Genomic DNA, 283,884 nt, shown 5'->3' with positions numbered 1-283,884 from the left:
TAGACCCCATCATTTTTGTATCTATAGTTAGGATTGTATTCTTCTATGTGCATTACTTGGCATGTAGCAACACTGAATTCCATCTACCCTTGTGTTGCCCAGTCACCCAGCTTTGTGAGAATCCTTTAACTCTTTGCAGTCAGCTCTGGATTAGTCACCCCTTTTCAAGAACATGTATAAGTTTAGCAGCAGTGATCCAAATGCAAATCCCTGCAGCACAACACTCATTCCAACTCTTCCCCCCCATCTTTTAAATAGAGTATCCAGTAATGTTTTTATGATGATCTAACGATCCTTCAATGACTTGAATGCCCAGACTTTTGTTATTCTTAATCACCCTGACTCCCTCTTTTTATAACAAACTCCCTGCCCCAACGGCAAAGCTGCAAGCAGCTCAAACTCTGTTGCATTTAAGAATTGCCTCTGGAGCCAGGGCATGGGATTTAAGCAGACCTCAAGTATGAAATCTGTTGGGATATGTAAAAAATTAATAGGGGCCTGGGATGACTATACATCAGTGGATAAGGGGTCTAGCCAGAATAGGCATTGCCACTGCCCTTTAGACTCCAAGAAGCAGTCATTTAAGGTATCAAGAAACTTTACCTCTGCATCCCATCCTGAGATGACATGTACCCAGTCAATATAGGGATAGATTAAATCCCCCATTAGGGATGTAAGCGAGTAGTTGAGTACTCAACTACTCACTCCCCCCACCCTTGCTGCCTTGGTATCAAAGGCAGCAAAAGGCAGAGTGGAACAGGAGCCGGTGCTGGGGAGAGCTGGCTTAAAAGCCCCCAGCACCATGTTCGAGGTAAGGATGTTAAAACACGGTTAATTGACTAGTTGATGGAAATGTAATTTTGACTAGTCAACTAGTTGATAGGCACTTCCGCATTCCTCCTCTGAAATGTACAAGAGCCCCTACTGGGGCAGAACTTGTACAGCTGGGGCCAGTGGGAAGTCCATTTCAAAGCCATGGAGCCCGGGGTCAGCAGGGGACTCAGTCCCCAGCTGACCCCAGGCTCCACGAAGCACTTCCAAAAGATCTTGTAGGTGTTTGATCTTCACCAACCATTCTTGAAACCACAATACCCAACTGAGGAGGTGCGGAAACAGATTAACAGAGCCAGACATGTACCCTGAAGCCTCCTACTACAAGACAAGTCCAACAAAGAAACCAACAGAACACCACTGGCTATCACCTAAAGTCCTCAGCTCAAACCTCTCCCATGCATCATCAGTGATCAACAACCCATCCTGGACAATGGTCCTTCACTTTCACAGGCCTTGGGAGGCAGGCCAGTCCTTGCCCACAGACAAGCCACCAACCTGAAGCAAATTTTCACCAGCGACTATATGCCACACCACAGTAACTCTAATTCAGGAACCAATCCCTGCCACAAAGCTCGGTGCCAACTCTGCCCACATATCTACACCAGCAATGCCATCACAGGACCTAACCAGATCAGCCACACCATCACGGTCTCATTCATGTGCACATCACCAATATATGCCATCATGTGCCAGCAATGCCCCACTGCTATATACATCGGCCAAACTGGACAGTCCCTACCGAAATGAATAAACCGACACAAATCAGATATGAGGAATGGTAATATACAAAAACCTGTAAGAGAACACTTCAATGTCCCTGGACACACAGTAGATGTCCCATTATAAAACCAACCTCCCGCCCCCCCCCCCTCCCTCGCGCTCTGAATATTCATGGTGCCTGTAGATCTCAGGCCCATATAACTCTCTGCCTATGGCAGGAAGGGCAGGGGTTGGAGCAAAGATGGCACTGCACAGAGAATGAGGTGAGGCGGGCACAGTACAGGGTTTCGGGGCATAGTGTAGGAGTTAGGGCACAGGAAGGGAGCAGGGGTTATTCGCAAGGGGTGCAGGATGAGGGTGAAGGGATTGGGAGCCTTTAGGCTGCAGGGGGCACTGGGGCATCATGCCCAAAGGGGTGCCACAATGCAAGTTTACCCCGGGCACCATTTTCCCTAAGGCCCACCCTGATCCCTGTGTTATTTTCCTGATCTCCTCCTTTCTGTACTTGGCTCCACTCACAAACACACCCCTTTCCTCTGGGACCCCCCCCCCCCCCGTTGCTCTGGTGCTCTCCCTCTCCCTTCACCCCCTTGCTCAGGGGCTACCCCTCCCCCTCATCGCTTTGGGAGATACCTTCTTGCCCCATTTTTTGGGGGGGGCTTTACCCCTCCCCCTTCTTGTCCTCTCCTCCACGGGAGCTGCCCCTCCCCCCTTCCTTGTCCCCTTGTTGCGGGGCGGGGCGCCCCCAGAAGGCTCCCAGGCAGAGCAAGGAGCGGACTAGGGCGCGCGCCGACCTGCAGCCCGGGAGCGGAGGCCACGCGCCGACCCCGGGGCCAGCGCCGCAGGGAGCTCGTGCGGGGCGCTGGGCAGAGCCGCTGTTACTGCCGAGCCCCGTCACACCCCAGCCCGCCCTGCAGCAAAGGGGGGGCCGCGCCGGGGCATCCATTGCAGAACCCCCCAGCAGGGCGAACACGCCTGAACTCAGCCCACCCCGCCATCCCCTTCCCGGGAGCGGCCTCTGCAGCCAGCCCGCCCAGTCGGGCTCCCGAGCTGGATTTGCACATGGGGATTAGCACCCTCTTCGTAAAACCCACCGGGTGCGCGGTTTGCAATTCCCCCACCGCGCAAGCGGCCTTCACATTCTCTGCCCCGGGCTGTGTCGTTCCGCTTTCGGGTAAAACACTAAACTTTAGGAGTCACTAAACTTCCACCCGTTTTGATTTTGGCCTTCGGGGTATGTTTAAACTGCCCCTGGGTGGGAAGGGCAGTCCCATGCATTTCAGAAAGTCTGCCTGCATTAGCGATAGAGATGCAGCCATATTAGTTTGGTGCAGCTGAACCAAAAAAGCAGGACTATGTAGCACTTGGAAGACTAACAAGATGGTTTACCATCTTGTTAGTCTTCCAAGTGCTACATAGTCCTGTTTTTTGCCTGCATTAGGTAACTTACTGCTGGAAACGGCGGGCTAGTTTGGCTTTGAGCACGGGTTGGACGCCATGACCTCGTGAGGTCTCCTCCACTGTGATCCCACACAGCTGTACTAATTTAATTAAAGGGTACAGTTTTAATTAAAACGCCCCAATGTGGATGCATATAGACCCGCGTGGAAGCGTCTGTATTTTAAAGTCTAAGTAGTTAGCTATACCTAGGTGATCACTTTACACTAGTAAAATTATGTTCAGGCGAGGGACTTGCACCAATGTAATTTATATTGCTTTGTACTCTCATGGTCTACACTGCAGAGGAAGATCAAAGCTGCCCGGTAAGGTACTTGGACTTCAGCTATGCAATTTGTGTATCTTAATTCCACTTTGTCCCATAGTGTAGACAGTGAAAATAATCCCCAGTGTGCAGACTCTATTGTTGTTTATTTATATATTCCGGGTTTGAGTCTCCACTGCCTTGCATTTTACTTAGCCATTGACACAATGCTAATTTGGCAGTGCGATTGTATTTACCTTGCACACGAAATGATTGTGCAAGCTAGAAAGCAGTGTCGAAAGAAGCTTGCCTGAAACAATACTATATTTTTTTTCCATGTCGCCTTTTGAAGTAGCTGTGGTAGGAAAGGGAGACTTGTCTCTTTAGTTACAGTCCGTCAAACAATTGTGTTAATCAGCCATTTCTTTACAGGGATGTTCTCCCCAAAGAGAGTTTTACAGCAAATATTTCAGGGCAGTGCCTAGCAAGGATGCTCCTGCGTTACTAGCTATTAGAAAGACGGGTGGTGTTCCCCGTTATCATCCAGGGAATAACTGAAGACTGAAACAGTTTCCCCCTTTTCTAAACGTATCCTGTGAAGTCAACTGCCGCCTTTTTTATTTTAGGGGCCAGGGATCAGCTAATGTGAGGAACGCTTTAAAAACAGCTGGGTCTAAGCTTTGAGCTGAACGGTGCGTGCCTTAGATAAACTGGTTTTTATGGTGGCAATACTTGCCCAGTTACATGTTCTAGTCTTTATCCAGTAATAATGAAAGGCTGACCCTATGAAACAGACCCATGTATGTGAATGATACAAACAGCTGTGCCCCCAAACCTTGCACCAAAGAAGCACATGGCCGAATCCGAAGGCTTTTTGGTTTGCTCTGTAGAGTCTGACAGCGCCTGGAGATTTCAGTTCCACTTCATCAAGCTTGGAAATTAGACTGTAAATCATGGTCACCTTTCAGTCACTGACAGATACTCCTGGCCCCCTCTCAGCTACTCGGTCTGGCAACTGCGGACTCACACGGGGCTGCTCTCCCTCCGCCTACACTCCAAAAAATTATTTTGGAAATAGAAGCTGAAGTGCTAATTAAATACCGAAGGCAGCAGTAGAAGAGCTCCGAAAGCCACACATCAAAAAGTCGCCGAGGAAATACAGTTTCACATAGTCCGGTCACTTTCGATGTGAGGTTGGTTTCTCATTTCTTCCTCAAATCATTTCCAAATATTATTTTATCAGCAGGTACAGTTCGTAGCATCTCTAACTCTGTTCCTGCTCCATCCAGTAACAGCCCTCATGCGCAGTGTCTGTGTAGCCTAAAATGGGGAGAGTAAAAATGCTAGACTACTTTCATTAAGGAGAATTATACACGAGAATGACAGCAATTTTAAAACAACGACGACAGACAATTCCGCTTGTTGTTTCACTATCCGATTTTTATATTTTGCAAGCTACTCCTTGTAGAGGGAATATCTAGTAATGGATAAGGGAATAGAAACTCCACATTATGAAGAAAAAGGACCCAGACCTGAAGCAAAGCTCTGTGTAACTGGAAAGCTTGTCTCTGGCATCGACAGAAGTCGGTCCAACAAAAGATATTACCTCACCCACCTTGCCTCAGCAAGGGGAAAAAACCAGGTATTAGGTAGGTATGAGTGTGTGGATCCAAAACGGTCCTTTATAGGTTTCTGTACTAACCCCCGAAACGCCTTCTAACAAAATTTCATCCTAAACATCTTCTGTTAAAGATAATTCACAGACATGGCAATGGGAGAATTGTATTATGACATTGAAAAATAATTACACAGTGGAATGCATTTAACTGTGAGTGCCAAAAGAAGACAATGATAAATGCAAAGCAGCGGATGCGGGTGAACTCTTACCAATTTGCTTTGTAATATTTTATATAACTACATGTTAGGTATGTTTTTGCAAAATGCTCGGTTTGGCTACTCAGGTGCTAGTGTTGTTTGTTTGTGTTTGCTTAGACAAACCTTGATTTATGTTTATATTTTGACCCTGGTTTGAAAAAGACTCTGTAGCCAGAAGCATTAGATCTCCGAAGAGAAGCAGATATATTAAATGTTGATCACCACCGGCCAAGCCAACCAGCCGAACACCCCGGCTCCATAAAAACCACACAAAACAGGGGCACAGAAAATGTGTATTACTAACATTGAAAACCAGGAAACATTTAGGGTATGTCTACACAGCACATGGGAGCCAGCGTTCAAAATTCTGCATCTTGTTCAAATACTGCAGTGGCGATGTTTGCTGTCTGCATACCCCTCTGTAAGGAATCATTAACACATACCAGTTCAAAAATATTGGCCTGTGTATCCTTCATTATCTACAGCTATTCCAGACCTCCCCACGGGCATGTGGAAATTCCCGAGGACTGGTTTGGGCGTATGCGCACAGTGCCTGTAATAGCTTGCCTGGATATTCGCTTTCTGAATTTGGGTTTGACTCCAGGCACAGGTTTACCGGACTAACCAGGCTCTGTTTTGTTGTTCTTTAACTAAGAGGTTTCCTTGCTGCGATTATCTCCATCTTCGGCCAGTTTCTGGCTATTTCCATGTGTTGGGAGTGATCCCTTTCTGGGGCACTTCCAAAACTCACCGGGAGAAATTCTGGCCCTGTGGCAATCCCTGGGGACTTTTCCCATTGACTTCAATGGGGCTACAAATGCGCTCTCGTAAAAAAGCGAGGGCTGGAAAGAGGCGCTCCAGGGGCCATCCAATTGAACAAACAGAGCCCAAGTAGCTTCAAATGAGAAACCCGGGAGTCGGAATTGACCGCGGCAGCCTTCTGAGCTGGCTATAGAGATCCCTGCCCAGTGTGCACCCGCACCAGGACCAAGGAAAGGGGAGGTCACCGCCCTGCATTGAATCCGCTCGCATCTCCTGGTGTTCTGATGCAGAGGCCTTTTCCTGAGGGTAATCTCCTGCAGCCCCTCTCCAGCCGCAAACGAGACTCTTCTGCCTGTCCAAGGATCAGGCCTCTCTAGATGCTGCAGACTCCTCGCTTGCCAAACCCGCAGTCAGCTCCATCGTGCGCAGATAGCCCGTGTAAACAGCAGCAATCGCGTTCGCTTGGAGGGCTCCGGATTCGACACGGGGTTGCGCTGTGGCATCCCTTAGCCCCGCACACGCGGCGGCCGGTGAAATAATTTCTTCGGGCGGGGTTGGACATTTCTAGATCCACCGACTGTTTGGTACCTGTGACCTTGCCTCTGCCTCTCTCTCTCTTACACACACACCAGCTGTCTTCTCTTCCTGCCTGGGAAAGGCCCCTCCATTCTCCGCTGTTTTATAGCTTGGGGATGCTGCGCGTTATTCCCGCTGCAGGCTCCTCACGTCTTGTGCAGTGTCCTTGACCTAGAGAGACTGAAGTTGGGGGAGATTCATTCTGGGAGGGGCCCACACGCTGCTGATGGGACAGTCCAGCCTTCAGTCTGCACCGGGCTTTGCTACAGTCAATACACAGAAGCGGGGCCAGTGAACCATCTGCCCTCACCCACCTGGTGTCCGAAACAGCCTGGGACCTCCCGGGTCACTGCCAAGACAATTGTCCATACAACCCCTTCCTCCCAGCGCAGAGCACCGGGCGCTCCTGGCTTTTTCAGCGGCCAGGGCCGACCTACACAATCCTGCTCCCCCAGGGCAATTTGCGATGCTCTGGTCGCATGGATTCGACGTGTGGCTGTAAAACGGGGACCGCCCCAGCTGCGGCTAAGCACGCTGGAGGGTTTCCAATGACTCCCTGTCAGGTGAACCTACAATTAATTTCCCTTGTCGATTGACCGGCCCCCGGCCTGTGAGGGACACACTCGGTGAGGGGCGGGGTGCGTTGGAGCGTTTTGTGGAAACAATCAAAGCGCAGGGTGAACTCCTGCAGCTCGGAGCGCACGTCCGGCGCGGTCCATCTCGGTGGGACCAAGAGGCACCAAGAGGCAGGTGGTAATTCGAGCCTCGGGAGGTGGTAACGAGCAAGCAGGTCCGGTTCTGTGTCATTCAAGGATGCCTAGGAGCTGCAAGAGGGACTCAACGCACTACGCGCCGCCTCGTCTCACTCCTCCTGCTCCCCTCCTCGCCGATCGCTGCGTGTAGTTCGGGGAGGGAAAGGACCCAGCTTGCAACACGCAGCTGGGAGGCCCAAGAAGATCTCGTGTCCCGCTTTGCAGCACGTGCGAAAGATCCGCACCCGGAGGAGCTGCTGGGCCGTTTTCAGTCTCCCTCGCGCTCTCTGTAGGTGAAGGCGACTTCTCTGAACTCAGACACCCGGACAGGAGGAAGGGTCCCACGAAACCCTGCGAGCCCATCCTGGGAAAATCCCAACAGAACACCATGGCACTTATTACATGGATGTCACCGGGATGGATGTAGCATGTATGTAGTGTGCATACACATGGGGGGGGGGCTGCCCTTAAATCCTTTGCTAGTCCCCATGCGGAAATGCCATTAAAATCTTCATGCCACACACCATTATGGGGGGGGGTTATTTTGCTTTGCCTCTCCACTCTGTATCATAGATACATGCCACAAACATCTCCTAGAGCTTGCACGTTTAAGCGCTATCAGAATGCGTGCGAGGAAAGCGAAAAACAGCTCTACCACACTATCCACTTGGGCGTGAATAAAGGTATTAACTGGTTAACCACTACAAAGGCAATTTCCTCCACCTTTAATATTCGTATTTAAACATCAACAAACTATGAAGGGGACATATTCAGCCTGACTCAATTAGCTTCATTAATATTGGTCATTCAATGACAGGTAATGGCTTTTGCTGTTACATATACTCTGGCTTCTGTAATTTCCACTCCAACTCCTCTGATGAAGTGGTTTTACCCAGGAAAGCTCATGATACAATATATTTGTTAGTCTCTGGAGGTGCATCTACACAGCACCCTAAACTCGAAATAAGATACACAATTTGCACTACTCAGATTGCGTATCTTACTTCAAATCTATTTTGCAATAATTTGGCACATCTACACAGTGTCAAATTCCAAAATAACACACTACTTCAAGTCATCCCTTATACCTCATGCAAAGAGGTTTACCAGGATGGTGAAATAGCAAGCCTGTTATCTTGAAAAGTATTTTGAAATAACAGGCAGCTTGTGTAGATACTTCTGGTATCCCAAAACAGCCGGGCAGTGTAGGCTAAGGTGCCATAGGACTGCTTGTTGTTTTTAAAGTTACTAACACTGCTATCCCTCTGAGACTTTTTCCCAACTCTTAATGCTACCCCTTGACAATATGCCTGCTTCACACTGTAATTGTGAGGCATCACACAATTTCCCAACAACTTCAGTGTAATACAATATAGCATCCATTCCCTTAAATGCACATGTACAATACTGTAACCACTAATTAACAAACTGATCTTAACATATGTAGAGGGGTAGATTTGAGTTTACACAGACATATGTATATCAGATGGGGAAACACTCTATGAAAACGAGGTAGCGGCTGGTTGTGTTGCTACCTTCTAGTAGCAGACATGGGCACTCAGTAAGGCTTCACTCAGCTTTGCCCGGATTTTTAGAAGTGCTGGTGGGCCTTTAACCTCAACTGAAGTTAATGGTGCATAACACCTCTGAACATCCAGCCTTACCTGGAATGTGTGTTCAGAAAGTAAGCACATGCATAGTTAGCTTTTACACTTTCCCAAAAATGTTATGGGATTTTTCACATGGACAGCCACCAGACTCGGGCAAAAAGCCCTTCAGTTTACTGCCTCTTCTGAGATCCACTGATTTACTAATGACTTGGTTAATTATTTCCCCCTCCCCCCCCCCCCCCGCAACACTGTAGTACAGTCTCTCTTTGCCTCTTTGGTACTGAGTTCAAGAGTCAGAATTAGCAAGACCTTTATCCCTATCCATCTGTATGTAGATCTCCAGCTTTGCACACACATCATAGAGTTCACTTCTGACCTTATCCTCACATAAACACATTTGCCCATTTGCTTGTAAATCAACACGTTAAACAGCTGCTCGCCTTAAATGAAATCACTACTGATCCGTGAGCAACTCTCACAGGAACATATAACCCACCATCAAACACAACTATAACATGCCTGGCAAAATTAGTTTGTTTCTTCCTTCAACAACATTAACATCACATCTGGGAACAACCATTATTTTATTCAAGCAGCTGCCTGATAGAACGATTTTAAAAAGGAAGATTAGATAGAAAAACACCTAGAACATACAGCTTAGATTAAAAAAAAACCAACCCAAACCAAACAATAAACATGTGCCCAATGAACAAAATAATGGTGAAAAAATACCATTGTGTTTATTCTGAATGTCCATTCATGAGAGTAGGAGAATCATAACTCACCATGGGCTTTATTCACATGTAACAGGTTCACCTACCTTTGTGATCAAGGGTCCTTTGGATGCAGAGGACTATTGCTGTCTGTGTTGTGTGTGATCAGCACACAACTCACTCCCTGTGTCCTGGCTTTATGTGGGTGTCAGCTTAGTAACCAGTGTGTGTGGGTGGGGAGGGGGGGAACTGCTGGGATGAAAACCAGCAGAATCTGAAAACCCCATGCATGGGCAAAGTGAACAAAAGTCTCACAGGCCACACATACAACCTTCTGGGTAACCCTTGCCCATCACTGGTCCAGGAGTTCTACATGAGGTAAAAGGTGCATACACCCTGCCTGGCCCATTGGCATCCTCCCACCCACATCTCTACACAGGAACTAGCACTGATTGTGCTGGAAGGGGAGCTGCTGTATCGGTGGAGGCTGGGGACAAGATTTACCCACTGTGGTTTCATTGTCTGATTTTCAGCAGTGTTTCCACTATGGCCAGTGGCCCCAGAGGTGCTCAGTGTCTCTGAATGGAGCCTATTGATATTTTTTTTTCTTCTGACCATGCTCTGTACACAGTGTTCAAGCAAGCCTTTATTTGGAAGCAAGCAAAGGCACTAGTTATTCCTCAGGGCTATGGCCTACGTCAGGGCTGGCGAACCTCAGGCCTGGGGGGCCGTATGCAGCCTCCAGCTTGCCTGGATCTGTCCCCCGAGGCTCCTGGCTCCCCCTCTGCTGCCACACACACACACACACACACACACACACGTTTGCTTCTTACTTGTGTGCTGCCCCCGACTGATTTTTCTGTGGGTCAGTGCCCCAGACCCAGAAAAGGTTCCCCACCTCTGGCCTAGATCCACAAAGTTATTTAGGCTCTTAGCATCTATTGAAATCCACAGGCCTCAGGAACTTAAATAACGTTGTGTATCTAGGTCTATGCACCTGATCCCGTGTTCACTGACAGTCCCAGGGAAAGTTGCCCATTTCCTTCAGTGTGTGCTTGATTTGGTCCTCAATCTTACACATCTTTCAAATTCCAATCTTCAGCTTTGTGGGTGTGTGGGTGGGTGGAAGGGTTTTGCTGGGGCTTTGTAGAAAACTTTTGGGGTAAGACCATGCATATGACACATCTGGCAAAATGATGAGTGGGTGACAAACACAGTAAGAACCTCTGAAAACATGGGATTATAATGAACATGGTGAAGCATTCCTTAGCAGGCAGGCACTGTCCCAGTGTGAATGTTCTGTCATATGTACCCCTCTACCTTTTAAGCAGATGTCCCTAAATTTCTGTCACCTTTCAAAAGAGACATTCTATGGGCCTGAGACTGCTGGAATTCAGCATAGTTTCATTCACTTCAGCGAACCAAAGTTACACTGGCGGATATGGCCCAATTTATAAGACAAAGACTCCTTAATTACTAGTTAATCGCTCTCTGTTGATATAATGCCAGTGGTAATTAATCCCAACGCCATATCATTGTAGCGGGGCTAGCAGTGGGAGCCGGGAAAATGCAAGCAATTGGGGGTGAGTTGCTTTTGTATTATTGCAGAGTGCACCTACAGACCACAGCTCCAGTAAATTCCTGTCTACCTGCTGTCTGCAGCAGCGTAACAGGAGGGGCAGACGTCCCCCATCCATACCTTTTGCGTGTATATGAATAGTGCTGATTGTTTTACACCCTCTGAAAAAGTTTATTGATCCCCTTCCCCTGCACCTCCGATATGTCAAGTGATGGGATAATTCTCATCCTCTTTGACTGAGGAGTTTTCTCGTTCTTAAATGCCAGGGCATAGTCAAAATACAGGACTATGTAGCACTTTAAAGACTAACAAGATGGTTTATTAGGTGATGAGCTTTCGTGGGCCAGACCCACTTCCTCAGAACAAATTGTGGAAGAAAATTGGCATGACCATATATACCAAAGGGATACAATAAAAAAAAAGTGAACACATATAAAATTGACAAATCAGATTTTAGAACAGAGGGAGAGTGAGGGGGGAGGTTAGTGTCTATGAGATAATGATATTGGGGAAGCTATCTTTGTAATGGGTAAGGTAGTTAGCATCTTTGTTAAGGCCCATTCCTAAAGCGTCACATTTAAGCATGAAGGACAGTTCTGATGTTACCCTTTGTAGTCTGGTGTTAAAGTATCTTTGAAGTCAGATACATGTAGTTAGGTCCTAATAAACCATCTTGTTAGTCTTTAAAGTGCTGCATAGTCCTGCCTTTTGTTACAGCAAGACCAGACTAACACGGCTGCATCTCTGTTAAATAGGACATAGTCAGACACTCCTGGAAGAGGCGAAAGTCTTAAAACTTCCGTGGGCGTTTTGGAGGACATAGAGATTATGATGGGCGCTGGTTAGCAGACACAGGGCACCACATTCTGCTCCCCCCTAGTAACTCCCCCGAAGTACTTGGGCTTTTTTCTGGCTACACACAGGGACCTTTCAGAGCCGTGACGACCTCTGCTCGGGCTGGGAAGGCAAGCGAACAATGTGTTTTCTTTTAGCCGAGCACAAACAGACTAATTCCTCCCGCAGCCGGTTTTGAGTCGGCCCGTTTTCCAAGCAGCGCTCTCAGAAAATATTGTGCGCCCCTTGGCTATGGGGAGGGCGATCGTGAAAACCCCCCCAAATACCAACAGAAGCCTTGACTTGCTGTTAGCGCATGACATCGAGCCAGAGTGACAAGGGCGCGGGATTGATGGCACTGCAGTGCCTCGACACCCCGTTTTATAGCGCTGGGAGCAACACAGCCCGTCTCCACCACTTGCCAGAGCCGCGTCTGATCTAGAGCAGAAGCAGGAGCCTTCGAAGGCGTCAGTGGCTAAGCCGAGGCAAAGGGGGTGGCCGAGGATTTCTGTTAACCCCAGAGCTGCCGAGCGCCCCCCAGTGCTTCTGCGTGCGCCACTCAACCACCCCCAAGCAGGCGACGCCTTTGGATCCATTCGCAGGGCGCACACGCGGCAGGCGGCTGGGACCTGCAGGTGCTGAAACAAGCCCAGAAGTAGCCTCGAGCTTGTGCTGCAGCTGAGCCGGGGGGACCTTGGACAGCTCTTCCCCCCCCCCCCCCCTCCAGGCGTTTCTCCAGCCCCCACTTCTCCTGCCGCCGCCGCCTCCTCTCCGTGCCACGCCGCGCTCTTGGCGCATTCGCAGCCCGCCCGCGCATCGCCGAGTGGAGTTCCCGGCTCCAGCCGCCTCTGCTTTGGCGCACCCGGGAGAGAAGCATGGAGGGGAGGCTGCTCCGAGCCGCTCTGCGCGTCCCGGGACTGCTGCTGTGCCTGGTCTGTGAGTATCGCGCTCACCCCAGCGCGGAGAGGCTGGGTCACCTGCCCGGCGGCTCCCGGCTTGCAAGGAGCCTGCTGCGGGGAGCTCCGAGCAGGATGCGCTGGAGCTCAGGCGCCGGGCTGGCTCCCCAGAGAAGCGCTTGCCCTAAAGCCCGTTCATGTCTCGCCAAGGGCTTTAGCGCCCGGCTGGGCGCGGGGGCTGCCGAGGAGCGGGGCCAAGCTGCCACTTGTGCCCCCCTCCGCGGAGCCTGACAAGGGGGATCTGTTGCTTTTGTGGTTTGGCCCGCAGGTGCCGTGGCTCGGGTCGGGGCGGAGCAAGAAGTGGAGAACCTCTCCGGGCTCGCCAGCAGCCCCGAGAAGGACATTTTCGTGGTGCGGGAGAACGGTACCACCTGCCTCATGGCAGAATTCGCAGCCAAAGTCATCGTCCCTTACCAGGTGTCGGCCAGCAATTTCGTGGATGTAAGAAGAGCTCGCGGCGCGCTTAGCTTAGCTTAGCAAGGGCGTTAGGTTCGGGTGGGGACCTACCTGCACCTCCCCGCCCGGGTGCGCTCCAACGGAGCCTGGGCGCTCGCTTCGCCTCGCACCCCAAAGGCACCCGGCGTCCTTATGCAGCTCGCAGCCCCTTTCCCTCGCTTCCCTGCACTGCCAAAGAGGGGAGAAAGATATTGGTGATCGTTGAACCCTCCCCACCCATTTTCAATTCGCTTCCCAGCAGAATCCGTAGCGGAACGGGTAGGAACAGGGGATGCATCTGCATTTGGTGCTTTGGGAGAGGGGCAGTTGTCAAAGGTCTGAACTAGAGCATGGGAAAACCCAGTTCCCTAAAGCCAGACGGATCCGCATTGCTGTGTCTACACTCCTTGTGCCTACCCACAAAGGACGTAATTTTTCCCCTTTGGGTGGGAGGGAGGAGGGAGGAAGGACGCATTTCTCTGCTATTTTATACTGGAGCCCATGTACACGATCCCCTTCTCCTGCCATGAACAGCCAGGGCTGGTGCCAGTAACATTCTTTTGTGTGTGTGTGGTTTGTGTGTGTGTGTGTGTGTGTGTGTGTGTGTGTGTGTGTGTGTGTGTGGTTTGTGCACTTAGCTGATAACAGAAGAAGCTGGGATTCCACTTTCCCGAGGAGCAGAAATGAAAGGAAAATGTGGCCCTACAGAATCGGAACTCCAGATCTCTTGGCTAGACAAAACTTACACCCTCAAACTCTATTTTCTCAAGGTAAGTGACTCTACAATCACTGTGTGCGCTGCTTTTTGTTTTCCTTTTGTCAACCAAAAGCCAATGACCTTTCACTCCCGCCAAACCAGCCCGAGGTCTTAAATTCGGATTCGTGTTAACGTCTGGTGAGGAAACACCCTGCATTCGTGCCACCCTGCATTCGGGGTGGGTGACACTAGATGTGAGACGGAGCCACAAATGTCCTAAAATGACCCGAGCGGTGCATTTTAAATCCCAGGAAGCTCTTTTACTGAAATGACCATCGGGATTTAATTGGCAGGAAGGCCACAACACCAGCAAAGGGCAGGAAGCCTTCTGGAAAATGAACAAGATCCTGTTTGTCTATGACACTTCTGAGCCCACCTACTTCAAAGACGCCGTCAACCGTAAGTGCAGGCTTGTAAAGGCCTCTCCGAGCCGATTTGCTTTTCCCTTAAGTCCTCACCCCAGGGCTGTAGAAGAGGTTATAAGATGAAATCGAGAAGATTATGTATTGAAATCAATAGATTTAAAAATAAAATGTGTGTCTACTGCAAACAGCTAATCACCCCATTCTCACCAGCCTATCCCTCATGCCTGGGAAATGCCACTTTTCACCCAGGCCTACAGCACGAACAGATAAAGAAGGAAAACAGGAAGAGACCCTATCATCTGAGGAAGTGGGTTTTGCCGAGGAAAGCTCACGATACTATATATTGTTTGTTAGTCTCTAAGGTGCCACAGGACTACTCACTTGTTTAAAAGTTACAGACTAACACAGCTACCCCTCTGAGACTTTCTAGTCCACTGCCATCCTCCCATTTCGATGTTCTTTTCCTTTACAATTTCCTGGCAGTCCCCAGATATTCTCCTTGCTGGGAGGAGAAAACCCTTCCCCCACCTCCAATCTGTTTGCCAGGCAAAGCCCTCCTCCCTCTTTTCCTTAAGCACAATATTTCTGCCTTTGGGAGGTGCGGTCAGTGGTTTTCTAACCAGGGCAGGATAGAGCTACGGAAAAACGTGCCCATTTTCATCCGCTCTTTGCCTCTGCTATGGCAGGCTGGCAGGTCTACACTCCCATAGCTATACTCAGGAGAATAAGGAAGTGAAGTGAATTTCCAGTCCTTCTAGTACCCCTTCCACATGCTGTGAGAGCCCCCGTTTCATCCTCAACCTCTGATCATTGCCCCTGGCTGTTAGGCACCAGATCCTGTTCCCAGACAGATCACTGGGTGTTTTGCAATTGACTTAAATGGGAACTAGATTTCAGGCCCTACCTCAGGCTAATTGGAAGGAAATAACTTTTTGATTGAATCACTCAAACGCTAAGAGGGATGGACATTTACCTGTTGTTTTCTGATTCGGGGATTGCACTGTTGCTACTGTTTTCTCTCTCTCTTTTTTACCACATTCCATTTCATTTCATAATTTTTCCTGCTTCCCTCACCTAATTTTGTTTCTTTTCATACTTCTCCTCCCACCACTCCTTTCCTCTACTGTGTATGAATAACATCTCACCTGGATGCTATTGGGGGAACTTTCAGCACCATCTTCTCGACACGTTGAAACGCAGAGGTCACCTTTTCCGTCCTATTAATTGCGGCCACCTCTGAATATTTCAGCACGATTTTGATCCCATTGTATGCCATAGTTGTCATTCTTAGCTCCCAGCAGTTCAGTTCTCTTCCAAGCACAAAACCTAGGGAAAGACATTCTGCGATTTCAGTTACATTTACAAATAATTCAGTAAAGCGGGACAGCTACAGCTTCATTCCCACTGCTCATAAAGTTTTTTTCAAAGCGCTACTTGCAATACATTTCTCCTCTATGCTCAGGGAGCGCATAGGGAATTTGTATATTTATAAATGTGTGTAAGTTATAGAAAAAATATCTTGCTGTGTAAGTCTGCGATCCTGAAGACAGGCACCTCAGATACTGTCATACTGGACTGGGGTCTTATTTTGTTCCATTGGTTGTAAGAGCCTTATTTTTTCGTTTTGATGGCTGGTATAACATCACACTTCCCATTTTGTCACTAAGGGCATGTGTAAACTACGGGGTTTTTTTCGAAAGAGGATATGCAAATTCTGCAGAATTTGCATGTTTTCTTCCAATCTCACTTTCACAAGAGGATCCGTGAAAGTAGTCTGGATGCAGTTTTTTCTGGAAAAAACCCTTTAAAAAGAAACAAAACACGTAAACCTCCTTTTCTAAGGAACAGCAGTTTTTTTGAAAAAGGTTTTTTTTTTTTCCGAAAAAACCTGTGTCCAGACTACTTTCACTTTCGAAAGAGCCTCTTTTGAAAGTGAGATTGGAAGAAGATATGCAAATGCCACATGAATTTGCATATTCTCTTTAAAAAAATGCTGCATAGTCTAGACATAGCCTAAGAATGCCAGCTTCACTTAGGGGGGAAGGGCACATTCCTTCTTTTCTATGAAGAACATAGTCTTTTGGGTAACAAAATGGGTGCGTTTTTACTGAAAGATAAAGCGTGTGCCAAAAGGGTTTGCATACCTTAGTGCACCACCAATGCTTGAGTCTATAACGTAATGTGCAACCTTGACTTTGGAATAGCTTTTTACCTTGCAGTGGTTATCTTGCATGCCGCCTGTACATAACCTTCATACACAGAGCAAATATGAAGCCCTGCTTCTCTTCTATGTGAAACCTAATGATGAACACAAGAGCTGCAGATGAGCAGAAAGTTACTCATCATTCCATACAGCTGATCATGTGCCGGTTTGTATTTAGAAATAGGTTTGCCATAATGAGAAAATTTTGCCGTAGGATTTCTACTTGGCCAATGCTCATTTTATTTTATTTCCAAAAAACACAGTAAGATCTAGGTAACTAACCAACCACACTTATCTATGTTCTTCCTGAACATGGGTAAATGTGCCTTTTCTCAAGTGAAGCTGGCCTTCCCATTGACAATTCTCCCTGCACTTAGAGGTGAAATGTGTTGCAAGTAGCCCTCCGAAGAACTCTATGAGCAATGGACATGAAGCTGAGGACATCCCTATATCATTGAATCATTTCTAAAGGCAACTCCACATGAAGAAGGTATTTTTCCAGGTTTTGGGATGAGTGTGTCCAGTTTTTTTGCACCCCAATACAGAGGCTAAGTGTAATCGTGTGCTTGCTGTTGCCTGCATATTGGGAGTATGGGGCCGGATCCAAAGCATGCTGAAATTTATAGAAAAACCTCTCATTTACCTGAATGTATTTTAAATCAAGCCCTCTCTGAGGCCAGCACTCCTACCATCAATGCTGTTTGAGAAAGGAAGAACAATGCCTTCATTGTACACTTGGAATCGAAGGATAGGTTCCGACCGCCGAATGCTTGGTCCAGTCACTGTACTCTGTCCCAGAGCGATAGCCCTGTTAGTCTGTAACTTTAAAAAGTCCTGTGGCACTTTTGAGATTAACATATATATATATATATATATATAGTATCATGAGCTTTCGTGCGTGAAGCCAAGTTCTTCAGATGAGCTGGAGTGGAAATAACAGACCCAAGATATTCGTAACAGGGGAGAAAAAAAAGTACCTGTCAATTATAGGGCCAGCGCTAATGAAGCTAATTAAGAGGGCTGAAAGTGTCCCACTCTTAGCTTTTGATGTAACAATGTAGTTGTTAGAGGCAGGGGAGATTGGCTTTATAATGCGACATCCTAAAATGCCTACTGTCAATGTACTGAATGTGGAGTGTTGCTGCTCCCGAGAGCCCACCCTCCTCTTGGTTGGGTCTGGGGAGGCTGAGGTTGCTCATCTGCCCACCTGCCTTCCCTGTGGTGTGTGTGGGGGTGGGAGCAAGGAGGTGGTTTGGCTCCTATGGGGGTGGGGCCTTGGCAGAAGGGGTGGGGCTGAGGGCTTACCTCCCCCGGTCCTACCTTCACTCACCACCCATGCTGGCAAGTGCCAGATTGGGGGATCTAACTGTTCCACTCCTGTTCTTGTGGCCTTGACAGCTGGGAAGCACACGGCCAGCTCACACCACCTTTCCGCCTTAGTCACCCCGGCTGGGAAATCCTACGAATGCCAAGCTCAGCAGACCATCTCCCTCACCACCAGCGACCACCAGAGAACGGTCATTCTCTTGCTGTCAGAAGTCCGCATTCAGCCCTTCGACATCAGCGCTGACTTTGTCTTCAGCGAAGGTAGGCGCCTGGGGCAAAATCACTTGGGGCATCCTCTCTGGCCTCGCCCTACATGGCTTGCACATCCCAGACTCCTAGGGGCCTCCATGGGAGTGGTGAGTGTACTAGCTATACAGAATCAAGCTTCTTATTGGGCCATGCAGCATGCTCCTTGCCTTCAAACTCCCCCGGGGAATTAGGCGCTGAGGCACTTTTGAAAATCCCAGTGTAGTGCAGACAGGCGGAATAGAACCTGGGACCTCTGGAGCTTTGTGCATGAGTGTCTACCACTTGAGCTAAAAGCCAATTGGCTCTTAGCTAAGGCTGTAGAAGAAACGCATTCTTGCTCTCCAGTGTAAGTGGTCTAGGTGCCAGTCGATGGAACAATGAACCACACCCAGTAGGTGCATGGGTTACACCAGCAGGTGGCTATCTGAATCACTAGCAGCCCAAATCCCCTTTCCAGTCTGGCCCTAGGCTGTCTGCTTTTTGTGGGGCAAATGACAACCAGTTGTGATTTGGCAAAGTTATCAAGGTGCTTTTTGCGTGTCCATAAGTTCTGTGATGCAGCTTCCAAATGGCCAGCCAGCATTCTATTGATTGGTCTGCATAAGGGAAGTCTGGGCCTTTCTAATGATTAGCAAAGCTGCATAGGTGACTCGTGGTTGTGCTCGGGGGGTGGGGAGATGCACCACTCCCCTCTGTGCTCACACCAAATTTCCTTTTGCTAAATGGGGTGCCCCTCATGCCCCCTCCCTGTTCCTCAGGATGGCTCTCCCTGCACCCCCCGTCCCTCACAGTGAAGGTGTGTGCAGGAGGTAGAGGTTCAAAATGTCTTTTCAGCACTTCTTCTCCAGGTCTGAAACTGGCTGTAGGCAGGATTGGTGGAGGAGGAGCAGCTGCATTGAGACTGGGTTATGAGGGGAGGTGAGGGGCAGAGGCTGTGGCAGCAGCAGGAGGAATGAAGGGCAGGGAGACCCAGGCTGCTACTTTTACCTGTCCAAGCTATTGCTGGCTCTTCATGCTCCATAGAGTTTGTTGCTTTCTCAGAAGCTGGGATGTAACCTATTGAGCATGAGTGGAGTTGCACACCACTGACTGGGGACTATTGATACATTGGTCGATGGTCCAGAGAGCTGCATTTGTTATATGGTGTATTGTGAATAGAGCAAGAATCTGGACATGCAAAATGGTTTTGTGGTCAAGGCACTGGGTCAGGTCTCTGGAGATGCGGGGGGGGGGGGGCAATTCTCAGTTCTGCTACCGATGTCCCGTGTAACCTTGATCAAGTCCCTCCTGCCGTTTTTGATTCAGCCCCCTGGAGATGCTAATACTTCCCGATGCAGTCATGTTGCTCAGGAGCTATAGTGATAAATGTCGTAAAGCCATTAAAGAAAGAACAAACAGTCCTTATTCAGTGCAGTGTTTGGAGGGGGGTGGAGCAAATGAGGCATGAAGCCCCACACTGAACAATGAAGAAAAAAGAAATGTTGAACGGTTGCTTTTGCCATTGCGTGCCATCCATCTTGTGCACTGAATGAGGCGGGATCCTGCAGGAAAAGTAGTATAAGATCATGTAATTAGTCAGTTTCCTGTAATTCGCAGGCAGCTATAGGGGAAGAATTAAAGATGGGCGTCATCTTTAACTTTGTCATTTCCTCACTGTTTGGTACTTCATTCTTTTAATGTTATATTTTAAAAAATATAGAATAGGCAGAAGTTGCTTCTGTGTTTTGTAAGTTTTTTTTTCAAATTTGCCAACTTTATGATAAAAAACGCCTCCAGTTTAACAGTAAATATTGCCAAAATAGTATTTTTTTCAACTTTTTTTTGTTCAGAATCTGCTTTTAGCACATTGTGCTGTGGCCTTTATTTATTAATTTATTTATGGCTGCAAGTATGTTTGTACCTGAAATGCTTAGTTCAACACTCTTATGTGTATTAATACTTAAAGGGTAAAATCCTAGCCCCATTGAAGTCAATGGGGATTTTCCCATTGATGTCCATGCAACCAAGATTTCATCCAAGGTTTTTTTCGGTAGGATTTGATTCTGTTTTCTTATAACTCAGGCAAAACTCCCAGAGAACTGAATTCTGCTGTGTTATTTGGTGATCATCTGGCATCATGCCACTGACTGATTTAGAGTGATTCTGATTTTATACTAGGTTTTAATTTGGACCAAAGGTCATTTTGCCTGAGTTAGTTTTTTATTATCAGCCCTACAAATTCCAGCTTCACTGAGTTAATTAAATCTATTATTATTGCCTAAGCAAGATGAAATAAATAAAATGTGGAGTAGCCAGATCTGTTACTAACTAACCGATGATTAGAAAAGGGTGGTGCTACTTGTCAAACATAACATTTAAAATACTGATTTGTGTAATTCTGTCTGGGGAAAATAACTCACGGTAGTTCTACAAATACTGCAAACCACAGTGCTTATTACTACACGTACTATTCCCCCAAATTATGTAGCAAACATTTGATGTTCTAGGCACTGACTCAGCGGGAGCGCGATGGCTGCATACTCACAGTGAAGCTGGGAGTAAATTATGTAATTCTTCTATATAGGTTCAAATAACTCCTGTATACCATGCCAAAGGAGCATGTACTCTGTATAGGTCACATATTTTACAGGAAAAATATTGTAGACATTTCAGGAGATTTTCTGACACTTTTCAGATGCTATTTTTTTTATCCCTCCACCTGCAAATCTAGGCTTCCTAGTACAATGGATACAACTCTACAGACCTTCAGGGTGAGGGTAAAGTTATAACTAAAATATGCACATTCTTATTAAAATTACCCAGTCTAGCTTTTCTGTCTGTGTATAATACCCGAGTTGTAAAGTCTGCCATCTCACAGCAGAACAGGCAAGCAAGTAGCACTTTACATCATTGACAAAGGGCCTTTCCTGATTTTCTCATGGCACAAAGCCTCTCTTTTAACCATAATGGGCTTTTGGAGATCATCATGTATATGTGTCACTTGTCCAAGACTTGACACCATTCAGGATAGATCTAGGGACACTGTAACTACATGTGGGAATTTGAGGAAAAAGGGGATTATTTCTTTGGCAAGCTTGTGCGCGCGCACGCGCGCGCGTGTGTGTGTGTGTTTTGAATGGTGGCTGTTGAATTAGTCCCAAAGGAAACTAAATAGCAGGCAGCATACAGATGAGGTGAGCTGAGGTAGTCAGAGATGCCTGATAGATGTAAGTTACCACATTGCTCCACCATTTACCAAATGGTCTGCCATTCATCATGTGCATATCATTCCTACATATGAGGGATGTCTGTGTGTTCGGGGCACGTATGTAAATAAAAATTTTGCATTATTATTTGTTCAGCTTGGGATCTCCCGCTAGTCTTAAATTACAGTAATTAGCCTGCTCCTTTGCAGCTCATTAATTTCACATTTAGTAACATTTTTATTAATTAGGAACAAGCCACATAATGCTTTAAAATATATTAGACTTGAGAAAGAGATCTGCTAAATCTGAAAATACTTTTATCTGCAGGAGGACTGGTGCCTTTTTAAAACTGAGGTATTAGTATGAATTAAATATTGAGCACGCTTCTCCTTATGGTATACAAATTGGCTTAAAAAAACCATCCCATAGAAGCTTACAGAGAATTGTAGCTTTTGTTAATTGTTAAACTAATCCAATAAAATGTCTCTTGCACTTTTGGTGCATATTTGTCCTTAAGCCCTTTCCCCCAACACTTTCAAACACTTTCATTACTTTATTTCTTTATTATACCCAACACTAGCACTGGTTGAACACTTTTTGTTTGAAACCTTTTTGTGACAAAAAGAACCTGTTTTGAAAATGGATTTTTCTGTTAAATATTCAGCTGAAAAAAAGAAGGGTGAGGACACCCAGAATTAACCCCCCCACAAGCAGCCAAAAATATTCAGTTTTTGTTTTTTACTGAAATAAAAATTGCCCAATTTTTGTGTGATTGTATGTATTGTTTCCAGGTAGATCTATTCAGCTTGTATTTGCCATATGGCCTTCTACTTCCCTATTCCTGTTCTAACTAACTCTTAGTACTTTCCTACACACACAAAATAATGATTTAATAATACTGGTAGGCTGTGTCTAGACTGACAAGTTTTTCCGCAAAAGCAGCTGCTTTTGTAGAAAAACTTGCCAGCTGTCTACACTGGCCACTTGAATTTCCGCAAGAACACTGACTTCCTACTGTCTGAAATCAGTGCTTCTTGCGAAAATACTATGCTGCTTTCGTTCGGGCAAAAGTCCCTTTTGCGCAAAGCTTTTGCGCAAAAGAGCCAATGTAGACAGCTCAGTTTTGTTTTGCGCAAAAAAGCCCCGATTGCGAAAATGGCGATCGGGGCTTTTTTGTGCAAAAGCGCGTCTAGATCGGCACGGACGCTTTTCCGCAAAAAGTGCTTTTGCGGAAAAGCGTCCATGCCAATCTAGACGCTCTTTTCTGCAAATGCTTTTAACGGAAAACTTTTCAACATTTGCGGAAAATCATGCCAGTCTAGACGTAGCCATATAGTTGAAGTAGTACAGCCTCTTAGCATGGACACTATTATAGAGGCCTAAATGTGCTTACACTGTACAACTTATTCCTTATAAAGGAAGGGGAAACAAACAAACAAAAAAACCAGTAATCCTGTAAAGAAGACACGTACTTATGCAGCAAAAAGGAGGTTGGAACTGGGGTGGAATAGGAATTAGGGGAGGGACTAGGAATAGGGACGCTGCGAATTAGTGGAACCACAGAGATATGTACCTCTGCAAGAGTCAGATTTTCAAGCCTGCTCAGTTCTTTTCAAAATCTAGCCACATGTGAACACTGAATATTTCTGCACATCTGGCCCACCACGGCAAATCCCAAGTCAATGGGAATCTTTTCATCAGCGTTGACTATGATCCCATATTTTGCTGGTTCTGGCCAAAATTTCTGGTAGGGAAATTGTTTTTTAATCTAATTAATGTCTGTTCTAATGTGGAAGGTTGAAGGAGAAAACGAAAGCTTTAGCCAACAGCATAGGTACTCATGTGGGGCGGGGGACGGGGGAGAGGAGGAGGAATCATGTTATCAACTTATAAAGGGCACAGTTTTAGGGAGGCCTGAGTCTCATCTCTTTTTACATGGGTGTGTATCAGGAATTACTCAATAGAGTTATACCAGTGCGTGTAAACAGCATAAATGAGAAGAAAGACAGCCTGTGTGCTTTTCGCCTTCTATTGAGTATGGAGTATGGATTAAGCCTTTACCACAGAAACATATGTTGTGCTTCCTCTGACAATATGAGGCTCCTAAGGAATAAATGACCATGCATAAATAATGTGTGTGGAGTATATATTTTAGAATACAGATCTATAGATGACACCACATTTGCATATCTTGCCTCATTGAGTTCTGGGGGAGGGAGGTTAATCCAAGACAGCCTTTTGTTTGCTGAGCAACTGTCTGAAAGAAAAAAAGTGACAAGAAGGATAAGTTGTTCCTTCTTGCTCACAAAACACCTAGGCCTGATCCAGCAATGCGCTCAAACACACGCTTAATTTTAAGTGTGACAAATCCCACTGATTTCAATGGGCTTGCTCTGTGCTTAGAAGTTAAGTATGTGCTTTTGTGCTTTATTGGACTGGGGCCAAAACAATTTCTCTGCTACTATGGGAAAGCAGATGAGGGTATGGGGTGGAGGTTTCTCCCCTCAGCGAGCACGTGTGCTGTCATTAAGGGGAATTACGTGACCCACGATGACGTGTAATGGTACAATCACAAGGAGATACCACCGTGCATACTAGGGAGCCAGGCCGATATGGGCATGAGGGACCCAGAACTACAGCTCCCATGAGACACCACTGTGGCTTCGGCAACTCAGAAGTTAATCTTGATATGAATTGCAAAGCCCAATTTTGATTTTCCTGATGGAAAATTCCTCCGAGATTGATCTTTTCCTGCAGAAAAATGTGGATTTCAATGAAATCCTCATTTCTGATGGGACAACGTGTGTTTCAGCCGAAATATTTTAACTGACCCACCATTAAGAATGTAGTCTGGAGCATAGAGTAGGAGCTGGGGAGTGAGGAGTGATGGGTTTTACAGCTGGGTCCTCAACTCACTCTGTGGAAGGCCCTTCATTTTTGCATCACGCCTTCTTCTATCTCTCTGGGGCCATGTCGACACTAGGAAACTATTTAGAAATTAGTAAATTCAACTTAGTAACTCCCCATTTAACAAATTAAAAGCCTCGAAATTAGCCTGAGGCAGGCTCTTTTAATGTGGATGTTACAGAAAGCACTGGGGTGTAATTAGTTCAAATTACTCCAGGGAGAAGTTATTTCGAAATAGTGGCACTGGCCCATCCACACTACCATTCTTTCAAAATAACTATTTTGGAATTAGTGTTACTCCTGATGAAAAGCAGGAGTTCAGATTTCAAATTGAGTGGCCTGTTATTTCGAAATAATGGGCTTGGTAATGGATGCTCCGCTTATAAATTTGACTGAAGAAGGGATATTTTGAAATAAAGTCCTACTGTAGACCAGAACACATACCTACCACCAAGAGGTGTGGTGAGTCTCAGTGTTTGTAAAGTGCTTTGCTCTCCTGGTACAAAAGGGGCTAGATAAATGCAAAATATTATGATTATTTATCCTGTGAACAATCAGAGTCCATAGCATTTTAATTCCCTCGGGAAACACATGCTTGCTTAAAACTCAACCCGCCTTCCATTGCACACAGTTCCATGGCCACAGCCTAACTCCTGCTTAGGCTTTTAAGAACAAGTTAGACAAACCTCTGCCAAGGGTGGTCAATGTTTACTTGGCCCTGCCTCAGAGCAAGGAGCTTGACTAGATAACCTCGCGTGGTCTTGTCCAGCTCTCCAATTTTACGATTCCGTGACTCTTGCTGTGTCCACTGGTCAGGCAAGACTTGGGAACCCAGAGTGAAATGGTGATTAGAATGGTCAGTCAAACAGCAGACCATGTTCATCTGGCTGAAGAGCTCTCATAGACAGGATAGGGAGACATCCTTGCTATTGACCCTACAGACCCAACCCGGTAGAACTCCACTCCACTCCACTCCACTCCACTCCACTCAGTCTTCATTGACCCAGTGGTTGGGAGTCACAGAAGGGCAAGATCCCTGTTGAGTCACACAAAGATTTGGGAAGTGATTTGCATCAATTTCGCTGTCCCCCTCACCTTGTTTCTATCTACACACCAAAGAACTCCACAACACCCCTCCCCCAAAAGACTTGGACCTTTTCCACCCTTCTTCTCACTTGGACCCTCAGGTCATTTCGAGTTGGTTGCCCTCACGAGTCTATATGGCCCTCTGGCTTCAACAGCAAAGCTTGTCATTTCCTCGCATTACAGCTGTTCAGCTTACTAGACTGCCTGATATCACTGCCAAAATTTTAATTCTTTTGTCCCAATACTTAGCATATCAGTGGCTGCTGGATATCTACACCTCGCTCATCGTTAACATCCCACCTTAAAATGTAACCAGATCATCCACCATTTCAAACATCTTAACTCCCTTCCTTTAACTGCATTTTTTCCTAAGCAAAGTATGTCCTGTGCAATGAGGCCTATCTACAAGCCAAGTTGCACATCTCAGAAGCCAACTATTATTTTATTCAGGAAATAAAGCCACAAGCCCATCTTAACAGAAAATACGTATGTCTTGCAATGTTTGCATCCACTCATGGATGAATGGAATTGGATCACTTAAAAAAAATCTTTTCATTTACAGCCTTTGGGCTAAATTATGAGGTTTTAGTCTATCATTTTTTCATATTTGATAAGGAGAAATCTTAATGATAAGGGACTGCTAAGAACTGTATGATACCCATCTCTTTAAACCCAGCCAATCAGCTGATTCGAAGTCTGAAATGTTCTTACTAGTCCCCGATCACAGGGAGATCTCTGGGAAAAGAAGGTGAGAAACTAATAGGCTGTATGGTCCATGGGGTTGCTTTGTAAATTCCTATGGGCTTGATGGATGAAAAGTGCTTTATAAGAGCAAATAAATTTGTTACTATTTATTAATTCATTTTACTTCTCTCCAACTCAACTCAAAGCAATTCTGTGTAGGGGCCCTGGCCAAAACCCACTGAAGTAGACCATTTCTTTTGCGTTAATTTGATCTGCTGTAGGGTTGTTTTACAAATCATATTTTAATTAGCCCACTTCAGTCTCTGGTTTTTGATTATGAAATACCCTGTAGACTACGGTGGGGAGGCATCGCCTTCAACCTCTAAGAAGGGGCAGTGGTGGAAGAGTGTCTGGGTAACTCGGTCAAAAAGAATTGAGGAGTCATCTCCCCTTGGTGTGGTCTACCCACCATCGAATGAGAACTAAGTTCAAGAGAGTTACATGGCAAGTATTAGTGGTGATCAGGGCCAACCCGAGCCATTTTGGCACACTGGGCCCAGGCGCGTGGCACCGCCCTGGGCGCATGGCGCATGAACGGGCCTGCCCACCAGCGTGCATGGTGCATGTACTGCCCCGCCCAGCCTGGCCACCGCTGCTGGCGTGCAACCCAGGGTGGGCCGCGCCTGGCCGTGCAGAGCCCTGTGGCTGTGGGGGGAAGGGCGCAGCTGGCCGGCGCCATGGGAATGGGGGGAGCCAGCGCTGCAGGAGCATCCCTTACAGTTGCCATCAGGCGCCCCCCATCGGTTGGCGCCCTGGGCAGCTGCCCAGCTCACCCACCCCAGCCCTGGTGGTGATGGCCATATAGACTGGTGAGGCCAGTTTACTTTGTAAACTAGTGGTTAGCAATGCACACTAGCTAATTCCCAAGGGCTTTAGGCACCTCACAAGCTTTGAGGATCTGGGCCTAAATTCCTAGAATGAGAGACAAGGAGATAGTGCGGTTCCTGTGGACGCCTTTTAGTTAGAAGAGAGGATGCAGCCAATGTTACCACTAATTTTTCCACTCAAGGGCAGAATAAAGTTTATGTGCACCGATACATATGCAAATGTGCACCACAAATAGAAACACATGCTTGTGAGCTGTGGGTGCTCTGCTAATCAGATAGGTGTCAGCTAAATCTCTCCTGAGTGGCCACCTAAGAGCTTTGTTTACAGGGAACACCAGTTACATCTTCTCTGAGTTTAATAGGACCACTAGGTCTATGTAATTCTGGCTTCTGTGGTCCTTACTCTAACTCCGCTCCTTTCAGCTCTGCCCTCTAAAGTAGCCTTTGCAGGAGGAACACCGTGGAATGCCTGTAGGCCTGAATGCCTGTGAGTTGTAAACAACTTTCCAATGGGATTCTTACGGTCTGTAGATGAGAGGGGGGTGTTTTTCATCAAACCCTGGCATCAATTTTTTGAATTCTGAATAATAATCAGTAGCCGTTTTCTCCCTCGTTTTTTTTTAACTGCACTGCAGCAATTGTGGACTTGTCTATAACAGAATACAAGTGATTAATCACTGTTCTGGCAAAAACAGGGCAGGAACTGCATTGAAAAGGAGATGGCTTAAATATTTTTCTCATTGATTTTTTTCTTACCTTCTTTGTTTTAGTTTTCTAAAGCTTAATTATAGAACTCTTTCCCCATTTAGATTAGCCCCTTTCTCCATGGCCAGCTGCATGATGTACACAGAAACTTGAATGGAAGTGTTGTGAGCCCCAGTAGCTCCAGGGAGTGGTAATACAACCCAAAGGCCAGGGCTACGATACCGGAGAAAGTCAACCTAAGATATGAGAACAGTGTAGCTGGAATTGATGTACCTTAAGGAAAATTTCTACGATGTTCCCCGCTGCGGGAGGTCAATGGAAGAAACACTTCTGTTGACTTCCCTTACTTCTCATGACCCGGTCAGCTAGAGTCGATGGGGGCACCAAAAGAGGTCGATTTAGCGGGTCCTTACTAAGGATGTAAGGATTAGTCAACTAGTCCCTTGACTAGTTGCTTTCCCCCTCCCTTGATGCCTTTATCAGAGGCAGCAAGGGCGGGAGCAGGAGCTGGTGATGGAGTGAGCTGGCTTAAAAGCTGGTTTCCCGCAGCACTATCTCTGCGGGGGACAGGGGAGGTGGGGGGGGGGGGAGGTAGCGGGGACCAAGCGTGCGCTGGGAATCAGTTGATTCCTGGCTCACACCCAGTCTCAGATGCTGCACCTCTGCTTTTTAAATGTAGTAAGAGCCTACCACAATCAGCTGTCCCGGCTCGTGCTGGGTCCCTCATGCTGCACTTCAGCCTTTTAAACGTATAAAGAGCCCACCAGCGCTTAATACATTTAAAAGGCAGAGCCGCAGCGGGGTTAGCTCCTGGGGCCGGGAGCTAACCCGCTGCAGCTCCCCCGCTTATTGACAAGCCATTGACTAGTGGATTAGTTGATTAAACTAAATTTAACATCCCTAGTTCTTACTAGGCCCGCCAAATTGCACTCTGTGAAAACAATCTCTGGAGCATCAATCTTGGGATAAGTGAAGAAAAGCCCAGAGTCTATGAGATCTAGGATGGGCAGCTCCTCAGCAGGGATAAGTTGTCAGAATGCCACTTGAACAACGTCCCTGCTGTAACTTCCTGGCTTTGTCTATGGATGGATGGTTATGCCCTTTTGTGTCTGGCACAGACAGAGGCTAAGGGACTCATATCACTAAAGGGGAAGGTAGAAGTAAAATACCAGTTCCCCTATTATTACATATGGCCGGACCTGGAACCCGGGTTACTTGACCCCAAAACACAGTCCTCTGCCGCTACCACTAAAGTTCATGTAAAAAAACAGTTAATCAGCTCTCTCTCTCTTTCTCTCTCTCTTCTTTCCCTCGTTGCAGAACATAAGTGTCCAGTGGATGAGAGGGAGCAGTTAGAAGAAACCCTACCTCTGATTTTGGGTCTGATATTGGGGTTGATGATTGTGATAACCCTCTGCGTGTACCATATCCACCACAAACTGACAGCCAACCAGGTACAAATTCCTCGGGACAGATCTCAATACAAACACATGGGCTAGGTGGCAAGATGCATCCACACAGAGTCCTTTCAGGTAGACAAAGCAAAAGCACTTTTTTTCTGTAGGTGAGGACACACACACACACACACACACACACACACACACACACACACACACACACACATCTTCTGTATAATGGCCAAATAGAGATGGAAACACTCTTCACGGTCAAAGCATCAGGCTAAGGGCAAAATTCTCTTCTCATATGCAAACCCTAATGTTTTACACTCCACACGCATGCAACGTTCCTTTTCCATACACGTATGGAGAGTTGGGTGTTGGAGGGAAGATTCACCACTCAGAATTTTGCTCTAAGCATTAATTTAGGGTATTCTTTCTTGAGAGCCATATCCTGCATTCTTGGCACACTAGAAATTCTCCGAGAAGCCAATGAAAGGAATCTGAAAGTGGCCACAAAGTAGACATTCTAGTTGGAAAAATCCAGGCCAGATCCTCAGGTGGTATAAATCAGTGTTGCTCCAGTGAAGTCAGCTGATTTTAAGCAACTGAGGAACTGACCTCACACTTAAGGTGGACAGAGGAAAGTTTGTTTTTGCTTCTTGGGACACTTCTGAGTTACACTTACAAAACTGATGATGCACAAAGTCTAGAGTACCACGCTACTGCAAGTCAACTGAGAAATGCTTCTGGCTGGGCACCCTGCACGTCTCGTGATTGTCTTTTGAAACGTTACATTGCTGCCTGCAACTGACAATTTCACAACGAAACAAAAATGTTACTGTGACTATGCAGATCATGTCAGGCGTTCTCCGATGTAACAAGAAAACATGAAATCTGAAGTCTATCCGCTAATGTCCGACATTTTTAAAATGAATTAAAATATACACGTGTCTAACATTGGGTTTGCCTTTTTATTGTGAAACAACCTATGGGCAGGGGAGCTGTCAGTCGCTGCAGACTCCTGGGCAAGGTCGGGGTGTAGGGACGGGCTCCTTGCTCCTGGGAGAGGCAGAGCATTGGGCAGAAGGGGCCGGAACAGGCAACCAGTCCTCTGTGCTGCCCAGAGTGTGGTGCACATCCCCCAGCCCTCAGAACGGCATGGAGCATAGGGTGTGGAGCTCTGGCAGCAATTTAAAGGGACCAGGGCTCTGGTCACCACCTCTGCTACTGCGGCAGTGGGGGCAGCCAGAGGTCCCCCTTTGAATCAACAGGCCCTGAGGAAGACCTGCCTAAGGGTGTCTTTAAGCACTGATCACTTAGAATGTAGAGGCACATGCAGAATGATACAAAGGTGGATTTAGTTTGCTTTGGGGGGATGTTTAGTGCAAACAGCACTGAGATGGTATGATGATGACTAGATGTACTGTCATTCGTATAGTACAATGCGACCTAAAAAAATTCACACACTCTCTTAGCCATTTGTTTATTTGCACATTTTCCTGAGGTGTTTCACTAATATGCTAATCCCTTCCCATTGAAGTCACTGGAAAGATGCACGTTTTTAGTGTGATTTCAGCCTGTGTCAAATCGACACACACTTTGCTTTTATTACCTGATTTGAAGACAGACACCTACACAGCATCTCCCTGAACTGCCTTTTGTCTGTCTTATGTTCTGAGCCAAGAATATATTAATTCAAATCCTGAAACTACTGGAGCACTTGAGGTTTTTTTATAATACAATAATATATTTAGAATTATATATTATATATATTAAATATATTATATTTTTATAATAAAAGACTATATCTAGTTCTTCTTTACACTACGGCCAGGATGGGCAGAGATGGGGTGTGTCTAAACTACAGGGCTTTGTTGACAAAAGTGGACTTTTGTCGACAAAACAATACCTGCATCTACACTACCACCGAGTTCTGTTGACAGTAAGTCGACAGAACGCGGCCGTTTTGTCGCTGGTGGTAAACCTCATTCTATGAGGAATAACACCTTTTGTCGACAGAGTTCTGTCGACAAACGGCACTATAGCATCCACACTGTGCTTTTTCAAAAGAGAGCATCTAGACTCTCTGTCGAAAAAGCGACTTGCTTTGTCGACAGAACTGGCTGTAGTCTAGATGCTCTGTTGACAAAGCCGCTGTCGACAAAAACCTCTGTCCACAAAAGCCTGTAGTCTAGGCGTACCCATGTGTCTCTTGCCTCTGTTTGCCAGAAGCTGGGAATGGGTGACAGGGGATGGATCACCTGGTGATTCCCCATTCTGTTCATTTTTCTGAAGCACCTGCCTTTAGCCACTGTTGGAAGACAGGCTCCTGGCCTTGATGGACCACAGTTTTGACCCAGTATGACCTAGTATACCTCTCTGGAAGTATAAAGGGGCTTTGGAAGAGTGTTAATTATATTTATAAAATACATCCACATTCAGGAGTTGCCGGTCCTTTTTTTTTTTAATGTCAGTTTAGTTATTTATATTCAGGTCTAGCTTCTGCCTCTCGCACATTGACTAGCGCCTTACTCCATTCCCGCTTCACTGAGAGGGATGAGGCTAGTCATGAAGAGGCTGCTCCGTGGAAGGACTGCCGATTCTGTCCCTTTCGTAAGTGATCCCACTTCCCTGTCCTGGGATTCCTATATGGCAGTGGGCACCCACCGGTCGATCGGGATCTACAGATAGATCTTGGAGCCTCTGACAGGTGATCCTGACTGATTTGGCAGGGAGGCTATCAAGTGTCGGCACTTCAGCTGCCCCTCCCCACTGCCCTGCTGCTGTTGCCCAGAGCCTCAGAGCTGCCCCCTGAGAGCCTCCTGTTTGTTGTGCAGGGTGGGGGAGACAGAGGCAGGGGGTCACTGAAGTCACTCTGTGAAGATGGGGGACAGGACGGGGGACTGAATGAGGAGGGCGGGGCCTCAGTGAAGGGGTGGGGCAGGGCCTTGAAGAAGGGGCGGGGGTAGGGGTATTTATGTTTGAAGTAGATCCTGGACTGACACATTCAAAAAGTGATTTGCTGCTTAAAAAGGTTGGATGTAACTGCAGGAAGAGACATTACAGTTCTTATTGTGCTGGCAACTTTGGTCTTTGGCTTTCCAAATTCAAGAGCAGAAGCTCTGTATTGTGCCACCATTATTTACTTTGTAGAGGCAGGCTCTGACTTAGCATCTGTGGTGTGTTCTCTAAGTCATCAGAATTTTCCTTGGGCCATTCTTGTAGCACACACTATGCACTGAGTCCAAGTCTGCACTAGAACCGGTAGCTTGGCTTAAGGTACGCAACTCCGGCTGAACTTGGCAGTGTCCCCACAGTGGGAGTCAGATGGGAGTAAATGCTCCCGTCAGCTTCCCTTAGTCCTTGCAAAGCCAGGAATACCAGACACTGGCAGACACACCCTCTGAGTTTGATTTAGCGAGTCTCAGCTAGACTCGCTAAATAGAACTCCGGAAGATCAATTGCAGCAGCGGCAATCTTCTTTTTAGTATATACAAGGCGTATGACATCAAAATTTTCCATAGGACATTCTTGTAGCACAGCCATATACACCACTGTCTGAGAGTCGAAAGATGAAGAGCCTAGACTGCCGCTGTGTATAAGCAGAATGGGAAAGACCTTTTTTCTAATCAGCATCCGGCATGACCTGGAAGCCCTCGAGCATTTGCCTCTGCTCTGCCCTTCTTTTACATGAACAGAGCCTTTTCCTGATGCTGAGCTGCACTCCTGCTCGTGGTGCTTTTCATCACATGTTGCCTCTTTCTTTTCCTTGGCGCTCTCTCAGCCAGGAATGGGTGTCAAGCTGAAAACATCTGCTCAGTAATTTTGCATCTAAGTTTGAAAAGAAAACACATCGACAAAGTGCAGATGCCAAACGAGCCCTAGAGCTGTCGTTTGTCTTCTGTACAGGCCATTTCAGCAGAGATGGCTTCAGGCACCCAGCGGCTGTGAGGGCAGCTGAGGCCCTAGAACCCCCTGCCAGAGCTATGACAGCGGCAAACTGTTCTTTCTGTGCCTTTGCTTTCTAGTCCTAGCCTAACGCTAGACAGCACTTCCCCCCAGATGCAGCAGCTGCAGTGTAAACCTGATTCCAGTCATGCGTCCACACTGCAGCCAGGGCTGAGATACAAATGTACAGGCATAGCACTGCAAGCAAGCGCCTTCCTCCCGGGGGTATCACTTCAGATTTTGGTGTGTGTGTATGTGTGTGTGTGTGTGTATGTGTGTGTGGGGGGGTGTTATTCTGTGCATGGTATGATGTGTGTGGGGGGGGGGAGAGTGAGAGCAGGGGGGAAAGATTGAAGGAGGCATGGGGAGGCAGACGGGCATGGGGGAGGGCAGACATATCGCCTCTTTCCAGGGGCTACCAAGACACTGGAAAACGAGTCTTTGTGGCAGATAACTTAGAAATGAGCTGACAGGAGCACTGTACCTAATTCCTATATAAAAGAAAGAAAATTAAATACATATTAGACCCACTCAACTCTAGCACTAACATATTCTGACATCTTGTGGCAAGTGACTTATGGGACAAGGGTCAGCCTTAACATTTTAATGTATAGTCTTACTTTGTTACTAACTCTGTGGAGAGCGGGAGAGCGAGAGACTTTTTGGGCTCTATCTCAGCTCTGGAAGGGGAGTCGGGGCTAGTGGATTAGAGCAGGGAGCAGATACCTTTCGACTCTATATAACAACATCAGAATGGCCATACTGGTCCAATGGTCCATCTAGCCCAGTATCCTGTCTTCCAACCGTGCTGCCAGGTGCTTCAAAAGGAATAAACAGAAAAGGAATTTATCAAATAATCCATCCTGTCACTCAGTCTCAGCTTCTGATAAACAGAAACTAGGGACATCATCGCTGCCCATTCTGGTTAGTAGCCATTGATGGACCTATCTTCCTTGAGCTTTGGTGTTGTACTTAAAAAACTACATGGGATCTTTTTCAGGGGGATAAGGCAAAACAGCACATCTATCTATCTATCTATCTGTCTGTCTGTCTGTCTGTCTATCTAAATCAATATTGTATCATATGCATACGATATACTACACTCATATACACACACACAAACACACTCCGTCTTGTTGGTGTTTAGTTGCCAACTTGTTGCTCCACTTAACGTCACTGGCCAGCTGAGTTAGATGGGGGAGGAGAAGAAGGAGCCAGGCTTCTGTCGATCTGGCTCGATGCTCCGATGTCGACAAAACCCAAGGTCCCATGCAAGACACCCCAGATTTATAGGAGCTTCCCTCTCATGCAAATCTCTGCACTTTGTTATTTTGAAATAAGCGTGCAGTGTGCAGTGTAGACAGAGCCTAACTGACATAGCCAGAGTGCAAGTCTACACAGCAAGCCTGTTATTTTGAAATAATTTTGAAATAACGGGCTCCTTACTCTGACTTCTGTAACCCTCATTTCATGAGGCGTAAGGGAAGGCAGAAGAAGAGTGTTCCTCCTCCGACTTCCTGCTGTGTGGACAGCCCCAAAAGCTGAGCTAAGCTACTTGGACTTCAGCTACGCAATTAACATAACTGATGGTGTGTAGCTTATTTCGTCTTTAGACCTGCCATATAGACGTGCCCCCCAGTTCTTAATTAGCTCTGTGGCGCCTTCTTCTGGGTGTTATCCCCAATGCTGCCACATTCAGATTTAACAAGGGGGGGGGGGGGTTACAGGGCGTCCAACTGTTGCAGTTATTAATCCTCAGAGGTGCTTGCCTGCCATGCCTAATCCTTTCACACCTCATTCATCAAGGACAGAACCACTTTCACGTTCAAAGGGAAGAGAGCTCTATTCTACTTCTAGTTCAAAGACATTTGCTTTACCTTAATTATTCCTAAGGATGATGACATTATAAAAAGTCTTAATACCAAGTTTCTATATTATGAAACGACATAATACAAAGACTTCATACAATGACTAATAGAAAGATTTATGTACATTGGAACTCTGTTATAGTTTGGGCCTTTCCAACATCTCCTGGCAAAGCGTTCCACAGGTTGACTGTGAAAAAGAATCATTTATTTTGTTTGTTTTAAAGCTGCTGCCTATAAATGTAATTGGGTGAGTTTCTTGTGTTTTTTGAGTTCCCGTATTCTATTTTTCCACACCAGTCGTAATTTTCTAGATCTCAAACATATCCTCCCCGCCCCGACTTTAGTCATTTCGTTTCCAAGCTGAAAAGTCCCAGTCTGTTTCATCTCTCCTTCTATGGCAGCTGTTCCTTACCCCTAATAATTTCTGTTGCCCTTTCTGTGCCTTTTCCAAATACAATTTAGCTTTTTTTTTATGGGAATGACCAGATCTGCATACAGTATTCAAGATGGTGGAATATCATGACTTTATATGAGGCAATATGATATTTTCTATCTTATTTTCTATGCCTTTCCAAATGAGTCCAATACTCTGTTACAGGTTGAAACACTCTTAACTGGGATTCTCTGGTCCAGCATGGCTGTTGCAGGACCAGAGGTTCCTGGTGGAGGACCAGAGGTAAGGATCCCTGTGGGTCCAGCAGGGCAATGAGCTGCCTGCAGTGAGCTGACAGCAGGGGCTGCTCAGCATGTGGCAGTGGGGCTGCCTACCGGGGTTGGGAGACCCAGCGTGTGGCTGTCCAGTGGGGCTAGGCACCGTGGTAGCTCGGTAGGGCAGAGAGCCATGGCGCACGGCTGCTTGGCGGGTCCCGGAGCCCCAGTGCAGTGCGTGCAGCTGCCCAGTGGATCCCAACACCCCAGCTTGGGACTGCCTGAGGGGTGGAGAGCCACAAAAGTGATGACTTACCAGTGGGGTCGGCAGGGCAGCAAGGCCAGCAGGAAGTGGGGAGACAGCTGGAAGGCCAGAAGCCGGGTCAGGCAGCAGGTGTCCAAAAATGACTGCCATTGGTCTGGCGAAATCTATCATCCGGGACTGGTCAGGTCCCCAGGGTGCCAGACAAGGGTGGTCCAACCCAGGGTGTTTTAGCTTGCCACTGCACAGTGAGCACATGTTTGCAGGGAACTAGCCCCAATGATTCCAAGAAGGTTTTCTTGCATGGTAACAGCTATTTTAGACCCCCATCATTTTGCATGCATAGTTAGGATTATGTTTTTCCATGTGCATTGCTTGGCCCTTGTGTTACCCAATCACCCAGTTTTGTGAAATCCCTTTGCAACTCTTAGCAATCAGCTTTGGACTTAACTAGTCTGAGTAATTTTGTAGCAGCTGCAAATGTTGCCACCTCACTGTTTACCCCTTTTCCAAGAACACTATAGGACATTTAACAGCAGGGGGTCCAAATGCAAATCCCTTGAGTACCCAGTTCATTCCTACTCTTTTTCCTCCAGCTCTTTTAAGTGTAGGACCCAGCAATGATTTCATGATAGCTTAACACTCCTTTCATTACTTGAATGACAAGTCTTTTGTTATTCTTAATTACCCTGCCTCCCTCTGTTTATAAACAAAATGCCTGTGCAAGCAGCTCAAAAGCTGTTGCAGTTAAGAACTGCCACTAGCCAGGGCATGGGCTGTTCCTTAAACGTAAAAGCCAAGGCTATGTCTACACTTGCAGCTTCTTGCGCTAGTATGGCTGTTCTTGCGCAAGAATCCGCAGAGCGTCTACACTGCCCGCCCGCTCTTGCGCAAGGAAATTGACAGTACGGCGTGGTAAGAGCGGGGCGTCTTGCGCAAGAGCTATGCTCTTTTTTAACAGGTGTAAGCCTCTTGCACAGGAGCTCTTGCGCAAGAGGGCACTGTGGACATGCGGCAGGGATTTCTTGCGCAAGAAAGCCCTATGGTTAAAATGGCCATCGGAGCTTTCTTGCACAAGCGAGCGTCCACACTGTCATGGGAAGCTCTTGGGCAAAAGCACAGCGCGCACATGGCAGTGTGGACGTTTTCTTGCGCAAGACTTCGTGCACAAGAACCTGTGAGCAAGATGTTCTTGCACAAGAAGCTGCGAGTGTAGACACAGCCCAAGGGTTTAAACTTTGCGGGGGGGGGGGGGGGGGGGGAGGGACTACTGCCTCCCCTGCCCCATAATGGTCCCTATGCCTTGTACCACAGTGCTCTGGTCGCCTCTCATCTGAGCCTAATGCTGAGAATGGAGGCAAGGAAAGCAAAGGGGGAAAGTGTCAGATTGTGTGTGTGTGTGAGAGCGAGAGAAACAGAGAGAAAACAGGGGTGACAGCTAAAGCCGAAGAAGAAGAGGAGCTGCACTAACCCTTTGGGTCCCAAACTGGGGGGGTGGCGTCCCCTCCTGGGGGCGGGGGGGGGGCATGAAGAAATTCAAGGGGGGCATGCAGTGACCCAGCCTCCCCTCCCTCATCAAGTTTTGTTGCCCTGGTCAGTTCCTTTTTTTCTCAGCAAGTTTTGCTGCTATTTTCTGGGGGGGGGCATGAAGGTTTTTCAAAAATCAAAAAGGGGGCGTAATGCCGAAAAGTGTGGGACCCACTGCACTAACCAATGAAAACTGTGACTCTGTAGCCCTCTTTTCCGCCGGGGTTATGACTTGCTGAGGTAAAAGGAGTATGTGTCATATGTCTGTGTCGGGGGGCTGACAGACTTACTGGGGGCCTGGGCAAGAGGGGAGGAGGGGGGCTCTGTGCTCCTGGAATGGAATGGCCGTGGGATCCCCCGCCAGCCAGGCCTCAGCACTGCCTACAGCGCGGGTTGGCCACCTATGAGTGGCACGTGAGCCAATTTTCACTGGCACATGAGCCAGGAGCCCTTAATAGGTGCGCCTGTGCGGCGGCGCACAAAAAATTCTTTCCCCACCCACCTCCTCTGGAGAGTCGCAGCAGTGACTCGTGTGGCAGGTGGCAGCTCCGACGGGCGCGTGGTGAGGGGACCGCTGGGGTGGGGGGGCTGGGTCTTGTTGTGGCCATGTGGAGGATGGGAGGAGGCCTGCTTTAGTGGCCAGGGATGCCATGTGCTGGGGGGGAGGGGAGGCCTGTTCTGGTGGCTGGGGCTGGGAATAGGACCTGCTGCATTGCGGGGGGGGGGGGGGGGGTGTAGGCACGCTCCATGGCTGGGAACGGGACATGCCGCATGGCCGGCAGGGGGTGGGGATGGGGGTCTGCTCCAGCAGCTGAGAAAAGGACCTGCCACATGGCAGTGGGGGAGGAGTTTTCTCTGGCAGCCGGGCACGTGTGTGTGTGTGTTAATAAACTGGTGGCACACATCCAAACCAGCACAGGTCACAATATTCGTGCACAAGCCAAAACTCACCCCGCTCCTGGTAGGAAAATCTGAGCAGGAACACGGCTCCTCAGCAGCCCTCACGTTTCACCTGCTCCTGGAAGGTGCGTGTCATGGCTGCTCCCACTGGTGGGGCTGGGGACGGAGACAGCCTGGGGCTGCATTGGCAGGTGGCTGCTCAGGCTCAACTGCCGCTGGGGCTGAGGCCGCATTGTGGGGCGGCTGCTGCCGGCATTTCGGGCCTAGAACATGTAGCCGGCAGGTTGCTGCCACCGCGTGTTGAAGCCACAGACGGCTGGGTGCTGCCAGGGAGATGTTGAAGCCACGGCTGGGTGGGTTGGGGACTGTGACAGGACCGGGCGTGGCTGCTCAGGTGGGAGGGTTGCTGCCGCCGAATTTTGACGCTGTGGCTGGGTGGATTGGGGGCCGGAGGGCATTGACACCGAGGGCAGGCAGGTTAGGAAATGCGGGATGGTGATGCCACGGGTGGGTGGGTTGAGGTTGGGCTGAGCCTAGGGCCGCATTGGGGGATGGCTGCTCAGGTGGCCACTCTGGCTGCCTCTGGGGCTGAGGCCGCACTGTGGGGCAGCGGCTGCTGGCATTTCAGGCCTGGCCCATGTGGTGGGGTGGGAGGGGTGCTGCCATGGCAGGTTGAAGCTGTGGTTGGGTGGGCTGCTGCCGGAGGGCGGGGGTTGCTGCCCAGGGTGTCGAAGCCGTGGGCCGGCGGGTTGCTTCTCTGGACACTGGCGCTGTCTCTGCCTGTCAGGCCCCCGGATTCTCCAGAGACAGGGGCTGCTCTGGACAAGAGCAACCACGCTTACAGTGAGCCCTCTGCAAGGCTGGGGCAGCTCCCTACCCGCAGCAGGTGGAGAGCTCCTCCAGCCCCCTCTGATTACCAGGGAAGTGGAACCAGTAAGCATCACCCAGTAAGAGGACTAAGGAAGCTGCCCCATGAAATTGTGGGATAGTTCTGGATGATTCCCAGGCCCTGAGTCAAATGGGGCTGCATCTACATCTTGATTTGAGGTTGGACCCCCTAGCACAGCAGTGTCATGGGACCCTAGGCAAGTGCAGTATAGCTGCATGGGGCGGGGGGGGGAGCTCCAATAGTGCCCCAACCCATCCCTATTGGCAGAGGACAGTGGTAGGAGTTCTTTCAGGGGTCACATGACACCCTTTCCTTCCGTTCATGTGTCCATCTTGACCCCAGAATTACTGCCCCAGGGGTGGGATTACCTGTGGTAGGCGGGTGGGGCCTAAGAGGGCAGGGGCATGGCTACCAGTGTCCAGGGGCGTGGCTAATGCGTCCCTATTTTTGTTTTAGAAAATACAATCACTGTAGGCATAGGCAGTCTGGCCTAGCAGGCACAGCTGGCCAGGGCTCTGCACAGCAGGAATGGCAATGGCTGACTGGGAGGGAGAGGCATCACAAGAGCCAGAGCCGGTGAAGCAAGTGAGCAGAGATAGCACCATGCTGGAGTCACGAGGCAAGAGGCAGGGGGAGGCTGAGCTCACAGGCCAGCAGACGACATGACGTCTGCAGTCACAACAGGCCACGGTGCAACATCCTGGGGCAACCCCTGGGGTTAAATAGGGTGCTTGGCCAGTCAGTGGGCTACTGGGTATGCCGGACTCCTGGGATGGTACTTTCTGTGGCACTTACTCTCCTTAGGTGTGGCCCTGCATCGCTTCCCACTGGCAGTCGGGGAACATTGGCCAGTTGGGGGCGAGGCCACCAGCCTTACACGGAGACCCCCAACCAACAGTCCAGAGGGGGTTAAAAGTGTGAACATGAAGTAAGAAAAGGGGAGGAGTAACAGACTGGAAATGGTGGGGAGGAAACTTTTGACTACCCACCGCCTAGGAACACAAGCTAGCTGCAAAGTCCTATCCTGGCACCTATCTGCTAGAGGTCCAGCCCTATCAGTAACACCCTGCTCATGGACCTTCTCCACATGGGCTGTGGGTGAATCCAGGGCTGGGGGAGGCAAGCCTCCGGCCCCGCCCCTTCTGCCCCAGGCCCCACCCCTTTCACTCGGAACCCTATGGGAACCCAGCCCCCGCCACTGCAGGAGCAGGCTACCCTCCCCCCCACCCAAGCAGGAGGCACATGGCCCCAGCTTCCCCCCCACATACCTAGTATTGTGGTGGCACACAGGTGCCCCCCCCCAGCCTTGGAGGGTAGGTGGCACATGGTGGGCAGCCCCACCCCATCCCTGGTACCAGGTGGTACCAGGCCCCAACCTACTCAGCCCCAGGAGGGTAGACAACATGGCCCCAAGCCTCGGTGGGTCTGAAGCACTGAATAGGGGAGGGGAGGAGCTGGGGCCAGCTAGGCAGTCTGGGAAGGTGAAGGCATTGCCTTCCTGGCCTCTGATACCCACTGCCCATGCTTCTCCCCTCCTTCTGTTCTCTGACTCCTCAGCCTTGGCCCTTTTCTTAGAGCACATAGGAATGGCCTTTTCTACAGCAGAGTAACTCTCAGAGAGGCAGAGACAGGAATGCCACACTTTTCTAGGCATTACAAAGGTGTCCTATGGCTCCTACCTGGACGAATTTGCTGTCCAGTGTCTGTTACTCCTGTTGCATGGACCCTTGGACAGCTCTACGTTGCCTCTGTTTATTTTTTAGGCTCCCCAGTCCTATAAATACATGTCCTGGAAGTAATAATGGTGTACCTGAAATGAGTGTCTCGGCAGACGTGTCTCAGGCGTGTTAGGGAGATTTGTAAAATTATTTTTAAATACTGTCCATGGAAAATCTGAACAAACTCACCTCTGTACTGTGGGCACAGAATTAAAGACTCTTGCCATTTATGAGATCTATGTCTACACTACAGTCAAACACCCAATGCAGCCCCATTTGACTCAGGGCCTGGGAATCATCCGGAACTATCCCACAATTTCATAGTGGTTCATAGTGGCTGATTCAGCTTGTGGGGCTATAAAATTCCAGTGTAGATTACGGAAGTAATAGTCCAGTGTCTCTTAAACTTTTTAAGACCGAGGACCACAAAACAATATATTTTTTTTATGAGGCACACCAAGGATTTTTTTGTTGAGCCAAAAAAAAAAAAATGTCGGGGGAAAAAGGGTTGGGGGGAAAGTATCTTAAAAACATCTTTAAGGGCGGCCATTTTGAATTCTGTTGTTCTCCGCGGCACGCTAGACCGGTGGCAGAGCAAAGCCAACATCTAGGAGCTTTGACGTCCCCTTGTCCAGCATACGCCGTGTTTTTGTCCCAAGTGCGCCAGACCAGGGAGGTCCCACCTATACATGCTGAGGAATTAAAGGTTATTTTTATTTATTTCCAAAAGTGTAGGGCTGCTCAAGACAATTACACAAGGCCTACATTCATAGTCAGGGCCTAAACGGCAGGGCATGTTGTGTTGAAAGATTTATTCCACAAGACTGTGTCATTGTGAGGGAGAGGCAAGTCCTTGGACTGGATAATCAAACCTCTGAGTCTCTTCTGTGGCAAGCTCATTTGATGCTGGGATATGAAAGGAGAGGACATGCGGTCCATACATCCATTTGGGAACACTTGCCTGTGATCAGCTTGCTCACCAGAATCCTCCCTAGCTGCACAGCCAAGGAAGGGCTAGTCGCAATTCTAGGCTGAGGTGCCTGGGTGTGTTGTGGCCCCATGTGTATGGGTGGGAGCTCTGAGGAAGAGGCAGGGCCATGATAAAGCATATTACAGACTGAGGATCAGTCCCTCGACGAAGTCTCCCTGTGCCACCTCCAATGTTAGACTGTACCTGGAGGAAACAAATCTATCCCTCTGCTAATCAGGGATGTCACTGATTAGCATCCCTATTACCAGGTGATGCTTACCTGTAACTGGTTAACTGGCAGCCCAACCTGGCCGAAACAGTCCTCGGCTTGTGCAGCGGGCCTGGACGGAGCAGCTCCTGAGTGCGGGGCAGCTACTTGCCCAGTGAGGCCCACCATGCTGCAGGGGCCACTCCAGCCCAGCTGCACCCCCCCTGCCCACAGGATGCCTTTTAAGTGGTTAACCAGTCAACTGATTAAATGGGATTTTACATCTCGCCTGCTAATCCACTCACGTTTGTTTCCTCCTTTGTGACTCAATAGTATCAATTCTATGGACACACCTAGGGGAATAGAATGTGCTCGCTATGCCATATCCTCTCTGCCAGGCCTACATCCACAGCACCACGCTGGCTTCCGTCATCTCTCTGGAGTAAAGTGACCCCAAAAGTACCATACAGTTCCCAAGGCTGTCTCCGTTTCCATCTGCTGGCAAGGATACGGCCCTGGTGAGATGGAGGAAGGCTTCCTTCACACTGCCGTGACATACTTCACTCATTTCTGCTTAACTGCAATCAGGGACGGCCCGACGCCTTTTGGCGCCGTGGGCCTGGGCGTGCGGTGCCGCCCCCGGGTGGAGGGCACATGCGCAGGCCCACCCGTGGGGCATGGGCCCGCCCCCTCAGGGAGCGCAGGCCCGCCCCCAGGGCACACGTTGCATGCGTGTGCCAGCCAAGGCCGCTGGCGCACAGCCCAAGGCCTGTCCCTGGGGTGCACGGCCCATGCGCTGCCCAGCCCGGCCTGGCCAGCACTGCTAGAGCACATGCCGGGCTGTGCAGGGCCCCGCAGCAGTAGGGGCAAGGGCGCTTCTGTCCGGCGCCGGAGGGCCGGCACTGCGGGAGCCGGGCGTGCGGCTCCTGATGGCAGCTGTAAGGGATGCCATGAGTCCCTTACAGCTGCCATCAGGCGCCCCCCATGGGTTGGCGCCCTGGGCAGCTGCCCAGCTCGCCCAGGCCTCCGTCCGGCCCTGACTGCAATCATAAACATATCCCTTCACCTTGGCTACGTCTACACTGCAGGCTTCTTGCACAAGAACTGTTTTGCGCAAGAGTTCTTGTGCAAAAGATCTTGCGCAAGAGCATGTCCAGACTGCCATGTACTTTTGCATAAGAGATGTGCTTTTAGGCAAGAGCATCCATGGCAGTGTGACGCTCGCTTGCGCAAGAAAGCTCTGATGGCCATTTTAGACTGTTGCCCGTCCACACTGCCTTCTTGCGCAAGAGCTCTTGCTCAAGAGAGCTTATTCCTCATGGGGAGAGGAATAATTCTTGTGCAAGAAGCCCTCTCTTCTGATGCTTTACTGTAAATTTACTTCTGCAAGAACACGCCTGCAGTGTAGACGTTTCTCAAGTTTTTGCACAAGAACAACCGTTCTTGTGCAAAAAGCCTGCAGTGTAGATGTAGCCCTCAGGTTTTAGTCTCATCCCTTCATTTTCGTCCATGGACCACTGAGGAAGTATTCTTTCATAATTTGCAGTCCACTTTATACTGTCTGCTCTTTGGTGTATGTAATAGTTAGCAGCATAAAGTTCTGAACTTTTATTGGTTAAGCAGATTCAGTTTGATTTTTTTTTAGTCTTCCAAAAGTGCTTGATCTAATATTTATTCTTTCCTCGCTTGGCAGGTAAGATTTGCATGTATCAGCTGAGTCATGTAGCATAACTATTAATTCTACCTCAGGAAAAAGTTTTATTATTTTTCTTCCCAATTTGCACTGAACATTATTGTGATGTCCCTTATATTCAGACTTCATTCATTTCCTTTCTTGTTTGTTTCCCTTAATTCATTCAAGATCTGTAGGTGCTCAGGCAAAGACTACAGTGACATCAGCCAATGAAGTAACTCCCCAACAATCAGAGGCACAGAGGTCTTTCACACTATCTTTCTTGTAATTTTGGTATGTTACTACTGGAATGTTGCAGCACCTGCTCATTCTTGAACTATCATGTGCACAGCCTAGTAAAGCGAAGCACAAGGAACTGTATTTATCTAGGCAGACAGAGTAGCACTGTAGGTTGATCTTCTGGTGACAGAGCAGTGGTGAATGGGGTAATCTGTAATCCAACAGCCTATCAGACCAGTGGTGAAATTCTGACCCCATTGAAATCAGTGGCAAAACTCCCATGAATTTCAGTCACAGGTAGAATTTCACTTAAGGTTATTAAAGAGGAGTCCAATATGGGAGCTGCTTGGGTTCACAGCACTATGGGAAAAATGTTATTTCAAAATTGCTCCCACACCAGCTGTGCAGGGTCAAAACTCATCCTCTTTCTGGGGTTTGGTTTTATTAACAAGCTAATATGACAGACAACAGATTGCAATGTGAGCCTTCTCCCCAGACTCATGCTTCCTCCCCAGGGACGATTCAGACTCTGAGTTAGATTCCTTTGTCGAAAAGGCTTCTCCAATCACTCTTCTGTCCAGGGTGGAGTTCACAAACTACATCTGCCACAGTGAGTCAGCAGGGATCTATGAAATTTTCCTTGCAGGCTTTCAGATGACCAGATACATAGGAGGCCCACAGGAGAATTCTAGTACAGCCTTTAAAAAAAAGTCAGACTAATAAGTACAGATACTAGGGATCATGAGCTTTTGAGGGCAAAACCCACTTCTTCAGATGAGTTGGAAGCTGAAGAACTGGGTTTTGCCCATGAAAGCTCATGATTCTACGTATATATATTTGTTAATCTCTAAGGGCATGTCTACACTGGGGAGTTATTTCAAAATAACTTATTTTAAAATAAGAAGGCGAGCGTCCATATTGTCGATCCTCTTATTTTGAAATAATGGGCTTGTTCTTCCAAAACAACAGCTCCTGCTTGTGAAGAGGAATAAGCTTATTTTGAAATAGATATTTCGGGAGCTATTATTTCGCAATAACCTGGTAGAGCAGACATCATGGTTTTTAAAGTTACAGACTAACACGGATAGCCTGCTGAGATACTCGGGATGTTAGAGTTTAACTGATTAACTGAGAAGCTGATGCTTATCGGTTAATGTTATCGGTTAAACTCTGCCTCGCTCCTGGGGAGAGCGCTTCACTGTGGCAACGAAGACTCCTCCCTGGGAGCAGGGCCGGCAGACTTTGCCCACCTGCCTCTCCAAGAGTGGGACAGGCAGCCCCATTCCCCGGAAAGGCTTCACTGCAGGCTCTGCAGTATGAAGCTTATTTTTAGCGGTCAAACAGTTACCATATTAAACGCCCTAACCCCTCTAACACACACATATTGCAACTGAGTGGAAATTTCCAAGAAAAACTAATGCTCACATTTAGGCTGTGTCTAGACTACTTGGCTCCATCGACGGAGCCAAGTAGATTAGGGTTGTAGGCAAAGGGAAATGAAGCGGCGATTTAAATAATCAACGCTTCATTTAAATTTAAATGGCTGCCGCGCTGAGCCGACAAACAGCTTATCAGCTGTTTGTCGGCTCAGCATGCTAGTCTGGACGCTCCGCGGTCGACATCAAAGCCCTTTGTCGACTGCCCCGTTATTCCTCGTGGGATGAGGTTTACCGGGGCGGTCAACAAAGGGCTTTGATGTCAACCGTGGAGCTTCCAGACTAGTGCACTGAGCCAACAAACAACTGATCAGCTGTTTGTCGGCTCAGCGTGGCAGCCATTTAAATTTAAATGAAGCGGCGATTATTTAAATCGCTGCTTCATTTCCCTTTGTCCAATAAACAAATCTACATGGCTCCGTCGATGAAGCCATGTAGTCTAGACATACCCTTATTTACCGTGGTATTAAGATCTTTTCTTTCTATTCTGTTTTTTCATCGGAACTCCATAGAGACTGTGCACATTCTCCATTCTAATCCTTCAGCATCCTACTTTCACTAGCTTCCCAGGTTGAAAGAAACTGGACACGTCCATTGATATATACTTTTTTTTATTCGTGTCCCTCCCCTTATACCAATAGCTCTTGGAAATTACTAGAGGATGAAGTCAACAGAACTTTAAAATAGACTCACTCTCTCACACAAAGGAAACACTGCTCAGATTTTTGAACTCAGGAGAACACAGAAGAGGCACACAAAAACACAAGGAAAATGCAAACATTTAGTTTTTATTTGCACGTGTATTTTTTCTCACCAATAGCTGGTGTTCACAAAACCTTTTCAGCTGACAGTATCTTTTAGTAAACTCCATGAATACTGTTTAAAAATAGCTTGAGATTAGAAAATTACACAAAATTCTCCACTTGTCCTGTTAAAGCGTGCTGAATCTCAGATCCACTATTTTATTCAAAAGTTATTAAAAGTTTGATTTTTGTGGCTAATAGAATGCTTTTAATTGTACGTTATTGTCTTTACTGATGTGGTATTTTTCCTGAGTTGTCAAGACCACAGAATATGTGCATTTTCTCTTTTTGTAGACTTATTTTCATAGGCTCTTAGACACAAAGATTCTGTGGGTGAGATTCAGGGAAAACTGCCATTGCAAATGGCAGGGGAATGCGGTAAACGGTAATCTTTACCCTCATAGTATTTAAGAAATGTTGGGAATAAAACTAGAGCTCCCCAGTCAAGGAAGGCTGTTATTGGCTAACAGTTGCTTGGCAACACCAGGGTTGTGGCATGTTCTCTTTAGATACAGTCCAGCAATCTGAGCCCGCCTCATAGGAGATCCTCTTCACTGTAATAAAGAGTGCACATCTAGGTCCCAGGAGTTTCTTTGAGGTGTCAGCTGTCCTCAGTTCCCACCAACTTCAAAGAGAACTATAGAACGCAGGACTGCACAGGACCGGGTATATTTTGCAAAGTTACAGTATGCGAACTTAATGGTAAGGTAAGAAAGTAACAGGTCATAGGATATGCAAATTTAAGTGAATTCACTAAACATTTGACATTCTTGTTTGATTTAGTTTTTGTTTGTTTGTTTGCTCTAACTTCTTTATGGTAGAAAATGAAGGCTCTTTTTTGCCATTGGCAAAATCTCTTTCCGAGAAGAAAACTCAGAAAGTTCAGAACAGCAAGTTCAGAACAGCATCATGCCAGTGCTGTATGTTTTGTTTATATTTTACTGCAATAAATAATGAACAACTTATTCACAACAAAAATCACATACAAAATAAACTAATTGGCAGGTTTTCACAAAACTGGATTATTTGTGTTCATCGTATTGCAAAGTGAGGTCAGCAAGAAAAAATGATTTGGAAAAGACATCGCTTTTGCATTAGGCATAATTATAATGAACTAATAATTAATCAATAAAATGTATTTGTGATGGAAATAATCATGACACACCTAAAATTTTTGAAGGCAAATCTACTTAGGCCTACAATTAACATGCAAGTTCATCCAACAAGCAACACAAAATTTATTGTAGTAGTCAACTGTTCTATCAACATTCAAAAAGGTCTAGACAGCAGCACAACTTTTTCTATATAGAAAACACACCATAACATTAATACAACAGTCTGTTTGAAATCTGGAAAATACCCGCTTGGTAACTAGACCTCTATCGTCAATTTTGACTTCTGACACATGATATAAATACTGGGGATTATTTTGTGACAATGAGGTCAATACAGGCTAAATGAAAAATTTGCCGTATTGCTAGTAAATGATTCTCTCTCGTTAATCATTTCTTAAAGAAATGCATGTGAGCTTAGTGTGCTAAAATGCATGGCTTTGAAAACAATAATATGAAGAAAAACCTCAATTTATAACATTCAGCATAAGCACTTATTTCTATTGTGCGACTGCAATTGTCGCATCAGATCTAGGAAGAGTGCAGAAAAGGTCAAATTTTAAAACTACAACCTCAGTGGTACGATGGGAAAAGTATCAGTATTGTCTGCACCCATCTCTGTGTCTGCTATTTAAACTCCTGGAAAATCTGCCAACATTCTAAGTTCCTAAATATTTTTTTCCTTTCTTCAAAAGGGTTAAAAAAGTAGGAAAGATTTTGTTCAAACTCTTGCTAAGTTACTCTTATTACTTCAGCTAGCACGATGGGTACATGACATCCAAGTACTGTAAATTATCAAAAAGTACTGTACAGAAAATTACAAATTCATTTCAAAATACATTACACTGCTAAGATTGAGATAAAAAGTGCTTTTTGCCAGAAAAGGAGTCTTCTCAAATAGAAGTGTCACATAGTTTACTTTTTTCAATAAAATTCTGGTGTTTCAGCCTCATTGTGCTATAATCTATTATTTTTTCCCTCACCACAAGCAAATCTGTAATTAAGTCCTTCTGCTTTCGTGGCTGAAATGTTAAGTGATGACTACCAGTGGAAAATGTGCTCCATGTGACAGTGCTAGTAGCCATCTGACTGTTCGATTTAGTGGCAAAGAACAGGCGCAAATCCTTCACAACCCAGGAGAGTGCCTCACTATTTTGTACACTGTATTATTTCCAGAGAGCTGTTCTGAGACTCTGATGAATTTATGTAGTGTTGTACTTTCCCATGGGTTCCACACAATCTCTGGATGCCTTGGCAAGTCTTTATCCAACGTTTGTTCAAGCCTTCCCCTGAAAAGTCACTGAATTCAGCGGTGCCTGTATTGCCTCATGAGTGGGACAATACAAGATGGCGGGCCTGCCAGTTTCAGAAATGGATGCCTTAATAGTTCTTGTGCTGTTGCTCTCTCAGAGGGCTCCCTCACCAACATCAGATCTAAGAACCCACGGAGCACTGAGGAAACCTGCAACATCACACTGAGGTTATGGAACGCAGATAAAGCAAGATAAACGCTAGCATGGCTTTTCAAACCAGCTTTGCTGGAAAGTCAATTAAAATATATGTTAAGAGCATGCAAAATTGTGATAGGAATTACAGCTAGCATATATAAGAAGACTGAAAGGACACTCATCTTCCGTATATGAGAAAATTAAGAAATATGGTGGCACGAGCGGGCAAAGAGCTGAGGTGGCATTTAAAATGGCTTGGTATAAAATGTTTTAGCACAGCAGGATACGTTTTTCTTATTACCGAGGGCAACATTCTGTCTATCAAGCCCAGCGAAGGAGTAGGACTCCCCTTCATAGGTCACTTGGAACCTGGATACTAGCCCATCCTCCTCCAGGTTCGGTGGCCAATGTCATTAAGCCAGCCCAGGATGGAGCGGGTAGTACTTACAGCTGGCATGGCCCCACAGCTTACTATTACACCCAGCTTATGGACCATCCAGTGCTCTGGGATGTGCCTCAATCCACAATCTAGTCTTTAGAGTTTACACCATCATCAGGTCATGCATTTGGCTCACGTTAAGATCTGAGTGGGTCCATATAAGTGTAAGCATTCTCACCTTATGCATGTCCTTCACTCGTGGAGGTAAGTTATCTCGGATTCTGCGCATTGCTTGGAGTGGTGGCTCATTGAAATAAGGCGGTTCTCCATCTATCATTTCTATTACCATGATGCCCAGTGACCAGATATCCACCTGCAATAGATAGGTCATTACTAAGCTGTGCAACTAGAATATGAACACGTACAGGATGAGCATTTTGAGATGGTCAGTCCTCACGGCCCTATCCCATTGCTTTGCACGCAGCATGTTCTGTTTGTGCCAATGGGGATTTCCGCTTAAAAACTGATGGTCCATTGAGATGATGACTCTCTTTCTACAAATTGTTAATACATTTTGCTATGAGAAAAACAGCGTACGCTGAAAGGGATTTACAATACATTATGGTCCAGATTCTCAGTTGGTGTAAATCAGCAAAGTTTATCGAGGCCAATAAACCAGGATGGGCCCAATTTAAACTAGTATGGATCAGATCCAAGTGAAGGTGTGGTATGTATGGGGGACCCGACTCCTACTGCCCCCTACACCAGACCCCCTAGTAATCCCAGATGCTGCAACCCTCAGGGGAGAGGGACTTTGGGAGAGATGCAGTGGGGGAGAGGGGTGGAGAAGGCAGGGGAGGGAAGAAGTGGGATTTGGGGGAAGGGTACAGAAACACACATACACCATGGGCTGCAGAGACTCTGGGGGCCAGATTGTGAAATTGCTCAGGCTGTAGATTGCCCATGGGCCGTGAGTTTGAGATCCCTGCCTTATGCTCATTTTAAAGTGCTTTGACACTGGTGAAAGGTGTAAGGGGTCTAAGAATATGTCTACACATGGTTGTAAGGGGCCTAAGAATATGTCTATACGTGGTCCTGGAGTGTGATTGCACAGACGTCTTTGCACTAGCTCTCATTGAGCTAATGTGCTAAAAACAGTAGTGTAGCCACCGTAGCACGGGCAGAGGTGAGTGGTGACCTAGACTAGTCATGCTGAGTACACCCCCTCACACACCGAAGCCTGCGGGTATGGACTTGGGGTAGCTAACCTGTGCTGCTGTTCACCACTGCCGGTGGCTACATGACTCTTTAACATGCTAGCTGAATGAGAACTAGCACGGGTATGTCTAGGCGCACTGTGGAATCAGACCCACAGCTCCAAGTACAGCCATACTCTTGCTGTCAATGACCATGGGCCCCAAGGTTATGTGTGTATTGAGCACCACACACACTGGGCCAGAATTGGCTCTTACTTACAGGCTGTCCATGCAGAGTAACAGAAAGGGCAGGGGAATTCTGGTTTTACACTGCTCTGACTTGGAACAGGATTTGTCCCACTCTGCATGATGCGTAGATACAGCCTCTTCCTTACAACTTTAAAACATGACTCATCTCCCTGGGTGTGTGCACATCAGGCATTTGCTCATCTCAGCTGTTATCATAGGTAATATAAAATCAAATACAAATATGCCAAGTCCTACTACCATGTGGAGTAAAAAAGGGAGAGTTAAAAGTCACTTCTTTGGATAGGAAACTGTGAGTCACTGCCATGACTAAGAGAAAGGAGGAATTTTTTATAAACCCGCAGCAATCTTCAGTTGTAAAATACGGTGACTCAGTACTGGGTGACAAATGGGTTATAACATAACATAATATCTGTGAGTCCATAAAGGCAGCTCCTTGCTGTTCTCATCTGAAGGTCCTCAGTAAAAGCTCTGACTAGTCTATTCTCCTTACAGTTTGGCAGTTCTCAAAATAGTTCCCTGAGTCGTAGAAATTGGTACAGCTACTTACCCTAATGAGTGAGTAATTTATCATACTTTGAAATGCATTGCAGCCTCTTTAAAAGTAAAATAACCCATGCTGCTGTGCTTAACTTGACAGAGCAATGCAACACAGAGGGTATGTCTACACTGCCGCCCTTGTTCGAACTAGGGTGGCTAATGTAGGCATTCGAACTTGCAAATGAAGCTCGGGATTTAAATATCCCAGGCTTCATTTGCATGTTCCCAGGCGCCGCCATTTTTAAATACCCCGTAGTTCGAACTACCTGCCCGTGGCTACATGCGGCACAGACTAGGTAGTTCGAATTAAAGCTCCTAATTCGAACTACCATTACTCCTCATTGATATTTAAATCCCGGGCTTCATTTACAAGTTCGAATGCCTACATTAGCCATCTAGTTCAAACTAGGGTGGCAGTGTAGGCATACCCAAACACTTAGGGTGAAGCAGAAATCTTCTAAAATTCTTGAATATTTCTCCATCAGCATCCAAATGGGAAACCACCACACAGGTTATTTTCTTTCATACATTGGAACAGAAATGATAATACGAGTGTATAATGATTTGAGAGGTCTGCATGAGATTCTAACACTCTCCCTCATGCCCAATCTGAAGCCCTCGCAACACAATGAGGTGTTTTTTCATCAGGTGTTTAGAAATACTGATCGGCTGTAACAACAACAGCTGTTTCGAAAGTGAAAGTGCAGCTGTTGATCGGAGTAACGTGCTGGCGAGATCATGCTAATGAAGCGCGGGATATTTAAATCCCCGCTTCATTGACTATTTCAAGTGCCTGCATTTGGATCCCTAGTTCGAACTAGGGTGCAAGTGTAGACATACCCTAGGAATTTATCACTATCTAAGGGTGTGTCTAAACTACACCCCTCTGCCGACAAAGGGATGTAGATTAGGCACTTTGAAAGTGCAAATGAGGCTAGGATTTAAATATTCTGGGCTTCATTTGCATACTCACATTTGGGTGCTGTGCTGATCACGCGTCCTTTCGAAAGTGAAAGTAAAGTCTAGCCATGGCTCTGCTGATAGCGAGGAGCTTTTTCGGCAGATCAAAAAATGAGGAGTACAGGATCTGCCGAAAAAGCTCCCCACGGTCGGCAGAGCCGCGGCTGGACTTTACTTTCACTTTCGAAAGGGCGCGAGATCGGCACAGCTCCCGAATGTGAGTATGCAAATGAAGCCTGGGATATTTAAATCCCGGGCTCATTTGCACTTTCGAAGTGCTTGATTTGCATCCCTCTACTGACAGAGGGATGCAGTCTGGAGGTAGCCTAAGTGTTAACGCGGCATTTTCTTCAGACATGAGTCTGCAGAAACAGCACTGTGTCAAGTTTCTGCACACTTCAGTTTGCAGTTTTCTGACTTTTGACAGACAGCTTGACAGTTAAGGATCATGACCAGCCAGAAAGCATCTATGAACTCACCTAGATTGTCTACAGGAGGGCTGGGCATTAAATGGACTGTGGGCCAGACGCGTTCACCAGGGTTAACTCCTGGCAGGCTTCTGGACACTTGATTTACCTGCATGTTCGCAAGTACAACCCTGTTCGGGCCACAGGTTGCTTATTGCCCACCTCTGGTCTACAGCTTGGTATAATGGGCCCTTATGAAGAATCATCCAGGTTCAACACAAGAGCGTGGAAAGATCAGCCCTTGGCACCTGATGTTTACAGGAGGAAATCGCCATTTGTTCAGAAATGACCAGCAGATTGGAGAGAGGAGTACAACAGGGTCTGGTTTCTGTTTTAAATGGGAAGTAAGGTGTGAGTGGATGCAAGTGCTTGCACGGGGAATGCATGGGGAATGGGAGTGGGATTTTTCCAAACCTCTCAGCCAGTGATTAATCAGCCCCGCCCAGTCAGAGGCTCTGGGCTCCCTGTGAAGCTGTACTGCCGCCCAGCTTAGTGGGAACACTGCTCTCAGCCCTGGCTTAGCTCATTACGGCTGAGCAGAGTCAGACCAACGCTGCTCACAGACAGTCTGCCTGCACTCATTGTTCAACTTGGAGTCAGGGACCGTCTTTTCTGTGTGAGTTTGTAACATGCCGAGCACAGTGGGGTTCTGGACCATGCCTGGGGCTCACATTGTATCACAATACAGATAACAAGAAAACCAAAACAATGACACAAATGTTACATGTGCACCTGGCTGTTCATATATGCAAATGTTTGATTCCCATGTGCAACAGTCGTAACTTGGTAACGACACACACCTCCTGCAGGCACAGTTAGGCTGGCATTTTTATACACAAAATTGCACATACCTAAGTGTGAAAATCAGCCCCTGGTGTTGTTATAAAGAGTATTATCATACATTCAGTAATGAGAAAATTATGACAATTCCTTTTAATTATATAACACCTAAGTTAAAAATTCACATAGAAGCTCCATTATATGAATGTTCAATAAGAAAGTTCTATTTAATACTGTCTGATCACATCCCCATGTTTTATGTATAATGCTACTGTATACTGTTACTCTGTATTGTCACTGTATAAAGTTATCACGTTGAGGTATAATCTATTGCTATGTTATTGCACATGCAGTGATTACAGTTTAGTGCATTTTTTTTTAGAGACAAATGTATTTGGGCATAAGCTTTCATGGGCTGTAACCCACGTTGTCAGATGCATCTCTCATGAAAGCTTATAAGTGCCACAGGACTCCTTGTTGTTTTTCCTGAAACAGACTAACATGGCTACCTCTCGGATACCTTCTTCCTGTATTAAACATATTCTAAATTATGCATCGCTACAGAGCGAGCCACAACCTCGCTTTACAATTGTACTTGTTTGTGAGGAAGTGGTTGCGTCAACAAATACTGAAGCAGGGAACAATGCCCTGGCAATGCTCACCTCGGTTCCATACGGCAATCTGGAGATCACTTCTGGTGCCATCCAGTATGGCGTTCCAACGAGAGATTTCCTTTTTGGAACTTCCTTGGAAACTTGGGCACAGAACCCGAAATCTGATAATTTTATCTAACAATAAATAATGAAATCAAAGAACATGATAGGTGATGGGCACTGATATGGTATTACTGCAAGCCTTCTGTTAATACCAACAGTAGATATAAACTGATTAAAATAAAGAAGGTAGCACCGCCATTAAGGTTGTCTGACATGTATATTATATTGTATATACAGAACTGCCTAGGTGCAAAGGTGATAATTGCTTTGAAGGGTTGATCAAATATCACTCTAAGGGAAACATACAGTAACATTGGATTGTATTTCCTTAGTGTTGGTCAAATCATCCTTATATATATAGCAGCTACCATCCTGACTTGAAACACAGACATGATGGGACTATCAGAAATGTGTAGAATAGCTCTTGGAATATCTTATTACCAAACTGCTCAAGATAGTTAAGACCAAAGCATTTGGGGCATCTGATATTGACCACTGTCGGCAGATAGGATACTGGGCTGGATGGACCATTGGTCTGTCCTAGTATGGCTGAACTTACGTTCTTATGTGTTTTCTCATATTTACTTGCTGAGTTACATACAACTCTGCTTCTCAATGTTGCCAATGTATGAAACTCTGTTGTATTTATATTGATGAAGCAACTAGTGAAGAACATAGAACCTTCCTTACCAACATCACGACAAGGATGTAGCCTTGTTTTACCGTGCTAAAGAAGGGTGGTATGTTGCAGTCGAAATATACCTCTCAGTGAGCATTCAAAATCCAAAGCTGAGGTCACTATAAACCAGCAGTTCTCAAACTATGGGCTGGGCCTCCTCAGGGAGGCATGGGAATGTGCCAAGTGAGATGCCAACTGTGTGCTTGTTTGTTTTTTGAAGAGCTATGGCTGTCAGCCCTGGGTGGGTGGGGCTTGTGCAGAAGGGGTGGGAAGCAGGGAAAAAGGGGACAGCCAGAGCCCTGCCACCCTGGGACTGACAGCAGGAGCCAGGCCACTTAGGAATGATGCCTCCTCCTCTCCCAGTTGCTCACCTGGAGGCAGTGGTGGGGCTCTGGCTGTCTCTGCCAGGTGGAAGCAGCAACACAGAAGTATGGGAGGCCATGGGGTGCTAAGTTTGCTGTGAAAAGTGATATTCATCAATGTCACATTTCACATTGGCATCCTTACTTCTGCGCTGCTGTAGATATAGTGCTGCCCTCCAAGAAGGGTGCCTGGCCAGCAGCTGCTGCTCTCCGCTCTGCCTTCCGAGCCGGGCGCCTGGCCAGCAGCCGCTGCTCTCCGCTCCGCCTTCCGAGCCGGGCGCCTGGCCAGCACAGCATGGGCAAGGCAAGATTACCATTACTGTATGCAGCACAATAATATTAGCTGATGTTACCCAAGCTGCTAGTAATTCGAAGCAGGAATTTAAGTCTTCCAAATGTTTTGAGTATATTCATCTGGAGTGTGAGCCTGATGAACAGCTTAATGTTTTTTCAACCCTTTGAACTGAGAACATTCAGAGGCTTTCATTTTGGCGATCTAAAGTCACGTGATGGCAGTTTACAGAGGTCAGCTACTTTGGTGCCTCTCTGGGTATAATAGTTTGCCCTTTGATTGACAGACAAGGAGGCCTATAATTCAGCTAGCAATGAGTATCATTCTTCAGAAGACGTTCAGAGATAGTGCCTCTCAAATGCAGAATTCCAAAATTATCACATCACTGCATGTAAATCTTCTTCTTAGTTACACCATAAGTTTGAGTCTCACAAGTTAATTGGCATACACTACATCTTTATGGAGTCTGCCTCGGCATGGGGGGTGGGTATTAGACAGGGGAAGGCAATGCCTTCCCAAACTGCCCAGCTGGTCCTGCCCACACTCTGCCCCCTGCCCTCCCCTATTCAGCATGGCTCCCCCAGTGTCCTGGGGCTGTCTGGGCTTCAGACTCATTGAAGCCGGAGCCATGCTGCCTGCCCTCTGGGGCTGGGTAGGTTGGGGCCTGATACCAGCGGGGCTCCAGGATCAGTGGGGCTGCCCACCTACGGGGTGGGGCTGCCTGTCCTCCCTGTGTTCCTGGAGCTGGGGAAGGCTGGGGCCACCCGTGCACCACCTGCTCTCTCTGTGCTCAGTATGTGTGTGGAAAGATTGGGGCTATGTGCCTCCTGGTAGGGGTGTTGGTGGTGACCTGCCTCTGTAGTGGTGGGAGGTTGGCTCCCACGAGGCTCTGAATGGAAGGGGTGGGGTCTTGGGCATTAGTTAGCAGCAGCTGAGGTAACTCAAGGCTAGTGCTGCAAAAACGGCAGTAGAAAGACTCCAGGGAGCTGCGCACATTCCCAAAGGCTGTAGAACTTCATGCTGGTGGGAAGCTCATCCAAAAGGAGACAATATAGACGTCAGTGCCGAGGCCACTGATGGAAAGAATTCCTTTCATTTGCTGGCTACAGTGGTATTTGAAGAACAGTCTGCAGATGCTCCAGCATCACAAGAAATATCACCGAAGCACAGGAAAGAAAAGTCACTTATATGTGCTCTATGCGCCAATATGGCTTTTTGGATCTCTTGGTGTCAAAGAACGAGCATAATTAGGTCACCTGATACAGATGTTTTGATCGTGGCTGTTCACGACTTTCCATAAATGAAACATATAGATAGCAGGTGGGTTGATCTGCCTCGCTTCATACCTGTGCACACAGTTTGTGAAGCCTGTTACATACCTACAGCTGTACACACACTAATGGGATGTGACTCTATCAACTCTATTTGATATTGGGAAAAACTCTGGGTTTAAAGTTTCAAAACAATGGGAGCTTACACTTAAGAGATCTTGCCAAACTGGGACAGAGTGACAGAAAGCTGCAATTTCCCCCGCAGGGAAGTTAGTAGCAACGTTGCATAACAACAACGAGAAAGAAGAGGAGACAAAATAAACCTGAATTGCTTACACCTCAGTCTAGCTGTCAAAGTGGATAAGCCGCTAGCCAAACTCTCACCATGTCAGGGCAGTAAGGAAGAGCAACGTGGCAAAGAAAATGTTGGATCTCTTTGCACATCGGTAAACCAGATCTTGGATCACCATTGCAACATGGATGGAAAAATGTGGATAAACTATTTCCAGTATTCTTCATGGGCCCAATGGCATCTGCACTTCCAGAAAACCTTATTTGTGCCTGCCTCTATAGGTATTACTGCACAATCAAACGCATCTGTAGTCAGAGCAATTTCCCTACACGTAATTGTGTACATATCATGGCACTAAAGACCGTGGTAATCCATGTACTCTTGACAGAGACCACAATGAACAAGATGATGCTAATGATGTTGACTAGAAACATCACCGGCGCTATTACTTTTCAATGATACCTGTGTGTGTTTAATATTAGTTTTTGTTTTAGATTGTTGCTGGTGTCATAAAACAGAAATGAATGAACATATTTCAGTGTGGTCATTTTAACGTGTTGATGGAATCGTTTATTCCCATTTCTAGGATAACAGTGCTACTTGACAACTCTACATCACACCTTCTTTTAAAGTAGACATAATACACTTTCAAATGACGCATGATGTGTGTATGTGTGTTGAGAGGAAACATTAAATCAGGGTGTATGGGATTCACCTACCATGTCACTCTGCAGTTTGTGGATAAGGAATGAACCTGACAGCTATATGAGGCATTAAAGAGGAAGCACAATAAATTGATGCATGGTGTAGACTAACATTTTATTATCAGTGTTGATTTGGTTTTTTTTGGTCTCAACACAGATGCTATTTTTTTCTTGAGGGCAGTTGGTTTTTTTAAAAACCAGACTGTAGAAATAATTGTAGGTATTTTTAAAAGAAAGCCAATAATATCCACATTGCCCGAGCCAAACATATTTTTCGGTTTACAGCGAGGAGAAGAGATGAAATAATGCATGGCTTCGAGGCTCATTTGTAGGAGTGCAACAGTTTTTGCATATCTATTGCTCACCCGAGTACATAAAAAGACAATTTTCTAAAAAAAGATAATTGCACAACAAAGCCTTGAAGAAATCTGCATTGCAGAGAATAAGTACTAGAGTAATGAGCTTAACGAGGCATTGTATGCAGATCCCAAAAGCAGATCAGATGCTATTTCAGCAACTCTACTGTAGACCAGCCTGACTGACTTTCATATGTATGGAATTTTCTTCCCCCGATGTCGGTATGTTTAGTTCCAATGGGAGGAACCTGTACTAGAAAGGGAAGAGCATACCTCTTGGTAGGTGAAGACAATAAAAGGAAGCAAATCAGGAGGAATGGTCTTGTGATTAAAGTGCCATGCTAGGGGTGAAATCCTGGCTCCACTGAAGTCAATGGGAGTTCTGCTTCGCTTCCAATGAGGCCAGGAGTTTACCTTTGGACTCCAAGGACTCAAGTTCAAATCCTTGCTCTGCCCCAGGCTTCCTCTATGAACATGGGCATCTGTAAAATGGGGATGCAATATTACAGTTCCCACATCCCTTGTTTGTCTTGTCTATTTAGACTGGAAGGTCTGTGGGGCAGAGGCTGTCTCTTATAAGAACATAAGAATGGCCATACTGGATCAAAGGTTTATCTAGCCCAGTATCCTGTCTGCCGATAGTGGTCAATACCAGGTGCCCCAGAGGGAGTGAACAGAAACAGGAAATCATCACTTGATCCCTCTCTTGTCACCCATTTCCTGCTTCTGAAACTTCAGAGACTGCTTCAGAAACTAGGGACACCATTCCTACCCATCCTGGCTAATAGCCATTGATGGATCTAATCTCCATGAATCTATCTAGCTCTTTTTTGAAACTTGTTTAAGTTCTGGCCTTCACCACATCCTCTGGCAAGGAGTTCCACACTGTGGAACAGACTGTGCACTAAGTGAAGAAAAATTTCCTTTTGTTTGTTTTAAACCTGCTGCCTCTTAATTTCATTTGGTGACCCCTAGTTCTTGTATTGTGGGGATAAGTAAATAACTTTTCCTTATTCACTTTTCTCACACTGGTCATGATTTTATAGACCTCTATCACCCCCACCCCTTTAGTCTCCTCTTTTCTAAGCTAAAAAGTCCAAGTCTTTTTCATCTCTCCTCATATGTGACCCATTCCAAACCCCTAATCATTTTTGTTGCCCTTTTCGGAACCTTTAAATTATGTGCATGTCCAGCACCCAGCACAATGCGGATGAGACCCCTAAGCTCTCTGCTGGAATACAAAGTCACATATATTGTTCTGCCTAGAATTTGTAGCTCTGTGCCAGTAGTATGGTAGAATACCAATATTTTTCATTTTATCATGAAGAATCCTTCATATTTTATATGGACTGAATAAGTCCATCTCTGAGGCAAATTTTTAAAAAAAGAAACCCTCTGATATTAGGTAACAGTGACATGGAGGAACCATCTGAAGGGGTTGTGAGGAAGGTTTCCAATCCTAGAGCTACTCCTTCCACCAAATAGAGTATCAGTCAGTCTGCATGGAAAAGAATAGGAAAGGGGTAGCCAGTTAGGAAGGGAAAGGGGCAGGCAGAAACCATTCTGTGAGACCCACTGCCCCCTCCAAATAGACACCAGTACAGCGGAGAAACAGAGCAGCATTAAATCCTTCTCTTGGCTCAGTGATGCCTGCCACTGGCCTTGTCTAGACCAGTGTTTCTCAACCTTTTTTTTCTAAAGTACCCCTTTAAAAAATTATAAGTACCCCCAAGTGCCTACAATTTTCAGACACACACATTTTTTTTTCTACCATTGCAATACATTCGTTTAAACAACTTAATCGTAGCCGGGCGAGCGATGAAATTTTTATTTTTTGATGTAAAAAGGACAAAAACAATAAAGTGCTGTAAAACGTAAAATAAAAATTCAGTTTTCCTCCCAATTCCAAGTTGTGTTGATGGACCTTTCTAGACTTCTCTCGAGTACAGCTGCTCCCCGAGTTGCGAACGGTCGAGTTACGACCGTTCGCACTTACGACCAAAGCTCCCATGGAGCGGTTGTAAAGGCGGTCCCTGAATTACGAATGTGACCGCGCTTACGAACAGCACGGTCGCATGTAACTCAATGGGGTCCGAGTTACCAACGGATCGAGTTGTGGCCAAGTGTTTGGTCCGTAACTCATTCATAACTCGGAGAGAGGCTGTACCCCTAAGGGTACTTGTACCACTGGTTGAGAAACACTGGTCTAGACTAGCAAAGTTGCCTGTTATTGACAGCGGAGGTTAGTTACAGGCACAGCTACAAGTGCAGCCACAAACATACAGGTTGGACCTCCCAAAACTGGGACTCCCTCATCCAGCAATATCTGTGGTCTGGCAGGAGTGTTCCTGGACCAGGGAGTCCTGGCTGGGAACCCTTGTGGCAAAAGGGCTGGTGGCTTAGAGCCCGGAGGAGTTGGGGCTGGGACTGGCACCATAACCCCAGTAGCACAGCAGGGGCTGCAGCAGCCCCAGAAACATGGCCGGGGACATGGCAGTTGCAGCAGGGGGCTTGGGGCTAGAGATGTGGCAGCTGTGGCAGCCCCGATAGTGGGCCGGGGCGGGAGATGCAGCAGCCCCAATAACGGGGCTGGGGCCAGGGCAGTCTGGGTTGCCAGTGCTGCAGCAGCACAGCAGCTAGGCAGGAGGGTGGCTGGGGCTGGGGAAGGTGGTCTGGGGAGCTGGTAGCAGGGGACCTCCTCTGCGCCAGAAACTTCCCTCTCGTTCAGGAACAGTCAGGTCTCATGGGTGCTGGAACAGAGAGGTCCAATCTGTATTGTTTTGAGCTCCACCGATTTCTGAAATGGTGCTGTACACAGTTTGTGCTTGGCTATACTTTTGTTATAACTGTGTATCAGATTGTCTTATTTGCAAGGTCTTTATTAAATAAAAGAACTACTAACATCTATGATCTGGCTTCCACAGAGTTTGAGTTCCAGCTTTGTCACCCATGTTTACGATGTTTACTCTTCCTGGAACGCACTACACTGCACAGACACTGAGCAGCTTAATCATATATTGCAAGTAAATAAATACATTCACTTACAGGTATTACTAGGACCTACTTTTTGAAGTGGAAGGACATCGATAATTCTGTAGACAACTGCTTTTTAAGAAGGTTTTATAAAAATAAAAGTGACTGTAAAATGAATGATCCACATACTGACACCAACATGCTACTCCAGCCTGTGCATCGGTGTACTCTAGTGGGGGGTTTCACCCGCCAGGGAAGTGAATCAGATTCTATCTGCAGTTCCTTTTTATGGCCTTTTCCTCAGGGATGTTTTTATTGTTCGTAAATAATGGTCACAAATAAACAAGTAAACTGAAAATGCCGGTAAGAATCTTTTACAGCAGGGGTGGGCAAAATGCACTTAGCGGGCTGGATCCGGCCCACCTAGGGCTTTGATTAGGCCCATCCGGCTGCTCCACGCCCCGCCCCCTAGCGCGTTGCCTGGGAGCTGGAGCCACGTGAGCCCTTTCAGCTGCTTCTATGTAAAGCGCTTGCGCCTTCCCCGCCTCTGTCAGGCAACGCAGTTGAAAGGGCTCGCAGGTCCCTGGCTCCCAGGCAACCGGCAAGCATGGGGCCGGAGCTGCGAGCCTTTTCAATAGCAGGAATTGAAAGGGCTCACAGCTCTCGCCTCCAGCTAATGTGATGCCTGGGAGCTGCAGGGGAGGCGCGAGCCCTTTCAACTTGTGCTATTTAAAGGCCCTGCCCCTTCCGTCCAAGCCCCGCCCCTTCTAAGGTGGACCACGACCCCTTCAAACATTTTTTAAGTGGCCCCCGCTCAAAAATTGTTGCCCACCCCTGTCCTCTTCCCTGCCTCAGCCAGCTAGGAGAAAGAGGACTTCCCCGTAGGACTTCCCCTTCTCAAGTTAGGTCTTTCACTGTTTCCTCTTCCCTATGCATTCCACCCCTGAGTAGCCACATGATGGAAAATAATTCTATTAACTCTTTCTAGATGCAGTGCCTTACATCGTCTCAGTCTGGTATTGGCTACCGTTGGAGACAGGATCCTAGGCTAGAAGAACTCTTGTTCTGATATGGTCTCGATTCCAGCTGATGTCTGCAACACTCCATAGGGTTTTTGTTAAATTGGCGACAGGACAGTTTTATCGATCATGCGCATTGTCACAGTTAAAGAGATAGTAGGAGGGAAAATGTTAAATGCTCACCCTTCCGTCGCTGGTCAGAAGTATAGAGTCACTTTTTATATCGCGGTGAATAACCCCTTGAGTGTGCAGGTAGGACAATGCTCTCAGGACAGACAGACAAACTGTAGCTATCTGCTCTTCATTCATTCTAAAAGGCAAGAAGGCAAGGCATGAGCACACATGTAGAAAGAGAGGAAGAATAAACTATGGAAGAAATGGGTCAGGACAATGGGTCAGATGGGAGTAGGTTGGCACAGTCCTTGGCTAGTCAATATGCAGTAGTGATAGACAGCAGCCAAGTCTCTCAAAGGAACTGATCAAGCCCATATTTGCCTGACCATCGCCTTCTCTTTCTAAGAGGTCCTTCCTTCCTCAGGGCTGTTAATCACTTGCCAAGGCTGAAGTCACATACTCTGTCCAGCTAGACAGCCATGTATAGAAGCTAGGCTCACTGGAATTACAGAAGGGAAATCACACTCAACACATTCCAGTGAGCCCCAGCCAATGTGACACAGTGGCATGGATTGGACATTTTTTCCTCTGGATCAGCTTCCCCACCTCTAATATCTTTAACTCACAGACATTTACCTTCCTCCATCCCCCTGCATTCCCATTCTGTTCTGAAATGTGATTTGTCCTTTTCATGTGTTCACTTTTTTTTAATTGTATCCTTTGGTATATATGGTTGTGACTATTTTCTTCCACTATTTGATCTGAGGAAGTGGGTCTGGCCCACGAAAGCTCATCACCTATTAAACCATCTTGTTAGTCTTTAAAGTGCTACACGGTCCTGTTTTTTGTTTCAGCTACACCAGACTAACACAGCTACATTTCTATCACTCTTCTAAATGAGGACGTTAGTTTTGGACAAAAGGAGGGGTTATTATGAGGCCTGACAAACAATCTCACACTCTGTCCCTCAAGAGCCATTGGTCACTTTGTGTTGGTCCTCACCTGCACAGGACTTTATGCAGTTAACGATCACTGGATCAAAATCTTTGTTTTCATGTTGTTACATTAACAACGTACCTGACACAAAAAAATCACACCAGCACAGAGATGAAAAGCTAAGGCACCTAACAGTACGTACCCACTGTTCCTTCAGCCACAGGCCTGCATCTTACCAACACTCCTGTATGCTGCAGACCACATACAACAACCTTAACTCTGCCCTCGATGTCCTAGAGCCACTAGGACCTCTGAAAGCTGGAGGAGTTTCAGCATGTCCAGGTGACCGCAAAGGCAGTAGGTGGCACTGCAGCCATAGCTGTCTAAAGAAGCTCCAGTACCTCTCCTGACAGTAGGTGGTATTTCACTCTATAAACATCTCATATACAGTCTGACAGAGTGGGTTATTATAGGTGGGGTTATCCACCACTAGTCCCTACTGACCAGGAACCCCTGCCTGGCAACAATTAAAACACTGAAACAGCGACATAATCCTGAGAAGAGCCTTCATTGTGCCTCTACAGCGTGCTTCTATTCTGAAATATGGTGGCGCAAAAATGACAGCACCTTCCGTAACAGAGCTGCTCCCTGTCCAAATCCTCTCTCTTGACTTGCATAACAAAAGTAAAATTTGATCTTTTGTTTGTTTGTTTGTTTGCAGCTTTTAGCTCTGCAGGATCAACACAGAGAAGAAAGTCAACCGGGTTGCCTTCTTTCCTGGGAGCTCTCAACTTCTCCTACGTCTGCTACATCTGTGCAAATCCATTTACACCAAGGAGGCTGCACGAGGTGTCACTGCAAGCATGCTGGAGGGCATGAACGGCACAAGTGTAAATGAGGCCACATCTTTACTTATCGCACTGGAGATTGATTTTCTGGTGTTCGATTTAGCGGGTCTAATGAAGATGGGGTGGGCAATAATTTTTGAATGGGGGCCACTTGAAAATTTTTTGAAGTGATCATGGGCCGCCCTGGAAGAGGCGGGGCCTCAGGCGGAAGGGGCGGAGCCTTTAAATAGCAGGAGTTGAAAGGGCTCGCACCTCCCTTGCAGCTCCCAGGCATCATGTTAGCTGGAGGCGGGAGCTGCGAGCCCTTTCAATTCCTGCTATTTAAAGGGTTTGCAGCTCCCGGCCTCGCTGCTAGTGTGTTGCCTGGGAGCTGGGGACATGCAACCCTTTTCAATTGCTTCTATTTAAAGGGCTTGCACCTGCCAGGTGGCTGCCAGGCAACAGCCCCAGTGAAGGCGCAAGCCTTTTACATAGAAGCAATTGGAAGGGTTTGCTGCTCCGGCCCCATGCTAGCCTGTTGCCTGGGAGCCTGGGATATGCCAGCCCTTTCAACTGCTTCTATTTAAAGGGTTCCCACCTTCCCAGGCAATGCATTGAATGGCTTTTGCCTACCCCTGAGTTAAGACCCACTAAATCGAACGCTGAGGGTGACTCCAGTTGGCACTGGTACTGCTAACAGTTGCGAGGAGTGAGAGAAGCCCATGGGAGAGTTTGCTCCCATCAATCTCTCTCTGTGAAGCTCAGCTTAAGGTAAGCTGATTCCAGCTATGTGTTTTATGTAGCTGGAGTTGCATACCTTAACCCGATCTTCCAAGTACAGTGTAGACCTGGCCTGAAGTCCTAATTTGATCAACAGGCTTTTTGTTAGTGGTGATTATGTGTGAGAAGGACGTAGTTTTACTCTTAGATCACGCACTGAGTTAGCAGGGCTGGGAGTCGCCTTAATTTTAAATAGAGTAAATGTTACCTGCCAATCACTGACAGATAACAAATGGAGAACACTAAGGTGTCACTTTGGTAGTCACTTACCAGAGCAGAACTGCAGGCCTTTAAAAAATGGAGCAAGTATATTTTTTGGAAGCTTGAGTATGAGGAAAAGTTTTGAAAATGAAGTAGGTATGTGGCGTTGAACACACACAATGTACAGTCAATGTAATGTTTTTAGTGAGTCAGTTTCCTGCTCTGACAAAACTGAAGTTCTTCCATTTACAGACAGCCCACGACTTGTCAGGAAGGAGCAATCACTACTGAGATGGAATCATGAAAGAGAATGAGGAAGGGAAACAACACTTAGGGCTCGTCTAGACTATATCCCTATTTCGAAAGCGGGATGTAAATGAGCCCGAGCGAAAGTGCAAATGAAGCGCATATTTAAATATCCCACGCTTCATTTGCATATTTGCATCCGATCGCAGTTTCGAAAAAGGTTATTTTGAAAGTGAAACTGCAGTCTAGATGTGGTTCTTTCGAAAAAAGCCCACCCGTTCTCATAAGATCCTGTACTCCTCATTTTTTCAGGAGTGCGGGATCTTTCAGAAAAGGGGTTTTTTTTCCAAAGAACCGCGTCTAAACTGCAGTTTCACTTTCGAAATACCCTTTTTCGAAACTGTGATCAGATGCAAATATGCAAATGAAGCACAGGATATTTAAATCCACGCTTCATTTGCACTTTTGATTGGGCTCATTTAGTCTAGTCGAGCCCTTAGATTTCAGAGCAAATATGTGGATTCACATTCTGTGGGCAATCATTTAGGATTACTTCGTTTGCTCTTCTGTCCATTACAAACAAACATTTAAAAATGATATTTCAGGAAGCATCTCATAAATTATATGAGAGGACATAGTTATCCAGTCATCATTTACAAAAAAATATTCATGGAAAATGAAGCCCGTCACATTGCTGTACCATGGTTATCACAAGGAAATTGAAGAGAGTTAATGAGCTGTAAGCCTTTCTATCGTGTGCTCTATCACCTTAGCCTTCATCCATAGAACTTCCTGTAGCGGTCATTGAGTGAGAGATACAGAAACATTCCATATTTCAGTTGTGACTTACCACTTGACTTGCATTCTAGATGAGCCAGTAAAGGACATTATTCCTGTCTTGCTGGCCAGTTTCCTGTATTACATTAATATAAAAAATGCCCACCAAAGAGACTTTTGCTTCCACTCTACTATGTAAAAGTTACAAAATTTCAGTAACATTGTTGAGGGGAGGTCATAAAAAGTTAGAAAAGTTTCAGGAATGACGTCAGAACTTAAGAATGGCCATACTGGATCAGACCAAAGGTCCATCTAGCCTAGTATCCTGTCTTCTGACAATGGCCAATGCCAGTGAACAGAAAAAAAGGTAATCAAGTGATCCCTCTCCTGTCACCCATTCCCAGCCTCTGACAAACAGAGGCTAGGGACACCATTCCTACCAATTCTGGCTAATAAGTATTGATGGACCTAACCTCCATGAATTTATCTAGTTTTTTTCTGAACCCTACTAAAGTCCTGGTCTTCACTACATACTCTGGCAAGGAGTTCCACAAGTTGACTGTGTGCTGCATGAAGAAAAACTTCCATTTGTTTGTTTAAAACCTGCTACCTATTCATTTCATTTGGTGACCCCTAGTTCTTATGTTATGGGAACAAGTAAATCACTTTTCCCTATTCACTTTCTCCACACTTGTTTAAAGATGTTATTTTTAAACACTTCTGGTTGCAAAAAACTATGAGATCTCTTAAGTAGCAGTTTTCTATAAACATCTGTTTGCTGTTAAATTCCTGTCAAAGATATTTGGCAGAGTGATTCAGGCGTGCGGGTAGAGGGGGGGAAAGGGCGGCAGTGTAATTAACAAATGCTTTACAATGATTTTTTTTGCGTGTCAGTTTATGCAGCACTTAAAAGATAAGTATGAATTTTACTTTAGTAGTGATCCGAGCATGATGCTATGTTGTTAGATAACGTTTGTGACTGAATTACTATTTGTTACTAAACCAGGAGTCTTCTTATTCATGCCTGGTTAAATTTCCTCCATGCAGACGTGCTAGTTGTGTGCTTTTGATTCAAGGAGAAAGGCATTTTACTCATTACATGTAAAACCCTTTTTTCTTGCCTACCTCCTTCCTGAATGTTGGGAAAAAGATGGGTGGTAAACGAAGGGCATGTGTTACACAAAATCTAATCTCTCCAGATGGCAAGATGGAAGACAGACAAAGTCAGGAACTCCCTGTAACCTTTGGTACCCAATGAATTGCATTGATTAGGGATATATTTTCTTTTTTACTGAAATAAGCATACCTGTACAATCCCTAATGCTGGTGCAGTTACACTGGTCTGAAGGTTCTTACAGCAATATATCTTATTTCCATTTGTGTGTGGGAAAAGCTATACCAGCATATATATACACAGGAGCATCCCGAGGCCGGCTGCAGCAGCTGGCGCCCTAGGCAGGGTGGCACAATCGGCGCCCCTACCTGCACGGTCATCAATGGCTGTGACATCATCACGGGGCGCCCCGGCACCCTGTGACATCATCATCGGGCACCTGGGCCAGTGGCACCCTTTGCAGCTGCCTAGCTCGCCTAGGCTCACGGGCTACCCCTGTTTATACAGTGGGGAATATTGTGGCACCTTAGCTATACTAGCATGATTAACATGGTACAGGTTGGACTTCCCTGGTCTGGCACCCTCAGGACCGGAAGGGTCCCAAACCAAGGAGTTTACCGAACCAGGGAGGTCAAGGCTTCCCTCCCCAGCCAGCTGCCCTGCTCCCAGGTGCCAATCCCAGCCATTGGGCTCTGCTCCTAGCCCCAACTGGGGCTACACTCCCACCTTGCTGCTGCTGGCCTGACCAGGGCTGCGCTCCTGACCCTGGATGGCCGGGGTGCTTTGGTTCAGCAATGTCTGTCACCCTGCTGTACCAGAAAGTCCCAGATTCCAGAGGTTCAACCCATACAACTTTTGTGTTTAGGCAAGGCCCTAAGTTGCTGCAGTGGGCGGTGAAAGAATTCCCAACACGAAGGGACCTATGTTGCCATTGGTTTAGTTTTCTCTTAACAGGCAACTGCCTGCAACCAAGTTTCCTGTATCTTCCTCAGATACGGCGAGTAATAAATACTAGAGAGAGGATTCCGGGCCGGATGGAACACTGCTCTGATCCCATCACTCTTTCTCCACCATAGCTGAATTAACAGAGTTATAGTCTATAGCTGATGGGCCAAAATGTGGCTGCACCAACTGAGGTGCATTGTGGGTCAGAGGGCTCAGGAAACCCCTTTCCTCCCAGGGCTCTCATGAAGAATGGGAGCCCTAAAGCAGCAGCCTGCCATGCAGAGCGAAGGGGAACAGGACATCTGTGTTGATGGAAACGTAGAGCAAGTGTGAGGGAACATGGCTGTGAGGATAGGCGAGGAAGGCCGGGCCAGGAAGGCGCTCATTGTCACCTTTGGCAATAATGGAACAGTGACTGCCAATCGTGTGCACTTGTCCAGCATCTCTGGAGGCATTTTGCTTACTGTGACACCACACAGACATCATGGCTCCTGTCAACACCATTCAGATGTAAGTCTGACACTATCTCCCCTTCCTGACATAGCACTGGCTCTGGGGTGACCGTCTGGCCCCATGTAAGTCCGGGGAAGTGTTATCATGAGCTCCAAGGCAGCTAGAAGTGGCAATTTAGCCCTAAAGTTTTGAATTGGATGGGGGCAAGAAAAAACAGGAGGAAGGGGGACCAGGCTGGATTTCACTCTACCAGAATGTGTACATGGACATTTTCTCCATCACCTTTGTGTTGAGACCTGAGTTAGGATTTCCATATTTCCCTAGTGAGCAACCCCTCAGTCTTACCACCGCACTGTAAGGTATGGGGTTCCCTGCACTGGGTTGAGTGTTTAAGCTACACAGTTTTTGTATGAGACACCCAGGACCCCAAACTCAGATTTTAGCAATAAAAAAGGACTCTCTCTTCATTCTTAAAGAGAAATGATCAGTATAAAGGGTAGAACAATGGACCTGTTGCAAATTGAATAAAGCTGGGTATTTTCAGGCGTTTTAACTGGCTTCTCGAATCATCTGACAGAGATTTTTTTTTGGTTAAGATTAAATGCACAGTAAAGTTCTCAGAATTTTTGCCTTTTGTTATGAGTATTTATTCCATTACAGACTTGCCTGCTTTTAGACAGATGCTGATAATACCAAACCATGTTTAAATCACTCAACAATTTGCATCGAGGCACCAAGAGCTGACGGTGGGACAAAGCAGGCATGGACTGCACTTAGTCCCACTTTTGCTAACATTTCCCCCCTTCTGTAAACTGGCAGTGGCAGTAAACATGGGCAGGACCACAGCCAGATATTTCTTCTTGCCCTAGTAGAAGACAAGGTTTTATCACACCTCTGAAAGAATGGGTGCATTCAACACTAAAACAGTGTACAGATGATGCAAACCAAACATACCTCGTATGAGTCACGATGTCTGTCAAAGCACCACCTTCCAGAAACTCCATAACAACCCACAGTTCATCGCCCACGAGATAACTATTGTACATGTCAACCACGTTTTCATGGTGGTAATCCCTCATTATTACAACCTAAGCAAAAGAGGAAACACTCCTGTAACTCATGCAAACATTCGACACTTAACCATTTTTCTTTTACCTTGGCATTGAAGAAATGTTTTGCGGTAACACCCTGGCTAAACCCACATCCCTAATGACACCCGCCAAATATAGTTACACGTCAAAAACAGTCATTTCTGAAAGACAAAGTGCTATTTTTAAATTACATTGGGTGGGTAACAACTTTCTTTTGGATATAAAATCAGGAATGGTTATTACATTTGTTTTTGTCTGTTGCTTCTCTTTTTAGCACAGCAGAGATTGCATCAAGTTTGTCAAGCAAAGCCCTCTCTCTGGTGCCACTAAATTCAATATGCAGAAAATTAAAAACCCAAGCACTCTAATAATATACAGCTCAATTGTGACCCGGCAAAAGCAGCAGTAGGGGCCATAAGGCATTCATTCCCTACTACCCACATCTCAGGCAAGAGGGCCAACAGGCTCACTGATGGGGGTGGGAAGAGGGCAAAGAGGACAGTTGCCCCGGATCCCGGTGATTCAAAGGAGTTTGGGGCTCCCAGCTGCTGCTACTGTGGCAATAGGGGCCCCTGGTCCTTGAAATTGACTCCAGAAGACCACTCCAAGTGTTCCATGCGGCCGTGAGGGGTGACTAGCCACAGCCCTGCCCTTTCTGCTTGAGGTCCTGACCCTTCCAGGCTCACAGAGCCAGGCCCCTCCCCATTTTGCCCAGGGACCTGCAGAGGCTGCCGGATCCCCTGAGGGCCGATCCATTATATCGTTACTTGTGCCGCTGAGCAGACATGGCACAATAAGGCAGAGAATGGGCAAAACTGGGAGTGCCAAGGAACACGTGCTGAGAAAGGAACGGATCTGACCTCCTTTCCCAGAGCAGTAGGGAACTGGGAGACTGTATCTCATAGCATGTCCAAGTTCAGGGCAACATTGCTGGGCTCCCAGCAAAGCTATGACTGAGCCGGAAGGAGAGGCAGAATATCAAAGACAATGACATTTTACATTTGATTACAAAAGTGACAACTATTTTACTTGGCGCTCAGTTTGTGACCTGCTCACAGGAAGGGAACCTCCTCAACATGGAAACTGCAACTCAGGGAGTTACAACAGAACGCACCCTCCCTACTTGAGGTGGACGAAGACTTATCTACTGGGCACCTGGGCGGGAGGGTGGTTTCTGTTTTGCTCCTCTGATCAGTCATCTGCCAAATGGTTCCCTCATCCAACATGGCTTACCTCATTGAAGAGCAGCTCTCTTCTCTGTTGTTTCCTGAGATCCATTTTCTTCACTGCGACTTGCTTTCCGGTGTGCTTCTCAGAGGCAATGCAAACGATCCCGGTGGAGCCTTCTCCTATTTTGATAAAGTTGTCCAAGTATTCCCGAGGGTCGCCGGGGCTGACGACGAGTTGGAGAGCAGCTCTGAACTGTTCATGTGACACCCTGGAAGGCTGCTGATCTGAGGACGAACCCCAGCTAGGTGGGGGATAAGCACTTGATGTGACACTTGGGGAACTTGGGTAAGAAGCCGTGGAAATGTAATGGGAGCTTGGCTGGAGGGCAGGCTGGTGATAATGAGAAGCTTTGTGATAGATGGAAGGATACTGGAAGCTACTACCTGAACAGCTAACTTTGCTTTGACTTTGAGGTAGCTTTGTCGGGCCTCTGGGATAGGTATCAGATCCAGACAGTGGTGGGCTAACTACCATCTGTGCTCGATCATAATCCACCTGCAAAAAATGAAAACAAGGCAAAGTTAAAGTGTTGTATTCAGCCTTGATCAATGGCTGAAAATAACTTCAGGTATTATGACCATTCTAAACCTTATGTTATCAATGAGTCATAGAATACTAGAACTGGAAGACGAAGAATACTAGAACTGGTCTGAGGTAAACAGGATGAAGTTTAATAAGGATAAACGCAAAGTACTCCACGTAGGTACGAACAATCTGTGTCACACATACAGAATGGGAAGCAACTGTCAGGAAGGAGTCCTGCAGAAAGGAATCTAGGGGTCATAGTGGACCACACGCTAAATATGAGTTGACACTGTTGCAGAAAAAGCAAACATGATTCTGGGATACATTAACAAGAATGTTGTAAGCGAGACAGGAGAAGTCATTTTTCTGCTCTACTCTGCACTGAATAGGCCTCACTTGGAGTATTGTGTCCAGTTCTGGGCACCACATTTCAAGAAAGATGTGGAGAAATTGGAGACAGTCCAGAGAAGAGCAACAAAAATGATTAAAGACCTAGAAAACATGAGCTATGAGGGAAAGCTTAAGGAATTGGGCTTGTTTAGTTTGGAAAGGAGAAGACTGAGAGGGGACGTGATAGCGGTTTTCAGGTATCTAAAAGGGTGTCACAGGAAGGAGGGGGGAAATTGTTCTCCTTGGTCTCTGAAGTTAGGACAAGAAGCAATGGGCTTAAATTGCAGCAAGGGAGGTTTAGGCTGGACATTAGGAAAAACTTTGTAACTGTCAGGGTGATTAAACATTGGAATAAATTGCCCAAGGAGGTTGTGGAATCTCCATCACTGGAGATATTTAAGAGCAGGTTAGACAGACATCTGTCAGGGATGATCTAGATGGTGCTTGGTCCTGCCATGCGGGCAGGGGACTGGACTTGATATCTCTCTATGATTCTATGGAAGGGACCTTGAGGGATCATCAAGTCCAATCTTCTGCACTCACAGCAGGACCAAGCACCGTCTAGATCATTCTTGACAGGTGTTTGACTAACCTGCTCTTAAATAATATTTCCAATGATGGAGATTCCACAACCTTCCTGGGCAATTTTTTCCAGTGCTTAACCACCATGACCGTTAGAAAGTTTTTCCTAATGTTCAACCTAAACATCCACCACTGCAATTTAAGCCCATGATTCCTCTGATATCAGAGCCACACTGCCATTCATACTGCCATGCCAACAACAACATGTCTGTGTAACAAGCGATTAAGAGTTGAAGTAAGGAGACGCACAGGGGAAGCCATTTGCAGTGCACAACTTGTTTTTTAAGTCCTGCAAAACCCAGGAGCCATGCTACACACTCTTGACCACTATCTCCTGGTACTTAGACTATTAACTCTTCATGCATATAGAGACACAGGCTGCATCCTAGAATGAAACTAGGACTGGCTGGGAATTGGAATTTTTTTCCCATTCCAACGGTCTGGGTGGAAGATTCTCTTAGCATTGGTTATGTTCTAAAGCCATGTGACATGGTGACGGCCATTCCTGAAGAGAGTTGGGGCTGGCAGCATAGACAGACGTATTCTGATTGGGTAGATCCCCATCACATGCAGATTGGACAATCCCATTTCTTCCACTGACAGCCCATCTTTCACCCCCTCTAGTTAACCTGCTCTTTCCTACTGATGGTGAAGCAGGCACTGCTCTGTATAAATACAGCATTGCTCAGGAAGTCCTAGCAGTGCTGAATAAGACATTTAAGCTCAAATGACAGTAGTGTGTTCATTACTAATGCTTAACTTACAGGAGTCGCAAACCATTATGCTTCCGGGGCTTCCTTACTATTCTCCACACTGGGGTTGTGCCTATTGTTCTTCCCAACAACGTGAGCATATACTGGGCAAATGCTATATTAGATTAAAAAACCATAAGCAGAAACCATGTAAGTTCAAACTAAGATTTTGCCCCGGGGTGAAGGAGAGGATTGATTATGTGAGCCTGTAACATGGGTGTTCGGTCTTCATAGTTTTCAAAGTGGGCTTCCTTCAAGCAAGACATAATGAGCAGCAAGGATTCTCATTTAATGTATCATTTCTTAAATGATTTTCCAGGATGACAAACTACTTAGCTGCAGTTTCACACAGCCCCTAGCTTTCCTTTGAAATCAGGGACAATCTGGGAAGAAATTATCTCAATGGGAGACTTAAAAAAACCCAAAACACCCCAACTGCAAGCATTATTCCTTTGATGGAAAAACAACTAACAACACATGTCCTGTTTCTACTTAAATGTTCCTTTGCTTTAAAGTTTTCCCAAGCTTCTGCTATGTAAATGAACTTTTTACATTCTCAGACAAGATGGTTGCTTATCCATGTCTCTATTCAAGCCCAAAAGGCACAGGCAAAAATGCATCTAAGCAATTTTTGGAACTGAATCTTAGCTTGCAACAGAACAAAAATAGCCCATGACAATGTGTGTAACATCTCTCAGAAGGGTAGGGGGTGCTTAGACACAGGCTCATAGTGTAGCACAATTACAAATAATTATACCTATGAATTCATTTAATCAATCAATTCCTCTGGCAGTGCACAGAGGTGGACAGGGCATAAAACTCTACACAGCTCTCAGTTGCTACTATTACTGCTGGCTGTCAGCCAGGAGTCCCCTGATCCATGTTAGTTAAGTGCACATTAATCTGAATTTGGCAGCGTAATCAAGGACCCAACTGAACTGTGAAATTGAATTCTGCAGTGGAACATCATTTGACCATTTTATGCTAAGACTGAAAAAAAAATCTGCCGCAGCATCAATTTATCACTGTAGTCTGCTGCACAGAGAGAAGGCGTTTGCAGCTGAAATCTACTCAGTGGGGGAGGGGGGAAACCCCTCAAATTAAAAAATTATATCAGTGTTTTGCAACATTATGTGTAGAACACTTGCCCATCTTTTCATTTCACACACAACTTTGTATGGGAGGGCTTGCATGCTCTCAAAGGGCTGCTTAAAACTGTCCTTTTTGAATTGTGAAACTGGATCCTTCTTTAAATATGGCTCTTTTGACTCACTGCAGCACATAATAAGTCGCATGCACAAAAACACCAGACAGCATCTTACTTAAAGTAACAATTTCCCAATAGAAAATTTTTATACAAAGTAAGGATACAAATAATTATAGGAACGGATTCATTTGATCGACTGTGTTTTCTATACACTGCAAAAGGGCCATTAGGAACTCTGCTATTACCAATCTAGTTAATGCGTAAAATGCCTAGGTACTCCAGTGTTTGGGGCACTTTACACATTTAGATCAATGGTTACACATAAGTGAATTTTATTAAATTTAAACTTAGGGATGGTATTTATGTTCAGAATTTTAAAATGAAAATGATCAAGTTCAGAAAGACTTCTGCAAAGCATGGTGTACTTGCTAATATATTTTAAGCTCTTGAAAGCTAGAATTCGATAACACAGCTTACAATGAAACTCAATACTATTCATTTCTTGAATACAATGAAATGTAACAAAAATACATAGGAAAAAAGCCATTAAATCACCTGACTTTTCATTATTAGCTATGTTGTAATTCTTGACATCACTGCAAAATCAAATAGATACTATTTAATTAATGCTTTTATTTATATTACTGTATTCAATTAGCCTCCCAAAGGAAACCCCGTAAAAGACTATTTAAAAAAAAAAACCAACGCAGGCCTCATTCAAGATCAGGTCAATAGGGCGGATTAGGTTTTGACATGAAATCCATCAAAGCACTGCAGTGTAATGGAATACACTTCTGCTGCCGTGTGGGTTGGTTCACTGACTCATAAAATTACTCAAGTGTGTACCTGCTCATTTTAGCACGGAGGCCCTCAGTTGTTAAGAAGGGGGTATCACAAGATATTTAACGTCATTTTACCTTTCGGGCGGATGGCAGTAATGCATATTTTGTAACACCAGAAATTATAGCTATTTAATATGCTATTAGGAGGAAACACCTGCTTATTCAGATGAAAACTAAGACCTTGATTCTGTAGCATGCTCTGTGTGGGCAGACCTTTCACCCATGTGGGATGCCACTAAATTAGTCATAGAACTAGCCAGCAGGAGAACTATAGAAATGACCCATGCCAGAAATGGCTGTCCTAGTCCCACCGCTGAAGTATTTGGTATCCTATGGGAGGGAACCACAGTGGAAAAACAAACATCTTAAAAGGGAACACTCCCCACTCCTCTCCACCTTTCCATACACACATTTGCCATGAATCCAGTCTAGCCAGGAGATGGAGAAGCCACCGAAGTGCGCAAAGAGGCTGTGGTGCAGAGGCATAGCGAGGGTGAAATGCGCCCAGGGGCAAAGGCAAAATTTGCTCCACCCCACGCTACTGCCATGCGGCGGGGCCCCAAATCTGGCACACGGCTGAGCCCAACCCTGGGAGTTGGGGGAGGGGGGGGAAGCTTGTATCATGTCTTCCCTCACCCCCTCCAATTTGGGCCTGGGTCCCCGCATGTACTAACCCGCTGGCAGAGGTGGAGGAGGGTCAGGCTGGAGGCGGGAAGGAGGCTCAAGCCAACAGCAGAGGGTGGAAGAGGAGCGGGCGAGCCGAGGGAGGACAGGGGGAGCGGAGGGGGACTAAATTGGCGCCTCCCTAATGTGTCACCCAGGGGCAACTGGCCCTCCCACCCTCCCTTGCTACGCCACTATGGTGAGAGGGGATTTCATAACTATAGGTAGTTATGTGGTGACCAAGAATTGCTGGGTGACTTGCCTGACAGAGGCAAAGTGGTGGGTCGCATGCCTACTATGGGGCTCAGAGCCCTCCCACATCCCAACCCTCTGCCCCAGTCTGGAGCCCCCTCCCACATGCTGAACCCCTTGGCTCCACTTCCCAATGTGGAGCCCCAGTCTGCACCCTGATCTGCTCATCCTCAGCCCCACCCCAAAGCCCATACCCCCAGCCAGAGCCCTCAAACCCTCCCGCACCCCAACCCTCTGCCCCAGCCAAGTGAAAATGAGCAAGCGAGTGAGGGTGAGGAAGAGTGAGCGCCAGAGGGATGGGGGATGGAGTGAGCAAAGGCGGGGCCAGGAGAAGGGGTGGGGCCTCAAGGAAGGGCAGGAGGCGGGGCAAAGTTGTTCAGTTCTCTGCAATTTGAAAATTGCACACACGTATTTCTAAGGAGTACTGGGATGGAGTTTGTGATCACACTGCGTATCAGTACCAGGGACATAAGGCTGTACAGGAGAAAGGGCCTCTACAATACGTTGAAATTACTAGAACAAGACTAACATCTAGGACGTCTCCAGTGGAGATAATTGAAATGCTTCCTTTGCCACCGGACAGACTTCCAATATGTGAATGAGAAGATGCCACAGAAAAAGCCAGGGTTCCATTCATAAGCCATTTTGAAAAGGAAGGGAGAGCATACACTTAAGGAAGGGCTCCACTTTAACTAAATGGCAATTAACCTGCAGGCATAGACTGACCTACAAGAAATGGGGGGAATAATTTAAACCAGTATCTGGGAAAAGGAGCCAGGTGGTATGGGGCGCTCCAATTAGACAAAGACTTCTGACAGAGATGGCAATAATACAAAAGAAACCCTATGCTGGGTAGTGATGGATAGGGCAGGAATTATAACCACCCAGGAGAAGGGCAGGGATGAAATCACACAGCTGGATTCCAGAAAAAATAGCCAAGTGTCTCCATAAAGGAATTAAAAGCCAGGAACAAGAAACCTATAAAGGACTGTGTATCAACAGGAGGTACTTAGACAAGGTGAAGTAGAGTATCTGACAAGTGAAGAAGGCTTTGCCCAATAAGCATTTCTGGAACAAAGTGGAATGACAAATATTGACCGGTCACTGTGATACCGGAATATCAGCCATGCAGGAAGGATCTATTAGGTCATGGAGGTATGGGAGTACCTAAAAGATTCTGCTGTACCTAATGAGATACAATTTCCAAAGCGAGAGGGCATTTGTGTCCATACAGATCCTACTGTAAGGCCAAGTCATAGGAATACCACACTTGTTACAAGGGTCATACTGCTGATCACCAGATCAGGAAAATGAGAACAAGTGCATAATGTTGAAGGAGATCAAAGTAGCAACTAAATCTAACAATGGCCAACTTCCGCTACTTGCAATATAAAATGACCATATGCCAAGATATGGTTTAAGGAGCAATTTTTTGACACCATATATAATTGCATCTTGAAACAGCTACTTTTAGAGCACACAGAAGCTACTCTCAGTAGAGTTCCTAAATCTGACCCAGGAATCAATTCAAGAAGTAATTATAGCTGATCCATTGTAATTGAGGCCTGGCCTGACAAGTGATTATCACATAGGGGGAGGCCTTATTTTTTAGATGACAGGATTAGGGAGGTGAATGAATTATTAGGCTGAAAACAGGATGTTTGGCCTGAATAAGATAAGTACATAGGCCAGTAGGCCAAAAAGACCCAATGTCTGAACCAGCTAAGATAAGAGAAAGGACAACCAGAGAATTGTTTACTATGAACTAGATAGCAAAGGACAAAATAAGTTAGGAATGAAGAGATAAAATAAAGAGGAAGTTGAAATAGGGAGAACGCATGGACATAGCATGTGGTACAGGGCTCCTGCACCAAGAAACCAAGCCAATCCTAAAATATATAAGGCAATATGTAGTAAATATAATGAGAGAGAGTTTTTGTGTTACTTTGGGGCTACAACGTACCCTGCATCCATCCCCCTGCATTTGAGTCTGATCAACTCAGCAGAGTGCTGCTGCCTGCCAAAAAAAGGCACCTAAGTGACAAATTCTGGAATCTAAAGAGGTCTCAAAGGGACTCCCAAAATCCATTAAATACTTGTGGCTACAGTATAATTAAGTTCAACAGCCTCATGAGAGGAGTGATATCATACACTAGCACTATGACTTTAAAAGGGGACTTTTTTAAAAAAGGGAAGAAGCTAGTCCAGAAAAAGACCTTACAAGTGAGTAAATTAAAATCCTCACATTCTGCATGGAGGCTGCTATATCATAGTCTCTAGAAGTATGTTTACTCCCTAAATTGAAAGGAAGCTAGAAGTTATTACAAAACAGCAGAGATTAAATCATCACTTGATGATTATCTGTTCTGCTAATTCCCTCTGAAGCATCTGGGATTGGCTGCTGTTGGAAGACAGGCTATTGGGCTAGATGGACCTTTGGCACGGCCATTCTTATGTTTCAATGGAAAGATTCAAGAGATTTGATCCTTCAAAAATGGAAATCCAGCCCAAGTGAAGTTAAAGGAATAAACTCTGGTAACAATAATGTAAAATGGAATCTAGAAGGGGATTTGAAGAGCAAACAGGCAAAGGCAAAACAAGCAAAAAGAAATAAATATACCAGAAGCAGGGAACCCTTGAGAGAACGGGTAAGTCTTTGAGGCAGCCAGGGAACAAAGGAAAATATTTAAGGTGGACAGCAATATTGCAAAGAAATATATTTTTGGGAGATCAGCCTTCAACACAGAAGGAGATACCAAACCCACACCCACACTTTTCAGCTAGTAAAGCTGCAGCACTGAGAGAGATTGGTGTCCTATTTACGCTCTTGTGACTCAAGAATAAGGGAACAGGTAGAGAAATTGTAAGGTGATGTATTTAAACCTGGTAAAAGTACAGCACACGTTTAATCGTTGGAACTCATTGCCACAAGATATCATAAAGGCCAAGAAATTAGTGTGCTTAAAAATAAGTATTACATGTTTACATAAACATTCAAAGCTATATCAGCTGGGAAACAAAATGTATACAGGACATAAACCCTCCTGGTTCAGGGCAAGTTTGACTCAGTGGGGCAAGTTTGACTCAAATCCAAAGGGCAGAAACCAACCTCTCAGTGAAGGAGGTGAGGAAGAAACTTGTCCTACCTTCCTAGGAAGCTGATGGTATGGTCCACTGTTGGAGACATGACACTTTTTAATTGGACCACCTAACTTATTTGGTGAATTAAAGAGGCAGCATGTATGTGTGAACATTCATGGATCCCATTGTAAAGTTGGAGTTAAACACATATGGCAAAATACATCCCTGGGATAACACTACTGAATTCACTTCATTTACATGAAGTACATGGTATATCAGATGACACAGCTGCAAATTAATACTAAACTAAATCTACCTTTCAAACTGATTAGCAATAATGATGATCTTTCCTGAACATATTTTTAAGGCCATGCATTTTTTCAAAACTTATTTTTCCCCTTTTCCTTTAAAGTCAGTTTCAGTGGTAAGATAGCTGATTGAAGATGTGAGCGTCATTTAGAAAACTCATTCAAATACACCATTGTCTTGCTAATGCCTCTCTGAAGAGGAAACTCTCTAGCAATCGTCTGTAAACAAAAACCTGGAGTTGCTGATGGGGTTGGAAATTGTAACTGCTGCATAGAATCGTGAATCATCAAGTATCAGTGCACCAAGGTTGTAAGTGTGCTTTCAGTGTTCTAAGGAATGCAGAGCTAGCAATGAATCTTGCAGGGAGACACTGTCCCAAAGAGCCTATAGTATACTCATCCTTTTAAAATAGATGTCTTCCTATAGTCCCATTTAAGGGAACAATCCTGAGGCATCTGAATAGGGACTTAGATGACTCAATTTTAGACCCCCCCAAGTTTGTATATTTTAGCCATTTTCTCTGTGTAACACAGAGAAAAGAGCTACATGTAATGCCGGCAAGCCAAATGACTCTGGCTATGTCTACACTGGCAAGGTTTGGCAAGAAAAGTGCTGTCGACATGCAAAAGTGAAAACCAGTCAAAGTGGTTTTTCTGCCTCCCATTGTCAACAGTTCATGGCCATGTGGCTAGCGCGCCTGTCAACAGATAAAGCAGAGCAATGTGGGCAAGTATCCCTCAGTGGAGTGTTGTGGGAAGGCAGAGCTGACCCCTGCACTTTTTGGGATTCCCTCTGAGCTCTGTGAATTCTCCGTGCTGAGGAATGTCAAAGCAGCACAGCTGTCTATCCAGCCTCCCCCTGTGTTCCCAGCAGGGCAGAACAGGCACATTACGATGATTTGCTCTGTGTTCCCCAAATGGAGCAGCTCATTCAGCTGTCAGATACTTCCTGGGCATTTGAAAGGGATGGGGCACATGCCTGCAGGTCAGCAGAGATCACAAAACACTGAGCATAGCCATCAGGGCAGGCATTCTGGGACACTGGACGAAGCCAGTTCTCTCAACAAAAACAACAGAGTCCACAGTGGCTTTTTGTCAACTACCAAGCGAGGGGAAAAGACAAAAGTCTCTCACTGGGCTGGAAGGTTTGTGTCACCAAAATTGTGCTTTTTTGCGACAAAAATGGCATTGTAGTGCAAACGCTCTCACTGTTTAGTTGCCAAAAGGCAGTTTTTGGCAACAAAACATGCCAGTGTAGACAAATGAAGGGACTTCAAGGGTTAACAAAAGGCGGAGAATTCAACCCTTTTGAAAATCCATTACTGTACAGTTCTTTCCTCAATGCTGTAGAGAAAAAATTAAAAAAAGAAAATTGCCAAAATATACAAACTGAGGCACCTAAGTCCCGATTCAGACACCTAATGAAAAGCAGCTTTGTTTTCAAAGTCAAATGGGAAGGTAAAAGTGTTAAAAGTCTCAGAGGAGTAGCCTTGTTAGTCTGTAACTAAAGAACAAGTAGTCCTGTAGCATCTTAGAGACTAACAAAAAATATAGAGAGTATCATGAGCTTTCATAGGCAAAACCAACTTCCTCTGATGACTGGAGAAAAAAGGAGGAATGTTCAAATTTAGAAAACAGAAGAAGAAGGGAGAGGGGGAGACCCCCCCCATCAATAGTAGTGCCCATGCTAATTAAGCTAATTGAGTAGGCTATAGGTGTCCCATATTTAGCTTTTGATGTCATTTGGGTGAGCCAAGTGTGGGACACTTACAGCCTATTAGTTTCATTAGCAATGGCACTACTATTGACAGGATCCCTCCTCCCCATTCTTCTGTTATAAATTCGGAGGTTCCCCCTTTTTTCTCCAATCATCTGAGGAAGTGGGTGCACAGCTTTTTACAACCAAATTTAGAATAGGGATTTGCATATGCTTACTGGGTAGTTGAGTAGTGGCTCAACTAGTCACTTACCCTTCCACCCTTTGGTACCTCTATCGGAGAGAGGCAGCAGGGGAGGGCAGCAGGAGCTAGTGGTGGGGGGAAGCCAGCTTACAAGCTGATTCCCCTTAGCACCATCTTCGCGGAGGGGGAGAGGACAGGGGAGACAGAGGCATAGTGGGAGGACTGGCACAAGCCAGGAATCAGCTGATTCCTGGTCCTAGACACTGTGCCTCTACTTTTTAAATGTATTAAGAGCCTGGTGGCTCTTAATACATTTAAAAGACAGAGCCGCAGCATGGTTAGCTCCTAGGCTGGGAGCTTACCCCTCCGTGGCTCTGCAGTTTCCCCCCTTATCGACTAATCGAGTAGTCGATGGAAATTCCATTGACTACTCGATTAGCTCATTAAATGCAATTTAACATCCCTACTTTGGAAACTTGTTGGCCACGACTGTGAAAGTGTTGGCCTGAACCGATAACACCGACAGGTGTCAAATTTACCTTTGGAATGCCTGCTGCAGTTTCTGACAAGCGAGGGTAGGTGTAGGAACTATACGAATGTCCTTGCTGATTTGCTTTAAAAACACTTGCTCCGTATGGCACGACTGGTTCCTGAAGACCCGAGCCTGATCTGGATCTCTGTCTCATGGTTGGCTGAGGACTTGTCTGGTTTACGTATGACGACTTCGGTCTTTTGTCATAGTCATCTTTGTCTGGTCCATTTCCCCAGTCGCTGTCACTGTATTCCAGTCTCTCTTTTGAGCATTCACTGGGCACTGAAGTTCTAGACAGAGAGTAGTGAAAGGGCTCTCTGTAGTCTAGAAAGGATCCACTAGGAATCCTCTGATATTCCAACACGAGTCCACTGTATTCAATTGGTTTGCTTTGTGTGTCCATATGTGTATGATAATCTGGAAGGAACCTTGAAATGTCTGACTTCAGGGGCTTAAAATCTGAATAATAGGCATCTCTAGGTTTTGTTTTCATTGTGTGTCCATTTTGTTTTGGAGTGAAGCTACCTTGGCAGTATCTGTCCAACTCGTCCTCGTAAAGGCTCTTGTCTCTGTATTTCTCAGTGACGTAGTCCGTCGTGGTGTCCGACTCACTGGAATACTGAGAATATGTGATATAACCATTTTCTTCCTGGTGGCTTTGTACATGGTTTGAGTTTCCTTGGTGTGGTGTGGGAGGACTTTCCTTCCGTAGGGAATTGGAGCGTGTCACTGAGATATTGTCAAATTCTTCTAGCAGGCCATTGATTGAAGTATCCTTTTGAGGTTTATTTCCTCTAACGATAGTCTGGGAACAGAAAATTGCTTTGATTAAATATAGTCTTCAATTTAATATTTGACTGATAAAACCTCTGAACAAAAGGATCTCAGTGATCTAGGAGGCAATATATTCTGAGGTTTTGTTCTATTCTTCTATGAGGTATCTCATTTGAAGGGAAAATGTATTTTTTCCAATAGCTACTTTACTGCAGAATCATGTGGCGACAGAGGCCCACGTATGGCCTAAGATCACCCAAAGAAATAAATGATTCTGGATGTCTCAATTTTGGGTGCCTAATTTACCACACTTTAAAAAAAAAAAGGGTTAAAGTTTCAGAGGCAAGATACTCAGCTCTCAATAAATGGAGACAACCCAAATGAGTAGTCACTTTTGAAAATGTTGGGATTATCATCTTCACTGTTATTTGCTGCTAGTCTGTATCCAGCAAGGCTAATAGTCTGAAGCTAGTGAAGAGTATGTGGAGAAGCTAAAAGAAAACCATTCCACCATTGGCATTCACTTGCACACTTGACAGTGGGAAAACGTCAGAATGGAAAGCAGTGAGCAATTGATTGGGCACTTTATTCTCTTCCAAAATAACATCTGAGAGCGTAACAGAACCACCCCCGGGTGATTACACTGGAGCTCATAAAACATTAGAGACACCGAGGGAAATACAAATGAAGAGTAAACCCTAAATATTTCTCTCTCATGGGATGGGGACATTCACAGCTTTCAGCAGCACACCTGGGTACAATAATATCTTTAATTAACCAAGTATCTTTTGATGGGATAATGATGGCCCTGGGACAGACACAGTGTGGGAGCTGGGTGGCTGAACAAGCCTTTCCTATATCCTATATGTGGCATAGTCCTCCCTCCTCTCTCCCTTTTGTCCCCAGCAACGTTTCTGCCACCCTGGGGCTAGCGTGACCTCCACAGCCCTTTCTAGAATGCATGAGCCTCCTCTCCCCCTAACTGCATCACCTGCTCCCTACTGACTCCAACCCAAGGCCTCAAGACTGGGACTTCAGGGCACCCATGAAGTCAGCAACACTTGGTTTCTGCGCTCAGCGACGGGACTGTTTTCTGACTCATTACAGCTGTCACAGTCGCGTACAATTATAGCCAGGATATCAATATAGATTAGGCATCAACTCCTATGGCGAGGGCCCGAAAGAACCACCGTGATGTGCGTAAGCTTCCTGTGAGAATGGGATGGATTCACGACGGGCCAGCTGGTGTGAGTCACTGGTTCTCTATGCCACGTCAAATTTGCTTTGTGGATTCATACTAATTGAGGAGATAGGCCTGGATTTTTTAACTCTGTTGAGTCTGTAAACAGAACTTAAGCCAGCCCAGGGAGACATCCTGGAGCCGCAGTTCTGTGTTATCATTCGGCATCTTTACAATCCCCATCTAGTTTGTGCCACGACCGTGGCTTCAAGGTGCCTTTCAGTGCTTCCCACAGGGGAGGAGCTACTGGATCCCTGACTACATGGATCATCCCCACAGAGAGGTGGCCCATAGAAGGGCCACGTCGCTGCAACTCTGAGATTGCAACAGCTGCTCTGGAGCCTTAGGGTACGTGTAGACCACATGCCTCTGTCACCAGAGGCATGGAGATTAGGCTACCAGACATAGGAAAATGAAGCAGCGATTTAAATAATCGCCGCTTCATTTAAATTTACATGGCTGCCGCGCTGAGCCGATCAGCTGTTTGTCGGCACAGCACGATAGTCTGGACGCGCGGGGGTCGACATCAAAGGCATTTGTCGACCTCCCAGGTAAACCTCATCCCAGAAGGCATACCTGGGAGGTTGACAAATGCCTTTGATGTCGACCCCCGCACGTCCAGACTACCGTGCTGTGCTGACAAACAGCTGATCGGCACAGCGCGGCAGCCATGTAAATTTAAATGAAGCGGCGACTATTTAAATCGCCGCTTCATTTTCCTATGTCTGGTAGCCTCATCTCCATGCCTCTGGCGACACAGGCATGTAGTCTAGACGTACCCTTAGTGGGAGTGTTTCCTTCCCATGGTCTGATCCCCACTGACTTCTCTGTGCACTGCCTGGCTCCTGAGGGGGGAGAAGGGCAGAGCGGAGAAGGCTTTGGACGCTTCCCCCGCCCCAGGCTATAATTGGCTTCGGGGCGGGGGGGGGGGGGAGTGGCAGGGTCTCCACGGGCTGGATCCACCTGCTTGGCGGGCCGAATCCGGCCCACGGAGGCCCTTTTGCCCACCCCTGCTGTAGCCAGTCGTTACCTCCAAAGAGCTTATAATCTAAATAGACAGCCAACAAAAGGGTTCTTAGAAACATCTCCCCTATCACCTTGCATCCCAGCTCTTCTCACACACACAATGTCAACCCATCTCTTCTTCCCCAACCCCAGAACCTTTTCTGTTCCCTTGCCTGCTGTGCTACTTGCTGCACCCTTCTTTTCTCTAACCTCTCTCTCAACCTCTTGGGTTTTCACTGAATCCTGAAATCAGCTGCAGTGAATCAGCTTAAGATGAGATGACCACAATCCTGCAGTGTCTAAGGACAAAAGAGCCAATCAGATGATATCCCGGACTGGAAGGTGAACCAGGGTCCAAGCAATAGGTGTGGTGGTTCACCTCCCAGCCACATCATCCTTTCACAACTAACCAGCTGTCCCTTGTTCTCAGAACAGCAACCAACGCCTTAGGTCCTCATCTCTTCTCCACCTTGTATGTGCCTGTGTGTTAAAAACAGAAGGGAATACTGCTCAGACATCGGGACTGGCAGTAACATTAACCTGCACCTTTTCATTAAAGAAAAGTTGATAAGGAAAATAAGAGACCCTGATATTTGCTTCCAAAAGCTTTAATAGGTTTCGATTAAGTTTGTTTGGCGCACTCAGTTCCATTTTCATTATAAATGCTTTGTTTTAGTTCCTTGTTCTTTCTTGTGCTTGATCAATACACTTTCAGCTTTAGAATGAATGTTCTTGGGTGTTTGCCAAGAAACAGAGTACACTGTAAAAACAGAATCCCAAAGCAAAGTATCACTTTTTTATTGTTGGAAAGTTTATAAACACCTTCCATTTCTTTGGCTCTGGAGATCACTGCAACAGGCACCACACCACAGAGCAGGCCAGTGATAGTGTTTCTCCCAGGGAGACTGTGCTTTGAATACATTCTGCTGCACCCGACCCAGAGCTACATTTTGCCTGATCCATGCACAGGTGTGCATAGGCGCTGTTCCAACCCCTGCTTGAATTAGTAAGAAAACCCCAAGTACAGAACACGCTTTGTTATCCGGCACAGGTTGCTGGTTAATTGAATCTTCTGGATACTTGAGCTTATTGCTCTGCCCCTGTCCCTGTTTGGAGGAAACCACAGCAACCAATACCTGCCCCTGGTGATCCTTCCCTCCAAGCCACAGAGCCATCCTATGGCAAGCAGATGTACAGGGCAACTGCCCAGGAGTCCACCAGAAGATCTGGCTCCTGGCAGCTCAAGGCAGGTTGAGGGGGAAAGGGGGCACCTGATGATGATGGTAGCTGGAAGCCAGCCAACTGTACAGACAGGAGTCAGGCACGCACGCCTGAAGACGTGGGTGTATAGTGGCTGGGGGCAATGCCAGTTAATCACGTTTTCCAGACATTCAAGTGCGGGCTGACAAAGCTTTTACTGCACCTGTTTCCATCTTCAGTGCCCCCCTACAAAAACTCATCCAGGGGTTGCCGTCTGTGTGAGGGGCTCTTGCTGCTCCTTGCAGAGTTGGCGTGGTGACCAGGCAGAGTTGCAGTACATGTGCTTAGGGGATTCACAGAGACTGCTCTGTCCCTACTTCCCCAGGAGTGCATGCTGTCTCACAGGGAGCAGGTGGGGGCATGGCCCCATCTCCCACCCTGCACTGTCCCCCCGCCCCCGAGTGCAATCAGCATAAAGGGCCCCATGCTCCCTGTGTGCAGGGAGTTCAGAGAGGACTCCCTCTGCCTGGGCCTCACAAGCTTGACCAAGCCCTCACTACAGGTTGAAACTCTCTTAACTGGGATTCTCCGGTCCAGCAACATCCATGGTCTGGCACAGATGTTGCAGGACCGGAGAGTCCTGGTGGCGGGCCAGCGGCAAGGATCCCTGTGAGCTGGCAGGGCAGTGGGCGGCCCACAGTGAGCTGACAGTGGGGGCAGGGTTGGGAGACACAGTGCGTGGAACTGGGAGCCAAAGTAGCTTGGAGGGGCAGAGAGCCACGGCATGCCCGGCGGGTCCCAGAGCTCCAGCGCAGCAAGTGCAGCTGCACACCAGCATCAGCAGGGCAGAGGGGCCAGCAGAAGGTGGGGAGCCATCTGGAAGTCCAACAGCTAGGCCTGGGGGGCTGGTGGCAGGGGTCCAAAATGACCTCCCTTGGTCTGGCAAAATCCCTCATTCGGGACCACTCAGATCCCGAGGGTGCCGGGCGAGGGAGGTTCAACCTGTAGTTTCTCAGGGTGGGGCCAACTGTGCCATCTTTAACCATGATGAGCAATACCTGATTCCATGGGGGCAACATCCAGCCCACTGTACATAGCAATCGGTCAGAGGTAAGGGAGGGAGAAGATAACTTCTAGGCCCTTTCATCTCTAAGGGCCTGATTTTGTTACCCTTGCTCACATCTCAGGGTGTGTCTAGACTACATGGTTTTGTCGACAAAAGTGGACTTTTGTCAACAAAACTATACCTGCGTCCACACTACCGCTGAGTTCTGTCGACATAATGTCGACAGAACTCAGCAGTTTTGTCAACGCTGGTAAACCTCATTTTACGAGGCATAACGCCTTCTGTCGACAGAGTTTCTGTCGACAGAAGGTGTTATTGCATGTAAACTGCCCTTTGCATCTACACTACCATGTCAACAAAGCAGCTTGCTTTGTCGACAGAACTCAATGTAGTCTAGACGCTCTTTGTCGACAGAAGTTTTGTCGACAGTATCTGTCGACAAAAGTTCTGTCGACAGAAGCCTGTAGTCTAGATGTACCCTTACACTGTTAGCAGCCCCACTGACTTGAGGGGCACAGAAGCAGATACTGCAATTTTCTGTCTCCCCAGATTAGTCTCCTAGCTGCAAAGTTGGGTGATTCTCAGTAGGAGTGTGGATGGCAAAATTTGGCCCTAAGGTGTATTGCACACAATGGAAAGCACCTTACTAATTAAGCAGTGCCACTAAGATCAATAGGGCGGCAAGAGAATGCTCAATGATGTTCAACCCACAGTCAACCTGTGGAACTCACTGCCAGGGGACACTGTGAAGTATAAAAGTGTAACTGGGTTCAAAAAATAATTAGGTAAGTTCATGGTGGACAGATCTCCAAAGAGCTATTAGCCAAGATTGTCATGGAGGCAACCCCATGCTCTGGGTGTCCCCAAGTCTCTAACTGCGAGATGTTGGGTTTGGACGACAGGGTATGTATTACTTTGTAATTCCTTTTGAAGCACCTGGCATTGGTTGCTGCTGAAAGACAGGATCTAGGGCTAGATGGAGGATTGGTCTGGCCCACCATGGTCATTCTTATCTTTTTAAGTAAGGACACTGACAGGTGGCATATTCAAAGAGACAAAAAGGAATATTTTTTTACACAATATATAATGTAACAGTGGAACTCACTGCCACAGGATGTTGAGGCTAAGAAGTCGAAGGGAAATTGAACACATATAGGGATAACAAGAATAGCTAGAATTCTAAGACTAGTGCTAACAAAAATGTTTGGAAGGGATATAAAACCTCATGCTTTAAGCCAGTCTAACTACAAAGGGTTAGGATGAGACATTTATAGGGAGTAGATTATTGCACCTTAATCTACTGTGTGTGTGTGTGTGAGATAAATTGTTTTTGAAGAGCTAGTCACTGAGTGAGGATACTAGATTAGATGAACCTTAGGTCTGATCCAATTTCTATGTTCCTATGATTAGATGAGGAATATGGTACTTTTCAATAGGAGGGAGGTGTAAGGGTGGCAAGAGCTGGTCTTATTTATTATGCTGTCAAATCTATGCTCAAAATCCATTCTGTAAAGCTGACTGATGCAATACTGGAATAGCAAGGTAAGCAGCTATGACTGTGCCTATGCTGGGAATATGGAACAATAGCCATTTCTACTGCATTGGGCAACACTGAGAACAGTGGAGACCTTCAGAAAAATGTTTTGGGATGAGAAAAAAGGCTGCAAGAGAAACATGATAGCAATGTGTTGATTAAAAACGGGCTAGAGTGTCAGCAAATTATCTGGGACAACTGTGAATTGTAATATCTGTTGGTGTCTAGTTAAACTCTGTACTGATTACTCTGCTTCAAGTTTTCCAATATATATAGTTTGGATCAGACATTATTTAGAGAAGGAGCTAATTATCAGAATAAGAGCTTAAAGGGCAAATTAAATTGAGTCTTATGTGTTTAGTGCTATGTATCAGTTGGTAGTTTGATCAGCTTTAACATGAAATAAGGTATAACCTGGACACTAATTTTTCTGGCAAAACAAATCAGAACTAGTCACAATATAACTCCTAATATATCATTTACCTCATTGGCAGATGACTCTTAATTCTGAATTTTCTATTGATCATTCAAAGTAAAGATCTATGTGTGCCCTTGTTTATAATGCTGATAACTTGCAGATGTTACAGCTTAAATGAGGTTCAGAAATCTAGCCATTTTTATATATGTGTATATTTTTAAGTAGAGAGCATATCTAGGGATCTTGTCATGTCTTAAAAGTGTGTACATGTAGTTATGACGTGGTTATAATACATAGACATGTTAAAAAGCGGGTAATTATGTAACCGCTGAAAATGTCATTGGTTATACTGTAACATGCACCTGCAGTGCAGGGCGACAGCCAGCTTTCCAGGAGCCAGTGTGCACCGGGAGCCGGCTTTTCAGTTGGCTCCTGGCACACACCGGCTTCCGCCCCACACTGCTCCATCTGTATCAGAGGCAGCAGCGCATAGTGGCAGCTGGCTCCTGCCTGCTGGCCCCGCTCCCAGAGAGCTGGCTGCCACTCCGTGCTGTGGGCTCTGATATAGAGACAACAGCATGGAGTCCCTGGGAATGGGCTGGGCGCCTGCATGTAACCATTCACTATAACCGATAAGCCCAGGTTTATTGGTTAACAATGCAAACAGTTATCCTATTACAAACCTAATTAAAGATGACAGTACCATATAAAAATTATATTAAAAGAATATTAAGGTTGCGAGGTTAAGTGCTTAAAAGTTTGGAAATGTCAGAATTAAGGTTGCTTATGAATGTGTGAGTCTGTGCAATACCCATGTGCACTCTTCTATTATTATACAAGTCCTGAAGTCTTTGCTCATGTTTTCCTCAAGCAAAACTCCTGGGGTAGTAAGGGGCAGTTGTGACCATGTAAGAAGCTTCTTACCTTTACGTAGTGTCTGCCTTTCTTCCTCTCTTTGCTTCAGCTGCCTTTTTGTTGAATCTCTACAAAATCATCAGCAATATGCTTCTATGTTAGTCAGAAAAGGCCAGCTCAGGAAAGCTGGGCTAAATGCAAAGGTATCCTGACCTTGCATTGACCCCTGCTCTGATTTATGCCCACAATTATGTGTTGAGATTGCTATTTTGAAGCAAGTGACATTGAAACAAAAACAAAAGTAGTAAATAGCTGCCTCTTTTGAATTTGTTGCAATTCAATGACATGAAAGGAATCACTTCATTCAACTAGATCCTCTCTTTGGCAGGGGGACTTTACGATCGCTCATATTTATTTATCACATCGTCAGACAGCACATTCTACAATGAAAGGCTTATAACCAAATACAAGATTGAAATCCCTAAGTGCCATGCAACTTCTGTGTCAGGATAGAAGTGCTGACTTAATAATCTCCCTGGGGCTACTCTTCAAAAAGGGGAGGTATCCTCAAAGTAGGCTGGACCGTCCATTCACCCTGCCTTCTCTGAGCCTGCAATGAGCAGGAAACTTCTGTGAGTAAAACTGTCATGATCATGAGAGATAGCCAGCAGCCTGGGGACTAAGGGGTTAACTATACCTACCCCAGGTAGAGTTAGCCAATAGGAATATAGGTAGGAATTTCAAACTGGGACAAAGGAATGTTTGGTTTTACCCTCCTTTGTCTCTGGGCAGTTTCTCTCCAGCTACTGAGGGAGACAGACAGAATGTCTCTCTCCAAGATAAGAATTCACTATTTGAAAGTGGGGTAAAGTTTAGATAAATCCATTAGGTTTTATTGTTTTATGGTTTGGGAAATGGGATCTGATGTGTGTGCATTTAAAAAATGGGTTTTGCTCTCCTTTGTAACTAAGCTCCTGGCCCATGATGGGTTTCTCCTCCATGAGTGTATTACTTTGTTACTTTCCCATCTAGTCATTATGCTTGCAACAGGAATCTTGTGGTGATAATAAAGTTCTTTCTCTTTTCTTTTTATTAACCTGGTATTGGTTAATTTTTGTGTCCTGGTTTGTACTTTAGGAGTGAGATTTCCAAGTGATCGCTCCCCTGATTTTCTTATCATTACTTGGCTGGTGGCAGCGGAGTTTTTACCCCCAAAATCTAGGTTGTTAAGATTTTGGGGGGAAGTTTTCTACCGAAGCCTGGAAAGAGAAGGGTTTGGGGTACTTTTTCAGGCCCCCACTTCTGCATTTATTGTGCCAGAGTAGGGAAGGAGCCTTGACAAAAACTCTCCCCACCGGGTGGAAGGTTTAGGATTTCTTCCCTTTCTTTGCAATCCAAAGGTAACTCAATGCTGTGGCTCCCAAGAAATAATCCCACGGGGCTTTGGCAGTGGAGGGCACACCTGTAGCTATTGGAAGGTAAATAATTCTGTTTGAAGCAGAATTAAAATGCTTTCCTTTGAACAGCTATACTGGGACCCAGACAATGCCAGCATGGATTGTTCACGGGGGGTTTAGATGTTGCCCATTTGATCAGCTCCTACTAGAGCTGTCTGGAAAATGGAAATTCCTTCCCATGAAAAACGTTTGATGGAAAAAAAATTAATCCTGAATCGGGACAAAAAGTGAATGTTTTCCTGGGAAGAGAGCTCAAGAAAAAAAATCAATTTTAGTAGAACCAATATGGAGTTTTGCAGCTTGCTGCCTGTCCCCCAGAAGGCTCTTCCCCCACTGGGATTGGGCAATGGGGTGGATCACTTGATGATCTCTTGTTTGGATCATTCCCTCTGGGCCACTGGTCACTGTGGGAAGACAGGACTCTGAGCTAGATGGACCATTAGTCTGGCCAAGTGCAGTCATTCCTATGTCAGTTTCATTTCCTGCTGACAAGCGCCTTCCAGCTGGACTGCCAGATGTTGAGCAACCCTGCTCTTTGCCTCTCCCCAGTCCAGCTGTCTCTCCAATAGCTGGGCTGAGTGGGAGGTGGGGAGGCTGAGTACCCTGCCTCCAGCCTTTCCTCTCTGGCAGCTGGGTTTGGGTGGAAAGAGGGGGAGTTTGGAGCAGTGAAGTTCAGCCTCCCGCAGCCTGAACTAACTTTTGTCAATTTCATTTTCAGTCTGGTGGCAAAAAATGAAATTGATGAGAGACATCCATCCGGGAGGCCAGATGTCCAGTTGTCAATTTGAGTTTCTCAATGGAAAAATGTAAACATTTCCACCTATGTTGAATTTTTTCCTTGGGGAAATTTTGATTTTGCAAAAAGAGCATTTTCCATTGGAAAAATCATTTGGACAGAGAATTCCCAACCAGTGTTAGCTCCTAATTCTGTGGATTAAACAGATTTGGTGGCATCAAGTCCAGCAAACTCTTCCACTCATCTTCCTACCCATCCAACACCTCCTATTTAGTTAGCATCTCTTGGAAAGGGATCACGTATTTACCTATCACTGAGCAAAAAGTAGAACCTCATAGCTACAAGCCACTTGGGAATGGAGGCTATTCATAACTCTGAAATGTTCTGAACTCTGAACAAAACATTATGATTGTTCTTTTAAAAGTTTGTAACCAAACACTCACTTAATACAAATTTGAAACTTTACTATGCAGAAGAAAAATGCTGATTTTAAGCATCTTAATTTAAAGAAAACAAGAACAGAAACAGTTCCCTTGTCAATTTTTTAAAAACTTTTGCTTTTTTTTTAGTAATTTATGATTAACATAGTACCGTATTTGCTCTCCCCCCCCCCGTCTCTGCTTCTGCCTGATTGTATACTTCTGGTTCCAAACGAGGTGTTTGCTTGATTGTTCAGTTCGTAATTCTGAGGTTCATAATTCTGAGTCTCTGCAGCATTGTATACAATGAGGAAGGGCAGTCTTCCAGCTACAGCACAGACATACACATCAGGAAATTTAGGTTCTATTCCTCACTCTGCCACATACTTGTATGTGTACTGTGTCAAGTTACTCACAGTGGTCACCATTAAAATGACAAAATTTGTCAACAGATAGTTATGGCTGAGATACTGCAGGCATTTCCTCTTCTAAATATAGGTGAAAAGCTGTTGCCTCTAGAGAGGACCATTAGCAAACACTGCTTTTTGATGAGCATGCACTTTAATTTCTAGTTACATCAGCTTCATTATGCATCAAATGGGGATAACTCTTACCTACCAAGTAGGAATGTTCCGAACTTAGATTTATTTAAGTGCTTTGAGAAACTTGCCTGGAAGCTGCCATGGAAGTGCAAAGTGTTGTTGTTGATATGCTCAAAAACATGCCACTAAATTAGTACAGGTTGAACCTCTCTAGTCTGGCACCCCTGGGACCTCACCGGTGCTGAACCAGAGAATTTGCCAAACCACAGGAAGTCAATATTGTCTAGCAGCATTACCAACACTTCCACTGCTTCTTGGGCTCTTAAAAGAAATTTAGAGGTTAATCAGAGCTAAATAACAGCACAGAGAATCAGGACCAGTGGCTATAAACAAATTTTATGGGACCACAGGAAACTTGACCACACCCTGATAAGTGGACATCCAGCTAACTAACATCATACTGGACAACAGATGTTGCTGGATGATAGAGTGTGGGACTAGAGTGATTCAACCTGTGTATAAATATAGTTTCCTAAAAAAGAAAAAGATGTGATCTTCGGACAGTTCAGGAGCAAGTATTATGCCAAGAAAAATTCTCATTATTATGCCTATTGAATTAAAGTTGACAACAGTAAGGAAAATAATATATAAGAATATTTCTGGGAGGTCCAATAGCAGATAATTCCAAAATGAAGCATTAAACCTTCATCTAATATTTGCTCTGTGAAGAGTAACCAACAATAACTAAAATACTGTAGTGAGTCCCACAGGAAGATTAAAAAACATCATTCATAATTATGTATTAGGTCTAAAAATAAACAAGGATCCACCATTTAGGAATTCTACCATAATGAATAAAGAAGAAACAGAATCTTTGCTTCAAAAGTTAAATAAGAAGTTTGTACAGAATGGAACTAATGTCAGAGCACAAGGGGTTGTATGCCTGCATGATGCCCTGTAGGTTTGTTATGAAGCAGGAATTTTTGCACTAAATGGAAATGAGCCACTAATAGGATAAAAACCATGGCCCAAATTTTCAAACTTAAGAGCCTAAAATGAGGTGTCAAAGGCCTGACCCAGAGCCTGTTAAAATTGATAGAAAAAGTCTCATTGGACTTCAAGGGATATTAGATGAAGCACCTAAAACCCTATGAACCTTAATAAGAGCACAATGAGCATTCACAAAATCAACTGATGGAGCTGTAGGAGCTCAGCACTTGTGAAAATCAAGCTGCTTTCATTTCCATGCCTAAATAGGAATTCTGGTGCTAAACCTTAAAGATTCCCAAATTTGATAATGTTGGCTCCGGTTATTGCCACACGAATATTCCCTATTCGCAATACTGTCGTGTTGATATTCGTTAAGCAGAGAATCTCACTAAATGTACATATGATGGCAGAAATTACAAAACATTGAAAATGTAGCTTTTTTAGAGGGGAAAAAATGACTATGCCAAAAGTGGTGATACTACAAATATGTTTTTTGATATAATGCTAAGAGTTTTGCAATTTCTAATTGTGTCACATTGGAAATAAAAAAAACAACAACCCCAAACAAAACTAGGTTTATCTCATTCCTTAAAAAATTACCCACAATATTTCCAGATAAAGAGTACATATTATTCCCGATCTGCATAACTATTTTACACGTACAAAAAAATCTTTTAAGTCCGATTAATCTTGTAAGCTATTTTTAGACCAATGTAGCAAGTAATGAAATGCTGATACTTCTATAGTTAAAAATGCACTGTTTAAGGTGGATTCAACCAAGGTTTAGGTTACATTTGTTCTTCTCTTTTGCTGAGTTCATGTAACAGAATCTTGAACAATAACTAGTCAAACATGAATAATGAAAACCAAAAGATACAGTGTTGTACTATGTGGCTTAAGTCAATTTCACAAAAGATGGTTGCAGTTTGCGACTGTCCATTTCCAATGTATTAAAGAACATTTATCAATGCAAAACATTGTGCCATTTTAGATAGGTCAATATTACAATAGATTAAGGAGCACTAGTGAAATTTATGCCACTGTAGCTGTCATACAATAAAATCGATGCTACCCAATTGAATAGAATTAAAGTACGCTACATTGAAACAGTAGCTTTCATTTAATTTTCACTGGTTCCTGAATAGTTTTGGTGTTTGTTCCGGCTGCCAGTGACAGTAGCCATATTTCATGGTGTTCCTTTAGGGGTCTGTCCTCTAGCGATAAGGTATAATGGATCTGTCCGTAAGAACAGCTGTCTCACCTTGTTTCAAAGAGCAGATGAAAAACAGCTCCTGCTCTCAAATACTGTATTAACCTTGACAATAAAGAAGTGGGTAATTAACAGTTTTGGCCTAATATGACCTTGCATTTTTTGTTTTTAAACTACTATACTTTATATACTCACTAAGTATATATAATCTTTTCTTCTTCTAGATCATTAAAAAAAGTCTGAGGATTTAAATTTTCTGACACACATATAGCAAATAAATGTCCTTATACACTGCCAAACAAAATTCATATTTTGTTCCCAGCTACTAACTTCCCTTGTTTTAACATATCACATTTGAAATAAAAGCATGATCTGTGTATACCTGAAAAATCAATTTTTCCTAGGAAAGGGAAACGATGGCAAATCTAGAATCACATGCGATTCAAAGTCAGTCAAGTGGAAACAACTAAATAGTTGACAATTTCTTTCCTCATACGGCAACGTATCGAGTCTTTGAAGCTCTGTTCATGATACTAAATTGCATTCATAGGTGTAAGAATTTGATAGGATAGGCACCTTGAGAATAGGAAATAGTTGCTTGTCACATCACAAAAACAATATTGGTGTCTCATTGTTATTAACTGTGTAATTTATATTATCGGTTGGAGTGTGTGTGTGTGTGGGGGGGGGGATTTCATAGCGCACAGTTAATTCAATATCTTCTGAGTAGGATGTGTGGGGTCATCACATAAGATAGTAAAGAGCAGGCATATGAATCATAGCAAACCTGGCATGTGAGGACGGTACACTGAAGCCTCCTAGAAGACAGTGATAGAAATGTAACCGTGTTAGTCTGCTGTAGCTGGAACAAAAAACAGGACTATGTAGCACTTTAAAGACTAACAATAAACCATCTTGTTAGTCTTTAAAGTGCTACATAGTCCTGTTTTTTGTTCCTAGAGGACAGACTGTTTTGAGTCAATGCTCTCATTAGACAACTCTGGGCCACCCATTTTTCAACAATATTGTAATTGATCTCAGGGTCCAGTGTTAACCAGTGTAATGTAATCAGCAGCACCACTCGTCCGTGACATATGGACTATCTCACATTCCTTACTCAAGCCTAATGCTGTTTGCACCAAATTCTGCCACCCATCACTCCCGTAAATGTGGAAACTCTCTCCTGCACCTCTGCCTCAGGTCACATTCTCTTCCCACACTGCACTCCCTCTTCTAGGTCAGAATCCTCTCCTGTATTCATATCCCCTCCCAGACTCTGCACACCCCCCCCCCCCCCCCCCCCCCCCCTCACATCTCAATCTCCTGCCCCAGGTCACAACCCCCTCCTGACCTAGGTCACAACCCAAACCCTCCTGCACCTCTGCCACTGGTGACAACCACCTTCTGTACTCTGCATCCCCTCCTGCACCCCAATCTTTGGTGCCAAGTCACCACCTCTTCCTTCACCCAAACTCCCTCCCAGACCCCTTGGCTCCTCCTGCAACCCAGTCCTCTACCCCGAATTCCCTTCTGCACCCAACCTCCATTAAGATCATAGAAAAGTGTGGCCCTCGAGCACTTACCACATTCTTGGAGTGGCCCCCTATTCAAAATTATTGCCCTCCCTGATGTAGCCTCTGAACCAGCAGCCTGAGGGGGTTCAACACACTTCCCCTCCCCTGATCTGTCCAGTAAGACCCAATGTTGCCTCTCAGGAAGCAAAGCAGTGAGACGGGAGAATCCAACAGGACTGTCCGATGTGGCTCCTTGCAGTGGTAAGGGGCAGTGAACTAGTTTCCCCTCTTTTTTCTGATGTACTGATATGGCCTTACTGTACTACCTGAACACTGCAGTGACTTGCCCACAGTTGCGCAGGAAAAGATGGAAAGCCAGGTCTCCTAGCCCTAACCTCTCTTCCATGCACCTCCCAGCTCCCTTCCTCCTTTGCTGGCACACTGCGAGCCCTTCCTCCTCTTTCAATCTACTTGAATCACGGGTCCAGCGCAGGTTTTAACCTCAGAATTCCTCCTACAGAGCCTGAACCATCCCACCTATTAATCAATGGAGACCCCGTCCTCCATGCACTAACTGCACCACAAGGGTCTCTCCCTCTTTGGCAGTGATCTGATGGATGGATTCCTACTCCACAGCTAGTCCTCTGCTTGGTAACCAGGTTATACCTGCTTTAAATTGGCCTCCATGTAATCAAATGTGTGCAAGAAGTGCAATTGTTGGGTGCAGTTTGAAAACCCTGCTAGTCTGGGTATGGGACCCAGGTGAAGGCCAGAAAATAATAGACCTTGGGACCTGTCTAGACCAGTGTTTCTCAACCAGTGGTACAAGTACCCTTAGGGGTACTCAAGAGAAGTCTGGGGGGTACGTCAATACAACTGAAATTTGGAGAAAACTGAGTTTTTGTTTTAAGTTTTACAGTGCTTTAATATTTTTGTACTTTTTACACCCAAAAATTTCATCGCCCACCCAGCTTCCATTAAGTTGTTTAAACAAAGGTGTTGCAATAGTAGAAAAAACATTGTGTGTCTGAAAACGGTAGGTACTGGGGGTACTTATAATTTTTTTTAAAAGAGGTACTTTATTAAAAAAGGTAGAGAAACATTGGTCTACACTATCATACTGGGGTTAGTCCACGCTAGGTCCCCCAAATGCTACAATACTGCCACTAAATAATAATGTTCACAGTACTAGATTCTCAGAACCGACACATTCTCCAGAAAGGAAACAAGTGATACCACTGGAAAAGCTGGTTCCCTAGCCAGCTAGATTACCCACCAATGACCTAGTACATCTGTTCAGTTAATCTAGCAGATTGCAAGCTGCAAGATATTTTGCTGGCGTTGACGGTCAGCAGGCACTGCCCCCTGCTGGTCCTAGTGCTCGCCATTCTTTGTTCCCGGCCAAAGTTGAACCAACACAACCCAGCTGTTTTATTTATATAAAAATACCAGTGAAAACCAGTAGGATGGCTTTATAACAGCGATGGGCAACCTGGGCTAGTGAGCGGGCCACATCAGTGGCCCTTCATCTCAGTGGGCCACAAGCCTGTTGTACCCAAGTCGGCCTTCCAAGATAGGGGAGGTTTCCTAACTGTGCTTGCTACTTAGAATTTGCAGGGTGTGCCAATTCAACCAAGGCAGCGCTCTGATTGGACGCAGAGGGAGCGCACAGCCCTCATAGTCCACATTGTGTGCAATCAGCATGCACCTCATTTCATGTGCTCTTGCTTTACACATGTGTCACTTCAGTAATAACGGTAAGACAAAAAGATACAACTGTGCAGATTGAAACCAGAGGAATCTGGCCACCTTGCATGTAAGCCATGGTAGACAAAATGTCTTGTGGGCCATGCATAGATCAGGGAGCCCACCACTGCTTTATAAGCATCTTCTGTGTCTCACTCCCAAAGGAAATAAGATGCATTGTGTGAAGAAGAGAAACTACATCTTTCTTCACAAAAAACTTTTTTTCTTTTCCTCCTTCATCTCCTCACCCCAATGCACTGCAATTTTACTTGCCCCTCTCATCAGATTTAGCTAATTCCATTCCAGGACAGCAGCTGTTGAGGAATTTCCATGCCAAATGGACACACAGTAATACTAGATAATCAGCTCCTTGGCTGGCAGGTGAGAAGCAACCAAACACAGACAATCATTCCCCGTCCTCCACCCCCCAGACTATGTAGTACTTGTCATCTCAGGAATGGGTACATTACCAGCCCTGACTCACTGTCACTGGTACAAGAAACATCTTTTACTCTGTCCACCCACTATCGTTTGCCACATTATTTAAATGATGACAGATGCTAATAACAATGTAGCACACTGTTTCCTTATTGTATTGTGACAGAAGAGGAAATGGATACCTACATCAATAACTCTTTGTGGAAAACACAATACACTTTTAGCTTCTACTGTATGATAGACCAGAATACATAATGTTTCCAGTGGTGTTGCAGCAGTATTGGCTCCAGGATATTAGAGAGATGATGGTGGGAGAAGTCATAACTTTTTTTTGGACCAACTTCAGCTGCTGAAAGAGACAAGCTTTTTAAACTGCACAGAATTCTTCCCAGACCTAAAGAGCACCTTGAAAACTTGCCTCCCTCACCCAGCTTGTTCCCAGAACAAATACTATCAGTTAAGAAAATCCCTAGCAGGCTGGAATGCTTTGTAATGCTTGGCTATGGGTCAACATAGTTTCATTACCATCATGCTCCAGGTTCTGAACTTGGATCGTCTTTACTAGGGGTTTCACTTGTGCTAGCCATTTGTGTTGGAGATGACAAGATGGGATATGATAGAAGTTTATAAAACCATGGCTGATGTGGCAAAAGTAAAATAATAAGGAAGTGTTGTTTACTCCTTTTTGTAACACAAGAACTAGGGGTCATCAAATGAAAGCAATAGGCATCAGGTTTAAAACAAACAGAAGGAACTGTTCACACAATGCACTGTCAAACTATAGAACTTTTTTGCCAAGGGATGTTGTGAAGACCAAAACTATAACGAGGTTCACAAAATAACTAGGTAAGTAATAGCAACTAGATAAGTCAACGCAAATCCTCATCTTGCATCTGTAATCTGGCATACTGACAAGGAGTCCTGTGGCACCTTATAGACTAACAGAGGGTCTTTGCCCATGAAAGCTTATGTTCCAATACATCTGTTAGTCTATAAGGTGCCACAGGACTCCTTGTCGCTTTTGCAGATTCAGACTAACACGGCTACCCCTCTGATACCTGGCACACTGAGATCCCTACTGCCACTAAATTAAGTGACTCCAATGGATGAAGAGTTAGGACCTCGCTGTGTATTTTTTAAAACATCCTCCTACAAGTGTGTAACCTGGATACAGCCACACTGGATTAAACTGGCATTGGCTACAATGTAAGATAGTTGAGCAACTAAGAAAATGATGGAACAGCCTCCCTTTAATTATGGAAAGTGAATAATGTAGAACTGAAGTTATATAGTCTGAAAAGGTAACTGATATTTGATGCACAGAAATAAATGAACATATAAACATCTAAGACAATATACGTTCTCCATGGCTTACCTTCAGTGCAAACTGTTTAACATTCTTTAAAAATAAAAGTGATGGGAGACTATAAAAAAGATGAACCAAAACTGCACTGTATAATTTGTCAACCTTTTTACAGCAGTTTTCTAAGGCAGTTGCCATAACAACAAGAGCAACATTTCATTATAATCACCTTCACTGATGATTCTTTTGACATTTTAAAACATAGTAACTTTGACAAAATGTTTGGTTTTAAACTTCCAGTCAAGTATCTACAGTTTAATCACTTTTCTTTTCCTCTTTTCTTTCTTTAAAAATACACAAATACAGTCATTAAATGCCACTTGAAATATTCCCAAGTAAATATTAAATGTTAATATTTTTGGTTGAATCCAGGCTATAAACTAACATCTTACCGATCTACCTATCTCATCTATCCAGCCATTCACATACACACTTCTCTCTCAAACACAGAATACATGAGGGTGTGGTGTGATGGTGATCTATTGTTATGAGCAAGTTATGAAAGTATTTCCAAATGAGCAGAGCTGGTCAAATTTCTGAGTTTCTTTTTCATGGGAAATTCAGACATTTTGAAATTTCTGTTCATCCTGAATCAGAATAAAGAGTCGAAATGGGAAAAAAAATCTGCAAAATTTTAAAATCTCTGGGAAAAAATATGTTAAAAGAATATTAAAAAGCTGAAGGAGCAGACACAGCGGTAATAATTACTCAGTGGGCCTGAATCTGAAAGTATTGGTTTGGATATGGTTCTTATCAAAGCATGTAATTTCAAAGAAGGCCAAAGTTCTAAGTTTAAACTTTATCATTTCTATTATTATATCACATAACATAATAGTTGAAACAATAAAGTCAAAATGAAATGTTTTGGCTACATTGGCACAAAAAATTTATGTTAAAGTATTTGACACAATCACTACATTACTGCATAAGTAGTGATTTAATTGAATTAACATGTTTCAGTGGAAAATTGTTCCACTGGAAAGCTTTTTATCAGCTCTACATGAGTAACACCACACCTGTACTGTACCACCCCACATGGCTATGTGCTCTGTAAATGGCACATATCTGTATGCCACTGAAAAAAAAGTTGTTTTTAAGAATAATGTAGACAGTTCCAAAAAGATTGATTGAGGCGTTTCCTCCCTTGTCTGCCCAACCCCCATGCATCTAGGCCCCCATCCTGATCTTCCTCTCAGCCTTACCCCCCCCAGAAGGCCAAGAACCTAAACCCCTATCCCTCCCAATCCTGCCCCCTGCACCTGGCCCTCCCTGTTGAGACCCACACCCCACATCTGGACCCCTGCCAAGCTCCCCTCCCCTGCACCAACCTCAGATCCCCCCCATACCTGAACCCCTCAGGGTATGTCTACACTACCACTCTAGTTCGAACTAGGGTGGTAATGTAGGCAACCGGAGTTGCAAATGAAGCCTGGGATTTGAATTTCCCGGGCTTCATTTGCATCTCGCCGGGCGCCGCCATTTTTAAATGTCCGCTAGTGCGGACTCCGTGCCGCGCAGCTACACGTGGCACGGACTAGGTAGTTCGGACTAGGCTTCCTATTCCGAACTACCGTTACTTCTCGTTTCACGGGAAGCCTAGTCCGAGCTACCTAGTCTGTGCCGCGCAGTCCGCACTAGCGGACATTTAAAAATGGCGGCGCCCGGCGAGATGCAAATGAAGCCCGGGAAATTCAAATCCCGGGCTTCATTTGCAACTCCGGTTGCCTACATTACCACCCTAGTTCGAACTAGGGTGGTAGTGTAGACATACCCTCCCATAGTGAACCCTACCCCCTATGCTTCTGAACTACCCTGATGAGTCCCAACAAGCTTCACCTGGACCCCCACCTGGCCAAACCCCCCGGGATTCCCCTGCTGAGGCCACCCCATCCAGAACTTGTCTGCGGAGCTCCAACCACCTTCACTTGGACCCCCCTCCCTCCCCAAGTCCTATTGCTCCTGCACCCGGAACCCCTTGAAAAAGGGCTGATCTGGGTTTGTAAATGGTGCGTAAGCCTTGTGCAGGGCTTTTACAGAGGGGTGCACTTCACCCCCAGTGCACGTTGCTTGCAAGCTGCATACTGTATTTATTTTCCTTCCCATTTCCCCTCTCTGCACCACCTCATTCTGTAGCTGTGATGGTGTGGAACACACTGCCATTAGCAATGTGCTTCTGGGAAACAGATGCTCCACACCAGTGAGCTCATCAGGAGAAATGTTTTACGACTTGGAAATAGAAATGAAAAATGGAGAAGCCTTCCATAAGGAAAGGAAATCATTGTTTTTAACTTTACCCTTTTCTTTGGTGTGTTTCATTGAAGTCCTTGTAGGGCACCAGATCACAGCCCTTACTCATCCAAATCTCGCTTTAACAGGGATGGGATTTTGTCTGAGGAAGGAATTGGGACTAGAGAATCAGCCACCAGAACTGGAGCTGGTATAAATCGGTTTAGCTCTATTGTCTTTAGGAATTTACTCCAGTTCACACCAAGGCTACGTCTAGACTACAAGCCTCTTTCGAAAGAGCGTCTAGACTGCAACCAGTACTTTCGAAAAAGCAAGCCACTTTTTTGAAAGAGAGCACCCAGGCATTTCATAGCGCCTTTTTTCGAAAGCACACTTTTGAAAAAAGGCATTCTTCCTCATAAAATGAGGTTTTCCGCCATTGAAAAAACTGCCGTGTTCTTTCGATTTACTTTCAAAAGACCACGGCAGCAGTCTAGATGCAGAGGAAGTTTTTTTGAAAAAAGGCTACTTTTTTCAAAAACACCCTGTAGTCTAGACACACCACAATTAAGAACCTTGGTCCAGGAATTTATTCTTGCTTCATATTGTTAATGTGCTAACAATGGGATTTGCAAGTACTAACATACTTCATTATAGTTATTTTGTAACTAAACTACCACTGCAGGTCGAGGAGAAGGAAATTAATCAAATAATTACAATTTTGGTATTAGTTGTAATCCTTGATTAGTGTCCTAACCCAAGTCACCGGTGCATTGTCATTTATAATCTCTCTCCTATTGCATGTGTTCAGATTCAGAAGTTGCGTACACCTATGCAAGAGAGAAACCATTAAAAGGAGGTGGATCAGAGAGCAAATAAACATGGAGCCTGCTTCTGAATTGCCCATTCTTTTCAGCCAATGACCAATTTCTGGCATGATCCTGCAGCCCTTTGGCACACACATTCCTCCTGGATTTCTGTGGGCTTGATTCAATGAAGATGCACTGACATCAAACTGGAGTAGAATCCTAGAATCCCAGGGCTGGAGGAGACCTCAGGGGGTTATCGAGTCCAGCCCCCTGCCCAAAGCAGGACCAATCCCGACTAAATCAACCCAGCCCGGGCTTTGTCCAGCCAGGACTTAAACACCTCTAGGGATGGAGATTCCACCACCTCCCTAGGGAACCCATCTCAGTGCTTCACCACCCTCCTAGTGAAATAGTTTTTCCTAATATCCAACCTAGACCTCCCCCGCTGTAACTAGAGACCATTGCTCCTTGTTCTGCCATCCGTCACCACTGGGAACAGCCTCTCTCCATCCTCTTTGGAACCTCCCTTCAGGAAGTTGAAGGCTGCTATCAAATCCCCCCTCACTCTTCTGCAGACTAAATAAGCCCGAATCCCTCCGCTTCTCCTCATAGGTCATGTGCTCCAGTCCCCTAATCATTTTGGTCGCCCTCCTCTGGACCCTCTCCAATGTGTCCACATCCTTTCTATAGTGGGGGGCCCAGAACTGGACGCAATACTCCAGAGGTGGCCTCACCAGAGCCTAATAAAGGGGAATAATCACTTCTCTAGATCTGCTGGCAATGCTCCTCCTGATGCAACCTAATATGCCATTCGCCTTCTTGGCTACAAGGGCACCCTGTTGACTCATATCCAGCTTCTCATCCACTGTAATCCCCAGGTCCTTTTCTGCTGAACTGCTACTTAGTCATTTGGTCCCTAGCCTGTAACAATGCTTGGGATTCTTCCATCCTAAGTGCAGGACTCCATACTTGTCCTCGTTGAACCTCATCAGATTTCCTTTGGCCCAGCCCTCTCATGTGTCTAGGTCACTCTGGACCCTATCCCTGCCCTCTAATGTATCTACTTCTCCCTCTAGCTTAAGTGTCATCCGCAAACTTGTGGAGGGTGCACTCCATCCCCTCATCCAGGTCATTAATAAAGATGTTGACCAAAACCAGCCCTAGAACTGATCCTTGGGGCACTCCGCTAGAAACCGATTGCCAACCTGACATTGAACTATTGATCACTACCCGTTGGGCCTGACAGTCTAGCCAGCTTTCTATCCATCTTACTGTCCATTTATCCAATCCATATTCCCTCAACTTGCTGGCAAGAATATTGTGGGAGACCACATCAAAAGCTTTGCTAAAATCAAGGTATATCACGTGCACCGATTTTCCCATATCCACAGAGCCAGTTATTTCATCATAGAAGCTAATCAGATTGGTCAGGAATGACTTGTCCTTGGTGAATGCATGTTGACTATTCCTGATCACTTTCCCCTCTTCCAAGTGCTTCAAAATGGATTTCTTGAGGAACCCCTCCATGATTTTTCCAGGGACTGAGGTAAGGCTGACTGGTCTGTAGTTTCCTGGATTGTCCTTCTTCCCTTTTTTAAAGATAAGCACTACATTTGCTTTTTTTGAATCATCCGGGATCTCTTCCGATCTCCACAAGTTTTCAAAGATAATGGCCAAAGGCTCTGCAATGACATTTGCCAACTCCCTCAGTACCCTTGGATGCATTAAATCTGGACCCATGGATTTGTGTATGTTTTGCTTTTCTAAATAGTTCTTAACCTGTTCATTCTCCACTAAGGGCTGCCTACCTCCTTCCCATACTGCATTGTCTAGTGCAGTAGTCTGGGAGCTGACCTTGTCTGTGAAGACTGAGGCAAAGAAAGCACTGAGTACTTCAGCTTTTCCCACATCATCTGTCACTAGGTTACCTCCCTCACCCAGTAAGAGCCCCACACCCTTTCTGATCACCTTCTTATTGCTAACACGCCTGTAGAAACCTTTCTTGTTACCCTTCACATCCCTTGCTAGCTGCAATTCAAATTGCGCTTTCGCCTTCCTGATAACTCCCCTGTATTCTTGAACAATATATTTATACTCCTCCCTAGTCATCTGAACAAGTTTCCACTTCTTGTAAGCTTCCATTTTGTGTTTAAGCTCACCAAGGATTTCCCCGGTAAGCCAATCTGGTCGTCTACTATATTTGCTTTTCTTACTGTGCATTAGGATGGTTTCTTCCTGTGCCTTTAATAAGGCTTCTTTAAAATACTGCCAGCTGTCCTGGACGCTTTCCCCCTTCATATTAGCATCCCAGGGAATCCTGCCCATCAGTTCTCTGAGGGAGTAGTGCAGTGGTCAATCAGAACATCTATTGCCTTATCTGCCCTGGAAAATTACACCTTAGAACAGAGACATCCTTACCCATAGGCAGAATATGTAGTTGCATAGGGTATCTGAAAACTTGGGGCACCCCTGGGTCTTAATGTCTACCACTTGCTGCTCCCTATCCCTGGTCTGTGGCTCTGCTTCCTCCAAAGGAGATCTAGTTCACTTAAAACTGAAAGAGCCTGCCAGAGCTATTAGGAGAAGGCTGAACCTGTGAAAGTACAATTCAAATAGCAATGACGCCATTGCATGGGCATTTGCTAACCCCAGGTATCTAATGTCGGTTTCTGAATTTACTGCATTAGTCTACAGGACCTTAGTTTAAAATTTGCTTTAAAAACATTTCATTCGTGTGTTGCTGAAGATGATAAAATCTCATCTCTAAAAAATCATCTTCCTCTCCCACCGCTGCTGTTAGGCAGAGGAGCACCAGTTTAATAGTACTGCGCAAGGCCCCATAAAATCCTAAGGACACCCCTGCCTTAAAACATGTGTTAGCTGATATAATGCTAAACAACGAGGACTCCCCATATGCGGTAGGGATGTAAGCGACTAGTCAACTATCCAATAAGCAAAAGTCAGCTATCCAATAAGCAAAAGTCAGCTATCCAATAAGCTTTCCCCACCCCCAGCAGGGACTGCACCAGACTGGCCAGAGCAGCCTGTTACGGTTGTGGCTTACCGGTTAAACATTCACATCCCTACTTTGCACTGCTGGAAGTGACTACACAAATTGCAGGGCTACAGAAAACCTGGCCCTTTGAGTAGAGAGGGACAATCCTGTTTAACAATGTGTCAGAAGCTCCTTGTCAATGAGATCTGGTTTAAAATAAGCAAAAATGGTTTTTCAGTTGAAAGTTGGTTTTCTGACTGAAATTAAATTGTTCAGGAAAAGTGTCAGCTTTCCACAGAAAGTTTAGATTTTGGTCACACATTGAACGCCCCAAACCAGCAATAGTTTAGTTAAAAAATATCACAGAACATCAAGAGAGTTGTAGTTCAGATAAGTCACATTCACATTCTCCTCTACTGACAGGAGTCCCTCAGCCAGACTTCATTTCCCTCAGAACACACCGCCTCCCCGCCTTAAGAGAGGAGATTGCGGGAGATTGTGGGGAGATGTAGACTGGCCAGGAAATCCAACTGTAAGAGGAGAACAAGAGCAATCTGTAAATCCAATGAAGTGCTACAGTAGCATTTAGGAATACAAATATTTTGCCAAAAAATCAATTTTTTCTATGGGGAGAAATACCCAATTCCTAACCAGCTCTATGATTAACTGTGACCTACTGATAACAAATGTTAATTTTAAGTCGTGTTTAACAACCTGTTAGTTAGCATGTGCTTTAACATGATGCATTTCAGCAGTGTACACAAGCACAGAGTTCAGATAGGGAAATTACAGGGTGAATTGCTACAGTCTGAGACGTCAGAGTAGACCAGTGGTGGGCAACCCATGGCCGGCGGGCTGCATGCAACCCAACAGGGGAAACGGATGGCAGGCCGGGAGACATTTTGCTGATGTTAACTGTCCGCAGGCATGGCCCTCTTCAGCTCCCAGTGGCTGTGGTTCACTGTTCTCCGCCAATAGAAGCTGTGGGAAGTGGCGACTAGCGTGTCCGTTTGCCTGCAGGCACTGCCCCCATTGTTTCCATTGGCTAGCAACAGCGAACCTCACAGCCAATGGGAGCTGTGGGGGCGGTGCCTGTGGATGGTCAACATTAGCAAAATGCCTTGTGGTGCTCAATCAGAGTATCCTGCTGGGCTTCAGACATGGGTCACAAGTCTGAACTAGATGACGACAGCAGGACCTTCTGTTTTAATAATCTGTGACTCAAGAGAATAAGAGGATGTTAGATCGCCACCTAGCAGTTGTGAAGTCCTAAAGCAAAGAAATCATTTAAATAGTACAAAGTAAATATTTTACATTTGCTCATGATGGGTTTTGGGCATATGACAATGTGCTATATAGTATTAGCTTTTCTGGAGAGCACATATTAAACAGGCAGCAGGAGTGCAATCTTTAAAAAGTAAGTTTAATTAGCACCTACACTGTAAGCCGCCTTACTGTTTCATATGACATTTTTCAAAATGAAGTTTAAACCATGCCAAAAACGTGCATATTAATATCTTTAAGCCTGTTAACCTGACTAAGGAATCCTGTTCTCTTCTTAAACTAATAAAAGATTTTAGACGACTGTTTGATTGAATTTTCTGAAACAACTTAAATCACAGCTCTAGCATTTTCCATTTATGCTGCAAAAATAATTACTTTTCGGGGATAGCTGTGGTGATGGGGAATTTCTTCAGGAAGACTCATGCATGTCCTACTGTTTATGTTGTCCTCACCAGGGTCATTTCTGTTTTTAATTAAAATAAAAATTTACACTATGATAACATTCAAGTGTTTAAACTGTTTCTTTTCTTTATAAAACGTACTGTCGGGCTTTTATATCTGCACCAGCTGACATGTAACTTCATAGCCCCAAACCAACATTTTTGGTTTACTCCCCTGCTCCCACACACAGTTCTCATGCATCTGATTAAGTGCTTTTTACCCACAAAAGCTTATGCCCAAATAAATAAAGTGCCAAAGGACTCCTCATTGCTTTTGCAGATGTAGACTAACATGGCTCCCCTTCGGAGACCAGACACAGTTCCCAAAGATTCTTTTGCTCTTAAAACTATAAAACAGCTCTGAGTGTCACAGTGACATTTTAACTTGCCCAGGCGCTCACTAATGGATCTAAAAGTGACTATGCTATTACAAAGCAATTTCAAAAACCAGCTAGAGAGAGAAGCTGCAGAACTTGATTTCATTTACAAGTATGACACCTGTAAGCAAGGTTTGAACAAAGACCTGACCTGGATGAGCTAGGGATATAAGCGACTAGGCGACTAAGCATAAATCCCATGACTAGTTGCTTCTCCCCCAACTTGCTACCTCTATCAGAGGCAGCAAGGTGGGTAGCGCAGGAGCTGGTGGTGGGAGGAGCCGGCTTAAAAGCCAGTTCCCCCCAGCACTGTCTCTGCAGGGGGCAGGGAAGGCAGAGGAGTAGTGGGGACCGAGTGTGAGCTGGGAATTAGCTGGCAAGCTCTTAATACATTTTAAAGACAGAACCGCAGCAGGATTAGCTCCTGGGGCCGGGACCTAATCCTGCTGTGGCTCCCTCACTTATCGACTAGTTGATGGAAATTCCATCTACTAATTGATTAAATTAAATGTAACATGCTTAGGTTGGCCCACTGCATTCCACACCCTAATGACATAAAAAGCTAAGCACCGGGTACTGAGAGCCTACTCTATTAGCCTCATTTAGTATGGACACTAACTGACAATATTTTTTTCCCTATTTTTTTCCTTCTCTTTCCCTCTCTCTTTCTCTGCTATCCTGGACCCCTTACTCCATTCATCTGAAGAAGTGGGTTGTGCCCAAGAAAGCTCATGATACCGGCTACATTTTTTGTTAGTCTCTAAGGTGCTGCAGGGCCATTTGTTGTTTAAGATTTTGCAGAGCATTAGTCAAATTCAGCAGATGGAATCCTGGCCCTTCTGATGTCCAGGGAAGTTTTGCTCCTCAAATAAATTCCCCCAAACCACAGAACAGGACAGGACAACCCTATTACTGGGTTGTAATAGCAAGTATTAAATTCAGATGTGTGGTCTCTTTATACAACAGGAAAAAATGTGAAAAAAACCACAGGGGCACAATTGGGTCCATGTTAATTATGTAATATCTAGGGATGTTAAAATGCATTTAAGTAATTGTGTAACTGCTGACATTTCAACGGTTACATGTGGGGGCAGGCAGCAGTGCAGGGGGCAGGCAGCTTAAATGCTTACACATGGGGGCAGTTACATGGTTACATGTGGGAGCAGGCAGTCCCTTGTGCTGCTGTCTCTGATACTGGGGGCTGCATGTACCCATGCATGTTAACCAATAGTTAACCAATAGCCTAGGCTCATTGGTTAACTGTGTACATGGTTACACTTTCACATCCCTAGTAATAACCGTGTTTACTAATTATACATGAACGTGCTATTCCTAGCTACACACCTACTGCTACTCTGGCTGGTTTCTGTCCAATTCTAGAACATAAAACAAAGAGAGCACAGTGAGTCGTCCCCCTCCCCCCACCCCCCCAGGATCCAACCAGAGGAAAAAGTTCCTCAATTCTAATTCTGGATCTGACTCACAGCCAAACCTACAGGGTCAGATTCAGATCTGGATGGATTTACCTCTAGATTCCAGGATCTGGTTTTGGCCTCTCTTTCATGATGTTCCTATTATGTTAAAAGACAGAACTTTAGAGGGCGGTTCAGTGGCCACACACTTTGAACTGTCCAATCTCACATTGCAAAGCAGACCCATTTTTCTATATCAGTGACAGCCAGACACTTTTATTCTTTTTACATCTGTAAATCCGTAAGATGCCAGACACAGCAAGAAGTTAAACTCAGCAACTTTCTACTTAGACATCACCCTACTAATTTACTACTTCCCCTGACATATGCCCCATGAAGGTGCATGCACGTCGGTCAGAGAGCAAGTAGGATATGCATTAGACACCCAAAAGAGAAGTGTGCAAGAAATGGCAGAAAATATATGAAAGGAGAAAGCAGATAGGAGGATACAGGTTATTCAGTATAATGGGATTCACACTGATGGATACAAAAGATGTATTACTGAGCTGTTGAAAATGCCTCTCACAATTTTAATTTGACTACCAGTGTCTTTTGTTGTTGCCTTCGCTGTCAAAGAGTGGTTGATTTTTATTCATATTACTTGCCTTCTTCCAGGTCTTTCACATGGAGCACTTGAAAACACCTTTCCTGTCAGCCCAGACAGAGAGAGAGGTGAACTGACACTGAAGTCACCTGTGTCAAGTTGGCACATCATTTCTCTTCAATGCTCTCTCTGCATCACTTTGATCTTAGCTGAATCGCAGTCGGGCTGTTTTCTTTTCCAGTTATAGTTTCACTGGCTGCACAAGTTTAAGAAGTGCACTTGTCTATACTAGAGTATGTCTACACTACCCTCCTAGTTCGAACTAGGAGGGGTAATGTAGGCATACCGCACTTGCAAATGAAGCCCAGGGATTTGAATTTCCTGGGCTTCATTTGCATAAACTGGGTGCCGCCATTTTTAAATCCCTACTCGTTCGAACCCTGTGCCGCGCGGCTACACGCGGCACGAACTAGGTAGTTCGGACTAGGCTTCCTAGTCCGAACTACCGTTACTCCTCGTGGAATGAGGAGTAACGGTAGTTCGGAGTAGGAAGCCTAGTCCGAACTACCTAGTTCGTGCCGCGTGTAGCCGCGCGGCACGGGGTTCGAACGAGCAGGGATTTAAAAATGGCAGCGTCCACTTTATGCAAATGAAGCCCGGGAAATTCAAATCCCGGGCTTCATTTGCAAGTGCGGTATGCCTACATTACCCCGCTAGTTCGAACTAGCGGGGTAGTGTAGACATACCCCTAGAAAGTTGTGTCAATAACTATACTGTTATATTAAACGGTCACAACCCCATGAGTTAATTCCGTAACAGAGTGCGGATACCAGTATAGTGTCTTGCAGTTTGGGAAGCAAAATAAAGGCTTGTCTCCACCTACCAGGAGATTGATGCTGTGGAGATCAATCTCTCGGGGTTCGATTTCGCAGGTCTAGTAAGGACCTGCTAAAATACCACTGATTATGCTCCCATTGACCCCAGTACTCTTACTCCTCACAACCTGGGGGAGAAGTCAGTGGGAGAGTTAGCAGTGGGGGCTGCTGTGGAAATTTGACTAAGATATGTCCAGTCCAGCTATGCTATTCACGTAGCTGGAGTTGCGAATCTTAGGTCGATTTTCTCCCATTGAGTAGACCTGGCTTAAGTAAAAGGCACATTTATACTGGCGTTACTGTGTTCACACTATGGCTTGGTGTACCAGTAAAGCACTTACTGTACCAGAGAAACATCACACTTTAAAACAACATAGTTACAGATAAATTTACTGCATAACGCTTTAGCGTAGACCAGCGCAAAACAACTTAGAATAGGCACAGAGATTGAATGCATGCATAAACAGATTAAAAAACCTAATGGGCCAGGTTCCATATTCAGATCTTCTCCTTCCTCAGCCTCCCCTCCCACAAGTGCCAAACAAGATCTTCTGTTCAGGTTATAAAAGGGGTGCAAATCTTGGATGGGAGACAGGTGTCTGTTAATGAAGTGAATAAAAATACTATGGTCAGAGTCACTGGTGGACAGTAATAGGCAGCTGGTTAAAAACACACAAAAAGCACAATAATCTTGTGGAACTTTTTGCCAGGGCTGCCAGCTGGCTTGCCAGGCATTGGGGCAAAGTGAGGGATGGAGGGAGTTGGCTCCAGGCTTCCAGAAGGAAGGAGCAGGGCTGAGGGGCTTGCCTCTCCCAGGCATCCCTTCAGTGCTTCCCAGTCCGTACCTCCGGATCTCTGGCTGCTGCTGAGATGACAGCTAGGAGCTCTTGGCCTTTTTAAATCACCAGACCCTGAGGTAGCTGCTCTTCTCCCCCTTCCCCATGGGTGGCCCGGCTTATTGCCCTGGATGTTGAAAGCCAAAAGCATAACTGGGTTCAAAAAGCAATTGGAAAAGTTGACGGAGGACAGGTTCAGCTTTGGCTATGAGCCAACATGATCAGGGACGCAACCTCGTCCCTAAATCTTCAGCTGCCAGAAGCTGGGACTGGATGGCAGAGAATGGATCCCTGAACAACAATCCTGCTCTGTTCATTCCCTCAGAAGCATCTGTCTTGAGCCACCACCAGAGACAGGAAACTGGTGTAGCTGGACCCCTGGTCTGACCCTGGTCCTTGGACCCTGTCCTTATAGAATGGGAGTGTTTAAAACCCAAAATTCTAATGTTGGAAAAAAAAATCGGGGAAAATAGAGTAAATGACCCTTCCAAATACTTCACGAAAATTATGTGCGTGTGCACATACCCACGCCACAAGCTATTTATAGGTTGAACCTCTCTAGTCCAGCACCTTCAGGACCTGACTGGTACCAAACCCGAGAATTTGCCAGATCACAGGATCAGGCATTGCCAACACTTTCACTGCTTACTGGGCTGTGAGAGGACATTTAGGGATAAATTAGAGCTGAATAACAGCACAGAACACTGAGCCAGAACTGGTGGCTGTAAACAAAACTTTATGGGACCCGGGGAAGCTTATCATAGGGTGTGGCTAAGTGGACATCTGGCTAACTAAAATCAGTCACGGATGTTGCCAGACCAGAGTTCTGGACTAGAAAGGTTCAACCTGAAGTGTTTTTTTAGTGGAACGTGATACTATTTATCATTTGTTAGTCTCTAAGATGCCACAGGACTATTCATTGCTTTTAAATTTACACACAACATGGCTACCCCTTTGAGACTTTTGAAAATATTATGGTAGTCTTACATTTCTCCTGTAACAGTTTTTTTTTTTACTTCATAGAATTTAGAGATTTTTACTAGCAAAATAGATGCCTGACGTAAATTCATCAGACCAGTAAATCTAGTAGTGGGGGTTTGTTTTCTTATTCCTGGGAGACACATTGCTCTTTCTTTTCTGAAGATGGTCATCATAAAAGACAGAAAACATCATCAGTGGCAATGCCACTGCCACAGCTAAATAGTTCTGAACTTCTAAAACGGATTTCCCATTTCAATTTTGGAAAAGGTGGTAAGAAATATAAGGCAGAAATCTAAATAGGTAAGTTAAATTTACAAATCAGGTGATACTATAGACCTGAAGATTCACCTGCATTTGTTTACTTCTTTTATATAAAACCAAAACAGAGCCTTTGTTTTGGCGAGCATTGTATAAGGAAACAAAAAGGCAGAGTTTCAGAGAAATGTTGTCCATGTAACTTGTAGAAAGAGGACACTGAGGACAATAATATAATCTAATTTACCTGAAACTGTTGAAACACTTCTGGCATAATTTAGAGTTGATTTGATTTGCTGGCCTGAACCATTTTTCAGTGGCATTCCATTATCAGCAGTAGATTGGCCCTGACACGCTTAATAAATTAATCTGTCGGTCTGACAAGGTATCACCCAAAGTGCTGCTCCTTCTCCTTCCTGCGCCACTTAGGACTGCAAAGGGAGTAGCAAGACAGACAGTGGCGTTAACAGGTATTGCTGCACAAAACACACAACAGAAGTGTGCATCATTGCATATGCTATGATGTTATTATCTATGATTTCCACAGTAGCTTCCAGACAAAATCTAATCCTATTGTGCTAGGTGAGCACTTCTTTAAAACCATTATACTGAAGCTTTTTGGACCATGAACATTTCACTACAGCTTTTACTAGAAAATTTAGACTTTACACCCAGGGAATTAAACATAAATTAGCAAAGAGATAGCAATTATTGTGTGGTCTGTACTAAAAAGCTATTTATTTCAGTAAAATCCATAAGCTTCTGCAATTCTTTTAGCTGTGCAATCCAGATAGTGAATTAAAGTCCATAAGATGTGATCTTTGTGATTAAAAACTCAAAAAAACCCCTCAAACTGAACACTTTTCCTTTGCTTATTTCTCCCTCTTCCAGGACCTTTACCCAGAGATGACTTAAGTCAGACTTATAGTGTTCATCCTATGGAAAGCTTGATTCTACTAGGGTATGTCAACACTTGCACCCCAGTTCGAACTAGGGATGCAAATGCAGGTATTTGAAATAGTCAATGAAGCGGGGATTTAAATATCTCATGCTTCATTAGCATGCTCTCGCCAGCATGCTAGTTTGAATCACAGCCGATTCGAACCAGGAAGTACGTGCCGGAACGCATTAGTTCAAACCAAACCCCTTGGTTCGAACTAAAGTTACTCCTCATTTCTTGAGGAATAACGTTAGTTTGAACCAAGGGGTTTGGTTCGACCTAACGCATCCCGGTGTGCGCTTCCTGGTTTGAATCAGCTGTGATTCGAACTAGCACGCTGGCGAGATCATGCTAATGAAGCATGAGATATTTAAATCCCCGCTTCATTGACTATTTCGAATACCTGCATTTGCATCCCTAGTTCGAACTGGGGTGCAAGTATAGACATACCTATAGAGAATTTATTCAATGGCCTCCACGATACACAGGTCCTGCCACAGCTCTTATGGCTAGAACTTGTGTTAGCAGGAGGACAATAAGAAAAATGAACAAACAAGGATGTATCAAATTTCTAGAGCGCACCAAAGCTCAAGCCTAATCAAGAGCAGCAAGGAGTCCTGTGGCACCTTATAGACTAACTGAAGTGTAGGAGCATAAGCTTTCGTGGGCAAAGACCCACTTCGTCAGATGCATGTAGTGCATCTGACAAAGTGGGTCTTTGCCCACAAAAGCTTATGCTCCTACACTTCAGTTAGTCTATAAGGTGCCACAGGACTCCTCGCCGCTTTTGCAGATTCAGACTAACACGGCTACCCCTCTGATACTTGAAGCCTAATCAAGTTAGCCTAAAAAGCTAGAATAAATACACACACTTTAAATGGTAGGCTGTTGCTCCCGGATGTCAAAAAGCTTTACAATAACTTTATTCTGTACCTGATCCTGCTAGTCTTTGTATGCAGAGCTCTCATGGACTACAGCAAGTTGGGACTGTGCGGCAATAGGATTAGAAGTGAAATTGTTTGCTACCCTTAACTATAGCAGGCACTATCAAGTCTCGCCTGTAATTAGCAATAGTAGGAACAAATAAGGAGCCTCACAAAGAAATGTGTACGAATGTTGATACAGAATCAAGTGCTTTTTGTTATAGTTTCAATGCAAAATGGATGCACTAAAAGTGGCAGTCTACTATAAAATCACCCATTACAGAGCCTAAATGCAATACAAGTAGTTTGATATGGAATTTTTTTCATAGCTCTCTGTAAAAAGAGACTTTTTATCCTCACTCATAATCCATACCATAAATAATCACTGACAAATTCCCTCTGCAATGTTCAAGCAGATTTCTCACTAGCAGTGTATGTACGGGTTTTAAGGCACTCCCCCCCCACCCCAGCCCCGTACATGCATTTCTAAAGATTTCTTGCTGCCACCTAGTGTTTGGCACTGATAAACCTGCAATAAAGAGAAGACTGAGAACTAAATTGTGCAACCTTTACTCAATACATGACTATTTCTCACCCAAATAAGCTCAGTTTAGCCCTTCAGTAATGTTACTTAAAAATCCTAATGAAGAAAAAGCCATATATTTTGGGCTATGCTAGTGACATTTATTGTATTACAGTCAATATTTGCAACCAAAGGCTGTAATCGGTATTATCTTGTTTATGTTATTATATCACAGTAGGGGTCTAATCCATCAACTCCTTACCTATATGAATAGTCCCATTCAAATCAGTGGTACTGTGTGTGTGAGCTGCGTTTATTCACATGAATCTGCATGATCGAATCCTTATTCCTTAAGCCAGAACCCATTTAAGTGTATCTATAGTCTCATGAATAGTCCCATTGGCTTCAGTGGTGCTACTCATGCATAAAGTCTGTGCACTAGTATTTTCAGGATTGCAGCTTTAAAGTCCAAGATCCTCAAGGGACCTCATTTCTCTTCACATGAGAAGAGCCCAGTACAGGCAGTCGTTACACAATTAGAATATCTGACTGAGGGGTTAAAAGGCAAAATGCACGGTTTAAAACAGTGTTTCTTAAACTGTGTTCCGCGGCACACTGGTGCGCTGTGAGGCAGTTGGAGGTGTGCCACAGAGAACAACAGAATTCAAAATGGCTGCCCTTAAAGGGGCAGGCGACTTTTTTTTTTTGCTCAATAACTTTTCCCCGACCCTTTTTCCCCTCCCGACCTTTTTTTTTTTTTTTTTTGGCCTAACAAAAAATCCTTGGTGTTTCTCAGTAAAAAAAAATTATTGTTTGGTGTTCCTTGGTCTTAAAAAGTTTAAGAAACACTGGTTTAAAACATTTGCAGCAAGGATGTTGTGAGATATTTAAGATACTATAAAATATCGCCATTTAAAACAAAATCAATCACACTGGACATTCACACACCTATATGTCAATTCACAGGAATAAATTTATGGCCCTGTATATTCACATAATTGGGTCCTAGAGGCATAGTATGAGAAATTATGGTATTAGAGAAGTGCAAAGGAATTGTGATCCGGTCCCTTATTCTTTAGGGTTTGTAACCCTTCTGTATTTGTCTTCCACTCTTTAATAACTAATATAATTCGTCAACATCAGCAACACAGATCTGACTGTTATTACCGGGCCCCTGCCAAATAGGGACGCTCATAAGTCTTGGATGAAATACCAGCCCCGTTGAAGCCAACAGGAGTTTTATCATAGACTTCTATAGGGCCAGGTGTTCACTCCTTGCATGGAATTTTACTACAGTCTGCATAGGTTGAATGGGCCAGAAAAGGAAACATTCCTAGGAATTCAACAGCCCTGGGACCACTCTTCCTATTTTGGTATGTTCTTTTTGAGTTACAAATACAGGAGGAACTTAAAAGCCACTTTTCTGATTCAACATTTTGTACCCAAAGTTGTGACAATCCCCACCTAAAACAATGTGGTCAGGTCTACACCACAGCAGAAAGTCGAATTAAGATATATCGACTCCAGCTACATAATTAACACAGCTGAAGTTGCGTATCTTAAATTGCGTTTCTACGTCATCCACAAGTGGGAGAGCGATGGGGGGAAATGCTCCCGTCTACTTTCCTTACTCCTTGTGAGGAGCAGGAGTACCAGCACCGACGGAGGCGCGCTCTGAGTTCAGTTTAGCGAGTCTATACTAGACCCACTAAATCAAACCCTGGAAGATCGACCCTGGTAACGTTGATCTCCCACAGAGTAGATGGGTCAGGGGGAGGGGGGCATTTTTCTTTTCCTAGGGCCCTCATCGATTTATTGTCTTGGTACGTTCGAGAGCATTTTTTAAAATAGGGTGAGTTTCACTCTTTCTTCTGTATGGTCAATTCAGCCCTGATGATACTGTCAGGGACTCTAACCCAGACGGCTCGGTTCGTTGTCTGACCGCAAAGAGACAGGCAACACCAGCAAAGTCCAATCACAAGCTCTTTATTGAAGAGTGCACACAACAATAGAGAGCGGCCCGTCTCCAAAGAGAACCAGCCCCGATTTTAGTAACAGGTAGGCTTATAAAGACAGTTCCGTCGCGTCATAAGCTCTTCGCCCAAGCCACTTACCCCCCTTTCTAGAAACTTTTAATATGTATGCATATCTTAGCCAACTGTACATTGTGGCCAAAAGCGCTTCATAATGCATCAGTAACTTTCTTATCAATCACAAAAGGCAGGTACCAGGAACAAGGAGACAAAAGAGTCGGGTACAAACAAAGGGCAAAAATAGGGAGGTAAGATTAGCGAAGAGGAACAAAAACAGGGAGTTACTGACCAGTTCCCAGAGCAAACCATTCTACTTACAGTAGGTACAAATATATAATTTATCTTACTTTATAACCTAAGCCAGCATGGAGGGTGCGCCTCTGATTGAACCACATTCCTGGTTCTGGTCAAGAATACCCAGAGGCCTACGTAATTAGCCTTTGTTAACTTTCCTTAGCATAACGTTGACCAGGCCTTGTTTTCCTGGTCCCAACAATACTCAGAGAACCACTCATTTCGATTCTGGTCTCTGTGTGTTATTCCACTGACTTCAGCTGGAATCTCCACACATATGCCACTGAAACCTAGTGGATCATAATGCAGGGCAGGTATCTTAGGCAGTTTCTCCCCCTGCTGTATATAAACTAACATCAGAATTATTTAAAAGGAACTAAAGAGCACCGATATAGATTTAAAGGGCACTTAATATTAAAATGGAATTTGCCAAAGAGTCAATTAAAAACGACAATGTCCTATTAACATTTCCCCCACTACATTCACACTAATTCCATTCTAATTCAAACCAACCTTCTGGATCAACACCCTTGTTTATAAGTGCACTCATATGGATTACAGTAGATGTAAAAAAAAAAAAGAGAAGCCAATCCAATAATGCAAAAATATACTGGTCTTTGAAATGTGAACTTCTCACTCAATTAGTTTTGTTCATGCTCCGGCAGGTTTCCTGTAAGACTGTTAAATTGGAGAATAAGCTCCATTCACTCTTGTGTCAAGTTAATGCCAATGTAAAACATAGCCGTGCACACTAGATGGCGGATTTGTATTATTTTTGCAGAGGCGGAAGATGGAATGAAAGTAGCAATACCAGGCCTTAAATCTGTAGCGAAGCAAGCCTGCTCTTCCCCACTTTCCCCAGCCTCCATAAGTAAAACATTGTCCCTGCAATAGAAGGTTCTATGTGAAAGCTTTATAGCAATGGAAGCTAACACCATGCATCAATAAACATTTCTATTTTATACTAAGTTCAAATTTACAAGGGGACCCACATTGCAGAGGGGACACAGATCCTGACCATGGTTAATTGGAGATATAAGTAACAGGAAGGTTGATGCTCAGTAGAACAGGCTCATGACAGAATTGGTGACAGATAAAATGCTTTTTGGGGTGGGAGGTGGGCTAGGTCAAAATGCAAATGAGATTCCTATCTCCCTGTGTGTGTGTCTTGCTCCTTTCCCTTCCTAATAATGGCCCCACATTGCAGACCTGGGGCTGTAGCCCACAGGGTTAGGCAAAGGTAAATTAGGGTTGTAGGCAAAGGTAAATGAAGCCGCGATTTAAATGATCGCGGCTTCATTTACATTTACATGGCTGCCGCGCTGATCCGACAAACAGCTGATCAGCTGTTTGTCGGCTCGCCGCTAGTCTGGACGTTCCCCCTGTCGACATCAAAGCCCTTTGTCGGCAGCCCCGTTATTCCTCGTGGAATGAGGTTTACCGGGGCTGCCGACAAAGGGCTTTGATGTCAACAGGGGGAACGTCCAGACTAGCGGCGAGCCGACAAACAGCTGATCAGCTGTTTGTCGGATCAGCGCAGCAGCCATGTAAATGTAATGAAGCCGCGATCATTTAAATCGCGGCTTCATTTACCTTTGCTGAATAAACAAATCTACATGCCTCTGCCGACAGAGGCATGTAGTGTAGACGTACCCAGAGATACCATGAAGGAGAGAGGAGCATCTGGGCCTTTTGGGAGGACGGCAGGTGGGGAGGAAGACAGCACTAGGAGTCATGGATGGGAACGTTTAACCCAGACATCTCTCCCAGCTGGAAGTTCCATTTCAAAACTGCCAGCCAGGAGCTCCATCTGCCTAGCCACCATCTCTAAGTGTCTGGGTAGGTAGAATGCAGAGGGACTTATCAGCTGCAGTGCTCTGCAGACACAGCTACTTTTGTGGAGCTACAAAATCTCAGGGGGAGGGAGGAGAGTGGGTGTAAATGTGGCTAACGACCTAGTAACTTCAGAGCAAGTCCATTATGCACAGAACTCCCAAAGAATTCAACGGGAGTTTATGCTCTGTTCCACTGTCAGATTGGAATACTTAGTCACTATAAGGAAGGACCAAAAAGAGAGACTTATTAAAATAATTCAGATGATTTTCAGCACCCCAATGGCAGAGCTGACAAATCAAATGCATTTTGAAACATTTTAAGCTTAAAGAGGCATCTCCCCCCAAAATCCATAAAAAGGATGAGATTGTAGCAAGACTCATCCAATTTTTCTTCTTTATAGCCTCTTAGTTAATTTGTGTCCCAACCCCCCGCTGTATCATATATATGGTGGTAAGGAGGCGGCTCGTGGAATGCAATTATCCTTATTCTTATCTGCATCTAGCAGGCAAATGCCTTTCTGCTTTTTCCACTGCTCCTGGGCTTCCTTTATACAACACGATACCAGAAACTCTCCTTTGCTCTGCTACAATCCTGATCATGAAGGTAGAGAGCATTACACAGCGGTTGGCAGCCAACCTGATTTTGGCCAGGAGGATTAACCAATACAAATGAAGAGTTTGTGCTCTTGTAATTGATTTTTTCCCCCCATTGATGGAAAGAAACTGACAAAAATGTTAAGTCACAAGAACTTTTCTTTGAGGATAGTAATAGAGTAAGAGTGAGACAGAGTCAGCAGCATGTGGGAATACGAGAGAGAGAAAACACACACAGGCAGGCACTATGTGTAAAATATGCTTCAGAGTCATCTGACCAGGCATTTGTCAGGCCCTTTGAGTGTCTCTGACCATTAACCCACTTTCCCTGAGTTTAGAATGTCTAAGTTCTAAAGAAGTTTCAAACAGCTGCCCTCATTATTTAAAAAATAAATCTATTTTCCTTTCCCAGGTGTGCTGCTTATACCCCCACACTCCCCTTGCCTAAGGCCCAAAATGGACAGTCACTCCGGTGCTAGATTTAAGATTTGACATTCAGTAGGGCTAGAAATGGGAGCGCTATACAACTGGAAAAAAGGAGACTTGCAATTGTTCCCTCTGACATGCAACACTTGCACCTAACCCTGGATATTCCTGTATGAAACACTGGAAGTATGACGACGTTTTTATGGAAAGTCTATTTTAGGTCATTTTTATATTCATTTTTAAAAATACATTTGCTAGAGCATTCTTTCTCCATCTAAGTCTTGAATAATTGATTCGGGGCTACAGCCCTCTTCAAACACTTTGTAGGTTGCAGGTCTCAGACTAAGCTTTTTGGTACGTGAACAATATCTTTCTTTTGGTTAGACATGGATCCTGATTGCACTCTACCTCATGCTACAAGTACTTGTAATAATGATCATACAAATACAGTATACATATCAATCCTGGTTACACTGGAATCAATGGGAGAGCTTCTGTTGGCTTAAAACATCCAGAACTTAGTCTCATCGGTATAGGGGGGATAAAATGAAAGGAAACTGGCTGACTTATAGTGGAACAAATGTTGATTCAGAATCTGAATCGAGTGGACAGCTGCAACTGCACCGATCCACAGCAAAATCTGTGGGACTCCAGGTAGATACAGCAATCCATCAGTACCTTATCAACAGCAGGTACTGGGTCAACAAATATGCCCCTGGTGCACGAAGAAGTACAACCCTCACTCCTTCTGGAGAACATGCTCCAACATTAGTCCCATAAACAGTGGGACATGAATAAGAAACTGAAAGACAATAGGAAACCCAGACCCGGTACACTACCTTCATGGGAGCAAGCTGGATGGGCGTGATACATGAAGGGTCCACCATAGGCTTCGGCCTGTTTGCCGTGTCTGCTAGCAAGCTGTGCCACTGTTGCGGTAGTCCTGTAAATTTTTGTTCTCTGTGATCAAATCCAGTGTGAACCCGGTGCTCAAAATTTGATGGTCCAGAAATTTCAAGCCTTTTCTTTTTTTTCCCAAACATGGTGGAAAAACCTGAGGGGTAGAGGAGGTGTGAGAGAACAGAAACCAGAAAAAGTTTATCTCAACATTGTCTCACCTTTTTCATCTCGCATCATTTAAACGGCAGCATATAAAACTGATATTTTTTACTGATTTCAAGCTTCCAGTCTGCCTCACTTACTCCCATTGAGTAATACTTTACATGGCACATAATCCAAGCAGGATCTATCGAGGTCTGATGTGGCTGCTCTTATTGTACTAGCTGAGTGCCTCACAATCTTTTTGGTATTTATCCTCAAAGTGATTAGCTATGTCCCAAAATTGACTATACCTAATGTGAAACAGAAGCAAATAGACAAACTTACATCTCAAAATTATAGGCCAGATGTTCAGCAGGCTTGAATCTTGGCAGGATGACTGTTTTCTCCGGCGAGCATCTGGCCCTAATACGTTCTCACTTAGGGTACATGCACACAGCGATGTTATTTTGGAATAACTGATGTTATTCTGAAGTAACATAGTGCGTGTCTACACTACAAACCTTTATTTCAAAATAACGTCGAGCCGGGGGACTTCTGACTCATGGTAACCTTCATTTCATGAGGAGAAAGGGAAGTCGAAGGAAGAGTGCTCTTCCTTCGACATCCTGCTGGGTAGACCGCGTCAAAAGCTGAGTTAAGCTATTTCAGCTTCAGCTACACAACTGACGTAGCTGAAGTTGGGTAGCTTAATTCGTCTTTAGCCCTGCGGTGGAGACATATTCTTAGATTACATTCTGCTGAAGATAGGACCTGGAACATGCACGTTCTGCTTGCCCACCATTTCGGTAAAGGAAGACAAGCAGAGAGTCGGCTTCTAATTCCAACACCTTCACCCATGCTAGCAAAATTGCCATTTGTGCAGCGTAACTTGCCTTTTGGAGAGAGATTATTTTCTGTGAGAAGAGACTCACAGAATACTAGACCTGGAAGGGACCTTGAGAAGTCATCATGTCCAGTCCTCTGCCCTCACAGTAGGACCAAGCACCTGCAATCAAGGGCTTGACTGTTCCAGTTAGCCAAAGCCCAGTGCAAAGTGTAGAGTGGACCTGCACAACTCTGGGGGACCCCAGGAAGCATTAGGCTCACTGAGGCCGAGAACCAGCTAACATATCCCTTTGCAGGAGCAGCTAGCAAAAGGGAAGATTCAGAGCAATAGCTCTGTCTCCTCCCTGCCCCATTGGGGCTGCCATGCACTCCCAGAGGAGAAAGGGGGGCTGGTTTCCATGCTCCACAAAGCACAAGAAATGAATTTCTACCTGGGCCTTACATAAGTCATGCAATGGAAGACCCCTTTGTTGAATCTGGCCCCACGTGACCAGCCAGAGAGGTGTAAAGCATTCCCATAGAGATCCAGCAGCATGGGGAAGTTGGCTGTTTTGGTGATCATTGGAGCATTTGCTTTGAAGAACACTTCATTAGGTCATCTTGCCCACTCACTGCAGAGTGACAGGGCTAGCACTGCCAACCCCCAATACCCTTGACAGGGGTTTAACTGGGCCTTCCATATTTCCATGGTTTGTTCTGAAAATGCCTTTTGGGATATTTAATTTTTCTGCTGTTATGATTCAATTAATCCTCAAGAGACTTGACTAATCATTCCCAGAGGACAGATTACCTCAGCCCTTTGTGACTTGGGCCACAGTGAGCAAGGATTGCAGGTGAACAGAGGGGGTGCCAGAAAAGGTTGAAGAGCAGAAGGCCAGATACACAGGGGGAAAATGGATAAACTGTACCCGGTAGAGGGCTGAAGTAATTTACTCCAGACCACAAAGCAAAGGAGGTGCAGAGGTTGAATAGCACACTCTCCAAATCACAATTCCCACCTAAGCCTTAATAGGCAACAGGTTTGAAACAAACAAAAAAAAAAAGGAATCATCACACAACACACACACAGTCAACCTATGGAACTCCTTGCCAGAGGATGTTGTGAAGATCAGGACTTTAACAGGGTTAAAAAAAACACCCCACCTAGATACATTCATGGAAGATAGGTCCATCAATGACTATTAGCTGGGATGGGTAAGAATGGTGTCCCTAGCCTCTGTTTGGAAACAGATGACAGGAGAGGGATCATGTGATAATTACCTGCTCTGTTCATTCCCTCTGGGGCACCTGTCCTTGGCCACTGTAGGAGGACAGGACACTGGGCTAGACAGACCTTTGGTCTGGCACAGTAGGGCTGTTCTTACGTTAGGCATCTGTCAGGACTGGGCAGTTCCACACCAACACTGTGTAGAATCTAATGGCTCATTGTTGCCTAAGCACATTCCATGCCCCTGGAGAAAGGCCATTTTTGTAGGCCATTAGCCAGAGTGCCATGGGGGCACTACACCAGGGAAAAGGAGAGGGTCCCAGCAACCAGGGAGCAGAATTGCTTAGGATTCTTGTTTCTGAAAGGGAACCATTCCTACGGGCTCATGTTGGAAAAACTCTCTCCCCTCCACCCCAGTCTGTGGTCTCTGCTGGACTGGGAATCAGCAAGATGTGAAGCATTCGGAGCAAGCCCAATGGCAGCAGTTCGAGCTAACGGGGACGTGGGGCCAGCAGTGCTGAAGACTGGTGGAGGTCAGGAGACATTTGGCTCATGAGAAGCTAGTGTAGCTCTGGGCTGTGGGGGCTGCAGGAGGGGAGGGGCAGGAGAAAGAAGCAATGGTTCTCCTGCTTGGATGTTTGTCTCCAGGTCCTCCTTAAAGAGCACACGAATGAAACTGATCCTTGTTTTCTTTATGCTTTCCCTTTACGTATTTGCAGACAATTGTCCCCCTTAAGCTTATCTTCCCCAGATACAACAGTCCTAGCTCTTTTAACCTTTCCTCATAGGTCTTCCAAACCTTTCATTGGTTGTGTTCTCTCTCTTTCGAGCTGTCCAATTAGTTGGTCTTTTTAGAAATCATGTGCCCTTCCGTCTCTCTCGGCTGCTGCTGCCCTCTTACTCGGTCATTTTTCACATCCTTTTTTGAAGTCTTATCACGGTGCTCTTCCATTCATAGCATTCTGATCTCTCATTTTGTTTCCATCATTACCTAAGCATACACCTGGGGCTGTGTCTAGATTGCACCCCTTTTCCGTAAAAGGGATGCAAATTAGATACAGCGCAATTGCAAGTGAAGTGGGGATTTAAATCTTCCCCGCTTCATTTGCATAAACATGGCTGCCGCTTTTTTCTGGCTCGGGGCTTTGCTCGGGATCAGGAATAAGGGATCTTTTGGAAAAGGCTTTATTTTCCGAAAGATCCCCGTCTAGACTGGCGCTTTTTGCCAGCAAAGCCCCGAGCCGGAAAAAAGCGGCAGCCATATTTATGCAAATGAAGTGGGGAAGATTTAAATCCCTGCTTCATTTTCAATTGCGCTGTGTCTAATTGGCATCCCTTTTACGGAAAAGGGGTGCAGTCTAGACACAGCCCTGCAGTCTCCAAGTTTTCAGCCATTGCTTCATTATTGGTCAGTATCAAATGAAAAACCAAAAAACTAACAACAATAACGAGTCCATGTCAGTGGAATCCTACTGACAGCAGGTACAGGCTACCTGGATCTAGCTATCAGTTCTCTTGTTTTATCTTCATTCTGTAAGCTCTTTGGGACAGGAGCCATCCTCTCATTCTGTATATTTACACTGACCGTCTTAAGACTGGTCACGAACTGCAGCTTCTAGGTTCCACAGTAACACAGACATTTTCATCATGGCCCACAGTTTTGGGCTGAAGTTTCCCATTTTTGGTTTATACCCTGAGATGCTTTTATAAAAGTTTAAACAATCCCTCCCAATTTTGCCATCCTCAAGCAGTCAAAGGAACAAAACACAAACCCGAAATTGTTCCCTCCCCACAAAAACTAATAGCTTACAAATCTCAAAATTAAAAAAATGAACATAAAAATGAGGGTGCATTTTATTTGGCTTCTGAAGCTTTCAAATGCACTTGAATAATGTTTTTCAGCTCTCTCTGAAACCCTCTGGGCTAGAAACTTCTTTTTAAAAATCAAAGGTGTTGACATGATTCCAGGATCTGGAGCTTTAAACAAGACGCCACTTACTACAAGGTTAAAATCATAGGAGTTGGCAATACTCCATTTTGAGTACAAGATAACTTCATAAAAAGATACTGCCATCTAGAACTGTGTGGAAATTGGATTTTCCCTGTATTCATTAAATGTCAAAACTTTTCCATTCTGAAATGGAAGAAAATAAAAATAAAAAAGTTAAACTTTCTGTGAAACAAGAATCTGAAACAAAACCAAAGTGTCCAAATGATCAAAACATTTTGCTGGGATAAAATAGTTCACTCCAACTTTGACTTAATTTTATTTATACATACATTTAAGCAAAACATTGGAATGAAATGTTTTGAAACCCAAGTCTGAATGTTTCATTCTAAAAAGGTCAAAAGGGACCCTTTTCCAATCAGAGCACACAGTTCCCTTTTTTTAAAAATTAAGTCAAAATGGATTGATTTCCATGAAAACATGATTTCAGGGGGACAACATTCTCCCATCAGACAGATGTTTAATTGGAACATTTTGGACAAGATTTAAAAACATGCTTTTTGAGTCACATGATGGCTGAAGTAACCGGGGGTAGAAAGTTGAAATTTGGCATGGAAATAGACCTCAGCCAGGCGCAAAGCCTTTACTTTTTCAAGAGAACATTTTCTTTTGTCAGGGTTATGCCTCTGTGAAAATCACCTACTGAGCATGCACAGATCTTGTCACTAAGTACATGTAAAGAGTAACAGAGATGTAGCCGTGTTAGTCTGGTCTTGCTGAAACAAAAGACAGGACTATGCAGCACTTTAAGGCTACATCTAGACTACATCCCTTTTTCGAAAAAGGGATGTAAATTAGACGTATCACAATTGCTAATGAAGCAGGGATTTAAATCTCCCCCGCTTCATTAGCATAAAAATGGCTGCCGCTTTTTTTCCGCACGGAGCTTTGTCGGAAAAAAGCGCCAGTCTAGACGCTGATCTTGCGGAAAATAAAGCCTTTTCCAAAACATCCCTTATCCCTCGAAAAGGCTTTATTTTCCGCAAGATCAGCGTCTAGACTGGCGCTTTTTTCAGACAAAGTTCCGTGCGGGGAAAAAAAGCGGCAGCCATTTTATGCTAATGAAGCGGAGATTTAAATCCCCGCTTCATTAGCAATTGCGATACGTCTAATTTACATCCCTTTTACGAAAAAGGGATGTAGTCTAGATGTAGCCTAAAAGTAAAGCACATGTAAAGAAGCATTGAACCTTCTGTGTGGTGTGTTAATTCAGCTACAAGGGCAAAATCTGTAAGTACACAGGCAGGAATTCTACCTCTCCTGTGAGGGTTTTTTCCCTAGCTACTGAGGAACATGGCCACATTGCACCTTCATTTCTTCAGCCACAAAATGTTTCTACCAGACTACTGACGTTCACATGGTCAGAGCATTCCAAGCCAAACAATTCCAGATGATGGCATTAATCAGAGCCTTGAGTAGTTCTTGAACTAAAAGAATTAAAAGAAAAGCAATAGATGTTCTGTTATTGGCCAGTAGAGCATCATCATCCTGGCAAGCAGAGCTCCTTTTGTTCTAAAAAAAATCCACCCCTCCCGCACACTTTTTAAACAAACGAAAACAAACCCATCAGTTATCTTTTTCCTGGCTTCTCACAAAGAGCATGCAAAACAGAAAAAATAATACTTGATACAATTCCACACATATACGGGCTTGATTAAGGAAAGCATAATTTTCAGTGGATTTGGGGGTCAGAGGTTCAAAGCTAGCTCCAAGGGTCCATACATCAGGTATGACAACATGTACTTCCATGTGACTGTATTTTCTAGCAGGATTCTCAGGCTATGTCTAGACTGCAGGCTTCTTTTAGAAGAAGCTTTTCTGGAAGAGATCTTCCGGAAAAACTTCTTCCCAAAGAGAGCATCCACACTGCCAAAGTGCATCAGAAAAGAGCTCTGCTTTTTCGAAAGATAGCATCCACACTGATTGTACAGTATCTCACATTTTAGTTCTGATTGCAGTGGACGGCCACCAGGGCACCTTTGCTTTTTCCTGGAGGCCTCTTCTTTTGAAAAAACAAACAAACCCCTCCTCCCCATCCACACATGCCTTTTTCCGAAAGAGCTCTTTAGGAAAAGGTATTCTTCCTTGTAGAAAGAGCAAAAATCTTTCTGCTCTTTTGATTTTTTTCCGAAAGAACGCAATTGCAGTGTGGATGTAACTAGTTTTTTCGGAAAAACGGGGCCGTTTTTCTGGAAAAAAAACTGCAGTGTAGACGCACCCTCAGCATCCACGGATGTGAATTTATCAGGTAATGTGAGAGGAGCCATGTGCTCTTTTTTGAAATACCCTCGCCTTCCTTGGCAGTGAATCACATATGATCTTGCAGCCACTCGTGTAGGAACCAATGATTGGAGTATGGTGGATCTTTTAGTGAGCATTATGTTCCTATGTTATATCCTTTTCTCTGGCCTTGACAGAGGCTGTCTTGCCCTATTCAGGTCTGTGGAAAATGCTGCTACACAGGTTATCTTCCTAACCTGTAGCTCTGATCACAGCCTCTCTCTCTTTATATCCTCTCATTGGCGCCCTCTTCTCTTACCAAGCATCATCTACTTGTCTTCACTTTCAAGGCCCTCCATAACCTATCCCCACCCTACTTATTATTTTTCATTCAGTATTGAAAGGCCAGTTGCTACCTCTGAATAGCCAGCCTCACAGCCTCTTTCATGCTGACCCTGACAACGGGGAGAAGCGCCCCGTAAACATCTGCAAAACTCATAAGAGTGGCCATACTGGGTCAGACCAAAGGTCCATCTAGCCCAGTATTCTGTCTTCCGACAGTGGACAATACCAGGTGCCCTAGAGGAAATGAACAGAACAGGGACGCATCAAGTGGTCCATTCCCTGTCACCTATTCCCAGCCTCTGAAAAACAGAGGCTAGGGACACCATTCCTATCCATCCTGGCTAATATCGATGAACCTAACCTCCATGATTTTATCTAGTTCTTTTTGGAACCCTGTCAAAATCCTGATCTTCATGACATCCTCCAGCAAGGAGTTCCACAGATTGACTGTGTGCTTCATGAAGGAAAACTTCCATTTGTTTGTTTTAAACTCATTGTCCTCTGTCATATCTTGCCTTGAAACACTCCCTTGCCATGAAATCTACAAAAACTTGATAACAGATGTCAGTGTGCTGAGACCACTGCTGATCATGCTGACCAATAATAGTTATTGTTCACTTTACTCCTTCCATCACTGTTTATACCCAGCTGTTATCTCCTCTTACATTGAGGGCTTGTTTCCACTACATCGCGGAATCGATGCTGCAGTGATCGATCCACTGGCTGTCAACTTATTGGGTCTGCTTAGATGTGATAAATCAGTCTTCGAGTGCTATCCCATTGATGCCGTACTCCACCAGGAGAAGAAGGGTAGCCAGCATCTTACCACACAGAAGACACCATGGTGAGTACATCAACTTCAGCAATAGCTGAGGAGATCGATGGTGGGGGCCTAGTTTAGACAAGGCCCAAGACTAACTTAGCGGCAAGGATTGTCTTTGTGGTGTTTGCGCGGAACATACCACAATGGGACTCTGCTCTCTGACTGGGGTTACAGTAATAAAAAATAATTTCATAGGCCCTCAACTTGCTCCACTAAAGTCAAAGGCAGCTTTGCCTTGCCATAAGAGAACAATGGCCCAATCTTTTCTGGCAACATATGCATTCATATCCTTCCAGGGCCCTGTGCGGATGGTTCACTGGAGCCTGCTGCTGTATGGAATTGGGAACTCTGAGATGTGTGTTACTTCCTCCCACCCTATTCATGTAGACCTTCTGTCCACCTGTTGTCGTTTTCTGTAATGTGTAACAAATACTTTCTAATCAGCAACACTGTATCTTCTGTCAAACCAGAAGATTCCATCTCTATATAAGCTACTGGTGAGTATGTGTAACTGGACCCCAATCCACATAGTATGGGAGTGTCAGTCCCAACTCAGAAGCTTTAGCAGCTAATACTCCTAGTCCTGGTTTTCACTTCCTGGTGCACTGGCAAAGATGGCAGCCACCATGTACTTCAGAAAGAAAAGGCAAAATTGAAGGCAGGTTTCTGCTAATCTTACTGCTCCATGGGTTAACAGCGGTATTTAGTACAGGTTGAACTTCTGTGGTCCAGGACTCTCCAGTCCGGCAACATCCAGGCTACGTCTACACTGGCCCCTTTTCCGGAAGGGGCATGTAAATTTCACTAGTCGTCGTAGGGAAATCCGCGGGGGATTTAAATATCCCCCGCGGCATTTAAATAAAAATGTCCGCCGCTTTTTTCTGGCTTTTAAAAAAGCCGGAAAAGAGCGTCTAGACTGGCCCCGATCCTCCGGAAAAAGTGCCCTTTTCCGGAGGCTCTTATTCTTACTTTGAAGTAGGAATAAGAGCCTCCGGAAAAGGGCACTTTTTCCGGAGGATCGGGGCCAGTCTAGACGCTCTTTTCCGGCTTTTTTAAAAGCCAGAAAAAAGCGGCGGACATTTTTATTTAAATGCCGCGGGGGATATTTAAATCCCCCGCGGATTTCCCTACGACGACTAGTGAAATTTACATGCCCCTTCCGGAAAAGGGGCCAGTGTAGACGTAGCCCCATAGTTCAGCAGACCACAGGTGTTGTGGGACTAGAGAGCCCCAGTGGTAGAGGTTGCTAGTGGGGCCTGAGGCACCAGAAAGCCCCCTGCAACTGAAGCTGGCAGGGGGGCTGGAGCTAGCGGGGCAGTGGAGCCTGCAGCCAGTGGGGCTGCTGCGAGCTCCAGTGGGGTGAGAGGGCCATTACGAGGACTGCCATGGTCTGGCAGACTCCCTCGTCTGGTCAGGTCCCAAGGGTGCTGGACCAGGGAGGTCCAACCTGTAACAAGTTGAGGGAACAGAAAAATCAGTCACACTGGGATATTTTCATCATAGCTATAACTTCATTTGCACTTTAAACATGTCAGCACACAGTGCATTTATTCATTTTACGTTCCTCTGCGAACACTTTCCAGGAGAAATCCCTGAATTCTCCACCCAGAGAAAGCTTTGTTTTCTGCACAGAGGTTGGATTCTGCTGAGCCCTTGTGTACGAGCAGAGGGGTGTGAGAAGCTGGGGGGCTGAGCAGCATTACACTCCCTTTGCTCAGGGCACACAAGCCTCTGCAAAAAGTAGAATTTACACAAAAAGAAAATTTCTTGTAACTTACTGGATGAGGTTTTCCAATCGACTCAGGTGTCAGGTGATGGCAAGTTATTAGATTAGGCCAGTCTGAGCCACACTAACTATATTGCCATGGTCTTGGCAGAATGTTTCTCCCCATTTTGCAAAACCAGAGGAGTCTCTGCGACGCTGATGAACTGAAGCCCAGACGTGTGTAAATGGCCCAAGAGGATGCATTTTAATCTGAAGTAGTTGGCATACTAAGGAAGGAGAGATCTCAAATGCTATGATTACTGGCATTATTACTTCCATCGTCATAAATAAAAAAGATCAACAATAAAGCCAAAGGGGGTCAGAGCTGCCCATTAAGAAACACTGATCAGAATTAAAATGGGTTCCACCAACGACTAAAGGGCTCACATGTGCTCTCAGTTACACTTTTATGTAATTGTAAATATCAAGTCCTAAAAAATTACAATTTAAAAGACACAAGAGATAAACAACATGAGGAAGAGACTATCCCCTTGTGTATTTTGCAAACTTCTGAGAATATGATTCATGCCCAAACCATGGTAATTAACTCAGCTGAAGCCAATGGAGTTACTCTGGCTTTACACGGAAGGGCCAGAACAGAATTTTGTCTTTGATCGTAAACGTGCATTAACCCTACCGGGTATATATGGAGGGAATAATTGTAGACATAAAATAATGTTTGCATGACAAGTATGCATGACTGAAATCCAAGTCTGGTCTGACTACAATAATTTACAAAAAAGATGCTTTATCCTAGTGAACCAGTAGAATCATCCATGTTAATACAGCTAACCTACCAGAGAGGGGAGCTCAGTATTTATGTAAATGTATTTTGTTCAAATACACATGACTGGACTCTGAAGATTCACTGTAGGGTGGCATTTTCATACTGTCTCTCAGCCCAGGAACACATTTTCCTATTAGCCATTACAAATTAGCTCCTTGTGAATTATGAAGAGTTCAACACATTAAGTTCACCAGTTCTTAGTTTTTTCAATGACTCCCTGCGGGTTATTACCACAATCTGCATTAGTTCCTGTTAGTATTAAAATGGGCTAGTTACTAATGTCTGAACTGAATCTAAGCTTCCATACAAACCTTGGGCTCAACAAGAGCCACACAATTAGGAGACCCCCCAGGTCGAAACAGTTTAATTTCTACCCAGCATGGATCCCAAGCCCTGATACACTGGAAAGCTGAGGTGAGCTCTCTTATTTTCATTGTTCAAACGGAGGGTGCAATTTCCCAGTTCTCCATGGGAAGGTTAGTGGAAGAAAAATGATTGCAGAGAGGTCTCTCCCATTATTCTGGGAAGGCAGGGGTTGTCTCATCACAGAACAGCTCCTGGGAGACCAAAGGGAGTAGGTCTCCCCACCAGCTGTAACCTTGACAACAGGGCTTGCAGTACATATCCATTGGAGCCAGGCTGTCAGCACTTTGCCAGGCAGTGGCTGCACTTTGACGCTCCACCACCTCCGGTCCCATGAAAGGGAGATCCCTCACCACAGCCGGAAGCAATCCAGCCTTGGGCTGTTTTTGTTTTGCCCAAAACTTGTCTGGGTGAGAGGGGAAGGGCTGGGAGAGAGAAACCCGTTTTCATTCTGTCCACGCTGCCTACCAGTCTTCACCCACCCTACATCCCTAGGCAGTGCTGCCTGTAAGCTGAGCCCGGGGGTGGCCACCCAGGAGAGAGTCAAATCCCACCCAGCTGATTCACAGAGCGCTCCCAGCTGGCAGCATGTATTTCGACCGGTGGTGCACATCCACATGTAGTTCAGTGCACATAGCATTTATTCCACACATGGATAGAAAAAATTCAGGGAACATTGTCCCCAAACAGCTCTCAGTAGGGGATTCTGCTTTGGAGTTTGCTGAACTCTCTTTCTAATCTGGAGCGGGGAGGATCCACAAGTCATCTTGGGAAGCCAACCCGAGGGGAATTGATTCCTGGTAACAAGAGTGAAACAGAAGAATCCAGTGCATTGTTAGTAGTGAAGGTGAAGAAACGTGGTTACAAGATGCAATTAATATGCTAGTAGTTTCCCTTTAATAAGCTTTTCATTTTTAATGGCTTTCTGTAACAGAGACCTCAATCCTTCTATTGTACAGCAAACAGTGCCACCGTGTGCCATTAGCCTGCCAATTTCTACTCGTGTTCTGATAAATAGTGCCCTTTTCCCATGCTGGATCATAAAACTACAGCATATGACTTGAGAAATAAATTAGATGAACGTGAGGGTAGACTGTGCAGCTAGTGCTTCAGAGCAGTATGCAGGGCAAGCAGTCAATCCACAGGGGAAGCTAATGTCCACTGATGGATTCATGGCAGCATAAATCACTAGGAAGTACACTGGAAGTGAGGCCAAAGCAACGTCAATACAAGCGGTGATTCTCCTCTCACTCTGGTGCAACCACGTTGACTTAAATGGAGCTGCCACCGATTATGCGGACACAAGCAAAAAGAGCCTGATGTACAGTAAAGCCGTGCAGATTAGTAAATCCTGAATTTAAAGAGAAGAGGAATTTTCAAAGCTCTCGGCATTGGTTTAACTCTGCACCCCGGGGCATTTCCTGTTGACACCACTGGGAGCAGAGTTAGGCCACTGATGAATGTTGCTCAAAAGCAAATCTGAGCTGTGCCTTTGAAGGGACAGCCCTTTGCGGGGGGGGGGAGGGAGGGAGAAGCAGGCAGGATTCAGTTTAAGGGAAGCCTCTGGGAGCTCCAGAGGGTGCAGTGGCAACACACCAGCTGCTAGTCCCTTGACTGACTACAGTGTATTGCCCTTAGTCCTGTTTTTTGTCCCCACTCTGTGAGCTCGAGTGGAGGCAAACATACGAAGCATGGCCCATCTCCTCTCTGTGCCATTAAGATTAGAGGATAGTACTTGGTCCTGCTGTGAGGGTAAGGGACTGGACTCGATGACTTCTCAAGGTCCCTTCCAGTTCTATGAGATGGTATATCTCCATATATTATATTATTATAGGATACAGATCTTGTGCTCTCCCCTTGCCCCACCCTTATGCGAGGGAAACACCTAGGCTGCATCTAGATTGGCATGATTTTGCGCAAATACTTTTAACGGAAAAGTTTTTCCGTTAAAAGTATTTGCGCAAGAGAGCTTCTAGACTGGCACGTGCCTTTGCGCAAAAGATTTGCTTTTGTGCAAAAGCATCCATGCCAGTGTAGACGCTCTCTTGCGCAAGAAAGCTCCGATGGCCATTTTAGCCATCGGGCTTTCTTGCGCAAGAAATTAACGTTCCTGTCTACACTGGCCCTCTTGCGCAAGTATTCTTGTGCAGGAGGGCTTATGCCTGAGCGGGAGCGTCAAAGTATTTGCGCAAGAACCACTGATTTTGTACATTACAACGTCAGTGCTCTTGTGCAAATTCTTGTGGCCAGTGTAGACAGGCGGGAAGTTTTGGCGTAAAAGCGGCCGCTTTTGCACAAAATCTTGCCAGTCTAGACGCACCCTTTGTGTGTCCCTATAACGGGTTGGACTCACTTTCCGCACGGCTCTTCTCTCAGGGTGGCTTTGGGGAAGTAACTGGCAGCTCCGATGCCGACACGCCCCCTTGGGTGACATGTTCTCTTCAGTGACCACTCCTGGTCTTGGTCCACACCCCCTTCTGGGCGGGGGGGGGGGGGGGTCACTGTTCTTCCTCCACTCTTCCTCCAGGGCCCTCCCTACTCCCTAGGACCCTCAGTTCTTCTCCCATTCTGCCTGCGTGGTTGCCCCCTGCAAACCTGCCTTGCGGACTTATGGCCTGGGGCTTCCCTGGCTCACTCTCTTCCAGGCTACCGCGCTGCCTCCTTGTGAACCACGGCTGCCTCCTTGCAGCCCGGCCTTTTAGGGCTGCCTCCATGCGAGCCCCACCTTCCATGACTGCCTCCTTGCAGCCCTGGGCCTCAGGCCGGGTAGCCTGGGTTTGTTAGGCTAAAGCCTCTCTCATTACAGGCAGACAGCCAGGTCCCTCTCCTCCTCCCAGGGGCTGCTCTTACAGTTGCTAGCTGGGTTCTCCTTATTTGCCTCAGCTGGGCTTCCCCCTGACTCCAGAGCTCAGCCCCTTAAAGGGCCAGTGCAGGGCAACGCTCTGCCACAGCCCCCCATGCTCCATGTACCGTCACAATCTGGCCCTGGACTCTTAGAGCTCTGTTCATTCGAGTCCATTGATCCCAGCCCCAAATCTGATCACGTCAGCTTTGTCAGGGCAGGAGTGAATTTCACTGTTAAAGCCATTCATTACTGCAGGCTAAATTGAATTACAGGCCACCTACCCAAGGTGCAAATCACCCTTAAAGTTACAGGAACATTGACCCAGACCAATAAGACCCACGACGTCAGGAAGAAACCACTATTCTGTGCCAGCATGAGAACAGCAAGACAGACAAAGAATCAGACAGGAACTGAGCAAGGGCACACAGCTGTAGCAGATCTACGCCCCAGCGCTCGGGGCACAGCGGGGGATGGCCGCTCTGTGCTCCTTACATAAGAACATAAGAACGGCCGTACTGGGTCAGACCAAAGGTCCATTTAGCCCAGTATCCTATCTGCTGACAGTGGTCAGCACCAGGTGCCCCAGAGAGGGTGGACCGAAGACAATGATCAAGCGATTTGTCTCCTGCCGTCCCCCTCCAGCCTCTGACAAACAGAGGCCAAGGACACCATTTTATCCCCTGGCTAATAGCCTTTTATGGACCTACCCTCCATGAATTTATCCAGCTTCTCTTTAAACTCTATTATAGTCCTAGCCTTCACCGCCTCCTCTGGCAAGGAGTTCCACAGCTTGCTCTCCAGAGAGCATTTAAAGGCCCCAGGGCTTTGGCTGCTATTACTCCCATATTAGTAGCAGCTAATCACCGGGCTCTGGGGCAGCTACTCCCTTTGCCCCCCGCCAGGCCCTCCAATGGGGGAGGGGAGAAGGGGCAATTGCCTTGGGTACCAGCAATTCTAAAAGGCCAGGATTCTGGCTGCTGCTGCTACCGGAGACCTGGGCCCTTTCATCGCTGCGCTCTAAGTACTGGGGTGGGGAGGAAAGGGGGTGCATGGCATGCCACTGCTCCCGCCCCACCTCTTCTGTCTTTTGGGAGCAGGCAGCCACCCTCACCCACCTTGCAAGGGGCCAGGCATGGCTGCCTGCTCTTCTCCTAGCCCTGCCCCCCCCCCGCACTGATGCTCTGATACTTCCTGTTTGATGTAAATGCCAGATGTTACTTTTATTTGGATTGTGGTTGGCTACAGTAACTTGGTGCTACACATACCCAGCTGGTTTTGCTATTGTTAAATCTGGCAAGCCTGCCTATCTAGGCAGCGTTGCAGCAGCACAGCTGGAAAGCTACAGCTGCAGCATGTGTGGTGAAGATGTTCCGTGCCAACGGGGGAGAGCACTGGCAGCATAGCTTCCAAGCCCCCAAAAATACCACCGCGAGAAGCAGGAGCTCTGTGCGTGGGAGCAGCTCTCCCGCTGGCAACACTGTGCACGTTTTTTGCCAGCATAATCGAGGGGTGCTTTCTTGCCACCCGAGCAACATAAATTATGCTGGCATAAGACGACGTAGCTTCAAGTTTCCTAACTTCGTTTCAAAGAAATCCACCGTGTGTCAGCTCTGCAGGGGAGATCAGGGCAGGGAGGAAGACGAGCAGCAGAAGGGTTCTGCATCCCTACAGGATTTGGTGCACACACTTATTTTTTTTTTTATAAACAAAACACTTCACCAGTGCGCATGTGCCACTGGCAGGATTAGCAGCTCTCCAGCTCATGCCTACACACAGCCAGCTCTTCAAAAAGCCATAATCAATCTGCCGTTGCTCCATCTCCCGTGTCTCTCGTAGCGTTCTCAGAGGAGGGAGGGGGGAATTCATGGACTTCAAGCCCAAAAGGGACCATTGTGATCGTCTGATCTGACCTCTTGCAGTGCATGGACCAGAGAATCTCCCCAACATAATTCTTAGCGCAGACCTTTTCAGGGAAAAAACCTCCTATCTCGATATAAAAATTTGTCAGCGAGACCGTACTGTGACCCTGGGTAAATTGTTCCACTGGTTAACTAACCTCGTTCTCAAAAACATATGCCTGCTTTTGTCTAGCGTTAGTGGATCGCGTTACACCTTTGTCTGCTCCACGAGAAGAGCGGCACTTGTAGGGGAAGCTGCAAGAGGACATGACCAGCGAGAAAGGAGCAGCTGCAGAACGGCGGCCTGAGATGAAAGCCAGACTCAACAGGCTGATCGCCAGGGTCCTAACTGTGAATAGAGGAGGAAGAAGTTTGCAAGATGAGAGGGCCGAGTGGAGGACTAAAGAAGTGACAGCCACTGACTGATCTTGTCACAGATCTGACTACAAGAGTGACCAGAAACTGAAAATAACTTTGACCCTAGGGATAAATTTAGAAGAAAATGGAAAGGAATTCCTCAGGCTGTAAGAGACTATGTAGATGGACTTAGCTGGTAGGACAGAAAAGCTGAAGAATGATTTTTTCTTTCTGTAGCACCCATGCCTATGCTTAGACTGCATCCCTCTGTTGACAGACAGAGGGATGCAAATCAAGCACTTCGAAAGTGCAAATTAAGCTGGGATTTAAATATCCCATGCTTAATTTGCATAAACACGGCTGCCGCTTTTTTTCGAAACGGAGCTTTTTCGAAAAAAATGGCAGTCTAGACGCGGATCTTTCAAAAATACAACCCTTTTTTGAAAGATTCCTTATCCCTCATAAAATGAGATTTACAAGGTCTTTCAAAACAGGGTTGTATTTTCGAAAGATCCGTGTTTAGACTGCCGTTTTTATTTGAAAAAGCTCCATTTAAAAAAAAAAGCAGCAGCCATTTTTATGCAAATGAAGCACAGGATATTTAAATCCCGGCTTCATTTGCACTTTCGATGTGCCTAATCTACATCTCTCTGTTGACAGAGAGGTGTAGTCTAGACACACCCCATGTTATCCTTGAGTCAGAAGCTTCGTAAACAATATGCTGCATCTCAGTCGCTAGATCAGGGCTGAGCGTGATCCGGCCTGCCAAGCCACTTGATCCTGCCCGGAGCCCACCTTGGCGGGGGTGTGTGAGAGACTTTGCATGCTCCTCTGCCCTTGGTCCCTGATTGGCTTGGGGCCGAGGTAGATAAGAGGTCTCTTTTCCATCCCACCCCATTAAGGGTGAGGCGTACAAATTAACCATTCACATCCCTACTCATCACCTCAGGGGGAGAGGAGGTGAGACTCTGCCAAAAAGGTATTACAACCGCTGTGCCACCCTTAGAGATGATAACATTCGGTGTCCCTCCACCCCTGGCCAGTGTAGAATGAGCCCCGTCTGATGGGGTGGTTAGTGCTAACCCTGACACTCGTCTCACACACCATAATCACAGGAATAACTACTTTGCTCAGCCCTTGTGCAAGTGTGCAAGGAATGGATATCCCTTGGGTCCTTGCCCAGCCAAAATATCTGCATGGGAACCAGGCATGTACTCTCTGTAAGCCAGTAAAACACTCTGTTCAAATATTAAGAACGTGGGTCCCAAGTATTCATTTGTTACCTCTAGGAAGTTCATGTTTCTTTGTACACAATGGTTTTAGACTTCATTAATATTGTCAATTGCTACTTGAGTGCATTCTTAATTGTACTACAGGCAGCCATTATGCCTTCATCTTCATGATTTTTACTGCACTGCTATCCATTAAATAGATCATTTCAATTTAGCAACAATCAAAACACCCACTTACACAAAGTCCTAACAATGAATCAGGCTGAGAATCACAAACAACCACGCAGCAGCAACAATAATCAAAAGCAAATAACGAATTAATTCAGCCAGTCAATACAGCACATTACAGATGTTTGCCATGCTAGGAAGTCCTATGCAAATAGTTCCACAGGTGAGTAAGCGCTCATCCATGGGTATAAAAGGTTTTTCAATCTGTGCCCTGCGTATTTAACTCAAATATTACCCCCACAACTTTTTAAAGTGCCTAACTGATTAAGAGGCTAAGTCCCAGACAGGTAAGTGGCTAACTCTAATTGAAAGTCAAGGACTTGAGTAAAATTTTCAAATGTTGTTGGGAAAAAGCTATAAATAGACAGTCATGAACCACAGGGGGGGAAAAAAAGCACGTGACATGCTTCATAAAAAAAAACCCCTTCTAATCTACTTTGTAGCTGTCCGATAATTTAAAATGTGTCAAACTAGTCAGTTTCTCAAAGATACTATCTCTCTAAGCAATGCAAATATGATACATTTAAACAATTACAAGCCATCTGAGACTTGTCATTGTCGGGGTTTCTTTTAAACCCACACAATACCTTGTTTATGGTTGAAAATGCCTTCATTCGCCACACCACAGCACAGCAGGGTGTTTCTTGATAGCTGGCCCATGAGAAATATCTAATAGAGATGCACAATGGAACAAATGAAAAACCAAGACAACAAATGCTTGGAGAGAAATAATCAAAGCTGGTATGGAATTACCCAAGTGGTTTTTATGTACTCCAGGGAACAATATTCATTCTTCTCACTGAAAGCGACTCTTGTACGAGAACCCATTTCCACATGTTGCTTGACATGTTTTTTCTAATTTAGAAGCCTTGTGATATTTAGTGGATTTTAATGTGCAGTAATTTTGAATTGAGCCTCCATAAGTAGTTTAAACAAATATAGTCACTATAAAAATAATCGACAGCTTCTGTCATTTGTTGGTTGTCAAGGCTCTCTGCATGAAATTTAATGAAATTTAAGTATGTTGTGTTTTTTTTTTTTTAAAAAAAAGCCACGAAGTTCCAATATTTTGAATTGGAGGAAAAATTCAGACCGTATTAGGAAGATGAAGAATTGCCAAGAATAAAAAAGGTGATTTATCAGGAGAAAGAAAATATGACATGGTTGGAATGCCTGAAGGGAATATCAAAGCCCAGAGGTTTCTTACTTCAGAATATTAAAAAATGTCAAATTTCAATAACTGAAGCAGCTCTAGCATAATAGTTGCACAGGTACGAAAACACAAGTCTGTCAAGACAGCAAACAAATTATTTGGAAATAAGTGTTGCCATCTGAGGCTACGTCTAGACTGCAGGTTTCTTCCACGAGAAGCTTTTTGTGGAAGAGATCTTCCACAAAAACTTCTCGTACAAGAGTGCGTCCACACTACAAAAGTGCATTGCAAAAGCAATGCGCTTTTGTGCAAGAGAGCATCCGGACTACATGGACGCTCTCTCGCAAGAAAACTCTGATTTCCAGTAACAGAATGGCCACCAGGGCACCTGTGCTTTTTCTGATAGGCTGTTTTTGCGCAACCCCTGTTTCCTGTCCACACGCAGCTTTTTGTGCAAGAGCTCTTGCGCAAAAAGGAGTTATTCCTCATAGAAAGAGGAATACCTATACCGCAAAAAGCCCTCTGTTCTGTCGATTCACTGTAAATTTACTTGTGCAAAACACGCTTGAGGTATGGATACGCTGCAGGTTTTTGCACAAAAACAGCTGTTTTTGTGCAAAAACCCTGTAGTGTAGACGTAACCTGATAGATCAGCTGTCTTCATCTTCTCTGCACTAAGGGCCAGATCCTTAGCTAGAGGAAGACAGTATTCATCCGCTGAAATGAGTGGATCAACACCAATTTACATCAGCAGATAACATGGCACTATGCATTTAGGATAGCCTTAAAAATTAAACCTTTCATTTTAATCCACCTGAACCCATTGCACTTACTTGCTGATGGATACAGACAAAGACAGCATTATGATAGTGTCATAGGTGAGTAAGCATCTGTTCCGATGAGCAGGCAGGTTGCAAAGAACAGTTCAGTGTATATTTAATTCACGGAGGAGATTAAACAGCTATTCTGCACATTACATAGGTCATATTTGTAAATTTTGCTTATCATGCCATCCTTCATCTAAAAGTGGAGTGAATTTGTTGTGTAAATCCAAAGCAGTTTTGATTTCTGCATAGGCTCTGTACTTGTTTATAGAGCTCCGTCTAGCTGGAGTTTGTGCTTATGTGCGTACCAGTAAAGCCACAAGCAAAGTGAAGGAGTTGGAGCAGCAGTATCAGAGTCTAGCTCTCCCATCACCTACAGAGGGAATCCAGGAGCATGGGATATGTTTGAAGACATATGTGCCACAGTTATACCATGGATCTTTTCATCCATAAAGAGCAGCATGCGGCAAGAGACTGGGACCAATAGAAATGCTGGTTTAGTTCCTGGCTCTGCCACAGACTCCCTAATGTGGACTTGGGCAAGTCATTTGGTCTTTGTGCCTCAATGCCCCCATTTGTAAAATGGGAATGATACTCCCCACTGCTCCACTGTTATTTATCCATTTAGACTGTAAATACTTAGATATTTGTACAACACCTAGAACAACAGGGACTGGATCTCAGCTGCAGCTTTCTGGCACCATCACCATAAGCCAACAACAAGAATGTATGTTATTCATGCCAGGAGAATAATAAGCAGCCTTCTCAAATGTTGAAGTGGGAGGAGGGAGCTATGACCAATGAGAATATCATTACACAATTAACACCACTTCTGTGGCATTCGTATGTGCCTGTTGTGGGTACCAAAATCTTCTGTTGATCATAGCCATAATGTAACACATGCACATTAAGATAAATGCAGTATGTATTACTTACACATAAAGGTAATAGCAGCCTTTCTGGAAAAGAAAGGCATTTCACATTGTATTTCTTTTTCTGCTTTTTAGGATGGTCTGTGTTACGTTGGCTATTGAAGATCTGTTCTCTCATCTCTATCTATTTCTGGAGAACACTTTTCCATTAAGGCAACATTTATAGGTAGCTATTGATAATCAGTGGTCAATAGACATGCTTTCTAAGAAACTGCAGCAGTCTGTAATAGATACTGTAGGGTTGCTATAAGCAAAAGTTTGTTTACATTCCAGTCTCTGGCTGCACGTTTAACCAATATTTTAAAAATTAACCCCACACCAAGTATTGTAAGTTAGTTTTAACAGATGTGGAGACAGAAGACATTTAAAAACACATTTTATCATCTCAATCACAGGCTTTGTTGTGTAGGAAGACACAGTGTACCTATAAAAGTGTACTTGGAAGAAAAATATTTGTAAACTTTACAGTGCAGATGCTTACACTGTATTGTTAGTACTTAGATATTTGTCTCTAGTGCTCTGTAAGAGCATTTGGGAAGTCAACTGTCCTTACTTTCCTTATTATATATTGTCAAGAAATTTAATGGCTCTTATTGAAGTGTTTTTTAGAGCTCATTCTCTCATCCAACTACTCCAGAAAAAACTTCCCCCAATCTTTTGTGAAGAATATTGAATTGTGAAGTACTGTTCACTTAATCCTTCCCATTAGGACTTGCATTCCTCACTGCATCTCAATAAAGGCTTAGTACCTGTAGGGGATTGACCCCCGGAGGGGCTTGAGTCCGCCCCCTCAGTTACCAAAAGTCATCTTCCACTCCACGCGACTCACTCTGTGCGTGCCCCACGGCGGTTGGGGGAAGGGGGTCCGGGCCCGCCCTCGCTCCGGACCCCAGCCCAGGGCCCTAAGGTCAGGGAAAGACTCCCCACCTAGCAGGGGGGGTTGAGACCCCTAAACTCCCCTGCTCTCAGGGTCCACGTCCCTGCCCTGGGCCACTTCTTCCCCCGGAACCAATCGGTTCACCTGGGTGCTCCCTCGGCCCCCACCCAGGGCCTCCAACACCAGCTTACGCTCTCTGGTCCTTGCGGGGGAAGCGTCTCCTCGGCCTCTCCCCCCCTTGCCTGGCTCCCGGCCGCTTTTGAATGGCCCGCCGGTCGCAGGCAGATGACGTCCGTGCCTTCATCTGCCTGCGGCCCCTCCCCGGGCCGGGCATCATGTGACGTCACCCTGACGTCACCCCGCCCCCGTCCTCTTCCGGCGCTATCTGCCGGCCCCGGCTTGTCACCCGGCCGGGGTGCCGGCCCCCCCGTTCTCGCCCCGTGCTCGGCGGTCTGTGCCGCTACGGGGGGTGAGCCCCCCTGCTATGCTTGCGGCGTCCCGGCGGCTCCTCTCGCCCCCGCCCGCCCCGGCTCGTTCCCCGGCCGGTGCGCCGGCTTCCCTGCGCTGAAGCCGCGGGCGGCGGGCTGTGCCGTCCCGGGGGGTGAGTCCTCCCCCCCTTTCCGCGGCGTGCCGGCGGCTTTCGGGAGGGGCGGGGCTACCCCGCCACAGTACCCTTGAATCCAAATGTTTTAGGTCCAAATGAGAGGAGTCACCACATTTTGGATTATTTCATCACTATTCTGAACGGATGGGTCTTATTCATCCCAGATTTAACTGGCTGGTATTGATGTGAGTTTTGAAGACAGTGAGGTTTTTGCAGAAAACCAGATCTTTCGCCCTGTTGCAGTGATAGTTCTTTCTAGGTGGCTTCCGTAGCCATCAAAAAAACTGCACCATCAAGTAACATGGCATGATGCACAGCTAACAAGACCTAGAATGGATGTTAGTAATGGGAAATAACATTTATGTCTCTGACAACTGTCCTACTAAAATCACTAGCCATTGAAAACTCTCACCATCTGATGTTTATTCAGTGACGTATACAAAGCAACTTTTCCAATCCAATGGAGAGGTGTCTACATCCCAGAGTGCCTCAATTACACCTTAAAACAAAGACTATCGATAAAATTCATAGGGAGACCCATTTATTCACCTTGAATGGCATCTCAGAAGAAGCATTCAGTCAGCCAAGTCAGTTACAAGACATCTTGCTGTGCCTAATATTTTTTCTGTCTTTTGGAATGTCATGTTCTACCTCAACAGTACAATTAGATCTTTCTGGAAGGATACAAAAGGGGCATTCTGGGCATGCAAAAACAAAACAAACAAACAAAAAAACCAACACACACAAAACAAACAAACAAACAAACCAAAACACACACACACAAAAAACAGTGGAGTTGTCAAGACAAAGCTTTTAGCTTTGAACAGATGAGATGGCTACCAGGAAAACTGATTTATAAATGCCACAAATAGCTATTGAACAACCAAATCCAGTTAATATAGCTTTGAAACTTTCAGGGAAACTGTCAAAGGGACAGTACATCCCATGGAGACATCTATATGGTTGACTGAGCTACCAGTATTCCCTTCTGGGAATCCTTGACTTGGCTCAATTTCAGTTTTTCAGAGAATGTCTAGAGGGAGGTACTCTCGGGCCTTTTGGTCTGACCATATCTAGGCTTGGAAGGATTTGATTTTTATTGGTGAAATAAACATTTCTCAAATGTACACTAATGAAGGAAAATGATTTTACTGATAGTAAAAAAAATATAATAATTGTCTGACTTCCCTTCCATGATTCTGAACATTTAATTCTATAATTGGAAAATATTCTAAAAATCAAACATGAATGACAAACCCCTCAAGAAAAATCGAATTCTGACAAGCCTAAGAATTTGGACTGCTGTAAAGCAGTCTGTGAAGGCAGGTAAAATCCTCTCCATATCATTTGAGCGTCCTTATTTTGTTTTTTGGTGGGGAGGAAATGGTGCACTTCAGAGACATTGCGTTCTTCATATTTTTAATGGGAACTACTGGCCCTTTTGCCTCAAATCTCCAGCCAAGATGAATAATCTTTGATGGACTTCTGTCTTGAAGGAATTCAGACCCAACTCTGTCAGTATGTGTTCAAAGGAAGGCCCCAAAACACGCTTGCCCATGACAAGAGTGCCAGACTGGGAAAAACTGCGGATGTCTAAGTGATGAGTGCAGTATAAGAACGTGAACAAATAGAATAGTAACGCTGTCAAATGGAAACCCCCGCTCATCCACCCCCCACACACATGAGGGAGGGAAGGATAGTACTAGAAGTCAAAAGCTTCACTTACCTCTTGACTGGCCTCTAGCTCTGGGCTAGTAGCTGCCTGTGTAACAGCCATATATTAAATAGCTGGGCTTCAGGGTTTAGATTGACACGTACCCCTTGATTTAGAGTATTCCATTCAGATACCACCAAAGGAAGAAATTCAGGCTGCAGCAATAGCTGCACAGTGCATCCTGAGAGCCTTTCGTTTGTGCCTGTTTCTTTCCCAGCATGTGATCGGTTTTATGCAAACGCTACAAAATAGCCTCCCTGAAGCACAGATTACACTTGTAAGGGATGTGTCAGCAGCTCTATGACCCTGATTTAAAAACAAACAAAACCCAAAAACCTGAGTGTCATCCATGTATGTAGTTAAATGCATGCTTTCTTTCACCTTTACCACCGTCCCATCGACTCCTCAGGGAAGCATATACGTAGTTTTTTAAAGAAACTTTTCCTTACCAAGTCACCAATACCAAGTTATTGCAGATGTTGCTAAGTAACTGAAGTGGACCCAGACTGAAAAATGTTTAGGACCCAGAACTACAGGGGAGTCACCATATAGTTCAGATCTGAGAAGACAGTAATTCTGGGGTTTCCTCCTCCCCCTGAAACATCAGATCTGGCCTCAACTGCAGATGGGACCCTGGATGGGGTGGTCAGTGCTCAAAGGCAGCATTGAGAGCAATCAAGAGAAGATGCTCATATATTGGGCTGGCTGGTTCTTACTCACATGCTCAGGGGCTAGCTGATCACCCGAGGTGGCATCAAGAAACAATTCCCACCCCTCCCCCATCACCATTATGGATGAGCATTTCACTGTCTTAGATAAGCTAAGTTACTTATAATCATTAACATCATTCTGAGGTGTATTAACAGGAGCATTGTAAGCAAGACGTAAGAAGTCATTCTTCCGCTCTACTCTGCCCTGATTAGGCCTTAACTGGAGTTCTATGGCCAGTTCTGGGAGCTACATTTCAGGAAAGATGTGGGCAAACTGGAAAAGGTCCAGAGAAGAACAACAAAAATGAATAAAGGTCTAGAAAAAAACAACCTATGAGAAAAGACTGAAAGAATTGGGTTTATTTAGTTTGGAACAGAAAGGACTGAGAGGGGACATGGTAACAGCTTTCAAGTACCTCAAAGGGTGTTACAAGGAGGGTGGTGGTTAAGCACTGGAATAAATTGCTCAGGGAGGCTGTAGAATCTCCATCCTTGGAGATTTTCAAGAGCCGGTTAAACAAACACCTGTCAGGGACGGCCTAGATGGTGCTTGGTTCTGCCAGGAGTGCAGGGAATTAGACTTAATGATTTCTTGGGGTTCCTTACAGTTTTGTATCTTTCTCAGGGTCACTGAGATAGTCTGTGACCCAAGAGGGAATTGAATCCTGTACAATCAGACCCTGTACAACTTGTGAGGCACTGCTTGTCTTGGAGAGTTAGTGAGAGCAAAGTGAAAAGAAAGGATGTGTGTGGCAGTGGGGTTGGGGAAATGCTTGTAAGAAAGAGAAAGAGCAGCACAGAGGGGAAGTGATGTAGCATGTGAATGACTGAGCCGGGAACAAAAATCCAGATCTCCTTGTTCAAGCAAGCCAGGGTGCTGGCCGCGAGGCTGCTCAGGCAAGTCTGTGCTTCGAGAGGGGTTACTTTAACAATGGAAGGTCGTTTGAAGGGTGTTTTCTGTTGTTTGATTGCAAATGTGGACTTAAAATTATCATAAACTGGAGGTAGACGAAGACATTGATGGTGAAGACGTACACAGGAGGGGTGTGTGTGTAATTCTATACACGTCCGGACGTTCCATCACAAGAGGTCTAGAACAGAATGGGGAAGCGTGCCTATAAGAGAACGGCATTACTCAATGGAAGGCATTTCAAATTGGTGCTGATAAATTCTCCTCAGCACCACTGCACTGTTCTCACTATGCCAGCAGGTCACAGAAGAACTAGTCTCATTATTTTATGTATTTTTACAAACAGTTATTGGGACTCTTTGTCAGAGCTCGCCTGTAAAGCCAGACTACTCACTTAGAACGATCCTCTGTGCAACGCTCACAGAGAAGTGCTGAAGGTGAACTAAAATAGCTCCCCCTTCCACCTAAAAATAGATACATTTAAGGTCAGTATTTCAGGCCTCTTCAAGGCTAGAGGACATGAATTCCCTTAGGAAGCTGGCAACCTGTTTTTTCCTAGTGGTTTGAAGCTTGTTTATGGCTCTGTAGGGTTGTGATGTATTGTACCTTCAGTAGAACTTGGGGTTGTTCAACCCAGGACTACGGCTCTGGGTGTCACTTTGAGGAGGGAAAATAGGGGACATTCTTCTGCTAGGCTGTTTACAAGTAAGAGAGGATTGTCTGAAGCTACCTGTTTGAGATTTGAAACATCTACACGTGAGTGGAAAAAATGAAGAACAAATCCCACCAACCTTAGCACCCATAGGCACAGGAAATGGAAGTGGAACAAGTGACTAATGGTGGGGGGGATGAGGGTAGGGCAGAACTGGGAAATTCCTAATTACACAAAGCCAACAGCTACGCTCCTGTGTGCATGTGCGGTTTTTCTTGGGGGAAGAGTAAGGAGAACAGAGGGGAGAAGGTGGGACATGCTGTTCCCCCCGGAGAAGGCAGCCCTTCGCATGTGGCAAGCAGGAGACGTAGAGACCTATTGGAATCGGTTCTGAGTTCAGAGACAGTGAGAATTCCAAAGCTGCATATAACAGGGCTTGGTTAGTTTCGCTCTGGAACTCGTTCTCCTCTTCCTCCTCCCCCTGCACCACAGAGTTCCTTCTTATTATTCCATCACTTGAAAAAGCAAGGAAATTTAGCACAGCATCAGCAATTTCAGAGAACAATGTTGCGTAAATCAAACAGTATAATAGTGCTCTGTGCATGCAAATAATACTCGGGTTGATGTGTACTGATAAACAGGAAACATTTGATTCACCAGCAGTACTGTTTTTCATAAAACAAAGCCATTCAAGAGATACAATTCTCTTTTTTTAGGAGAAAAGCCAACAAACAAAAAAAAAAACACTCTTGATTGCAGAGGCAGGAAGACAACAGGGATTTGTGATTGCTCAAAAAAAAAAAAGTTTTCACTGTATTTCACTATTTTGACGACCCTAAGACTCTGGAGAAAAGGCTGTATTGTATCTTTTTTATCCAGAACAAAGAGTCCTGAGACACCTTACAGACGGACAAATTTATTTGAGCATAGGCTGAAGCTCACCTTGTCAGATGCATGAAGTGGAATCTTCAGTTTGGCAGGGATTTACAGATACATGCAGAGGTTTTTGCTAAAACAGTCTCTATTACTATGTGAAGACCCGATGCTAACAAGGCCATGGGTGGATGTGACCTATTCCCAACTTTGCATGTAGCCGTATATCCCTGCCAAACTGAAGATTCCACTTTATGCGTCTGACAAAATGGGCTTTGGTCCATGAAAACTCGTGGTCAAATAAATCTGTTAGTCTTTAAAAGGTGCCACAGGACTCCTTGTTTTTGCTACAACAGCCTAACATGCTTCCCCCTCTGAAACTGTTCTGGATGGTGCTGAAGCACAAATGAAAAGTTCTCTTCTCCCTTAAATCTCCTCCTATTTGTTTTTCCTCCCCTTTGGCCACAAAGTCTCCAGTTCTATTGTCTCCCTTTAAAATAATTGCAAGTACCCTGGAATCACAAGAGTGAGTTTATACAATGCCCCGGTAAGTCCCCGTGCAGAGGACAATATGAGCATAGCAGGCTCCTGGCAGCACTATCCTATGCTGGATGAGGTTCTAGGCACTTGTTTGGGGAGGGCCATAAACAATGCTCAAGAACTTAGATGTTTGGAGTCATGGAGTCATTGGCTTAGCCATCCTTTGAGGAATCCGAGTATGCTCTTGTTTTCCCCATAGATCCCTTGAATTTGGGAGCCCATAAACTTTGGTAGCTCCCAGGGGAAATTTTGTGTGGTTTTATTAGGAAGAAAGGGGATTGCCCTTCAGCAACCACAACTGCTCCTTTCTCAAGCCCAAGTTGTTTTTTCTCTGGCGTTTCAGATACTTGTAGTCAGACAAAGGATCACGCCACATGACACACATGATCAACGTACCATACGTGTTGATCCAGTTACTCTCATGGGCAAAATCCTTGCAATAGGCATAAATTCCCACCCCAGTTCTGATAACTCAGCTTTTATCCAGATTTATATTAAACCCATAGCTAGGAAATAACTAAGTTAAGATGCAGGCAAGGCTGGCCCACAACATTTTGGCACCTGAGGCGGGGAGCTCAAATGACACCCCCATTCCCCTCACTTAGGACAACAGCAAACACAATTTTCTTCTTTCTGGGTCCTAGTGGCACCCCGCCCCCTCCTCCCAATCGGGCACCTGAGGTGGCTGCCTCAATTCACCTCATGGTAAGGGCAGCCCTGGATGTGGGTAAATGGACAAGAGGTAAAACATAACGAGCTTTATCAGTGTCAAAGTTGTTTTCCCCACTTGCTTAAAATCAATCATGCAGTGGAAAAAATACCAGAGTACCTTTGCCGTTTGTCAAGAACACCTTTAAAATGGAGTGAAAATTCTGAATATCAGCAAAGATACAAATGAATCAGTCACTGACATTACCCTTTGTGAGCTACAAACCTATGGACTAAAGTTCCCCCTCATATTTTCCCATCCATGGGACGATTTTTTCCATCCACATATAGAATAAATTTTGTGTAAACGTGCACCACAGGGCCAACAAAATAAAACCACAAAACCTAGGTGTGGGCACTCTGCTAATCAGCTGGGCGGCATTTGAATGTCTCCTGAGCAGCCGCACAAAAGCATAGCTTACAGAGAGCATTGCTTTGAACCCAATCCTATAAATCTTTGCCGAGTGAAAAATCAATGGGATTATTTGTAGGAGTATAGATTACTCATGCAAATAAGGTTTTGCGGGATGTGTGTGTTTGTAGAGCACCTAGTATAGAAGGCTCCTGGTCTGTTGTTAGGGATCCTCGATACTTTAGTAATAAAAAAAATTCCGGCTTTTTTTAAAAAAGCCACACACCAGTGATCTTTATCTCTCAGTCTCATTTTCTCAGTGCTGGTGGTAAAGATGAAAAAGAATCAGGGTGGTAAAAAGACCCTGACCCAGCGCAGCATTCAAATATGTGCTTAGTTTAAGCACGTGCTTCCCTAGATCAGGGCCATGAAAAATATACACCACGATTTTAAGACAGATGATATACCTACACACACATAGACAGGATGTAAGGGACCAATAGCCAGCAACCTTCTGACCATTAAAGGTGGTGGTTAAGGACAGCTGAGAAGGTTGCAATAAATTGCAGCACTGCTTAAGGGCAGTTATAGTCTTACAACTCAGCTTCAGCTCTGTCTGCATTTTATCAGAAACAAGCAGAGCTCTTGCCATTCATCCAGTTACATTTTGTGTGACCACAGGGCCTGATCTAAAACTGTCTCAAATCCATGAGAGTTTCCCCATTCAGTTTATTGGCTTTTGGGCCAGGCCCATTGAGGGACTTGTCTGCCACAATGGAAGCCAAAGTTCTCATGACATTTAGGATTGCTGTACACGGACAGTGGGGATGGCTTCATGGTTCGCTCCCTGAAGGAGGGGGATAAGCAACTCGTGTGGAGGCTCCATCACCCTATCCATGAACATTCCTGGCACTTTTTCACCTTCACCCCACTCCACAGAAGGAAGGGGAAGTCAAGCTTCCTACAACTACATGACCTTGATAGATTAGACAGCTGTGTCATTACTGCATACTGTGCTGCTTGGCTGTTATTATTCCCATGTTCCTACCCCTGCAGTGCCCTGTGGGGGACATTTTGGCCAGAGGATCTGCACAATCCCAGACCAAGTAGCTTTGCCCTTATTTCCCCACACAGAGGCTAGCTGTCTACCTTGCCATGGACAGATCTACCACTGGTCTTCACCACTCCGCAGCCTCTGTGGCCTGCCCCTCGAGGAGCAGCAGAACCCCAGTTCTGACTGTGCTTTAGAGACCTTGAAGGGCCACACAAGGCAAGACTGGCTCCCAATTGTATAGAGGAATGGAAAGTTAAACAGAGCCCTTCCAGGAAAGATGTTTCACTGATCGTTTAGCATAATCAGCTCTGCATAACTCAGCAGCCGAGTCCATTACAGGCACTTCACAGCCTGCCAACATCCCACTAATTTAGTCTACAACCAGCTACAATGGAGCTAGAGACTGCCTTCACTTACCTCCTATAAAACCCCACTGGGCTTTTAAATGTGTCCAGTAACTTGCCTTGATTTTAAAAACACCGGCAGCGTCCAAATGCTCTTTTCAATTATTTCCAGCTTCTTCATGAAAGCAGCAGTGAGCCCTGCACGGCTTTTTCACGCGATTATGCAAAGCATGCTGTATTTATACCACCTACTCTAGTGTCTCCACTTCACTATGTGGAAGGTAATGAGCTGTATTATTACTATAACCACCATTTCTCCTTAGTATGCATCAGGTGACTCACGTAATACAATATCCTTCCCTGTGCTTACTAACTGCACTCTGTGCCTGAAAGGAATGAAATCACAGACCACAGTAAAATCCAGGGCCTCAGTTCTCCCACACTGGACAGAATACAAGTAACTCGGACGGACGTGAATGGATGTTACTCATTCTGCTTGGGCAGAGTCAGGCTCTGAATAATAAGGATCAGCCATATATAATGTAGCTGTCAACTGGACCTACCCTTTGCATAGGGTCATTGAAAAGTCAGTCATGCGATATATTAACTCAGTTGTTAGAGCCAGAACAGCAATTGGACAGTTACAAAGGAAGGGAACAGTGGTTATTTATCACTATTGACCAGATTTGTTTCCTATATGGGAATTGAGGTGAAGGCCCATAACATTATAGATAAGAGCTTTTAGCTGTATGACATGCACAGGCAAATTTTGCTCTTATTTACACACACGCAAAATATTTGCTCTTATTTACACACATGCAGCCCCTAGGAGAGCAGAGTTTGACCTCCTCCATTTTACAACCATCTCTCAGAGATTCCCCTGCCTCTTATCTTCAAACTCTACAACAACTTTGGCTCTAGAGGTGTTGCCAAGTGTGCTGCTAATGCCCATGGCTCTAACTGAAGAGCAGCATTGATGCTGATGTTATTGGCTGTGTCATTCCAGTGACAAAATTGCTTTTAGAATGGCTTGATCTGACTCCCATTGACTTCTGTGGGAGGCAGAGCTGGCCTTAGGACTTCATTACTTTTACCTAGAACCTCTGGGGGGCAGGGAGAGAAAGCAAAACCCCCATTTCTGTGTACATTATAGCAAAGACATAGCCTATGCCATGCACATATGTTTATTTAATCTGGTTGTTTCATACTATAACTGTATGAATTATAGAAAATTTAGCAGAGAAAGCCTGAGAGGGGCTATTTTTTGTAAGACTAGCTAAAGGAAAAAAGAGCTAACAAGATCAGTGAAGTACCTGTTTTGCATCTGGTGTAGATAACCAGAGTTTGCACATGGCATTTTTACATATTTAAAGTGCCAAGTATTATGCAATAAGAATAATATACAATGGGACAACAAGAGATTTCTGAAACCGGGAATATTCATTACTACCTTATTTCTCCATACATTGGATCCATTTGGTAGGGTAGCTGGCTCTGTCTGAACATATGCTACATAGTCAATCACAATTAGAGAAATTCAGAGACTAAGCATTTGTGAAAACTATGACAGGACAGGATTGTTCTCGGATTCCTGATTGCTGCCAGTACATCCAGTCCTGAAAAGGAAAATCAAGTCTTAATTGTAATGTGCTTTACTTGCTCAAAATATTGTAAAACCTAACAGACAGCATTGCAGGCTGTTTGAATTTGTACTAGTGGTTCACAACAAAAGTAAAAAAGAGAGCATTAAGACTGATATTCTGGACTTGGAAGCCTAAAGGTCAAGTGACTGTAAATACATGTTTGCTTTATTATGAATTTAGTATTAAATAATGATACATTCATACAGATCTGAATTTAGTATTTAACCATTCATGTCAGACAATTAGATAAGAAAACAAACTGCTAGAAAGACAAAGTTAGGTTACATACAAATAATTAGAACTCAGGCATTTGAAATGGTCTACAAAGTGGCTACAGGAAACAAGATATTTTCTCTTCAGCTTGATAATTTCCCACTGGCATTGATTAAGTTTACTGAGGCAAACACTCTGTACACTTGGTAATCACAGCAAGGAAATCAGATCAAAGAACAAAAAAAAAAAAGCCAAACAAATAAAGATCTTTGACACCCAGTTGGAGTCACACTTAAACTCTTCAGTCTGTAAGGGAACCTAGTAGGATGTGTTTTCTTTGTGGTCATTTCACAAGAGAGAGTGTTAAGAAGCCGTGTGGATGTTCCACTTTGCACGTTCTACCATTTTCCTGGTCACATTTTCTCCATTTACTTGAACTGATAGAAGCCATGGGATTCAATCATCTTAGAGCTCCCCTTACTCCAGCCCCAACTCTTCTCTTAGCTTGAAGTCAGTGAAAATCAAAGCAAAGAAAGGACTGATCGCAAATCCTCCACTTCCTTTACTATTTCCGGTAGCTTTTTCCCTACCTCCCTCGTCTGTCAAAAATCAATCTCTTACCTACTCTCTACTTCTAATCCATTGATCATAGCTCCCTACATCCTCAGATGCCAGATCACCTTTGATCTTACCTGTCCACCCTCAATTATTGTGGCATCTCTTTTCACACGTAACCTCACCGAATGGGCCACTGAGTGCTAAGTTCCTCTCTGATCTCCATCCTGGATCTTCTCATCTGGATCGTGCTCCCACCACAACTCTGCAGTTCAAAGAAACTCTTCCTGCAACATCTATGATTCTATGGCCTCTGGACTCTACTTCACCTGTCTGCTCACAGCCCCGCTCCCCTCAGACATCCTGTCCTCACACCTCTGGCCACCTTTTCAGTGGGCCCTTCGGCATCGCCTCCTCTGTTTGAGCTCTCTTCTCCCTCTAGGTGATCTCATTTGAGCTGATTTGCTATGCACGTATACAGCGACGTGCATGATGGACCCCTTTCCTGGGTGAGGTAGTAAGGCAGACAGGGACAGCCCGACTAAACAATGTGAGTGGCATGAAGAGGTGGTTAGCAGCGTAGCCTATTCGCTAGAGCTGCAGCTTTAAAGATGGGTGCAGGGTCACTTCTCACCCAGAGCTGCTGGGTGGATTTTACCATCCTGTTCTCCCACCCCTCACTTCAGCTCTATGGAGTCCAACTCTTCAGGCTTCATGTGAGCTGAATGAACGCCGCCTTTCATGACTTAAGGACTCTGCTCTTCCATGCAGTAACACGTGCCATTGTGTTCATCAGATAATTTACCCCAATGTTTCCCAGAATGTGGGGTGGGTCTCCCCAGAGAGCAGCCTGAAATATTAATCCTGTGGGTAATACAGACAAGCCTCCATTGTTTTCTAGAGCCTCAGCTTTTATTAAGGAAAGTCTCAAGCTGTTATGGTCACAAAGAAAAAATCTTCAAAAGCTGAAGGCAGTATAACTGCTGCAGATATTCCTTCCGAGTCGACGGAGAGCTTGTAACATTCACCCCATTCATTTCATGGGACAATGCCGATACCAGCAATACTGTAGCTGTCAGGGCTGTTAGTTGCATGCTTTGCTGAGTTATGAAATGAGAAGAAAGGAAGTTTCCTGTTACGAAGAGCTACACAAGCACTTCCCAGAGCAAGCAAGTGTGAATGCCTGGAGGATGACTTGTTGGGGAGCAAAAGAGGCATCTAGGCCGTCGGTGACAGATGGCAGGGTTTCGGCAGAAATGTGATTGATGTCATTTCTCTACATGCTCCACTTTCAAAAAAGTTTCTCTCAAACTGGCTTACCCAAGGGTTTTAAGTAGGTGGTGTCATAACGTTCCTACAACTGAACAGGTTGTAAGTGCTTTTGGTCTCTCCCCTCCCACATTGGTTTTCCAGGCAAGATTAACAGAACCTTGCACTCCTTTCAAGTTAATGTGATGGTTCCCAGGGTGCTCAGGACAGAGACTCACCTTAGTACTTTTTCTAGCCCCCCACCTGTGAGGCGTCTTGCTTGTACTCAGCTAGCTGTCAGCTCCCTACGGACACCAGCCTGCTGCTCACTCAAGCACTCTCCTCTGGAGGCCTTACTTTGCCTTGCAATTAAACAATAGGTGCACCCCAGTCCTTGTCCCTTTGAAGTACCCCCTTAGGAGTTCCAGCTCCAAACTCTGGCTACTCAAACACCTGTCCTGAAAAGGATTAGCATACACCGCAGCTTGTAAAAGTAGCTCAGGGCCAGCGTTTTGCCTAACATCACAGCACTGAGATACATGTACAGTGAATACTATAAGCTTGTTGTTAAAGATCAGAGAGAGTGAGTCATAAGACGGTAAGGAAGGAGACTGGAAACAGGAGCACCCGTGAAACAAACACAGCTCACTTCTAGGAACTGAACTTAACCTTCTGCCTCAGATATTTCTCACCAAAAGCTTTCCTTGGAGTTTTCAAACAAGGGTGGCTGAGATCCATTTATAATTAACAAAGAATCATTTGCTTCTTAGCTGCAGGATCATGGGACATCCTCTTTGCTTTAAACATTATGCTCCCATATTCCATTGCCTTTGTATGCATCTAGGATAGTCACCCAGGACTTGCTACCCTGTTGATTCTATATGTAAATGAGCATCCATTGTTTTGCCTTACAATGCTCAATTTGCAAGCAGACAGACATGTGAACATACATCTCATCTGACAAAAGCCCTGTTTAACACTGCTGCTGCTGACAGATCTTGAACATTTAATCATTTTTTGTATTTCCACGCACACCTCCTTACATTGTAACATTTCACAATATTGATGACCAATGACATATTGGGGGAGGGCTTCATCTGAAGCCACAGATGACACTTAACCACATTTTTTTCCTTTAAAATCTGGAGTCTAACACAGTTTAGTAAGTGTAGCAAATGCTTCTAATTGTAAGCAAGAAAGACACACACAGGTTGGTTTGCTCTCAATCAGAAAGATGTAGCTCATGAGAATACAACTGGAATGGAGTTTACTGACACGAATCAATGATTTACAAACTTGCTGCATTCAACTAATTCAGTGTGCCGTACAGATTAAGGCAACCATACTGGGCTCATTTTTGGCACACATTCCAAACATGGCTCCGGCAAGCCTTGTTATCTCTTGACTTTTCAATCACAGCACAAGCAGATGGTCAGAGAGGAACCAGTGCCATTTATTTTCCTCAAATCAGGAGCTTTCCCCTTCTCAATTCATCATCACATCTCTTCATTTTGTCTGCCTGCCCTCACATCGTTTATGGTACAGCTGTGATTTGAATACATTGCCCTTCAGTGCTGAGTGTCTACCAGCCATTTAGTTCAGTGTATTTATTCCCTCTGTAAATAATTGCTTTTAAATACTTATTCTTTCCCCCTCTCCTACCTCTTGGGTTGCAATCTCAACATAATGGTCGTGCCAGCCACATACTGTGCTCTCCATCTGCTTTCTACCAGTGCTTTTCCTGTTAGCTGTAGGTCTAGCCAACCAGTGCTCTGCTATTGATCTGCAAGGTAAAATTTTCCACACATGGATGGCTACTGTCACTAGGCTAGTGAATCAGAAAAATTGCAAGTGGTATCATTTAGCACCATATCCATGAATCTATTTGGGTTATCAACACGCATCAAGCTGGTTAGGCCTCAGTTGGAGTATTGTGTCCAGTTCTGGGCACCGCATTTCAAGAAAGATGTGGAGAAATTGGAGAGGGTCCAGAGAAGAGCAACGAGAATGATTAAAGGTCTAGAGAACATGACCTATGAAGGAAGGCTGAAAGAATTGGGTTTGTTTAGTTCAGAAAAAAGAAGATTGAGGGGGGACATGACAGCAGTTTTCAGATATCTAAAAGGGTGTCATAAGGAGGAGGGAGAAAACTTGTTCATCTTGGCCTCTGAGGATAGAACAAGAAGCAATTGGGCTTAAACTTCAGAAAGGGAGGTTTAGGTTGGACATTAGTAAAAAGTTCCTAACTGTCAGGGTGGTCAAACACTGGAATAAATTGCCCAGGGAGGTTGTGGAATCCCCATCTCTGGAGATATTTAAGAGTAGGTTAGATAAATGTCTATCGGGGATGGTCTAGACCAGGCATGTCCAAAGTCCGGCCCGGGGGCCAATTGCGGCCCGTGTTCCGGTTTAATACGGCCCCACAGGTAATTTGGCAATATCTATCTTTTATGGCCCCCAACGAATCCATATGTATTGAGATGAATACATTGTAAAATCTCAGTTAATGTCAGTTGGTCTAAATCAGTTATAAATATATTTGGACACAACATGTATACTTGGTGTTATGTTCCTGTTCATATTTTTTGAACTTAAAAGTTGACAGACAACCTTTATTACCAATAATATGTAATGTACTTTACAATGTTCCTGACATATATTTCAGCTTCCTGGATTTTTTTTTCATCTGGCCTTCAGATATGAAAGGCAGAGTGATTTAACACCTGTTTAGATTTGTCATCCATGTGAGGAAATAAAAAGTATGCCGTTTGCAATAAACTTTGCATAAAATAGTTAATTTGCATTTAATTTTAATGGTTCAAAGAATGTCAGGCAAAATGGTCGGCCCTCACGCATGTTCACTTCATCAAATCTGGCCCTCTTTGAAAAAAGTTTGGACACCCCTGGTCTAGACAGTATTTGGTTCTGCCATGAGGGCAGGGGACTGGACTCGATGACCTCTTGAGGTCCCTTCCAGTCCTAGTATTCTATGATTCTATGATAAGCTTTTATTCCCCCAAGCCCAGGGAAAGTGTTTGCTAGACTATGCTCAGGAAAGGTTTCAGCGACTAATACAAATATGGTGTAGATGCTGTGCAATTAGAATGGTGGAAAGAGAGACAGGAATTAATATTTATTGGCAGCCATGCCAACTATGTGCCAGGCATGAATAATCTCTGCTCAAAAGGAGCCCAGGATCTAGAGACAGAGGCCAAGGAACAATAGGCAAGTTATTTACACATCAACTTGATTCACTATGAGCAGCACAGCAGGTGGTAGAGCATCTTCCCGATCACATTTAAAGTCTCGTTAAATCAGGGGCAGGGAAGATGTGGCCCGAGGGTGGATCTGAATGCTTTCTATTTATATCCTGCTGCCTGTGTCACCGAATTTCTAGGCAGTGGCTAAAGCAGCAGGATCCTATTTAAATGGCTCATGGGCACAGCGCTATCATGGCAGGGGCCGGATCCACAACTCCTTTAAATAGCCACAGCAATCCAGGGTAGCTGCCAGGCAACGTGGTAGCAGCGGGGCCAGGAGCCATGAGCTCTTTGCTTTGTTTTTAATTCAAAGCCTCCAGCCCCAGACAACTCTTGGGGGAGGCTGGATCTGGCCAACATATGCTTTTTAGTTGTCAAACCATTGGAATTGCTCCAGGTACAGTGCTTTTCAAATGCTGCATTAAGTAGACACCATGCTGCCAAATTCTCAGCACTACTGTAGAATGGTGGAGATTTAAAGTCAGCTGAGGATCAGGGATGCCCTGTAACAAATTTCCCACCTCAACTTGGTCTGGAGTTGACCAAGTGTAAGAACATAAGAACGGCCATACTGTGTCAAACCAAAAGGTCCCTCTAGCCCAGTATCCCATCTTCTGTCAGCAGTCAAGGCCAGGTGCCCAAGAAGGAATAGAAGAGGTAATCATTAAATGATCCACCCCAGTTACCCATTCCCAGCTTCTGGCAAACAGGGTAGGGACACCATCCCTGTCCATATTGGGTCTGTCTTCCATGAATTTAAACAGGGTTCAAAAAAGAACCAGATATAGTTTCAGTCTTAACATCCCCTGGCAAGGAGTTCCACAGGTTGACTATGCATTGTGTGAAGAAGTACTTTCTTTGGTTTTAAACATGCTATCTATTAATTTCATTTCATGACCACTGGCTCTTGTATTACAAAGGAGACCTCTATCATATACTGCTTTGTCATCTGTTTTTTGAGCTGAAAATCTGACTCTTACTAATCAGACCTCATACAGAAGCTGTTCTATATTCCTAATCATTGTTGTTACCCTTTTCTCAACCTTTTCCAATGTCAATAGGTCTTTTGCGAGATGTGGTGACCACATATGCACACAGTAGTCAAGAGACAGGCATAACATGGATTTATATAGAAGGCAATCTAATTTTGCCTTGACTATCCCTTTAATTAATCCCAACATTCTGTTTGTTTTTTTGAGTGCCACTGCACATTCAAGGGCTATTTTCAGCAAACTGGCCATAATGACTTCAAGCTCTCCTGAGTTGTAACAGCAAACCCCACCATTTTACACATATAGTTGTGATTATATTTCCAAAGTGCATTAATTTGCATTTATCATTTGATCTGCCATTTTACTGCCCAGGCACCAGTTTTGAAAGATTAATTTGTAGTCTGTTTTCGACTTAATTAGCTTAGGCAATTGCATCATCCACAAATGTTGCCACTTCACTATTTACCCCAGTGGATGGGAAGCTTTCCTCTACCAGGGGCCATTGATCCCCAGACTTCAGAAAGTCATGGGCCACCCCCACAGCCCTGCAGGTGGAGGGGCAGAAGGCCAGGATTCCCCCTAGGCACTGGGATTAGGGGTGCCAACTTTTCCAACCTGACCGTTTGGTCAGGGAAGTTGGCAACTCTATATTAGGATGGGGCCAAAAATGAGGGGTACAGGGTGAGGGAGGAGGCTCCAGACTGGTGCCGAAGGTTGGGGTGTAGGAAGGGTCGAGATCTGACTGGGAGGTCAGGCTTGGGGAGGGTGGCTTGGGGTGAGACATTTGGGGTGCAGGAAGAGGCTCTTGGCTCAGGCCAAGTCATTTGGCGTGGGGGAGAGGATTCACGGCAGGAGGCTGGGGTGAGGGTGCAAGGTCTGCACCTGAACTCCAACCCAGGAGGGGGGGTGCATGGCACTGACCTCCAGCTGCTCCCACATTTGGAAACTGCCAGCATGTCCCTGCAGCCCCACAGTCCCCACTGCCTACAGCTCCTGACCCATGAGAGCTTTGGGGGTGGCACCTGTAGGCGAGGGCAGTGTGCAGAGCTTACTGGATCACCCCCCATTGGTGCTCGCAGCTTCAGCCCCATGAGGGGTGCCGAGGCTCAGGGCTTCTGGCCCATAGTGCAGAGACTTGCTCCTGAGGACCTTAAACAGGGGGCATGGACCAGAGAATCCCCATCTTGCCTCCCTGCTTTTTCTAGTTCAACATCCATCTTCTATGGAGTCCCATTTTAAGATCAGCCAGGACTAATTTGATGTCCAGATCACTTCACTGCACAATAGCTGCTCTATTTGGCTAACAAGAACACCCTGCGGCAGTGACCAAACTGCTGAAGACAAGTCTAATATCCATGCAGAGTACGCTGCATCTGCGTTAACCCAAGCGCTGAGCCAGGAGGGCAGCATACGAGAGCAAGTTTGTTAAGTAGTGGTTCATACTCAGACAGCCTAATGTACACTAGTCCTCCGGAACAAAAAACAGGACTATGTAGCACTTTAAAGACTAACAAGATGGTTTATTAGGTGATGAGCTTTCGTGGGCTAGACCCACTTCCTCAGATCAAATAGTGGAAGAAAATAGTCACAACCATATATACCAAAGGATACAATTAAAAAAAATGAACACATGTGAAAAAGACAAATCAAATTTCAGAACAGAAGCGGGACGGGGGAGGGGGGAAAGGTAAATGTCTGTGAGCTAATGATAGTAGAGGTGATAATTGGGGAAGCTATCTTTGTAATGGGTAAGATAATTAATGTCTTTGTTTAAACCTAAGTGTAAAGTGTTGAATTTAAGCATGAATGACAGTTCAGAGGATTCTGTCAGTTCAGAGCAGACATTTACCTTCCCGCCCCCCCATACCCCTTCTGTTCTGAAATTTGATTTGTCCTTTTCACATGTGTTCATTTTTTTAAATTGTATCCTTTGGTATATATGGTTGTGACAATTTTCTTCCACTATTTGATCTGAGGAAGTGGGTCTGGCCCACGAAGGCTCATCACCTAATAAACCATCTTGTTAATCTTTAAAGTGCTACATAGTCCTGTTTTTTGTTCCAGCTACACCAGACTAACACGGCTACATTTCTATCTAGTCCTCCGGAGTGACTTCTGATTCGTTCGCATGAACATACAGTTGTTAGGTTGACCTGGAATCTGGGTAGTTGATCGGCTTTCCCCACTCTCAAGCTCACTGTAACAGGGCAGCAAAGAGAAAGAAAAGACAGGACTATTCAGCACTTTAAAGACTAACAAGATGGTTTATTAAGTGATGAGCTTTCATGGGCCAGACCCATTTCCTCAGATCAAATTGTGGAAGAAAATGGGCATATATGGTCGTGCCAATTTTCTTCCACAATTTGATCTGAGGAAGTGGGTCTGGCCCATGAAAGCTCATCACCTAACAAACCACACTAAAGGTGTTAGTCTTTAAAGTGCTGCATAGTCCTGTCTTTTGTTCCAGCAAGACCAGACTAACAGGGCTACATCTCTATTGCAAATAGAAAGGTGAGAGACAGCCACAGGTAGAGATGAACAAAGTCCTGATCCTGCAAACACCGATGCATGTGCTTAAGGAAGTTAATGAGGGAGTCCCCTGCTTAAAGTTAAGCACCTAAGTGTTTACAGGATCAAGGCATGATGTTCTTATTGGAGGCAAATAGTCACTTGGCTCAAATCCCATTTACCTGGACAATTAGTTATCTTTTCTTCAGGCCCAGTCAAAGAGTTTGCAGGCCCAAGGTGGCACACTGACACCAGCAGGCCTCCCGCCAGTGGATGCTCAATTGATTTGGAAGGGCTGGAAGGAGCCAGCGACTCATCTCTGAGGCCTTCATGCGTCCCTGGAGAGCAGGGCTCCAAAGCCACGTGTAATTAATGTAACAGGCACTAAGCGAGGAGAGAGCAATGCTGAATTTAGTCTGCAGATTTAAAATAAAAAGTTTGCACTTGGGCAGTTCTGAGGAGAGAGACTGCAGAACTGCTGGGTTCTCGAGTCTGTTTGCCTGGGAGGATGACACCATCATGCAGCGAGTCTCCACAGAAGAGCAGGTTTCACAAATGCAAAACGATGGGCTGCCTTTTACATGAAGCAGCATGAAACAATTCCCAGCAGGGAAAAACTCCTCTGAGGAGTGCCTCTTGCACTTTCAGGCCACCAGCGCACCTCCTGCCCACTCCCCCCAGGGGCACACACACGCCCAGTAGCTCCTTCCCGGGTAGGGTTGCCAGATGGTTTCAACAAAAAAAATCGACCCCCCCCCCCCCACTACTCCCCAAAAAAAAAAACCACCAGGGAAAAATTCTGTTGAGGGGGAAAAAAGGGGGGAGGGAGACCAAAGTTGTTGAGAAAAAATGACACCCAAGTGTCATTAAACAAACAAACAAAATCAATAAAAACAGCATTAAAATAGTATGGCCCCTTTTCATCGGTGGCCATCTTGGTTTTTTTTGGTCGAGCCAGAAGGGAGTTTCCCTGCGGAACCAGGTAAGCAGGGAGACTGGGGGGTAGGGGGAAGGGGTGTGTGTCTGTGGGCTGGGCCCAGTTGCCAAGTGTGTCGTAGGGTTGCCAGCTGTCCAGTATTTTTGCCTCCTGGCCGGAAAAAAAAGAACAGAAAATACCAGACATTTCAGGTGTCCGGTATTTTCTGATTTTTTTTTCCCCAGACAGGAGGCGAAAATACCGGACTGTTTGGGTCAGTAACAGACACCTGGCAACCCTATGAATCCCTGGCAATAAAGGTGTTGGAGATCATGGAGATGGGGAAGAGGAGGGGTGCCCACTCACATACAAAGCCCAGAACAACAACAGCCTGCTCCGAGCCTGCTGGAGCCCTGCAAGGTCACATTGTACCTCAAACCCAGCCAGATCTCCTGCCAAAGGTTCCAGGTCCTTGCTCACCTCCCTGCCCTCTGCCTGCGGGGAGAAGGAGGAAATCAGAGGGGTGTGGAGAGGCTGACAGGGAAATCCCCCCTCCCTCTCCAAACTGCCTCCATGGCCAGGGAGCAGCACACCAGACAAAGTTGAAACTAGAAGGGAAATGGGACCCGCCAACTCCAGGTTGGGAAAAACGTATCTGGGAGGCTGATGGGATCCGGCCAAGCAAGGGGGGCCTGGAACAGTGCTCACCTCAGCTGTCCTGGTGGCAGTCCAGGACCCTGAAGTTGCATGGCCTAAGGAAACTGCCTTGCCCTAAGGCCAGGCCTGTTTTTCTTGTTCTCTCTCTTGAGTTCTGCATATTTTGAGTGTTTGTGCATTGCCATGGTTAGGACTGTTTTAAAACACACTAAGCCTATGTCTACACGCACGGCTTCTTGCGCGAGTAATATGCAAATGAGGCTAAACGTGGAATATCGCCAAGCCTCATTTGCATACCTAATGAGTCACCATTTTTTTCAGAAGAGGCTCTTGCGCAAGAAGGAGCGTCTACAATGCCCCTTCTTGCACAAGAAAAACCCTCTTGCGCAATGCCGTTCTTCCTGAAAAGTAATAGGTGTAATGGCATTGCGCAAGAGGGTTTTTCTTGCGCAAGAAGGGGCAGTGTAGACGCTCCTTCTTGTGCAAGAGCCTCTTCTGAAAAAAATGGTGGCTCATTAGGTATGCAAATGAGGCTTGGCGATATTCCACGTTTAGCCTCATTTGAATGTTACTCGCGCAAAAAGCCGCGAGTGTAGACATAGCCTAAATAAAGTTAACTGACATCAGAATTCATGTGCTCTGAAAATATTTTCTACTGTGAGAAACGCAGCCAGATGTGCATTTCCACAGCGGTCTCATTTTTCTACAAGTGATGTGTTTCGAAAGCAATAACCATTTATAAATTCAGACAATGCAGCCCCTCAAATTACTAGTACAATTTCACCATGATTACCTGAAATATGAAGTGGCAGTTTGCTATGTTCACATGTAAGGTAAATTGAAGACTTACAGATTGTCATTAGATTCAATTCATGGTAAGACAAATATGGGCAAGTTCTTCTATCATAAATCTCTTCAGAGCCCCTTGAATTATACTACCTTTGCTTTCTGTTATTAATCTGTCCCCTCATCTGCATATAAACATTCATCCATATGTCTCTATTCCTTCTATCAGTATCTGAATGATATCACGTGGCTATCTTTGCTGTGAGAGTAGAATATACTTCATCTTTCATATACAAAGACTATAGCATCGCTATAAAGAGATCATTTGAATTTCAAACATTAGTACTTTTCATGCACTCCAAGAGTAACCACAACCGGTAATTATTTATGTATTAATACAAGGCAAAAAATTCAAAACTTTTTCCATAAATGTTTCCTTACAAAGAGATCAGTTTATGCTTCTGTGTTTGCTTTCTCTGAGTATTTTCCACAAGTAAGTTTACTCTTAAGCATATCTGACAAAGCAGTGACTATTAAGCAATGTGGAAGAATGTGGAAAATTTATTTGAATTAGCTTTCCAGTGGCAATTCTATTTCAGAGTTTGGTTCACCCAGAGTCCCAAATCCTTACTAGTTCATGACTACAGGAAGCTGGCCACTCTAATTCCAACCCTGCTGCTCACCCCTTTCACCAGATCATTCATAAATATTTAAAGAGACCTAAAAGGGACCCCTCAGCCTCTTGAAATATACTACCTTTGCTTCCCATTATTAATCTGCCCCCCCTCATTTGCACATAAACAGTTATCCAAACTTCTCCATTCCTTCTATTTTTAGCACTACCTGAATGAGATCATGTAGCGGGATGCCAGGTACTATGACAACAACTGACCGTTCTTGTCTCAGTCGGTTTCTGATCCATGACACTATTTTACCTCTCACTATGACTTGCTTCCTTAATAGCCTCTTGTGAAGGACTGTCAACATATTTCTTCATGTTTGAGGGCAACGTTTTAACAAGTGGCCTAATTTTTAGGTGCCTCAGTTTTGGGGTAGTTTTTGTAAGTAATATGGAACTTGGCCTTTAGTATTCTAGGCACTTAAAAAAAAATGTAATTGGGCTTTCTTGATTCTCAGCGTCTCTAAAATTTGACCCCAAATCCCTCGAGCTAGGAACTGAAAATGAAGGCAATTGAAGGTCATTCTTAAAAAGTGTGGCTCAGCTAAATGTTTGCCCTTTCTCCATAATTTGAAGAGACACTCAAAGAGTTCTCCTAGATTACGAGACAGACTTTTCTTTCATACAAGCCATGCTAGATTGCAAGATCATCCCATGTTTTCTAAACCAGTGTTTCTCAACCTATTTTTATAAATAGGTTGTGACTACTTTCTTCCACTATTTGATCTGAGGAAGTGGGTCTGGCCCACGAAAGCTCATCATCTAATAAACCATCTTGTTAGTCTTTAAAGTGCTACATTGTCCTGCATTTTGCTTCAACTACCCCAGACTAACACGGCTACATTTCTATCACTATTTTTATAAAGTACCCCTTTAAAAAAAAGTATAAGTACCCCCAGTACCTACAGTTTTCAGACACATAAAATTTTTATCTAATGTTGCAGCACATTTGTTTAAACAACTTAATCACAGCAGGGCAGGCGATGAAATTTTTGGTTGTAAAAAGTACACAAATAATAAAACGCTGTAAAACTTAAAACAAAAATTCAGTTTTCTCCAAATTTCAGTTGTGTGGACATACTCCCCAAACTTCTCTCAAGTACCCTAAGGGTACTTGTACCACTGGTTGAGAAACACTGTGCTAAACCATTTACTCTAGTAAATAAAAACTACGTATTAAATACTTTGAGTTACTGAGTCACACTGGCTTTGTCACTAGCCATAGCCCAAAGGCTCCTGTAACTAGCTTATCACGGACAGCTAGTTCTGATGCTTCAATATACTTGACAATCACCAGCGCTAGTGTGACATGGCAGGATACATCACAACTCAAAAATGTTACTACAATAAACAATTTCAACAGAGCTATAATGAAAACACAGTGGGACGGAGAGGGGAAGCATCTAGGAAATCTGGAAGTATTGCCTGTAAATCCAATGCAACTTAGTGCACATAAAATTGAAGTATTTTCCACTCCACTACCTTTGTGTCGTGATCACCAGAGTACAACAGCAGCAGCATTTTGGGGGCAAGTAGGGACTGTGTTGACAGCTCAGACAAGCCTCAGAAGTGTTACTGTAAGTTTAAATGTAGCCTAATGGCAAGCCATAATAGACAAATTTATTATATGCACTGCCACGCAGCTTCCACCACACAATTGTTACAGGTTTTTGGCATCATATACTGGCTAAAGCTGCTTGAAAAAAAATCCACTTTGATATCTGAATTTTTTTTCAACCGCACAGTTTTAAGAGAAAAAACGTTTTGTCAAAAATAGCTAAAAATTGAACTTTTTGAACATCTCCCCTCTGCTTTGCTTATGGTACTGAATACATGGACTCCCCTCCCTCACGTATTTAGGGATAGCAGCTCAAACTGAGCCACAAGACACTAAGTCAACTCATTTTCTCTTAAAAGCAGTCGGAAAATGGCAGAACTCAATGTACATGTGAAAGGTTCATAGTCTTTTCTATATCTAAGGCATTAGGGCTAGTCACTGTGTAACCCACACACCTGGTGTGGTTACTGAGTACTGCAAGTGGCACCTAGACCACTGCAATAGTTAAGATCAAGAGACCTCTACAGCAGGTGCTGGGAGCCAGCTGGCTTTTAGCTCAGAGGGTAGAGGCTCCTATACAGTATTCAGCTCCCGAGGTGCCAGGTTTAAATCTGCTTTGGTGGTGGTTACAAGTGCACATCTTAAAAGTTTGAGATTCAATACACGTGAGCAAAACTCTATCACATCCTACTTGTGTAAGGGAACCAGAGATAAAAATGGGGAAGAAACAGAGTCCCAGAGACAAGCAAGTCTGCATTAAAAAAAAAAAAAAAGAGAGAGAAAAAGAGCTATTCAATAGGCACCGTTCTTCTCCAGACCAGTGATGAGACTAATCAGCTAATACATTAGGACAATTGTGTCAAATTAATGGCATACTTGGAGATCCTGGCTGTCACTGTGCTGCATGCTAGGACTGCTCAACTCCATGCGCGTGGTCAGGAGAGCTCTCAGGTCTTTGTGCTCCAAAAGCAAAGTCCTCCATCACCTGAGCTAACAAAGAATGCAACGCAGCCCAAGGAGACACAGCCCGGTGCAACTTAGACAGCAGCAGTGCCAATACTTGCACTAGTTCTATACCGAAAGAGACACAGCCGCAGTTCTGAACAGCAATGTTTTCCCTCTGCAACTGAAGACTTTTGTTCATACTGTCGCTTGTCTATTCATATAGATTTTATAGGAATTACAGTTATGGCATTACAGGCTATAGTGATTGACAGAGTGTCAAACACTCGAACAGAACATCCAAGTCAACTAAGAAAAGTCAGCCGAACTACATGGCTTACAATAGCATTCCTTTGTTAAAATCCAATAAATATGATTTCCCTAGCATCTAGGGTTGCCAGATAGTTTTAACAAAAATACTGGACACACTTGATATTATATCACAATCTACATTACATCTTATTTAGAAAATACCGGACATTTATATTTTCTCATTTATATTTTCTCAATTTGTTTCCTGAACAGAAAGCTCAAATACTGGACTGTCCGGTTCAAAATCGCACAACTGGCAACCCTACTAGCATCAGACTGTTCTAGTGTTTATTTCCTAGTTCTTTCCTCTTCCAAACCCAGCCTCAGAATAGGGGAGGAGAAAGACCACACGAAGCAGTATTCTAGTCTTTGTTCTAAGTTTGGATAATCATTTAAATCTTAAAAGATTAAACAAAATTCTCCATATAGCCTTTTAGCATGCCATGAACTCTCAGTATGTAAACTTCTTGCTATAACTTACATTAGGAGATTTGCTTCTGTTTTGGTCTGTGCTCTTGTAGTTTACAGTAAAGAAGCGCTCATTTTGAACTAGTTTAATTCCTTTCCAAGTAATCCAGGAGTTGGATTAGATTGTCTAATAAATGAAAGTCTTAATCACCACTAAAGTCTCCCCCTGGAAAAGAGACTGAAATTTTCAGTCACTTTAGAAGGCTCATGCTGTTTAATTTACAATTTAGATCTTAAGACCGGTTGGTCTAGCAAAGGTGATGTAATTGTCCTAGAAATATTCCTCCCCCTTGAACATCTCAGTTAAACAATACTCACCACGTACTTCATTTGAAATTAGCAGTATAATATCTTCAGGTTTTAGCACTTACCATGAATAGGTAAAGTTAAAAAAAACCTAGTTTCAGGACATTATAAACAAGCCTCATGCTGTTTTAAATAATGAAGATGAATTCCTCTTTTTTTCAATCGAGTCCTCTTCCAGTTTTGCGCTGGCTCAGAAACCAACATTAATCTGACACATGAAACTCTTTATTTTCTCTGCTGGGTGTGCTCATGCAGAGTCTGGTAACACCCACTGCACATTCACACAAAACTGCACAGTCCAGCAACTATGAGGGGACAAAATAAGCAACTGTCTTTTCCATTTAGCACTCAGCCGTGAGCCGCAATAGAGGGCTCAAATCTAGTTGTATTCAGCTGGCTTACAGAGGTAGGGCTATAACAATACCGCATGCAAGTCACGTTGAGGCCACCATATAAGAGAGAAGGGGAGGTGGTGAGATAATACATTTTATTGTGCCAACTTGTGTTGGTGAGTGAGCCTGCACCCAATTCATCTTCGGGTTATATCCTCAGAGCCCTGGGAAGAGTTGGCAACCGATGTCACTGGGCAATATGCAAGTGTATGGGGAAAGAGAGGGGAGTCTTGGCTCCAGAGACCCTGGAAGGGGTGTGGCTTTGGACAATAGGGGCGTGGCTAGACCTCAGCACCATGCCTCCCTCAGGCAGCTCTAAGTGCCTCCTGGACCATGCTGTATGGGGCTCTGGCAGTAATTTAAATGGTCTGGGGCTCCAGTTGCTGATGCAACAACAGTGGCTCAGAGCCCCGGACCCTATTAAACTGCCAGGGCCAAGGCCACTGTCCCCTTTAACTCCCTAGTCCTGTGTAACAAGGCGAGCATGACTCCCTGATCAACAGACGCTGTTCCAATAGAAGATGTTACCTCACACAGCTGATCTCTCTCGACGACCATATACAGTCTCATGAGTCATAGGAGGCCATGGAGAAATAGTTAGGACATGTTAACTTAGCGCTCCTCCCTTTCCCCAGTCCCCTTTGAAAATGTATAAGAACTGCACAGCTCCAGCATGAGACAGTAACCCTTCATTTACAGTATCATGCTTCAATCAGAACAGAGGAGCAAACCTCAGTGGGCAGAGAAGTGGGTCATTTTCCTACTGAGAGCAGATAATAGAAAATCCTGGTTTTGTCTGGCTGCCTGACAGCGCAAATGTTAGCAATAATATTAACTATATTCAGAGAGAGCGCTTTGCTGGGAACAATGAACTGTTTACAGACTATTTTCCAATATTAAAAATAGGGTAAAACACTGCCGAGTTCCTTAAGTGACGTAGCAGACCATGTGTTTATTCCGGCACTTGTCCAACGTTAGAAGGAGAAAGAGGAGATGAACACTTGATTTCAAAGGCATCCTATAAAAAGAAACTCTGTGGCATTCCACACAGAAGACCTCAGCCACGACAAATGGCAATCAGTACAGATGAGCAGAAAACAGATTTACTTTAAATTAATCTTTTGACTCACCAAAGCTGTATCTGACTTAATGCTAGATCTTAAAAAAAATCCTTTCCACAAGTCTGATCCCACAAACCTCACACAAAACTTGAATATTTACCATAACTCACAAAAACCAACTGAAAGGCTACTAGCAGTTTTGGGTGCCTGTGTTCAACTTTTAATGCCTCTGGCTTGGTTTCCGGATGCACCGAACACTTCTCCTTTTGAAAACTTTGGCCTAACAGTACCATTTTGTTCATCTCAGAAGTTAATGGGAGTTTTGCAATGGATTAGTAAGACCTGGATCAAACCCTAACACCAATTATCTTTAACTTTTGAAAAAACTGGCACATGTTCCTAGCATAGGTTATAACGGTAATAGAATATTATGTTCTCATTTTTCACTATTTTAATATTTTAATATTATATAACAACGTTCAACTGCATACATTAACTTAACACAATTAAAATTGAACACCCTGGGGGAATGAAAGGAATAAAAAAAAACCTAGCATGATCACTAGTTTTTAAAGAGAGGGAAGCTAGAGGAAACTAGTTAAAGAGGGGCTAATGTTAATAAGCAAGATATTAAAAGTTACCAAAGATGTGGTATGGATGCTATTTAAGAGTCTCAGACCACAGCCATAGTACTGAAGGGGGAAACAGAAGGTGTGATGCTATATGACTGAAATCTTTCTATCAGTGATAGCACTGTTAGACAATTGCAACAAAACCTGTACTAAGTATAACATGGAAGGTGTCAATTGAAAAGTTATGGTTTGTTAAGGAGGAGTATCCTGTTTACATGCATGTAACACTTGTGTATTTGAAGTGTGGAATATCAGCCATATACCCATGTCACCCTTGTACTTGTTCCTGGTGTAGCATCTGCCAAGTAAAACCTACATGGAAGTCAGGCAGCTTGGTGCTGCTGGCCCATTAAAAGACAATTCCCTCTCACAAGGGGCCAGAGATGGGGACACCACATGTGGCTGGCTGAGCCACTTGGCATCACTGCACCTCACCCTCCCAGCGTTGTCCACCCATGTTACTTCTGAACATTCCTCCAAGGGATGGACCCCACTTTTTGGGGGCAAAATCGGGCATTTGAGGATCAGTCAGCAAAAGCAAATGAGATAAACGGACAGTTTTGCTAAAAAACAGTAACTCTGGGATGGGGCTTAAAAAGGGACCTGACCCAACCAAGTGGAATATATGGTCATCTTAGCCATAAAACCCCCACTTGTCCTGCCCAGCAAGACTTCCCGCAGATGCCCCTGCAGGAATCTAGGTATTAGTTGCCCCTGCAAATCAGCATAAAGGCATGTGACCCTGGACTCCATTTTGTACCCGTAATTTTCCACAAACTGTTTTGGGGGCTTTGTTTTGGGACAACTGAGTTTCAAACATCTGGCAGAAGAGCCAAAAGACTCTTGAATTACCTCCAGGTTACTTCTTTCCTGAAGATAATAAGGAACATTCTAATCTGTGGATCGTCCAATCTTTTGGAAATTACCAGAGACTTTCCAAACCAGATTATTCCACCACTGCTACAAACCTGAGATAAGAACTTTGACATGACTATGTATATTACTAGCCACTTTATTATTAGCCATTGTAACCACTTTAGTAACTGAAATCTAAAGGTTTATTCATAAAGGATTGGTGGAAGCATCATTACTGGGTAAAGTCTGAGATCCTTTGAGCACAGCTCAATATATCAGCCACGTAGCCAGAAGAACTCCACGCCTGGTTTTTAGTAGTCTCTCATGGTAAGTTTTAGGGCTGGAATACCTAAAGAGACCACATTATTGACTTCCTGGTAACAGAGATGAAGTACCACCCCAGACTAAGGTGTCTGAAGGAAGCGTTCTAAAGAATAAAAATGCGATGAATGAAAAAAACAAGAAGTCACTGGGATTAGTTGGGATTAGTCAGGAGTTCAGAGGAATGAAGTGGTTGAGGTGTTAGCAAAAACTCCAAGTCACACCACGGAGAATTCCAGAAGTAGATGATAGCAGCTGTGATTTGGCAGCACTTCTTCCAGTCTGACGGGCCTCCGCTACCTCACACAGTCGCTTTTAACAGGTATGATCTAAACACAGAATAATACACACACAAAACCCCACCTGTTACAGTCCCTCCGCTCACCTTTTGCCTAGAGCTTCACAACCTCCCTTCCTAGGAATCTCTGGTAAATCCTCCTTTTTGCATTTTCCTAAACATAGTAAGATCTGTTAGGGTATGTCTACACTACCCCCCTAGTTTGAACTAGGGGGTTAATGTATGCATACCGAACTTGCTAATGAAGCCCGGGATTTGAATTTCCCGGGCTTCATTAGCATAAAGCCGGCTCCGCCATTTTTAAAAGCCGGCTTGTTCGAACCCCGTGCCGCGCGTTCCACGAGGCGTACAGATAGATCGGAATGGCTACATAGTTCGAACTATCTAGCCCGTGCCGCGTGTAGCCGCGCGGCACGGGGTTCGAACTAGCCGGCTTTTAAAAATGGCGGAGCCGGATTTATGCTAATGAAGCCCGGGAAATTCAAATCCCGGGCTTCATTAGCAAGTTCGGTATGCATACATTACCCCCCTAGTTCGAACTAGGGGGGTAGTGTAGACATACCCTTACTCATCTCGAACAGTTGCTCCAGGACAACCTTCCCAAGTACCTAGCCCCTTGATTCAAGCACCCACCACAGGTTTGTATCTCTTCTCTTCTGTCAGCCCTCTTCCTCAGGCCTCTGACCACCCTCTATAGCGCCAGGTGCAACCCAGCCCCCTTAAGTAGCCCAGCTAGGAGCACCTGTCTGGCACAGGAGAGCTGGACCAGTTTTAAGCCAGGGGCTAGCCAGCCTGTGATAGTAACATAACAGAATGGAAATCTAACAGAAAGTGCAGTTTTTGCAGCATGAGACTGATTTGGAACTGTTACTAGTACACAAAGGCAGCAAGCAAGGTGCAAAACAAACCAGTGGCCTTTCAGAGGTGGTAGCTTCCTTAACACCACGACAGAGGCATTATAGAAATGAGGTGGGCAACTAGGTGACAGAAAGAGCACTCCTCGATATACAGAGATAAAAAAACCTCAATATTAGAGAAGAGATAGACAGAAAGTGCAGTTTGTGAGTAGATTAGAATTTTGTTCTGATTTTTAAATGTATTTGTATTCAATTTCTTTCCAGATACAGGCAGTCCCCGGGTTACGTACAAGATAGGGACTGTAGGTTTGTTCTTAAGTTGAATCTGTATGTAAGTCGGAACTGGTGTCCAGATTCAGCCGCTGTTGAAACTGACTGCCAGTTCCGACTTACATACAGAATCAACTTAAGAACCCCAAGCGTCCCCAAGTCAGCTGCTGCTGAAACTGATCAGCGGTTGATTCCAGGAAGCCCGGGGAAGAGCAACTCTGCCTCGGGCTTCCTGTAGTCAGCCGCTGGTCAGTTTCAGCAGCGGCTGACTTGGGGACGCCTGGGGCAGAGCAGCTGGGGTTCTGCTGGGTTGGTCCAGTAGCGCTGCTCCTTGACACTACTGGACCAACCCAGCAGCACCCCAGCTGCTCTGCCCCAGGCGTCCTGATTCAGCCGCTGCTGAAACTGACCAGCAGCGGCTGAATCAGGACGCCTGGGGCAGAGCAGCTGGGGTGCTGCCGGGTTGGTCCAGTAGCGCCCAGAGCGGCGCTGCGGGACCAACCGGCAGCGCCCCAGCTGCTCTGCCACAGGCATCCGGAGAAAAGCCTAGTCTGCTGGGGGGGGGGGGCGTACTAGCTGCGCCCCCCCCCTCCCCCGCCAGCAGACCAGGAAGACGCGGGCGGTGGACTGAGACCCCCCCCCCCTGCCAGCAGACCAGGAAGACGCGGGCGGCGGACCGAGACGCACCGTGGTCCCGCCGCCTGGGTCCTCCGCGGCTTTGCTCCCAGTCTCCCTGGTCTGCTACATACACATTCAACTTAAGAACAAACTGGAGACCAGCAGACCAGGGAGACGGGGCGCAAAGCCTCTGAGGACGCCAGCAGAGGGACAGCCGTGGCGCGTCTGGGCTGCCCCGCTGCCAGCTTCCCCCGAGACTTTGCAAAGCCGCGGAGGGGCTCGGGCAGCGGAGCAGCCCAGGCCGGCTTCCCCCGAGGCTTTGCAAAGCCGCGGAGGGGCTCGGGCAGCGGAGCAGCCCAGGCCGGCTTCCCCCGAGGCTTTGCAAAGCCGCGGAGGGGCTCGGGCAGCGGAGCAGCCCAGGCCGGCTTCCCCCGAGGCTTTGCAAAGCTGCGGAGGGACTCGAGCAGTGGAGCAGCCCAGGCGCGCCTGGGCTGCTCCACTGCCCGAGCCCCTCCGCGGCTTTGCAAAGCCTCGGGAGAAGCCGGCCTGGGCTGCTCCGCTGCCCGAGCCCCTCCGCGGCTTTGCTCCGCGTCTTCCTGGTCTGCAGACCAGGGAGACGCGGAGCAGCTTTTCTCGCCCCGGAGTACACGGGTGGCGGGACCACGAGGTCCCGCAGTCCGTGTCCTCCGGGGCAAGAAAAGCCCCATTCGTAACTGCGGATCTGACATAAGTCGGATCCGCGTAAGTCGGGGACTGCCTGTATTTTTATTTCTTCTCTAGCAGGACAGCTGATGAAGAAAAGGATGATATAAAGCTCAATGAAGTAAATACACTCCAATTGATTTCAGTGAGTTTGTGACGGGGTCTTCAAGCTTGAGGTTAAAACGACAGACATTAATACTCATCTGCACTTTACTCTGTGTTTTGCATTTGAAAATTATAATGGAAAACCCATTGTCATATAACTGTTGCAAAATCCCAGAGGAAAACGTAAACATTTTATCCCTGCACTGGCCAATTAAATTGTTCAAGTTCATGAGATACACAGCAAGCAGGTCTGTTTAATCTCCGGGGCTAGACCTTTGTTTTTTCTGCACATTGTCATTACGATGATGTTGCGATGAAGATTCTCATTCATCATCAGACCAGTTTAATGGTTACTGTAAACAAAGCAGAAAAGCAGCCACTCGAGTTCCTCATGACGAGAATGGTTTTGATTTCATTAGCAAGGGGATGGGGGCAGAATTAGTAAAATGAAAGTGATGTGGTGATTGCTATAGCATTAAACTTGCCTGGGAAGTCTGATTGCAGATGATCCTGCATGGTAGAAGGGATGCAGGAGGTTTCTGCAGTGTGCTAAACATGCTCAGCATAGACACGCTGCTAACCTGCCTCCCTCTGCTCCTGAAGCTTGTGCCTTCATCATCGTTATTTCTGTTAGGGTACGTCTAGACTACATGGCTCCGTCGACGGAGCCATGTAGATTTGGTTTTTTGGCAAAGGCAAATGAAGCCGCGATTTAAATGATCGCAGCTTCATTTAAATTTACATGGCTGCCGCGCTGAGCCGACAAACAGCTGATCAGCTGTTTGTCCGCTCAGCGCGCTAGTTTGGACGCTCCCCTGCCGACATCAAAGCCCTTTGTCGGCAGCCCCGGTAAACCTCATCCCACGAGGAATAATGGGGCTGCCGACAAAGAGCTTTGATGTCGGCAGGGGAGCGTCCAGACTAGTGCGCTGAGCGGACAAACAGCTGATCAGCTGTTTGTTGGCTCAGTGCGGCAGCCATGTAAATTTAAATGAAGCCGCGATCATTTAAATCGCGGCTTCATTTGCCTTTGCCTACAACCCTAATCTACATGGCTCCATCGATGGAGCCATGTAGTCTAGATACAGCCTTAGATAGGCACTTCTGTGCTTTAGAACTAAGTGCACACAAAGACGTGTCCCAAATGGGTGAAGCTTGCCCACCATTTGTTTCTGGGCCTTACTCCCAAGAAATTAGAAGACACTATCTGACTTTCATGAGAATATCTGTCCAAAGAGAGGAACTGAGCTATCCCCCTGCAAGACAGCTCTTTGGGTTGGTTAGTGAGCCCTTTCCCAGGGTATCTCTACACAGCAGCTGGAAAATGTAATTCCTAACCAAGTGAGACATGTATGTGCTAGTTCTGCTAAAGCTAGCATGCTAAGAAGAGTAGCATAGCCACTGCAGTATGGGCAACTTGGCGAGGTGCCCAAGTACAATCCCACCAGATCCACGGGTACATACTTGGGCAGCTAGCTTGATATGCCTCCTATGCTGCCGTGGCCACAAGGATATTTTTAGGCTGTAGCTTGAGCCGCGCTAGCAGGTGTACATCCCCCTGAGTGAGGAATTAAAGCTCTAAGCTGCTGTGTAGACATGCCTCTAACAGAAGGTTGTATACTCACTGACTAACTCCCAGGAACAGACCTTCATATTCTTTGCTGGAGAGCTTTAAGCTGTGCTTGGTTAAATGACGATTAGCCCACGATATGGGCCTTGTTACTCTGCCTTCAGTTCCACACCCAAACTGAAGAGAGAGTCCAGAGTCCGGGTATATGGAGTCTCCTTCGTGAATAAAAAGTGAGAGGCAGTTGAGGGGAACTTCCTTGCATCTCACGCTTGCCTCCAAGCTCAAGCAAGCATTGGCTGCTGTTGGCCAACCATGTTATTGTTGCCTTTCTGCTTGCTTGAGCCAGCCAATGGCCAGTAGGAGAGTAGCTTTGCTAAGTATTCATGTGTGTATCTTTGCATTGCACAACTTCCATCATCTTTGGCTGAAGCCGGATTTGGCTCGGCGTGTCTCACAGTAACAGCCTTGGAATCTTTTGTCCCCACCTAATTTATGGTGCAAATGTTTATATGCATGCAGTTTTTCCATATTAAAGGGAATAAATTAAAACAGTCTCATTAGGTCAACCAGAAATGGTTGAGATCAAACTGCAATTTAGGAAAGGAAAATACAGCAATGAGTGTAAATTGCTAGAGAGAGGAATATTAAATATTAAAGATGTCCAAAAAAGATGAAAGACAATTTAATGAATCAGTTTTGAGTGTCTGATAGTTCCATCATTATTAAAACATTGCACTCTCATATTGCATTTAAACCAACACCATCTGTTTATTTAGGTCTCAAATTTGACCTGCTTTAATGTTTTAAAATTTGAAATAATTACTGTCAATTGACATTAGCCATGTAGTTGATTTAAAAACAAGCACGATTTACTTTACGCTAGTAATCCAATTCTGCTGTCATTTTTATTTGTTTGCACTGCTGCAATCATGGGTCAGGATCCTGCATGCAAACCCAGAACAAAACACAGTCCCTGCCTTGAAGAGTTTACAGTCTAAGCAGGGGTGAGCAATATTTTGGATGGGGGACGGAGGACACTCCAAGATTTTGGTAAGTGGTCAAGAGCTGCACTTTTCTATGGAGGGGGTGCATGGTCTGGGACAGAGCTTGGGTCCAGAAGAGAGCTCAGATTAGGGAACTGGAGTGTGGGGTCTCAGAGGGAGTTTGGGTGAAGGAAGGGGTTGTGGGCTGGGGTTTGGGGTGCAAGGTCTGGGAGGGGGTATGGGTGCAGGAGAGGATTCTGTCCTGTGGGGAGGGATGTAAGAGGGGAGGCAGTCTCTGTGAGGGAATTGTGACTTGGGGAAGGAAGGGGGAATGCAGAGGATTTGGACAGTGACCTGAGGCTAGGGTGCCAGAGGCAGGCTGTGGCCAGAAGGCACTTATCTAGGCAGCTCCTGGCCAGCAGCCCTGCTGGACGCAGAGGCAGGCTCCCTGCCTGCCACAGCCCCAGGCTACTCAAAATGGCTGACTGCTCTCTGTGCAGGTTGCTAGGAGGAGCAGGGAGGCATCGCGCACTGCCCCCACCCCTAGAAAAAAATCTCTCAGCCATTGTCCGGTATCTATGAAGTCTCCCCTCTCCCTGGTGCCCGAGCAGAGAGACACAGGGAAGAGCCAGTCTCTCACAGCTGTGTGAGGCTGCTCTGTGCCCAAGGGTCCCGGAGGGGTGGATTCTGCCCATCCCCTGGATCTTGTCTGAGACAAGCGGGAGATGCAGATTGGTGTCATTGCGAATGTGGAGCTGGGGATCACGAGATGTTAGGTTAGGCAGGGGTGGGCCTGACAGGGCCTTATGAATGGAAAATTACCACTGGAATGAGAATAGTGTCCAAGAATGAAGTGAGGATCCACCTCTTTCTATGGTTGCATAATTATAGGGAATTACAAAAGATCAGCTGCTGCTAAATCAAACTTAACGTATCAATGTACGAAATATGCTGAATGTGAGGGGGTTTTTTTTTACCATTAACAATATTTATTCTATGTTTTAATGCTTACTTTCAGAATCCTATGTATATTTTCTTCTTAAAAACACTGTTGCCCCTTGGTTCCACTGAAGTGGGTGGCAAAACCCCCATTGACTCTAGAGCAGTGGTCTCCAACCTTTTTAAGCTCAAGATCACTTTTTGAATTTAAGTGATATCCAGGATCTACTTCAAACCCAAATACCCTTGCCCGGTACTTGTCCAGCAGTGCCCAGCTGGAACCCACCTCCTGAAACCCTTCCCCAGTCATGAACCCCCTCCTGCACCCCTTCTCTGATGCCCTGCCTCTGCTCACTCCATCTTCCTCCCCCTTCTCCATCCTCCCTCCCTTTCACCAGGCCGGGGCAGAGGGTTGGGGCACAGGCTCTGGTCTTGGGCTAAGGGATTTAGAGTGTGAACTGAGCCTGGGGCAGGGAGTTGGAGTGCAGGAGAGGGTTCAGGATACAAACTCTGTAAGGGTGTTTGGGTCCAAGGGGCTCAGGGCTAGGACTGGGACTTGGGGTGCAGGAGGGGGTTCATGACTGGGGAAGGGTTTCAGGAGGTGGGTTCCAGCTGGGAACTGCTTACCTTAGGTGGCTCCCGGGTAGTGGTGCAGTGCGGCTAAGGCAGGCTCACCCTTGCCCTGGCCCTGCACTGCTCTCAACAGTAGACAGTAAACTCCATCCGTCCCAAGCCCTGTCCCCCACCCCTCACATCCATTCTGTGGAGATAGAATACAGGGAGGGAGTGGGCACCCTGTCAGCTCCCCCTCCTCTCCCTTCCCTGCTCTGCATAGCAAGCAGGAGGCTCCTGAGGTGGGGGTGAGGGACAGCTCCAAGGCAAAAGGCAGGATATGTGCAGCAGTGGGGGAAGGGGCAGCTGAACTTGATAGCTTCTGGCCAAACCTGTCAGGATCACCTGTCAGAGGCTCCAAGGTCTACCAGTAGATCCTGATCTACCAGTTGGTGACCACTGCTCTAGAGCAACCAAGGTCCGGCCTATGTTTTCCCAAATTAACAAAAAGAATTTTTTTAAAAAGGTGTCCAGCTTACTGAGTGCAACACAGAAAGCCATGCACATGTGTCATGGGAGGGGCTGTCCTGTTTAACGAGGGGATGACATACAGATCTATGGTGCTGGGGGCTGACTAGCTAGATCCTGCAAGCAATTAAGTGTGCATAACTCAGAGTGAAGAGGAGTACTGTAGGCTGTAAAATTAGGTTAATCTGGAGACACTGTAAAAATCAGGGATTTAGAAAAACTTTCTTGCTCCTAGTGAGACCGGATGACTCAGACAATTGGTAAGAAGTACAAATCATTTCTTCTCTAGGTCATTGTTTGGAATCAAGTCCAAGTTTGTAGAGACCAAAAGTCATTATCTGATGGCTATTTAGTGGCCTAATGGTCTCAGACAATTGTTGGGGGTCTCAATACAAGCCAAGCATTGGATGGTCAGGGGTACTGAACTAGTCTGTCATCCACGGAGGTGGTCCCACTCAAATCCTGTTTAGGGTACATCAGCTTTCTCTGTTGCTGCTACCCATGAGCCTGATCCTGCACCTCTTATCCACCAAAAGCTCCAACTCTGTACAGTAATGATTTTTAAAGGGAAGTTGACCTGGCTTCCTGTTGTTACCTGGATAGAAAACATTTAGATAACCAGGTATTTGGCCCTGCTATTTAGATAGCCAGGAAATAATAGTCCTTTCACTTGCATCAGCGCAAATCAGCCCTGTCAATCAAACATCTTTTACAAACTTTACCTGCAGAAAATGCTTGCCAATGCAAGTAGATTTCAAAAGCAAACACAGCTCATCCACTGTCAACACACACTCCCCACGTACAGGCAAACCTAAGTGTATGGTGACAACTTAGGGGAAAAAATGTCGGCCTGAGAAAAGTGATATAAAATACTCCTATTTTCAGTTCTGGCCTCTCCAATCTGTTTTCTTAATAGAGGGGAGTTTTGTGTCCTCAGCGGCCCATACCATAAACCACCTTAAGTAATTCTGCCCATCTGACACTGCATTCAGGAGAACTCTGATACAGTAGAGAGATTGAATCAGAGCTAACTCGCTAGAGAGGCTGTTCGGAGGAACAATTATGATGGATGCCTCCTCCAAGGCTTCCTTGTGATGAACAGAGAAATTTAATTTCCTGAATCATCAGTTCTTCCAGCTTCAGAACACTGAAATATCCTTGCTATTCCCACAAGAGAACAAAACAAAGCAAAACATTTAGAATCCTTTAGTGCCTGATTTGTAAAGGAGAATTGACTTGGCTTCTTTTGTTACTTGGACAGAAAATCTGCCATGTAGACAACAATGTATCTGGACCAGGTATGTGACCATCTAAGGAACGATTTTCCTTTTGATTCACATCAATGCAAATCCGGAGTAACTGCCTTGACACCAATGGGATTACGCCAGTGTATCTGAGAAGAGAACCAGGCGCTTGCATTCTACCATTTCTACCCAGTTATGGGGTATGCAGAGCATCTATTCTGTCTACTTAGAGCAGCTGCTGTCTCTTTTAGCTTGCCTCCCACCAAGGCAGCTGCAGAGACTGCTTCCTCCAGCTCCTCTCTCTCAGCTTGTCGCAGAGGAGTAGGGAAAGCAGAAGCTACCCTGCAGAGGAGGAACAGAAGGGCGTGGAGGCAGGCTTCATGCAGAGGACTGAGGCTCACACTCACAAAGGGGCTTAGGCACTGTGTAGGCCTACGCTGCCTAGATCCATCAACGTCAGTACACTACGCAGGGAGCCATGTAAGCTAGCCAGGTGAAGATGCCCATCCCAGCAGTCACTCCCCTTTCACCCAGTGCTCTTTAGGGGGCAAACCCCAAATGGCCTGAGATTCAAGACCAGTGCCCATGATTACACTTTGCCTAAGGCATCCTAGACACCGTTTGGGCCTCCTTTCCCCTCCCCTATGTTCAGAGACAGAGACTCAGTTTCATTGAGCGATCGCAAGAGCTGAAATCGGTAATGCCTAGGGGCTGAGCCTTGGAGGTGGTGTGGGAGTGGGATGCAGGGAAAGAGACTGCATAGCTACTCTTACAAGTGAGGTTCCCCAATGCCTGCGGAAATCAGAGAGTGGGGCTAAGGGATGAAACCTCAGAAGACGACGTTGCAGCAAAGAGACTGTGGGAGCAGCGGCCAAGAATGGCAGAGTGAAAATGACACAGCGGCTAATAGTGGCAGCAGGGTGAATGGTGGCAACTGTGAGCCAGCTGTGGCAAGTGGTGCAATAGCTGAAGCATCGTTCAGAGCCACGAGTTCTTGAGCAAGAACACTGACATTCTAATGTAAGAAATCAGTGCTTCTTCCACAAGAACTATGACGCTCCCGCTCAGGAATAAGCCCTCTTGCACAACTGTTCTTGCGCAAGAGGCCAGTGTAGACAGGCAATATGAATTTCTTGAGCAAGAAAGCCCGATGGTTAAAATGGCCATTAGAGCTTTCTTGAGCAAGAGAGCGTCTACACTGGCATGGATGCTTTTGTGCAAAAGCACATCTCTTGCGCAAAAGCACATGCCAGTGTAGACGCTCTCTTGCGCAAATACTCTAACGCAAAAACTCTTGCGTTAAAGAGTATTTGCGCAAAATCTTGCCAATGTAGATGTAGCCTAGGTCTTCACTGACGAAGGACAGCAACTGACCGTGGGGTGCAATGGAGGGAGAGGACAGTGGCGTGTTAAAGGGATGTTTATTGGTCAGACTTTCACATCACTGGCTGGAAAACTGAAGCACAGGAGTCTTCCCAATGTACTCTGGGGGAGGCATTTGCTCATGGTCATACCTTTTTGAATGATGGCTGTGGTGTCCTCCTAAACTAATGCAGAGTTCCTTTTTCCCTTTCACGAGATGTTTTCTTTGTTATACACAGGCACAGTGCAAGAGGAGTGGTACTGACTCTCAGAGGCACCCAGGATAGTGTTTAATTATCCCAGATTACTGGGGGAGGGAGAAGCTCAAGCTGGTTCTTTTCTGTATTGTTAAGAGGAACCTGGAACTTGTCACTGCTGAATCCAGTTGGCAGAGAGGTTGGTGTACACACACAAACACACACACACACACACACACTCACTCACTCCCCTCTCCCGCATCTGATCAAACATTGAACCACCTGACAGTGTTGTAAACCATTGCAAATCTACGTCATAAACTGAATTTATCTCATAGTAGATTTACCTGGCCTTGTTCGGGTCCTTAACGCAAATACGTTTTGTTTTTCTTCATTTAAATCATTGCTCTGGGGTGGGGCTGGGGATGAGGGGTTCAGTATTCAGCTTCCCCAGAGAGAGAGGACAACCACAGTCCTAAGCACAGTCCTCTATCACCACAGCAGCTTGGTACTAGGTGACAAGCATATGTCTATGGCCACTGCAGCGGGCACAGCTGGAGGGGACTGCACATCCCCTGGCTGGGGGACACACAGACATACAGACTCTGTGAAATATATAGTAGATAGTTGTATATAGTAGTGTATATATTAGATAGCCCTTTCTCCATCCCTGCTGGCCCAATGAGGTTATAGTTCTCCTGGTGCCCATATCTGGCTCCTTGCGGCCCCCTGTGGTCATTCTACAGTATAACTCCCTCCTTTCAGACCCCTCAAAAAATAATCAAATTCCCATTACCTTGGCACAACCAAACCCTGACCTTGCTTTAAGATACAAGAGGAAGCTGCATAACAAATGTGGTTGTCCTACCTCTTACCCTTTAGGAGGAGTAATTGAACAAATGGACTCACAGACGGATGGGCAGACACATTTCTCAAATATATAGTAAGATTTATGACTTCCTTGCTTGCCCCTGCATCCATCTCTCTCTTGTTTTTTACATCCCAAATCCCGGAGCATCTTCAAATAACGGCCATGTTTTTAAATCAACCTTTAAGAGAAATGTAACCGCCCCTTATGGTCGCTGTGATTGTTCTCTCGTTCCTAGGTCTATATCCCCAAAATAGTGTGCGTGTGGCGGGAGCGGAGAGCGGGGGAGGGTGCATGTGCACGTGCACATGCCTTTTCTGAATTTAAACTCTGAAATATTTCTCACTGTTAACTAACTAGCACAATGGAAAAGCCCAAGAACCTGGAAAGAATCCCTGTGAACCTCTCACAGCTGTTATTCTTCAGCACCCATATACAAAATTGCGGCAACAAAGAGGCTGCAGCCACAGCAACTGTAAATATCTGCAATTCTCCTTGCAGATTTCACTCCACGCCCCCACCCATCTGCTCCTTTCTCATCAGAATGAAGACAGCCCTCTCTGCATGTGCTTTGGTATTCTCACTTTTGCAACTAGACTGCACAGCAAAGGGAGGCATTTTGGCTTCCTAGGCTTTCATGTCAGAAGGGACTACCATGGGCATTTAGTCTGACCTCCTGCACTTTGCAGGCTACAGAACCTCAACCACCCCCTCCTGGAACAGACTCTTAACTGAATCACAGACATCCTCAAATCATCATTTAAAGAGGTCAAGTTACAGAGAATTCACCATTTACACTAGTTTAAACCTGCAAGTGATCCGTGCTCCACGCAGCAGAGGAAGGCAAAAAAACCCAAAACTGCGAGGATCTCTACCAATCTGAGGCCGTGTCCAGACTCAGGGGTTTTTTCGGGAAAAGTAGCCTTTTCCCGAAAAAACTTCCCCTGCGTCCAGACTCAAGCCGCGTTCTTTCGAAATTATTTCGAAAGAACGCGGCTTTTCTTTCGATGGCGGTAAATCTCGTTTCACAAGGAAGAACGCCTTCCTTCGAAAGTTCCTCTTTCGAAGGAAGGCGTTCTTCAATGTAAAGAGGCCGTCTTCGAAAGAGAGCATCCAGACTCGCTGGGTGCTCTCTTTCGAAAAAGCGGATTTCTCTTTCGAAAGATCCGCCTGCAGTCTAGACGCGATCTTTTGAAAGAGGCTCTTTCGAAAGATGCTTTCGAAAGAGCCTCTTTCAAAAGAAGCCTGCAGTCTAGACATAGCCTGAGCGAAAATTCCTTCTTGACCCAAAATATGGCCGCTTCACATGATTGTCTGTTTCTCTCGCTACATAGTCCTGTTTTTTGTTTCAGCTAGACCAGACTAACACAGCTACATTTCTATTACAGTTCTGTTTACACTGGCTTTCTGGGTCCACAGTCAGGTGGATATACATTGTCAGGGACTTAACTGCCAGGTTTTTTAAGACTTAGCAATACAAGACTGGATAGAAGTTTCCGGAAGGCCCACAGAAGTGGAAAAGTACTCCTAGTGCAGACAAGTCCGCAACCAAATACAGAATCATTGGCCCCTAACTTGAAGTAGAAATTGGCAGGCATAAAATACAGTCTAAACCCAGAGAGAAACAATTGTGCAGCCAATGCAACAGAGAAGGGATTGAGACAAAGGAGGCACTTTCTGCTCTAGTATTTGAAACACAGAAAGCACGAGGCAGATTTCCTCAAATCATAAAGGCATTATAACGGATTTCTCATGAGGAAGCAATGAGGAAAACCAGTGTCTGACTCTGCCATGTCTCTCATTTCTCCCAACGACAGCATTTTGCTCTTTAGCAACACCTGCCACCATATCAGGAAGATAGAGAGGAATGACAAATGGACCAGGAAGGACAGGAGACCTAGATCCAAACACTATGTATCCCTATCCTGGGAGTATCTTACCTATATAGAAACCTGAAGGGTCTGACTCCTTTTACCCTTAGGCATTGCTTGTATTTTATTATTTATATTAGCACAGCACCTAATGGTCATGACCCAGGGCCCCGTTGTGCAAGGTACTGTACAAACAAAACAGAAAAATATGGCCCCGATCCTTAAGGGAGGACAAGCAGTGCTCCCTGTAAGCTGAGCACTTGGGTGGCCACTCAAGAGATTCAAATGCCACCCAGATGATTAGCAGAGCGCCGACAGCTGTCAGCATGTGTCTCTAGTGGTGGTGCACATCCCTCCGTGCACATCCTTCCGTGAACACAATATTTATTTTGCACATAGATTGCTGACAAGTATAGTTACCATGCCAATGGAGTCTTGTTGACTTGAGCTGAATAGGGCTGAACTGAATTCCCAGCTGTGCTGCAGGATTCTCAAGTAAAACCCTTGGGGAAAAATGCTCCATCGCCTCAGGATGCCATCTGTAAAATGAGACTGCTCCTGTCTCACACAGGTATTTTGGGAAGTAATCTGTTAATGTTCGGGAGGAATTCATACTATGGTGATGGGGCCATATACACAATTGATTACACGCACGTCCTTTCACAATGAGTGGAAATTTGCAGGCTATGCCACCAGCCTGCATTTGAGATCATCAGCCAGGGGATGTCTGCACTGCAGTTAGACACCAGCAGCTAACTTGGGCTCCTGTGGCTCAGGATACCTGGCTGCAGCCTGGTCCAGAGTCCCAGTTCCAACCTGAGCCCAAACATCTCCACTGCAATTAAACAGCCCTGGAACCCAAGTCAGCTAGGATGGGCCAGCCATTGGTGTCTAACTGCAGGGTAGACATGCCTATAGTTCAGTAATGGGCAACCGAGGCCAGTGAGTGGGTTGCCCAAGTGGCCCTCTTTCATCTCAGTGGGCCGCAAGATGGTCGTAACTGCAGCAAGGGAGGTTTTAGGTTGGAGATTAGGAAAAAGTTCCTAACTGTCAGGGTGGTCAAACACTGGAATGAATTGCCCAGGGAGGTTGTGGAATCCCCATCTCTGGAGATATTTAAGAGTAGGTTAGATAAATGTCTATCTGGGATGGTCTAGACAGTACTGGGTCCTGCCATGAGGGCAGGGGACTGGACTCGATGACCTCTCAAGGTCCCTTCCAGTCCTAGTATTCTATGATTCTATGATTAAGACACTCTCCTGGGACAGGGTAGTTTTGCAAACTGTGCTTGTGTGCCTAGAATTTGCAGGGTGTGCCGACTGAACCATCGCAGCACTGTAACTGGAGACAGGGGGAGAGCACAGCTCTCAGGATCAATGCTGCGCGCAATCAGCACCCACCTCAGCTCACATGCGCATCACTTTAGTAACACCAGCAGGCAAAAAAACTACAGCAATGGAAACCAGCAGAATCTGGCAACCCTGCACATGGACACTGATAAAGAAAATGTTTTGTGGGCCACACAGACACCTGCTGGGCTGCATACAGCGTGTGGGCCGCGGGTTGCCCAGGACTGCTCTAGGCACAAGCTCTGAATGTGGTGCTCAGAGTCACTTGCAGGCTTTCTTTGAGCCTTGCTCTCCAGCACAAGTCGCCAACCCGTGTGTTTGGCTGGGTGCACAGAAACTCTCTGTTTCTTTGCAGAGAGGCACAAAACCCAGGGATGGAGACGCCACAACCTAGGCTGAAGGCGGGACACTCCCAGAGGCCTCATGGAGTTTGGAGGCACCATGGAGGGGACAGCCCATGGACCAGGGAGGTGAGATGGAGGCCTGCACCACAGCAGTGGGAATGGTGGCAAGAAGTAGCCCAGGGAGAGACGACAACTAACCGGTGAGTGAGCTGATGCTGAGGAGTATGTACGTTTCGGTAGCAGCTTTTCCCCGCTGACTGAGTGGCTGGAGCTATGGATACTAACAGGGCCCTGGGCTGGGGTCTAGTGGAATTTCCATCGACTACTCAATTAGTTGATAAGTGGGGCACTCGCTATCCCTCTGTGCCTCTGCCGTTGAAATGTACAAGAGCCACCGCGGCTCTTGTACATTTCAAAGGAAGAGGCGCAGCGGGGAACCCACGCTAGGGGGGACTGAAGCAGTCCCTGCTCGTGCGGGGTCCCGACTGCTGCGCCTCTCCCCTTGAATGTACAAAAGCTGTCTGTGGCTCATGGGGGTTCCCCACCATGCTTCTTCCTGTGAAATGTACAAGAGCCACAGTGGCCCTTGTACATTTTAAAAGGAGAGGTGTAGAAGTTGGGATAGCACAAGTGGGGACGGCTTCGGTCTCAACTCACGCCATTTCCCTGCTGTGCCTCTGCTTCCCCTGACTCCCGCAGAGACGGTGCTGGGGGGAACCAAGCCGGCTCCCTCCCAGCATCGGCTCCTGCTCCGCCCTCCCTTGCTGCCTCTTTCTGATAGAGGCAGCGGGGAAGGGGGAGGAGGAAAGGAACTAGTCGAGTCAAGTAGTCAACTAGTCGGCTAGACACTTACATCCCTAATTAGGACTGGAAGAAGTGTTCAAAAGAGGGCCGACTAATTCCTCAGTTCATAGGCCATGACCTACACAAGACCTCTCCTTAAAGTGGCTGAAATTATCTATGGTGTCTGACCAGAAGATATTGAGCCAGATTGTGGCTTGGCCAAGGCCCCAGAAAGCAAGAGAGGCTCACGGCTCAGTTGGGGTTGTTTATTTGTTCCTTTTTCTGTTTGCTGTTTTTGTTTTGCTTCCTTGGAATCCTAGAAGGAGGAAGCTCCAGAGGAACTCAGCTGGAGAGCTGAGTTTCTTTCGTTGGCTGGTGATGCTAAATGCTCCAAGAAGAGGCTAAGGCAATCCTGAATACAGGATTCCATTGCACTCCCGAGGGTGCTGCAAAGAAATTAGGCCTTTTAAAACCCCCTCTACTAAGGAATGAAAGATACTTTAGTCTTTGGCCTTACTGCTGAAATCTCCACCAAAGGTTCAAAGTTAAAGTGAATGTTTTTGTGATATACTATGTACTCAACCTCTATATACTATATAATCTACTATACAGAATTTGTCTGTCTGTCCATCTGTCTGTCTGTTCAAGAACTCCTCCTAAACAGTAAGAGTTAGGACCACTAAATTCAGCACACAGCTTCCTCTTATCATAACTTAAAGCAAATGTAACCCACACACCTTGGCTGCATCTAGATTGGCATGATTTTCCGGAAATGCTTTTAATGGAAAAGTTTTCCGTTAAAAGCATTTTCGGAACAGAGCGTCTAGATTGGCACGGACGCTTTTCCGCAAAAGCACTTTTTGCGGAAAAGCGTCCGTGCCAATCTAGACGCGCTTTTCTGCAAAAAAGCCCCGATCGCCATTTTCGCGATCGGGGCTTTTTTGCGGAAAACAAATCTGAGCTGTCTACACTGGCCCTTTTGCGCAAAAGCTTTGCGCAAAAGGGACTTTTGCCTGAACAGGAGCAGAATAGTATTTCTGCAAGAACACCGACAATTTTACATGAGATCGTCGGTGTTTTTGCGGAAATTCAAGCGGCCAGTGCAGACAGCTGGCAAGTTTTTCCGGAAAAGCGGCTGATTTTCCGGAAAAACTGGCCAGTCTAGACACCGCCCTAATGTGGTTACTGAGTATTGCAGGTGGCACCTAGACCACTGCAACAGTTAAGATCAAGAGACCTCTACAGCATGGGCTAGGAGCCAGCTGGCTTTTAGCTCAGAGGGTGGAGGCTCCTATAGTCAGCTCCCGAGGTCCCAGGCTCAAATCCGCCTTGGTGGTGGTTACACAAGGTCAGGGTTTGGTCATGCCAGAACAATGGGATTGCTTTTCATAAACCAAACAGAAAAAAGAGACAGAATCACCAAAGCATGTACCGTCCTCCAAGTTGACATAACTAAGCAAATGTTGAAAGAGGGCTCAGGGCAAGTGAACAGAGCGCCACCTCTGCCCACCAGCTCCAGCACAGAACTGCTGAAGCAGCTCCATTCTGGGCTAGCTGGGAGAGGTGCTTCCCTCTTCTCTCGACGATGGCATCTCTTTGATGGGGACAGAGGAGTAGGTGTTGCCTGCCCAGCCATGACCCATGACACGACCCATGACACCCAGTTTGGAGCTTTCCCAGATCTGCTGCTGCCAGGGGACAGGTGTCCTTCCGTGGCCCCCACTGTGGCCCCCACCCAGCTTAACCTGGACCTGCCCCAGCCTGGGAATCTGTGCCTCTCCCTGGCTGAGCCCAGTGGAGCAGCAGTGGACATGGAGAGGTCTTCTCATCTGGCCTCAAGCTGCTGTGCTGAGAGAGGGCTGGGGTACCCCTCTCTCCCCAGGGCAGCCTGCATACCGAAGCCTTCCTCCTCAGGCTCCTCAGGCCCCTCCCAGAGCAATGATTTCAATGAAGCATGGACATTTACATTTTCATTTTCACGTTATTAAAAAAAAAAAACAATAAAAATTGAGTTAAGGACCCGAGTAACTCCAGGTAAATTTTCTAGCATATCTACATACACAGACCCAAACTGCTAACCTCATTTTGCATAAGCCAAAGAACAGACAGTTTCAGTGATTACCAGAAGTTGGTGGCCTAGAGGTGAAAGTTTTGACATCCACTTCCTATCTTGGAGCCTATGCACTCCTTCTGGCTTTTATTCTGTTTATCAAAACAAATTTTATTTTAACTGTGGTACTTCTATGTCACAGTATATTATTATTCCTTACCAGCATGTTATTCATATAATTACTAACATCACAAAATTATTTTAACGTTAAGTACAATGCTTAAACACAGTGCTAACCAATGCTTCATGGAGGCTGAACGTTAAGCATGCGCTGTTTGTTTTGTTTCTGCTGAATTGGAGAATAATTCTCTACAATTAAATGTTCATGATCCTTTCGGTAATTAATGCAGTAAAGTCAAAGTCAATTAATAGGGCTGTTGCTAAAAGAACTTAATTTGTTTAACTAAGACACTACTGTCATTGTATTAAGTGAACAAATTATATATTGTCCCTTGCAGGTAATACAACACTAGCCCGAATAACAGTGACAAGTTGATGAAAAATTATTTATTGAAAATAAAGGAAACGAATGTTCCTTACATTAAAATTAATCACAATACAATATCTGCTTCCAACCTGGAAATGTGGTTCCTATGCCACGCCACACATTTTGAAATCAGTTTCACTTTTGCTGATTTGTGTGGCCAGTTTGAATACGACATAAACCCAAGGGTTAGTCAGGCTCCAAAGAAATCATTAAACTTTCAAAAAATAATTGACCATTCCAGTTGTAAGCTTGAGTTGCTTACATCTTTAAGATTTTCTCTGCAACATAAAGGCTAGAAACTTGCGTGTTTTTTTTTAAAGGAAATGTAAGGTTCTTAGTCACATGACTCCAGCAGCTGGGGCTTTGAGAAAAACATCAAATACTGCAGAATTTGGGATAAATTCACAAGAGGTTTCAGCACTGCAAATTATGCTTAAACAATTAAAACAACCAAACAAATGTGGAAAACAGGGACCTAACTCTCATTCATTCATTGGCTCATTTATACTGCTCCGGCATTAACTAGGTTACATTTACTCCCACATTAGAACACAGGGCGAGAAGGGCTAGACTGGGTCACTGACCCAGTCTTCAGTGCTTGCAGGGAACCCTTGCTTATCACCCTAATCATGAATGTATCCATATTAAAACTAGTTAGGTTGTTTGCCCCCTCTACTCCTATTAGGAGGCTGTTCGAGGACCTCCCTCCTCTGACCTGTAGCACCTTATAGACTAAGGGTATGTCTATACTTGCCCCCAGTTCGAACTAGGGAGGCAAATGAAGCATACCGAATTTGTTAATGAAGTGCGCAATTTAAATGTCCCGCGCTTGATTAGCATATTTGCAGCTGGTCACCATTTTAAAAAGCCGATAGACCGAATTAACTCGCCGCATGAAGAGGAGTAACAGATAATTCGAGGGAAGGGTTTTGGATCAGACTACCGCATCTACACACGTGGCGAAGAGTCCTGTAGCACCTTATAGACTAACTGAAGTGTTGGAGCATAAGCTTTCGTGGGCAAAGACCCATTTTGTCAGATGCATGTCTAGTGACGAAGTGGGTCTTTGCCCACGAAAGCTTATGCTCCAACACTTCAGTTAGTCTATAAGGTGCCACAGGACTCCTCGCCGCTTTTGCAGATTCAGACTAACACGGCTACCTCTCTGATACTTGGCATCTACACACGGCAATTTAATTCAGGCTACCAGCTTTTTAAAATGGTGACTGGCCACGAATATGCTAATCAAGCACGGAATATTTAAATCCCACGCTTCATTAGCAATTTTGGTATGCTTCATTTGCCTCCCTAATTCAAATTAGAGGGCAAGTGTAGACATACCCTAACAGATTTATTGGAGCATAGGCTTTCGTGGGCAAAGACCCACTTCGTCAGATGCACATGGGTCTTTGCCCATGAAAGCTTATGCTCCAATAAATTTGTTAGTCTATAAGATGCCACAGGACTTCTCGCTATTTATGCAGATTCAGACTAACACGGCTACCCCTCTAATACTCCTCTGATCGTTTGAAACCTTTTCTTTTTCTAATTTCTAACCTAAATCTACTCATGAACCATTTCTGCCCATTTGTTCATGTGCTAATATGATCCTTCAGCTTTAAAGACTCCATTACACTACCACAGCTGTGTAAAGGGTCTTTTGGCAAATAAGAATCAGGCTTCAGCTATCCCTCTCCGTCAGATGTGTGCCCTGTTTCACAATTGTAGCATTTCATACTCGCCGTGCACCAGTGTAAAAGGCTGCACCAGGTGCAGAGGAGTGGAGGATGAGACTTGTAGTTTATCTCTGATTTCCTGCTCTAGTGAGCACAATTCCTCTCCTCTCCCCAGCTCCCACTTTTTATTCCAGGATCATTCCTTTGATCCTTTCCATGTCGCCCACTTGTTAGGGAGCCTTACAGCATCGTACAAGGTTAACGCCCACTTGATTGCCATGTAAAATACATTGGCAGGATTCATAACCATATGACTCATTGCTGCAGCACTCTGATTAAGTTAATCACCAATAAACAGGAGATCACTATAATGCCAGATTTCTCTGTTCCTTTTAGTGTCTTCCCTAGAGCTCACAGTTACTATGAATATTCACTAGAAAACAGGTATTCCGGTCTCAGGTTCTAGTATTGTCAGAATTTTTCCTCAGTGCTGCAATGAGCTGGCTACAAAGACCTTTTTATTTACATCAAGAAATGGTACCTAAGAGTTTATTGAAGAGGTAGGAAAAAAGCTAGCACCAATAGTTGAGATGGAAGAATTAATTTCTCTATGGGAATGTTTTCAATCTTTACAAATTATATTTGCTCTTTAGGAGGCTAGATGTTCTTTTGTCTCTATGCAAAATAATTCTTTGTACTTTAAATCTGCTCAGGGCTTTTGGCAGAACATTGCCAATTTAAAATAACTTATCACATCTGTGCTTTTGCTGCTATCTACTGTACTGTCAATATACAAGGCATATTTACAATTGAATTTCACAGATGTGCAGGTCTCTGTTTTGATGTGCATTTGTCATTGATGCGTTATTTCAACTGCAAGGAGCCAAAGAATGAAAAGTTCCCTGGGAAAACTGGCTGCAGAACAATTAATTACATAATTGTATCCACTGCAATTTTACATTCATCTGAGATAGAACAGAAGCTGAAGCACAGAGCCTAACATGGTCTGTGCTCAGCAGTTTTCCTGTTCCTATGTAATTGAATTCATCCTGATACAATCACTGCTTTGGCGCTGGGAAGCAGGGCTGCTGGATGAGCAGCTGTGCCTGTGAGCCTCTCTGCATCCTTTGCTACATGGAGTAGATGTGCAAGCTGCCCTGCATATAACAACGTGGAATCAGGGCAAGAGGAATGGGTTGGAGGAAAGCTCATGGGTCCTTATTTATACAGTTCTAGTGATTCCACCACCCTATGTAAGTGGCACCAAGAGCATTGCAGCTGCAGCCTCACACTCTGCTGCCAGTAATAGAGAGGTAGCCGGATTAGTCTGATCTTGGTAAAACAAAAGGAAAAAATATGTAGCACTTTTAAAGCCTAACAAGATAGTTTATTAGGTGATGAGCTTTTGTGGGCAAGACCCACTTCTTCAGATCATATTCTGAAAGTGAATTGACATGACCATATATAACAAGGAATACAATGAAGAAAGTGAACACGTTATAAACTAACAAATCAGATTTAGAACAGAAGGTGGGGCAAGGGAGAGGGAAGGAGGAAATAGCTTATTGTAAATCAATGAGTGGCTAATTTGGAGTTACAGTAAAACTCCGATGGTCCGGCATCTGACGGTCCGGCACTCCTGATGGTCCGGCACCATCAGGAACCTGGAAGTGCTCCGGGCAGCCGGACCATTGGAGCTGCTCTGCCCCCAGCTTCCCCGATTCAGCCGCTGCTAAAACTGACCAGCGCTGAATCCGGGAAGCAGGGGGCAGAACAGCTGGAGTGCTGCCGGGTAGGTCCAGTAGCGCTGCCCCTCAGGGCTGCGGGACCAACCCGGCAGCACCCCAGCTGTCCCGGATTCAGCCGCTACTGAAATTGACCAGCGGCTGACTCCAAGAAGCCAGAGACAGAACTGCTCTGCCCCAGCTTCCTGGAATCAGCCGCTGATCAGTTTCAGCAGCGGCTGACTTGGGTACACCTGGGACAGAGCAGCTGGGATGCTGCTGGGTTGGTCCCCGCAGCGCCGAGGTTTGGCGCTACCAGACCAACCAAGCAGCGCCCCAGCTGCTCTGCCCCAGGCGTCCCCGATTCAGCCGCTGCTGAAACTGACCAGGGCTGACTCCAGACCAACCCGTCAGCACCCCAGCTGCTCTGCCCCAGGCGTCCCCAAGAGCAGCTGGGGCTCTGACGGGTTGGTCTCACAGCGCCAAGGGTCGGTGCTACCGGACCAATCCGGCAGCACTCCAGCTGCTCTGCTGCAGGCGTCCCCGATTCAGCTGCTGCTGAAACTGACCAGCAGCGGCTGAATCAGGGACTCCTGGGGCAGAGCCGGACTATCAGAAGGGAGGGCTATGAGGGGGTCTGGGGTAGCATCCCCCTACCCCACCCCACCCCAGACCCCTCATAGCCCCCCCTTCTGATAGTCCGGCATATCTGATAATCTGGCACCCCCTGGGTCCTAAAGGTGCCGGATTATCGGAAGTTTACAGTACTAGGAATAAATCAAACTATGAACAGGAGGTAACTAGACAAATCTCCAACACCACATTTTACCGACCTCTCTCCTCTGATCCCACTTCAGAATACCAAAAGAAACTACACTGTCTTCTTAACTCCCTGCCTCTACTCGCGACCAAATTCACACAGAAACGCCTTCTGAACCACGACCAGGATTATTCTATTTGCTTCTCAAAATCCATAAACCTGGACACCCCGAACGTCCCATCATTTCAGGTATTGGAACACTCACTACCGGATTATCCAGCTATGTAGACTCCCTCCTCAAACCTTATGTTACCAACACTCCTAGGGTATGTCTACACTACCCCCCTAGTTCGAACTAGGGGGGTAATGTATGCATACCGAACTTGCTAATGAAGCCCGGGATTTGAATTTCCCGGGCTTCATTAGCATAAAGCCGGCTCCGCCATTTTTAAAAGCCGGCTTGTTCGAACCCCGTGCCGCGCGGCTACACGTGGCACGGGCTAGATAGTTTGAACTATGTAGCCATTCCGATCTATCTGTACACCTCGTTCCACAAGGCATACAGATAGTTCGGAATATCTACATAGTTCGAACTATCTAGCCCGTGCCGCGTGTAGCCGCGCGGCACGGGGTTCGAACAAGCTGGCTTTTAAAAATGGCGGAGCCGGCTTTATGCTAATGAAGCCCGGGAAATTCAAATCCCGGGCTTCATTAGCAAGTTCGGTATGCATACATTACCCCCCTAGTTCGAACTAGGGGGGTAGTGTAGACATACCCCTAGCTATCTCCCAGATACCACTGACTTCCTGAGGAAAATTACAAAACATCAATAACCTCCCTGATAACACCATCCTTGCCACCATGGATGCAGAAGCTCTCTACACCAGTGCTCCCCAACACGGTGCCCGCGGGCACCATGCCGCCTGTGACGGGGGGACTCACCCCCACACTAACGGAGGCAGGGTCCACAGCCCCGGACCCCGCGCGGAAGATCAGGGGGCGCTGTGAAGCTGGCGCAGCGCAGCGCAGCAGGGCAGCCAGCAGAAGCGGGGAAAACTAAAATGGCGGGTGCGCATGCGCCCAATAGGCAGGAGGCTAGCGGGGGGGGGGCGGTAGGACCCAGGGAGACGGCGGCGGCCCCAGGAAGGGCGGGGGCGGGAGAAACGCCGAGCGGGGAGTTTAAAAGGAGAGGAAAAGAGACAGGAGGGGAGGAGGCAAGCGGAGAGCAGGGGAGATTCTGCTCTCAGCCTCCTCCGCAGGACGGATCGCAGGACCAGCAGGGGACCCAGCCCGGAGAAGACCCGGAGAGGAGCCGGCCGACGGGGGCAGCCAAGGTGGCCCGGAGAGGGCGGACGGGGAGCCCTGCGCTAGGAACCGTGCCGGACCAGCCAGCGACCCGGAGCAGCGGTGCGGTGGACACGGCGCTCAGGGGAGTCGCCGAGGGAGGCGGCGAGGACGTGAGGGAGAGACTGTCAGGCGTGGACCGTGGGGATGGCGCAGTAGAAGCCGGGGGCAGGGGCGGATCAGGGTAGTGCCCCTTGAGCTGGGGGGGACCCCAAGGCCTTAGCAGGCCACCTGGTTACACCGCCCACCGGGCCATTTCTGTGCACCCACCGAGTGAACAGACATGAAAGGGACTTGTAGTTAAAACCTGGCCTCTGATTTAATATGCACATTTGTAAGCTCAAGTATTTGCACCTGCACATCAGATCTGCTAGGCCAAAACCTGCAAAGCTCGTAATCACAGGTGTTAACTTCATGGGGACTTGTTCATATGCTTGCAGTTAGGCATATACTTTGGTCTTTTACTGGATCAGGGCCTTAGCCGTCTAAGCACTTGATTTCCCTGACTCTGCCTACAAATGTAGACTCATATCAAATGGCTGTCGTTAAGGGCACAATTATTTGCACTCGTAAAACTGTTCCTATAAAAATGCTTTGACACAAAAAATACATTCATAAAGCAAAATAAGTAACTGATAACTAGTTTCATTTTTCGATAGTTAGACCTGGTCTACACTATGAATTTAGGTTGAACTTAGCCGCATTAGGTCAATTTTCTAAACAAGGAGCCCACACTGCTAAGCCCGTTAAAGGGGCTAGGGGCTGTTAAAGTTGGTTTTAGTGCTCCTGATTTTTAAAAGGTGTAACAGTAAATTCAGTCCCGCATGGACCATTTTAGGGTAGCGCAAATGCAGTGCTGTGAAAGTCAACTTTCTAGGTCTCCAGGAGGACTCCCACAGTACTCCAATGTGACTGCTCTGGCCAGCTCTACTGCTTTCCAGGTGCACAGGAAATGTCCTGGGAAAGTTTGAATTTCATTTCCTGTTTGGCCAGTGTGGCAAGCATACCTCAGAGCAGGCAGCACTCTTAGCAGCACATCTGACCATGAACACCCAGGGTCTCAAATGAGCTCCAGCACAGAGCATGGAGGAGATCATGGACCTGACAGCTGTTAGGGGGTGGAATCTGTGCAGGTAGAACGTTTGCTGCTTTATAGAAATGCTAATATCTATACCAAGATCGCACAGAGCATGGTGGAAAAAGGATAGGCCCGGGATGCCCAGCAGTGCCGCATGAAAATAAAGGAGCTCAGGCAGCTGTACCAGAAGACAAAGGAGGCAAACAGACAGTCTGGGTCAGCATTACAAACATGTGGCTTCTGTAAGCAGATGCATGGGATTCTACGGGAGGACTGCCAGGACAAGGAGGAAGAGGCAGGACAAGGAGGAAGAGGAGGATGAGAATGGTTAGCAGGTGAGCAGAGCATCCACTGAGATCACAACTATGCAGCAGGTGGTTCTGGGTACATACTATCAGTGTCCGATAACGCACTCATCTCCTCCCTCCTTCTCCCCAGCTTGAAAGCTACAGCGGTCTCTTCACACACGTTTTTCCCTGGTTATCCACACAGACAACATAACATCATAAGCATGGAACCCATTGTGGAACCTGTTAGCATCAAAGCATTATGACAATCATATTAACCATGGGGAGCCTTATGCTAGGCTGTGTCTAGACTGCATCCCTTTTCTGTAAAAGGGATGCAAATCTGATACATCGCAATTGCAAATGAAGCAGGGATTTAAATCCCACCCGCTTCATTTGCATAAACATGGCTGCCGCTTTTTTCCGGCTCGGGGCTTTGCCGGAAAAAAGTGCCAGCCTAGACGGGGATCTTTCGGAAAATAAAGCCTTTTCTGAAAGATCCCTTATTCCTCTTAAAAAAAGGCTTTATTTTCCGAAAGATCCCTGTCTAGACTGGTGCTTTTTTCTGGCAAAGCCCCGAGCCAGAAAAAAGCGGCAGCCACGTTTATGCAAATGAAGCAGGGGGGATTTAAATTCCCGCTTCATTTGCAATTGTGATGTGTCTAATTTGCATCCCTTTTACGGAAAGGGGATGCTGTCTAGACAGAGCCCTAGAGTATATCCAGAATATATGCAGGGTCTGCCAGGACGAGGAAGAATCTCAGGAGGTCATGAACACACTCTTTTGCGAAGTACTTGAGTTGAGCGACTGGCAAATGCCACTGGCATTCGATCCTCTGGACACAGTGGAATGCTGGTTCTGTTGCCATCAGACAAACACTAATTGGTGGGAAACACATTGTTATGCGGGATGATCAGCAGTGGCTGCAAAACTTTTACATGCATAGGGCCACTTTCATAGAAGTTTGCAAATTGCTTTGTCTCACCCTGAAGTGCAAGAATGCCAGAATAAGACCTACTCTGAGGGTGGGGAAGCAGGTGACACTAGCCCCATGGAAACTTGCAATATCAGACAGCTACTGGTCAGTTGGGAATCAATTCAGAGTGGGGAAATCTACAGGTGGCAGATTTGTTGCTTTCTCAGGTATTCAAGCTGCGTATAATTTTTTTAGAATGGGTTTCTCGTAAATGTGTGAACCTGAATCATTCATAGCTGTTCTATCTGCCACACATCTGTGATAAGCTGCAGTTGTCGAGTGAGAGAGAAATCTCAAGTGCTTCGGTTTTCTCAGGTACTCCAGTAAATGCAGATTAAACCTTTGTGAGGATATTGGATAAAGCCACAACCTGGTGGCTGCTTTATACCTTCTAGGAAGTGGTCAATGTGTCTCAACTGGGCTAGGTATGTTAGTTTCATTTTGAATGATTATTTACACTAAAATGCATGCACTGTTCTATCATCAACATGGTAATGATTTACAGGCCCCTGTCTCAGAGAATAACTTGAAGCATTTTTGTTTTTCTGAGACCGAATCCTCAGTCTGACTATAAAGTGAGATTGGGACGCGTGTGCAAATGCACAAGCCCAAGCTAGGTGAATACAAGTGTATTCATTTGAAAAATGCAGGGCTATATGTGTGCATATACTTACTGAGGCCCACAGCTGAAAATCAGGCCCAGATAGGCCTCAAAAGTTAGTCTGAGATTTTATAGGATGTGTTAATGGCCTTATTCCAGAAATTATGCCTGGAAGCTTCCCTAGATTTTCACGTGTAAATTAGGACCGAATAAGGCTCTGAACTAGTTAACACACTACAAAGGCAATTTCCCCTCTCTTGATATTCACACCTCTCCATCAACTGCTGTGAATGGGCCACATCCACCTTAACTTGATTAGCCTCATTAACGCTGGTCCTACACTTAACAAGTAACTTCTTTCTTTTGTTATTCATATATATACAGATACATACATACACACAGACTCACACACCCTGGCCTCTGTAATTTCCACTCGAATTCATCTGATGAAATGGCAGTTACCCATGAAAGTTTATGCTCTAATAAAATGTGTTAGTATCTAAGATGTCACAAGTCTCCTTTGTTGTTTTTGCATGTCTATGCATGGCATTTACAGAATCATTTACTATTTAAGACTTAGAATCATAGAATCATAGAATACTAGGACTGGAAGGGACCTCGAGAGGTCATCGAGTCCAGTTCCCTGCCTTCATGGCAGGACCAAATACTGTCTAGATCATCCCCGATAGACATTTATCTAACCTACTCTTAAATATCTCCACAGATGGAGATTCCACAATCTCCCTGGGCAATTTATTTCAGTGTTTGACCACCCTGTCAGTTAGGAACTTTTTCCTAATGTCCAACCTAAACCTCCCTTGCTGCAGTTTAAGCCCATTGCTTCTTGTTCTATCCTCAGAGGCCAAGATGAACAAGTTTTCTCCCTCCTCCTCATGACACTCTTTTAGATATTTATTTCTCTGTAACAGGGACTGTTCTGGCAACGTTCATGATGGGACTCTATCCTCTCCTAACTGAAGAAAACAGGAGAAATGACATGGACATCAAGAAATATGCGCCTTGAGGTTCCTCAGTCTGCATTATAGTTCATACTGGGCATCCCTTGCCAGTGTGTATTTTATTGCATTTTTGTCAGATCAGTCAGTGATGTGGTGCTAGAAATAGTCTGAGACCCACTATCTGCATTCAGTAAAATCCTTCAGTGATTCAAAGTGACAACGGTGAAACAGTTTAGGGCCCAATCCTTCCTCACATGAGGCTTTCCATTGACTTTGATAGAAGTGCTTGACTGAGCACTGCTTATAAGTAAGGGTGACAGCAGATCACAATCTATAAGGACCACTAATTTATACAGAGAACTCCTACTGACTTCATCAGGTGTCCAGTATGTGGAATGGTGGCCATATACAACTTGAATTCATGTTTTCTCTACCAACCATTCTGACTGGGCTAAAGAGAGGAAAATTCTCAAACTTGCAGCTGCATCTTACACAATGCTTTTCACCTGAACTAAGCCACTGAAAGATTCACAGAACTTTTGAGAGCAAATATCTGTTTTGATAATACTGGTTAGAAAATGAACAGAAAATTATTATAACGAGCTCATTTCAGGGGTTGGGAATTCTTATATGATCTGCCTTGGATATTTTGCAGCAGCATGGTTTATGGTGAAAGATATGGTCTTGTGGGCAGATCCTTCTGGCTGCCTGTAAGAAATGAGAACATTTAAAAAAAAAACCTCCCAAATCTATGATCGTTCCAGCTATGATGCAACCAAGTCTCCAGCTGGCTCATGAGTTACCTAGAGCCGCCTGCGCTGATTTGAAATGTTATTTAAAAATACATTTCACCAGTAGGGTGTGAGTGAAAAATGTTGTCAGTGTTCAGGTGAAAAATGGCTGTTGGGTTGTGAGATGCTTATTAAGCCCTGTGAAAACTAAAGAGCAGGAAATAATCAAAACCCCAAATACACCAATAAAATCACCTGAACCAACATCGTACTGACCAATTCCCCTTTTATGGACCAAGAGTGAAATCTGCACTACTTAAATGCCACAGTCATATGCACCGGATCGGAAAAGAAATGGGTAAAGCTTGATTTAAATAATAATTTATTTTATTCCCTTAGGGGGATAGTCTCATTTATTCCAACGGCCCAGGGAATGCATTCAGCATCTATATCAAGTACTTAAAAGACACCCCTTAGGGTAGTATCTGAGCACCTTACACTATTTGACAGATTTATTCCCACAACACTCCCAACAGGAAAGTGCTATGTTTTATACAATAAAGAGACTTAACCAAGGTCACAGTGGAAGTCTGTGGCAGAAAAGGGAGTTGAACACCATTCTCCTAAGCCCCAGGCGAGCACCTTAACCACTAAACCTGGGATGGGTAATAATTTTTGAAAGGGGAGCCACTCCAAGAATTTGGAAACTGGTTGTGGGCCGGACTTCACTCTTCCATGATATTAATGGAGGAAATGTGGAGTTTGGGATGTAGGTTGGGTGCAGAAGGGAACTTGGAGTAAGGGAGGGCATTTGGATGAAGGAGGCAGCTGTGACCTGGGGCACTGGACTGGGGTGCAGGGGCTTGGACTGTGACCTAGGGCAGGGAATTGGGATACAGGAAGGGTTGAAGAAATTTAGGTTGTGAGCTAGGGCAGGAGGGGAATTTGATCTGGGGTAGGGGACTGGAGTGCTGGATTTGGGAGGGGATATGGATACAGGAGGGGCAGAGGATTTTGATATGTGGAGTGGGGGGCAGAAGGTTGAGGAAGGGAGGGACTGGGGTGCCAAAGGCAAGCCCTGGCCAGGAGACTTACCAGCCAGCAGCCTTTCCTGAATCAGCCTCCCTGTCTGCAAAGTTCCCTCTAAGCTGCATGGCAGCAGAGCTAGGGTTGCCAGGTGTCCGTTTTTTAACCGGACAGTCCGGTATTTGAGCTTTCTGTCCAGTAAATAAACTGAGAAAATACCAGACACATACATGTCTGGTATTTTCTAATTAAGTTCGTTTTATTATTATGCGTATCAGTATGTAGTTGCATACTGCCTGGCTGGTAGACACGCTCATGCTGCATGAGCATGTCTACCAGCCAGGCAGTATGCAACTACACAGTAGAGGGGGAAGGAGAAAGAGGGGGCGGGGCTGGGGCAGGATGGAAACCCCGGGGCTGGACTCACCCCTGTGCCCTGCTGGGACTGCACGCAGGATGGGCAGCACCCCGGGATCTGCGTGCGCCCAGGCCAGCCCCGCTCCCCACTGGCCAATTCTCTTCTCCCCCCCCCCCCCCGCCATCCCCGTCCCGTTCTGCTCTCCCCAACCCCCTCCCGACCGGCCCTGCTTCCAGCTGGCCGGTCTTCCCCTCGATTTCCCCCAGCCTGCCCCGCTCCCCCTGTCCCTCCTCCTGGCCAGCCCTGCTTCCCGCTGGCCATTCCCCCTCCCCCACACTCCTGATCTCCCCTGGCCAGCTCCGCTCCCCACCCCCATCTGAGAGCAAGTGTGTCTGGTATTTTTTTGGAAGCCATCTGGTAACCCTAAGCAGAGCTTCACAGGTGATTAATCAGCCCCGCCCAGTCAGTCAGCTCCTGGAGCCGCCGACTGGGCGGGCTGATTAATCCCGTGCAGCTAGGCTGCCACACAGTTTAGAGGGAACACTGCTGCTTACCCTGCCCCTGCAAAGGTTGCAGCCATGTGCTCTGGAGCCGCTTGTACTTCATGGCTGCCTGTTATTGAAACAGGCAGCTCCCACTGGCTGGTTTCTACCCAGAAACCAGCCAATGGGATTGTGCTGGGGGGGAGGGAGTGGCTCCTAAAGCTTCTTCTCCTCCTCTCCTCCAGACTCACAGTTTTTAAAGAAAAACTACCCCGCAGCCATGTTTCTGAGCAGCACGAGGGTGGGGTGAGGCAAGCAGGAAGCCTGCCTGGAGTTCCCCGCGGCGTCCACAGGCTGGATCTGGTAGCTTGGTGGCCTGTGGGCCGTATTTTGCTCAGGCCTGCTCTAAACCATCCTTTCCTTCTGGCACCGCATTAGTGACAAATCCAACAGGGAGGGGCACAAAACACTACGGCAGGCATAGGGATGACCAGCATGAACTCGAAGCATGCAGCTTTCTCTGCTCCCATGGAACTTTCTCCCCTGGTAAGTAAGAGAAGGATTATGTTCTTTAAGCCTTGACCACTTCTTCATCAGTGACATAGTTTCTGAAAACTGTCATGTTTGACCATGTTTGCTTAACTAGGGCAAGGAGAGAGGGGCAGCCGCTCTGGGCACAGAGCTGGCAGGAGCACAAAAGTGGGGCAGGGCGGGATTGGGCCCAGCGGCATCAGCTTTCCCACAGGACTGGGCCCACCAGCATCGGCCAGACTCCATGCACTGCATAGCCACTCTCCTGCGTCCTGCACTATGGTGAGTGCCCATGCAGGCAGGGGGTTCTGGAGCTGGTGGGAGCTAGTCTGCCCTGTCAGCAGCCTCCTGTCTCCTGTGTCTGGGCTGGGCATGGGGCTTGCATGGCCGAGCTCAGGCTGTGTGCCCGCGAGCCTGGCAGCCCTGGGGCTGGAGCGGAGTGGGGCTGGGAGTGGTTCCACTTTGCATGCAGGCAGTGTGGGGAGAGTGACCCAGCTGCAAGGGCAAAGCCCCGGGCAGTGAGTGGGGATGTGACGTGGCCACTGAGAGGCAGGTGCCTAATGGGGATGCATGGGCAGGCACCGACTCTGGGAGGTGCTGCTGGCTGGCACCAAGCTCCTTCATAGCAGAGGCAAGCGTATGCTAGGGTGCAGCTCAGCGTGGAGGTGCAGCTCCCCACCCTGCCTAGGGAGCACCTGGCTCTGCAGAACAGCCTGGCTTGTGAAGCAGAATGGAGAGGGCAGCCAGCCAGTGCCCCGGCTCCCACAGCACCAAGATCCAGGGGCCCGAGTGGAGGGGGCACCTCCCACCAGCTTCCAATCTGCTGGCTCCTGGCAGCAGGGGACGGTGTTCAAGCTGTGGGTGCATCCCTGTGCCCCAGTTTGAAAACCACAGTTCTAATGCCTCTTGGGGGCACAGATAGTGTTTGCGTCAGGTGCTACAATGGCACCGCACCTGATTACTGGATGTACCCTTTCAGTGCTAGCCCCAAAAGTGTTGAGTTCGGTGGTGATCTCTACCATTAAGTTTCCACAACTTACTCCGTGGAGACATGGGAGGAGCACCGTTAGGATAGATCTGGCGCCAGAGAAACCTGTGATAGATTGGAGACATAATGTGCGTGAGCCTCAGGGGTTGGAAGTGAAAAAGGAGTAAGCGAACCTTGATTTTGCTGGAAGCCAACCCGTGCCCTACCTAGTTGCATGGAAAGCAGTCTTAAAAAGTGCCAGCGGCGGGAATGGGACTGTCTGAATGCACCGAGTCTGCATATCTGAGCACATGGAATCCCTTGCAACGCCATGGGATATGAAAGCAGCCCCAAGCCAAGGAAGAAAAGAGTCCCAGAGAGAGGGCTGTGCTGGAGGTAGGGAACATAACCCTTCTCTGACTCCTTAGGGGGACAATCCCCATCTCCCTGCAGCGAACATCTACAATGACTACTCTTCAGATGAGCTCTGAATAGGGACAGGGCTCTCTCCTGCAAGCTTCTCGGAGCAGCTTTCCTATGAGACTCACTTCCTCCGTATGGATGCTTCAATACGTCATGTACCACCCACCATCAGAGTCCCAAGCAATCCGACATGGAAGCAGAGCCAATGTCTGGGAGCAGGGATCAAGCCAGCACTTGCTCTGCTTGGAGGACACTGTGGCCTTGTCTACACTATGCCTTGGGATGGACACTGCTATGCTCGATCCACCAGCCATCCATTTATCATGTCTAGTAGAGGATGATCAATCGATCTGTGAGCATGCACCTGTCAATGCCAGTACTCTAGCTAGATGAGAAGAGCAGCCCCCACTGACCTTACCACACACAAGATGCCGGGGTAAGTATGTCAACTTGAGTATGCGATTTGCCTAGTTGAAGTAGATAGACAGTGCCAGTAAGTGTAGGCAAGGCCCATTTAGGACTAACCAGAAGTCTCTCCTTCCATCAGCATGAGTGCTATATGTACATGCACCAACGCAGATTAGAATCAGTGGGATTCTTTCCACTAACTTGTCTGGACTTTTGGATCAGACCCTAATAGCACAGCTAAAAGACTTCTTAACATGGCTCAGATTTTGCAGGCTTTGGCTAACTCCGCCAGAACTGGGCTCAATGACAGTTTAACTTGTTAAATTTGAATTCACAGGCCATGAACTCAGAGAGTCTACACTACAGGCTGCCGTCAATCACAAAAGCAGAGTGATCAATGTGGAAGAGAAGGTACGGACAGGGGAAAGATGTGGCATACTCTACCGAAGGAGAGACCTTTTTGTAGGAGTTGGGGCTGCTGAGGTGAAATCTTGGCTCAATTAAGGCAATAGCTAAACTCCCCTCTGACTTGAATGGGCCAGGATTTCATCACTGAGAGATCCAATGAGCTTTATAAAAACAAATACAGAACAAAACACCACAAACAGAAATCAAAGGTTCGGTCTTTTCAAAGACTTTGCTAACCTAAGCATTTTGGGAAGCACAGACTCTACCAAAACTCACTGAGGTCCATGAATAGGCCGCCATAGACTTCAAAGGATCCACGCTGGCTACATCTACACTGCAAGGTTTTTGGGCAAAAACCTGCGGAGAGTCCACACCTCAAATGCACTTTTGTGCAAGTAAATCAGCAGTAAAACAGCAAAACAGAGGGCTTTTGCTGGTGTAGGGTAAACCTCCTTCTACGAGGCATAACTCCCTTTTGCTCTATAGCTATTGCGCAAAAAGGCAGGTCTGGATGCTCCAGAAAAAGCACAGGTGCTCTGATGGCCATTCTGTGAATGGCCATCAGAGCTTTCTTGTGCAAGAGCATCCATGCATTGTGGACGCCCTCTTGTGCAAAAGCACATCACTTTTGCGATGCGCTTCTTGCGCAAGAAGCCTGCAGTGTAGACGTAGCTTCTGTGTAAAACAAGTCTCTTAAATCTGCCTATACATGTACATCTGTAAACCATACACAGGTGCATGTCTGTGAATTAAATCCTCAGCATTACAGCTTTGCTCTGGAGCATGAAGATTTGCACATGAAACTCCTAGCAAATTGAGATAAGAAAATACCCCCTGTAATACTTGCTGTCAACAGGACTATGAAGATTAGAGTGTAACAGCTGAGAGTTTAAAAACCATTCACCCGATTCGGGAACAGCTTTTTTTCTGCTCGCCATTGCCCTTTCCAAATGAAATTGTAAATGCTTCCTTAATTGAATCTGACAAATGAAAAGTAAAGGGATTTAAAATAACAAATGGTCACCAAGCTTTCCCTGCAGCAAGGTCAGAGAGACTTGACTGAACTTTAACTCAGCTGTCAAACTAGAAGAGCCAATTTAAAAAAAAAGTGTTGAAAAATACCTGTGTTAAGTTACTAACCAGGAACTGCTCAGTCCTCTCAAAATTTCTTCATTCTTTTTTCAAACCATTAAGAAAACCAAAGCTTTACATTATTCTCTCACTTGTACAAAGTTCTCTACTGGTATACATTGGGATGGGTTTGACATCAATAGAGCCACACCAGTTTACACTAGTGAGTAACTTGGCCCCATGTTGAACTGATGGAGCCAAAGGCAGGAAAGACAAGAGCTTCTTTTAAGAGAGATGTATATTAAATTAACATTTTACCTTTTACCAGACAGATTTTTGTAATACAGTTCACACACAGAATTTTTCTCCGCCTCAACATTGGCTTGAAATGTACTAGTTAGAACTGTGCAGGATCAGAGGGCAGATTATAAAAAGAGACATAAATATGTGGGTGGCTCCAAAATAAGGAAGTGTGACCTACAGGCAGGACTCTCTCAAATGAAACTGCATTATAGCTTTGCCTGTTTTTATCACTGAAAGAGAAACCGGTTTGGGGATTTGACTCCTCCCTACACTTCCTGGTGGCGCAAAGAGGCTGGCTTAACTTGGCTATTGGGCATTCTCAGGTAGCAAGGCATGAAACACCAAGTATTTCCACATTCTGGCTATGCCTAGCTCCCAGAATGGCCAAACAGCTGGGGGTAGATTAGAGCAGCCCCAAGCCATTTCTAATTTATATAGGATGCCAAATTAGAGTCCTGCACTTGGGACGGAAGAATCCCAAGAATTGTTACAGGCTGGGGACCAACTGGCTAATTAGCAGTTCTGCAGAAAAGGACCTGGGGATTACAGTGGATGAGAAGCTGGATATGAGTCAACAGTGTGCCCTGGTAGCCAAGAAGGTGAATGGCATATTAGGGTGCATCAGGAGGAGCATTGCCAGCAGATCTAGAGAAGAGATTATTCCCCTTTATTCGGCTCTGGTGAGGCCACATCTAGAGTATTGCATCCAATTCTGGGCCCCCACTATAGAAAGGATCTGGACACATTGGACAGGGTCCAGCGGAGGGCAACCAAAATGATTAGGAGGTTGGAGCACGTGACCTATGAGGAGAGACTGAGGGATTTGGGTTTGTTTAGTCTGCAGAAGAGAAGAGTGAGGGGGGCTTTGATAGCAGCCTTCAACTTCCTGAAGGGAGGTTCCAAAGAGGATGGAGAGAGGCTGTTCTTAGTGGTGACAGATGGCAGAACAAGGAGCAATGGTCTCAAGTTACAGTGGGAAAGGTCTAGGTTGAAAATTAGGAAAAACTATTTCACTAGAAGGGTGGTGAAGCACTGGGATGGGTTCCCTAGGGAGGTGGTGGAATCTCCATCCCTAGAGGTTTTTAAGTCTCAGCTTGACAAAGCCCTGGCTGGGTTGGTTTAGTTGGGGTTGGTCCTGCTTTGGGCAGGGGGCTGGACTCGATGACCTCCTGAGGTCTCTTCCAGCTCTATGATAAGTTTTCAAAAAGTTTCCAGATAAGCAGACCCGCTAGCAGCAGGGAGAGGAAAAGGGGCAGACATTGCTACTGCTGCAGCACCCTAAGCCCTGAGCCCTTTCAATCACCACCAGAGCGTGACATGACATGTTCAAGGTGGCTCTAAGGGTTGGGAGGTGCCCCCAGCCCCGCCCCTTCTGCCCAAGGCCCCGCCCCTTCCAGGAGTGTGGAAGCGCCCCCACTCCCACCTTGCCCAGGGGCCCAGCATGGCTGCTGTCTCCCCTGCAGGCCAGAAAGCCAGAAAGGCTGCAGAAAGCCCTGTGTGTAAATCCAATAACAGAATAAACTCCCGAGGGGCCTCATCCCAGACTTCTTTTGCACGGGTAATACATACCAATTCACTTTAAGATCCAATTCCTACAGGCTGAAGTAAATGTAAAGTCACGGCTGATAAAGTTTGTGGATGACACAGATTGGCAGACTGGTAATTAATGGTGGGGCCAGGAAAGTTGTATAGAGCAGTCAGGTTTGCTCGGTAAGCAAGACCCATTCAAACAGAATGCTCGTGAATGCAAACACAAGGTCATACATAAAAGAACCATTTGGGACTTGAATAAAAGCTCTGTGTAGCTTGAAAGCTTCTCTCTCTCTCCTCAGTGGACGATGCTCCAATAAAAAAATATGATTACACCCACCTTAGTGTCTCTAACAGCTCAAAGCAGTCATCGTGGCGGAATCATCATCCAATGGGGGAGTTTTCAGTAGCGCTCTCAGGAATTGGAACTATCCTGACACAATTCAACATTTTCATCAGTGATCTGAAAATATAAAGTAATTAATTTGTGGGTGACACTAAGATTGTCGAAGCTGTTATCAATGACTCTGGACCACTTGGTAACTTGTATAATGATGTATTTGGCTGTATTAAAACACATCTAGGAACAAGGAATGCAGGTCATATCAACAGAAAGGGGAGAAACTATATCCTAGAAGGCAATAAGTATGAAAAGGTTCTAGAAGTCTGATTCAGGCAGGTTGCGTATATGTCTTTCATAAAGGGCCAGCCCTGTGACAGGATCTGATAAATGTTTACATCTGCCTGAGCTGGTGTTAGCACCTGAAAAAGATGCACCTGCGTGCACAGATCCAGCTGTGTATGCTGCAAATGCATCTGAAAGAATGAACAAAAGAACAAGAGAAAGCTGAAGGAGTCTGGAAAAAAGCATGCTGATGTTATTCACTGAAACTAAAGTCTTAGATGTAAGCCAATTGAGATTTAAAAAAAGAACAGTTCTGACAGTCATATACTCTTAATATCCTTAGCATAAATCAAACTGTCATCATTTATCATTTGCAAAGCAGAATTTGATAGTAGGCACATGAAGCAGGAGTGGAATATAAAGGGCATAATTAGTATCAAAACTGAGTACACAGATTTTATGCACAAACCACTTTATAACCTTAAGGTACAAATCTCTAGTGCTCCTGAAAGAAGAGTGTTTGTGGGGGGGAAAGGAAGACACACAAAAAAAGAAACTGTTAGTCTGAATCTGTAAGAACAACAAGAAGTCCTGTGGCACCTTATAGACTATTAGATTTATTGTAGCATAAGCTTTCGTGGGCAAAGACCTTTCGTGGGTCTTTGCCTATGAAAACTTATGCTCCAATAAATCTGTTAGTCTATAAGGTGCCACAGGACTTCTCGTTGTTGTTAAGACAGGAAAAATGTAAGTTAGATGCGCGCGCACACACACACACACACACACACACACACACACACAGAGGAGGGGATAACGCCATCAGCAACTGGACTCACTCCTGAAAAATTCCTCTTGAAACCTCTCCTACTACAGTAAACTTCCGATAATCTGGCACCTTTAGGACCCAGGGGGGTGCCGGATTATCAGATATGACGGACTATCGGAAGGGGGGGATTATGAGGGGTCTAAGGTGGGGTGGAGGGATGCCACCCCAGACCCTTCATAGCCCCCCCTTCCAATAGTCTGGCTCTGCCCCAGGCGTCCCTGATTCGGCCGCTGCTGGTCAGTTTCAGCAGTGGCTGAATCAGGGATGCCTGGGGCAGAGCAGATGGGGTGCTGCCGGGTTGGTCCCGCAGCACCGCCCCTCGGCACTGTGAGACCAACCCGGCAGCACCCCAGATGCTCTTGGGGATGCCTGGGACAGAGCAGTTGGGGTGCTGCCGGGTTGGTCCCGCAGCGCCGAGGAATGGCATTACGGGACCAACCCGGCAGCACCCCAGCTGCTCTGCCCGGTCCCCGATTCAGCTGCTGCTGAAACTGACCAGCGGCTTATTCCAGGAAGCCCGGGACAGAGCAGCACCTCAGCTGCTCTGCCCCCAGCTTCCCCAATTCAGCTGCTGGTCAATTTCAGCAGCGGCTGAATCGGGGAATCCAGACGCAGAGCAGCTCCAATTGTCCGGCAGCCAGAGCACTTCCAGATTCCTGATGGTGCCGGACCATCAGGAGTGCTGGAGCATTGGATGCCGGACCAATGGAGTTTTACTGTAGTATTTCTGAGCACCCCATTTAAGAGGAACAATTTTCTGTCTAGACTCCAGGCTTTTAACATTGATCAGGCAGCCACTACTGAATGGCTAACAGAGTGAATCCACTCACCACCTTTGTAAACTAATGTTTTTTCCAACTACTGCTACAATTCCAAGTGCACAGGCCCCTCCCATCTGATCTGATTTACTTGGAGAGCAGCTGGACATACCGGTGCCCACAGACTCACAGTGTGAGCACTTCGATTTTTGAAAGGCTCATGTTGTATATTTAAAAATCACAACTTCCTCTTCCCCCCAAGTGAAGACTTCCATTGGGGGCAAGTGACAGTTGAGTGACAGGCTATTTCCAGGAGCTTCCTTGTGCAAACCAAAAAAGTTGCCTGCCCAATACCAGCCTGATTCAGGGCCAGACTCGACTCTACTATTAGCAAAGGGCCAACAGACTTGCTGGACCGCTCCGAAAGGTGTGTGTGGGGGGATGGGCTGGCTCTGCACTCCCAAAAGGGGCAAGGCCTAAGGCAGAAGGGGCAGGGCTGGGAGCAACCAGCTCTCAAAGCTGCCCAGGGCACACTGGGCATTGCTTTGTTAGCAATTTAAAGAGTCCAGGGCTCTGGCTGCCACTGGTCCTGCAGTAATGATGGCCAGGAGCCCCAGGCCTCTTTGAATCACTCAGGGCAATTATCCCCTTTGCCTCACTGTGTTCGCGGGGGCCTGACTGTCGGGCTCTGTCTGGAACGTAACTCTTGCGTTTGCCAACCGGTCTTGACATTTTAGACTTTTGCTGCTGCATGAGGATGATGGCGAGAGGCTTTCATCGTAGCCACTTCAATTTGGTTTCTCTGTTAACAAGGCGAACTGCGAAAGAGATATTAAAATACACTTACTAAGCAAATATGGTTGTGGCTAACAAAGTGCTGCAAGTACAATGCAATGTTTCCGAACACAGCAGCAACAAGATTGTTTTCTAGTGCTGCTTATTAATTTTTGAAGGGGTTGATTTCAAATGCTAGCAGTGTTCTTTAACAAGCTAGGGTTTAAAGAGATAAAAATAGCTAGAAAGCATTAAAATTAGAACCGTGGGCTGCTCTATTCATGTGTTTGCAGAAGTCCTATTAACATTAACGAGTTCTGTACCTACAATGCACAGCTGGCATGTTGTATTCTGGGTTCCTCATCTTCCTCTAAAGAAGACAGGGCACAGCTGAAGATTAGACAGTGCACAGAGGTGGACCGGTGCTCTAAGATAGTACAGAGAGGCCAATATCTAGATGCCTGGTTGGTATGAGTCTTGCTCATAGTCAAATGATTACCAGTTTTGGCGTCAGGAATTAATTTCCCCTTTGCTCACATTAGCTGGAACTTTAGGAATTTTTGGCCTTCTTCTGCAGCATAGGGTGTGTTCAGGGCTGACTTATCCATTAGGCACAGTAGGCACAGTGCCTAGGGCCCATGATACTTTTAGGGGCCCACGAAAATGTTTTAATTTCTTTTAAAATCAGGAGAAAAAAAAATGAACTTTTAGGGTTGAAGAAAATGTTTTAATTTTTTTCTCGCATCAGAAAAAAATGAAACTTTTAGGGCTCACGAAAATCTATTAAATTTTGCCTAAAACAGAAAAAAATAAAATGTTGAAGTATTTAAAGTGATATCAACAATAATTTTTAATATTTTTTTTTTTTATGGAGGAAGGGGCCCATGAAGGTAAGAGTGTCTAGGTCCCACGAAAGTCATAATGTGACCCTGGGTATGTTGAATCCGCTGGGGTTAGCTCGGCATTTGTCACCAAAGCATTGGCCTCACTCCTCAGGCACTGGATGGTACCTTGGTTTCTCCTGTTCTCGAAATAACCCTTATTTCTCATACAATGAGGTTTACCAGTTATTTCAAGAAAAGGGTTTTCTCTCGAAATAACCACGTTTTAACAGCGTGTGTTATTTCGAAATAGCACTATTCTGAAATAGCGCCATAACGTGAATATGCAAATGAAGTGCAGGATACTTAAATCCCGGCTTCATTTGCAATTTCGAATGTCTTCATTTGCATCCCTCTCTTGAGAGAGGGTGCAAGTGTAGACATACCCTAGGAGATCTACTGTGGATTGAGGTCATGGCATGGCTCTTCCTCTAGTTACACTGGGTGATGCTGCATCTCAAATCTAAAAGGCTGACCATGGGCGGTTAGGCTCTGAGAAAGAAAGGGGGGATTTAACTCAGAGCTTGGCCTACATTTAAACAGAAGCTATAAAACTTCCAAGCTTTTATTTAAAATTGTGGGCCAAGTTCTGCTTGTTACCCCAAAGCAACTCCAGGCTTTATTGTTCCAAATGTGAAAAATGTTTTAAATAATTTTTTGCACAAAAAATTATTATGCACCATTAAATAACTAACTAGCCTTTGAGACTGCCATTATTCTTTGTTTATTCTATGTACTCTGGGCAAAATTCATCCCAGAATACAGCACCCTACAGAGCCCTAGGAACCTTATGATGAGGTCTTAAGTGATGCATAAGATCTTGCATGTCCCTTATCCTGGAGTGAATTTCACCCTTAAAAGCGAGGTGGGCACAAACTAACGCAAAAAGAATTCCCTAGGCAGCTACAGTAGTGCTGAATTCATTCATTCATTTAATTTTTTTTTTTTTTGGTAACATACAAGGAGAGATTGCAATCACAGGAAAGCAGATGAGACTCATTGCGGAAGAGGGGAAAAGTCACAGCTGCGAATACTAAAGGTCCTCAGATAATTCACAGTTTATAGCAACACTTGAAATGGTTCTGAATGTTCTAGTCAAGCATCTGCTTTGTTTATATTTTTTCCTAGCAATGTGAGATTTCAGAGCCCAGAGTTTCTGCTTCACTCCTCGCTCTCAGCAATGGCTTGCAATTTCTTGCCAGAGGGTGCACTTTGCTAATTATCTATCAGAGAGCCGCAGTGTAGTGTGTGTCTGCAGCACCATGACTATGGCTCCTAGGCACTACAACAATGATAAATACTATTAATACATAGTAAGAAGGGAGGAAGTATTAGAGCTGGGATTTGAACATGCAACATACACTGATGCCTAACTCCCTTAAGACCATTTAAAACTCCCAGTCTACAATTTCCGTTCATTTCTATTGATATGTTATGTGGTTTGATTGAATCAAGGAGAGATATTCAAGGAAGCTGAAAAAACCTTAATGAGGACTCAGTGGTTCTCCCAGCAAAGGCAGTGGGGAATCTCTCATTGACTGATATAGTGTGAGAGGAGACTCGCAGCATGGTATTTAACTGTGCAGGGGGGTCAGCAAAAGGTCTGTGGTCCAGTTAAGTGCCTCTAAAACTCTCAGGCAAAGCTTAAATGCCACTTGCGTGGTACCTAAGATTTGTGCTGGCCTTCTGCACAAGGGTGAGAGTCACCCACACAGACTTCTAAAGCCGGGAATGAAGACTATATGTTTTAAACTAAATAACAAAACCACCCAATATCCACTGGAAATCTGTGACAGGAAAAATACTAACAAGTCACTAAACAACACCCAGCATTGGGAAAACATTTAGAGTGTTAACACAGTTGTCAAATCAGAGAACAGAGTATTAAAGTTTCAGATGGTGCATTACATCCCCCAGAAGATGTGTTTAAAACTTTTATGTTCATATTAATAAGCTATGAATCAATGCTTTAATAGACTATGAAATATACCCTCATGGCAAACCAGAAAAGAATGTGGCTCTGTCTACAGTTTTTATACTCCAGGTGCTTTTTACTAAGGCATTAAAAACTGGAAGTACAACATCTGTGTAAGAGACTGGCTGATAATGGCTGATATGTTCATGAGACCAACATTCATCATTGTGAGCGCTTTGGTTTCTAGGGGTCCATGAAACCATTTCAAACTGAAGTCTCCCATTAGTCCAATGCATAGACAGAACGTGAGAAGGACAGTACAAGCTTTCCCACTGCACAACTCATCTACGTCTATCTGTCTCATCTCTGATCCAGAGGGGGAGAGGACAGTAATCCCCATGCCCTCCCACCTCACGCAGCCCATTGTAGTACCGACTATTGGTACCCACTGCATTTTTGCTCAGCAACTCTATTCAGCAAGGCCACTTTACAGCCATCAAAGAGTAACAACTTTCAATCAAAAACGGAGTAAGAAGAGCTCTTGTGCAAAAGGAGGTTTTTGTGCAAAAAGGCGCCATCTACACAGTGCTTTTTTGTGTGAAAACCTCTTCCAGAAAAAGGATCAGAAGATAATATGCAAATGAGAGTGAGATATGCAAATGAGCGCTCCATTTGCATTTCCTCTTCCAGAAAAAGTTCGTAGTGTAGCTGTAGCCTCAGAGCAGCAATCAGAGGATCCGTTTTCCATTTCCTGTTCCCTGATCCAGGCAGTTCCCTAAGAGCTTCTTCTATTCAAGAGAAGGAAGGTCGATTTGGACCCCGAGCAATGCTCCCTCTACTCTTTTCCATCCATATGTGGATTTTTTCCATCCATGAGCAGAATAATTTTTACGTGCCCCGAAGCATGTGGGAATGTGCACTACCAGTAGGCACAAAACCTAGTTGTGGGCACTATGCTAATCAGCTAGGCAGCATTTGAAACTCTCCTGAGCAGCTTCACAAACTCACAGCTTATAGAGAACACTGATGTCCCTGGACTCTCCCCTACATGAAAAACCAGCCAATCATCCACAACAATTTTGCCATCAGAGCTTTAGCTTCAATCCTTGGCAATAGTCAGGACGGGCACATCTCACGAGGGAGTGTCTATAATATTCCCATCAGAGGGGCAGCCACGTTAATCAGCATCTGCAAAAACTATGAGGAGTCCTGTGGCACCTTTAGGATTAACCGATTTATTTGGGCATAGGCAACGTGTTGGGAGTGCATGTGGGGCCACATGTACTGTGTTGGGGGTGCACTTGCCCAAGGCAGGAGGGGCCAGCGAGCAGCTGGCAGTGGGCTAGCAGCTGGAGGACCAGTGCCAGCAGCAGGAGTCTGCACCCCTCCCTGCCCCCCTGCACTCACCAGCCGTGGCGGTGGGAAAAGTGAAGGCCAGGTGATTCTAGCCCATGCAGCGCCGCTCCCCTACCGTACCGTTCTGGTGAGTGCAGGGCAGAGTGCAGTGCAGACCTCTGCTACTTCCACCTGCCCTGCCACTTCCCTATGGGTGAAGCAAGGGTAGGGGTGGAGTAAGGGACAAGGCAGGGCTGGGGAGACGCAGGGCCTGGAGTGGAAGGGGGTGGTCCTGGCCCTTCCCTGGGCAGGGGGAGGGCACATGGCTAGTGAACCCCCTCTTCATGGCAAAGACCCGTGAAAGCTTATGCCCAAATAAAGCTGTTAGTCTTAAAGGTATCATGAGACTCCTTGTTGTTTTTATAATATTCCTACATCTCTTCAGCAGTGCACTTTAGCTTTCATGCTGGGCATGAAACCAAATCCTGGTGCAAGACCGAGCTCCACAACCTCTACACTGAGAGAAACTGTATCTTTGCTTCACAAATGATTTTAAATGCTGTGGATTCAAGACTCGCAAAACAACGATTTGACTTTCTGTAACAAAACACCTAATTTATTCTTATTAAGAAAGAAAAAGTTTCCGGGGAGTAACAGATCAAAACAGATGTCAAACCGGCTTACACAGTAAAAAAGTTACTTTTAACAGAAGCTCTGGCTCATTATCTGGTTTTCTCCAGAAACTTATAGGTAGCTGAAACGTTCCACCCTTACCAGCTGGCAGTTCATAAAATTATATAAGCTAACACCTTGTTTTAAGTGTTGTAGCTATATCTGGGCCCAGGATATTAAAGAGACAAGGTGGGTAAGGTAAATACTTTTTATTGGCCCAGCTACCGGTGGTAAAGGGAGACAAGCTTTCGAGCTACACAGAGCTCTTCATAGCTTTGAAGTCTGACACTTTGACCAACAGCATATTACCTCACCCACCTTTTCTCTCTAATTACTAATTTTTATAAGATGAGGTTCGTTCTCTACTGGGGATGGTTACACGAGAAGAGGAGGAATTTTGGGGGATTGTTTACACACATCCTGCTATGCTTAAATTGGAGACATCAAAGCCAAAAAACCACAATGCCTTGAATTCCCTTTAAATTCCTCAAATTGTCATTAAATCTTTAATGGTGTCCCGGGCTCCCCTCAGCAGTGATGCTGAGCTGGTGCTTCTCTGCCAAACCCCACTAGGGTCAGTGGTTGATAATGCTCGATATCGTCCTGTGGTTATTTCCGGGCTCTTTAAGCCAATGCGAAAGCGGCATGGAAACTTGCCGGGCACCCTACACTGGTTTCACATGCAGCCAACATCTCAAGTCACAGCACTTCTTACTCAAAGGAAACCTTCTGGAAAGAGGGTCAAAACAGCAGTTGCATTTAAAGAGTTAATTATCCAAAATGAAAGAGAAATGCTTCTTCACATGTAACCTTTCGTGCCATTGGCCTAAGCAGAATGGAGGCCATTCTCCTGTAGAAACATACAGTCTAACATGCTGCTTCACAACAGGCTGTATCTGTTATAGACATTTGCATTCAAATGCGGAACAACTCCTCCGCCTCATTATATTTAGAATTATGAATACTTGGTGTGTCTAAATATATTCCAAAGAGATGAACCTCGGAAAACTGAATCTTTAATCTGGGGCAAGTACTGGAGAATCTGGTGAGATACAGCAGCAACTACCATTAGTACATGCTTCCTCTCCTTCCCTCTCCCACTTCCATTTGAAGTAGGAAGGAAGTATACTGGAGCATTACTGATGGAAAACAGGAACATATGCAGATAATCTCTGGCTGACAGGGCCAGGGCATTAGCATCAGGCATGGGCCAAGGGCCAGGAACAAATTACAAGGAATCAGGCAGGGTTGGAAGACAGAAGATGAGAAGTGGGAGACAAACTAGTGGGCAGGATCCAGAGCCATTTACAAAGAGTCATTCCAAGTCAGAATACCAAGAGAGCAGGGTCAGCAGACAGGAACAGGCGAACACCATACCAGTACCCATAGCAGAATGAAGTCCAGTCATACAACCAACTTCCTGGTTCCTCCTCTGGCTTAAATAGAGGCTATAGCTAATCAGGAGCCTGGAAACTCACCCAATCAGAATGCAGAGGCCTCGATGGAGCTTCATGGGCCCCAGTCCCAGCCAATATGTGAGAGCTGCCAGGTGGCTGGCTGGAGCGTGACGACGCCCACGGACCTGGGTTCGAGACCCGCAGGTACTGACATGATATAAGGATTTTTCCATAATGGTATACCATGCTAAAGGCTAAGAGAGACTTCATGTCCTCTGCCATTGTGGTGACTATATCCTGCCTTGAAACATGTATCCAGACCCTAAATCACTATCTGACATGGCTGCTTCTGCACCACCTTAGGAGCCAGCTCTGCTCTGTTTAGGGAGGGATAGCTCAGTGGTTTGAGCATTGGCCTGCTAAACCCAGGGTTGTGAGTTCAATCCTTGTGGAGACCATTTAGGGATTTGGGGCAAATATTTGTCAGGGATGGTACTTGGTCCTGCTGTGAAGTCAGGGGACTGGACTCAATGACCTTTCAAGGTCCCTTCCAGTTCTAGGAGATAGGCAATCTCCATTAATTTAAAAAAAATAATTTAGTCTGCTTAGACCTGGTTGCACATGTCTCCGAGATCATTGATTCTCCCACATCCAGGATGCCCACTCTGAACAAAAGCAGCTGCTCCCAAGATGAAACACAGAATTCATCCCGTTCGTGGAGCCAGACATTATGGAAGAAACTCTTCACTTTGGGAAAGGAAAAGTATTTAAAAACTACCTCTTTAAATATGGCTGCCATTTTTGACCCTCTCCTTGCTGAAAGCTTTCCCTTTGCTGAAGGGTGCTGTGAGTTGAGACATTGGCTGCATGGTAATCTAGTGTAAGATGCTAGGCAAGTTTCCATGTTGCCTCCACTTTGGTTTAAACAACCTCACACAAGGGCGATCACCCAACTTTATCGACCACTGGTGGAGGTGGGCCAGCGGAGTACCAGCCCAGCATCCATACCGAGAGGTACATGGGTGCAAAAATTAAAGACTGAATGAATTTCTGAGAACAGACATATGAATCGGAGCTTGGAAGGAAGGCAAGGCACACTTTTTCGACCTTGACTGGCAAAGAACCATCGCCAAATGTCACCATCCACCACCATTATTCTGGTGCTTTCAGTCACCTCCAGTCCACAGCAGGTGAAAGATGTCCATCTGCATGCACACTCCCTGCTGAGAGAGATTGTCAAAACAGCTTTTGAATAGGGAAATTGACTATCTCCTCTGAAGCATGCCATAGTTTTGCTAATTCTCAAGAAGCCACCTCTGAACCCAGCACACTTTACAAACTACGGGCCAGGGCAAAATCTGACACTTTTGAGCAAAATAATTGAGAGAAAGTAGTAAAGAACCATCTTCAAATACAAGCTCTTTGGGGCAGGAACTGACTTGGTTATCTGTGTGTACAATGCATACCGTAACGGGGTATGACTGTAATACAAGCAAACAAATCTACCTCCAGAGAGCTTAGCTGTGGATCTCCATGGTGCTTGAATCTTTCCCCTTTGATTATAAACATTAACATGAAGCCACAAGGCAAATGTGTGTCTCAAATGTTAGCAACTTCCGGGGCATACCCAGCTGATGCAAATAACACCACCTCCTACACTTACCCCAAATGATCGTCTGGATGTCAGGCAGCTAGCTGGATGAAGATGAACCTACCCAGAAGATGACAATGTTTGTGGGAAGATGGAAACGCTGCAGAGACTCTGTATCTATTATTGCCTCACCCTCCAGCATAGGAATTGTCACTCCATCCTGAAGATGGACCCAGTTGCTTCTGGACATGCAAAAAACGACATTACAAAAATGCTTTCCTTCTTCTTTGACCAGCCAAGAGACTGCACTCATCTTAGCAAACACAGGTCTGACCATGGCGAGTCAGGTCTTTGTAACTTCCATATTCCCAGTCACCAAAAGTGCTTCAGCATGGACCCAAATGCAGCACCTGTCTCCTCAACTGCAATATTTACCTGTGGTGCTTATGTGAGCACCTCAGAATCTTTACTGCATTTATCCTCGAAAACCTCTGTGAGGTAGGGAAGTGTTATCCCCATTGTACAGATGGGAAACTGAGGCACAGAGAGACTGAATGACTTGCTCAATGTCTCACAGGAAATGTGTGGCAGAGCAGGAACGGATCCAAGGTCTCCTACTGATGAAGCTAGTGCTCTAACCACTGAACCATCCTTCCTGATGAATCACTGAGAGCACAATACCTCACTGCTCCCCTCCCCATAGAATACTGGGTCACATTTATAGTCTTTGTGTTAATCACAGCTACTCAGAAAACTGCAACGCAAAAGAAATTACAAACAACTGAAGTCATGTTTTTGAAAAATTGAGCAGATTCCCTTCCTGACCCCATATTCTGACCAGCTTTGGCATAAATCATCAGAACCTTCCATAGTACTGGCCCAAAATGCCTCAGAGACTATTGTTTTCTTTGTGACAATGGCCCTCCTCGGGAACTATGAAGCTGACAACCTCAAAAATCAAGCTCCTGAAAGTGGGAGACAGAATTCTTTTAGCAACAGTTAGAAGTCATTCCTGAAAGGGTTCAGAAGATCACAGTTCTCATTGCATTTACGATGACATGTCAAAATCACTTCCGGCCAAACAAAGGAGAGGGGAGAGAGAGAGAGAAAAGAAAAGAAAGAACAGAGGAAAGCAGACAAAAGAAAGAGTAAATAAATTGAAAACGAAATAAAATCAAAAAACCCAATACTGCAAGCAATCTACAAGTAATTAGGAAGTAAAATCACACCATCAGGCAATTGAGAATTAGGTAATTTTGGATGAAAAATTAGGTAGTGCAGCAACGTGTACTCTTACAAGAATCAAGATACAGATCATGCAGATTTTCTCTACAGGAAATGTTAAAGATTTGTCTTGAAACGCTCATTTTTCTGAAGTGGCAATTCCTCTTCATTTGCTACTTGGAGCAAATTTGCTACTCAAAAAGCTTAGCGATTTTTAAGTGGATGGAGAGACGTCCATTTATATACGATGTATTTATGAATACATAAAATGTCAACTAAAACAAGATGGAAAAGGTAATCTGATGAATATTCCTTAGTTTAGCTCCTTTATTCTATTTCTTTTCTTTATGTATTTCTTAATATACACCAATATGTACATCCTGCTGAAGAAGAAATACATCAGTATTGTAACCAACGTGTAGTCAATACTGAAGTCATCAATACAATCAACCTCAGTGATCAAATCAAATGATCCCAAATGATCGTCTGGACATCATGCAGCTAGCTGGATGAAGATGAACCTACCCAGAAGACGATGATGATTGTGGGAAGATGGAAATGCTGCAGTGACTTTGTATCTATTATTGCCTCACCTTCCAGCACAGGAGTTGTCACTCCACCCTCAAGGTGGACCTGGTTGCTTCTGGACATGCAAATGATGACATTACAAAAATGCTTTCCTCCTTCTTTGACCAGCTAGAAGACGGCACTCATCTTATCAAATCAAGATTCCTTTGAAGCAAATCTTCTATCGGTCTCACAATACTTCACTCTGGCATAAAAATGAACTTTGTTTTTAAAATAGCACCTCTAACTGTCTATCAATGTCACAAAGAAAACTTCCCCTGCCTCTTAAGCATTCCTGAATCTGAACTGTATGTTGAGGATCCATTTATAAGGGATTAATAAAGAGTAAATAATAATTATGTAGAAAAGTTATAGTCTTTGCAGTCCTTGAATAGTTTTTGATCAAAGAACTATCTACACTACCAATATTAAATGAATCTGTCACCTTATTTTGCTCTTAACTATCAGTTTCCTTTCCTACAAACAAGCCAGCCAAAAAATGAAGAGCTACCCTGAACATGTTTCTATTGATATTTTTGCTATGAATTCCAGTACCTATTGCCAGTACTCATGGCAGGGTATTTGCAGCCTTGGGTGGACAATACAGAGAGTAGCTGGGATTGCAGTAGTCTGTGCACAAGTCTGCTACAAGACAATTTTATTCATAACTCATTTTGTTTCAATGTGCTGGTAAGCAATACAGCCCCAGTATCACTCCTCAATACTATAGACAGTACTATTCATAATGTCCCCCAGTGCCTCTGTGCCAGTTACATTGGCTATTTAGGCTCATTTATTACAGTAATCAATGCCACTATTTTTCTCATGTACTTTATCATCATGCATCTATTCTCCCACTGTCTTATCTTCCCCAGAATGCCGTGTTTTCTGTAATTTCTTTCCTTACCTAGACTCTCACAATGCACCATAATACCACAAGTATGCTTCTGATTAGAGAATTACTGCATTAGAGATTTAGAAAATGACCTGTTGAACAGTACATCTTCTCAGGGAAGGGGAAGTTATTTTCATTGCACAGAATAGTCCCTTTATTGCAATCATTGTTAATCATACTTCAAAAACCTTTGCAGAAGTAAAGGGCAAGAGAGATGAGAAAGATAGTTCTCTTCTCCCCAGGCATAGACTTGGAGACATGCTGGGATCATAGTGGGATTCAGCTGATTAGCTGTTTTGTTTTTCATCAATGTGTCCTATATTGTGGCTAGGTCTATGATGAGGAAGGGTTTGCTGAAAAGAGATAGTCCTGGGGAAAGCAGGGTTTTAATGGCAAAGGAGGGATGGGGAGAGGGAAAGTAAGTTTAAACTAAATAAACCCAGGAAGAATAGATGCTTACCTTAGACCATAGTCCAGAGCTGGGCAAGATGCGGTCCGCCTAACGCTTTAATCCAGCCCACGGATTGCATCTGACTGCTTTCTATTTATATCCTGCTGCCCATGGCACTGAATTTCCCGGCAGTGCCTCCGGCAGCAGGATCCTATTTAAATGGCTCATGACTCCCAGTCGTGGCACTAACCTGGGAGAGGCTGGAGCCGCGAACCTTTTAAATAGCTGCAGAACCCCATGTGGCTGCCAGGCAAAGCAGTAGTGGCAGGGCCAGGAGCCACAAACCCTTTGCTGTATTTTTAATCTGGGGATAAAAGGTTCATCACCTTCCTCCATGACCACCTACCAAAATTCATTAAGTGGCCCTGCCTTAGTCCATCCAGTGCTTTTCAGCACACTGGGCTACCCACATTCTCCATGCTTGCTTGGCAGCTGCCATGTAACCTAAGTCCTCCCATTTCAAATTATATTTTTCCATGTTGATAATTGTATGCTTCCAAGTCATCCTAGGCCTACCCCTCCTCTTCCTTTTGAATTTTCTGGCTTCCAACTGAGATCCATAATCGGTAGTCGTATTACGAATGCATTCGTAACACATGCCCTAGAGCCACTGATGTCGTCTCTTACAAATTATTTGTCATAGAGACCTCACTTTAGCCATTTTTCTAACCCTCATTGTTCATTTTTTCCCCTCATAGCTTACTCCTAATATTCTCTGCACGCACTTATGATTAAACGCATCTAACTTCTGAGCATCTGTTTTCTTAAGTTGCCAGGTTTCACTGCCATAGGTTGCTATGGCTACAAAGATGGCTGAGTAGATGCTTAATTTTGTATGTAAGGATATGGCATTAAGTTTCCAAATGTTCCTAAGTTTACTCAAGGCTGAATTTGCTTTGCCAATAGGCTTCCCAGATGGCTTAACAAAAAATACTGAACCCTGCTCCCCCCTATAAAAAAGGACCACGGGAAAATATGCTGTTGAGAAAAAAAAGGGGGAGACCAAAGTTGTTAAGAAAAATAAGGGGGGGGCACTGCGCCTTTAAATGGCCCCACGCTCCTCACTCCCCCACCATCGCCAGACGCGGCAGGGGAAAATTGTCCCTGCCAGGCTTCTGTCTGAGGGAAACAGGGAATACATTTCACATGTCCGATATTTTCTTTTTTTTTTTTTTACCGGATGGGGGGCCTGAATAACAGACAGTCTGGGCGAAAACCAGACACCTGGCAACCCTACAATCCTTCTTCTTCTTTCCTCACTGCATGTACCATCTTGGTTTACTGTGCTTCCAAGAGATCCGAATCAATCTACCCTCTCGAACTGTTCATCATCAGTTTTGATGTTTAAATCCTTATCTCCACTTACCAAGCTTTTACATATCTCTACATTGAATCGCAGCCCTACCTTCCCTATCATTTCTTTTTTATTTTTTGCATGAGCCACAGATGCTTCAAAAAAGTTAGGAAATCAAGAAGTTAAGGATGCCCTTTGGACCTTATGCCCTTTGTCAACAAAAGGCAGGATTTAACGAAGTGGCTGCATTCTAGTTTTTCCTACAGGATCTGTGCCTTAGTTAGGCATGCCTCAGGAGCCTTTTCAAAATATTTATTCAATATGTTCCTGCTCAAGTACAGGATTCCTTGTCTCATTAATGAATACCATCACTTAATGAGGCAGGAGTCTCGGGGTCCTCTGGACTGCTGCTTCATTATTACTGTCCTGCATCATTCACCATCCAATCTGTGCACTGAAGGAGACAAGGGTCTTGCTGAAATAAAAAACAGTAAGTGATCATGTAATTAGAATCACACCCGCAGACACACACAAGGGGGCTGAATTAAGGATGCAAAGGCATCCTTAACTTTGCCATTTCTTGTCCTCAGAGTGCCTCACTTCACAGCCTTTCAGTCTTTTAACAGTTTTGAAAAGATTTCTGTACGTAATTTTCTTTGTTTGACCAATCTCTCTCACATACACACATCCTCACTTACCATAAATCGCTCCATCTGCTGCATGTTGTCCAATTAAGCCCCGTAGGAATAGTAGGAATACAGAAGGTATTTGTCAAATCCCTGCCTAGCTCACAGCCTCTATTCCTTAAAATGCAGCTCACACACAGAGTCCCACTGCCTTATCACTTTTTAAGTGGCTTCTTTCCTTGCCTATTCACACAACATGTGCTTCCAAAGCTAGCTTTTGTTGGCATAGATTCCATCAAAACGCCTTTTAGAGTACATAGAGCATGTCAGATAATTAACGTCCAAAGACGAGACAAAACATTTCAATCTCCAACTTTTCTCTTTCCTTAACTTTTAGAGCTCTGTGAAATTTCCAGATTTTACTTGCCACAAACTTCTCTTTATTTAGCCTTGAAAAGGCAAAACTGTGGCCATGATTCATCAAGATATTAAGCACACGCCTAAGGCTGAGCCCACAATTAGACCCATTGCCTGAAATGGGACGACCTGTGTGTCTAATGTTAATCAAGGGCTTAAATGTCCTGTTGAATCTGTCTTCTAGTAGCTCCCTAGACTGAGATATGGCTTCATGCACACACTGACACCTCTTGTTTTTATACTCTATAATACCACGTATATTAAGTTTTTCTTAATATAGCACTTTTTGCCAGTAGATCTTAAAACACTTTACAAAGTGAAGTCAGTTTCATGAACCCCATTTTATGGATGGGGAAACTGAGGCAAACAGCAGGGTAGCAACTTGCCCAAGCTCACCCAGGAGAGCAGTGGCACAGCTAAGAACAGGGCCCAGATCTCCTAAGAGCCATAGCGGGTTGCTATCTAGTAGACCACTACCACGTAGCATTACTTTTTTCTCATGAACATACATTTGTGGGTGTGACTACAGGGCATTTGAAATTGCTTCTAGACACCTTGTTCTTTAGTGGATGTACACGGGTGTAAATGAGATCAGAATCTGGCCTTTCATTTCTCATTCTACACACAAATGTTGTGTGTGCTCCCAAACGATTTTCGTTTCTTTCTGCTATTTTCTCCATCTCTATGCCTTATAATACTGAGTACTATATTCCTGCTGTGTCCTCAACAGTCTGCTATAGAGAACTGGAATCATTTCCACCAGCCTTGAAGAACTCTGTTCATGCATTATTCAGTTTGCTTTGTTTTGTTTGTATTATTACTTCTATACACTCAGCCACGTCTTTTAGTGTTGTAGCCCCAATAGCAGCACCACATTCTAAAATGTATTCAGCAGAGCATATGGTTATTCCATTGGGAATATATTCTACTCTCAGTGGGACTCGGAAGGGGGACTCATCAACTAGAGAATATCCTAACCTCCCAGGAGAATACCTTAACCAGGGAAGAGGGGGGTCTCAACCTCTCTTGGTGAAGTTGTCGTGCTGCATATAAATAAAGAGCCATGGGAACACAGGGACTGAATTAGGGTCTCCCACAACCTAGGAGTATGCAGCCTACAGTCCGAGTGCGATTCACCATGGTTAGTTCCTGGCGGGCCACCAGAAACTTCATTCACCTGCCTGCCCACAGGTTCAGCTGCCTGCTGCGGTCCACTATTCCTGGCCAATGGGAGCTGTGGGACATGTTGTGGGCCAGGCCACCGCTTCCTGCGGCTTTCATTGGCCAGGAATGGCGAACTACAACCAATGGGAGCTGCGAGTAGCCATGCCTGGAGGAGCACAGGAAAATGAAGCATCTGGCAGCCCGCCACGGGCTAACTCAGGTGAATCACATCTGGCCAGCAAGACAATTATTGCCTATCCCTCACCCAACCACTGGATTCTAAGGGAGCGGGGGGAGGAGCTCACTCTATCACTGGCCCAATGAATATTTGATTATTTTTACACATCTTCAGCAGGAGGGATTGGCTTCAGTATACGCCACAGCCTGGTTTTTAGGGCACTTTCCCAGGAAATGGGAGAGCTGAGCTCAAGTCACCACGGCACATCAGAAAACTGAACTTGGGTCTCCTACCCAGGGGTGGCCCGTGCGTATAGGACGACTCGGCCTTTGCCTAGGGCGCCGCGTTCAACGGGGCGCCCAATGATGACGTCACGCCATTGAGGGCTGTGCAGGCGGGGGCGCCGAGCGCGCATTCCACTTAGGGTGCCAGCTGCCGGCAGCCTGCCTCGGGCCGCCCCTCCTCCTACCTACCAGATGATGGTGCTAACCACGACACTAACGAGGCAACTCAGGCCAGCAGCACATACCACTACTGTTTTTTCTTGAAAAAGGACTGACCTGGCTTTGGCACATAACTCCGGGAGATGGTACATGGTTGGTGCCTAACTCCCTTTGCAGGATGGGGCTGAGGCCACATCCCTTTCCTCAGCAATTCCTATTGGCTAACTTAGGCAGCTCTCCATCAGCTTTTGTGAATCTCATTCTTAGGTGTCTCTCTCCATGCATTGTACAGGGAGCCAGAGCTCCTCACACAGAGAGGGCAATTCCATGGGGCAGGAGGGAATCTAAGTCCCTCCTGTGAATCCCACTCACATGCTTCTTCCCCTTCTTTCAAAATTCAGATCCCTGGATCGGTCAGTGTTAAAGATGGCTGTGAATGAAAGACCAGGCGAGGAAAAGGAAGAGGATATTCACAGATTCGGATTTAAAACCAGAAGGGATTCCCATGATCATTAAATCTAACCTCCTGCATTACATAAGCCACAAAATTCACCCAGTAATGTCCTGCATCCAATCCATACTTTTTGGTTGAACTAGAATACATGTTAAAAAAGAAGCCACAAAATCATTCTGGATAGAAGACACCCGCCCCCCACCCCAGATAGATAACCCACCACATCCCTAGATACATTTTTCTAATGGTTAATTATCCTTACTTATAAATGTACACTTTATTTTCAGTTTGAATATGTCTAGCTTCAGCTTAGAGCCAAGTGGATTTGTTCTGCCTCTTTATAATACGTTACAGCCCTGTACCATCAAAAAGCTTCTCTCCTTCTAGACCAGAGGTGGGGAACCTAAGGCCAGGCTTGCCTGGATCCAGGTCCCGAGGCTTAGCATTGGAGAGCCCGCACTGGTGTTGCAGTCCCTTGTCGTCTCCCCGCAAGGCTGGAGCACACAAAATCTACTAGCCTGGGCCCTCATAGGCTCTGGTGTGTGAGGGGAATGTGGAGAGTGTGGGGACTATATCAGTGAGGAACTTTTTTTGTTGTTGTTCTCACTTGTACGTGACCCCTGACTGATTTTTCTGTGGGTCAGTGGCCCCTGACCAAAAAATGGTTCCCCGCCCCTGTTGTAGACCACCAAGTCACCTCCTAACTTTCTCTGAGGTAAATTAAAGAGGCTGAGCTCATTAAGTCTTGCACTTTAATGCAGTTTTCTCAGAGCTCAGATTGTTCTAGTAGCCATTTTCTGAATCCTTTGTAATTTGTCATCCTTTTTGGAATGTGGCTTTCAAGAGAGCAATCTTGCAGTCACTGTGGATAGTTCTCTGAAAACATCCACTCAATGTGCAGAGACAGTCAAAAAAAATCAGGCAGAATGTTGGGAATAATGAGGAAAGGGATAGATAATAGGATAGAAAATATCATATTGCCTCATATAAATCCATGGTATGCTCACCACTTGAATACTGCATGCAAATCTGGTCGACCCATCTCAAAAAAGATATATTGGAACTAGAAAAGGGACAATAAAAGGCAACCTCAGCTTCCAGATGAGGAGAGATTTATAACACTGGGATGTTTCAGCTTGGGAAAGAGATGACGAAGAGAGGGGGACATGATAGAGGTCTATAAAATCATCACTGGTGTGGAGAAAGAAAATAAGAGCTGTTATTTACTCCTCATAATACAAAAACTAGGGATCACCAGATGAAATGTACAGGTAGCTGATTTAAAAGAAACAAAAGGAAGAATTTCTTCACACAAACCACAATCTGTGGAACTCTCTGACATAGGGTGCTGTAAAGGTCAAGATTGTTATAGGGTTTAAAAAAGAACTAGATAAATTTATGGGATAGGCAGGGCTGCAAAACCATACTTTGAAATGTTCCTAACCTCTGTTTACCAGAAGCTGGGAATGGGCATCAGGGGATGGATCACTTGATGATTCCCTGTTTTGTTCATTCGCTCTGGGGCACCTGGTGTTGGAAGACAGGATACTGGGCTAGATGGACCTTTGGTCTGACCCAGTATGGCCATACTTATGGTCATGCACTACAGTGTTGAGCATAGCATAATGAACCTAAAAAGAAGAGACGATAGCAATGGCTGCAATATGGCTTAAACATTGCATTCCTAATGCAAGAAGCAGTCTGGATCAACACACAGAAGTGACTCTCTTGTGAGTAGTCAGCTTGAGAAAACTATTACTAAGAACGTTTGCTTTGTGTAAACTCATCTTGTATCACTGCAGGTGCTTCTGAGGCGTAGTCTATGCTAATACACTAAATTGTCCTATGTTACATTACTGCAGCTATAGGAATAATTTAACTGGAGTTGACGTAGCTTAGGTCGACTTACTGCAGTGTCTACAGTATGCTGTGTTGATGGGAGACACTCTCTTGTCAACTTACCTTACTCTTCTCATTCTGGTGAAATACCTGTGTTGACCAGAGAGCATTCTGCCATTGATTTACTGGGTCTTCACCAGACCTGCTAAATCTAGCCCTGATGCATTGATTACAACAACCTCAATCCCCAGTAAGTGTAGACACAGCCTAATTAGGCAAAGGTATACTTCATTGTGTGGGTAAGTTCTTATAGTAGGAAAAGGAGTGGCCAATACCATTCTGAAAGGGTTTGGTATTTATGTTAGAGAGTCAGAGTCTAGTGTTTACTTTCTCTTTGCCCTCCTTACACATCTCGTCTAAAAACTTCCAGGAAATAAGAAAGAGAAACTTTGATATTTCTGGATGACATGGAGATCAACTTGCTTTGCAAGCAAAGTTGTGCAAATACAGGAATTATAATTTTTATTTTGTTTGGATTTTTAAAAAAGGTTTCAACAAATTCAAAACACTCTATTCCCATTTTAGCCATTTGAAAGTGGTTTTGATTTAAAAAAATAAAATTAAAGAAAACTTGGGAATAAGTCTCAAGTTTTGAACCAAAAAAAATGAAATGTATCTGGCACAAGAGTATCTTTGAAAACCAGCTACAAAAATACCATGTGAACACCTGCTCTCACTTTCAGGTGACATTATAAATAAGAAATGGGCAGCTTCTCCCGTAAATATAAACAAACTTGTTTCTCCTAGCAATTGGCTGAATAGGACTGAGTAGATTTGTAGGCTCTAAAGTTTTACATTTTTGTTTTTGAGTGCAGTTATGAAATTTAAAAAAATCTGTACTCGTAAACTGTACTTTCATGATGAAAAGATTGCACTATAATACTTGTAATGAAGTGAATTGAAAAATACTATTTTTTGTGATTTATACAGTATAATATTTGTATCCAAATTTATTTACCCAAATAAAGTGAGCCATGTACACTTTGTATTCTGTGTTGTAATTGAAATTAATATATTTGAAAATGTAAAAAATCCAAAATACTCAATTGGCATTTTATTTTTAACCTTGCAATTAAAACTGTGATTAATCACGATTAATTTTTAATGTGATTAAGTTTGAGTTGATCATGAGTTAACTGATAAATTGACAATCCTAATTCATACTTTTGCTTCTATGCCACATTTTGTAGAGGTTTTTTCTAAATTGTCAGAATTGTTTACCTGTTCCCAAATAGCTCAACACAATGATTCCTGCTTCTTTTGTCATGATTTAAGTAAAATTAACTCAATGGCCCCACCCCATTTCCCAAGCACTGATCATAGTCAAATAACCTCACTCAAGGACTAACAATCAGCTGTACACATCAGTCTAGATGATTCACAATCCTTTTTTAAGTATCAGAGAGGTAACCATGTTAGTCTAATCTGCAAAAGCGATGAGGAGTCCTGTGGCACCTTATAGACTAATAGATTTATAAGTAGGGTTGCCAGGTGTCCGGTATTCACCCAGACAGTCTGGTATTTTCAGCTCCTGTCCGGTAAAAAATTCAGAGAATACCGGAAACCTAAAACGACTGGCATTTTCTGAATTTTTCCCTGGCCAGGAGGCGAAAATGCCAGGCACCTGGCAACCCTACAAACACTCAACACCCGGCCTCCCTCTGCCCCCCCCCCCCCCAACAAGCCCCTCCCTGGCTCCCAACACCCCCAGCCCCCATGCTTACCTGGTTCCCCAAGGCTGCCGGTACAAAATGGCTTAGTGTTCAACTGCTCCCCTGTTCCTATCCCTGCACTCACTGTTACAGCTTAATAAGTCCTCGGAGTCCTTTTTTTGTTTTGCTCAACAACTTTGGTTTCGCCCCCTTTTTTTTCCTTCAAAAGAATTTTTTCCCATGGGGGGGGGGGTTGTTTCAACCATCTGGCAACCCTATTTATAGGAGCATAAGCTTTCATGGGCAAAGACCCACTTTGTCAGATGCATGTGACGAAGTGGGTCTTTGCCCACGAAAGCTTATGCATCTATAAATCTGTTAGTCTATAAAGTGCCACAGGGATCCTTTTTTAAATTGTCTGCACTGTATCAGAGCGTATTCTGGTGACTCCAAATTCCTTTGAAAACTAATTTGAATTGTTAACCAGCCCAACAGAGTTATGATTTGAATCATTATCTCCTACTCTGCTTTTCTACTGTGAGGCACTGTCTAACAATCCATTCTTTTACAAAGATCAAAGATCCATTCACTTCCAATATCATGGACTTTGACTTTTTACAGCCTGTCCAATTATCCCTTAAAAGATTTTCAAAGTGCCCAACCCTCCTGTCTTTCCTCTGGCCTAACTTCATTGTCTTCAGGGGAACTGGATCTGAATGGACGTAAGAGATGAAGAATGGTTCTGGAGAATATCTGATCACAAATACAGCCCAAACTGGCAAGTTCTCACTTCGCTAAATCTCAAACAGGCTCACTGTAATAAAGGACCCTGCCGTCTCACCACAGTAAGCAGCAAAGATTTACTAGCTGAGGGCCGTAGCGAGGTCTCTTCTTACTAAAATTGTATTCCTTTTACAAAATACGCGGCAGTGCATTTACTGGCATGCTGTGAAGCCCTGCCATAAATAATTAAAACTAAACTACACTTGACAAAGTAACTGAAATGCGAAGCAGTATGCTGGATTCTGTCTTTTACTGCAATGCTTCTTTTTTTTTTTTTTCCACATGATTTAGGAGAGCACTCCCATAAAGAAAAGCATAACAAATAAAATACTTACACACATGCTTAACATTATGCACATGCTTGACTTCCATTGATGTCAACGGAATTCAAGCTCATGTTTCTTAAAAGGGGGCCTCATTTGCTAGTTCTCAAACTGTGCTAATCTGCACAGAGTCTGTCCCATCGTAAGTGCACGTTAGTGACATTTTGTTCCATGGGCATTTCCCTGGTGGTAGCAGTTACTGCATCTAATTGCTTTATAGTATTATTCAACTTGCTGTTTAGCTAGTTGTGCAAGAGGGACCAGATAGCTTTGCATTATCAGGGAGGGCTCCAAATTCTCTGGAACGTGGTCCCTTCCCCACTGCTCCGAAACAGCCCAAATTGTATGATTTTCTGGCCGTAATGTATGTCTGTCTGAGAGCAGTAGGTGGCAGGGCAGTGGGAATTAAGGCACCTGCCTTGCAGCTTTGATTTACTGGCAAGCTGAGCTAATTCGTTTTTTGTATAGGTTTTTTTTCAGGCTGGTGGATGCTTACCATTTGCCACTGTGATTCGTTTTACCCATGGAAGCTGATGCCCAAATGAATCTGTTAGTCTGTAAGATGTCACTGGACTTTTTTTTTTTCTCCTAATGAATTGTTATGGCAACCAGAGCTTTTTGCATGGGTGGTTTTTATTGGTGTTATGTAAATTAAATTAAATATTGCAGGGACACATCCTGCCTGGCTCCTCAGCTCCCCTGGCCACTGTGGGGGTGGGGTAGGACAACAGGCAACTCACCACAGTACGGGCAGACTGTGACCAGCATGCCAGAAAGCTCAGAAGGCAGACGCCTCTGTGAAGAACCCTGCTAAGAATACCCAACACTAGTGTTCTATCAGCTGCCTACTGCCTTCTGGGTAGAGTCTAAAGCGTGGCTTTCAAGCTGCAAAGCATTACATGGGCTAGATCCATCCTACCGGGGAACTCACCTCTCCTCTGTGCCAGCCTGCTGCAGAAATGTTCAAGCTGGAGCATCTTGGGGTCGGTCTACACAGCAGCTGGGTATCCTGGGCTGGCCTGTGCCAGCTACTCGGCCTGCAGGGCTCACGCTGTGGGGTTGTTTCATTGCAGTGTAGATGTCTGGGCCCAGGTTGGAGCCCAAGTTCTAGGACCCTGTAAGGTGGGAGGGTCTTTTATGGCTGCTTAAAACCAAAATATTGCAGAACTTCAATTTTACGAGCTTTAACCTTTCAAACGGCCTGGGGGACCAGAATCTGGGGGGGGGGGGGACGGGACATGCTCCTGCCATTTTTAAAAGCAGGAGGGCCATGCCCATCCACTCTTTAACCTGGCATAGTTTGGCAATGAGGGAGCTGCACTGCTCCCCCAAACTGCATAGCCAACACCTCCCCGGTTGGGGACTGAGGTGGGTCTTAGCCAATACTTCCCACAAGGCCCTGATCCTGCTCCCCTCTCCATCCTGACCTGGCCAGAAGTCAGAGCTGGGCCATGATAAACGCCTCTGGAGCGAATTATAAGAACAATTTCCTCCCTGGGAATAGAGGAGGATTGCAAAATAAAACTGATGTTGATGAAGATCAAGTTGACATTTCTTCACATCCCAATGCCAAAATTGGTTTGGAATGGTTTGAAGTACAGCCCAGTGTGGATATAAAATTTGTATCTGTATCTGTATGCATATCCACAAAAATGAGCCGTGGATATCTGCATCTGCAGATATAAAGAGAATATCCACGGATTTGCAGGGCTTTAGTTTAAAGGACAAGAAAACAATTCAGTGCACCATATTGCAGCTTACGTACCAGTTTTATGGCATTTCAAGGTGCACAATTTTATGAATGTTTGATTTTTAGGACCTCTTCAATCCTCAATTAGTTCATAAAATACAGAATCTTCTGTAATAAATGGAAAGCCAGCTACTCATTGTTGCTAACTCTTTAAATTTTAAACACAAGTCTTCCCATATTTGGGTGTTTTACCTAAAATCTCAGCTGCCAGAGTCAACTGATCACATGAGAATCTTTACCTTTTTTTAAAGGGTTCTTGACCTCAAAGTTGCAGAGAAAAGCATGACAAGTGACCCAAGTGCACCATAACGGCTCAACTGCTGGAAGGCACAGAAAAACGTCTGAGGTTTGGTTTTTTTTTTTTGTTGTTTTTGTTTTTTAATCTTATGAATTTTAAGTCAGTCTCCTGATACTTTGGGAGTTTTGAATGTTTGGGGTTGGTAAGACTAGCTACTGGAATTAATTTTATCCCTCAAATGCTTAAATGTTGTGGGTGAAATCCTGGCTCAATTAAATTCATTAGCAAAACTTCCATTGACTTCACAGCAACCAGTATTTTACCTGGTAGCTTTTTTTCTCGCAAGTCGTACAACAATATACTGGGAAGCAAGACCAGGATCTCTGCTGTAGCATATTGAGTAACTGCTGCGTCCTACATTACCGCGAACAAAATGCCAATCCATCATTGCTTCACCATCCCTAAAGCAAACTTTTTATGCTTTCCCTACCATACATACTGCTGGGTTTTAATCCAAGAATTCTGATCTCAATTTCATTATCTACTAAATATTTGAGAGAGTTTGTCCATCTGCTCATCTGTACGTCTTTTTGTTCAAGAACGCCTCCCAAACAGTAAGAGCCAGGGCCATCAAATTCGGTATGCAGCTTCCTCTTATCATAACTTAAAGCAAGGCCAGGGTTTGGTTGTGTCAGGACAATGGGATGGGCCTGCAATGGGATTGCTTCTCACAAAACCATACAGAAAACAATCTCCAGGCAGGTGAAAGGGACTGGCTGGGGGTGCATCCCTGCTCCCATCCAGGACTGCTTAAGCCCTGACTCTCCCGACCCCTGACTCCTTTTAGGGAAGGGGGGCTGAGGTCCCTCCCCCCCCGATTTGTAAGGGAACATTTCTGGCTGTTCCCCTTTGTCAGGGAGTGAGGGGAAGTGCATAGTTTGCTGCATCCCTCGTTCTGGCTGAGGAGTGCAGGGTAGATGAACCTGGACCTAACCCAGCTGGGGGGACATGCACCCCTCCCCCGGCTGTACCTTCTGGAGTTGCATCAGACATGGAGAGGTGCTTCTTACCAGGCCCTAAGCCTGTGCCATGAGAGTGGGTTTGGGTAGCCCTCTCTCCTCAGTGAAGCCTGCATACTGAACCCTTCATCCCCAGCCCCACCTCAGAGCAATGATTTAAAAGAAGCATTGACATTTTCATTTCATTTTCCAAAAAAACAAAAATTGAGTTAAGGACCTGAACAATGCTGGGTAAATCCTCTAGTAAAGATGATAAAAGAAAACAAACATCACCCACTCCATTGGGAAGAGTGTATAGTCACAGTCTGCTAATGGGTGTAGAAACATCTTATATTCTTATAATATATTTCAAGTGTGACTCCCGCCCAAGAATTTACATTAAAAAGTAATAATGAGGAAATTAACATATATTACTAGAGAAATTGGGAAAAATAATTGCAAATAGGCGCATTGCTGAGTGGCAGGGAAGAGAACAGGGAAGATGTTGCAGAAGAAAAACATTTCAATGCTAGTCTTGGTTTAAAGTTCTGTTCCTCCAGAATATGAAATTAACCTATTGTACTTCATCACAGATGAGTACAAAAGCTACTGAAATGATCATATGTAATAAGGATCGATGGAAAGAGGAAACTCTTAAAGGCATATTTTGAGTTGATCAGATTAACTGATGAGTTGACTGAATAACGAGTAAAGAAGGGAATTGCATCAATGACACAATGCATTATCCAAAATTTGTTTTGAATGACAAATTGACAGTATAACATGTACAAGAAAGCTCCAGTTGGCAATTATTACCACTAAATAACAAATTCATATGTGCAAACTAGAATTGTCAAGTGATTAAAAAAATTAATCATGATTAATCACGCAATTAATAGCGCAGTTAAACAATAACAGAATCTCACTTATTTAAATATTTGTGGATGTTTTCCACATTTTCAATATATTGATTTTGATGAGAACACTGAATACAAATGTGCACAGTGCTCTCTTTATATTTATTTTTATTACAAATACTTGCACTGTGAAAAATCAGAAACTGTATCTTTCAATTCACCTAATACAAATCCAATAGTGCAATCTCTTTATTTTGAAAATTGAACTTACAAATATAGAATTATGTACACAAAATTACTGCTTTAAAAAAAATAGAACAATGTAAAACTTTAGAGCCTATAAATCCACTTAGACCTACTTCTTGGTCAGCCAATTGCTCAGCCAAACAAGTTTGCTTACAATTTTCAGGAGCTAATCCTGCCTGCTTCTTGTTTAGGATGTCACCTGAAAGTGAGAACAGGGCATTTGCACAGCACTGTTGTAAGCGTCGCAGCAAGATTTTTATATGGCAAAGACGCTAAAGATTCACGTGCTCCTTCATGCTTCAACCGCAGTTCCAGAGGACATGCATCCATGCTGATGACAAGTTCTGCTTGATAATGATCCAAAGCAGAGAGGACTGATGAATGTTCATTCTCATCATTTAAGTTAGATGTCACCAAGAGACATTGCTTTCCTCTTTTGGTGATCCTGGTTCTGTAATTTCTGCATCGGAGTGTTCCTCTTTTAAGATTTCTGAAAGTATGCTCCTCATCTCACCCCTCTCAAATTTCGGACAGCACTTCAGATTCTTGAGTGTTGCTGCTATTTTTAGAAATCTCACATTGGTACCTTCTTTGCAGTCTGTCAAATCTGCAGTGAAAGTGTTCTTAAAATGAACATCTGCTGGGTCATCATCTGAGGCTGCTATCATATGAAATATGTGGCAGAATGCAAGTAAAACTGAACTGGAGACGTACAATTCTCACACAGAGTTCAGGCACAAATTTAATTAACACATTTTTTTTTAAACAAGTGTCATCAGCATGGAAGCATGTTCTCTGGAATGGTGGCTGAAGCATGAAAGGGCACATGAATGTTTAACATATCTGGCATGTAAATACCTTGCAATGCCAGCTACAAAAGTGCTATGTGAACACCTGTTCTCACTTTCAGGTGACACTGTAAATGAGAAGCAGGCAGCATTATCTCCCTTAAATACAAACAAACTTGTTTGCATTAGCAGTAGGCTGAACAATAAGTCAGCCTGAGTAGATTTATAGGCTCTAAAGCAGGGGTTCCCAACCTGGGGTATGCATACCCCCAGGGGATACGAGAAGCTTGTCAAGGGGGCACGGGGAATATTTGGTAAATAACTAGATTATCCTAACTGAAATATTTCAAAAGTAGTAGTGTTAGTGAAAAAAAGTTGTGGATTCTAGAGTCTAGAATTTATTTCCTTTCATATTGAATAGGGGATATGGAAAGGCTTACTAAAAGTCAAGGGGGTATGGGGACTGAAAAAGGTTGGGAACCCCTGCTCTAAAGTTTCATATTGTTTTGGTTTTTTGAGTGCAGTTATAGAACAAAAAACAAAAACAAAAAACCCTACATTTTTAAATTGCACTTTCAAGATAAAGAGTTTTCACTACAGTACTTGTATGAGGTGAACTGAAAGATACCAATCGTTTTATCATTTTTACAGTGCAAATATTTGTAATACAAATATTAAGTGAGCATTGTACAATTTGTATTGTACTGTAACAGAAAACATACAAAATATTTAATACATTTCCATTGACATTCTATTGCTTAACAGTGTGATTAACTGATTAATTTTTAAAAACGCAATTAATTTTGAAGCTTCAGGGGGTAGCTGAGTTAGTCTGTACAGGATAAACGTAAAAAACAGCAAATAGTCTGGTAGCACTTTATAGACTAACAAAACATGTAGATGGTATCATGAGTTTTCGTGGGCACAGACCTGAAGAAGTGGGCTGTGCCCATGAAAGCTCATGATACCAATTAATTTTGTGTTAACCGTGTGAGTTAAGCTCGATGAATTGACAACCCTAGTGCAAACTACTTTCAGTTTAATTTCAAGCTAAATCAGAGTAGCTGTCTATTTTCCTTTCTTATATAAAATGGAAAGCTAAAGCAAAGGTATAATAGCAAGATACAAGTACACCAGTAAAAACAGGATGTCAGATATAATAAAGCAAACAGAAGTATACAGTGGTATACAGAAATACTAGTGGCAAAATCCAGAAGTCCTTACATAGTCAAACCTCAAGTTTGGGTGTGGTCCAAAAATGTATACAGGCAGTCCCCAGCTTACATGGATCCGACTTACATCAGATCCCTACTTACAAACGGGGTGAGGCAACCCCGCACTAGCTGCTTCCCCCCAGCAGACCAGGGAGACGCAAAGCTAGCACCCCTCCCAGCAGACCAGGGAGACGTGGAGCGGCTTTTCTCAGCAGACACCTCAGCTTGAGAATAAAGGACTGAGGGAAGTGAGGTGTGGGAGAATAAAACTGAGCTCTGGAGAAATGTTTGGCTAGAGTTTCCCCTACAATATGTACCAGTTCCGACTTACATACAAATTCAACTTAAGAACAAACCTACAGTCCCTATCTTGTACGTAACCCAGGGACTGCCTGTACTGTAAAATACTATGCAACAAATTCCTCCAGAAGCTGTGAAGCAGATATAATGCTCCTTCAAACATTAAAGTGTTATTCATGTGCTCCCACATTACAGCTACATGCATTCCTACCTAGTGTCATTGCACAATCTAGTCCTACAGGGCTAAGGGACAGATCCCTGAAGTCAATGGAAAAACCTCTATGGACTTTAAAGAACATTACATAGGGCTATAAATCCTAATGTTCTCATTCAGGCAAAATGCTTATTAATTATGCTGGGAAATCTAGCTGTGTTGTGGCTAAGGGCAGCAGGATTTGTCCCTAGGATGGGATGAATTTGTATGGGAGCTGTATATCTTGTAGGGTCAGGAAGAGTACATATGTAAACAAATTGGCCAGGTCCTTTGATCCACTGAACTTTCCCCATTACATTTTCCCTTGACGGTACCAATTAGGGAAGGCCCATGTAGCAATTTCTGTCAGTTTCCAGGGGAAGTCAAGGATAGCAGGTCCATCTTCTGCGATGTGCGCCACAAGGATTTCTCCACATCCTCCTTCTTCTCAACTAGTGACATGCAGTGTTGCAAATGCAGTCATTGGCTGGAATTGGAACACTGATATACTGTATCCTTTTAAAGTGTGTATGATAAAATACATGTATCTGGAAAAATATACTAGATTTTTAAAAGCATGAACAAAGACTAGCTCACTTACACAGCTGTTTTTTATGGGGGTGGGGAGGCAACAGCCACCGCAGACCCCGGACAAGGTGTGGGGAAGGCTGGCTCTGCACTCCCAGAAGGGGCAAGGCCTCAGGCAGAAGGGGCAAGGCCTAGGGAAGCCAGCCCAGAGTATTATTCTCCTCCCCCTCCCCGCCACGTGTCTTCAGCGCATCCCGGATTGTGACCTCACCCAGCTCACAGAACTGCCCAAGGCGCACAGGGTGGCGAAGCGCTCCGGTGATGATTTACAGGGCCCAGGGCTCCAGCGGCTGCCGCTAACGCAGTCGGGCAGGTCTGTTTTTAGGACAATTTCAGCACATTCGTTTCGGCAATGTTGGCCAAACTAATAATTTCAAATTGTGATTTTTTTTTTAGGGAAGGTCTAAAAGAGCTCATTCTGGCAGCTAATAATGAGGCAGCCAAGTTGGGGGGTGGAGGGGAGAAGTTTCAGGGCCAGATTGTATTTACATGGACACCCCTAATCTATCTAGGTGTCCAGGAGACTGATTTGTCCAATTATCAGTTTTGGCTGGCGTTGGGTTACAAATCACGTGAATGCCGAGGTAATGAAACACTGCTATTTTTATTGTATGAGTAGAGGGCAGCAGACCTCATGCACCTCTTGCTTATAAAAAATTTGCTTCCCAAATTATAAATGGAAAAAGTAGAGGAGCTTAGTTTGCCAGGCAGCATTGGCTTTGCTGATCGGACAAACAATGTGAAAAGGCTGCAAGCCACCAAGTCTCTGGACTCCATCGACATACTGCAGAAAAGCTTATAAGCTCAGATGGGGGGGGGGTTCCCCCTAATTTAATGTTTTGGTAGCAAATACAGTAAAAGAAAATAACTTGGGTCACAAAAAGTTTCTTTTCGTTTTGTAGTCAATCTAGCTCTGGGCATTAGTAGTAACGATGCAGCTCTTTCCCAATCAGAGCTGAAGCTCCTAATCAGTAACTATTAAGATATTCCTCAAGTGGTTTTAAAATAACTACGTTCCTTGTGACCACGGGTTCCAATTTTAGCAGAGTGAACTCAGTCCTTCATACTGCCAAGTTAGAAAAATGCAGGTAAGACTCCTGCAATGCTATATAGAATCATTTTACATTATTTTGGCTCTAAGGCCAAGTATGCAGTAGAAACCTATGCTGGGACAGCAATATTGACTAGAGGGATGTTTTTTATGTGTTTATACTAACCACAGTTTTACTTGGGTTTTTTTAAGTGCTTTTTCCCCCTTCTTTTTTCATTTGGGGAACTGCTAGAAGGTATAATGGCAAAAGCACATTTTCAATGGGATAAGCGGTGTTTGCACTAGGGGGGTTTGCCAGTACAGCTATACCAGTCAAGCTTTTCTAGTGGAGACTACCGTTGCATCAGAGCAAGTTCCTTTAGTGCATTGACTAATCTGAAATGCACACTCGCTCCTTTCTAATGTGCCCCTGGGATCACTCTACAAGTTGGCCTCCCTGGTCTGGCACCTTCTGGAGTTGACAAATCCAGAACGAGAGAGTTTGCCAGACCAGGGGAGGTCAATTCTGGCCCCCTGCTGCCGACTCTAGGCTCTCCCGGGGGGCGACCAGCCTCCTGGCAGTGCTCCTGGCCACAGCAATGCTCCCAGTCTGGGCCCCAGGTACTGACCCTGGTTGTGATCCTGGCCCCAGCTCGACATTGGCTGTCAGCCCAAGCAATGCTCTCAGTTCTAGCTGCTGGCCCCAGCAATTCTCCTGTCCCAGCTATCTTGTCCCCAGCCACATTCCCGGCCCTGCCCTCAGCCCCAACTGTAGTCCTGGCTCCAGCCACTGGCCCTGTTCTGTTCCTGGCCATTGGCCACTCTGCTGCTGGACTCCCCGCTGGTCTCCACTCCTGGCCAGCAGGGCTCTTTGGTCCAGCAACATCCATAGTCCTGCCAGTTCACAGAGGTCCTCCCTGTCCTGAATAGGCCCAGACCTACACACTGAATTGAGCAGAGGCTATTCTAATTTCATACTCAAACCTAGCACCTTTAGCGGACAGTCTTTCGAGGATTTCAAAAGGTTCCCAGAGCGCTGCTTTCCATCATAGCTGAATCCATGCTGCCTGTCCTTAATGAACGTGAGTGTTTTTCCATCACATCCCTTAAGAGTTTCCAAGATTTCCCGCATAGCCAATGTTAATTTCACTGGTCAGTAGTTTCCTCAGATATTTTACCTAGCTATGAGACTAAAGTACCAATCTTTGCAGAGGTGAAGAGAATTTATAATTACCGCCTCTCAAGAATTCACTCATGCACTAGTTTATGCAGAGTGTGCTGGACAAAGTCGGTGTTAATATGCATTAAAAAAAACCTAGACATGTTATCCTACTAACAGGTCAAACAAAGGGTTCTGAGTCCAATCCAAAATCCATGGGAATCAATGGGAATTTCTCCATTGACTTCCATGGGATTTGGATCAGCTCCTTAGAGAATAGTTGGAAAAAGAGGATTCATTTTAGAAGCTAATTAACATTTTGGGCTCAGTATCAGATAAACCATGTTTTCACCTGCTCCTTACTTTACTGTCAATTACAGAGGTGTCCATTTACCTAAAACAAATGAGGCACAAACAGGAGGAAATGCATGTTAATCACCAAAGAGGTGCTCAGCATGCAACTGTGAGTGCAAAACATGTGTCATTGTGGGGACAAATTTTCTTCACTTGAATGTTCTGAAAATCTGGTTTAGAGGCACAACCGAACATGCAAAATGCCCTATTTCCCATGGCACCAGTCACTCACTTCACTCTCGTGAAAGTGTTCCTATTTATTTGGACAGGAAAAATATATCTTTCTACAGACAGCCCTGCTTCCTTCTTATTGCTCACCCCATAAAAAGCCCAACCTAATGGGCCTGCACAGGTGAATCAACATGGGGACGAAGGGAGATAAACTCCTTTCTATTCTATGGCTGGAGCATCATCTGTTTCTCCTGAAACTCTTCTGCACTTAGGGGGTTATGCCTCTGCAATCCCATTGCACAATCCCCTTCCCCAATCCCAATTTCACTCCCTTCCCTAATCTTAATTTCACTGGTCGATAGTTTCCTTGGAAATTTTGCTTAGCCATGAAACTAAAGTACCAGCTATGGAGCAGCCTGATTGTGCAGAGGTGAAGAGAAATTTCATATAGGTGACACTCCATACAAGTCTTTGTAATCTCTTCTCACATGCTTTCTTTCACATACAGTGCCACTCCCCCATCAGCACAGTCTTCTCTGTCATTCCTGTATATTCTGTATCCTGGTATTTTACCATGCGATCAGTTCTAAAGACCCTTAGTAAGCGGTGTGGCAGGAGAGTCAAAAGAAAGGGGCAGAAACACCAAAGTACATAGGACTTGCACAGAGAACTGACTAAGGTGCTGAAAGCCACGGACTGCCACTGCATTCAAATGAAATTGAGAGGGCTCTCAGCACCTAATACAACTGGGATGCTGATAGCACTTTTTACCCCAAGGGCCTTAAAGAACTGGCTATCACAAATCATTATTTTATAGATGTGGAAATGCCAGCACAGGGAGGTTAAATAAGATGTCCACAAATCACAAAGGAAAGAAGTGGCGGAGTCAGGGATAGAACTACGTATCGGGGCACTGCTAACTCTATGCCCAGATCTACACTAAAAAGGGAAGGTAGAATCAAGACACAGAACTCCAGCTATATTAATTATGTAGGTGCAGTGGACGTACCTTGTTTTGAGTTTTTCCACCATCCCCAGAGTGGGAGGCTGATGGGAGTGAACACTCCCATTGGCTTCTCTTACTCCTCACAGAAGCAGGAGTATCATCCTTCCATAGAGGCACCCTCTTAGTTTGATTTAGTGAGATTTAACTAGACCCCCTAAATCAAACTCCGGAAAATCAATCACAGCAGCATTGATCTTTCGTTTAGGGAAGACATGGCCTCAACAATGGACACTTACCAATGGCCCAAACAGCTTAGCAGGGAAGTGTAATCACACCCTTTATTGCTTTCAATAAGATGTATCAGAATTTTTTTTTAACAATGTTGGGGATGCACTCTTCAACCCAACAGCAGCAAAAAATTCCCGTGAGGGAATCCAAGAAATGGAGAGGGTTTTATTTTAGTGTTTGTATTAACAAAGCAAGTGGGAGCATAAATGCCTCAAAGAGAAAGTCCCAGAGTACCAAGCCTAAAGGTCACACTAGAGGTCAGGATGTTTCGCTGCCCGGTCATACACTGGCAGCGGTCATGTACCACCTGTGATTTACCTGGCTGCACCAGACCAATAATTCTGTGGAGCTCTGGAATATAGTCATACATATAGTATAGCCATGGACATTCGAGACTATGGACCTTCACTATCTAGGTGTTTTGTTGTTATTAAGGAGGGGACTGTATCTCTTCTAACTGGTTCTTTTTTCCTTCAGACATACTATGTTACATGTTAGAGTAAACGACAATGTTATCTCATACACATTTTTTAAATGCACCGATAAATATATTTGAACAGAGAAAAGGGTGGAAAATATGGAAGCCTGTTTTGGATGGGCATGTGCAGGCCCATCTACACGACAATGGAAAGTCAACTTAAGCTATGCAACTCCAGCTACATGAATAATGTAGATGGAGTCAATGTACCTGTGGGCTCTACGTCATGGGAATTCTACGGGAAAAACTCTCTTGTTGGCTTCCTTTACTCTTCTAATCCAGGGTAGAGAAACAGGATCACCGGGAGAGTGATCTGCAGTCCATTTAGCAGGTCTTAACTTGGCCCACTAAATTGACTGCCAGTGGATCAGTCTCTGATTGTTGATCTGGACCATAATGTAGATGTAGCGTTAGTCCAGATATTTGGGATTACAGACTCAGGCAGAATCATTTTGAGCTGCAATATCAATGTGAGTTCAGTACCTCCCAAGATTGGGCCTTAAAATATTAATAGACTGGCTCAAGTGAAAGCACTATATGCAGTCTATAGTGAATTTGCAATGGTGTGGGATGCCATATATTTTATATCGCTGCAAGTTTGGGATGTATGATTTACTCATGTGTAACATAGGACATGGCAATAAAATCTTTACAGAGCCCAAATAAGTGGCAATAAAACATTTACAGAACCCATCACAAGCATATCTTTTTTATGGCTTTTTCATCCTCTCTCCTGCCTAACTCTGATTCCTCCCTTCCCCCTATGAAGTACGAGTTACTATGGAAACAATAAGCTCTTTAATATGGGTGGAGTTTAGTGACATCCAAAACTGCAACATCGTCAAATTATGTGATTACTGGGCATTTATCCTGTGGTTTGTGAAATACAGGTATTTACATGGTAGCTTTCTTTGATCACAACTGTCTATGTGTACAGATTTACAATTCCCTATTTACTTGTGATATATTCTTTTGCCTTACAACGACCGCTAGCAGAAAACAGTACATCTCAAACAAATGTTTCTGGCATCTGAGATCTTTCTTTTAAACTATTTTCAGAATTGGCATCTCTGACACAATGAGGCCCTGATCTCAGTTTAGGTCCAAAAGCAATATAAATAATAGTCAGTATGGAATGGCTGCAGCAAAGAGGATTCAGGTTAGATTTAGGAAAGACTCTCTAACCCTAAGAAAAGCGAAGCACTAGAACAGATTACCAATGGAGACTATGGAATCCCCATCATTTGAGGTTTTACAGAACTGGCTGGACAAATACCTCTCAAGCAGTGTCTAAGTATACTCAATCCTGCTTCATTATAGAGGGATGAACTAGATGGCTGCTGAAGTCCCTTCCACGTTTCCATGTTCCCACATCTAAATTTTAATTAAAACCTTACAGTATCTATATTATTATGTATGGGAAGAGTTTGCCAGCTATGTTATCAAAAGCGCTGGATTAAGAAAACCAATTTAAAGATCACAGTAGGTTTCTAACAAAACACTATCTGCCCTGATGCATTAGCTGTTCCTTGTATCCCTGCACAGAGCTACTGATTCTGGAAAACCATTTTTTCACAATACATGATTATCTAAAAGGGACACAAGAATTGACAAGTGTAATGTATACATTTCATCATAAGATTTTCATGTTTTTTCTCCCCTCTTTTGGTTTCCTATCACCTAGCTTGTTATCACCCGCATGGTAAGGTACATACTGGCAACATGCTGTTCCCATGTCACAATGGTCAAGCAGTGTACTTGAAATATAAGTCTATGGGTCAAATCTTGTGGTCTTTGCTGAAGTCAAATTCCAATTGATTTCAGTGGGAGGTTTTATGATGTATGAACCCAATAAGGCAGTGAGGCGAAACTTAAGCAAGCGAGTGGGTCGAATATGTGGCTTTCCTTCATGTCATTGGGCTGCAAGATTGTCAGCACCAAGACGGTCTCCTGGGATAAGGTCATTTTGCTAACTGCACTCGTGTACCTAGAATTCGCATGGTGTGCAGATTGAACCGTAGCAGTGCCTTGATTGGATACAGAGAGACTGCACGGCTCTCAAAGTTGCATGCAATCACCATACACCTCCCTCATGTACCCTTGCTTCACATGAGTGTCACTTTAGCTATATGGACAGAAAAAAAAAAACCTGTGTGGACGAAAACCAGCAGAGCCTGGCAACACTGCACGTGGGCAGCTGTAAAGAAATGTCTTGTAGGCCACACAGTGAGCTGTAGGTTGTCTGCTGCTAAAGTAAGCCCTGCACATTTTAGCCCTAAAACCCATGACTGTAGTCTTGGCCTCTGGGTTAAGCCAGAGAATGCACAAGATATTTGAAACTGGATCAAATGAAGTTACCTAGCAATGCAGATAATCTCCTGTGAACCCTGGATAGTCCATTCTAAAATAGAGGGCACCCTTTCTCTTAGGAAACTGGAGGTTTTGAAATGCACTGGCTTGTTTTCTCTGGGTAAGTGTCCACTTCTCTTTTATATTCAACTCTCCTATGCTACCGGAGCTTGGAGCACAAAGGGTGAGTTCATTAAAAAACTGCCTCCTACTTGCTGAGCTAAGGGAGCTAGTGTTTTAACTTCTTAGTTGAAGATGGCTGTGTTTTTAGAGCTGGGACAACAGAAGTCCATCAGCTGCAATATGTAGACCATTTCAGACCCTCACAGAGCTTTGTTGTTTTCTCCAAAAGTCTTTATTTTGTATATAAAATACCTTGTCCTTCTGGTTCAGAAGATAGCCTTTGCCCTAAAAACTAATGCTGGCTGAATTGGGAGACAGACCACAGTAGTGAGAAAATGTCTTTCATGTATTTCTATGGCCTACTAGCTCAGAATTCTTATTACAGTCACTTCAGCTTTAAACATTTTCATTAATAGAGATTGTTGAATATTTTGATCTAAATGTTCTTTCTTCAAATATGGCCTTTTTTTCCTAAAACATTTTTTGTGTAAAGCCATCAAAACATTTCATTTTTTCCAAACATAAATAGTGCCATTTTACTTTTTAAATAAAAAAATAATATTGCAATGGCATTGGAAAAGTTTCATTTACAAGAAGAATGAGACTGAACAATAATTGGCAGGGGCGAAAAAACTAAAACTTCGACTACACAAAAAATAAGTCCCTTTTGACATGTTAAATCTTCAACATTTTGAAACTTTCCCAAAACTGTCCCTCCTCCCCGCCCTCACCCGACCTCCTGAATCAACTCTAATCAATGGCTCTCACTGAAATCAGGGACAGACATACAGAACAGTGGCAAGGACCATATAAATTCCTAGGCAGCTGAGATAAATAGCCTTCCAATTATTTCAACAGGTACTATTGCAGAGATATTTTGTGGATGTCGATAAAGCACCATTAGTTACAACTGTTGGATACTGGAAGTAAGGTTTGTGTCCCCTGCGTATTTCTATACAAGTTCCTGTCTTAACAGTATATATTTATTTACACCAGGCACACTTAGTTTTCTCATTAAACCAAAAATACATAGAAAACATATGCCACCATACTTCAGTGCGCGTTCTTCTGTGGTATGAATTTTTTTTTAAATCAAAACACACCATTACTTTATGGATTTTAATAAGTACATGCCCAACATGTGCCAAATAGTTTGGATTCTCTATTGTAAAAGCTTCAAGGGAATGATAATAGACCCCACTAGTTAACTTGAGTTTCAATTGTGTGTGATAGAAAGGGAGAGAAAGCAAAGGGGAGAAAGGGAACCACAGCCTTGTACATGGAACCAAGCTTCTCTCAAAGTGAATACTGCCTGTAAAGTATCTACGTCAATTTCTTTTCACAGGAAAAACATCAGTGATGTGAATTGGGGTTCCTCTGAATAAAGGCGCACTGGATCAAGGATAAATCACATACATGTCATTTAAAACGGGTGCAAAAAAGAACACATGATAATGGCAGTGTGAGTCCTAAAGAAGGATGGATAATGCATTTTTTCCTGAAGCCCTAAAATAAGAATTGCAAAATAATATGCTTTGTAAGAAACATACTCAGTAAGTTATCTCAATGATAATTTTCGTTAGGGTTAAAATTGGGATCCTGCTGTTTCAGCTAAACATAAATACTTTATATAAGCCTGGATGTTCACAGTGGCATCAGGGGTCAATGCTACTGAAACTAAAACTAATCAAAAACACACCTGGGAAGCACACCGCAAATCTGAAGGACACAACACAGCCCATTTTAGGACTAACAATGCAGAAGTTAAGAACCATTGAAGGACCACAAAGATAGCATAACCTTATTCTTCTGCATAGAAGAAGGATAGTTAGGGAACTAGGCGATCCAGGTTCAATTTCCTGCTCTACCAAACACTTCCTGTGAGAGCTTGGACAAGTCACTTAGCATCTATGTTCCTCATCTGTGAAATGGGAATAATACCTCATGGGAGGGAGGGATGAAGAAATAAATACAATAAAATTGGGGGATTCTCAGAAGCTCTGGCAGTGCAGGTCAGAGCAGAATCTGAGATAGAGGAGAGCCACAACTGAAGCAATGCGCAGATCATGGAATTAGGGGAGAGGCTCTGCAAAATACACCCTCCTTCTGTAGGGCCCCTTTGTGACAGGTTTCAAGGTCGCATCAGGAGGATATGGATCTTTCCTCCAGAGGTGGTGGATATACAAGTGTATATATCTGGATATCCATCCATGTCTCCCTCTCTCGCAACATGGTCAATTAGTGGGAACACAGAAGACATATATGGGGTGGGGCACAAGGCAGCTGTGTGCAGGGCTAGGACCTCTATGGGCATGACCAAGATGCATGTGGACCCCAGGGCTCTGAATCCCCTATCTATTCTGCAGAGGGGAAACACTAGGGCTTTGTCTACACGGCAGGGTTTTTGCACAAGAAGCCTTTTGCAGAAGAGTTCTTTTGCAAAAACTTCTTGCGTAAAAGCACGTCTAGGCCTCAAAGCACATCACAAAAGCGATGTGCTTTTGCGCAAGAGAGCGTCCACACTGCATGGATGCTCTTGCACAAGAAAGCTCTGATTGTAATGGCCACCAGGGCACCTATGCTTTTTCTGATAGGGGTTTCTTGCGCAAAAACCCCTCCGGAGCATCCACACGTGCCTTTTTGTGCAAGAGCTGTAGCACAAAAAGGAGTTATTCCTCATGGGGGAGAGGAATAACTCTATTGGCAAAAGCCCTCTGTTCTGTCAATTTTCTTGAGCTAAAATAGGCTTGAGATGTGGACACTCTGCTGGTTTTTTCACAAAATGGCCATTTTTGTGCAAAAGCTTTGTAGTGTAGACATAGCCTAGTAGTAGAGCCAACTACTTGAGTTGTTGAGTAGTTCCTGAGTTTTCCAGCCTCAAAGGCGGGGATTTCCCATGCCAAGGAATGGAACATCTGTCACCAATACCAAAATGCATTGAGCTGTTAACCTCACCCACAGTTAGTTCCATCAAGAATATTCAGAAAGTTAAGGATGGCACAGTGATGTTTCCCTTGTTCTGGGTAGTTGCAAACAAAAGTTTCATTCTACAGTAATGGCTCTGCAAAAAACTGAAGTTTGACCCAGTGGCTCCCTAGCTGGGCGATGGGAACGATCTAGTTTTAGCATGCTAGCTTTGAGCCCTGCTAGCATGAGTCTGTCTTGCTAGGCTGGAAGGCTTGCTCCCAGCTGCAGTGTAGACATACACACAGTGGTTCTGCAAGTGCCTACTAATGGGCTATGGATGTGTGTCTGATCACACAGTGCAAGTTCTCTTCCCTTTTCCCAGCTGATAAATCATGTTAAAAAGAAACTAAAATTAAGGGTGGGATTTTCACAAGTTCTCAGTGTCGGCCTGATTCGTTCAAGTTAACAGGAGTTTTATCATGGACATCAATGGGAGAAAAGGTTTCAGAAGAGTAGCCACATTAGTCTGTTTCAGCAAAAATAATTTGTCCCCTTACACTTTAAATACTAAAACTGTGTTAGGGCATAAGCTTTCGTACGATGCAACTCACTTCCTCAGATGCTGAAAGAAAAGAAAAGAAAAGAAAAGAAAAGAAAAGAAAAGAAAAGAAAAGAAAAGAAAAGAAAAGAAAAGAAAAGAAAAGAAAAGAAAAGAAAAGAAAAGAAAAAGGGATACAGAGATGTGAGTGTGACATCAGTAGGCCAACTTTGAGCACTTTGGGAAATGCCAACCCAAAGGCTTTCTGCGTATTAATTTTCCGTGTAAGCGCAGGGATGTTATATGACCATGATTGTGAAAAAGGGCAGTCTATATATTTGTGAATGGAAGAGGAAGCAGCCCATGAAAAAAAATCTCACTATTCATATGTGGTCCACACTATGAAAAAGTTTGTGAACCTTTAAATTACAATTCACATCACTGAGTGGCATACTTGCTTTTGCTCTTCATGCTCAAATATAACAAGGGGGAAAAGAAGATAGATAAAATACACGAAGAGAATTTCTAAACCCCTGTTAGTCTGGCAGCACGGCCAGACAAAAGCTATCTGCAAATATGCTGACCAGATTTTCAGAAGTGGCTCAGGATTCAGGGTGCCTCGCTTTTCCAGATGACATCTTAAAAGGGCCTCAGGGTCAGATAATTCTGAACTAACTTCCCCTGAAAATCAAACTGGGCTCCCAAAAGCTGAGGAACTTCCAAATCAAGAGTCACTTGAGAAAACGTTGTCCGTGATTCAAACCAAACAAACAATTTGCACCAAGCTATTACTTTAAACTCCTTCCTCAAATATTCATCATATGGTTGACAACCTTTCTCAACATATTTTAAACCATTCTATTTCTACACATTTCAACATTTTCTACCATTCTAACATTTTCAGTTCAGAACTTTCCTAAGAACCTTTCCTCAACACCAGTTTCCTCCTCCCTATGCTTCAAGTGCAGGCTCACAAACCAAACCACAAATGCAAACCAAACCCTCCCTCTGCTTTTAAATATCATGGTTATGAATGCTTGACTGCATTTCGTTGCCCAGTGCTCTCTTTGTCTAGCAACATTGTCAAATATCTCTTACTTCTCTAATGCCATCACAAGGTCAATAGCCTTGTAGAAACGGTTTCGGGTTTCTTCCCGCCCACATAGGATAAATTATTTAAAAGAACTTCAGATATTTTTAAAACACTATCTAAAACTCTACTCATCCCACTGAGCGACATGTGAAACGAAGAAATGCAGCACAAGTGGCATACGTTAAAAAGTAATCTCCTTTCATAAGAGCTATTAAACAAAAATAAATCATGTGAGAAGGCTTGATTTGATTTTAAAGTCAGTGTTATCAAAGAGGCTTGGCATTATCTTCTATTGATTTTATTGGCAGTTTGCCCAGTTTTCCTGTCTGCACTGTGTCTCTCTCAAAGTATTAATCTTAGATTGGGCTGTTACAGCGTATTCAATTCTTCCAATTAACATGCATTTCTTTAAAACACATTTTGACAAAGCTTTCTGTGGCGATTGCTTATGATGATTAGTTTTACACCCTTTTTAAGCAACCAGCCCTTTTAATATCCCAGAATTCATACTCCCTCTTTTTATTGACACGTCTAGATGTCACTTCATAGAATATTTTATATTCTGTGATGTTAATGTAATTTGTCAATGCAAACATTGCTGATGTGTTTTCAGCTACATAAACCAGCTTTCAAAGAACAATTTTATGTGTGTGTTCACTAGTTAAATGAATGTCTTACTTATTCCATTGTTTTAGAGGGTTAGCTCAGGTTATTTAAAACAAAATATCTCCCCCCTCACCCGCCAAAGTACACCCCAAAGGTTGCTTTGAATACATAAGTGCTCAAGTAAGTTTCCCTATCAGAGGGGACTGACAGGTGATTCTTGCACTGTCGCTGGAAGGGAGTGCATGCCAATTCTCACTAGCACCTAAAAATGACAAGGTCATGGAGCTTTTTGCAGCCAGGAAAGAAAAACCCGGTGTAGTTTAAATTTCGTTTTCGAATCCAGGCGAATGCTAAAGCCCCACCCTTACTATTGATACTGCAGGGACTTACGTGCTGCCCCAGAGGTCCAATGTCCATAGGAAATGGGTACCTGCATGGGTTTTGCAGCACCCAGTTGAAGTATACATGTAAATATCACACACACCCCACCTACCCCATTACACACACAGACACATACACACACACACCCTCCCCATTCACCTACCCCTACACACCCACACCTACCCCATTACACACACACACACACCCTCCACATTCACCTACCCCTACATACCCCCACCTACCCCCCCACACACACCCTCCACATTCACCTACCCCTACATACCTCCACCTACCCCATTACACACACACACACACACACACACCCTCCACATTCACCTACCCCTACATACCTCCACCTACCCCATTACACACACACACACACCCTCCACATCCACCTACCCCTACATACCTCCACCTACCCCATTACACACACACACACACACCCTCCACATTCACCTACCCCTACATACCTCCACCTACCCCATTACACACACACACACACACACACCCTCCACATTCACCTACCCCTACACACCCCCACCTACCCCATTACACACACACACACACCCTCCACATTCACCTACCCCTACATACCCCCACCTACCCCCCCACACACACCCTCCACATTCACCTACCCCTACATACCTCCACCTACCCCATTACACACACACACACCCTCCACATTCACCTACCCCATTACACACACACACACCCTCCACATTCACCTACCCCTACACACCCCCACCTACCCCATTACACACACACACACACACCCTCCACATTCACCTACCCCTACATACCCCCACCTACCCCCCCACACACACCCTCCACATTCACCTACCCCTACATACCTCCACCTACCCCATTACACACACACACACACACCCTCCACATTCACCTACCCCTACATACCTCCACCTACCCCATTACACACACACACACACCCTCCACATTCACCTACCCCTACATACCCCCCCACACACACACCCTCCACATTCACCTACCCCTACATACCTCCACCTACCCCATTACACACACACACCCTCCACATTCACCTACCCCTACACATCCCCACCTACCCCATTACACACACACACACCCTCCACATTTACCTACCCCTACACACCCACACTCCCACCTACCCCATTACACACACACACACACACCCTCCACATCCACCTACCCCTACACACCCACACTCCCACCTACCCCATCACACACACAGGCACATCACCTCCCCCTACACACCGCCACCTACCCCATCACACACGCTGCCTTACCGGGCTGGTGCGCAGGACATTCACACAGGGGCGCTGCCCTACCGCTGGGATGAACCCGCCGCGCGCCCCTCGAGCGGCCGGGCAGGGAGCAGCGAGCTGGCGCGAGCTCCCGGCTCCGAGCGCCCCGCGCATCCCGCTGCTGCCCCTTCCCGGCGGGGACCGGCCGCGCCCCCCGGCCTACCTAGCGCCCGGCGCTGCGGCGAGCCCCGGCCGCGTCCCGCGCCATGCCCGGCTCCCTGGGCTCGCGCCGGCTCCGGGCTGCGGCTACATCCGGGCTGCACCGGCGGAGCGCGAGCCCCAGCTCGCCTGGCGCTGCTGGAAGCGGAGCCGCCCCGCTCGCCGCCGGGAGCGTGCAGGGCTGGGGCGAGCCTGCTCCATCGGCGACCCCGCCCCCTCGCCCTGGCATCCTCCGCACAGACCCCCCCCCCTCCCGACCGGGCGGGGAGCCCTGGCCCCGGCCCTAGAGCCCCCCCCCCCCGGACCCCTCGCCCAGCCCTACAGCCCCCCGGCACCGGAACCCCCTCGCCCACCCTACAGCCCCCCTGCACCGGAACCCCCTCGCCCAGCCCTACAGACCCCCTGCACCGGAACCCCCTCACCCAGCCCTACAGCCCCCCTGCACCGGAACCCCCTCGCCCACCCTACAGCCCCCCTGCACCAGAACCCCCTCGCCCAGCCCTACAGCCCCCCGGCCCCGGACCCCTCGCCCACCCTACAGCCCCCCGGCCCCGGACCCCCTCGCCCACCCCTACAGCCCCCTGGCACCGGAACCCCCTCGCCCACCCTACAGCCCCCTGCACCAGAACCCCCTCGCTCACCCTACAGCCGCCCGGCACCGGAACCCCCTCGCCCACCCATACAGCCCCCTGCACCAGAACCCCCTCGCCCATCCTACAGCCCCCCTGCACCAGAACCCCCTCGCCCATCCTACAGCCCCCCTGCACCGGAACCCCCTCACCCACCCTACAGCCCCCTGCACCGGAACCCCCTCGCCCACCCTACAGCCCCCTGGCACCGGAACCCCCTCGCCCACCCTACAGCCCCCTGCACCGGAACCCCCTCGCCCACCCTACAGCCCCCCTGCACCGGAACCCCCTCGCCCAGCCCTACAGCCCCCTGCACCGGAACCCCCTCGCCCACCCTACAGCCCCCCTGCACCGGAACCCCCTCGCCCACCCTACAGCCCCCTGCACCGGAACCCCCTCGCCCAGCCCTACAGCCCCCCTGCACCGGAACCCCCTCGCCCACCCTACAGCCCCCCTGCACCGGAACCCCCTCGCCCACCCTACAGCCCCCTGCACCGGAACCCCCTCGCCCAGCCCTACAGCCCCCTGCACCGGAACCCCCTCGCCCACCCTACAGCCCCCTGCACCGGAACCCCCTCGCCCAGCCCTACAGCCCCCCTGCACCGGAACCCCCTCGCCCAGCCCTACAGCCCCCCTGCACCGGAACCCCCTCGCCCACCCTACAGCCCCCTGCACCGGAACCCCCTCGCCCAGCCCTACAGCCCCCTGCACCGGAACCCCCTCGCCCACCCTACAGCCCCCTGCACCGGAACCCCCTCACCCAGCCCTACAGCCCCCCTGCACCGGAACCCCCTCGCCCACCCTACAGCCCCCTGCACCGGAACCCCCTCACCCAGCCCTACAGCCCCCTGCACCGGAACCCCCTCACCCAGCCCTACAGCCCCCCTGCACCGGAACCCCCTCGCCCACCCTACAGCCCCCCTGCACCGGAACCCCCTCGCCCACCCTACAGCCCCCCTGCACCGGAACCCCCTCGCCCACCCTACAGCCCCCTGCACCGGAACCCCCTCGCCCAGCCCTACAGCCCCCCTGCACCGGAACCCCCTCGCCCAGCCCTACAGCCCCCCTGCACCGGAACCCCCTCGCCCAGCCCTACAGCCCCCTGCACCGGAACCCCCTCACCCAGCCCTACAGCCCCCCTGCACCGGAACCCCCTCGCCCAGCCCTACAGCCCCCTGGCACCGGAACCCCCTCGCCCACCCTACAGCCCCCATGCACCAGAACCCCCTCGCCCACCCTACAACCCCCATGCACCAGAACCCCCTCCCCCAGCCCTACAGCCCCCCCCCCTGCACCAGAACCCTCTCACCGATCCCTACAGCCCCCCTGCACCGGAACCCCCTCGCCCAGCCCTACAGCCCCCTGCACCGGAACCCCCTCGCCCAGCACTACAGCCCCCCTGCACCAGAACCCTCTCACCGATCCCTACAGCCCCCCTGCACCAGAACCTCCTCACCGATCCCTACAGCCCCCTGCACCAGAACCCCCTCGCCCAGCCCTACAGCCCCCTGCACCGGAACCCCCTCGTCCAGCCCTACAGCCCCCTGCACCGGAACCCCCTCCCCGAGCCCTACAGCCCCCTGCACCAAAACCCCCTCGTCCAGCCCTACAGCCCCCTGTACCGGAACCCTCTCACCCAGCCCTACAGATCCCCCCTGCACCAAAACCCCCTCACCGATCCCTACAGCCCCCTGTACCGGAACCCCCTCGCCCAGCCCTACAGCCCCCCTGCACCGGTACGCTCTCGTCCAGCCCTACAGACCCCCTGCACCGGAACACCCTCGCCCACCCTACAGACCCCCTGCACCAGAACCCCCTCCCCCAGCCCTACAGACCCCTGGCACCGGAACCCCCTCGCCCAACCCTACAGCCCCCCTGCACCGGAACCCCCTCGCCCAACCCTACAGCCCCCTGCACCGGAACCCTGTCACCCAGCCCTACAGCTCCCCCCTGCACCGGAACCCCCTCGCCCACCTTACAGTCCCCCTGTACCAGAACCTCCTCACCGATCCCTACAGCCCCCTGCACCGGAACCCCCTCGCCCAGCCCTACAGCCCCCCTGCACCGGAACCCCCTCGCCCAGCCCTACAGGCCCCTGCACCGGAACCCTCTCACCCACCCTACAGTCCCCCTGTACCAGAACCTCCTCACCGATCCCTACAGCCCCCTGCACCGGAACCCCCTCACCCACCCTACAGTCCCCCTGTACCAGAACCTCCTCACCGATCCCTACAGTCCACTGCACCGGAACTCCCTCGCCCAGCCCTACAGCCCCCCTGCACCGGAACCCCCTCGCCCAGCCCTACAGGCCCCTGCACCGGAACCCTCTCACCCACCCTACAGTCCCCCTGTACCAGAACCTCCTCACCGATCCCTACAGCCCCCTGCACCGGAACCCCCTCGCCCAACCCTACAGCCCCCCTGCACCGGAACCCCCTCGCCCAGCCCTACAGACCCCCTTCACCGGAACCCCCTCGCCCAGCCCTAAAGCCCCCTGCACCGGAACCCCCTCGCCCAGCCCTACAGCCCCCTGCACCGGAACCCTCTCACCCAGCCCTACAGCTCCCCCCTGCACCAAAACCCCCTGGCCCAGCCCTACAGCCCCCCTGCACCGGAACCCTCTCACCCAGCCCTACAGCTCCCCCCTGCACCAAAACCCCCTCGCCCAGCCCTACAGCCCCCCTGCACCGGAACCCCCTCCCACAGCCCTAGAGCCCCCCTGCACCGGAAACCCCTCGCCCACCTCTATAGCCTCCCTGGCCATGGACCCCCTCACCCACGCCTACAGGAACCCGCTCACTGACCCCTACAGGCCCCCGGCACCAGACTTCCAATCCACCCCTACAGCCACAGCCCCCCTGCACTGGACCCCAACTCAGCCCTCCAAGCCACAGTCCCCCTGCACCAAACTTCTAACCCATCCCTACAGCCATAGCCCCCTGCACCGGACCCCCTGGTGTACCCCTCCAGCCCCCCTGCACCGGACCCCCTCACCCACTCCTACAGCCACAGCCCCCCAGAATCAGACCCCCTCACCAACTCCTACAGCCACAGCACCAGACCCCGGCCTGAGCCCCTCACCCACCCCTAGAGCCACAGCCCACAGCCCCTCTGCACCAGGGCCCCTCCCACTCAGAGCCACAGCCCCTCTGCACCAGACCCATTCACCCTCCCCTAGAGCCACAGGTCCCTCTGTACTGGACCCTGGCCATAGCCCCTTTGCCCCACATTTAGAGCCACAACCCCCTTGCCCTACCCCTAGATCTAGAAATCCCCTCACCTCCCCCCTAAGAGCCACAGCCTCCCTCACCCTGACTCCTAGAGCCACAAACCCCTCACCCCACAATGAGAGACAGAAATCTCCTCCCCCCGCCCCTAGGTCCACAACTCCCCTCACCCTGTACCTGGAGCCACAGAATCCTCACCCCCCACCTACAGCCACAAGCCCCTCACCCCACACCTACAGCCAGCCAAACTATGGCTGGTTAAATACAGTGTGGGTTGAAACTGCTCCTGCTACAACAAAAATTCTGCAGGCCGAAGGGTTCTGGGGCCAGGGTGCCACTAAAGCCCAGAACTGGTACCCAGATACTGCCACTACTTCAGGCTCCTGTTCCCCCCCATTCAACAGAGTAAACAGGGAAATGAGCCACTACAGCTGCACCTTAGAAATCTGGGGACTCCTTTGTGCCAGTCAATGCAAAAACTCAGTGCTGGCACCCGGAGCCTCCCAAATTTTGGCTGCAATCCCTGACACTGCACCATCAAAATACTATTGTTTATATTGCAATTGGGCCTAGGAGCCTCAGTCATGGAGGTCATTGGGCTAAGCACCGTACAAACTAAACAGAGAATTGGTCTTGGCCCCCAAAGAGTTGAGTCTAAAAACATAAGAACAGCCATATTGGGTCAGAACAAAGGTCCTTCTAGTCAGTATCCTGTCTTCCAACAGTGGCCAATGCCAGATGACCCAGAGGGTATAAACAGAACAGGCAATCATCCAGTGATCCATCGCCTGTCACTCATTCCCAGCTTCTGGCAATCAGAGGTAAAGGGCACCATCCCTGCCCCTCCTGATTAATAGCCATTGATGGACTCTTCCCCCATAAATGTATTTAGTTCTTTGAACCACATGATAGTCTTGAACTTTACAACATCCTCTGGCAAGGAGTTCCACAGGTCATAACATGATCCCTCTCCTGTCATCAATTTCCAGACAAACAGAGGCTAGAGACACCATTCCTACCCATCCTGGCTAATAGCCATTGATGGACCTAATCTCCATGAATCTATCTAGCTCTTTTTGGAACCTTGTTAAAGTCCTAGTCTTCATAACATCATAATGGATCGCAGGAGAAAGATCACATGATGATGATGATGATGATGATTATAGACCTCTATCATATCCTACCTTTGACTTCAGGTCATCCTAGCTGAAAAGCCCCAATGAAAGACAAAAGACAACAGGTGAATACAACAGAGGAGCACAAGCCAACCATGAGAAAATAGACATCCTGGTACAAGAACATCTGAAAAATTCTAATTCAGGGTCAGTATCCTGTTGGATCTGGTGAATTTTTGGCTTAATGCTCCCAGTTTTAAAAGCAAAATTAGGATACGAGTTTACACTGGAGCTGTGGGTGGAGGGGTAGCATGCAGGTTTGTTCTGCAAGCCAAATTTTAAAAAATAATATATGGAACGTGTCTGCTGAGGTGCCTGATAGCCATTGTTATACCGTTACATAATCTCCTCCCCTTTGGATGGATTCATACAGGGCTCAACACTTCAATCTTTGCCATTTTGCGTTCTCAAGCAGGTAACATTACTAGCATGTCATTTACAATTTTCCTCCGGAGGCTTAACTGAGGGAATAGCTGGAAGGGTTGGACAACACTGATTATTTAGAAAGGCACTTGTTAAGATCTGAGTGGTGACATCCCTCCAGAAGCACACACCACTTAGCCACCTAACTGTACAGCAATCCAAACGAAGTTGCAGCTATTAGAGCTGCAGAGGAAATACCATGGTAATGTAATTTACATGGCAATCACACCTTCATGTGTGTTAAAATGGATACATAACTATAACCATGGCATACAGGTACATACAGATGAGGCATGAGCAATGGGATTAATTGTTTACTGCTGGGTTTCTTGGCCTTGGACACTCTCAGAGATACTGGACTAGACGGATCACAGGTCTCATCCAGTCTAGCAATTTCTTTAGGAGCCAGTGTAGCATGGAGCGGCCCATATGGTTTGTTAGCTGATAGCCTTTCTGCAACAGATAACCAGCTTAGCAGTGGGATGGCTGATGATGAAAATTGCCTACAGAGACCTCCCATCTTGCACCCTGTGCTCTTGGCTTGAAATAGGGAACCTGGCCCAGTAACGAGACACCATTTTCTGTTGCGCGTTGCCATTTTGTCTTCATTTCCACTGACCCCTTAGTTACTGTCGCTAAGCCACGTTTGGCTGAAAGCTGGGCCACATCTGATCAGCTCTGAACCACAATTGCCATCCATTAGAGCTAATCCCGGCTCTCAGCATGTCCTGCAGACCGCATGTACTTTAAACATTTCAGAGGGTCCTTTTTTCCCCTCTGCTCCTTTTTAAAGACCCAGCAGCACAGAAAAGCACAAAGACGTGGGCTATGACTGTGCTAAGCTGTTCACCGGTGATCTGAAACAATACGAAAATACATTCCGTTACCTAAGGGGCTCACATCCGTGTTATTTTCCCTTGCTTTTTCCTTTAAATTATGTTCTCTCCACTGATGTGTACCTTAACAGGCCCCCTGTTTTCAAGAGAAAAGGCTTGGGCTCTCCAGAGAATGAATGAGGTTTATTTAGAACAGTGGTCACCAACCGGTAGATCGGGATCTACTGGTAAAACTTGGAGCCTCTGACAGCTGATCCTGATTGATTTGGCCAGGAGTCTATCAAGTGCTGGCATTTCAGCTGACCCTCCCCTTCCTATACTGTTCCTGCCCTGTGCTTTGAAGTTGCCCCCAGGAGCCTGCTGCTTGCTGGGCAGGGCAGGGCAGGGGAGGGAGAGGAAGTTGGCACTGATGTCAGTATATCCCATCTCCATGGGTGAGGGGTGATGAGACAGGGCCTGGGATAGAGGGTCTTGCTGGCTGCTTTCAGGAGAGACACAGGGCCAGGGTGGGGTGAACCTGCATTAGTCCAGCTGCGCCACCACCTGGGAGCTGTCTGAGGTCCATGGTGCTCAGCTGGCGCCCACATCCCCAACCCTCTGCCCTAGTCTGGTGAAAGTGAGTGAGGATGGAGGGGGCTCGGAGAAGGGATGGGATAGGGGCAGAGCCTCAGAAAAGGAGTGGGGAAGAAAAGGGGGCAAGGATGTCTGAGTTTGAGGTAGAGCTTGTATTGAACTTAAATTCAAAAACTTATGGGCTACATCTACACTGGCATGATTTTCTGGAAATGCTTTTAATGGAAAAGTTTTCCGTTAAAAGCATTTGTGGAAAAGAGCGTCTGGATTGGCACGGACGCTTTGCCGCAAAAGCACTTTTTGCGGGAAAGTGTCCGTGCCAATCTAGACACGCTTTTCCGCAAAAAAAACCCTGATCGCCATTTTTGCGGTCGGAGCTTTTTTTGCGGAAAACAAATCTGAGCTGTCTACACTGGCCCTTTTGCGCAAAAGTTTTGCGCAAAAGGACTTTTGCCCGAATGGGAGCAGCATAGTATTTCCGCAAGAACACTAACAATCTTACATGAGATTGTCCGTGCTTTTGTGGAAATTCAAGCGGCCAGTGTAGACAGCTGGCAAGATTTTCCAGAAAAACCGCTGATTTTCCGGAAAAACTGGCCAGTCTAGACACAGCCATCTTGTGCTTTAAAAGGTTGGAGACCACTGATTTAGAAAAATCAGGTTGCAAAGTAGCTCCCTATTCTGCTCAGGCCACAAAAAAACAACAACAAAAACCCCACAATCACAATGACTACAATTAAGGCTACGTCTAGACTGCAGCGCTTTTCTGGGATACCAGAAGTATCCCGGAAAAACACTGCTACATCCAAGGAATGCATCCGCTTTTCCAAAAAAAATTTCGGAAAAGCGGATGCATTCTTTCGCCATACTTGTAAACCTCGTTTTATGAGGAAGAAGGGATGGCTCAAAAGAGGAGGTTTTTCTGAAATTTGGCGCTATGTAGACACGCCAAATGTTGGAAAAGCCTCTTCCAAAAGAAAAGCGGAAAAAGATACACAAATTGCGATTCGCAATTTGTGTATCTTTTTCTGACTTTTCTTTGTAATGTAGACGTAGCCTATGGCGGGAAAAGGCTCCATCCTTGCCCATAAGGCCATATTCAAAGGGAAAACCCAAGGGCTGTGTCTAGACTGGCCAGTTTTTCTGGAAAATCAGCCGCTTTTCCGGAAAATCTTGCCAGCTGTCTACACTGGCCGCTTGAATTTCTGCAAGAGCACTGACAATCTCATGTAAGATTGTCAGTGTTCTTGCGGAAATACTATGCTGCTCCCGTTCGGGCAAAAGTCCTTTTGCGCAAAACTTTTGCGCAAAAGGGCCAGTGTAAATAGCTCAGATTTGTTTTCCGCAAAAAAGCCCCGATCGCGAAAATGGCAATCGGGGCTTTTTTGCAGAAAAGCGCGTCTAGATTGGCACGGACGCTTTTCCGCAAAAAGTGCTTTTGCAGAAAAGCGTCCATGCCAATCTATACGCTCTGTTCTGAAAATGATTTTAACGGAAAACTTTTCCGTTAAAAGCATTTCTGGAAAATCATGCCAGTCTAGACGTAGCCAAGGTGCAATGTGATCACAATCACAAACACCAGGGCCAAGTTTTTCAAAACTCAGGAACTGATGTTAGGTGCCATTTCATTCACCCAGGGGCTAGGGCACTCAGGCCTGGTGTACACTTGGACCTTAGTCTGAAATTAGCCCCCCTCAGGTCAAATTTGTAAGCAATGTGTTCGCACTACCAAGCCCATTATTCTAGAATAAGGGGCCACGGAATTCAAACTCTGTAGTCCTGCTTTTCATGAGGAATAACACTATTCCCAAACTTGAAAATCTGAAATAATATTAGTGTGGATGCTCTGATGCCACTGGTTCAAACAATGGCCTCCAGAATGCTTCCTGCAGCTCCCCAGAGCACTTCCTGGCGCTCTGAGTCTGAGGTAGTGCATCCATGTTAACGGACCCTGCTTCAGATTAAATTAGATTGTTCCCCATAGGGCACGTCTAGATGATGTTTTTCTTTCGAAAGAAGATATGCAAATTTGGCATGAATTTGCATATCTTCTTCCAATTGCTTTTTGGAAAGAGGTTTTTTGAAAAAGCAAGCAGTCTAGACACGATTCTTTCAGAAAAAAACGTTTTTCGAAAGAACCCTTCTTCCTCAAAAAATGAGGTTTACAGCGTTCTTTCAACAAAGGTTTTTTTCCCCCAAAAGAACTGCATTTAGAACGCTTGCTTTTTCGAAAAAAACCTCTTTCGAAAAAGCAATGGGAAGAAGATATGCACATTTGCACCGAATTTGCATATCTTCTTTTGAAAGAAAAACGTAGGCTAGATGTCCCCTATAGTGAGGATACGAAACTCCGAATTTGTAAAATTAGGTGTCCAGAACTCGAATTTAGTAAATTCGGACTAATCTACTAGTGTAGACATGGCATCAGGGAATGTGGGAGACCCCAAGTTGAATCCCTGTTTTGAAACAAGGCCTTGATTCCAGGTTTTCCTCTCCTGGTTTGTTCCTTAACCACCAGCTGAAGGGATATTTTGCTGTTGGGTTCTCTCATTTTCTCCTCTGGAAGCTGTTCCACTTGTGATTAAAATACTTGGATAGCCACTGAGCCTGAGAAAGAGAGTGAATGACTCTATAGCCTGTCAATGAAAGCTTTTTTTTTTTTTTAAGTGCTATAATTGACATGCATTCACCAAACATTTATGTCCATCAGAAGCTGCAATTTTCAATGAAAAGAAATTGCTTGGGACAAAAAAAAAATTGCCCATCACTCTCCTAAGTCCCTATTTAGGCACCTCTATACGTGACTTGATTTCCCAGCAGGCTGAGCTCTCTGACTGTAATGGGATACTGCTGGATGCTCAGGGCTTTATTGAAATATTTTGGCATGTACAGCTGAAGTTACCTCCCTCAGTCTGTATTCAGGCATGTGAGCTGAAATCATGTCTCCACTAACGCCTTTGGACGTTTTGCCATTGACTTCACTAGGCCACGATTTCAACCCTGATATTTAATAATCTTGAGTAACCGGCAGCTCAGTTTGAATTCAATGGCAAGTGCTGGGTGTTCAGTCCTTTGGAAAATCAGACCAGGTACTTGTGTGATTAAATAGGAGCCTAATGTGAGACCGCAATTTTTGAACACTTAGAATGCACATGTGTTTTGAGTGTGACCTAGCACATTAATATAGCAGGCAAGAAGCCCGGCAGTATAAAAGTATAAAAGTCTCCTTGTCTCTGACTGGAAAAGCAAAGCATTTAAGAACAGGTTGAGCAAACACGTCTCAAGGATGGTCTAGGTTTATTTCATCCTCAGTGAATGGGGCTGGACTCATTGACCAGCGTGTCCAATTCAATGCCGATTAACCTTTCTCTTGGCTACAGAGCTTTGTCTGAGCAAGGGAATGCACTTTGTCTGACCTCTGGTATTACTCTAACCATTATTGAATAAGGCAGAACCAGGGAGCTTGACAGACTTGCTGGGCCCTGGGGAAAGGTGAGGATAGCCAGTTCCGTTATCCCAGAAGGGGCGTGGCCTCAGGCAGAAGGGGCGGGGCTGGGTCAGACAGACTTCAGCACCTCCCCCAGCCCTCAACACTACCCAGAGCTTGTTGTGCAGGACTCTGGCGGTGATTTATAGGGTATGGGGCTCTGGCCACCGCCACTTCTGTAGTAGCCGCAGCCAGGAGCTCCGTCCTTTCTTCCCTCCTCCTCCTGTCAGCAAGCCTGGACTGAACATAAGTGCACAAGGAGGGTAAAGGTTGTCAGGAGACCCCCACAATCTGCTCCTCGACATGTACATTAGCCAGAGCCCTGGGCTGCGTCTAGACTGGCATGATTTTCCGCAAATGCTTTTAACGGAAAAGTTTTCTGTTAAAAGCATTTGTGGAAAAGAGCATCTAGATTGGCATGGACGCTTTTCCACAAAAACATTTTTTGCGGAAAAGCGTCCGTGCCAATCTAGACAGGCTTTTGCGCAAAAAAGCCCCGATTGCCATTTTCACGATCGGGGCTTTTTTGTTGAAAACAAATCTCAGCTGTCTACACTGGCCCTCTTGCGCAAAAGCATTGCACAAAAGGGACTTTTGCCCGAACGGGAGCAGCATAGTATTTCTGCAAGAAGCACTGATTTCAGATAGTAGGAAGTCAGTGTTCTTGTGGAAATTCAAGCAGCCAGTGTAGACAGCTGGGAAGTTTTTCTACAAAAAATCTCCCTCTCTGGAGATATTTAAGAACAGGTTAGATAGACATCTCTCAGAGATGGTGTAGACGGAGCGTGGTCCTGCCTTGAGGGCGGGGGGCTGGACTCGATGACCTCTCGAGGTCCCTTCCAGTCCTATTATTCTATGATTCTATGATTCTATGAAAAGCAGCTGCTTTTGCGGAAAAACTTGCCAGTCTAGACACAGACCTGGTGCTTGTGCTAATCCAAAAGCCAGGTGCATTCTCAGGTATTGCACTCCAGAGAGGGGCTGGTCAGCCATGCATTAAAGAGGAAAACTTCAAGAGGGGGGCAAGGAATGAGATAGGTCCAGAGCCATGTTTACCCATAGACAGAATACACAGCTGCATAGGGCATCCAAAGATTTGGGGCACCACTGGGTCTTAATGTCCACCTATCTCCCTCTTCCTATCCCTGCTCCACTTCCTCCAGAGAGGAGCCAGTTCATTTAAAAGTGAAGTAGCCTGCCAGAGCTATTGGCAGAGCCTGTGAAAGAGCCATTCAAGTGGTAATGAAGCCACGTAACAGGCATTTGCCAACCCCTGCCGGTGTCTGATTTCACTGTGTTAGTCTACAGGCCCCGCGTTTAAAATTGGTTTTAAAAACTATTTTGTGAGCGTGTTGCTGAAGGTTATAAAATCACATCTCTAAAAATTCATCATCATACCCCTGCCCGCGCTGCCATTGGACACAGAGGCACCAATTTAATAGTACTGGGCAGGGCCCCAGAAAGTCAAAGGATAGGTCATGACCCCAGAGCAAGCAACAAGCCCATCTGAGCTTCTCTGTCAGTCTGACGCGCGGCCTTCCTACTGCTTCTCCTCAAGGCCTGCAGATCTGCACTGTCCCTTCATGTAGGGCTGTGGCCCAAATCTCACCACGTAGCTTGAGGGGTGTGGCAGTTGCTTTCCCAACACATGTTTCCCCAGCCTCTTGGGAAGCTCTGTGCTTTGCCTCTCTCCTCACAGGTGAGTGCCGCCCACACTAGGCCCAGAGCTGGGCATCTCTGCACCCTGCCCGAGGTATTTCCAAGGGATGCAGCATTGGCCTAACTCGGCCCCCAATGAAGTTAATGAAACTTTTGCAATTGACATTGAAGGGGTAAAAAGGAGGCCCACCCTCCCAGCTCTGCACACCCACAAAATGGCCATTGAATGGAGTTAAATTTGCTGAAAATGTTGGCTTGTTTGTGCAAACAATTAAGGCCGACATTGCTCCCTTCTTCCTAGTGGTCACAGCCATCAAAGCCTGCTCCGGGGAGCACAGAGCAGCCCTGTTTCTTGTTGAGTTTGGCCAACGTGGTGCGGCTGGCTGTCCATCCTCTGGCTTGGCTGCTTGTGCACATGTGACGTGGTCTTCGGGTGGACAGGGGTTACCTTTCCAACCCTGAGGCTGTGCAGACCCATCGTGTGCCTCTTGGTTTCAGCTTCTGATGCTTGCCTCTTTGAGCAACACTGAGGGGAGCATTGCAGAGATGTTTATGTTATGCTTCGGCTTTATGTTAATGCAGCACAGAGATTATGGGTGCAACGGAGCGGATTGCAATCCCAGGAGAAGATTGATTATTTAGTTCAATCGTCAGTGCACTCTATCTTGTCTGCGAAGGGGACCTATAGCAAACAGGGCAACATGCAAACACACGCAGTTTCCCGTTACTTCCACTTCTTTGACACTGCCAACATATGTCCTTTCCCCAAGGTCCACATTCTGCTCACCATCCTGCTTTGTTACCATAACGGTTTCCTGGCCTCACAGTATTTCCTTGCCCAATGTGCTGCTACCAAGGTCATCTTCTCTCACATCTCCTCACCCCCTTCTCCTATCCCCACGATTAGCTTATTGCTTCTTTCCACATTATATTAAACCCCCCACCCTCACCAACCAGCCCCTTATGTAGCTTTACTCCAGCCCTGTCCTCATTTCTTCCTACTCTCCCTTTCAACATCTTCACTTGCCCCAGTCCATTAGCCATACGGTTCTTTGTCCCGTTGTCCTGGATTTTCTCTACTATGTTGCCTGCCATGCGTGGGATCGTCTCCCTGATTTTGCCTGCCAGTCGCCCACTCTCGGGCTTCAAATTCTCTCATCTCCCCAAGCAATCTCTCCTCACAGGAGACCCCAGGCCCTCACTCACCAGAACTGGCCTAAGTTGGACTTAGATTGCAAGTGCTTTGGGGCCCGGAATATGTGGTCCACATAATCACTGGGGCTCCTGTGTCTAACCCCCTGGGAACCAAGTGTAATGGTTTTGTGTATCAAAGGCACCATGCATAGATGCATTATAAATAAAGGAATAGGCCACATAACACAAGGGCTGTGTCTACACTGGACCCCTTTTCCGGAAAAGGGATGCAGATGAGACAGGTCGGAATTGCAAATGAAGAGGGGATTTAAATTTTCCCCGCTTCATTTGTATAAACATGGCTGCCGCTTTTTTCCGGCTCAGGGCTTTGCCGGAAAAAAGCGCCAGTCTAGACAGGGATCTTTCGGAAAATAAAGCCCTCTTGACCTTTCTGCTCTATCATTAGGCCCCAATGGGCTGTTTGGCCCAACTCATTCCTCACAGAGAGCAACTGCAGACAACTTAACTCCATAGCCCCCAAAACTCCACCCTTTTCCCAAGGACTGACTGCAGACTGCTTGTCCTCAATCCTCTTTTGTTCTCAGCTTGCTCGTTTTCTACAAGCTCAGCCTGTCTCTCCCCAATTGAGCTTCATCATTAATTTGTGCATGTCCATTAAGCCTCAATCTCCTCGCAGGGACATCTTGCCAAGGTTAATTGATCTAATTTAACCTGTTCTGCCTGGTGTTGGGTGGACACGCTAACTCATGTCCCTTCTGGATTTACAGCAAAGACGGAAGCAGAAGGAATTGACTTTAGATATTTCTTCCTTCCCTCATATGCAAGTAATCACTTCTTCCATATCGACCAGAGCCAACGTCTTTTGACTCTGATGGAAAGATTCCTATTGACTTCAATAGGCTTTGAATCAAGCCCTGCATCGGGAAAGATACAAAGCTAAAATCCCATGAATATCCACTTTCTTGCCAACTCTTGCGATCCTCATTAGCAAATCTCACACTATTTGGAGATCTTCAAGCATCAGCCCTGGAATTCAAATGATTAGCAGAGAATCTCAGCTTTCATTTACAAAAAATAAGTTTCTAACCCTTATGGTTGTGGGGGGAAATTTGAAAGTGAGACCCCAGTGTATCCCACAGGTTCAGAAGGCAAAGAAAAATACAAGACTTATTAATTTTTAAATCTCATGATTTTTTAGCCTGTTTCATGATGTTGCAAGACCTCTCTCATGATGTTTGAATTCCTGGTGTTGGCAATGCAACCTCTGTTCCGTTATCATCATCGCTTAGCAATGATCTAGGACCCTAACTGTGATCCATGCATGTCTGAGTATGAGCCATGACAACTAGCTGATCCTATTTCATTAGTGGATGGTTGCTACTAATGGATATAGAGCGTTGACAGAGTGTCCTATCCTTACAAGATTACAAGGACATTGAGCCCAGATTTAGTGTGATAAGCAGGCAAAATTCCTATTGATTTCAGTGTTACCTGGGTCCACTTATACAAGCATTGAATTTGGCTCTGTGTCAGCAGTATTTTGACCTTTATTGAGCTGTCTGGTGAAACTGACAGACGGATATGGCCCACTTCATCTAATATACTTGCAAAGAACAGAATCAGCAGGGATGGAACACTTTTCATAGTGGGGGTTCTGTCAATCATTGTACCTAGCTGTAAATCTGGTATATTACAGAAACCGTTTCAAGACACCCCCGGCACTCTGAGTTCCAGTACTTGTGAACAGAATTACATTTTTGAGGAGAGAATCCTTCTCCTACTGCAGTCTTTGGGAGTGTTGCAATTGACTTCAATGAGTGATAGGGTACAGAGGCTGACCTCTTACAATCGCTTGTGTTACAAGCAGAACTCTCAGCATGTAACACAGCCATGGAGAAGATGCACTTTGAAAATGCAGGACAAATGTTAGCTGACCCATCATGTTATGTCACTTTTATCCATGCCTCTAATCCCAGCCGCCACTTGATAGTGCAGGAACAGCACTTCAATGCACTCGCTTTGCCTCTTGCCCCATCAGTCCACACTGCAGTTAGAAACATACACTAATGTAGTGGGGATAGGCTAGCTCAGTGGTTTGAGCATTGGCCTATTAAACCCAGGATTGTGAGTTCAATCCTTGAGGGGGCCATTTAGGGATCTGGGGAAAATCTGTCAGGGATGGTACTTGGCTCATCAGGAGACTGGACTTGATGACACCTCAAGGTCCCTTCCAGCTCTATGAGATGAGTATATCTTCATATCATGTTGCTTCCAAAAAACAGGTTCATTTTTTTTCTGAGTGATTTCCAGGGCTTAGACTAATCTTGCAGAGCCCTTGACTTAGCAGCTGGCAAAGTTTATGACGTGTTTACAATACGTTACATAATTTGGCTATGAGATAGTGCACAATGTAGCTCTTCATTGGTGCACAGTGGGAGAAGAACAAGTGAAAGAAGCAAAGGGAAAGGAAAAGCCAAGAAAAACAGATGGCAGCAAGCTCTCCAAGGGGCAAGAATGAATAAACAGCCATGCAAAATCATTTTTTCCGAGGAAAAAAATAGCAATATTAAATAAATACAACTTTTATGAAATGTAAACTATAATTCATACATATCGTTTTTATATTAAACATATGGCACACTGTCAAGACCGATGGTCTCTACAGTATATGGGGAGGTGTACAATGGGCTGTTCATCAGAGAAATAAACAGCTTGTGACGGGCCGGCCCCTGACCAGGGGCAGGGGGAGCGGAGCCCCCGCCGGCCGTCACTCTCCCGGGGGCGGGGCGAGCGGAGTCCCCGCCGGCAGGGATCCGCCGGCCAGCCCCAGCCCCAGACCCCCCAGCAACCCCGCAACTCCAGCTGCCGGGGGCGACAGGCGGGGGCGCTTCCCCCGCGCCTGCGCCGGCAGCTGATGGGCGGCTCGTCCCCCACCGGCTCGCTCGGGGAAGGCGGGGCCGGGGCGCACGGCCACTCGCCAGGGCCGACGGCCGGGACGTACCTGGAAGGGGCGGGGCCCCGGGCGGCAGCTGGCGCGGCGGGCCAGTTTAAAAGTGCTCGCCGCCGGAGAAGCGGGGCGCAGGCTCCTCGCGGCGGCGGAGGAGCAGCCCCGCCGCAGGACGGAGCATGAGCGCCACACAGCCCGGCTACCGGCCCGGCGCTGGTCCCGGGGCCTCCGGGACAGCCACTGCCCCTGGCGTGCGCTCAGCCCCTCGCCGGACGGCGGGCGGACCCCGCCGCGCCGAGCCAGGAGGGACCGGGACGGCCAGGAGCGCGCCGGGGCCGGAGAACTCACCCCCGAGACTCCGCCGGAACGTCAGACGCCGCAGACCGCCGAGGCAAGGTAGGCGCCAGGGCGACGGGGATCGGCCGGCAGACCCAACGGGAGGGAGGAAGGAGCCCGGGGCAGGGCGCTTCTGGTGGCCGTGGGTGGACGAGCCGAAGGGGGGAGAATCCTCACCCCCCCCGTCCACCGTGCCGGGGCGCTAGTGGCCCCGGCGCTTAGGGCCCTGGGCTGGGACCTGGAGAGAGGGCGGGACCGGGTCCCCCTCCCTCCACACGGGGAGCGTCCAGCACCCGACAACCACCCTACACGACAGGGACCAAACTAGAACCCCGGACTGGGGGGAGGACTTAAGCCGGGGGCTTCGGCCCCACCCCGCTCGGCAGGTACTCACTGCCCGGGGTTCGCTGACCCCCCCTTCCGGCCGGGAGGGGGTGATCGCACCCCAGGGGCCCGGACCCCACATCGGGGGTCCAGGGACAACGCAGGACAAAAGGAGGACCAAAGGGGTCCGCAGACCCCCCCCTCTCGGACCGGGAGGGGGTGATCGCACCCCAAAACCCTCACAGAGCTCTAGACTTACCTATAACCTACGCTTCGCTCTTCATGGAAATCCATTCTACATACACACAATAGGCCAGATCCTCAGCTGGTATAAATCGGAGCACTTCCTTCAGTTACAATGCAGCGTGGCTTATTTACATTAATTGACAATCCTGAAATCCTTACAGAAATTCAATTCGATTTGATTTCGCTGTGAGTTTCATTGGACCCCAGGAAGCAACTTTGACTTAAATGCACACATCCATGCATGCTTCCTAAGGGATGCATTGATGTGTTCAACTACTCACAGGGTCTAACTAGGAGAAGAGTAATAGATATGAAAAATGTCAATTTTTAAAAAAAGGAAATTGTTTCCTTTTTGGCAAGAGACTGTTAGGGAAGGAGTGATCATCCTAGCTAAAGCAAGCAGAGTGTAGGTGCGGAAAAGCTTTTCTGGGCAGAACTATCCATCTTCTCTGTTCTGCATCAACAAAATCCCTGCTATAATTATTCTATGCTTCCCCCATGCATCATCTGCCACTTGTACTATAGACAATGATGTCCACAGTGGGGCAGATCCTGTCCTTTCATTCTAACTCAAGAGGCTAGTCCGGCCTGAAAGACAGTAAATTCCAGCGTGATTTTGCTCAGCATGGGCCAGATGGTGGAGGGGAAGCAACCTACACAAGATAGTCTATGCCCCTGGGGCTACCTCGGTGGATGGCAGTGTTGGGGATCTGAGAAACTGCAACTCTGCAGAGCCGCTGGCCAAACCTCCTCGCTGTAAGGACATCGGTTGGGCCAAACCGCCTGCGTGAGCACTGTCACAGGAGAGCCTGCTACAGCCTGGAGGCAGTATGTGAGGAAGCTGCCATTTCAGAGGTTTGAGGTGCTGTCATGCATGCGGCATTTTGGAAAACCTGGCCTTCTATTTGGGTACCTCGGTACAGATTTAGGAGCCTATTAATCTTAGCCTAGGCGATAAGGTGCCTGAGAAATCTAACCGCCTGCCTCAGAGGATTTCAAGAAAAGAAATGGCCGGGGACTAGCACTGAAGTCTTTTGGGTGCAGAAGCAAGTGGGGTGCACCAAGGATGCAGGATCAACCCTTGAGTTTATATCGGTGGTGAGGGTGAGCACTCTGTTTTCATGCTCAGATGCGCTCAGAGCTCCAGACACTCCTACCTGAGCTCTTAAATACAAATTGGACCTCCCTGGTCTAGCACTCTTGCAACCTGACTGGTCCGGAATGGGAGAATTTGCTGTACCAGGGGAGGTCCCTTGCTACCAACCTCAAGCCTGCTTCCCGATCATTGCTGCTGGCTCATTGCTGCCCCAGCTGACATGCTGCCTCTGGTGCCCACATCAATAGCCCAGCTGGCTTGCTTGCCCAGCTGCTGCCGGCTCCCTGCCCATGGGCTGCCTAGGACTCTGGCCCAGCTCCTGCACTGCTGCAGTCTGCTGGGAGCTACTACAGGGCTCCAGCCTTAATCCTGCACTTCTGGGGAGCTCTGGCCCCAGCACCTGTCCGGGCTGCTGGCCTTGCTGTCCCCAGCCCCAGCCAGCCCTCCTGCCGTTAGGTTCCTGGGCTCTCCAGTCCTGGAGCATCCATGGTTTTTGGTCTCATTTGGGACTGGTCAGGTGCCAAGGGTGCTAGACCAGGGAGGTCCAATTTGTATTTAAGAGCTCGGGTAGGAGTGTGCAACCCGTACAACCCTTTGATGGACATGAAAGATCAACTTGTTGTCACCACTTGTAAAGAACAGTGGCTGCAACTTCCTTGCTTTACATCCCGAAGTCCGGCCATTTCTGGGGCTGCTTTCCAGTGTCAAACAGGATCAGGGAGAGAAGAATGAGGTCCCGTGATTTTCAAAGAGGAAAAGAAAGGAAATGTTACAAAAAGCATCTCCTGACATAAGGAATCTGTTCAAATTTAGTAAAAAATCCCGCATGCCACGGAGAGGGGAAATTACCTCTTTTCCTAAAAACACAAGGCCAAATCCTGAATCCTTCATAGATTTTTAAGACCATTAAATCAACCAGTCTGGCCTCTAATAGAACATGGTAAGTCAGCTGGAGTTTTGCTGGGACTCAGCATTTGGCAGACTAGTATTTTTGTTTCATTTTTTCCCTTGCTGCCCTTTAATAGTTACACTCCCCCCCCCCCCCTTACATGTTAATAGTTAATTTTTTTGCCCCTAGCATGTCCTTTGTCTCAGCATTTTATTAGATCATCCCATTGTTGGCCATTTTTCTCCAGTCACTTCATCCCAGAGAGAGCATGATGCATTAGAGCACTGGAGCTGACTGTGCCTTGCAGGCTGCAATCCAGCTGCTTCAAAGCATTTCCTCATCACTACTAATGCCTTTCATCTGGGCTGGGGAGCAGGGCTTGCACCTGGGAACTGATTATCTGTATTCCCTGCTGCTTCCTGGTAGAGCTTCCCTGGATACTCCCTGGCCAGTCTCAGGAATCGGTTTGTGCCCTCCACATCAGTCAAAATAATACACCCATAGCAAAGTCCATTTATACCCTGAAGTGCCTCTAGTTTCAAAGGGTTTTACCAGGTGATATGCAAACTGCAGACGGAATCGTCCCCTTCCCTCCTCCTTCGCTGCCAGGGAATTCCAGCCACCTCTGAGGTAAAAGGCAGCTCTGGTTTAACAACAGAGCTAACGCGGCAATCCAGACGAGAAGTGAATAATCCATACCTCATTACAATCGCAGGGGAGTCTTGTCATCCTTGCTGTTGCCCAGATTACAGTTTGCCCAGGATTAATATTGCGAGAGTGTGCCCCATGACCACAAATGGTCAGGATTTACACTTAGCCTCTCATCCTGTAAGAAGGCATCATGGCTCTCCCACAATCCTAGGCCGGGGTGTAAATTCACACTCAGAGGGAAGAATGCCACTAGCCTCCCAACCCCCCTCCCCGGCCGAAGTTCCCCCCAGGCCTCAGAACCATGCACCGACCCAGCTCAATCTTCCTTATGTTGGAAGAGCTGGGGGGATCCCAACACAAAGTGATAGGACACCTGTAAAAATGTCACCGTGACTTACCATCCCAGCACATCCCTGTGATCGCTCTAACATCCTGTGACACAGAAAGCGCCTGCCCCCACATTAATGCTGAGGATTTCAGAGAGGGCTAGACTTCCCAGCAGCCCTGAATCTTCACTGCTTTTGACCGTCACTTAACTTTCCAACATCTCTAGCCTTCTTTGTACAGAGCAAAAGGTTTTGATTGTGTACCACCGCTCCCGGTCTCCTTCTCTTTCCCTGTGGTTTACCTGAAACCAGAAGGAAAGTATATTTGATGTCATTTGGTCTTATTGATGAATGGGGATTATTAAAGAAATATGCTACTTCTAAAATTCCATCTTAGAGGCTGATATGGTTTCCGTTTCTGTAGTCTCTAAGCACCCTCAATTTTCATGGATTTATCTTCCCTATTCTGATGTGAGTTAGGGAACTGCTACTATTCCCCTATTACAGATGAGAAACTGCGGCACTGACAGACTAAGTGACATGCTCTAGATCACACACAGGAAGTCTGTGGCAGAGCAGAACATTAATACCAGGTCTCCTAAGTCTCAGGCTCTAACTAGTGGACCATCTTTGGAGTTATCCAGGCCCACCAAATGGGGAAGGGGAGGGGGAGGGGCAAGGAGGGCAGTTGCCCTGGGGCCATTCAAAGAGGCCTGGGGCTCCTGGATGCCATTGCTGCTACTGTGGCAATTGAAGCTGGAGCCATGGGCCCCTTTAAATTGCTGCCTGAGTGCTGCTCCACATGGCTCTGAGGCTGGGGCCGGGGCCATGCTGTGGTCTGGGCAGGGCTATGGACCGACTGCCCTTGGCCCCACCTCTTCTTCCCTTGGCCCCGCCTCTTCTGGGCACGTGGAGCTGCCTCTGTACCTTGGCCCAGGGCCTGTGGTGGCTGTCAGCCTGCTGGAGTTATCAACTTAATACACTAAATAATAATACGTATCAGCAACACCAATACAGTAAAGTACATAGTGCACCACCCCATAGCAAGACAGCTCTGTTCATATGTGGGTGGGCTGCAGTCTAACCATGCTGTATGGGAAACTGGTGTGTCACCTTTAAGCTGACATGGATGTAAGTTTAGTGGGGCCTTTGAAATACTGTGAGTTACATGAAATAAAACTGGAACAATTAGATTGCAGCTGTATATAAAGAGGCTGCTACATAAATAATAATAAATAATAATAATATTAATGAAAAATAAGGAATTGATAAGGCAGTTATCCTACCAGAGAGAGAGAGAGAGAGAGAGAGAGAGAGCAGCTTACATCCCAAGCAGCTGAATTTGAGTCAACATGATCTCCCCCATGTGATATAAAAGGCTCCTGCCTTGGAGTGTAATTTGGGTTGTTCACATCTCCTGTTCACAGTGATTGTAGAGAATTGACAGACGGGGAGAAAAATCTCCCAGATAGATCTGATCTCACAGATGCTGGGAGGAGTCCCAGAGACTTGGCAGCCAGACAGACATGGGGATGCAAAGAGATTTAAATGCCATCGCTGCTGAACTGAACCTCTACCTGGAGGTTCATTAGACAAAGGCCTGAAGTGAGACCATTCCTGTTGCCAAAATGGCATGCATCTCGGGCTGCGTCTACACTCGCATCTGATCAGCAAAACTTTTGTGGTTCAAGGGTGTTTTACCATCACCCCCAGTTCCCGATATGAATCACAAATTTTTGCTGCGAGTGCAAGTTGGAACACTGGTTAGGTGGAAGAGCACTCTCCTCCTGACAAAGCGAAACCCACTCATTGGCCACTAGTTGAGGGTGGAAGTGTTTGGAGAGCAAAGTGTTCCTACACGCCGACTTTGAGCGGCAGGGCGGTTTCAACACCTCCTCGTCACTGAACGCTGCACAGTGTAGATGTACCTTAACTCTGTGGGTGGGATTAGGGTTCTGCTCTCTGGTAGGAAACCTACTTTCTGGCAACTTGAATAGTGACATTCAGCTGGTTTCATAATGGTTACTTCTATTATTTAACCCGCGGAAAGGGAGGTAGCTGATTTAACAGCTCCAGGAGGCTGTGCTATAAAAAAGGGAACTCTATAAAAGTGTAGGGCTAGCAAGAGGTTTTGAAAAAAAGTCAAATAAAAATGTATATGACTCTTGCAAAAGCTGGGAAGGACAAGATGTAAAGTGCACATATAATGCTGCTTAATCATAATTATAGCATTTTACTTTCACTTTGTACTGCGGTAATGGACTATGCAAGGTGCAGAGGAACAGAGAATCAGCCTCACATCATGCAAGACTTTTCTTCTTTGGCTCTTCAACTCTACCATAAGGATTTTTCTCACCTAAGCAAGGATGGCTGCAGCTGTAGAGCCAGTTGTGGTTTTTACTGAACTCACAGGTTTGTAATACACCTGCACATCTATCAATATATACACCATCACGTGCCAGCAATGCCCCTCTGCTATATGCATTGGCCAAACTGGACAGTCCCTATGCAAAAGAATAAATGGACACAAATCAGATATTAGGAATGGCAATATACAAAACCCTGTAGGAGAACACTTCAATTTCCCTGACAGTAGCAGATTTAACGGTAGCCATCCTGCAGCAAAAAAACTTCAAGACCAGACTTCAAAGAGAAACTGCTGAGCTACAGTTCATCTGAAAATTTAACACCATCAGTTTAGGATTAAAGAAAGACTGTGAATGGCTAGCCAAGTACAAAAGCTGTTTCTCCTCGCTTGGTGTTCACACCTCTACATCAGCTGCTAGAAGTGGGCCTCACCCTCCTTGACTGAATTAACCTCATTATCACTACTTTATTCTGGCCTGCATATTTTTACTTGCCTCTGAAAATTTCCACTACATGCATCTGACAAAGTGGGTCTTTGCCCTCGAAAGCCTGTGCTCCAACACATCTGTTACTCTATAAGGTGCCACAGGACTCCTTGTCGTCATACACTTTGGCACTCATTCTCATTTACACAAAGGTCACTTTCCAACACAGTCATGTTAAAGAGGTGGTAAAGTTATGGTCATTATTTAATATCCTCTTTAAGACCTTTTGCATGGCCCAAAAGGTATAAAACAGCCTTGGATTTGTCTAGTCTGCAATCTGAGGTGTGACTATATCTTGCCTAGAAATACCTATACTAGTTGTAGTCTAGCTTGCATGACTAAAAAATAGCAGTGATGCTGCAGTGGCATGAGTTTTGGCATAGGCTGTCAATACAGGCAGTCCCCGAGTTACGCGGATCCGACTTATGTCGGATCCGCAGTTACGAACGGGGATTTTCTTGCCCCGGAGGACAGGAGCGGTGGGATGCCTGGTCCCGCCGCCCGCCTCCTCTGGGTCGAGAAAAGCTGCTCCCCGTCTCCCTGGTCTGCTGGGCGAGCCAGCAGACCAGGGAGACGGGGAGCAAAGCCCGGGGCCTGTGGTAGAGCAGGTGGGGCGCTGCCGGTTGGTTCCGCAGCACCGCTCCTTGGTGCTACTGGACCAACCCAGCAGCACCCCAGCTGCTCTGCCCCAGGAGTCCTGATTCAGCCGCTGCTGATCAGTTTCAGCAGTGGCTGAATCAGGACGCCTGGGGCAGAGCAGCTGGGGTGCTGCTGGGTTGGTCCAGTAGCGCCGAGGAGCGGCCGCGCTACTGGACCAACCCAGCAGCACCCGAGCTGCTCTGCCCCAGGCATCCCCAACTTAGCCGCTGCTGAAACTGACCAGCGGCTGACTGCAGGAAGCCCGAGGCAGAGTTGCTCTGCCCCGGGCTTCCTGGAATCAGCTGCTGATCAGTTTCAGCAGCAGCTGATTTGGGGACGCCTGGGGTTCTTAAGCTGAATCTGTATGTAAGTCAGAACTGGTGTCCAGATTCAGCCGCTGTTGAAACTGATCAGTTTCAGCAGCGGCTGAATCTGGATGCCAGTTCCGACTTACATACAGATTCAACTTAAGAACAAACCTACAGTCCCTATCTTGTACATAACCCGGGGACTGCCTGTACAAATAGATACCCAAAGGCATAGGACTGGCTTGTCTAACCCATGCTGAAACCCATGCTGAGACATCAGTGCAGCTATTTTTCGCCATGCTAGCTAGATTAAAGCTAGCATGGGTATGGCTACACTGCAATCACACCTTCAGCTGTAGTGTAGACATATCCGAAGTGTGAATTCATGTCAAGTCCTTTGGAGGTGAGGGGAATTTTCTGGGCTATTCTCTGCAAACAAACAAATGAACATGGTCTCTGGAGCAAAGCAAAAGGTGTTAAAAACAAACCTAACCTTGGTCTAAGCAACGCATAAATACTGTCACCAAGAAAGCGTTTGGGTCAGCAAAGTGCCTGGGGACAACCTGGTGACCTCAAGAAGTGACAGAAGTAGACGGCTGGAGGAGACATGTTCAAACAGATGATTTATAAGTCATAAACTTATCTCTGGGGCTGTCAATTAACCTGCTCATCTCAAGCAGCATTAAATCTCAGTGTAAAAAATGTGGTAACTATAACTAAGAAGATAATGGGATTTTAACTATCGCAGAGCAGCAATGAGCAATCTGCCTTCAGGCCCTCAGAATCTAAATATGATCTGCTGTTCTTGGGCATATCTTCTCTGTGCATTCATTGTGGTAGACCTATGGAGATCACTAATTCACAAGAGAACTAGCGCTGAACATGCTGCAGGCAGGGGTTTTACTTGGTTATTGCACACATACAATTTGGCCCTGGCATCTCATTCATGCCTTGCAGCCCTTCTGCTGGTGTGGCTCTGATCTCTCGCAAGCACAGATGGACAAACGCACAGTCAGCCTCTAGAACTCCTTGCCAGAGGTTGTGATGAAGGCTAGGACTTTAACAGGGGTTAAAAAAGAGCTAGATAGATTCATGGAGGTTAGATCCATCAATGGCTATTAGCCAGGATGGGTAAGAATGGAGTTCCTAGCCTCTGTTTGTCTGGAAATGGGTGACACGGGAGGGATCAAGTGAGGATTACCTGTTGTGTTCCCTCCCTCTGGGGCATCTGGTATTGGCCACTGTCGGCAGACAGGATACTGGGCTAGATGGACCATTGGTCTGACCCAGGATGGGCCGTTCTTATGTTCTATGTTCTTCTGTTGTGTGGTGGTTTTCTAATGGAGGCTGATATGATTTAGGAATGTGACTCAAGCATTGACCCCATTTCAGAGATGGTATGAACCAGTCCACTTCCTGATCTGAGAAGATGGCTAAATGATGAATAAACACAACCGGGAGTCCTGTGGCACTTTAAAGACTATGGGTACGTCTACCCTGTAACACTATTTAGGGTTATTTCCAGTATCCCACAATAGCGTTTTCTGTGTCTTGACAGTGCACTCGTTATTTCAAAATGTAATCGAAATAATGGGCACCCTATTCCAACGTCCCAGTAAACCTCATTCCACGAGGAGTAACGGTAGTTCGAACTAGGAAGCCTAGTTCGAACTACCTAGTTCGTGCCCCGTGTAGCCGCGCTGCACGGGGTTCGAACAAGCGGGGTTTTAAAAATGGCGGTGCCCCGCTTATGCAAATGAAGCCCGGGAAATTCAAATCCCGGGTTTCATTTGCAAGTGCGGTATGCCTACATTACCCTCCTAGCTCGAACTAGGAGGGTAGTGTAGACATACCCATAGGGCTCGTCTACACTGGCCCCTTTTCCGAAAGGGGCATGTAAATTTCACCTATCGTAGTAGGGAAATCCGCGGGGGATTTAAATATCCCCCGCGGCATTTAAATAAAAATGTCCGCCGCTTTTTTCCGGCTTTTAAAAAAGCCGGAAAAGAGCGTCTACACTGGCCCCGATCCTCCGGAAAAAGCGCCCTTTTCCGGAGGCTCTTATTCCTACTTCGAAGTAAGAGCCTCCGGAAAAGGGCGCTTTTTCCGGAGGATCGGGGCCAGTGTAGACGCTCTTTTCCGGCTTTTTTAAAAGCCGGAAAAAAGCGGCGGACATTTTTATTTAAATGCCGCGGGGGATATTTAAATCCCCCGCGGATTTCCCTACTACGATAGGTGAAATTTACATGCCCCTTCCGGAAAAGGGGCCAGTGTAGACGTAGCCATAGAGTGTCAGTCATTTTTCAACAGCAAAAAGGATTAGCCCAGATTAACATGTCATATTAGTAACATTAAAATCAAATGACATCATTATAGTATTTTAGTGCCCCACAGAGTAGGTGTCTATGACCATGGCCCTCTTGTGGTCAGATGTCTATGGATGTTTCTATCCTAATGTATCCAAAAGCTGGTATCGGTTCAACGCTCTTGAGGCTATCTGCTTTAAACTTCCCACCTAAACACACCTTTCCCAGTTCCCCAAAACATGACTGTTGGGCCATTTGTTTGTGCCAAAATTCACAGACCTCAAAGCCTTATGGTAACTGCTTAAGCCAATATCTTACAGGATATAGTAAGGCTTACATTGCTTTATTCCCTTAACTTAGGCCTGTGCTTTACCTTGCTAATACCTATAAGCTACAGAAGGTTGGAACATTAAAAAAATGATACATTTCTGTGAACTTAAGCAGACATGCAAACAATACTCTCTTTCCATGCACTGACAGACTGTTTCCCATATTGCTGGCATAGCAAAAAAATTGCTTGGACAATACTCATGAAGAAACATGGGCTGTGTCTACACTGGGCCACTTATTCCGGAAAATCAGCCGCTTTTCCGGAATAAGCTGCGAGCTGTCTACACTGGCCCTTGAATTTCCGGAAAAGCAACGATGTTCTACTGTACAAAATCAGCCGCTATTCCGGAAAAACTATTCTGCTCCCACTCGGGCATAAGTCCTTATTCCGGAACACTGTTCCGGAAAAGGGGCAGTGTAGACAGCCCAGTAGTCTTTTCCGGAAAAAAGCCCTGATCGCAAAAATGGCGATCGGGGCTCTTTTCCGGAAAAGCATGTCTACATTGGCCACAGACGCTTTTCCGGAAAAAGGGCTTTTCCGGAAAAGCAGCCTGCCAATGTAGACGCTCCTTGTCCGGAAAAACTGAAAACTGAATAGTATTCCGTTTTAAGCATTTCCGGAAATTCATGCCGGTGTAGACACAGCCATGGTGTTTAAAGAGACTTGGGGAAGGATGATCCACATAAAGAAAGAATTGTTTCAACAGCAAAGTTTGTCAGCATCGTGTTCAATTTACCTGATGAAGAGAGCTGTGGTAAGAATCGGGTGATATTGTTCTCTCGATGAACTAGCACCAGAAGCACTGTCCCCCACAAGTAGGGATGTAAAAAATGTGTAAAAATATTAACAATGTAACCAACAACAATTCTATCAATTATATGATTAACTGCAGGGCTGACAATTTCTGGCCCCATGGGACTGTTTGCATGGCTGTCTGTGACTATTAGCCCCACAAGGCTCCGGTCTGGCTGCCAGCTAATAGCTCTGTGGGGCTGCCAGCTCCCAGACCCGTAGGCCTGCCAGCTCCCAGCCCTGTGGGGTTGTGCAGCTATGGACTCATGGGGCTGCAGGCAGGCTTCCACCCCCAACCCCACAGAGCTGCCAGACTCCCTGCCTCACGGGGCTGTTGCTGCTTTCTCCCATTTCCCGCCCTGTGGTCCCTAACAGAATTGCAGAGTTTAACCATTAACAGGAACCAATAAGCATCAGCTTATCGATTAACCCATTAACTGGTTAAACTCTGACACTCCTACCACAAGTGATTAATTGTGCTATCAGATCCGAAAAGCTCACTTTTGCGCCATGGTATGGAGGCAGGCAAACTTCAACAATCCTGAACTACCCTGAGCAGAGAATAGGGGCTGGATTAAGTACAAGAGAGAATTGGTACCCAAGCTAATGTTACTGGAGCTAATCCCCAACAGCTGTGCAGAAATTATTACCTATGCATAGGTCAAAGGCTGGGGGTCACAACATTGTAGCTGCAGAAATGTGACACTGGCTTACATTGAGGCCTGTAGAAGCAAGGAGTGCGTTGGTCCATATAGAAACGGTTTAATTATGCTTGTCTAAACCATGCACAGGAGCTATAGGAACTGTTTGTAAAGGAGTTAAACCCACAGAAATTGCCTCTTTTTTCAAATGTTACTTAAATTAGGAACTCTGATTGAGAAGGCGAAATATTCAGAATTCACCTTGGTAAATATTTTTTTTTCTCCAGATTCAGCACACTCAAATTATGAAAAGCCACTTGCTTGCCTACTTTCCCCAAAATGCCTCCTTATCTTTAATTTCATAGAAAATGTGCCCAGCCTATATAAAGAGGATAGTGATCAACTGCTCTCCATGGATATGTCTACACTGCGGATATCCTGGAAAAACCCCACCGTATCCAGGGGAAAAGTTTGCTCTTCCGCTTTTTTTCACGAAGAGCAGACGTGCTCTTTTGGAAAGCCCTATATATCTTGTTCCGTGGGTATGTCTAGACTGCGGGGCTATTTCAGGGTACTGGAGGTAACTCCACCGCGTCCAGGGAATGCGTTTGATTTTCCACTTTTTTTCGTGGAAGAGTAGACATGCTTTTTGGGGGAGCTCTGTATACCTTGTTCTACGAGGAATAAAGTCTCCTCCGAAAGAGGAGGCTTTTCTGCCATTTGGCCACATCTAGACGGGGCCAAATGGCGGAAAAGCCTCTTCCGGAAAAGCAATTGGAAAAAACTACGCAAATTGCGCTGCGCAATTTGTCTAGCTTTTTTCTGAAAAAAGGCTATAGTCTAGACATAGCCCATAACTGGAGCAAATGAACAAAATGAGATCCTATTTTCCAAGCAAGTACAGAACACAAGTACCAAAATGGAACTTTATATTCAAGGTTTCTTCCAAAATCTCTGGAGTCTTTTAGTGTTTTCTCCCTTCACTAACATCTCACTAACATGACTACAAAATAGCTGTGAGCTAGAAAGAGTATCCAGTCTATGAGTCCACATATGAATGCACTATGGACCAAAAATGGTGGGATGGGATTTTCAAAAGTGCTCCTTGTTGACCTAACTCTGCACCGCTGACTTTAAGGAGAGCAGAGGTCAAAGTGGAGCAAAAATCTCATACCCTCTGTGCATCTGTTTCTTTATATGTAGAATAAATATACTCTGCAGGACAGTCCTGAGAGTGGTTTTATACTTTATATGGACTCTGTTGTTTTCAGCCTGAAAAAAAAATCACACACTCACACAAACTTTACTGCAACAAATTACTGTCCAAGTCATTAATGAAATGTATTTTATAGATGGCGAATTTATCACATAGATGATACCTGCTCAATTTGGGTGTGTCTAGACTACAGGGTTTTATTGACAAAAGTTGCCTTTTGTCGACAAAACTATACCTGTGTCTACACTACCTCCGCGTTCTGTTGACGGTAAGTCAACAGAACTTGGCAGTTTTGTCAATGGCGGTAAACCTCGTTTTACGAGGAATACCACCTTTTTTCGAAAGTACTCTTGAAAAAAGGTGCTATTGCATGCAAACTGTGCTTTTTCGAAAGAGCGGCTACACTCTCTTTTGAAAAAGCAGCTTGCTTTTTTGATAGAACTGGTTGTAGTCTAGACACTCTTTTTTGACAGAGACTTTGTTGACAGTATGGGTATGTCTAAACTACATGGCTCCATCGATGGAGCCATGTAGATTAGGCTGATCGGCAGAGGGAAATGAAGCAGCGATTTAAATAATCATTATGCCTCATAGGATGAAGTTTACCAGGGAGGTCGATAGAAGGCTTTCATGTCGACAGGGGAGCATCCAGACTAGCGCGCTGAGCCGACAAACAGTTGATCAGCTGTTTGTTGGCTCAGCGCGGCAGCCATGTAAATTTAAATGTAGCCGTGATTATTTAAATCGCGGCATCATTTCCCTTTGCCAAACAAACAAATCTACATGGCTCCGTCATTGGAGCCATGTAGTTTAGACGTACCCCATCTGTCGACAAAGCCTCTGTCGAAAAATGCATGCAGTCTAGACGTAGTTTGAGACTGCTGCCATCGGACAGGTGAATGCAGTGTCTGCTGAATTTATGTGTTGTACTGTGGAAACCTGAGAGGCAATTGGAAAATCCAATATGGTCTATTTTCCTCTAAGGATTTTCCACTGGAAATATGCTAGAGATGCGATAAATATCTATCTTGGATTAGATATATGAACAAACTGTGTGCAAGTTTTGCTGGAGTGGTTTTCATAGACGAAAATTGTACCTAGGCTAAACGGCAGGATTTGGGATCTTTTAACCAAATAGCTTCCTACAGAATTTGCACACATGATCATTTTTGATTGTTTTTATTTTTGCAATTTAGCATGGCTCTGCAGTCTTGGAAAGTGAATCTCTTTTCATTGATATTGTTGCCCTTTGGCCCAGCTAGTTAACTAAAATTCAGTACTTATCAGATTTGTTTCCTCTAGGGAGAGAACTATCTGAGTTAGCTAACCTCTTGAGAAAGCTATCTTGGAAGGAATTGTGGAGGGTCATTGTTGCTGGGGATGGCCAGCACGGACATGGCTGAATGGTGCATGGCAGATCATTGGAAGGTCAGATGAGTGCTTAGAGTTAGTGATGGGATGTGAAGAGTTTCCAAAAATTCCTTTATGGTGACACTGAAATGAACAAGAGGATTTACTTATACTCCAGATGGAATGTAGGTTATTTACAAAAACTGAAGACAGTATCCTGAAACCACAGAATTTGATGTGCTGCTACTGTCTACTACTTGACATTTCAAAGCCCTTTGCAGACTCTGGACCTGACTCTCCATTATCTTGCAGATGTGTATAGTTCCTGAGGCTCTCGTGCACTGTGACTCAGGGCCGGCTTCAGGCCGATTCAACCGAATCCCCCGAATTCAACCGAATCCCCCGTGCCTAAGAGGGCCCCGTGCCCTAAAGCCGGAAGTGTGCTGGCATGCCGGGTGTGCTGCGGGAGGAGGCATCAGCTCCAGAGAAGCTTAACAAAAAAATCTCGGCTGCAGAGGCCCTGTTGAAACTGTTCGAATTGGGCTCCACACTTCCTAAAGCCGTCCCTGAGTGTGACACAAATCTTCCGCTTTACTCAGTTACAGCTCCCTCCTCCTCAGACCAGTTTACACCATCGCTAGTCCCCACTTTGTTTAGAGCAGCCTTTAGACTGCTCTAAAGAACACCAGCTGGTAGCCACTTCCAAAGAGATATCCATTAGCTGGGGATAGCTGGAATGCACTTTACTATGACCAGGCCCCTTTCCCCTCTAGCATGCTCCTGACATACTCCCGATGCCCGAGGATCAGTGTTTCCAGCTTCATTTTGAGTTTTTTCTTAAAGCCCCATCTCCTGGAATCATGTGATAATATGAGAATCACAGGTTTCATTACAAGTCTCTAGCCCTCATGCCTATGCAAAAGAGCTTGAAAACATAGTCCCTAAAGGCTCAAAAAACCAGAAGGCAAGTAAAAACCACTCACCCCTTGCTGTCTTAAAAAAATCTCATGAGAAAGTCAATCATGTGATTTTTGGCAGGGGGAGGATGAATAGCTATAGGAATCGGCTGTAACAGTTCAACAGCCTCAGCAGACTGGACTACGTTGGAGGACACAGTCCATTTCAGCTCCTCTTGTGCCAATGAATTGGCACACAGGGACTGGAGAAGGAGCCAGGATCCACGCCATTGATAACGCTCTTGGTGTGTGTGGCTGTATAATCTTCCAGATGGATTACCTTTATGTAAAGCATGGCAGCGCCAGGGTGAAGAGATCATCGTCTTTTGTTAGCGGCTTCCCCTGTGGAGCAGAGTGTGTCAGAGCAGAAATTCATCCGCTCCCTCTGATTTCGGTACCAGTCTCTTTTATTCCTACGTCAAGGATTGTGTGTGTGTTTTTTTTAAATCAGTTTTCATTAAAGAATCAATTCCAGCAGTGTGGGCAAGGCATTTTAAATTAATCATTCATTATCAGCAGTATTCCTTTTGTGTGGGACTGGGGAACAAGAAGAGGGATCATTCTCCATTGATTGCATTAAGTGTTAGCGGCGAAGGGAAAATAACTGGCGAATAATAGGGCATGATCTTTTTTCCCCCCAGGGCCATAGCCCAGCAGTGTTTGTACACGCTACTAATAGGCAATTGGAGGCAACATTGTTGCTTTAAGCTTTGAACTGTGATTCTAAGGAGGAATGATTCCTCCCGACCCGCTTGTTGTCACGGCAACAGGACGTGCGTCTGTGATGCTGCTGCTGTGTGCAGTGCTTCTCCATGGTGGGTTTAGCTTGGGGGAATCTAATATGGACCCTGGGTACTGTGCGCCAGTAAGGAGGAGGCTTCGTCTGCAGGAGGAGAAAGGATTTGCCTGGCTTGTTGGGAAACCTGCATTAGAGAGGGAACAAGTCACACAGCACTGAGGCCTGTGCTGAATGAGAGAGGAAACTCCCCTGAGCTAGGGTGGCACCGTGAACCTGGGTGAGGTTACCTTCACGAGGCCTCCTCTACATCTTTCTGAGAGGCCCATGGCGAGTCAGAACAGACCAGGGATTCAAGGGCCTGGCAGCAGCGGATCTTGGATGATAAATTGGAGGTGCAATCTCGGCTCCTCAGGCAGAGCACTGAGCTGCTGCTCCCTGGCGCTGAGTCCCCGCTTCTGTC

At 45.8% G+C, this 283,884-nt stretch overlaps 2 protein-coding genes and 1 long non-coding RNA gene across 7 annotated transcripts; 2 read left to right on the top strand and 1 right to left on the bottom strand.

The window, feature by feature from the left end:
* The first annotated feature begins 11,876 nt into the window (after window positions 1–11,876).
* LAMP5 (lysosome associated membrane protein 5) lies at window positions 11,877–30,068 on the top strand. The gene is made up of 6 exons (XM_089777545.1): window positions 11,877–12,893; window positions 13,182–13,354; window positions 13,987–14,118; window positions 14,399–14,504; window positions 18,072–18,260; window positions 29,023–30,068. Exons 1-6 carry the CDS (start codon window positions 12,833–12,835, stop codon window positions 29,199–29,201), a joined length of 840 nt encoding a protein of 279 aa, XP_089633671.1. The 5' UTR covers window positions 11,877–12,832; the 3' UTR covers window positions 29,202–30,068.
* A 16,010-nt stretch (window positions 30,069–46,078) lies between these two features.
* On the bottom strand, window positions 46,079–251,513 carry PAK5 (p21 (RAC1) activated kinase 5). Of its 5 annotated transcripts, none has more exons than XM_075925678.2 (11): window positions 251,320–251,513; window positions 207,460–207,582; window positions 139,475–139,556; window positions 121,762–121,976; window positions 81,761–82,558; window positions 70,722–71,213; window positions 69,352–69,485; window positions 62,188–62,314; window positions 54,003–54,128; window positions 49,369–49,503; window positions 46,080–48,765 (listed from the first exon to the last, which is right to left on the bottom strand). In XM_075925678.2, exons 3-11 carry the CDS (start codon window positions 139,545–139,547, stop codon window positions 48,610–48,612), a joined length of 2,256 nt encoding a protein of 751 aa, XP_075781793.2. In that variant the 5' UTR covers window positions 139,548–139,556; window positions 207,460–207,582; window positions 251,320–251,513; the 3' UTR covers window positions 46,080–48,609. The 5 variants fall into 5 exon arrangements, with proteins under 5 accessions (XP_025033732.2, XP_075781793.2, XP_075781794.2 ...); XM_075925679.2 differs by lacking the exon at window positions 251,320–251,513 and adding an exon at window positions 251,139–251,291; XM_025177947.3 differs by lacking the exons at window positions 207,460–207,582; window positions 251,320–251,513 and adding an exon at window positions 145,004–145,174 and having other exon boundaries at window positions 46,079–48,765.
* Window positions 124,259–129,839, top strand: LOC142828079 (uncharacterized). Its single transcript, XR_012903034.2, has 3 exons — window positions 124,259–124,549; window positions 129,238–129,433; window positions 129,709–129,839. It is a non-coding gene; the product is annotated as an uncharacterized LOC142828079 (long non-coding RNA).
* Window positions 251,514–283,884: the final 32,371 nt, after the last annotated feature.

This window comes from Pelodiscus sinensis, chromosome 3 (genome assembly GCF_052426305.1).
Source record: "Pelodiscus sinensis isolate ZL-2025 chromosome 3, ASM5242630v1, whole genome shotgun sequence".
NCBI lineage: Eukaryota > Metazoa > Chordata > Testudines > Trionychidae > Pelodiscus > Pelodiscus sinensis.
Note: the sequence above shows the minus strand (reverse complement) of the source record. Positions and strands in the feature narration are given on the sequence as shown.

What these genes read in the sequence shown, in the direction of transcription:
- LAMP5 (XM_089777545.1), top strand. Translation starts at nt 12,833, where the DNA reads ATGGAGGGGAGGCTGCTCCGAGCCGCTCTGCGCGTCCCGGGACTGCTG. An exon ending in CGGCCAGCAATTTCGTGGAT is followed by an intron (nt 13,355 to 13,986) that starts GTAAGAAGAGCT and finishes TTGTGCACTTAG; the next exon opens with CTGATAACAGAAGAAGCTGG. An exon ending in TGACTTTGTCTTCAGCGAAG is followed by an intron (nt 18,261 to 29,022) that starts GTAGGCGCCTGG and finishes CCCTCGTTGCAG; the next exon opens with AACATAAGTGTCCAGTGGAT.
- PAK5 (XM_025177947.3), bottom strand. Translation starts at nt 145,054, where the DNA reads ATGGCTGTTACACAGGCAGCTACTAGCCCAGAGCTAGAGGCCAGTCAA. An exon ending in GACATCGTGACTCATACGAG is followed by an intron (nt 62,315 to 69,351) that starts GTATGTTTGGTT and finishes CTTGCCTTTTAG; the next exon opens with AATGAATGAAGAGCAGATAG. An exon ending in GAGTGAAGGACATGCATAAG is followed by an intron (nt 48,766 to 49,368) that starts GTGAGAATGCTT and finishes GTGATGTTGCAG; the next exon opens with GTTTCCTCAGTGCTCCGTGG.